This window comes from Lissotriton helveticus, chromosome 1_1 (assembly GCF_964261635.1).
Source record: "Lissotriton helveticus chromosome 1_1, aLisHel1.1, whole genome shotgun sequence".
NCBI classification, from domain to species: domain Eukaryota; kingdom Metazoa; phylum Chordata; class Amphibia; order Caudata; family Salamandridae; genus Lissotriton; species Lissotriton helveticus.
This window is the reverse complement of record NC_136057.1, coordinates 1,340,891,028-1,341,179,385: the sequence shown is the minus strand read 5'-3', so window position 1 is coordinate 1,341,179,385 and position 288,358 is coordinate 1,340,891,028. Positions and strand designations below refer to the sequence as shown.

The 288,358-nt window shown below is 45.6% G+C and overlaps 1 protein-coding gene across 2 annotated transcripts; it reads right to left on the bottom strand.

Annotated features, from left to right (window-relative positions):
• Window positions 1–68,377: 68,377 nt before the first annotated feature.
• On the bottom strand, window positions 68,378–213,510 carry LOC144823880 (uncharacterized). 2 transcript variants are annotated; one of them, XM_078682771.1, is made up of 3 exons: window positions 213,381–213,510; window positions 166,221–166,338; window positions 68,378–72,896 (listed from the first exon to the last, which is right to left on the bottom strand). In XM_078682771.1, the coding sequence occupies exons 1-3, from the start codon at window positions 213,411–213,413 to the stop codon at window positions 70,987–70,989; spliced, it is 2,061 nt and encodes a 686-aa protein (XP_078538897.1). In that variant the 5' UTR covers window positions 213,414–213,510; the 3' UTR covers window positions 68,378–70,986. The 2 variants fall into 2 exon arrangements, with proteins under 2 accessions (XP_078538897.1, XP_078538905.1); XM_078682779.1 differs by having other exon boundaries at window positions 213,370–213,476.
• Between the last annotated feature and the right edge of the window lie 74,848 nt (window positions 213,511–288,358).

The following is a 288,358-nucleotide window of genomic DNA, read 5'->3' as shown; positions in this document are numbered from 1 at the left end:
TCAGAACTAGAAACACTTGAGAGAGACATAAAGACACTGGAAATCTCCCATTCAGCCGACTTAGACAATAATTCCACTCTAGACCTACTTACTAAAAAGAAATACGAATATAATGCAATTATGAGCAAACGTGCTGGAGTATGGATAAATAAATTCAGGCACTGAAATTATGCGAGGATAATAAAGCAGGGAAATTACTTGCGTCTTACCTCAAACATAAACAAAAACAATTCAGTATAGCATCAATTAAGGACCCCGCCAGCAATATCCATACCAAACAAAATAAAATTCTAGACACCTTCCAGTCTTTCTACGAAGACCTTTACAAAAACAAGATGACATTTAACCCAGAGGCATGCACCGATTACCTAAGCTCGTTAAACCTCCCTAGACTCTCTGAGGATGACAGCTCCAAGTTAGGATCCCCCTTCACGGACAAGGAACTCTCTTCCTCCATTAAATCCCTTAAAGGCAATAAAGCTCCAGGCCCTGACGGCTTTTCGGCCAGCTTCTATAAGGCGTTTGAAAAAACTCTCAGCCCTTCCCTACTAAAACTGTTCCAGTCCTTTGACGTAAAAGGTGAGGCAACCATAATTGTCATCCCAAAAGAGGGTAAAGACCCCCTTTTAACAAAAAACTACCGCCCAATCTCGCTCATAAATCCAGATTGCAAGATATATGCAAAAACCCTAGCCAACACACTTAATGCAATCCTCCCTAAACTGATAAACTGATTAGCAATTCACAAGTGGGGTTTCTTAAATAACGCATGTCCAATGATAACACAAGATTACTCTGTCATGTTTTGGAAAAAGCCAAGATAACAGCCTCTCCCTCCATTGACATCACCCTACACGTGGAAAAAGCATTTGACAGGGTGTTGTGCCCTTTTTAAAACTATGCATGCAAGCTTTCAACCCCTGGGGAAGTCATATATTGACATGTTAATGGCCCTTTACTCCTCCCCAACCGCCATAAATGGCTCCCTGTCAGATCCATTTTGCTTAGAACAAGGAACCAGGCAGGGCCGCCCTCTCTCACCAGCTCTATTTCTCCTGGCCCTCGAACCCCTCATCGCGGATATAAAGCGGAATGATGATATCATGGGAGTGGAATTCGGGAAGACGCGAATAAAACTGGCGGAATATGGTAGTTACAGAACATCCAGACTCTTCCATCGAGGATCTCATGACCACCATAGAAAATTATTCTCTCCACTCTGGCTACAAATTGAACCGAGACAAGTCCGAGGTTTAACCCTTGAACATATACGGCACCAGAGACATGCTGGGAAATTCTGACTTGTCCTGGCAGACCGGCTTCTTTCAATACCTCGTATTGAATTTTGTAGTACCCTTCTTGAAAAAAACACCTTAGAAAAAATTAAATCGCAACTTGATGGATGGTCCCCTCGCTTCATAACTTGGTGGATGATGATCTCTCCTCTAGTGAACTACCTCATCACGATGCTGCCCCTTACTTTATCCCTGGATTTTCACCACAAATTAGATGACCTACTCACCAAATTTCTCTGGAAAGTGAAAAGAGCAAGGATTAGCACAAAGAAACTCCGCCTGGACAAGTCTCTTGAAGGGGTCAACTTAACGGACTTCAAACTGTACCCAACTGCTTTCCTTGCCAAACAAGGTTCTTACTGGCTGTCACTTCCTGCCGATTACACCCCCGTTTGGCTAGAGATAGAAAAGTCTTCGAATTTCTCAATAAGGTCTTCTCATTCTCCACCCACAGAGAAATGTCCTACCTAGTCTTTGGTTTCCTCAAAGCCACGTCCCTTAATGACAATGATAGGGCCTTATTAGACTTACTCCTCATGGCTGCAGTTAAAGTTGTTCTCAATAACTGGAATGATACCCGAAAATCCTCCTTTGCCTGCTGGTTAAATTGGGTAATTAACCTAAGAGGTGCTGAGAATATATCACTACAACACTCACCATGGCGACCCCCTCAGAGACGATTGTGGGCCACTCTTGACACCTATTTTAGTGCCCATAAACAACCATGATCCACTTACATGCACCCTCGGCCCCGGTCCCCTTAACTTCATTTTAGTTTTGCCCGTGCTCCCCATTTTATCTAGCCAGATAACTATACTGTCTCGACAGAGGCTACAATAGCCTGTGGGCCAAGACACAGATACTACGGTTTCTACTGACACGATATGTAAATTCACTTTTATGATTTTTTTTTTAAATTACGTTATGTTATGCTCCTGATTGTTTGTGCTTATTGTCTCCCATCCAATTGCCAATCTTATAGTCACTACTTTAAACCCATGTACCACAACCTTATGATTCTTGCTTTTATGTACTCAATGTTTGTAATGCTTGTCATTTTTTGTTTATTTGGAAACTACCAATAAAAACTTTTGAAATAAAAACAAAACCACAGTATTCCAAAACGTGAGTTGTCTGCAACAGGGTACCATGCAAGGGAGTCTCACATTTTGGTTACTGCTTTACCATCCACCTGTAACTCAAAGGTTTTGGCAGACCCCTACCTTTAAGACTACATCACCCAAGCACAAGGTCACTTCATCAACCACACCTTCAGCCATTAACCCCACACCCTTATTTACCATCACACAATTGAGTCTGTGACCAAATTCCTTGCACACTGTGCCTACACGTGCCCTCGTCTTGCAGCGATTGTGCACTTTAAATGGCAGGTCATTTTTTAGCATTCTCCATATGAGAAAAACTGCTGGATCTGTAACAATCAATATCAGACTACAGGAGGTAGCCCATAAACCCTGTAGAGTCTAGGGCGAACATCTGTAAAATACAACAATGTCTCTAAGGGTTTTAGTTAAAGGTCAATTTAAAGCAGCCAATTAAGTGCTCGGAGCGGAAGGAGAACCCAGGGAGACTTAATTGTTCTGCTTTAAATTGACCTTTAACTAACACCCTTAGAGACATAGTTGTATGTTACATGTCAGTAACAATGACTTTTGTTCTTTTCCTCATGCACATAATTTCCACTCTTCCCAGCTGGTTTCTTGATATAACTAATGCTTTTTGCAAATGCATTCACCACCATACTATTCATCTCCCTATGCACTTTTAGGACGTACGCCCAATTCAATATTCCCAGCAGCATTGATTTCACCCCTCATTGTAGTATCAGAGTCCACCCACAACCTTCCCTGTACTTTTTTCTATTTTGTTTAATCTGTAGTTGGGTTTGCAAAACCTACTCATGGGTGATATGCTCAAGATTGCAAAACACTGCTAAGCTCTGTAGGCTACGTCTCTACCTTCTCTCGGGCTACTCATGTAAAACATTCTACTTGTTATGTTATGTAAAAAATTATTTATTGCGCGTGCATACACCGGGCGGTTTCTTGGCGCTAAATACAGGCAGTTGCACTCACAAGACAGTGAGCTCAATTATATGCTTGGGAGAATAACCAAGTTTATAGTAGTTTTCTGAACTGGGCGTAAGAAGTGGTCATACGTAGTTCGAAAGGAAGAAAACTTCACAATTGAGGAGCCAGAGTCATGAATCTAAGGTCCCCATGTTTCTTACGTTTGAAAGAGTTGAGGGTCAACAGGTTCTTGCTAGAAGAGTGTAAGTCGCAAGAGGAGAAGTACCTCTGTAACTTTGAAGTGATAAAAGCAGGGGCGCGCACTAGGAGAGCTTTATAAATGGTGAGCCTAACTTGAAGAGATAGCGTTTGGTCAAAGGAAGCCAGTGGAGGCTCTTCAACAAAGGTCTGACATGATGGTGCTTAGGTTGACCAAGGATTAGCCTGGCTGCTTGATTCTGCACTAATTGCAGACAATGTAATTGGTATGATGGTATACCAGCATAAAAGGAATTTGCGTAATCAATACGCGAAATTACTAGGGCAAGGACTACCTGGGTAAGAGCCTCAGGGGTCAAGAATCTACTGATCTTCGGATTCTTTACAGATGGAAGAAACAGGCGGAGACTACTGAGCTGATCTGGGCCTTCATAGTTAGGTCATTACTCATCACAATTCCCAGGCTTTTGACAGAGCTGGCTGGGAGTGGGGACTCCCTAGTAGTGGGAGCCAGAAGGTAGAATTCCACTGATTAGCTTGCCCCCAAGTGAGAATCAGCTTCTCCAACATTACATTCACTTTATTCCCATACCGCTCTTGAATATACATCATAGCAACCTAGTATACACTCAAATTCCCTGCATGCTTCAAAACTCGAAGATTGTAAAATTCCTGTAATGGACAGTGCCCAAAAAAAGTATGAGTAAGGACAATTTCCTTTGTGAAGTACACTCTAATTCTTCATTTTCTCAAAATATTTCTTTTGAAGCCAAACAGCCCCCACGCCATTGCCCATCGTCATCATCGCTGTGATGGTACTCTTCAATGAAACACATTCCCGGGAACAAATGGTGACCTGTGTTAAGAATGACCATACAGCTGAAGAAATAGGGGAGAAGCAGCAGGCAAGATCCACTGATAGCTGTAACTGCTGTCCAGTTCAAACATTCACCCAATCAACGTCCCAGGTCTACCTTCTCTCCACACATTCAGACTACGAGGGACCAGAACATACCATAGATATGCTGTCTCCTTCTAGCAGTTATCTGAGTCAGTGTCGTTTTAAAGGATACAGAGGAGAGCTTGCCTCTCCCTCTGTCCCTCAACCTCTCCAAGACGGTAGAACAATGTAGAAGAAAACAAAAAAACACTGCGTTTAAATTCACCATCAAAACGGATAGGTGCCTCGCAATAAATGATGGAGTTATGTGATGTGCAGAAGCAGCCCAGAAAGCCAGGGAGGAATCCTTGCTTAGGAGGGTGCTGCCTGGCAGTAACAAAGCCATGTAATTTTCGTTTCAAATGCAGCTAGCAGAGCAGCTAACCAGAAAGTGCCGTCTTCCCGTGTACGGTGGCTGGACCATTTTGTTTTGTTTTTCAGCTTACATGTGCAATTGGAAATTAATTGTAGACATTACATGTTGTTGACAAAGTACAACTTCAAGCCTCTTAAATATTTTGTCAGCAACTGTCGATCATATTTCAAGGCTCTGCTCGTTCACACCTATGCATTCTCTAAGCAATCCATCTTTCTCGGCCTTTCGCATTTTTCCGTTCAAAAATATGTTTGTTAGTGGGACCTTTGATAAGATTATCCCTGCCAAATGCTTTTAAGCCATTTGCTGGTCCCAACTTCTTGTTTCTAAAAACTAAAATAAAAATAAAAAAGAAACTGAACTGGTAATAAACATACATAGAAAGCTGAGCAATGAAACAGGCAGAGAAAGAATGGTTTGGATACTGTATGAAATGCATGCGAGCTAACTGGCTGTTATGAACCACTCCATTTCCAAAGCAGAGAGTTCAAGGCTATCATCGGACCGGTGATTGGTGAATCATTTGGCTCGAGCCTGTCACTGAAAGCACACATAGAAATGTCATCAGCTCTGTGCAGTACCTTTCAAATACACTGGAGAATCCTGGTACTATCCAGCTGTCAGGACACCAGGAATGTATCCAAGATATAGGACTGTTCAGAAGGTAACTGCTTGCTCTTCTTCAAAGTCACTTGGAAACTGCAAAGATGGAAATGGAAGTCAAATTTGATCTCTCCGTTTCCCATCGGATTTGATTGCAAACATGAAAAACAAAAGGAGCTATTTTTCCCCACTACAAACGAGCTAAATCTCTCACAAATGAAATTCAAAATGTGGTTTATTTTTTGTGTGAGGAGGACTAAAGCCCCCCTTACATTTAAAAAAAACCTCTTGATGGTTGAAAAAATGGGAGGAGTAAATAGCTGCAGCACAGCAGGATAGCTGCTGCTGCTGCATTTAGCAAAGACACTTCTGGATTATCACCCTTGTGGTCATGGCTTGACATTTGGATTAAAAATTACTTTCCCCACAGCCCCCTCCCGCTACCTAGGGTGTTTAAAGATATACCCTGGTCTTGCTTGCTCAAGAGCCGGAAAGACATATTGAACTCCTTCCCAGTTTTGTTAAAAGGTTGAGTAAATAGGTGCACGCTTCTTTCACGTCTTGTGAGCTCCGGCAAGTGTCATCAACACTCCATCGCCATCACAAAGGAAATCACACAGGCTTTGACCAAGGGTAATAATGTATTGGCCCTCTACCCATGGCTTAGCACTATGACCATGGAGACGTATGGGCCACATCCCAATGGACACTACTCCCGGACTTCCTCAAGAGCCAGTGAGCACCTTCTTAATAGTCAGCATCTCAGAGAGGCCAGGACGCCTCTTTCCCTTCTCAAATGTGTTAGAAGCTCTACCACAGTGGTTCTCCATCTCCTGCATGTGAATACCGAAAAATGACAACTGGGGACCCTGAATGCTGCCCAGGTCGGCACTGCGAGAGCTTGGTAAAGACAATAGTGAAAAGTGGAAAAGAATTGGAAAGAATGATCCACGGAAGCTTGGCATCCTACGTAGAAACCCCCATCCCGCACTGTCAACACCCAAATAAATAAACAAACCTAAAAACAAATAAATAAAAAGAGAAGCCAAATGACTTCTGGGGCTTGCTATGCCCCAATTTTCAAACCACAATCGCACCACTTCAAGGTGATTTCAATGACCTTAAAATGGCGGTGCAAACGAACGTTGCAGCAGTTTGACAACCAAATAAAAAAATGTTTTAAATCAGAGTGCCAAAATAAACACTAAGGAGAGGAAAGCTGACTTCACAAAACGAAATTCCCCTAAACCCTCAAGGCACCATCCTACCAACATCATTATAACCTTTTCTAAACCCATTTGGCAAGTCATCAAACAATTCATCCAAAAACTCTTCATCGACACTGGCGGAAACCCTGAAAGCCGACCCGCCCTTTAAGTTTCAGTACTTCTACTCCACTGACAACCTAATGCCAGAGCAGTCATATATAAAGGGCCCATCCTCACCTTCTCCAGATGTACATCAGAATCACCCTATATGACTCCACCACCTTTTAACCCTCTAAAGGCCATCTCCTTCTCACCTCCAACACCACTGATGAAGCCAACACCCCCAACATAACCCTGCAGTCTTAAAAGTAGAACCTCTTACCCAGATGAGTAAAATGACATTCATGATTGTCAACCAAAATTTCCATCAACCTGAGACAGCTTACAAGTGTATGTAATCCACCCAGACAATAAGGCTTTCAAAATAGGCCAGAGCTTGTAATCTTCGACGCAAAGCAACAATCACTGGCACATTATTCTAAACTTCCTCAACCAGGCCTTTGCCAAACTACACTTCATTCACAGTCTCTCTGCTTCAAACACCAAAGTATGGGCCAAATTTATTAACATTTTGCATCATGGTTGCATCACTTTCGTGGCGCATCCATGATGCAAAATGCTAATAGATATTTACAAAGCCATGCAAGGGGCGATTTGCACCACCTTGAATGGCTTTGTAAAAAAAAAACAAAAAAAAAGGAATGAAGTGGCTTTGGGTTACATTTCATTCTGGGAGTAATTCCATGGGTGGAGCACGGGCATCCTCATGCATCCAACCATACATTTTACGCAATCCCAGATTTACAAAGGCACCCCAGAGAATAAGGGGAGGATTATGGCAAGAAACACAAGGAAGGCTACAGGTATGGATCACATTTCGAATAATTAAATATAAGCATGTTTATAAACACTTGCATAGAATTTTTTTTTTAACAATAACTATCTAGACACTAGTAGAATACACACAGTAACCTGAAGCATGCTATGGATTTTTTTATTGTTGCCGACAAGTCAAGGTGTGCAGCAGCAATGAACAGGAATCACAGCGTTTTACAGAATTAATGGGTCAATTTCGATGTCGGTTTGAAGGGCTCAGATTTGCCGAATTCGTTCCGGAGCCCTTATTTCCGACCAACTCGTTCCCAGTTCCGAACGACTAAGTACGATGCCTGGAAACCATTGGGGCTTACCGAATCGGTTACGAAAGATTCGGACAGGTTGAGCCTTTCCAGGGCCTATTCGTACAGCTCTATGGACTTGGTTTCCGAACGAGCGACTACGATGACTGATTCGGACAGCCTTTCCGATTTGGTTTACCCGGAACGACACGGATGCCGGAATCGGTGCACGGTTTTCCCCAGCCACCCCTTTCTTCAATGGGAGCCTGTGTTCACGTTCGGAACACAGGCTCCCATTGAAGTCAATGGGAGTCCGACCGAATCGTATCCGGATGCATACCGATGTATCATACTCGGTCAGTCGGACTCCCCCGATCTGAGTCATACGGAAAGCATTCTGGAACCGATTCGGTCAGTATGCATTCCAAATGAGATTGGAATCGGAACCCAAGTATTAAGGGCCTGATTACAAGTTGGGTGGTTGATTCCGTCCCAAGCTTAAACCCCTGTTTACGCACATGCCGGAATTATGAGTTTGGCTTTATTTAACGTGTCTGATAAATATTAAGTGCGTTAAACAACTGAACATTCGGGAAATTTCAGCAGGTCAAACCTGACGAAACATAATAGAAAAGATTTTGGGAAGTTAAACACCAATATCCACATGTTATTCCCCATAATCTCATAATACGTGTTATTTATAGCACCCAATAAGTAACGTACCCTGTTGTATCAATATTTATCCTGGGCAATAACACCTCAACTTGCAATAAGGCCCTACGTGTTTTTTCATGGGCATTGTGTTTTAAAAGATAAAAAAATTCTAGTTTCACTTATAATATGTGAACCGATAATAAAACTGCATTTTAGACACAAATATTATGATATGGCCTGATATTAAAAAGAGTAGAAAACTCCAGCTTGATCAGAATGAGCAAGTACCTCAATTTAATTACTGAATTACAAGAAAAGACACAGTTTTCCATGGTGAGAGCAGACAGTCTTCAGCTCGGAGACAAACTGGCCAGAGTCAGTACAATCTAGCCACAGTTTAGGGTATGTAGGAGTTCCAGAAGATCCACAAAATGTCTTATGCCTGTGCCCAGCCTATAGAGGAGCCAGGACAGGGAGACTGTTGCCTTTGCTTGTTGAAAAGGATATATTTAGTATTCTCTTAAATTTCACATATGTGTAGCATGCACCTGAAAGACATTTGAATTTTGGCATTAAGTACAATTATGGAGTCTGTGGGTAGTTTGAGGAAGAAACATGGATAATAAAGTCAAGTCAAGTCAAAATATGCTTTATTCGAGGTTTCAGTCATAAAACCAGATCATTCAGCATTTTAAAATACAATAAATTTACAATTAATTATGTTAAAACTGAAACTTCCATTTTACAGTTATTAGCTAAAGCATACCTTTTACATTTAATTGACTTGGGTTACAGTTCCAATTTTAAGAATCAAGAACAGTGCAAAATTACCAATTTGTTAAAATTAATACAAAAGTTAAGATTACCAATTTAAAACAATTTTATAAATAAAAACGTATACATAGTTTACAGATGAATTACTAGATCAGAGAATAGTCAAATGACTAGCAGTCTCTGTCTAATCGACCATGCCCATCCAAGATACATGGCAGTAGCTATTATTATCCATGTCAGACTATTAGTGCGTATAATACGCATGGCGACAGTGCTGCAAGTGGTTCCCAAATTCTTGCACATAGGTGTTAACCAAATATGCCGTGGTTCAGAATAGGCTGTGCAAGAAAATAAAAAATGACCAGTTGTTTCTTTGGCGATACCACAAGCAGGACATCTGTTGCTAGCTCCACCCTCCCATTTTGCTGTCAAAAATCTAAGGGGGAGGGCACCTGCTCTCAGTTGGAAAAGGAGCTTTCTATCACCGGACCTTGTTATAATATCCCAATAGGGTTCCAGGCACGGATAGAGTTTCATTTCTAAGAATGTTCCGGCCATAGATCCTATATTCGAGCTACCCCACCCCCTAGAGGCTACCTTCTCCCAATAGATTTCTTTTAGAACTCTTTTAGTCGGAAAAGGATTTCCCGCTGGGTCTTCCCAAAGTGATCCCAGACCAAGCTCAGTCAAAATTGCACTGAGTGATTTGAGCCACTCAATCTTGTGAAATACATCTGCCTTGATAATGTCTTGAAACCCCTCGGCATAATGAGAAAGCTCTGGAGTCGTCCAGAGCCTTCGCCAATACAGAATCGGTCGGAGCCTGACCAAGTCTGTGACAGCTTTTCTGCCCAGATCATACCTCAAAGGCAGCAGGGGAGTGCTGTTAGGTACACCAGTTATAGCCCGGAAGAACTTATTTTCCGAGGTTTGAAGTGCAGCTACCTTCTCAAACCCCCATAGCTCTGCACCATAAAGTGCTGAGCCAAGAGCCTTTGATTCATATAACTGGAGAGCTGGTTTTACAGGTTTGGTCAGGGATTTCCTGTGCTCTGAACTAATGGAACCTGACAGTTGTCTGTGTCTCAGAGTGGCAAGATCTATGTGCTGTCTCCATCTGTTCTTGTTCGATATATGGATCCCTAGATATGTGAAAGCATTCACAATCTCTAGGGGCCGACCATTCATGGAAATTTTAGATTTAAAACTACGGTGGGGGTTGAAAACCATAAGTTTTGTTTTGGCCACATTCACCTCCAGGCCATGCTCCTCACAGAATAAGTCAAAGATGGACAATGCGTTCTGAAGTCCGCTCGGAGTCTTTGATAAAATGAGCGTGTCGTCTGCGAACATTAAAATAGGCATTTTTATGCCAGATAATGAAGGAGCATCAACCTTCGCAGACAACATATGGGCTACAACACCGTTAATGAATAATGTGAAGAGGGTCAGTGCCATTGAGCACCCTTGCCGGACGCCCCGTTCAACAGGGAAATCCTCGGTCACCTTACCATATCCCCCCCCACTGAATCCTGGCAAAGTTTGTTTCGTGTAGTCTTTTTTATTAATAACAATAGATCTGGAGGGACTCCCATGGTCTTAAGGACAGTCCACAGCTTGGACCGTGGCACTAGGTCGAAGGCAGCCCGCAAATCAACAAAGGCTGCGTACAGACTACCTCCGCCCAGTACCACGGTCCTCCATTGCAGCAAGGTGAAACGGAAAACCTGGTCCACCGTACTTGTGGACCTACGGAAACCGGCTTGAAAAGGTGACAGAGCGTTGTTCTCCTCTGCCCAGTCAAGAAGCCTGTTCACAATCACACGGCCCATTACCTTTTGGATGGTGTCAATAAGGCTAATCGGCCTGTAATTGCCAGGCTGTGTTCGGTCACCCTTTTTAAACACCGGTATAATTACCGCACCCTGCCAGGAAGTTGGTACCTCTGCACCCTGGGCAATAGCGTTGATAAGAAGGTGGATGTACTTGCACCAGCGTTCCTTATCGTTGATAAAAATATCCGCTGGAACTCCATCTAGTCCAGGAGCGCGCCCACTGGACACAGAGCCCAAGGCCACCATTATTTCTTTTGGACTGAAGGATTTATCTTTGAAGTGGATTAAGCCCTAATCCGTCACTGTGGTGACCCATTTAGGCTCAGCATACTGCGTTTTAAAGTATTTTACCCACTCCTCTTCTGGAACATTGTTACCCGGGGGCTCGGGTTGCCCCTCGCTACCCCACCTAACAATGCTCCAGAATAACCTAGAATCCTTTCTATCACAGGCTACCTTCAGCTCAGACCAGTGTTGTTCATCCCAAGCTTTCTTTGCCTTCGCTACCCTAGCCTTATACTCCTTTCTGGCAGATTTAATAATAGTGGACTGTCTACCTTTTATGGCAGCTCCTAGAGCCAGTCGTGCTTCCCTGCAGTGGGCATTAAACCATTTTGCTTGTTTGGGGGCTCTCGCTCTAGTACCTTTTGTGGGCTTCAAAAAATGGTTTTCAATTACACAAAAGAGGCCGTCCTGAATTTCAGCCACGTTACTCGACCCAAGACTAGAGGAGTTAATGTGTTCAAGGGCTAGTATTGCTTTATCTGCCTCACAGTTAATGTTGGCTATGGCCTGCTGGTTGGTTACTACATTTACCCACCTTAACCTGCGCATGTCATTTGTCGGCACCGTTAGGGGAGGGATATGGAGATTAGAGTCTGTGGGCCCGTTGGCGGGAGTCCACCATTTATGCTCTGTGCACAGAGGATTGTGGTCACTCTCGCTCCTCCACACAACCTCCATATCACAGACCAACGGCCATAGTTCCAACTACATAAAACATAATCAATTCTGCTTTTGTGGCGCCCGTTATCAAATGTACTAGACCCATTTTTGTCACTCAAAGTTCTCCCATTCAATGCTCTTAAGCCCTTTTCATAGCATAAGGCATTCATACTAATAACATCCTCGGTCCAGCGTACAACTGGATTCAGCTCTAGTTTCGGGACTCCCCATTGCATATCTTCTTCGTCCCCTAAAAAATCATCATCTATGGCTAGGGGCTCAAATGTTCTGTTAAAATCACCTGCAATGACAATGTTATGATCTTGTGAGTGAGTGTCAAGGAGAGAACCCAAGGCCGCTAAAACCTCTGACCTCCCACCCTTGTTACTCCTCACATATATATTGTAAATGTCAAGCGACCCCAGAGTAGTAGAACTCATTCTGATTAGTTGTATATCTCTATGGGAGGTATCTATTACTTTGACAGCTATTTTTAGAGACTGTCGGACCCAAATAGTTAAGCCACCCATAGGTCTTCCCTTCGGACCCTTTAGTGCAGGCACAGAGTAATTCAAGTATCCCTGCGCAAAGGATGGATCACATAACCACGTCTCCTGGAATATACATAAATCGTAAGAATTGACAAAGAAAATCCAGTCGCCAGAGTCCATTTTAGAACCCAACCCAGCAATGTTCCATGAGAATAATTTGCCCACATTGTCCACGGTACCAGCTGGGTGCTTCCGTAAAGAGAACACATTGTTCACCAGAGGCGGATCTTGTTCCATTTCCTTTGGCAGACCTTGATGTTGGACAGGAACATTATCAGCCCCACTCCCATTGTCCAGTTCAAAATTACGACTTACTATGGTGGTGAGATAGCACTCTTCAGGGCTAGGTGAGTCATTTCTTCTCATACTGGGCATACCCTCCCTTTCGTTGGCTCCCATCTGATTCGCACTGTCTTCTATCTGTGAGACCAATGATTGTCAGTCATTATTGTCAAGGCCAGAGTTAGACCTGCCTCCTAGTCTTTCCCAGGGTGCAGCAATGAACATCAAGTTATGGGGGCATGATTTCCTTAGCTGAATCTGAGAAGGAGATGGGGCACTACTTCTAAACTCCAGTGCGAAAAGGTTTTCTGCAAGGGTTGGGGATTTCAAAGTTAGCTCTATAGAGTCACCTACAAAATTTGGAGAGCTCAATCTCTTTGCCTCTACAATATCCTCCCTGATGACCGAACGGCATCGTCTAACATGGCGTAGCCAATGAATGGCTTTGTTAGTTAGAGAATCCGGGTGCTCGTTGTTACCAAACTTTCCCTTCATTAGTTTTTGAACATTGGTCATATATATTTTGTTATTGGGAAAGTGTGCTTTATTAAGAAGGCTCTTTGGTTTGGGACCGAGATCATTTGTTCCTAAAGTTGGTAGACCCTCGGAGACTTTGGCTGAATATAGCTGGGGACCAGCTGGCCCATTAGCATTTTGACTTCTTATTTGGCTGCTCCCCCCTCCTTTAGGATCTCGGGAAGGCTGGTCAGTCTTCCTCAGTTTTGTGGCTAGGGATTCGGGATTTGGTCCTACTATTTTCCCCTGTCTCTGGGTGTTTGTTTGGTTCGGGATTTTAACGTCGGGAGCTTTGTTTAGGACATCACTCCGAGTTTGGGATGATTTATATACTGGCGGCGCCACTTTGCCTATTATTTTTGGTACACCTTCGTGTTTGTCAGTAATTATGGAGGTTAAATTTACAATCAATGACCTCAAGGCCTCTATTTCATCCCTTAGTAGGATCACTAAATTGGACAGAGTGCTAACGTCCAAGGGCAGTGGCTTATCTCTACTACTATTATCACTACTATTATCACTAGAGAGTGAGGCTCTTCATGGACCTCAGCCAAAACTGCAAACCTATTTCCTGTAAGAACATGCGGCGCTAGAACTAATGGCTCAGTCTCCCTCCCAGAATCAGGGGGAATAATCCTGCCTGCTACGCTAACAGAGTCGCTTGATATAGTTATACACTCCTCCGTGGAGTTTGTCATACTTGTCTTGGCTTTGCATTTCCTTTTTGCCTTGAACATGGCTGGTATTTTAGGGTGGTCGTTTAGTGCATTAGGTTGATTCAAAGTAACCCCAGCGTTGTCAGTATCAAAATTCTCTATTTGCTCGGCGTCAAGGATTTCTCTACACTCGTTCACGAGGGTGTCAATACGGTCCATAACGTCACTATCAGCTGCTTGGCATGCCTTTTTAGATGCTCTCTTCTTCTTATGAAGTTTCAATGCATTACTTGCCCCGTTCCCCCCCTCCATCGATTTTCGCTTCCCCATTTAACTAGGGTATGCGGGGGATCGGTTTTTCAGAGGATACAGTATATAACCCCTAAGGTACAACAGTCATGGAACAATAAAAAGTTCCTCTTACGGTTTTTCCTGGTATCGATGATCCTATTGTTGAGGAGGATGTTAGAGGTTTGGCCCGTCCCGTCCCAGGTCGTCCCAGGTCGTCCCCGGACGGCCACAGACGGCCCGCCCTCTGACCGGGCTCCGCCCGGCGCCGCCCGCGCGCGTCCCGCGACGCGGAAGGAAGTGCTGCTGTTTATCCGCCTCCGGGCGGAAGTGACTGCTGCCTGTCAGCGTCCCCGTGAGCAAGGGGACGCTGGGAAGTGTAGTTCCGCCCACCCCTCTCTGCGGCCGCGGTGAATTGCGGCGGCGGGGGCAAGCAGTGCTGTTTAGCCTCCTCGGGCACCAAAAACACCAAGTGCCGGTAAGTTTGGATAATAAAATACCACGATGGAGTCCTAGTTAACAGAGTATTAAGTTTCACCAGTTTTCTTCCTATGAGATTTTCCCTTTTGTCAGTTGTGGTGGTTCACTTAAAGTTACATTTCTAACTCTCTCGAATTGTAACTCAGTCCACTAACATCCATTACAAAAGACTAAAATTATTCATCGGATGGGGCAGGAATTAGTGAAAAGGTTACAAAATAAAAATGGGTGTGACCGCGGTCCGACAAACATGGCGTCTGATCAATGAGCACCTGACTTGGATTTCTTTTATTTGATCCTCGGCCACATTTGCAGGGCTCTGCGGAGTAAGTGTGGCAATAGAGACATAAGCACCGGCAGCCTCTTGAGAGCAGTCTTTGGTGCATCAGAAGCGAGAAGGAGGTGGCGCTGGTCCATGGGACCGACAGGGAGAAAAAACTTGATGGCAGCCATGTTGGTGCCTCCTCGTGACCCACAGCATGATAGTGAGACCGACCTCAATTTGTGAACATGGTCGGTGAGGAATGAATCATCCTGCACCTTCCCCCGGAACGACCTTCCAACTTCGACCCACTTCATTGGCTCCTGCTCAGCACAACAAAGACTAAAAATACTAGCAGTCACTCTGCAAAATGCATGCAGATCGAGGAATTTGCGCGCTTGAGTTCAATACGCATCCCTGTGCATAGGGGGGTCGCACAGGAGACTCCCATAGGTGCTACATTACAAGATCAGCTCACCCTTAACCTGGCTCTCCTGTGGTTGGCACTACCCCATAGCACAGTACCCACGCCCCACAAGCTTAAATTAATGGGAACTCTCACCAGGGATGCACGTACCTAGGGCTTTCTATGTTAATTATTGTTGGTCTAATTGTTGATTGTAGTTTTAAATATAGTTTTGAGTTTCAAGTTATTTATCATTTTTAATTTAATTGTTAATAGTAAGTTGTAGTTTAGTAGAAGGTTGTGAGATTTGTAGGGGTACAAGGTGGGAAGTTATTAAATATAATCAATTAATAATAAACGTTTTATTTAGTATTAATTATTTAATCATAATTAATTATGTAGATTGTGAAATTATTATATTGTTTTAAGTCATATTTTAGGTGTAGGTCGTTGGAATTGTAGGGGTATAGGGTGGGAAGTTAATAAAGTAATTGAATAATAATGATCCATTTATTATTCATTATTTAATTGATAGTAATTATTTAAATTGTGTAGTTATTTTTCTAAAGTTATATTTCAGGTACGGGCTATTGAGTTTGTAGGGGTATACGGTGGGAAGTTTAGTAATAATTGATTTATAATTAATTATTAATTTACTATTCATTATTTGTTTTTTAATTATGTAAATTGTGTAAACCGTATATTTTTAAAGGTTCTCTTCGGGTTGTTGGGTTTGTAGGGGTATACGGTGGGAGGTTAAGTAATAATTCATTAACAATTCATTATTAATTATTTCAGGTACGGGCTGTTGAGTTTGTAGGGGTATAAGGTGGGAAGTTTAGTAATTGATTAATAATTCATTATTAATTTACTATTCATTATTTGTTTGTTAATTATGTAAATTGTGTAAACCTTATATTTTTAAAGGTTCTCTTCGGGTTGTTGGTTTTGTAGGGGTATACGGTGGGAGGTTCAGTAATTCATTAACAATTTATTATTAATTATTTAATTTATTATTACTTATGTAAATTGTTTAATAGTTATATATTAGGTGTGGGCTGCTGTGTTTGTAGGGTGATAGGGTGGGAATTTAAAGTATAATTAATTATTCATTTATTAATAAATATTTAATTGATCATTAAATATGTTAAGTGTGTTATAATTCTTTATTTTTGTTATATTTTAAGTGTGGGCTGCTAGGTTTGTGGGAGTATAGGGTGAGAACTTCACTGAATGATAAATTAATAACACCTTTTTATATTCAAAATTATTTATTAAAATGTTTCATTAGCATGTAAATTGTTAAATTGTGTTTTTCATTTTTTATTTATATATATATATATATATATATATATATATATATATATATATATATAAAATTTTTATATTAAGAGTTGAATATTTCTGGTCAAATAGTAGGGTTATTGAAATGTTGTGTTTGATGTGAAGTACCTTCCCTACTGTTGCACTGGTTAGAGTGGGAATAGTGTATTTTTTTTTTAAATACGTATTTTTTAATTGATAAAATATATATTATTATTATTTGTTTAGCTTTAAATAATTTGTATATGTATAGATATTGAATACATATAATTTATTTTTAAATTTTATAGTTTTTATATTTAATTATTTTAGTAATTTCATTTAATGTTTTGTACTCATGTTTTAATATTTTGTGTGTTTCATTTAAACATATCTAGATATACCTATATATATATATATATATTTAGACTTGCAACCTAGCCGGAAGCCCGCCGTCGCAAGGAGGCAGAGTCAAACTTTGCGAAAGGGATTGATTACTTAAACAACAGGAAATCTCTGCCCGCTAACTTTCAGCCCCCGCCTGTCTGTTTTGAGAGGGACAACACGCCGTGATCGAAACGCTCTCCAAGAGTCTTTCGAGGGTCGGTGACCTTTGGAATACGAATATTGAAGGTCCGGCGAAGGAACCCGATTTCTCTGTCGGGGCGGTGGTAATTTGATCGGAAGCTGACGGAAGCAGAGTGACGGGCTCGTCACGAACTGCGAAGCAACGAGCAATTGAAAAGGAATATCGAGAACCCAAAAGATAAGAAGTTCTCCAATAAGCAGCAATGTTGGCAAACAGAGGAGCAACACTGCGAGAAGCAGCGGAGCTGCTTTTTACATCAAACACAGACAATCGAGGTACAGCCAGTACCGCAAGTGGCTTGGGCACAGAGGAAGTGCAAAGCAAAAGGCAATTATGGGACAAACTTTGGAAGTTAACAAGAACTGAACAGGCAAAATGGTGGGAGGCAACAGCCCTACAAAAGTATATAGACTGTGGCCGGATCCCCAGAGGACTTGGGATCTTTATAACTCCCACATTTCAGGAGCCAGATCCGGAATTAATTGAAGAATGGACACAAAACAACCATGAGTGTTCCACCATAATGTTGAAACTACTAGTGAAATACGCTGTAAAAGATACAGAAAGACTCGCAGAAGAAATAGAAAAATTATCGGATGTGCTAAAAGAGAAATGCACTACGATAGAAATTGATACGGAAATGGAGAAATTAAAAACCTGGCTGGATAAAGCGGAAAATGAAATTAAATTGAAAAAGCAACGAAAATTTCAGAGAGATGAAATAGATTACAACTTGGGGCAGATTTTGACCTTTGGAAAGAAGTTTGACCATTTGAGAGACAAAATGGGAGTCAACATAACACAAAAGGTCACTACAGAAGCAACCGTGGAAGCTACAGAAGATGAAAACGCTTCAACTTCTAGCCCTATGGAAGCGAGCACTGCAAGACAGGTGTTGACTAAAACACCGGAGGGAGTAAAAGCCAGCATTTTAAGGGAATACGATATTATTGCAAAGGGACGCCAGGAAGCAGCGAGCCCTCAAGCAGTAAGAGGAAGAGGACGCGGCGGCAGAGGAGGCAAGCAGGCCGGAAAGCCACGCGGAAATATGCAAAGCCTAGTGGGAATGATGACAAGAGGCAAATCGGCGTCAAAATGAAGAACAAGCTTACGGTACTGAATCTTTCTGATATTATTTTAACTAAAGAACAAGAGGATGTACTTTCTTTAGGTTTGACGTTTTGTCCCACCAGAAGTTTTAACTATACAGACAGTCGTATTGATTTGTTTTTGTTTACAAGAAAATTGAAACTGAAAAAATGGTATGCAAACAAGCTGAAACAGTCCAAAGATACAATTGAGGAAGAACCAACTATTACTATAGGGGACATAGAAACTTTGCACACTATGAGACATTTGGGTACTGATGATTGGGTGGATGACCCGCTGGTAACATTGGCACAAGAAAGAATTGTTTTTGATAACCCAAGTAATAATGGTTTTAAACCTAAATCGATATTTTTGCCACAGCTGCATAACGATGCAATCGAGGTTTTTGAGAGAGGGGTTGTGAACGAATTTAAGAAACTGTCTAGAAACAAATGTGCTTTTGTGAGTAATCTGACAAGGAAACAAGAGAATGCTTTAAAGGAATTACAAGAAAATAGAATGATTGTAATAAAAAAGGCAGATAAAGGGGGAAATGTAGTAGTGTGGCCCCTTAAAATGTACCTGCAAGAAGGAAAAAAAAAAACTTGATGATGTAGACAGTTATACCAAAACCGACAGGGCAACCTATGAAAAATGCAATGATGAATTTAGGAAGCAATTAGATCAATGGAAATTTGAGAAATTGCTCTCTAAAGAAGAACATAAGTTTTTGGATTGTAAATATCCAAAACTGGCATCTTTGTATTTACTACCCAAAGTGCACAAAAATAAAGATATGCCCCCAGGTCGTCCGATCTTGTCCTCAATAGGCAGCATGTTCGAAAACACGTCAAAGTACATTGACTATTTTCTAAGAGAGTATGTTCAGCAGTTGCCGTCCTATGTGCAGGACACACGACATTTTTTGAGACTAATAAAGGATACAGTCTGGGACAAAAATATGCTACTGATGACATTGGACATCAGTAGCTTATATACGTGCATACCACATGACCTTGGGCTAGAAGCTTGTGCCCACTACTTAAAAGACAGACCAGTTGGTTTTTTGAAACACACTGAGATGTTACTTACCATGATATCTCAGTGTCTAAAAAATAACTTTTTCATTTTTGATCATGTGATGTACTGTCAGGCTCGGGGGACCGCGATGGGAACCTGCTTCCCCCAGTTACGCAGGTCTTTACCTGGGCTGGTGGGAGGAGCAGGTGGCCAGTAACAACAGTGCCTTTTCCCAACACGTGGTCCTCTGGGCTCGGTACTTTCTGCATTTGGAAAGGTGACAGCACTACAGTAGTAAATTTTGTGAAAGAACTGAATGTCAACAGTTTAAACCTTGCATTCACAAGCACAATGAACAAAGAGTGTATAGAATTTCTGGATATAATAGTAAGAGTAAAAGGTCAGCACCTAGAGAGTGAACTATTCAGAAAGAGCACAGCAGGCAACAGTATCTTGAGCGCAGCTAGCTGTCACCCGAGAAACCTAATCAATAGTATCCCGTACGGGGAACTATTAAGAGCCAGAAGAAATTGTAGCTACTTGCGAAAAGCAATAAAAGCTGCTTATGAAAAAGTGAACACAATCAACAGGGACGATCTGCTTGTTGAAAAGGAGGTGGTTGAAAAAAGTGAACCGGTAAGATTCATCACCACTTTCAACAACCAGGCCAAAGAAGTCAGAAAATGTCTAAATAAGTTTTGGCATGTACTAGGAACGGATTCTATGTGAAGGAGATAAGGAATTGGCATAGATAAAGAACGCACAGAAGAAGATAAGAGTCAAAAGGCATTTCCGATTGAGCAACACTTGACAGTATCAGTGGAGAAGAATAGTGGCAATAACGAAGAACAGAATATTATAAGGCACAAAACAACAACGACCAGAGACTGCCCCTGATGAAGGCACACATGAGTGCCGAAATGCATTGGGCTCATTCGAGAAATGTTGATTTGATATATTGTAATATATGTGGCAAAAAAATGTGTTTCATTATGATGTGAAATAATGTTGTGAAATTCAGTTTGCAACTAAATAGATATGTGAATGTTGAATAATGAAATGACAATTAATCAGCAAAAAAAGCATACAAAAGAAATAAAAGGAAAATTTAAGCAAACAAAAACAAGTGTGGTTTAAGCCGGATTAAAATAATAATAAAAACAAAAAGCGCTAGGGCGCCAAGTGAACAGTGCGCGATTGGGTGGAAACTCCATTTCACCATAACTTACTAATGTACTAGGAACGGACACAACTCTAAAACAGTGCATTGAGTAATATCCTAGTATCACTTACAGGCGATGTCCAGCTTTAAAGGACATACTATGTAAAAGTATTCTGCCAATAGAAAAAAAGAAAACTTCTATTCAAGGTTTCTTCAAATGCTTTTCTTGTAAGGCTTGTAAATCAAGCAGCAATTGTAAACAGATCAAACTTTCAGAGAATCAAAAACCATGTCATTTCAAAACATCTGAGTTGCAAAACAGAATTTTGTATCTATGCCTTAATATGTCCTTGCAAATTAGTGTACATTGGCAGTACAATCAAACCAGTGAAGCTACGCATATTAGAGCACATGCGAGCCATTACAAACGATGATAAACAATATCCAATTGCTCGCCATTGCCAAAAATATCATAAAGGAAATGCAAATCTTTTACAATATTGTGCTCTTGACACAATACCAAACTCCGAAAGAGGAGGGAATAGGGAACAAGAATTACGCAGACTGGAATCAAGACTAATTATAAGATATGAAACTATGCAGCCGGGAGGGATTAATAAGGATGAGGAATTGGCAGTCCACCTAGGCTGATAATTGTACTGTGTTTGTCATATGAAATTATATGAATGAAATTTAAGCTGCTGTGTTGTTTAATGAAGTATGTCATTATATGTTTTTAACAGGTATTTTACCATTTTAATTGATATGCACATTATTCACTTGGAGGAGACGGAGTATTTTGCCCTGTATGAAGAATTTCAGAGCTTTGAAGGAACATTGAAAGAAACTATGGGTTTCAGCCCACTAGGGCAGAATTGCACAATCTGCCTTATTTTTCCAAAATAACAGTCAGTTTTGACAGTTTGGTTCAGCCCACTAGGGCAGAATTGCACAATTTGTCTTATTATTTTTCCAAATTAAAAATCACTATGCCCACTAGGGCTGATATAGTTTTAAAGGAGTCTCCTTTATCAATAAAGTTTTGAGATTTTGAATTTATTATATTTAGACTCAAGAGACTGCCAAATGAATAAATTAAGATAGAATAATCATGTTCTATTAAGTAACCGTGACTTATGACTGTGGAAAGTATCTTTTTTGTTAAATGAAACACTGTTCAAACATGGCGAGTTAGAAATACAGGAAAGAAGTGGGCGAAGTAAATACCTCTAGTCCTCTTTCTATTGTTTTGCACTATATCACGTAGCATGTTGTATTGACAGCTGACCCGTGACCAAGGAACCGGCTGGTTCCGAAACGCGTCGGGTGATGTTCGCCACTGCTGTTTAAAGAATAAAAATTGCTTCATCAAAACTGGGGCTCGGCGTCTTTTCTTACGAAGGAATATTTAGGCTCGCAACCTAGCCGGAAGCCCGCCGTCGCAAGGAGGCAGAGTCAAACTTTGCGAAAGGGATTGATTACTTATATATATATATATATATATATATATATATATATATCTCGCTCACAATCCTCACCCGCTAGGGAAAGGAAGACAGCACTCCGGCAGATAGCAGAATACAGTGTTTTATTTCAGCAGAAAGGAGAGGAAACAGGAGCGCAACGTAAGGTAGGTTGAAACTCAGGAAGTTGTAGGATGACAAAACACTAGAACAGCAATTAACTTCCTCTGGTGTAGCGCATAGCTTCATAGGCTACACCCTCTACCCCTCGCGAGCACTCTTCTGCACAAAGCACCAGGCAAGCCTGACATATAGTAGTAAATTAAAAACAATAATTAAGATAAATATATAAATTAAAAAATATATTTTTAATAGTTTTATATATATTGAAATACCATAAAAGTTCATAAAATACATCAGTTTCATATTCATATAAAAAGAAAACCATGTTTAAAAACATTTTTGAGTTTCAAATATTAAAAACTATTTTTTGCCAATATTCATTTAGTCATAAAAACCATTTGAACCAGTTATCATAAGTTAGTACGATGTCTGATACAAAATTTAAGAAAGTGCACTATGGACTTTGTCATAAGTTCAGTTTCCAGAAACTGTAAAGCCAAATAGGCTGGGCGACATTGACGCAGCTTCAAGATCTGGAAGAGTGGTACTATCCACCGCCTGCGTGGTGAAACATAACATTTACAGAAAAAAAGTACATGTATAGTTGATTGTGAAGAAATAAGATCACAGGGACAGGGGGGGAGATTTGTGGACCAATCATTTTGGGAAGGAAAAGAAATCATACGATGAAACACATTAAACCTAAAACGGGTCAACAAAAATTTACCATATTGGTTTAAATTATACTGCAGGTATGGTTGGATAGTAGGGACAAGTTGTATTAGCACACATTGCTGTACAGAGGGTTTTCCTATTTCAGTTAGCAGACGCATTTGGGACAGATGCGACAAACATACTGTTTTTAGTTCTTTTTTTTGAGTGGTCCAGTACTGATGGAGGGTCATCGAAGAATCTTGCTAATCCAATGTCAGTAAGAAATGATTTAACATAGACCAGCCACCTGATCTTCCGCATATTATCGAGTTTCATGCAGTCTTGGAGAATTGTTCTTGTGAGGTGACATTGTTCCGTTGCCCAAATCCTTCGCCACAGCATGACTGGTTGGATTTTAATGATGTCCGAAATGTAATCCAAACCAAGTTCAAGATGACAACCATATGTTGTGGTAGTTTTTGGGACTGCCAACAAAAACCTTAAAAATGAGTTTTACATTTTTTGGATCTGATCTACGTTCGCCCCGCCCCAGACCCCTGCTCCATAAATCGCGATACTGAGACATTTTGCAGTATATATTTTGAGCATTTCAGTCGGGGGTCTCTTGCCCAACCGGTTTGCAAAAGCCTTCAGTGCACCAACAGCCCTTAAAAAGCCAATTTACGGGAATTAACGGCTTCCCTCCATTTGAAAGCCTCATCGATTAGAATCCCTAGGTAGGGATAGGTTTCCGTTCTTTCTAGGGGGGATTTGTCCACATAAATTGTCTTGGTTTTTTTTGCGCTTTATGCCAGCGTGCATCACATACGTCTTTTTTATATTTACTCTAAGATTCAAGCTGGCCATAAACGAGCAATATTTGTTCAAAACCCTCTGGAGCTGGATTGGGGTTCTGGCGAGGATCACCGCGTCGTCGGCGTATAATAAGGCTGGTATCTGCCGACGACCGGCTGCTGGAAGATCTTCTGCACCCTCTAACATAGTAGCCTCTAGGCCATTAATGTAAAGGGTGAATAAGAAAGGGGCCAGCACACACCCTTGTCTGACCCCCTTCTCAATCTGAAATGTATCAGTTAGTTGGCCTCCTGTCCCAAATCTCACTCTTCCAGTTGCTCCTGAATATAGTTCTCGAAGGAAATTTACTATTGAAAGGTCAATTCCCATTTGCAGCATAATTGTCCAGAGCCTTGAGTGGACAACGCAGTCAAAGGCCGCTGTTAAATCCACATATACCATATGTAGAGCAGTGCCTTTTGCCTCCATGTACTTTCCGGCCAATAGTGTCAAATTTAAGGCCTGGTCCACCGTACTCAATCCTGCCCTGAACCCGTATTGCAAGTCAGAAATTGTCCCATGATCATTCGTCCACTCCTGGAGACGGTCGAGAAGAATGCGCCCAGCCATCTTCCCGAGCGAATCCAGGAGTGAGATGGGACGGTAACAGGCAGGACTGTCTCTGTCACCCTTTTTAAAGATGGGGACCAGTATAGAGGACGACCAAGAGTCAATCAGGCCAACCTCTTTGGCCGCGTTCAATACGTTAGTGAGTAACGGGGACCACAGGTCTGGATTATATTTAAAAAGGTCCACAGGGACCGAATCCGGTCCTGGTGCCTTTCCGGATTTAGCAGTTTTTATTGCCTTCTCTATCTCATTTATTGTAAAGTGAAGGGCTAGTGGATATTTTACTGGGATCAAAGATTCTAGATGTTCTGTTTTAGGGATTTCTTGCCTACTAAACACCTCAGAGAAGTGTTGCACCCATTTTCCTGAATCGATAGCGACATCTAGGGATGGCTCATCTGCTTTGTCTGTTAAGAGAGGAGATTTAACTATCTGCCAGAAGGCTGCGCTATCGTTTAGGGTACTGCTTTTCTGTAGTTGGGCCCATAAGTTTGCTCGTAGTTCCTTTTTCCTGTTTCACAGTGCGAGCGCATAGACCTTCCTTAATTCTATAATCTCCACTTTGTCTCTCTCTGTTTTGGCTAAAGCCTTCTTTAAATTGGTATGAGCTTTCGTACATTCTGTACTAAACCATCCCTTTCTAGTGCTCTTATTTTGCTTACAGTCTCTCGTTAGTTCTTTTCCAATGTTTTCAACAATGTCACTATAACTGGCCAGAATCTCAATTGAGGTTGTAGAGGGATCTAGGCATCTTTCCATCGCGCTTCTGCTTGATTTTACTATTTTGGTGGTTATGGCTTCCTGGTCTAGTTTGGCCCATTTTAATGTGAAACCATTTAGTCTGTCCAATGTCAATGTCTGTTGATATAGCAAGCTTAAATGGGCCTTATCTCCTCTGTTCTGTGTTTTCGATTCCTGAAGTGTCATACTAATGGGGGAATGGTCACTGAGTGCGTTGTTAAGTACTTCAAAGGTCTTGATATTTGCAGCTTTGTTGGTAGAAACTAGAACATAGTCTATCAGGGTTTTAAGGCCCCTGCCATGGAAGGTTGGCGTGAATTCAGTTACAGGTGTTTTTAGTTTATTGGCGAACCCCATATCCAGATCGACCATCATCGTCTGCAAGTTGTTACCCTCAGGTGTATGTGTAAAATGGGTTAGGCAATTTCCATCTTCATCAATGATCCCACAATTAGGGGTATCGCTCTTGTCGCATAAGTGCAGGTTAAAATCTCCTCACCAAACTACTGTGTGGGATTCTTTTGCATATTTTGTTGCAAGATCATGTACCAGGTGGGAAATCTCACTTAGGACCATGATTAAGTCAGATGGAATCAAGTTGTTATAAAAATTAATGATCGTGTAGACCACTTGGTTACTTCTACGGAGAATAATGAGCTGGTAGCTCTGGTCTAGCTTTATGGGGATTATTTCGCAACAGGGCCAGAGGTTTGAAACATATGTTACTAGCCCTCCCTTGCTCCTACCTGCATTAGATCTTATGGCTGCGGAAAAATATGTTTTGTAACCCAGGAGGTGAATGGGGTCGTTAAGCCAGGTTTCCTGGAGGCAAATTAGATTACTAGAATTTGCCAAATAGAGGAAACTATTTTTCGAATGTTTGGAGGCTAAGCCCGCCACATTCCAAAATAGTAACCTTAATTGTGGGTTGGAACTTATGGCAGTTAATGCCGTACTCAGGTTACTATTATCTCCCGGGCGACTTAGTTGTACTTCGCGTTTCCGTTTTAAAGTATTTCCCAGCGCCTGTGGATTGCTTTCTGTAGGAAGAACAGTACCAGTAACTTCCTCCGTAGAGGCAGAGAGCTCATGTGTTAAGTCCACCATAACTGGATGAGCAGTTGAGTTGTTTGATCCAACTGATCTTTCAGCTGGTGTACAACATCCCTCATGCAAACAGTTATTTATAGGGCTTTCTGATGTGTTTATTATTGTGTCTCCTGAGTTTACTAGGCTGGGCATTTTATGCTCCCTTTGTGATGATGGTCAATCGACCATCTCTAAACAGCTATAGCTGTTAAAGGTTGATATTCCACCCCAATGTACCCTTTGTGGTTGAGCTCTCCTGCCATTACTTTTCCAATCAGCCCAATCCCTGCTTTCATACCCCCATCCTCCCTGATTAAAGCCCCTTTGTCCGTTATCTGGCTGAATTCAGGACCAATTAGGGGACCAATTTGAGGGTTCAAGATAGTGGGGTATCGGGGGGTAAAAAAAGGATAGACGCTTGGTATTTATGCCTCCATTCTTGTCCAGTGTATCCCAGGAGCAAATGTGGTCCACTACCTGAGGATTTTCAAAGTTAACTATAACACAATCACCTGGGATTGTTTTTTGTTGGTGTCCTATCCATGGAGCCCTTCGTGCTGTAATGATTCTGGTGACATAATTTTGCGGGTTTGGTCTGTTGACATTCAACCAATGCCGAACTTTGTTTAGCAGGGACCAGGTTGGTTCCTCTGTGTCGTGACTCAGCTCAGGCACCCCTGTCAAAATAACTACGAACGGAGTTGCTTCAGGAGGGAGGTTCACAGGCTTGGTCCATCCCTTCTTTATCCGATCTCCTTGAGTGTTATGTCTCTGTGAACGTTCGTGGTGTGGGGTATTTGTTGGGAGTGATTTTGAGGGAATGTGTGTTGGGGGTGGGTTTTTCTCTGAATCTGTAACTTTTGTGGAGAACTTTTGGGGGGGCTTAATTGTTGGAGTTGCAGGGCCCTTAGTCGAGTTATTGGCCATACCTCCTGTCTTGGTAGTAGGAGCGTTAGTTGTGTTCGGGACATTTTTGGAGGGTTGTCCTGGTATGATGTTCACAGTATTATTTTTGGACCTCCAGGATTTGTCAGCCCTAGATTCTTTACATTTGTTGGATTTTTTAGAGTGGTGGCTAGTACAGCTATTTGCTTCTCTTTGACTGCCAGGCTTCTTTGGATAGGCTGTAACTGGTGTTTTATTAGTTCAGCTATCCGAGCCATCAGGTGGTGATCTGACTCGCATGTTCGACAGCCTTCGTCCAGATCAGAGCATAAATCTTCCTTACGAGCGCTGTCATCTTTGCTGTCATTCACGCTCAGATCCACAACAGTGAGATGGGAATTAAGTGCACTGTTGTCTACTTTGGACTCGTTAGAAGTATAGTTTTCCTGCCTTTGCCCTTTTGTTTTGTTTCCAGCTCTATGATTCTTAGGACGTGGGATGTTTTGTAGGTTACTTGTTTTTGGAGCTTGAATATCTTTTTGATTATTGTTAGTTGTGCTTTTCTGTTTCGATATTGCTCCCTCCCTTAGTCCCCTTTGTGCGTTCCGGTCGGGGTCAGGATCCTGTGAACGAGGACTCGAAAAAATATCAGGCGTTTTTTCAAGCGCCTGGGTCAATTGCGAGTCCAACAATGAAAGAGATGCGGACAGGTCAACCAGATTTGGGATACCATGGATGTCCGCGCGTGTTTCTGGAGCCGCCACCTTCTCCGGTTGAGTTAGAGGTGTTTGCGCTAAAATCAGGGGTCCCAACGACGATCGTCTTGCTTGTGCCAGATCGTATGATACTCGGCGATCTAGTAGTATTATACCCTGATCGATAGTTTGATTGGCTTTGGAAATAAATTGGTCTATTGGACCCACGGTTTTAGCCATATTTTGGAGAGTTTTACTTCTAGTTCCTCTCGGCGACATTTATATTGGGGCAAGGTGTTCCAGCAGTAATTTGAGAGGGAGTAGATGGCCAACTTTGGTCTCGTATATTTTAGATTATAATAATTACCTGTCTAGGTAAGATGGGTCTATATCAATAAACCAGGCAGCATAAGGAAACTACCTTTAGAGGGGGGGCTCAGTCCAGTCTCTTCCGGTCTTATATATATATATAAAAATACGTTTGTGTGTTTTTATAGGAGTATGTATCTTTAAATATTTAAGTTTTTATTTTACAGCATTTTAATGTTATGTGTAAAAATATTTGAGATTTACTATTATATATATATATATATATATATTTTTTTTTTTTTTTATTTTTTTTTTTTTGCAAAAATGAAGACACTGCACTCTAGAATTGAAAATAACTCCTTTATTCGGCAAACTCCATCATCAGTCTGTCACACCGACGCGTTTCGGGCATGCGCCCTTTCTCACGGTAGGTGGCACTACTTTTCCCACAGATTTTAAAGGCTATGCGTTTTGAACCCGTCCCATTGCATTCTGGGATTGGTAGTTTTTCTAATTAAAATACAACGGAAAAAACACCTTAAGTGACAGAAAGTGTTGTTTCTATGACAATTTTGAAGACATTTGAATTAAACTACTGTTGCATTGAAGTGTTTAAAAAATAATAATAGTCCATCATACTCAATAAACTGATAGCAGAATTAAAGGTATAGTACCTATTTGTATGAAACACATTTTAAACATATTCATGCTTACAATAGTTGAAACTGTTTTATGGCTAATTTCAATTCAAAAATATTATATACATATATACATCCATCTTGTCAGGTATAGTACCTTGCAATTCAAAACTTTTTTATACCTAGCTGTCTCTCGATTTTATCTCAACTCATATGTTAAAACAAGTAATCTGTATTATGCTGGTGACCTCAGCAGTTCTTGTACAACACCTGTTATAGTCTAACTGTTCTCATGCAGTGATCATATTTACAAATGTACATAAAGTTCCTCATCCAAATTCATCCCCCTCGGGATCTTTGTTTTCATTCGGATGATATATTTGGATTCCACAGAGTTTTAGTTTTCTATCCCCCATTCTCTCATTTTGTTCTACATTTTCGATACCAAAAAACTGCATTTTACTCCAATATCCACCCTGGCATTCAAGCATATGTTTGGCCGTCACGTAAGTCATATCTCTGTTCTTAACGGCCCTTATATGTTCAAGCATTCTCTTCTTTAGGGTGCAGATTGTACTCCCTATGTACATTTGTGCACAGTCACATTGAATTATATACACTACATATTGTGTCGTACATGTGATTTTTGTCTTGATTGTAATTAATCTCCCCTCTGGATCTCTGATAGATTTTGTATTTTTCCCAATTTTGCACGCTTTGCAATGTCCACATCTAATGAACCCATTTTGTTGTGATTCCAGCCATATAATATATATATATATATATATATATATATATATATATATATATATATATATATATTCACTGAAAAAACCATAGGTTATAGACCATATATAGTTAGGAATTAGCATTTAAAAAACCTTATTTTACTCACACAAAACCATTGAAATTCCATATATAGTTAGTTGCACTAAGTATATATCGCGCACCCGCAATCCACTGTTGATCATGTCACATATTACATCATTCATGACATGGTCAGTGACATCACTGATGACATCACTGATGACATCTCAAATGACATCACTGATGACATCACTGATGACATCACTGATGATAACATCCAGTGACTGTATTTTTCTGTAAAGTTAAACTATGTCTTGAGTGGATGTATAAGTGTCTGGATGAAGGATTTAGTAGGTGCATGACTGACTGTATGAGTGAGTGATTAAATGTGTGTCACTGAATGCATGGGTTAGTGACTAAACTGTCTTAATTTGTGCATCATTATGTCTGTTGTTCTGTAAACTGCTGCATGTGTTGATCATTAGCTATACGAGAGGCTATATGTGTTATTAATTGGTTGCCCAAGTATTTCTATGGGAGATTGAGTTTGTGTGGGGGTGGCTGGAAGGTGTGAGACTCTATGCATAGATGTGTGAGCAGTTTATTCACTAGGTGTATGAGTTCAAGAGTGCATGTGGAAACAGCTACATGGGCAGTTGACTGTGTGCATGAGTGTATTGATGAGTGAATGGATATCTCAATGCTACATGTCATAGTAAGTACATATGTAAAACACAGTACATGTGAGAGTTGGCATATATAAATAACTGTGCATGAGAGCCACTGAATGAGTGAGTGGTTGTATCGATCATTGTGAACTTGTATCAGGGATTGTATAAGAGAGTAAATATGTGTTAGTATATGTTTCAATAAGTAAGGTGTGTTTAACTGTATAGTTGAAGAAATGGAGGTGAGATTGTTTCTTTGCATGACTGACTGGGTGTGTGAGTAACTCCATGGATGAGTGGCAGTGTGTGAGTGTCTGTATACACTGAGTGTATCTAAGGTTATATTAGAGCCTGAAGAGGTTTATCGTATTAGCACAAGAATGATGTCAAATGAGATGTCATCAGTGATGTCATCAGTGATGTCATTTGAGATGTCATCAGTGATGTCATCAGTGATGTCACTGACCATGTCATGAATGATGTAATATGTGACATGATCAGCAGTGGATTGCGGGTGCGCGATATATACTTAGTGCAACTAACTATATATGGAATTTCAATGGTTTTGTGTGAGTAAAATAAGGTTTTTTAAATGCTAATTCCTAACTATATATGGTCTATAACCTATGGTTTTTTCAGTGAATTTTCAAGGTTTTGTAAATGCTAATTCCTAACTATATATGGTCTATAACCTATGGTTTTTTCAGTGAATTTTCAAGGTTTTGTAAATGCTAATTCCTAACTATATATGGTCCATAACCTATGGTTTTTTCTGTGAATTTCATTGGTTTTTTAACAGCTAATATCTGTAGCTGTAAAATGTATTCTTCTTTAAATCCAAAAATATATTTTATATGTTTATGAATAATTTTTTTTTAAAATATTTTTTTTTCTTCGTTCCCGCTTCGCAAATCGGGAAGCTTCCCGTTAGCTGACCTTGATGCCGCGAAATAGACCGCGAGCCGGTAAACGTTTCTTTACCGCAAGTGCCGCGTTACAAAACAACATCGTGACGCCTCCCGTCCGCATGACGTTTCACGTTGTCGCGTGATACGTCATATGACGTACTACGTTAGCGAACTGGTACGCGAAGCGAGTCGCAAAGCGCAGGTTTCTGGAAGCAAACCGGGAGGCCCTGCAAAGCGCTTAACGTAAACACAGCAAGTCATGTGACTTGGTAATAACACTTTTCATTGGTTCATTTCACTTTTGGTTTCCTAATGATGTAAGACTAGGTCATATAATCTAAAATGAACACTTTTGATTGGTTGAGAACTCTTGTTTTTCCCAAATGATGAAAATCCCTCCTTCTTTCCTCACTCTGACTTTCATCATTGTGAGAGAAAGACCCTTTGTGATCACTGAGCAATGGCTTCTTTAGTAGCTTCAGCTGGTGCTTCCCCACCACCTCCACCACATCCAAGGAAGAGTGGACCACCTGCTCAAGTTATAATTCAACAAGAAGAAGAAGAAGAGGAACAGGAGGACGAGCACGAAGAGAGGCAGTTTTTGCCTGAGCAGCCCAGGACGTCTCACCGGAAAGAAAACTTCATTTGGCAATTTTTTAAAATTCCCAAAGGTCAGAAAAAAGTAAATGCAAGATACGTAACTTGCCTTATATGTCAAGATAGACTGTCCAGAGGGACCGACAAAAAATACAGTTTCGGAAACTACACAATGCATCGCCATATGACTAGGTGGCATCCTAACAACTACAGTGCTGCACAGTTTCGGAACGACCTAGATAATCTCCCTATTATGGCCAGAAGATCTGTTGTACCGGAAGTAACGGGACCAGAGGGCAGGGAGATGGTGCCAAATATACAAATGAGATTTGGTGAAGTAAAACACACCTGCGTATTTTGCGATGGATTCATTTCCTACGGAGAAAGAAGCATCACTCTGATCAACAGAGCTATTGACTATCATATGCAAGTTTGTCCGAAACGCCCAAAATAATAAATACTTCTTTTTTTTGTTTTGTTGCTCCTGTTGAGCCCTTTACAATGAATCGTTTTCATTGCCCCCTCCAAGAAAAACCCCAAAAAATATAAAACTGTTCCGAAAAATTCAAAAACAGTAAAAAAATGTTCAGAAAAAAAAAAAAAAAGTTCTTTTCAGAACTACCTCCCCGTTATTAAAAAATTGGTACAATATTTGGAACTGTGCCAACCTCTATTTCTCTTAGTTCGCTTCCTAGTTCGCTCGCCGGTACGCGAACTGGAAGCGAACCAAAAACAGTAAGTATAAGGGAGGGAAACACACACTTATGTTAAAATAAAGACAGCTATAGGGGAGTAAACTAGAGATACTATTACCCGTAATCCACTGCTGATGATGTCACATATTACATCATTCATGACATGCTCAGTGACATCATCAGCAGAGGATTGCGGGTTTTTTGACAACATGCCTTATCCACGGTTTAATAACGCTGCCTTTTGCTTTATATAAGTTTTCAAATTGTATGAAATATATACCAATAGGTCGTTATGAACCTTTAGGTAGTGCTTTTCTTCATGAGGTCTGGTCGCTTCCATACACATACAGATGTTTCAAAGATGATCAAGAAGTTTATCTGAATGGAGAGGAATGCACTGAGACGCCAGATCATTCACTAATGTGTAGGCACATACAGTTACACGGTTCATGCAACAAACACCGACCAAATATGGCTTGCGTGTTGCAAGGCACGCCAGTTCATGCTATCATCCCCACGTTCAAGTTGTTGGAAAATGGTAGTTATTTGATGCTCAATAATGAAGATTGTTCTGAGTTAATTAAAAGTATTCCTTTTATCGTAACAGTAAGTGAACGGGTTATTTGCTGCAGAAATGTTCTATTTCCTCCCACACATGAACATAGGGAGTTTTCAATCTGGCCACAAATACCAACCTTGGGACACGTTTCAACGGCATGGCAAGAATAAGAGCTCTTTTGTCTCAGAGAGAGGTGGCCTTGAGTTCGGCCCGTGAAACTTTCGTACTTCACATAGCGAACACCCGTACAGAGGTGCACACCCTTTTCAATTAAGATTTGCCTTTCAATTTCAGCAACATGTTTCCGACTATCTTTAACGCATCCTCCACAAAGTCCCTGACACACTTTTTTAAAGTTGTTACCAGTGGTCTCGTGACTTCATTTGAGAAAATCTTTGGAGTCATCCCTGCTTCCTTTCATTGTATTTTCTGCACTCTGGTTCGTGGATTGGCATTTTTACTTGCATTACCAGCGGACGCTCTTGTGCTTTTTTACATTTTTAAATATGGATGTCCCTCCTATGCAACCTCCGACCCTGCAGCTGCTGACACTGTTCCGCAATCGCATGCTAGAATATTATGGCACAATGCCGTTGGCGATATTAAGCACGGCATATGGATTATCTTTTCGGTTCTCCTACTTCACCTGTGTCCAGCCTGTATTTCACTGCCTGACCTGTGATTTCGATTGGGCCATTGATTTGTGTCTCTGCGGACCGGTTTCTCCTGACGTCGACTTTAATCAGCTGATGACTCCTATCATTACTCACGAGTTGGTTTGTCCTGGCGAAAGGATTATGGCTGTGGCATTGATGCATGGACTACTTGGTCCCTGGAATTTACTGGCGGCAGCACAGTCTTTCTTGGAAGAGAGCTTTCTTGAAAACCCACCGAGCTGTCCTCTGATGGTGATAGAGGATCCGGTGCTGGGAGAGCACGTATGTTCTTTTCCGCTTTTAAATTGGATGGCTGAACTGTTTTCGGATGAAGACGGTGACTTCCTATTGGAGGCTGTTGCAGCTTATTTTGCATACACAGTTATGTCATAGACCTTTTTCATGTTTGATATGCTGAGTACTAGCATTTCATTGACAATTCATTGACTTATTTGTCAAGTTTTTATTATTTACCTTGCCTATTGGCTTAAGACTCGATAAAGTACTTGGCTGTTTTATTTTTCCTTAGCATTAAATTTTCCTAGTTTTTAATGCTTTACCTTGCGGACCGTCCACATATAAACTTGCAATCTGCTCTCATGAGATGGCACTTCTATTATCTTATTCAGTTTGTTTCCGGATCATGAGGAGGTGTCATCTAGGTCCTGGATATCTTTACACCGTGTTAAGTTAGCATGGGCTCATTACCGGTTTAAACGCCATTTTTCCTTTTTTGCAACTTCTGCACACGACACTTAGTTGTTGCTTTAGCTTTCCACCTAGTAGTTCATCGTGGTTTACATGAGAATAATATGTTATTGGTCTACTATCTGCTTTACTTGTTAAACTATATCTGTACAGCGAGTGCTAAAGTTTCAAGAACAACACGATACAGAATTGTTATGAGGTCTGATCTCCACGACTTCATACTCATAACATAAGTGCAACTTCTGCCAATTCTGGGCATGAGGCGGGTTTTATATTGCTTTGCCGAACACACATACACAACAGTTGATGCGGTTCACATGAAGAGAGAGCTGGTGTATGGTGATGTGATTCCTTCAAATCTAAGACACTAAAGTATGGGCACGCCCTAAACCAACACAAAGAGACCTTCTTAGCAAATAATATAATATGTGTATTAGGGAGGGTGAGATATAAGCAGCCGCGGGCCGTGGAGGGAGTTACGATGGGGCAGGGAGGCGGGGAGGGGGAGAAGCAGGGTGGACCCCTCTCTACCTTGCCCCTCCCCCTCCCCGCCTCCCTGCCCCACCGTAACTCCCTCCACGGCCCGCGGCTGCTTATAAGTGTTGCTAACTCTTATTCATTTACAGCATGTTAACATACTGTCACCATTCGCTTTTTATGTACTAGTAACTATGCTGGTAATTTTGCTACTGATAATATGTGTACTTGTATTCTCCACCCTGCTTCTCCCCCTCCCCGCCTCCCTGCCTCACCGTAACTCCCTCCACGGCCCGCGGCTGCTTATAAGTGTTGCTAACTCTTATTCATTTACAGCATGTTAACATACTATCACCATTCACTTTTTATGTACTAGTAACTATGCTGGTAATTTTGCTACTGATAATATGTGTACTTTTATTATCTAAGGTACTACGCCTGAGAAGACGGCATTAGTAAATAAACATTTCAAATACACATCTGTTCTTCTTAACTCCATGTTCTGGTTTCTAAGAAATCTATAACGACCGACTGTTCATGAGTTCCACGTATCCTGAGGTACTATAAGTTCATATTCTGGATTGTCTAAACATTGAGAGTTTGTTATATCCAATGTGACACTGTACCTAGCTTGCTAAGGAGTTTTTGATTACTAACGTGAGTTTTGGGACACCCTAATTCGCCGAGGTTCCAATCCTCTGTCCACAGTTCTGTGTGACAACAGAAACCCTGCGACAGGGGCACCCCCGACCCTTGCTGGAGCTTCATCACACTTGCGATACAACTCCAGCAATGCATTCGCCGAGGTTCCAATCCTCTGTCCACAGTTCTGTGTGAGAACAGAAACCCTGCGACAGGGGCACCCCCGACCCTTGCTGGAGCTTCATCACACTTGCGATACAACTCCAGCAATGCGCCACCTTTACGGCACAGATACATCACGCATCTGTGCTGTTTTTGCCCCATGATGCGCCGCATTGTAAATGCAGCACACCATAGGTGACGGAACAGCGGCACAGAATGACTAACACATCCCTGGTGATGCGCCAGTCATCATAAATGTATCCCTATGCTTCTTATCTTGTTAGAGATGAACCGCCATATATATCATCAAAGTTTTTTGCATTTCCTAAATAGCGAACTTTAAGGAATAAATAGCGATTCTTTACCATTCCTAGTTTGCGATGAGCTATTTGCTAATTAGCCGAATGTAGCCCAATGAAGCCCAATGTAGCCCAATGTAGCCCAAAGATGGCCGCCAGACACACAAAAAAACAAATGTAGCCCAAATATCAGCCAGATGTAGCCCAACTATAGCCCAGTGACAGAATGACCAATCAGCTTCGCAAACCTCCGTTACGCGAAGCGGAGCGCTGTTACAGATATATATCTTTTTTTGAACGTTAATTTCTCAAAATCCACTGGAGCACATATATTGAGACCTAGCAAAGGCACATCGGGCTACCAGTCCCTAATATTTTGCCAAGTTTCGTGCAAATCCATTCAGCCGTTCAATTATTATTATTATTATTTTTTTTTGCCCCGCGGGGCCCTTTTAAAACCTCCACATCAAACCTAGGGGGTCAGCGAGGATCTACTATGCCCCCTTATAGTTATTTCCCCCTTTGTTTTGACCTCCTCTTGTCTCTCGATCCTACCGAGAGACAAGATGGCGGCCGCTACGGACTGTTTGGAATGTTGACAGACGCCGGAGAACCAATCAGCTTCGCTTCACAAAGCTCCGTTGCGCGAAAAGTCCGCGAACCAGAGCGCTGCCCGGTCCGCTGTTACAGATATATATCTTTTTTTAAACGTTAATTTCTCAAAATCCACTGGAGCACATATATTGAGACCTACAAAAGGCACATCGGGCTACCAGTCCCTACAATTTTGCCAAGTTTCGTGCAAATCCATTCAGCCGTTCGGGCTAAAAGTGAGGCCAACCGCCCTATGGAAAACTCAATGTTAAAAACACGTTTTGGGACCCCCCTTTTTTCTCGGCCCCCACTGGACGAACCCCCCCCAAATTTTCAAGGGCTGCTCAGAAACAAAATGTGCCATTTTCCTGAAAATTTCAGCCAATTCCGTCCACAAACGCCAAAGTTATTAGACATAGAATTTTCAAAAAACCCATAGAGAAAAAATCCTAACTATATATACCTACTGGCGACCGCCAGTAGGTAATATATATATAGATATATATATTACCTACTGGTGGTCGCCAGTAGGTAGTTATAGTTAGGACCTACTTTCCATAGGAAATCCACAACATTCTATTTGGAATAACTTTGGTGCCGGTGGACGAATCTTCGCAAATTTCTCCAGGAAAATGGCCTGCTCGGTTCCGCTCCTTCTGGAGTTCTGGACTTTTTGGTTCCGTCCAGAGGTGTCAGGGACAACACCCGAAGACCCCGGAGTTCAACCTGTCTCGGTGCACAAACAAACAGAAACACGGGCTTCTCGATGGTGGCGTCAAAGACCAAAGGTTTATTACTGCAGGGACACAGAAGTCACAGAAACTACACATGGGCAGTATCTAGGAGCCTGTTCAATTTGTACAAAGAGGGTTACTCCTTAAATACTAAATATTCTGCTCGGGGCAAATTCTTTACATCTTACCACAGTTCTAAACATTCGTGTCTTGAACAATAAATATTTGGCGTTGCACAGGAATCGTCAACAGTATCTGATGTCAAAACATTACGAATGAGGGGTTCCCAGTATTCCATCATAATCCCATGTCAATTTCTCATTCAAGACCCGGACCGCCTCATCGTAAATTTCGTTTCCTCCCCCTAATAAAGGCCCAGAAGGAAAGGAGCAGAGCCAGGTGCAGAAGATAGAAAGACAGGATAAGAGATGTTTGTGGGTCTTAAATGGGCACGGTTACCAGCTTCGGCCACCTAATCATGATCAGGCCAACGAACACAAGAACCAGTATAGCAGGACTGGCCTCAGGCTGGGGAGGCAGTTCTTGCCGAGTCATGCTGCCACAGCGTTGCTGGCCTAAGGTGCACGTGTCCCTCGCAAGGTGAATCGCCGGCTAAAGCCTACGTGTCCTTAAATGAAAAAGAGGTCATTGCGCGTCCATTGACTATGTGAGGGCAAGGAATACAAAATGGCTTCCGTGTTCTAAGATGGATGCCATGGGTAGAACAGAAATGTGTTTGTAACTGGAGTGCTCTTGCTCGTAGCATAGCGAAAACACCAGGATATACTAAATGGATCATTTGCGGTTCACTGATACCAAAATTATGTATTTACGACAATGTTACAAACACGAGTAAAATCGTCACGGAACCTCAGACCCTCCTTTTGCCCTTACATAGGCAATTACTCAGTCTATGTCAGAGTCAGAGTCTAATTCTATGCTCATTAGGTCAGTGACATGTTGTTGCACCATCATCTTGTCTCGTGCCGTTTCTCCTAATGCAGGTGGTTTTCTGAAACAGGTTGCAGCACAGAGACTACACAAAGCGGGACCACATTGGATAATAAGGCAGCACGAGAACAGAAATACTAGGATGACACCAATGACCATCAGAACCTTCCATCCCCACGCTGATACCAGAGTCCAAAACCACTCCATGAAGGACCAGTTTCCCTTGTCTACGTGTATGGAGTCGGAAATCTTGTGTCGCTTAGAGATCGCTTCATAGACTGTTGGAGCATTATTTGGAATAAAGACACAGCAGCTCGATTGGATCATTCTGCATACCCCACCTCGATCTGCAAGTATTACGTCTAGAACCATTCGGTTCTGCAACGTCATGAGACGATCCGCCTGAAGCTCAGCTGTTAAGTTACTAAGGGCACCAACAGTTTCTGTAATAGTAGATTCAACTACCCGTGTTAGTTGACGTAGATTTCTACTATTGGCCATAGGCCCCCAAAACGGAAGGAAACCTTTGAAGAAGTCTCCAGCTTCCTGACCAGCGGTATCTTCCTTGCTGAAGACACCTCTTGCTACTCTGGTCTTGTGATAATCTGAAGAAGCAGTGTATGTCGGAGGTAACAATCGAGCAATATAACATGAACCTGAGAAGTCAGCAGGCAGCCATGTATACGCTCTGTCTTGACAGATGAAGTAAGTACCCCTAGCAGAAAGGAAGGCAGGGGAGGAGTTAGACGGAAATACGTAAGTCTCAACGCACTCACTCCTCCCTAGCTGAGCTCTTGGATTTCTCCCATTTCCTTGCAAACAGACTTGACCTCGGTGAGGTACGACCCAAACTGAAGTGGAGCTTTTACGCTTGCTTTCTCCCAAACTAAGGCGATACTCTGTAGAGTTCCAACTCAAATACACCCGTAATTCATCTCTAGGGTAAGATGGAGTATTATTGACGTCTTTAATCATGTCAATAATTCCCTGGACTAAAGCTTTGTTGGCTGAGTTGTATTTAGTGGACCGTGGTGGACGCGGAGGATAGGTCTCAAGGGCATATGAAAAAATGGTCTGAAAGGCCTGAAATGATCCATTGTAGCTAAAAGGCAAGACTAGATAGGGAATGCCTTTATCCATAGTGTGAGGTATCAAGCCGCACACCCAGCAGTCTGTAGTATTAACTACCAGTTGGTGTTGATGCAAGAGCTGTACAAATGTATTGTTAATAAATTCTGAGCGTCGAGCTTGTTCGTGTTCAGGAAATGAGTGAAAAGAATGCATAGAAGAAACCGTAGAAGTAGTAGGATCAAGGGGAGGTACTGTAGTTACCGGCATGAAAATCAAATGCACACCAAAGATGATTCCACCCACCAACGTTATCAAAACGATTAAAAACGTAACTGCACATTGCATTAGAAAACATTTGCTGTGAAGTATTCGGTACAGTCTATTTCTGCGAACATAAATTACATTCTTTGTTTGCAGCTCAGGAAACTCCATCTTCTACGACCGTTCGCGACCACTGATGATGTGTATGTAGATGAAAATGCCTCTATCAGCCCTGGGAGTTCCCAGAACTAACAGAAAGATCGACCTTGTGTCTGACCCCCGCAGATTCAACTAGGCACACAGCCACGACCCTACGGCTACCCAGACGGCAAGGCAAAATTTAAAACAACAAAATAATAGCAAACTTCCTGGCTGGAGGCAATGTATAGAAAATTCAGATCTGAAAATAGGCAGTTTCCTGCTTTATTTGTCCATATTGCGAGGTCGCAAGTTGTATCTCAGTTTTGCAGGAGCTGTCTGATCTGGAAACAAATGTATTTTCAGCTGACGTTGCAATGTTCACGTTCGCAGATGGCAAATGTTCAGGGTTCAAAAGAGCAGTTTCAGGAGGAGAGTCAGAGTTTGATGTATCAGTGATCAGTTCTGCATCACTGAAAGGGATGAACCTGGGTATTTGTTCTGCTTCAGAGGCACTGATTCCTTTCTTTACCCAGTTGTCGTAAGGAAGTGGCAGAGGCACACGTTTGACATGTGTCGTATGGATCCAGTTCTTCCTTCCGGCCACACGAATAGCAGTTCTCGTTGCTAGTAAGACTTGAAAAGGGCCAATGAATCTGGGCTGAAGATTTTTCGTTCTTGCAAAATTTCTAATGACCACCTGGTCACCCGGTTTCAGCTGATGGCCTGGACTCTCCGGTGGCTTTGGCAATGCATCGAAAACCTGTTGGTGAATAAGACTCAATTTAGCAGTCAAGTCGAAAAGGTAATCAATTAACATTGGGTATTCCAGCTGCTTGAATTCTTTTGGTCTAGGTACCCCCCAAACATTTGCAGGACGACCAAAAACTATTTCATATGGACTAAGCCCTACTCTAGAATGTACAGTTGCTCTTGTTGATAGCAAAGCCAAAGGCAATGCGTCTGGCCAGGACAAACCCGTGGATGCTTGTATCTTAGCAAGTTTCAGTTTAAGGGTGCCATTGTAACCCTCGACTAAACCCGCGGACTGGGGATGATTCGCACTATGAAACTTCTGTCTAATCCCTAGGCCGGCACACACACTCTGCATAACTTTCCCTACGAACTCACTTCCGTTATCTGACCATACAATCCGTGGCATTCCGTATCTGGGGAAGTATTCTTTAAGAAGAATTTTGGCAGTGGATAAGGCAGTATTGTCCTTTAGCGGGTATGCTTCGATCCATCTGGAGAAAGCACAAACTACCACTAGGACGTATTTCAGATTATTACAACGATCCATGTGAATGAAGTCTAGCTGGATCACTTCGAAGGGGCAGGAGGGAGGAGCGAAATGACCTGCAGGTGTGGGGATTCCCTTGCCAGGATTATGCATCAAGCATACCATACAATTTCTCACCACTCTCTCTGCACACTTACTAATCCCATCATTCTTCCAGACCGGAGCCAACATCTTACAAATCCCTTTTGAACTGATGTGTGCTGTTCCATGTGCCATCGTTACTACTGCAAGCACATACGCATCAGGCAACATCCAACGCTGTTGTTCCGACAAGTCAATCCAACACCCACTCGAGTCCAATTTACCCGTGCTCTCTCTCCATGCAAGTTTTTCCTCCTCCGTCGCCTCTTTCTGAATTTCTTTCACGCTTTCCACTGTGTCTTCACACATTCCAGACTCAGAAATCCATCTTGCAGACGTTGCAACATACATTCTACTCATCATATTTCTAGCTGTCTGTTTTGCAGTCTCATCGGCAAAAGCATTCCCACGACCAACATCATCCGTGATTGCTTTATGAGCACTGCATTTCACAATCGCAACTTCAGTCGGCAAGGTTAGAGATTCCAACAAGTCATTAACTAGTTGGCCATGTTGGATCTTAGTCCCATGGGACGTAATGAAACCTCTCTCTTTCCACAAACGGCCAAAACTATGGGCCACGCCGAACGCGTATTGACTATCTGTGAACACATTCACTCTCTTTCCCTTAGCTAAAACGCACGCTCTTGTCAGCGCAATCAATTCTGCAGCCTGGGCAGAATTCTGACTCACTCTCGCAGTCTCCACAATCGTACTCAAAGTCGTTACTGCATAAGCAGCAGTCACATCACCATTCTCTAATTTGAAGCAAGACCCATCAACATACAACGTTCCATCTGGATCTGATAACGGAGTGTCTTTTAAATCAATTCGTCCTTTTGTTTCTTCCTCAGTTTTAAAACAACAGTCGTGTGGTTCGGAATCACTCGACTCTTGGCTAGTCGGCAACAATGTTGCTGGATTCAATACATTGCATCTTTTGATCTGAATGTGACTAGCTAACAGTGTCAGTTCATAACCTGATAATCTAGCACTGGTAAGGTGCTGCGTCTTGGTTCGGTTCATGAGTGTATCCACCGCATGAGGAACCATAACCACTAGCATGTTGTTCATTACTAAACCAGCAGATTGTCGAATGGAAGCTGCAGCTGCGGCTGTAGCTCTCAAGCAACTAGGCAATGCTCTGGCTACCGGATCTAACGTTGATGAAAAATACGCACAAGGGCGTTGTTTATCACCAAATTTCTGCGTCAAAACACTCAATGCACAACCTTCTCTCTCGTGGACATAGAGCGTGAATGGCTTACTGTAGTCGGGTGTACCCAATACAGGTGCTGAACACAGTGCATTTCGTAACTCAGAAAAACTCTGCTGACATTCAGCAGACCATGGTACCGGACTCGGAACACCTTTCCCAGTCAAGGCTACCAATGGTTTTGCCAAAAGAGAAAAATTTGGGATCCATTGCCTACAATATGAGGTAATACCTAAAAAGGCACGTACTTCTCTCTGCGTGCTAGGAACATTCATCTGTGTAATTGCCTTTATTCTCTCTGGGGTCAACTTCCTTCCCTCCTTTGACAAGAGATGACCTAGGTAGGTCACTTCTTGGCAGCAGTATTGCATTTTTGAAGGTGACACCTTGTGATTCAAATTTGACAAATGATGCAATAAAGAAATCGTAGCTGTTTTGCAAGTTTCCTTGTCATCAGCAGCCACTAGAAGATCATCAACATATTGTATTAAAGCAGAACCAGGAGGAAGTACGAAGGAATCTAACTGGCTTTTTAATGCTTGACTGTAAATGGATGGGCTTTCACAATAGCCTTGTGGAGCGCGTTTAAACCTGAAGCTTCGTCCTCCTAGAGAGAAACCGAAGATATCTCTGCTTTCTTCGGCTATCGGAATGCTGAAAAAGGCATTTTTCAAGTCGACAACCGAAAACCATGCTGCTGTAGCAGGAATCAACGTTAACAATGCAGTAATGTCTGGAACCACAGGAAACTGTGGAATCACAATTTTATTAACCTCTCTGAGATCAATTACAAACCTATATACTGGAGGTTTTGTAGGGTCAGTTCGTTTCAAAATAGGCAGTACAGGACTATTACAGACATTACCTCTAGTTTCTTCTATAACGTCTTTCTCAATCAGATCATGCACTATCAGTAGGAGCGCACGCTCACCTTCACTAGAGATTCTGTATTGTGGAATTCGTGGAAGTTTGACATTTGCTTTCAAAGTTACTACATAGGGTGGAATTTCCAATAGACCTACATCATTAGGACCAGTCGCCCAAAGAGTATCAGGGAGTGAACGCAGCTCTGGTGGGAGCGCATCCATCGACAAGTACATCGGAGAGATTATTCTTTTACCCAACGTAAGCTGTACTCCTTCTGGAGAACAGTATAATGTCGCATATAGGCGTTTTAACAAGTCTAAACCAAGCAGATTTTCGTTACAACCTGTCGTCAAAATCAGGGGTGCTTTCAATTGACAGGGTCCAACAGAAATAGACAAAGGACCAGAAACAGGGTTATGAACAGGGGCGCCCGAAAAACCTACTGAAACGTTTGTTGAGCCAGACAAAGGTGCGCCAGGGAGTTTCGCATGTATGATAGAACTTTTTGCTGCACCAGTATCCAACAGAAACGGTTCGACTATACCTGATGTTGCTACTGCGACATAAGGCCCACTCTGATCTACTGGAACTGATACTACTCCCTCTCTTTGTCCATGGCTGTCCTAGTACTCACTTTGCTGACCTTCCTCACTAGCTTCATAATAGTCTTCAACATGATACTGTGGAGACCTATTCTGTTGGGCAGATTGTCCATTTCGCTGGTCGAAATAATTAGAAGGGCGATCACTCGTCTGCGGAGGCATAGCACCTCTTCCTCGACCTCTAGAATTTTGCATATAACCACCACGACCTCTCTGAGCAGCCGCAGTATTATTTTACGTTCGAACAGGACACTCATTTTTGTAATGACCTTCCATTTTGCAATAAGCACATTGATTCCATTGGTATTGTGGCCTTTGAAAATTATAATCCGTTCTTTGATATGGCCCTTGCTGTATATTAGTCTGATTCGTGCGAGGCGGATAAGCTTGCTGTAAAAGTACTTTAGTTTTTAAATCTTTCGTCTTTTTATCTGTTTTTTCCTTCTCTTCTTTATCCCTATTTTCATAGTACTGGGCAGTCGCAAGTATTTGCGCAGTCGTAGAGACAGCCCACGCACTTTCAGAATTCTTTAATTTACCACTAAGTTCTGGCAACAGATTGTGCACAAATTTATCAACAAATAATCTCTGGCCTCCTTCTGTGCTCATATCCTGACCACTATGATCCACGAAAGTCTCCTCGAATCTTGTGAAAAAGTCGGAGACGCTTTCGTCTTTCTTCTGTTTGCACGCGGACAATTTGTCCCAGTTAACGCGTAATGCTGGCATTAGGGTCTTCATTAAGTCGATTATTCTACCGGGCAAATTAGCAATTAAGGGTTCAGGTTTAGAACCACCTATTTGTTGACCATCCGCTGCAATTATAGCTGCCCAATCACCACCTAGGGCAACTGGATGATTCTCTTTACGAATTTTAGCCCAAATTGGTTGTGGTACTACATTACCAAATAGCAGATCTATGTCAGCAAGATTCAATACACAAGCGTCAACTGTTTGAGCCAACTCTTTGTAGTACCCTGCAGGATTTTTACGCGGATCTGGCAAGGCCTGTTTCACTGCTAATACTTCAGCTCGCTTCCATGGAATATGTATCCATACTCTCTGGAATTGGGCCGGAGCGGCTGCAATACCAAGGTTGACATTAGCTTGCACAGCTTCACGCCAAATTGGTGGAACCTCTCTCATTGGGTATTGACGATTTTGTTTCGTACTACGTTTCTCTAACTCTCTCGGTGAACGAAGGGATGAGTCGGTCCTATAATTTAGAACCAGTTCCATCGCTTCTTTTATATTTTGACCGACTATCATACCTGCAGCAAACTCTTTCTGAACATTAATTAATTCTCCTAGATTTGATTCAGGGTCATCCTCTTCCAATTCCTCACGTAGAAGGAAACACATTTCATCGAACACATATCGTTGTGTCGGTTCATTCCATTGCATAAATGTATCTAATACATCTTGTACATTATATCTTCCAACTTTCGAAACCCATCTAAGAGCAGTGGAATCTAGTATTCCTCTTTCTTCAGTACTGGGAAGCTGACTACGTCTCTGCACAGAGTCAGAGGTAGGAGTCTTAATCAGAGTTTTATAGAAGGGAGATAGAATATTAGAGACAGAATCAGTGATTCTCCGACGAACAGAAAGCGGAGTCATAATATTAGTAGAAGCAGTAAATAGAGTAGCAGTTGGAACAGATAGATCAGGAACAGTAGGAGTAGTAGGCAAAATAGCTTGTGAACTAGCAGGTGTGAGCGACACAGGCATAGGTAAAGAAGCCGGCAACCCTGGAAGAGGGGCTGTCAAAGGGACATTAATATTGACCACAGGAGGTACAGGAACTTGATTCAGAGGAGCGGGAACACCAGGTTGTCCAGCAACCGGTACCTGAACATTCGGTATAGGTGGAGCCGTAGCACCCTGTGCATACGGTGGGGGTGATCGTAACAAGTAAGACAACAGGGGATCCTTTTCAGGGTCCTCTACTATCTTAGCCGTACTCGATGGCAAAGCAGGATAGCACTTGTCTATCGCTAAATTACGCTCTCTATTGGCCACCTCCATCGCTTTCTCAGACTCGTTGAGTTGCAGCTGCTTAGCAGACTGTTCTAAAGTCAACTCTTGCTCTTTTTGTTCTTTCTTCAACTTTTTAATTTCTCTCTGTTTAGATTCTTTTCGCCAATAACGGAAAGAATCAAACATTGCCGGCCGGGCTTTCTTCTTAAACAACCTTCTTTCTAGATTATCGAGAACTTCAGGTTCAAAACTACCATGTAGTGGCCAACTAAGGACACCATCTTTCTCTGTATAGTGGATCCATACCTCGTTATAAGAGATAGGGCCCACACCAAACTTGCAATATAGATCATAAAGGGGAGTTCCAATCGGAGGAACCAAACACGAGTCCTCCAACTGGGAATCACTGTTGCAACTAAAACAAGACAACATACAATTTTTCCGACTTACCATTTTATAATCCGGAACACAAAACAAACAAGACACAAACAGAAAAGATGCGCACTCGAACCAAGAACTTAGGCCTACCAGAACTGACAAATGTATCGATACCTGAACTGAACAGAATGATTATCGTAACCAGAATAACCAGTGATAATCTTACAGAACAGAACTGAACTGAGAACTAAAAGGATTATCCAAACAGGAGCAACCCTCACAAATACTTAACTGAGGCACTGAAGACGTCACCAAGGAGAAACCCGTCACGTCTCGCCGTACTGAGGACTGCACCTCGGGTCCAAGACAGGGCGACTGTCAAGGCAACGGACCACTGCAGCCGTCTGAACGGGAACCCTCGTGGAAGAGAACGTCGGGCCACTTTTGCGATATGCCGGGATCGATGAAGTGGGGCGCCTCCCTCTGAAATCTTCACACGAAGCTCCTCGAACTCTTCAGGCTTTTGGACCGGTACCGAATGACGTCGCCCCACGTTGGGCGCCAATTGGAGTTCTGGACTTTTTGGTTCCGTCCAGAGGTGTCAGGGACAACACCCGAAGACCCCGGAGTTCAACCTGTCTCGGTGCACAAACAAACAGAAACACGGGCTTCTCGATGGTGGCGTCAAAGACCAAAGGTTTATTACTGCAGGGACACAGAAGTCACAGAAACTACACATGGGCAGTATCTAGGAGCCTGTTCAATTTGTACAAAGAGGGTTACTCCTTAAATACTAAATATTCTGCTCGGGGCAAATTCTTTACATCTTACCACAGTTCTAAACATTCGTGTCTTGAACAATAAATATTTGGCGTTGCACAGGAATCGTCAACAGTATCTGATGTCAAAACATTACGAATGAGGGGTTCCCACTATTCCATCATAATCCCATGTCAATTTCTCATTCAAGACCCGGACCGCCTCATCGTAAATTTCGTTTCCTCCCCCTAATAAAGGCCCAGAAGGAAAGGAGCAGAGCCAGGTGCAGAAGATAGAAAGACAGGATAAGAGATGTTTGTGGGTCGTAAATGGGCACGGTTACCAGCTTCGGCCGCCTAATCATGATCAGGCCAACGAACACAAGAACCAGTATAGCAGGACTGGCCTCAGGCTGGGGAGGCAGTTCTTGCCGAGTCATGCTGCCACAGCGTTGCTGGCCTAAGGTGCACGTGTCCCTCGCAAGGTGAATCGCCGGCTAAAGCCTACGTGTCCTTAAATGAAAAAGAGGTCATTGCGCGTCCATTGACTATGTGAGGGCAAGGAATACAAAATGGCTTCCGTGTTCTAAGATGGATGCCATGGGTAGAACAGAAATGTGTTTGTAACTGGAGTGCTCTTGCTCGTAGCATAGCGAAAACACCAGGATATACTAAATGGATCATTTGCGGTTCACTGATACCAAAATTATGTATTTACGACAATGTTACAAACACGAGTAAAATCGTCACGGAACCTCACTTCCCTGAAAGGGGGTGATTCGTCAAGTGGGGGCCGAGAAAAAAGGGGGGTCCTAAAACGTGTTTTCTCCATGCAATTTTCCATCGGGACCTTTAGCCAGGGCTACAGCCCGAACGGCTGAACGGAATTACACCAAATTTGGCAGAGAGGTAGAGTTCGTTTCGCAGATTGTGCTTTTTGTTAAATGGTGTAAATCCGTTCATAGTTTCTGAGAAAATTACAAGTAAAATCATAGCGATATCTAGAGACAGAGTTCTACACGCGGACGGAGATCCGTTCAACTACAAGCGCGAGCGGTATGCTGATTGGCTGTCAACTGTCTGTCAACACTCGAAACCAGGGAGTGTTGGCAGCCACCTTGTGCCTCGGTAGCAAAGAGTCACAAGAAAACAGTAAAATAAAGTTGGAAAATAAGGAAAGGGGGCAGGGTAGAAAAATGTTGACCCTCTAGGCCTGCTGAGGGGGTCGCACATGGATCTTTAGGCCACCCCAAAACAAATTTATTTTTATTTTAAAAACCGCAGGGTACGCGTATCGTACTCGAACGTGGTGCAGCAGTTGATGTGGTTGGTGCTGCAGCAGGTGGGTTGTCCTGCAACCTCCGTGTTGCAGCTCAAGCAAAGTTGTTGGGGTGCAAGTTCTTCACGTGTCGCTCCATACTTACTATGCCAAAGGAGTATTTTTTAGATGGATCACCCCTTGAAAGAGTTGTACGGCAAATTTTACAGGTTACTAACGGAGCATTAACCTTTTTTTGCCCCTTCAGGGAAAGTAAAAAAACTTGCAAATCAGAGCTTCTTTCCTCTGCTTTGGAGGTTCTTTAGGAATGAAATATTCCTCTGAAGAATGGGTGGAAGATGAGTCCATTGGTGTTATTATGGTAATTTTCCTTCTATTTGACAACATTCTCAGAAGAGATGCTTCTTCTTAGAAAGTGAAAGTAGAATGATTAAAATGGGACGGAACTTTCAACAGTTGGAATAGGAAGTGTTATGAACAAATGAAATCTTTTCTTTCAAAGTCTCATGGCTTTGCGCACGCTTACGATGTGGGTTCGTATGACGTTCCAGCGCGATTTGTGCAATTGCTTTTAAAAGTAATATACGATTGTTCAAAGTTTTAAAAAAACTATTTCATAAGTATCCTTCATAATGTATTCTATTAGTATGTTCTTTAAATACATAAATATATGTTTTTAAACAATTAAAAATATTCGCGTCTTTCGCGTACGGGGCGCAGTACGAGACATCATACGTAAGCTTTGATGCAACGCGTAACGTGAAAGCGTATTCGTAGCGTATGCTGAGAATGATTAGCAGGCAAACTATAGTGCGATCACTCTCTCACTGTCAAATCAGAGCACAAGGCGCGCTTTGAGAATTGTTACAAGTGGTCACTCATTGGAGATCCGATTCAGCTGTGTGGCTTATCCACGGTATCATAATGTTACTTTTTAAGACTGCTTAAGTTTGAGATTTGTATGAAATACTATGCTATAGGTAGATCTGGATCTTTAGGGAGCGCTTATCTCCATGAAAGTTGGTCATTACCATTTATATATAGGTGCTTGAGGGAGGGAAAAGAAGTTTGTCAGAATGGCGAGGATTGCTCAATAGCATCAGATCACTCCTTACTTTGTAGACACATACAATTGCATGGCTCTTGTAATCAAGATGCGGCTAATTTGGCCTGAGTTTTGAAAGGCAATCCGACACCTGCTATCATAACAACGTTCAGTTTACTGGCAAACGGAAGTTATTTACTTTGAAATAATGCAGATTGTTGTGCGATGTTAGCAGGCATCACTTACATGATCACAGTAACTGAGTGTGTGGTTTGCTATAAAAAAGGTGTGTTGACTCCTCTGCATGGGAAGCTGGATGTTTCCCTCTGGCTGTCGTTTCCGACCTTGAAAGCAGAGTCAACCAAATGAGCCGTATAAGAGCGCTATTGTCTCAAAAAGAGGACGCTCTTACATCTGCTAGAGAAACATTTGTCCCTCATGTAGCAAACACCCGCACAGAAGTGCATGCTTTATTAAATACAGGCGTGCCCTGGAATTTTAGGGAGTTAATTTAGACTATCTTTAATGCGTCCTCGAGTAGGGGGGTTAGCTTACTTTTTAAAGTTATAAGCAGTGGCCTTGTGACTTCTGTAGAAACTATATTTGGTGTCTTGTCGGTGTTTTTTCATTCGATTTTTTCCAGCATCTTTGGTGGATTATCCTTAATGCTCACATTAGTTGCCGGTGTGCTTGAATTAATTTGTTTACTTAAATATGGATGCACATCTTGCAGCAGACGACAATATGTCCCGGTTGTTGCTGTTCGGCAACCGAATTCTTAGTTATTACGGAGCGCTGCCTCTGGCTACATTGAGAGCAGCTTATGGATTATCGTTTCGATTCTCCTTTTTCACATGCGTTCAGCCAGTCTTCCATTGCCTGAGCTGTGATTTCGACTGGGCCCTGGATTTGTCTCTCTGCAGTACGGTGTCTCTCAACGCGGGTTATGACCATCTGATGAGCCCCTTAGTGGTTCATGACTTGCTCTGTTCTGGCGGCGGGATTATGGCCTTAGCAGCGATACATGGAATAATGAGACGTTGGAATGTTTTTGCAGCGGCGCATGACTTCTTGGCACGCAGTTACATTGAAGATGACCCGAGTTTTCCTCCGATGGTGATAGAGGCTCCGGTCCTTGAGGAACATGCATGTTCATTCCCACTATTGAATTCGATGGCTGAAATGTTTTCAGATGAGAACAATGACCTTCTCTTGGAGGCTGTTGCTACATACTGTGCTTATACATTGGTGGAATAAGACGGTTTGATTTTTCTACCTATTCTTTATTATTTAGTTACTGCTTTTTATCAAAGATCGAATAATTTTTTTTGCAAAATTGAACTTGACTCTGCTTTTTAGGCTTGGACTCTGTGTTACTTTTTAGGCTTGGACTCTGTGTTCGTAATTTGCCCACGTTTATATTATGTGCTTTGGTCAAGGAAAGGTGTCGTGGGCTGAGCTTTGCACTTACACCGTGTTAAGTTAGCATGGGTTTATTAGAAGCTTAAACGCCATTTTTGTTTTCCTGCTCTGCTTTGCACACAACACCTACTTACAATATTGTTTAGAGAAGGGTGAGTATTTTGCTTCATATGAGAATAATTTGATATACTACATTTGTAGACTGCCTCGCTACTTTAGTGTGTATAGTGAGAGCATGAAACTTCAAGGTTATCTTGGATACTGTGTGTGTTATTCGGAATGATCTTCGCACATTCGAGCTATAAGACATATGCAGCTGTGGCATCTCTGATACTGGCGCGTTTAGTAATGCACTGTGCAGGCATGATTAAACACAGTTGGAGAACATTTGTATCTTGACAGTTTGTGTAGAACTCAATGTGATCCACTACTGCTGAGTAACAGAGGTATGGGTCATCCTGCGTAGTCATATGTGATCTTCTGTAGTTATAAACTAACCTGCTAAGTAGGGAGGGTGAAATCAGGTATATTTTAAATCTGTTTCCTTTTTGCATTATAGGATGCTTTCTCCCTTTGTATTTTATGGAATAGTAACAATGCTGACAACTTTGTTTCTGCTAATATGTTTGCTTGTATTATCTAAGGTACTGGGCATGAGATTACGGTGTTAGAAATAAACATTTCAAAGTTGCAGGAATCTTTATTTAGCGCTTGTTTTGGACTGGTGTAAGATTGTAACGAAAGAGTGCTCTTGTTATCTACCTTACCAGAGGTAACCTAAGTCGCATGTTGTGGGTTCACTAATAATTGGTGTTTTTGCTATAGGACGAAGAACCAATGAGTCACTGATTGTTAGTCTGTTAGGGGGTTTGGGTACTAAGGTGGGGTTTGGAACACCGTAATTCACTGAAGTCGTAAGTCTTTATGCACAGTTGTGTGTAGGAGCAGAATCACTGCAACAGTAGTTACAACAAAAAGGTTCGATTAAGGGCCTTGAGTTTGAATCAAAATATGAAATTGAAGAATAATTGAAAAGTGCAGCCAAGAAAGAGAGCAAGTGTGCAAATTTCATAGTGCCTTCGGCCGGGGTTGTTGTTATAATAAAAAGCGTCAATAAAGGGCCTGCACTTTGAATTTGAATTAAAGAAGAATGATTGATAACCCCAGCCAAGAAAGGGAGCAAGTAGGTGTGTGTATGTGTGGTTGATTTGTTGATTCAGCAGAATATGAATAAGGTGAAAAATAAGACATGCAAACTTTGTAAGGGAAGTGGCTGTTTAGTTTTCCTGTCTGTATGTATATATATATATATATATATATATATGTGTATATGTGTATATTACCTACTGGCGGTCGCCAGTAGGTATATATAGTTAGGATTTTTTCTCTATGGGATTTTTGAAAATTCTATGTCTAATAACTTTGGCGTTTGTGGACGGAATTGGCTGAAATTTTCAGGAAAATGGCACATTTTGTTTCTGAGCAGCCCTTGAAAATTTGGGGGGGGGTTCGTCAAGGGGGGGCCGAGAAAAAAGGGGGGTCCCAAAACGTGTTTTTAACATTGAGTTTTCCATAGGGCGGTTGGCCTCACTTTTAGCCCGAACGGCTGAATGGATTTGCACGAAACTTGGCAAAATTGTAGGGACTGGTAGCCCGATGTGCCTTTTGTAGGTCTCAATATATGTGCTACAGTGGATTTTGAGAAATTAACGTTTAAAAAAAGATATATATCTGTAACAGCGGACCGGGCAGCGCTCCAGGACGCGTACTTTTCGCGCAACGGAGCTTTGTGAAGCGAAGCTGATTGGTTCTCCGGCGTCTGTCAACATTCCAAACAGTCCGTAGCGGCCGCCATCTTGTCTCTCGGTAGGATCGAGAGACAAGAGGAGGCGAAAGCGAAGGGGCAAATGACCATAAGGGGGAATAGTAGATCCTCGCTGACCCCCTAGGTTTGATGTGGAGGTTTTAAAAGGGCCCCGCGGGGCAAAAAAAAATAATAATAATAATAAAACGGCTGAATGGATTTGCACGAAACTTGGTAAAATATTAGGGACTGGTAGCCCGATGTGCCTTTGCTAGGTCTCAATATATGTGCTCCAGTGGATTTTGAGAAATTAACGTTCAAAAAAAGATATATATCTGTAACAGCGTTCCGCTTCGCGTAACGGAGGTTTGCGAAGCTGATTGGTCATTCTGTCACTGGGCTATAGTTGGGCTACATCTGGCTGATATTTGGGCTACATTTGTTTTTTTTCGTCTCTGGCGGCCATCTTTGGGCTACATTGGGCTACATTGGGCTACATTGGGCTTCATTGGGCTTCATTGGGCTACATTGGGCTACATTTGGGCTCCAACATATATATAGGCCAATGTAGCCCAATATATATTTTTCAAAGTTAATTTTCGTAAAAACCACTGGAGCATATATCTTGAGACATAGCAAAGGCACATCGGGCTACCAGTCCCTACAATTTTGCCAAGTTTCGTGGAAATCCATTCAGCCGTTCGAGCTAAAAGTGAGTCCAACCGCCCTATGGAAATGAAGGAAATGAATGGGTAATTTGTAATTAGCAAATAGCTCATCGCAAACTAGGAATGGTAAAGAATCGCTATTTATTCCTTAAAGTTCGCTATTTAGGAAATGCAAAAAACGTAGATGATACATATGGCGGTTCATCTCTAACAAGATAAGAAGCATAGGGATAGATTTATGATGACTGGCGCATCACCAGGGATTTGTTAGTCATTCTGTGCCGCTGTTCCGTCACCTATGGTGTGCTGCATTTACAATGCGGCGCATCATGGGGCAAAAACAGCACAGATGCGTGATGTATCTGTGCCGTAAAGGTGGCGCATTGCTGGAGTTGTATCGCAAGTGTGATGAAGCTCCAGCAAGGGTCGGGGGTGCCCCTGTCGCAGGGTTTCTGTTCTCACACAGAACTGTGGACAGAGGATTGGAACCTCGGCGAATTAGGGTGTCCCAAAACTCACCTTAGTAATCAAAAACCCCTTAGCAAGCTAGGTACAGTGTCACATTGGATATAACAAACTCTCAATGTTTAGACAATCCAGAATATGAACTTATAGTACCTCAGGATACGTGGAACTCATGAACAGTCGGTCGTTATATATTTCTTAGAAACCAGAACATGGAGTTAAGAAGAACACATGTGTATTTGAAATGTTTATTTACTAATGCCGTCTTCTCAGGCGTAGTATCTTAGATAATACAAGTACACATATTATCAGTAGCAAAATTACCAGCATAGTTACTAGTACATAAAAAGCGAATGGTGACAGTATGTTAACATGCTGTAAATGAATAAGAGTTAGCAACACTTATAAGCAGCCGCGGGCCGTGGAGGGAGTTACGGTGGGGCAGGGAGGCGGGGAGGGGGAGGGGCAGGGTGGAGAGGGCTCCACCCTGCTTCTCCCCCTCCCCGCCTCCCTGCCTCACCGTAACTCCCTCCACGGCCCGCGGCTGCTTATATCTCACCCTCCCTAATACACATATTATATTATTTGCTAAGAAGGTCTCTTTGTGTTGGTTTAGGGCGTGCCCATACTTTAGTGTCTTAGATTTGAAGGAATCACATCAGCATACACCAGCTCTCTCTTCATGTGAACCGCATCAAGTGTTGTGTATGTGTGTTCGGCAAAGCAATATAAAACCCGCCTCATGCCCAGAATTGGCAGAAGTTGCACTTATGTTATGAGTATGAAGTCGTGGAGATCAGACCTCATAACAATTCTGTATCGTGTTGTTCTTGAAACTTTAGCACTCGCTGTACAGATATAGTTTAACAAGCAAAGCAGATAGTAGAGCAATAACATATTATTCTCATGTAAACCACGATGAACTACTAGGTTGAAAGCTAAAGCAACAACTAAGTGTCGTGTGCAGCAGTTGCAAAAAAGGAAAAATGGCGTTTAAACCGGTAATGAGCCCATGCTAACTTAACACGGTGTAAAGATATCCAGGACCTAGATGACACCTCCCCATGATCCGGAAACGAACTGAATAAGATAATAGAAGTGCCATCTCATGAGAGCAGATTGCAAGTTTATATGTGGACGGTCCGCAAGGTAAAGCATTAAAAACTAGGAAAATGTAATGCTAAAGAAAAATAACACAGCCAAGTACTTTATCGAGTCTTAAGCCAATAGGCAAGGTAAATAATAAAAACTTGACAAATAAGTCAATGAATTGTCAATGAAATGCTAGTACTCAGCATATCAAACATGAAAAAGGTCTATGACATAACTGTGTATGCAAAATAAGCTGCAACAGCCTCCAATAGGAAGTCACCGTCTTCATCCGAAAACAGTTCAGCCATCCAATTTAAAAGCGGAAAAGAACATACGTGCTCTCCCAGCACCGGATCCTCTATCACCATCAGAGGACAGCTCGGTGGGTTTTCAAGAAAGCTCTGTTCCAAGAAAGACTGTGTTGCCGCCAGTAAATTCCAGGGACCAATTAGTCCATGCATTAATGCCACAGCCATAATCCTTTCGCCAGGACAAACCAACTCGTGAGTAATGATAGGAGTCATCAGCTGATTAAAGTCGACGTCAGGAGAAACCGGTCCGCAGAGACACAAATCAATGGCCCAATCGAAATCACAGGTCAGGCAGTGAAATACAGGCTGGACACAGGTGAAGTAGGAGAACCGAAAAGATAATCCATATGCCGTGCTTAATATCGCCAACGGCATTGTGCCATAATATTCTAGCATGCGATTGCGGAACAGTGTCAGCAGCTGCAGGGCGGGAGGTTGCATAGGAGGGACATCCATATTTAAAAATGTAAAAAAGCACAAGAGCGTCCGCTGGTAATGCAAGTAAAAATGGCAATCCACGAAGCAGAGTGGAAAAAATAGAATGAAAGAAAGCAGGGATGACTCCAAAGATTTTCTCAAATGAAGTCACGAGACCACTGGTAACAACTTTAAAAAAGTGCGCCAGGGCCTTTGTGGAGGATGCGTTAAAGATAGTCCGAACCATCTTGCTGAAATGGAAAGGCAAATCTGAATTGAAAAGGGTCTGCACCTCTGTACGGGTGTTCGCTATGTGAAGCACGAAAGTTTCACGGGCCGAACTCAAGGCCACCTCTCTCTGAGACAAAAGAGCTCTTATTCTTGCCATGCCGTTGAAATCTGCTCCCAAGGTTGGTACTTGTGGCGAGATTGAAAACTCCCTATGTTCATGTGTGGGAGGAAATAGAACATTTCTGCAGCAAATAACCCGTTCACTTACTGTTACGATAAAAGGAATACTTTTAATTAACCCAGAACAATCTTCATTATTGAGCATCAAATAACTACCATTTTCCAACAACTTGAACGTGGGGATGATAGCAGGAACTGGCGTGCCTTGCAACACGCAAGCCATATTTGGTCGGTGTTTGTTGCATGAACCGTGTAACTGTATGTGCCTACACATTAGTGAATGATCTGGCGTCTCAGTGCATTCCTCTCCATTCAGATAAACTTCTTGATCATCTTTGAAACATCTGTATGTGTATGGAAGCGACCAGACCTCATGAAGAAAAGCACTACCTAAAGGTTCATAACGACCTATTGGTATATATTTCATACAATTTGAAAACTTATATAAAGCAAAAGGCAGCGTTATTAAACCGTGGATAAGGCACGTTGCCAAAAAACCCGCAATCCTCTGCTGATGATGTCACTGAGCATGTCATGAATGATGTAATATGTGACATCATCAGCAGTGGATTACGGGTAATAGTATCTCTAGTTTACTCCCCTATAGCTGTCTTTCTTTTAACATAAGTGTCTGTTTCCTTCCCTTATACTTACTGTTTTTGGTTCGCTTCCGGTTCGCGTACCGGCGAGCGAACTGGGAAGCGAACTAAGAGAAATAGAGGTTGGCACAGTTCCAAATATTGTACCAATTTTTTAATAACGGGGAGGTAGTTCTGAAAAGAACTTTTTTTTTATTGTTTTTGTTGTTTTATATTTTTTTTATTATTTTTCAGAACATTTTTTTACTTTTTTTGAATTTTTCTGAACAGTTTTATATTTTTTGGGGTTTTTCTTGGAGGGGGCAATGAAAACGATTCATTGTAAAGGGCTCAACAGGAGCAACAAAACAAAAAAAAAGTATTTATTATTTTGGGCGTTTCGTACAAACTTGCATATGATAGTCAATAGCTCTGTTGATCAGAGTGATGCTTCTTTCTCCGTAGCAAATGAATCCATCGCAAAATACGCAGATGTGTTTTACTTCACCAAATCTCATTTGTATATTTGGCACCATCTCCCTGCCCTCTGGTCCCGTTACTTCCGGTACAACAGATCTTCTGGCCATAATAGGGAGATTATCTAGGTCGTTCCGAAACTGTGCAGCACTGTAGTTGTTAGGATGCCACCTAGTCATATGGCGATGCATTGTGTAGTTTCCGAAACTGTATTTTTTCTCGGTTCCTCTGGACAGTCTATCTTGACATATAAGGCAAGTTACGTATCTTGCATTTACTTTTTTCTGACCTTTGGGAATTTTAAAAAATTGCCAAATGAAGTTTTCTTTCCGGTGAGACGTCCTGGGCTCCTCAGGCAAAAACTGCCTCTCTTCGTGCTCGTCGTTCTGTTCCTCTTCTTGTTGAATTATAACTTGAGCAGGTGGTCCACTCTTCCTTGGATGTGGTGGAGGTGGTGGGGAAGCACCAGCTGAAGCTACTAAAGAAGCCATTGCTCAGTGATCACAAAGGGTCTTTCTCTCACAATGATGAAAGTCAGAGTGAGGAAAGAAGGAGGGATTTTCATCATTTGGGAAAAACAAGAGTTCTCAACCAATGAAAAGTGTTCATTTTAGATTATATGACCTAGTCTTACATCATTAGGAAACCAAAAGTGAAATGAACCAATGAAAAGTGTTATTACCAAGTCACATGACCTGCTGTGTTTACGTTAAGCGCTTTGCAGGGCCTCCCGGTTTGCTTCCAGAAACCTGCGCTTTGCGACTCGCTTCGCGTACCAGTTCGCTAACGTAGCACGTCATATGACGTATCACGCGACAACGTGAAACGTCATGCGGACGGGAGGCGTCACGATGTTGTTTTCTAACGCGGCAGTTGCGGTAAAGAAACGTTTACCGGCTCGCGGTCTATTTCGCGGCATCAAGGTCAGCTAACGGGAAGCTTCCCGATTCGCGAAGCGGGAACGAAGAAAAAAAAATATTAAAAAAAAAAATTATTCATAAACATATAAAATATATTTTTGGATTTAAAGAAGAATACATTTTACAGCTACAGATATTAGCTGTTAAAAAACCAATGAAATTCACTGAAAAAAACCATAGGTTATAGACCATATATAGTTAGGAATTAGCATTTACAAAACCTTGAAAATTCACTGAAAAAACCATAGGTTATAGACCATATATAGTTAGGAATTAGCATTTACAAAACCTTATTTTACTCACACAAAACCATTGAAATTCCATATATAGTTAGTTGCACTAACTATATATCGCGCACCCGCAATCCACTGCTGATGATGTCACATATTACATCATTCATGACATGGTCAGTGACATCACTGATGACATCACTGATGACATCTCAAATGACATCATAGGTTTCACATACGTTATAGTTAGGAATTTGCATTTAAAAAACCTTAGAAATTTACTGAAAAAACCATAGGTTTCACACACGTTATAGTTAGGAATTAGCATTTAAAAAGCCTTAGAAATTCCCTGAAAAAAACAGGTTTCACACGTTATAGTTAGCTGGACATTACACTCATACAAAACCATTGAAATTCCCCCGTTATAGTTAGTTCAGCTAACTATAACTCGCGTGCCCGCAATGCACTGCTGATGACGTCACATAGAACATCACCTATGTTTTTTTCAGTGAATTTCTAAGGTTTTATAAATGCTAATTCCTAACTATATCGTGTGTGAACTCTTGTGTGCAGTCAAGATACACTTTTTGGGTTTAGAAGGATGTGGAGGAGTGTAGAAGGTGGGCATGGTCAACAAGGTGACAGATTGGCCCACATGAAATGGTGTCACCACTTTCAGCAGAAAAGGGGCCCTAGTGCTCAAGCACCAGTTTGTCCGGATAAACTGATAAGAATGCAACACTTGGAAAATAAAGCCTGCAGCTTACTCATCATCCAGACCAACGTAATCACCACACAAAAGGCTGTTTTTTTATGGTGTGCAGCCTGAGGGGACAATTGTGCAGAGACTCGAAAGGAGCCACATCAAGAATATGAGAACCAAATTTAGGTCCCACAGAGGCATAATAAAAGGAGATGAACATATGTACACGCCCCTTTAAACATCTATTTACAAAAGGAGATTTAAATAAAGAGGGTTGGTCAGGCAGCCGCAAGAAGGTAGACAGAGCAAAAATATTACCCTTCCGAGTGCCCAAAGCATTACCCTACTGGGCAAGGGTAAGAAAAAAAAAGCAAAATATCAGAAACGAAGGCAAAAAAGTGGGTCAATTGACTTTTCTGTAAAATATGATACAAATTGCTTCCAACAGCAGCCGTATGCAGTCTTGGTGGAGGGATCCCTGACTTCCAGAACAACATTGCAGACTTTGGAGGTGGTTGAAAGTCATCAACTGCCACTGCTCAATTTCCACGCAAGAAGGCAGAGAGTTGACAGGTTCAGGTGGAGGACTGTCCCCTGGTGCTGCAACAGATTCTCTCAAAAGGGTAGCCCGTTCAAAACACTCCTGTTCAGAAGCTCGGAATACCAGACTATCCATGCTTGGTCCAGAGTCAATCAATCAATCAAATTCCTTTATTCGGTTTTCATTACTTGGAAAAAACCATAAAAGTACATTTAGAAACACATGTGTATTGGTAATAAGGAAAATGCTACTTACCAGTATGCATCTGTTCTTGGCATGTAGAGCTGCAGAGTTGCACAGTGTGCATAGATCGCCACCTAGTGTTGCGCCCGGATGTTTGCAGTTTGTTGTTGTCCTGAAAAGTTATTTGGAAGTCACGAGATAGGTGACTCCTCCTTAGGACCACATTGCGCATGGGCATCGGCTCCATCCCCAGATTGTTTTTTCGCCATTAGGGAAAGATGAAGTTTTGCAAGAAAAGGAAGGATGCCTATGTAATTTGTATCTAATTAAGATAATACTGGAACAGACAAGGGTAGCCGGGGAGGCGGGTGGGCGTGTGCAACTCTGCAGCTCTACATGCCAAGAACAGATGCATACTGGTAAGTAGCATTTTCCGTTCGAGGCATATGAGCTGCAGATTGCACACTGTGCATAGATTGTATAGCAGTACCCACTCTTAGCGGCAACTACCTCTATCTGTTGCAGTAGTTTGGATTATTGTTTTGAGAACAGTCTGGTCGACATTAGCTTGTTGTTTTGTATGCACATCTACAAAATAGTGTTTTGTGAATGTGTGTGGTGTAGCCCATGTAGCTGCTCTGCAGATGTCATCTAGGGAAATGTTCCCTAAAAATGCCATTGAAGCCCCTATCTTTCTGGTAGAGTGGGCTTTAGGAGGAACAGATAGCGTACGTTTAGCTTTGTATTAGCAAATCTGTATGCATTTGACAATCCATCTAGCTATCCCAGATTTTGAAATGGGATTACCCTTGTGTGGTGGTAGGAAAGACACAAAAAGTTGTTTTGTCTTGCTAAAGGGTTGTGTCCTTTCTATGTAGTATAGCAACGCTCTTTTGACATCTAATGTGTTAAGAGCTCTTTCTGCTACGGACTGTGGTTGCAAAAAGAAAACGGGCAGTTCCACAGATTGAGATGGAAAGGAGAATTGACTTTAGGCAGGATTTTGGGAATAGTACGCAGAACGACCCTATTTTGATGAATTTGCAAAAAGGGTTCTTGAATGGTTAGCGCTTGTAGTTCACTAACTCTGCGCAAGAGAAGTAATAGCTACTAGGAACGCAACTTTCCATGTTAAAAATTGTAATTCACATCTGTGTAAGGGTTTGAAGGAAGGCCCCATTAGCCGTGTGAGAACAACGTTTAAATTCCATACAGGTGAAGGTGGTACTCTGGGAGGAATTATTCTTTTAAGGCCTTCCATAAAGGCTTTAATGGCAGGCACTCTGAACAGAGATAGATGTTGTCTGTTTTGCAGATAAGCTGCTATTGCAGCAAGATCTAGTCTAATAGACGTATAGGCTAAGTTAAATCTTTGAAGATGCAGTAAGTAACCTATGATGTGTTGAATAGTCACATCTAAGGGATTAATATTGTTGTTGTGACAATATATCGCAAATCGTTTCTACTTGGCCGCATAATAGCCCTATGCCCTAGTAGTAGGACGTCCAGCTTCTTTAATGACGTTCATGCAGTCTGGAGGAAGGTTTAGATAGCCCACCTCCATATATCCTGTGCTAGTTGAGATAGTTGGAGGGAGTGCGTGCCTCCTTGCTTCTGTATGTAATAGATTGCTGTCATGTTGTCTGTGCGGACTAACACAGCTTTGTTTGCTACTTGCTTCTGGAAAGCTTTTAGTGCTAGGAATACTGCTAGTAACTCCAGATGACTAATGTGGAGTAATTTTTGTTGCAGTGTCCACCTGCCTTGCATGGTGTGTTGCAGCAGGTGGGCTCCCCAGCCGGAGAGCGATGCATCTGCAATTAAGATTATCTGGGGAACTGGCTCTAGGATTGGTCGTCCCTTGGTAAGGTTTTTGGTGTTCCACCACTGCAGAGAGCGATGAATTTGACCGTCTACCAAAACTAGGTCTGTTAAGTGACCGTGAGCCTGGTTCCACTGACGTGATAAGCACTCTTGTAGCGGACGCATTTGAAGTCTTGCATGGGGTACTATGAAGATGCAAGAGGCCATCATTCCTGAGTTTCATGAACACTCGTGCTGGGAGTGTTGTAGCTGAAACTTTGTTAAGAGATTTTGCATGCTGGCTTCCTTGCTGGAGTGGGATAAGCTAGCGCTGTCGAGGTGTTTATTGTGGCACCAAGGTACTGTTGTACTTTGGATGGCTGTAGATGAGACTTGGTGTGGTTTATTGTGAAACCCAAGTTGTGGAGCAGCTGGATGGTGGCATGAGTGTGTTTTACGCACTGATTGTGTGAGCTGGCTTTTATGAGCCAGTCGACGAGGTACGGGAAGACATGGATGTGCTGACTTCGTAGATGCGCTGCCACCACAGCCAAGCACTTGGTGAATACCCTTGGCGCTGTTGTGACTCCGAATGGGAGTACTTGAAATTGGTAGTGCTGCCAGTCTATTTTACTTCCTGTGAGCTTTGTGAATGGGAATGTGGAAGTATGCGTCCTCGAGGTCTAGAGTAGCCGGGAAGTCGTCTTGTGACAAGAGAGGAAGGACTTGCTGGAGTGTGAGCATGTAAAAATGGTCTGACTGCATGTATATGTTTAGCGGTCTGAGGTCTAAAATAGGCCTTAGAGAGCCGTCCTTCTTTGGGATTAGAAAGCACAGAGAGTAAACCCCCTTGTTTTGCTGGTGCAGAGGAACTAGTTCTATTGCACTTTTTTCTAGCAGAGATACTACTTCTTGCTTTAACAGAGGCAGATGTTCTTGTGACATAGGACGCTGTTTGGGTGGTATGTTTGGGGGGGTAGATGTTAGTTCTAGACAGTAACCTGAGTGAATAATTTGTTGCACCCACCTGTCTGATGTGATGTTGATCCAGGCAGGCAGGAATTGTTGGAATCTTCCTCCCACAGGAGTGGAATGTTGGGGGGGGGGGAAGGGGAGGAAAGTCATTGGGTATTGGTAGAGGCAGAGCGGGAAGTGTTGTTTTTGCCTCTGCCTTTATTGTTGTTTCCCCTGTAACCCCCTCTTTGGTAGCCCTTAGTGAATGTGGATTGGCTAGGGGTTTTGTAGGAAGAGGAGGGACTTTGAGGAGTAGCCTCTTGTGTTGCCTCTGTACGACGAAAAGAACGCCTGGAAGCTTGCTGCTGCAAGGATCCAATAGATTTTGCTGTCTGTGTCTTTTTTCATTTTTATTTTAAAGACACGTCAACATTTGGGCCAAATAAGTGTGTCTCATCAAATAGTCTGATTAAGAGTGGAGTTTTGTACCTCAGGTTTAAAACCTGAAATACGTAGCCAGGCATGTCTACGTAGTAAGGTGCTGGTATTGATTGCCCTTGAGGCAGTATCTGCGGCGCCCAAGGCACAACAAATGGAGGTATTAGTAATATTTTTACCTTCCTGTATTAGTTTGTTAGCTCTGTTTTTATATTTGTCTGGTGGGTGCTGCATTATGGACTCTAGTTCATCATAATGTGCCCTGTCATATCTTGCCAGCAACGCTTGGGTGTTGGCAATGCGCCAGATGTTAGCTGCTTGTGCCGCAGTTCTTTTGCCGGAGGCGTCAAGGAGCTTAGATTCTTGTCTGGTGATGAGGCTTCACCTGTTGTTTGGGAATTAGCACGTTTACGTGCATTGGATACCACTAAAGAATCTAATTGTGCTGGGCCTCTAATATAAACTGGGTCTGCAGGGGCAGCTTTATATTTCTTCTCAATGCGGGGATTGAGGACCTTAGATCTAACGGGGTCTTTAAAAACCTCTGTTGTGTGCTTGATGACGCCCTTAAGCATTGGTAAGATGGCAGTAGACCTTTGTGTGTTGTCAAAAGTGTCTAATAGGAAGTCTTCCTCCACTGCATCGGTGTGTAAGTCCACCCCATGATATTGTGCAGGTTTGGACTAGTAGGTTAAAACCTATGGTGTCCTCTTGTGGGGAAGGTCTAGAAGGGTAGACATCATCTTGTGGGACGTAAGGCACATCAGGGGTGTTGTAGTTATCCCATGGATTAGGTGACTGAGGGGGACTATTAGTCTGTGCTGGGTAATGTGCACCCCCACCTTCATAATCAGAATCTGTGTGTACATCGTCGTCTGGATTAGGAGATGGTGTAGGTGAATGATGTAGTGGAGGTGGTGTAGGAGGAGGAACAGTATGGGGAGGTGGAGGAGAAAGGACCCTTAATGGAGAGGTTGCAATGTCTCTCCTCTTTGCAGGGGGAGGAGGTGCTGGCGCCTCAAGTGGTCTCTTCTTGGAGCCGAGAGTCAATTGTCCAGTTTTAGGATCTTTCACAAGAGTTTCCGGTGTAAAAAGCTCCTGTGAGCCGGGTAGATCCTTTGGCGTCTAAATTTTCGGCTCCATAGGTTTTTTAGGCACCGAGTAAGTAGCTGGCTTAGGAGTGTGCCCTTTCAAAGTGTCTTTTACGGGAACCTGTTTTTTTGATTCTGAGAGTTTTTTCGGCTCCGATGCATGTGAATCTGGAACTTTGGTTGATTTTGTACTCGGCTCCGAGTGCTGTTTCGGCATCGATGAACCGCTGCCAGTCCTCCTTGTGCCCCCCAGCCCGAAGGTAAGGGTGTGACCGAAGCCTTTTTTGATGGTGTCGAGGAAGGGGTGGGGTCGACGGTCTTACTTACGACCCGTTGAGCTGGAGTGACTTCCTCGACGTCGGAGTCTTCGGCATCTGAGGATCCGATACTCTCCTCGGCGTGCTGGTGTTCTGGCACGTCGACGCCCTCTTCGAAGATGTCGTCGGGAATCGAAGCTGACGAGCGAGCCATAGTTCTTCTAGCTCGTCGGTCCCGAATGGTCTTCTTGCAGCGGAATGAGGCACACGCCTAACAGTCTTTGGCCTCGTGGTCTGGTGAAAGGCACAGGTTGCACACCTCATGTAGGTCGGTGTGGGGAAACTTCGACCCACATTGACGACACTTCTTGAATGGCGTCCTTTCCATGAGCCAGAAAGTGAGGCCTAGGTAGGCCCGAAGGCCTTCGCAGACGACCGAATCAAAGACTTCGAAGTTGGTAGAGAATCGCGTCGTGGATCACGATTGAAACAATACCGTCGAACTGGGGGAGGATTGCGCACCGAAGGAAATTCGGTTCCAAACCGGAGCGCAGGAAACACATCCGAGCCCGATGAAAAAAACAATCTGGGGATGGAGCCGATGCCCATGTGCAAAGTGGTCCTAAGGAGGAGTCACCTATCTCGTGACTTCCAAAGAACTTTTCAGGACAACAAAAAACTGCAAACATACGGGCCCAACACTAGGTGGCGATCTATGCACAGTGTGCAATCTGCAGCTCATATGCCTCGAACATAAAACTTCATCATTTTTAAAATTACAAGAAATAAAAGGGAAAGACAAACTAACCAGTGAGTAAAGTCCAGAGTCATAAGGAAGACTTGGGCCCGGTCGTTTCCAATATTCTTAAAAACTCTGGGCAGGAATGGTATGGCCGGGAAGGCGTACGTACAGGAGGCCAGAGCAAGACAAAAAGCATCTCCTAGCAAGAGCCGCCTTGGAAACTACAGAGATCAAAACTGCTGATATTGCACATTCTCAGTGGAGGTGAACACATCTTACAAAGGCTCTCTCCACTGATGAAAGAAACCTTGTGCCACCTTCGGGTGGGACGCCATTCGTGATCCGCTACGCATTGACAGCTGAGTTTGTCGGCTCTGGCGTTCAGAGAACCTGCCAGGTGTTCAACCACCAGTGATATGCCCTGCTGTTCCAGTCCTGTCCAGAGACACATTGTCTCTTGACAAGAGGGCCCACAACCCCAACCCGCCCTGTTTGTTGCTGTGCCACATGGTGGTGGTGTCTGTGAATACCTGGAGGATAGAAAGGCTTTCAATGCCAATAGGATAGTACTTAGCTCCAGCATGTTGATATGGAGTCCGGATTCCGGCGGAGACCAGAGTCCTCTGATCTCCACCTCTCCCAGGTGGCTGCCCTATCCCAGGAGTGCTGCATGTCACTACTGTGAGATCTGGTTGGGAAAGGGAGAGGGGTCTACCTCTGACCCAATCAAGGTTCGTTAGCCAATACTTTGCAGTTCCCTCCACGGTCTGGACCATGTAGGAGAGATTCCGCTGATGCTGCGCCCACTGGAACTTCAGGTTCCACTGCAGAACCCGTATATGCCATCTAGCATGTGTAACCAGCTAGATGCAGAAGGCCATGAGGACCTGCAGCCTCAAAGTCAGTGTCACGAAAACCCAGGATAGAGGCTGAAACATGGGTACCATAGACTTAATATCCTGAACTCGCCTCTCTGGAGGATTAGTCTGAAACTGCAATGTGTCCAGAACAGCTCAGATGAAAGAAAGCGTCTGAGAGGGAATCAGGTGTGACTACGGCATGCTGATAGTGAGCCCCAGCAAACGCTGGAGGTTCGCCATAGCCTAGAGGAGGGAGACAACTGTCTGGGGTGAGCTCACCTTCAGTAGCCAGTCATCGAGATAGGATAAGATTGGCACCCCTATCCAGCACAAATGAGCTGCGACCACAAACATAACCTTGGCAAACACCAGAGGGATACTGGTAAGGCCAAAAGGGAGCACAGTGAACTTTAAATGCTGTTGCCCACTGATGGGCAGGCAGGACGTGGATGTGAAAATAGACATTGGGCAAGTCCAACGCTGCCATCCAGTCTTTTAGGTCCAGGGCAAACAAGACCTGAGGCAATGTGAGCATCCTGAACTTCTCATTTTTGAGGAAGTAGTTAAGGGTTCGGAAATCTGAGATAGGACAAAGACGTGCTCTTTTTGGGGACCAGAAAGTAGTGGGAATAGCAACCACAGCCTACTTCTGGCACCGGAACCCTCTCTATGGCTTCCTTGTCCATGAGAGCCATGACTTCCTCTCGGAGCAGTAACAAATAATCCTCAGTCGGCCAGTTGTAAGATGGAGACATCGGTGGAGGGGTAGTCTCGAAGGGGAGGAAGTAGCTCATTTGGACAATCTGCAGAACTCACCTGTTCAATGTTGTGCACTGCCAGTGGCGGATATGATAGCGGATATGCAACAACAACAACTTATGCCACCATGGAAAGATTAGAAAGGTTTGGCTGCAGCACCCAGGAGTGGTGGTAATTGGACCAGAGCACTGGCTACCAGGACCACAAGGCCGGTAGGAATCGCACGCTCATCCACACAGAGGACGTGAATCTTGCGTGAGTCAGTGGCTGGGATAGGGTTGCATGGTTGAAAGCCTCTTTTGTGGCCACAAAAGTAGTGAAAGGCAGACAGGGGCGAGGGGCAGGGGAGGCCCAAGGACTTGGCCAAAGCTACGAGTCCTTAAAGCACTCTCCAAAAAGACTGGTGTTTTCGAAGGGAATGTCCATGAGGGAAGCCTGGTCATCCCCCAAAAAGCCAGACATTTTCATCCAGGTGTGGCTTCTGAGGGTCACAGTTGACAAATCCACTCTACCTAGTGAGTTGGTTATGCGCATGCCACATCATATAGTGAACTTCGCTGCGTTTCTCCTGTCTGTAACTGATTGGGATAGAATGGCACAAGCCTCATACAGGACCTGGGGCAGCACTAGTCAACCACTTCCCATGGTGTGTGAGAGTGCCAGCCTAAGTATGAGGTGTTCACAGACCCCAATGCAAGGCTGGCGGAAGAGAACATTTTCTTTCCCAAGATGCCCAGCCTCTTGGATTCCCTTTCCGGGGAAGCGGCATGGAACATGCAATGGGAAGTGAAGGCTTGGCTAACCAAGCTCGCCAGGGTAGGATGTTGGGTGAGAAAATTTGGTTCCCCTGGAGTGGGGCGTGGTGGCTGGCAACCGTAATATTCACAGGAACCCCTGTGCTGAGTTTGGACCAGGTCCTTGGAAGGACATCGGTGAGCACTTCATTAACGGGAACAGGAGTTCAGAGGAAACTCTTGGTTGCAGCACCTCTGTTAAGAAGTTGGTCTTGACTGCCAGAGAGAACAATTGAAGGTTGAGCACCTCAGCCACTCCTCACACCACCATTGTGTATGTAGCTCCCTCCGACATAGCCACAGTAGGGAAAGAAAGCATGTCAGTACCTGGAGACATATCCAATACGCTGGCGTCACCCAGTTACTCACACCAGTCCATATCCTGGTATTATAAAGGGTCCAGTTATGCCTCCCACCCATTCCTCCCCGACGCCTAGCCTTTTGGAATAGGGCTCACGTTCTGACCTAGAACATGGGGGTTCTGTTGTGCCGGGATTAGCGTCTTTTGATGCAGCTCCTTTGCAGATTCAGGGGATCTGAATTGGGCTGGCGCCGCTGGAAGCATTGGCATTGGGTCTGGCACAGGTTAAAGTGGCACGACTGGTGCCAGTCCAGATCCGTGGGAACCCATCGGAGCCGGCACAAAACCAGAAAAATGGCGCCCTCCAACACTGACAAGTCCGATGGCGTGCCAGATTGGTCAGGACGCTCAATACAGAGAAGCATGGCCTCATAGAACTCTTTAATTTGAGCGGGGTCGCTTTGGCGCTCAGAAAATGGAAGAGGCAAAGAGTCAGTCCAGGCTCAGGTTCCAAGGAATCAGGTCTCAAAAATCGATGTTCCTTCGCAGCGTTGGCAGATGTAGAGGAGAAGTCGAAGCACACTTCAACTTCTTGTGTTCTTTGGGCCTCTTAGCCGAGCGCCCCCGACTAAGAGGATTTCGGACTCCTGGAACGGTCCTGAGCCCTTCGTCTCGAGCTGGACCTTGACTTTTGTGGAATTGCATGTTGGTCCTCTGGCAGCTTCAGGGACTGCTCCCCCAAAGTTTGCGACACCATGGCTCGGCAGTCGAGTACGAGTTGGAGTCGTGGTCGATCTCCAAACACCACAAACACATCACGTGCAGGTCCGTCACCGACATGGCCCGGTGACAGGCACCACAGGGTTTAAAACCAGTGTTTCTTGAGGACATCCTCTACACATCAGAAGGAAATACACCTCCCAAAAAGTTTATTCATAAAATATAGTTTGTTATTATCGATTATGGTTTTCTTAATTACAAAATGTTACTGCTTAAGAAATTTAACACTTAAGAAAAGCAGATCACAAATACTAGTCATTAATGTGATAACTTTTATTAAGTTAGGTGCCACCACTCAATTATGTAAACAGATTACAGAGGCCACTCAGTTTGCTCTCCAAGCTCATGTTACAATATGCAACATCTTCCACCCATACTGGGCAGGAAGCACGAGTTCCTGGGTGTGTCCACACTGTACCTTGATTGAGTACTTCATTGGGATACCTGAGCATAGTCTAGACCTTGAAGCTTAAGAACAGGCTATGAACCTTTATTTTTATTTTTTCGGGTTTGGTAGAAAACACATCAGTTTTGTCACTACCTCGAAAAAATCTTTTTCGACATGAGGTATGTGTCCATGGAGAGAGAAAAAAAAAGTGTTTCTCATGTGAAGCCCTCACCATTTTTCAGGGTTTTATCAATTACTGTCACTGCAAGTTGTTAAAAAATAAGAGGCGTTCTTTTAGGAGATAGTATGACTTCAGCTCCAAAACTGGGCCTTGATGATGGCTGTGAAAATTCCAAAGTTAAGAAAATTGGAGACAGTCCACATCTGTAGCTTCTCAAAAGCAGAGTGCCTATTTTCCGCCTCTCAAATAAGTCACTGTTGTTCTAGCACATGCACCCCTCAACTTTTTAAGCAAAGTTCAACATATAAAGAACAAAGAACCCTCTTAAAAGGTAGGAGAGAGAACTTTCATTTTACTGTTTCCACCAGCTCATTTTCTGTTCAGATGATGTGCACAGATCCTGAACTTCTTTCAATACTGGAAGAAAGTTTCTACAGCCAAGATTCTAATTTCTTTTTATGAGGCGACATTCCTTTGTTGTGGATAATGAACAGGTAATGCTTCTTCATTCCTCACAGTATCTGTTTTGTACTTGGCTACCCTGGCACTCAGGTTTGTTTGTATTAATATCTCAACTCATATTTGCAGCAGGTACACAATTAACTCATTAATAATGTTTTGAATTCATTTTCTTCTGCAAGCACAAGAAAAATCAGTGACCTTGACTACGATTCGGGGTGTTTTAAGATAATGTTCAACATTTATGGTGTTTTAAATTGAGTGCAGTTTTAGTACTTGAATGCAGCCGAAGATATCTTTTAGCATTTTCATCACCTAACTTTAAACTGTCAAAGAGATTTAGAATTTTTAAATACTATGGCCAGAAAGCACAGTAGGATTTTACAGTCCTTAAGAATTTTTTGTATCATATTTTATCGTATTCCCTTTAACATGTAATATATTTAACTAGACATAGTTTTTGTGAGGAGACCATGCTTTCTTCATTTATACAGACAAAGGAAAACAATGCCAATAACTACAATGAAATACCAGTCTTACTCTATTGTCAGTACTGTGTTTTTCTTACCCTCTGAGGAATACAAAGGAACCACTAATATGGGACTGCTGATCCCATATATCAGTTCAGATTTCCTGAATGAAGGACTTAAAATCTTCTGTAAGAGTATTGCGAGAAGTAGGAAATATTGTAATGAAAGACAAGTTTAGATATATTTATATTGAAGACTTTTAAAGAGCATGGTCTAAATCCCTTTCATCAATAATCAGTATTATATGAATGAGTGCAAGAATACAGTTGGACCATTTTAGGTAGGAGTCCCCAATAAGTCTTTACTCTAACTTTCACCTTCTGATACCACTTTTATCCTAACCATTAATTTGCCTTCTTCTGTGCTTACTATGAATGAAACTCAGCAGAAAAATGATATCCGATGGCATTGAGATACGTGTGATGATGATGTTTTTAGGTTTTTCTTTCACTAATTTGAGTTTTTAAATTAACCTCAGTTTTTTAGATGGTTTTAGCGTTTGGCATGGGATCAAATTTGGTTGTTTTTGATTAAACTGTTTTGCGCCTTTTCTCAATGGTTTACAGAGATCCAAAGAGATAATCTGAGGACTTTTTTATATTTGTATGTGAAATATTGTCGCCATATTCAGGACCGAATAATCTCTGCTACAAGTTTTAGTTTTCCTAAACTTGCAGCCAATGTTGCAACTGAGTGAAAACCTTTTTTCTTTATTTTACAGCAAAATTTGAGGTTTTATTATTCACCCTATTATTTTCTCTCCAGTATAAGCCTCTCTTTTGGGTCTGATATTGGGTCTCCATTTAGTCAATTTATATCTTCGGCCTCATCTGGTGTACAGCACATATACTCATGCCATTTGTTAATGTTTTAGAGGAACAAGAGAATTTCAATTTCTTTTCCACAAATGATTAAACTCCAACTGAGGCCACTCCAGGATTTCTAAGTGAATATACTTTGAGGTGTACCGGTGTGTTGAGTTCACCTACAACAAGAACGCCAAATACAAACACCCATTTCTGTCTAGATAATGTGGTTGACCTTTGTATCAAAAGGATATCAACCTAGAGTTGCTACCACTGGTTTTTACTATTTTACAGTGTACTTGGGGTCTATATTTCAAATGGGAATCTGTTTCCTGCATGAGTTTTGTTTTTTTGTGGTGATATCAGTAGTTACTTTACTATCACTTCCGTTAATGGCTCACTGTATTTAATAACTAAAATAAATTGACTACATTTAGTAACTAAAGTAATCACGTATCCATCTTTGGATTATTTTAGAATTAATATAAGCTCTTTGAGTCAATTTAGATGTATGTTCCTTCCCCCAGGTAAACTACTAGCTGTTCTTCGAGATTGTCTGGTCCACGGGACCCAATGTGTAAATAGGATTTTGTTCCAAAAAGTGCTTCAGTTTCTTGGGATGGCTGAATAATGCAGGTTATTCCTGTATCGCCTGGGAGAGTGGCTTGTGATGTAGGAAGCAAGACTATGCTGTTCTGTTCATTTGGGTTTTCCTTCTCAAGGATCCCAGCGTCTGAAATAGAGTTTGGTTCACCTGAGTGTCTTGTTTCATGAGTCTGGGGTACACTAGGCGTTAAAGCAATGTGCAATGGCCCAGTTAGAGAAGATGCTGATAGCAAAATTGCACCATTCTCTACTGGAGGATGTTTGTCTCTTCTCTGTGTGTTTGTGTTATCAAGTTTAGAAGCTTGAATAACCATCTCTTCCCTTTTCATGTATTCCAATACGTCTTGTCTTAGAATCTCTTTTCTAGTGCTGTTAAACAGTTTATGGTTCTTTATGTAGTTTTTATGCTTGATTAAGTTTTTTCTAGTGAGTTCGGTCATGTTAGGCTGTCTCTTCCGAAACATTTCTTCCAATAAATCATTTTTTTGATGACTGCTCAGATCATTCCTTTCAGATTTTATTTCAACATAAACACAGCTCCACATGAGGTCTATTTTCTTCTTTCTATCCCAGTTCCTGGTCTGCTTATTCTCAAAGTTGGTAGGATTCTCTTTTGCCTGCTCCTCATCTGAAACATTTGAAATAACCTGTTTGTTGGCACCATCAATTTCAGGATTTTCTTTTAATTTTGCTGCCTTTGACTCTGCTGCTTTAGCTTTTAGGTGTGTACCCTGATGAGCCACAAGTTCTGATTTCTGAACAAAGCTTTTTCCGCACTCACATGCAAACGGTTTCTCTCCCGTGTGAATTCTCTGATGGGTAATTAAATTAGATTTCTGAGTGCAGCTTTTTCCACACACTGTACATGTATAAGGAGCCTCACCTGTGTGGGTTCTTCGATGAGTACGAAGGTGAGCACTCTGTTTGAAGCTTTTCCCACAATCCGTACATTTGAATGGTTTTTCGCCTGTGTGTGTTCTCTGATGACCACTAAGATGTGTCCGACTGCTGAAACCTTTTCCACATTGTTTGCATGTATATGGTTTTTCTCCTGTGTGTACTCTCTGATGGATAGCAAGATGTGATTTCTGACTGAAGCTTTTCCCACATGCACAACATAAATATGGTTTCTCTCCTTTGTGAATTCTCTTGTGTATAATCAAATATGAGGTACGACTGAAGCTTTTTCCACAGTCGCTACATGTGCAAGGTTTAGTTCCCGAATGAGTTTTCTGGTGTCTGATCAATGACAATAGCATACCGTATTTCTTACCACACTGACTACATGTATATGGTTTCCCCTCACTGTGTGTCTGCTTGTGATTCATCAAAGTGGATGACTGAGTGAAACTGGCCCCACATTCAAAACATATGTGTGGCTTTTCACCTGTGTGAGTTCGCTGATGAATGGTAAGATTTGCCCGCTGGCTGAAACTTTTTCCACAATCAGTGCACGTATATGGTTTTTCTCCTGTGTGAGTTCTTTGATGTATGATTAAGTTTGACCGATGGTGGCAAACTTTCCCGCAGTCCGTACATGTGTATAAAGTTTTTGTCTTTTTTGATCTCCTCTGTTCTTTAGACTTTGTGGCTTGTCGGGTAACTCTTTTACAAATGGTTGAGTTGTCGGAGTTTACACTGACATGGCTTCCTTTTTTCTTTGGAAATTTGTTCTGTATTATGCAGGTCTCCTCACGGCTCTGCGAGTCTTTTTCTTTGGAATTTTTTGTGGTTTTTGTTTGTGATGCACAGGTTTCAGCACATTCTTCATGACTGTTATCCTCACTTTTGATAACGATTTCAGTTCCTGTAGGATAGGCAGAAAAATAACATGTTCACTTACGAGCAGGTTTCGCATTTCAAAGGCCTGAAATATCAAATTTTAGATCTGTTGCGTGAGATTCTACTGATAAGTATTACATATAAGGGAAAGAGCCTCAATGGGAGCACTGCAAAAGCTAAGCAAATACAAAAAGGATTTTTCAAGTAGCTAATTCAGCTTTCTTTGCACATAATTAACAGGCAAGTATCTCAGTAAAAATAGTGAAGACATGAGCTTATGACAGCTAAGGAGCAGGTCATGTTGTTATCCAGCATGATGGCACTCCATGTAGCTCTATACTACACATGTGGATTAGAGAATGTGACCCTCCGATTACACAGATCTATGACCTTACTGACCTACCTTACAGATTCTTGCTATTCAAAAATAAATAAATAAATGGAATTGCTGCAAAAAAAGGACACTTATGGTTGGACAAAAGACTTCTGCTTACCTTGGTGTGTCTGAAGGCCGGCTCTAGTAGGTTTCCGACTTACTGTTGGGTAGGTGGCGTTATCTAGTCAAATAAACTTTAATGTATGTGCAGAAGCTCCCCAGATTGATACCTACCACTACCCATTTTCAATTCATGACAGCTTATACCCCTGTTAAATGCCAGGGAGTGTGGAATTGTATTGTCCAATGCCAAAGATAATTGTATACTTCACATGGATTCTTAAAACGGCTCCAAACAGCAGTCAAATACAAACATTATCACAGATTTACTTACACCTACAAGGAAATGTCACATTTTCTACAAATTGGAAACTACAGCTCATGTACATGTACGAGATACAAATGTAAATGTCATGTACATTTGTATCTCGTCTTCCTGGTAAAAAGTTTCATGGCGTAACCTATCTAGAAGAGATCAAACACCCTAAAATGAAGATAAATAAAGGTAGAGTTCTTGCCAAATTGACTTGGTATTTATTTTTTGCAGCAGAAATATCCCCTCCATGACTCTGGAGACTGTGCACCTCTGCTCTAAGTGGCCCATTCAGAGTTTCTTTGGATGCTTTTGATTTTTGACTTCAGCACACATGAGAAGCATGCATGTATGCAAAGGACTCTCTGACAAGGATTGTACCCCAGACTGAAACAATGTGGTCTGGAGAGGCACAACATCTACACCTTTTTAGGACAAAGCCTACCAGAAAGAAATGCTGAAAGCTTACTTAGAAATGCATACCGCGCATTGCTTACCATTGGTTTTGCCTTTTGTCACTCTCATTGGCTTGCTTTTATTTGTTGGATCTAGATGTGTTTGCACGTCCAGCTTATGTTTGTCCCTTCTGTGGTGACTAGCCTCTGTACTGCCTTCCTGGTTGGCTCCTTGTAGTCTTCTACGAGTGTTTGCTTGGAAGGAAATAGTTGTTTTTACTTGTGATGCACTCCATTAGAGTGCATGTGTTGTATCTCTCTTCCCTGTACGCTCTTCCCCCTCTCTCCATCGCTCTCTCACACTATGGACTTCCGTGTAACACCTGTGGCTTCGCGGTGCTGCATGCATCTGCCAAACACCTAGCGCAGCCTTTTCCACCAAGTAGCTCGGGAGCTACTGATAGCTCTCCTGCAAGTAGCTCTCTTTTGTGCAGCCGTCTCCAATAAATTAGAAGCATTTGCTTTGGTGAGTTTATATATAAATATCAAAATTGAAAACCCCTTTACTTGAGATGTAAATGTTTGTATTTTCATAACTCATAAGCTAATGTTTGGAGGAAAATGGTTGAATTTCCAAAGTCTCTTTAAAGCTCAATGCCTGAGTGATAAACATGCAGCGTTGCAGAGATTCATTACTAACATTCCTTTGGTGCCAGGGACATTGCAGCTATATCTGTCATATTGTACCGATGTAGAGGTATTCCAAATTGATAAAGCATTTTTACTTTACTGCTGGCAACCCTGCCTGATGATCTTCACAGAGGGACAGCAAGAGAAGATCTGCCCAGCTGCATTCTCCCAAACTCACTATTATCACACAAGAGCAACTGAGCAAAATAAGAGAAGGAGGGAGACGGACAAGGTCCAACTGGGATGCTACTATCAAAAGATATTGAAATAGATGCCTCACTCACTTTATCGTGACATACTTCATCACTGGTGCCTTTCCACACCCTGGTAGGGTGGTACCACCAGGGCGGACTCAACCAAAAGGATGGGAGTTCCTAGATATAATCCTGCTGGGTAAGCAGGGATCCAGATAGAGAGTAGAAAGTTAAAAAATACCTCGAGGTATACCCAAAGAATTCCTTTATTTGTAGGGTAACCGGGATATAGGTTCTAATTGAAGCCAATTGTTCAGTCAACCCTAATACATCAAAGCCAACATGTTTAGGCCCACGCTATAAGCCCCTTTCGGATATTGTGTATCCCTGCCTGTATTACGCAAGCATACCATACACACACATGAGGCCTAATGCTCTCACCTGACTTGATTTTCCGTCACTGGAGGGTATTGCGCCGATCGAAACCGGCGTATTTCCTTCGACACTGACATCACCATTGCTGCACGAACTGCGGACACTGCATCGCTGACTGCACAATACATCGGCCCATTTACGACGCTGCATGGCTTAACGCCAACACATTGCCTACAGGCCAGCGTACAATGAAGATGCATCACCCCGATGTCCATTGCATCTTGACTCTCAACGCATCTTTGACTTTGCTCAGATCGGAACTGACGTATTGCCTAAATCTGCAGGATTTTCAATGACACATCTCCTCTTTTACTCCGTGCATTGCTGAAGCATCCAACGTATTATTCAGCGGCCAAAAGTTGGTGCCTGTATCCGACCAGAGTTCCATGGCATTCTGCCTGAACTTTTGGATTTGCCCTGGTCAAGCGCGACCACATAACCCTGGTTGGCGCTATTTGTTTCTAAGCACTACAACACAGTTTATTATTTACAAATTCATATCTTGACTTCTACTTATTGGATTTTTGTCATTGTGGTCTTGTTTTACTCTTAACAATGTTGACTATTTGTCTACACTGCTGTGGAGTTCTTTTGTGGCGTTTTCACTGTGTTACTGTGAATTGTGTGCACATATACTTTACGCATTGCCTCTTATTTAAGTCTTACTGCTCTGTGCCAAGCTGCCAGAGGGGGAGCACAGATGAATTTAGAGTATGTTATTGACTTACCCTGACCAAGACTGTGGTTCCTGTTTGGACAGGGTGCATACCTCTGCCAACCAAAAACTCAATTTCTAACATTGGTGATCAGCGGTAAGGATAGGATTTGTATTTCTGCAGTGCATACAATGATTGGTGTACACTACTATACATATCTCAGACCAATTCGAGCCTTTTTTAAATTTCCCCCGATTGGCAATTAATTTGTTCCAAAATCATGTGTCAGGAGAAGCAGCAGCTGCACCGTCAAAAATGGATTTTGAGCTGGACCAGCTTGAAACATACACTGTGGCCCATCTCAAGGATGTATGCTAAAGGCTTCACAAGGAAGGTGGATCTGCAAGAGGCGTTTTGCCTGGGCAGTAGCTCCCAATGCAGGGTCTGTGGCCCCAGAAGAGGATAAGCAAGTAATGGAGGAGGTTGAGGAGCTGACCCAGGATTAACTGGGGAATCTGGGACAGCCTGAGGGGAAGGGGGCCCAACAGCCTGCCCAGGGAGCAGTATATTATCTAGAGGCCTCCCCCAGAGGAGCTGCAGCAGGGGGAAAGGAAATTGAAATTTAAGCTATCCAATTTTAATCTGGAAAAGTAGCAAGCTTTCAAAGAAAAACGACTGGCCAAGAGGAATAAGGAGTAGTTTCTGTCCTGTAACTCCAGTTCTGTAGTAGGGGTATCTCTGTTATAGTCATAATCTAGTGAATAGTCCCGCCGATGTGCGTGCACCCCGGAGCAATCAAAAATAGCTCTTAAAGTGTCGAAAAAATGCAGAACTGCACAGACAGAGAGAATTAAAGACAGATAATGCAGCCTATAAAAACAGGCTACACTGTCCAGTACTTTAACTAGAAATTCCACCCAAAAATCCACAAACAGCAAAGCCTGTCCAGATTTCCCTTGCCTCAACAGCAAAAACTCCTCTGGAATGATAGAGAGGAAGACCTGGACAGACAAGCCCCATAGGCTGCCATTATGTGGCTCAGAACAGGATACTGTGCCTTTAAGAGAACTTTCCAGAACTTCACAGTATCCCAGAATGCACTGCAGGTCCCTTTTACTTTCAGTTCTTTTTGAAGGCGTAACACGCCAGACCTGTAGCATTCCTTACATGAATATCTCTCTCCACCGGGGAGAAGGGCGGGCGCTTATGACTATAACAGGGATACCCCTGCTACAGAACTGGAGTTACAGGACAGAAACTACTCCTTCTGTAGTAGGGGATCTCTGTGTATAGTCATAATCTAGTGAATAGAATGGCAAGCCCATCCCCACACCAAAGCGGCGGAGAAAAGAGAAATAACACCACTATTGTGCAAACAGATTTCGCAGCAAAGCCTGCCCAACCTGAGCGTCAGCCCTGGCATCAGTGTCCAGGCAGTAATGTTTAGCAAAGGTATGGACCGACTTCCAAGTGGCCGCCTTGCAGATTTCTGCAATTGGAACATTACGGAGCAAAGCCGTCGGGGCAGCTTTGCCCCTGGTGGAATGAGCCTTAGGTTTACCCCCTAAGGTCTTGTTAGCCTTTTGGTAACCCAGTAGTATGCAGGGCACAATCCACCTAGAGATGGACTGTTTAGAGGTAGCAAGACCGGTCTTGACTGATCCATAATTGATAAACAATTGGTCTGACCTACGAATATCTTTTGTCTTATCCAGATAAAATTTCAACACCCTCCTAACATCCAGGGAATGCAAAGACTTTTCCGCTGGAGATGAAGGATTCTGAAAAAACGTAGGCAAAGTTATAGTCTAGTTGACATGAAAATCAGAAATAACCTTAGGAAGAAATTTAGGGTGAGTACGCATAACAACCTTAGCAGCATGAAAAACAGTATAAGGTTCTTGGCAACACAACGCCTGAATTTCACTCACACTGCGGGCCGATGTAATGGCCACGAGGAACGCCGCCTTCCAGGACAGGTGCTGCAACGTAGCCTTATGAATAGGTTCAAAAGGCTCCTTCATCAACCTGGACAGCACCACATTCAATTCCCATGAAGGCGAAGGAAGCCTGACAGGAGGGAATACTTTCTTCAAGCCTTCCAAAAAATCTTTGATCACAGGGATCTGGAAGAAGGAAGTCTGTGAAGGGCATTTCCTGTAGGCAGTCAATGCAGCGAGATGAACCTTAATGGAATGAACATTAAGGCAGGACTGCGCCAAATACAGAAGGTAAGGAAGGATGAAGTCTTCCTTGCATTTCGTCGGGTCATAGTTCTTGGACTTGCACCAGATATAGAACCTCTTCCACTTGTAAGCATAGGAAGTCCGAGTGGAAGGTCTCTTAGCCTCTGTCAATATGTCCATACAATCTTCGGGTAGATTCAAATGGCCATACTGCACTATCTCAGGAGCCATGCCGCCAAACTCAAAGACGAGAGGTTGGGGTGCAACATCAGCCCCCCGAACTTCATGAGAAGGTCCGGCCTGCACGGCAACCGTATGTGAGGAAGGAGAGACCGGTGAAGCAGGTCGGTGAACCACCACTGTCTGGGCCATTCCGGGGCAATCAGGATCATCCGCGCCCTGGGCTGGGACAACTTGATGAGCACTGCCGGAATCAGGGGAATGGGTGGAAAAGCGTACAGAAAGCTGTTCGACCAGTCGATCCATAGAGCATTCCCCAGCGTCCCCTGCTGGTAGTACCTGGAGGCGAAGTCTCGGCATTTGGTGTTTTCGGCGGTGGCAAACAGATCTATGTCTGGAGTCCCCCGCCTCGCGAAGACTTCTCCTAGTACTCCGTCGTTTATGACCCATCCGTGGTTTTCCTGAATCAGTCTGCTCAGTGCGTCCGCCTGAACATTCTGCACACCTGGTAGATGAGTAGCCGTTATCGTCATTCCTCTTGCCAGTAGCCATCGCCAGATCGCCTGCGCCTCCTGCGACAGAGTGCGTGATCTCGAGCCCCCCTGCTTGTTGAGGTAATACATTGTGGTCGTATTGTCCGTCTGTACAAGCAGAGAGTTGGTCTGGAAGGATGGAAGGAAGGCCTTCAGTGCCAAGTGAACAGCTCTGAGTTCCAGGAAGTTGATGTGATACGTGGACTCCGTCGGGGACCACGTGCCTTGAATCTGTAAGTCTCCGGAGTGCGCTCCCCAGCCCTGGAGAGACGCATCCATCACGATAGTCTGAGTGGGAATGACCTTGTGGAAGGGAACCCCCCTGAGGAGATTCTCTGCTGAACACCACCACTTCAGAGACTGAGAGCATGCAGAGACAGTTGTATCTTGTCGTCCCAAGACCCTTTCCTCTGATCCCACTGATCCTCCAAGCACTCCTGCAACAGTCTCATGTGCAGTCGTGCGTGTGGCGTTAGGAAGATACAAGAGGCCATCGACCCCAGTAGAGAAGACACCGTCCTCACTGTTGTAGATGGAGTGGTCATAAGAGCCTGAGCCTTCCGAAGGAGAGATAACCTTCGCTCCTCCGAAGGAGACACGCACTGCTGACAGCGTATTGATGGTGGCTACCAAGTACTGAATGCACTGGACCGGAGTCGGGACAGACTTGGACATGTTGATGTGCAACCCCAGCTTGTTCAAGAGAACGCACGTCTTCTGGAAGTGTGCTTGAGCTTCCGAGAATGAGGACACTTTGATCAACCAATCGTCCAGATACGGGTAGACAAACACCTTGTTGTTCTTCCTTAGGTGTGCTGCTACCACTGCCATACACTTCGAGAATGTTCTGGGCGCAGACTTCAGTCCGAATGGCAGTATTGTGTACTGATAATGATTGGTGCCGACTTGAAATCGCAGGAACTTCCTGTGTTTGTGTGCAATGGGCACATGGAAGTACGCATCCTGTAGGTCTATTGCACATAGCCAGTCTCCCTGTTGTAACTGAGGATAAATCTGATGCAACGACCGCATGCAAAACTTTTCTCTGCGAATCCACTTGTTTGCCTGTCGCAAGTCCAGAATGGGCCTGAACTCGTTCTTGTCCTTCTTTCGAACCAGGAAGAACCGGGAGTACAGACCTCTTCCTCTTTGAGACAGAGGCACGTCTTCTATCGCCCTTTTCCTTAACAGGATATCGGCCTCCGCCTGGAGCCCGCCCAGTTGAAACTGCAAGCTGACCGGAGGAATTGATGGAGGCGGGCTGGTGAACCGAAGACTGTATCCATTGCAAACAATATTCAGCACCCCCTTGTCCTGAGTAATTTTTCTCCACTCTGCCAGAAAAAATTGAACGCTTCCCCCCACCGGAGCGGGTAACGGATGAAGGGGAAGTGACCGCTCAGGGTCGAGACCCGGCCGGGCCCTTGTTCGCTGTAGAGGACTGCTGTCCCCCTCTACCCTTCTGGCGCTTCTGGAAGGGTCTCCGGAACTGCTGCCGTTGTTGCTGCTGCTGTCCCGAAGACTGCCCTCGTCCTCTTCCCTGTGCACCGAACCGTCTCTGGAACAGGCGGTAGGCCGCCTTTTCTTTGGGCTTCTCCAAGCCCACAGCCGTCAGGGTCTCTGCCTCCGCCTTCATGTGGGCCATCTCATCATCGGCATGCTTTCCGAACAGGGTTTCCCCCGAGAAGGGCAGATTGGCCACCCGCTGCTGGGCCTCCGGCTTAAGTGATGTGAGCCTGAGCCAAGCATGGCGCCGCTGGTTGATCCCATGACAGTACCCATGGGCAGCCAAAAGAGAGACATCCGCAGCCGCGCTGATGACCTGTTTGAAACCAGCATCCCCTCTTGGAGTATCTCCTGGAAGTCCTCCCTCTTGTCTCGTAGCAGGAGTTCCGTGAACTGTTGCAGGGATTCCCAGAGGGCACGGTCATATCGCCCTAGTAACGCCGCATCGCTGGACGCCTTCATGGCCGTGGATGCAGTCCCACAAGCCTTCCTACCAGCTGAGTCGATCCATCAGCTTTCCTTATCGGGCGGTACGGTGGAGGACGGGGAGGTAGAATGTAACTTCCTGGCCGCCGTCACTATCACAGAGTCAGGTACCGGGTCTATCCGCAGGAAAGCCGGGTCCGAATCCGGGGCCCTGTACTTCAGAAGTCGGGAGGGAGCGGCCTTCACCACCGCTGGCGTGAGGAACAGCTCCTACGCAGGCTCTACCAAACCATGCACTAGTGGCAGTAGAGGGCAAGACAAATGCTTCTTGTGAAGCGTCTCAAATATCACTGACGTCGAGGGTGTTGGAGCCGTCACCGTGATTCCCAATTTTGCAGCCCCCCTCAGGAGAACATCCTGGAACGTGCTGATGTCGTCCACCGGAGACACCCTTGTCCCCGGGGATTCCGACAAGGTCGGAGAATAGGTCCTGGTCCTGGAGGAGTCCGTGCGGGACCTCGATCCATGCCTCCTATGGCGATGTCTTGACCTGGTGGAGGATCTACGTCGTCGACTCAATCTTCCTCTCGCGTCTAGAGCGTGAGCGTGACTTCCTCGGCTTTGGTCGATCTGCCGGTTCCACCTGGGCGGGCGACTTCGGCTTGGCCGGGGCCTTCGGCTTAGGGGTCCCCTTGAGAGGGGTCGGAAGCCTGGGCAGCAAGACCGACCTCGGAGGAACCGGAGGCGGCTTGTCTGCTGGTAGCTGAGGTCGAGGCATAGTGTGAGGCAGTGGTGGTAGAGGAGGAGGAGTAGGGTCCCTCGGAGGGAGTCCCCTAGGTAATGGAGGCGGGGGTGTAACCGGCCTCTGTGACGGAGTATACACCATGGAGTACACCGAACCCGGTGATCCGCCTTCCTTCCCAGCCTGGGACGTAGGCGAACCTCCCATGGCGCCAGATCTCCTTCCCCGTCGAAGAACGGCGACCGGACGGCGAGCGTCGGTCCCTCGACGGCGAGCGTCCTTTCCTCGACGTCGACCGTTTACCCCTCGACGGCGAATGCCTTCGCCTCGACGTCGACCTCGTTCGCCTCGCCGGCGATCTCCTTCGCCCCAACGTCGACCTTCGGCGCCTCGACGGCGACCTCCTGCACCTCGACAGCGACCTCCTGCGCCTCGACGGCGATCCGCGCCTCGACGGCGAACTTCTCTTCGACGACGAGGATCCCCTCGACGACGATCTTCTCCTTTTCACCGACGGCGAACGGCGGTGTCGCCTCGACGGCGAGCGCCGACGCCGGGCCTTTCGACGTCGATCACTCGACGTTGACTCCGACTCCGACGACGAAATCGTCACAGGAGACCTCGACGGTGGTCTGTTCAGTGGCATCGAGCGTCGACGGCGCTTCGACCCAGAGCCCTGGGGAGACGGGGAACAGACTGTAGTCATCCCTCTCGACGTCGTAGTCGGTGCAATCGACCCTGACGGAGAATGGTGACGCTTGCTGGTCTTCCGGCCCCTGGGGAGCCCCTCAGAGGCCTCAGCACGGGCAGAGGAAGCCCCTCCAGACCCACCTTGCACCTTCAGCCTTCTTTCCTCAAAGCCCTGAAGCCTGATCTTCTTTCTGTCCTTCAGGGTCCTGCCAGAGAAGCCCTGACAAATCCCACACTCCTCTGGGACATGGGAAGAGGAAAGGCAGAGGATACATACCTCATGGGGATCTGATTTGGCCTTCTTCCTGGAGCACTCCGGGCATTTGTCAAATAATGCAGGCATATTTGACATCAAAAGAGTGCAAAAAACAAGAAGAAAGGCACCAAAGTACTTAGAAAGCACTCAACTTGACAAAAAAGTGAAAAAATCACCAATAAACCCTTGAAAAGGGAGAGCTCAATGCTCCAGGGTCCTGCTTGCAGGAGCCGGAAAAAAGAACTGAAAGTAAAAGGGACCTGCAGTGCATTCTGGGATACTGTGAAGTTCTGGAAAGTTCTCTTAAAGGCACAGTATCCTGTTCTGAGCCACATAATGGCAGCCTATGGGGCTTGTCTGTCCAGGTCTTCCTCTCTATCATTCCAGAGGGGTTTTTGCTGTTGAGGCAAGGGAAATCTGGACAGGCTTTGCTGTTTGTGGATTTTGTGGTGGAATTTCTAGTTGAAGTACTGGACAGTGTAGCCTGTTTTTATAGGCTGCATTATCTGTCTTTAATTCGCTCTTAAGTGTCTGTGCAGTTCTGCATTTTTTCGACACTTTAAGAGATTATTTTTGATTGCTCCGGGGTCCACGCACATGGGCGCGACTATTCACTAGATTATGACTATACACAGAGATCCCCTACTACAGAAGGATGGCTCAGGAGCTGAGCCTGAAGGATGTGGACATGAAGGTCAGGAGGGCGGAGTCCAGCCAAGATGACAGCATTTCATCAGTGTCCTCTGACAAGACAGTACACATACTCAAGGGTCTGGTGGCTGATTAGGGAGGGGGAGATGACAGACAGAAGGTCTGAGGCTTCTGAGAATGCTTTGCTGGTCTGTGAAAGCATATCCCTTCTGAGGGAAGGAGCACTCTACTGGTCCTAGATGGGAGCGACAGGATGAGGTATACCTTCATGAAGAAAGCCCTAATCAGGAAATATGGTTTAAACCAAGAGAAGTACAGAAAGTAGGGACAGTGTGAAACTATACCCACAGACCTAGGTAGATTGTGTTCATTCCTTTAGCAAGGCACTGGATGGTTGGATGAAAAGCAGTGATGTTAAAGATTATCAGGGGCTGTATAACTAGATTGCAAAAGAGTACATTATTTGCAATCAAAGATCTGCACCAGCACTTGATTGGTACTAACCTCTTTGACCGCATGGCGCTTGCTCAGAAGGCAAACTGCTGGGTCAGCACCAGGGTCCATAAGAAGGTATCTTGGGCCGGGGGCATCACCACAAGGGTGGGCAGGGTCCTCACCAGAAGGAGCGGGGGCCATAAACAAAAGCAAGGAGTTCTCTAAAGGGCTGAAAACTTGTTCCATGGGTCAGGATTCCAACCCCCCTGCTGAGAAGAAAAAGAAGTGGTTCACAGAAAGTAAGTCTGCAGACAAGCCATGCCCAAAATCTTATGAGTGTCAACAGGAAGGACACTACAAGAGGATGCAAAGTGTTCCAAGCTGGCACAACCCCCCCACTGGTGAGTAGTTATTGGGGCTCGCTAGTGTGGCACTTGGGGAGGAGATTATCCAGCTAGTGGGGTAGACAGAGTTGAGGTTACCCTAATGTCCCTGGGTAACTGATAAATGGTGTAAAGAACCACATGCCCAGTAACACAAGAAAGACGGGTCAGTGGGTCACCATTAATGGACGAAGTGTGGAGGCTGTGAAGGACATGGGAGCCAGCATGACAACCATCCGGTATCATCTGGCATCTTCAGAGAAGGTAGTCCCTAATGTGTTCCGCCAAGTTGTGGCTGCTAACAACCGTGAGAGCCACTACCCAGTGGTTCTGGTTCCCATTGAATGGGGGAGGAAGGGTGATGGGGGGGTTTCAGTTTCCTTGAGCGTAGCTGTGAGTCCATCCATGCTTGTGGACAGTCTGTACGGTAACGACCTGGAGCATACTACCTGGAAGGAGGCAGAGCTCTGGTCACACTTGGAGACGTTGAGGTTACCCGAGTGGGTGTGCCTGACCACATGGTATGTGGCAGCTAGTGATGGTGGTCAAGATGAACTGGAGCCTGGAAGAAAGGCCCAGGTGCATGAAAAGAGGAGGATGGACAAGAGGCGTGGGAAACCCGCTCCTGAAACTCACAAGGTCTGGGAAGAGGCTGACCCTTAAGAGGACGCCCATTACCTACAAAGGAGAACGTGGCCGAACTGGGGAACCTGCCTGAGCTGTCCAATTGGCAGCAGGAAGGAGGTCTCACCAGGCAGGAGTTCTGCAAGGAAAAGAACGAATAACCTACTCTGTTGGGTCTCCACAGAAGGCGGAGGCCCAGGCAGCTGGTGACACCTGTGGCAAACACCTGATCTACTGGGAGAATGACCTCCTGTATAATGAGACTAGTGCAACACAAGCGTTGGTGAACCCCAAGTGATTTAGGGCCTTCCTACTGGGTCTGGCTCAGGAGTTATACTGGCAGGTCATTTGGCTCAAGACAAGACATTTGACAGGCTTGTCACACACTTCTATTGGCCTCAAATGAAGAAGATCTCAAATGCGTTCTGTAGGTCCTGTCCTATATGCCAGACAAGTGGCAAGTCAGTGGGGAAGTGCAAGGCCCCTCTGCAATCTTTCCCTGACATAAGCAACCCTTTTGAGCGGGTTGGCATCAACATTGTGGGGCCTCGGGATCCCAAGACAGCCATAGGCAAAAGATTAATTCTGGTCTTGGTGGACCATGCCATGCAGTACCCGGAAACTATCCCTTTGGGGATTGTAACCGTGCCTGCCGTGGCCAAGGCACAGATGGGTATCTTTACACGCAAGAGTTTGCCCAAGGAGGGGAATCATGTCTGGATACATGCAGGCCATGTGGAGGGAGTGTGGGTAACCTACAAGTTCTCCACTCCTTACCACCTCCAAACCAATGGGTTGGCTGAAAGATTCAACCGTAGCAATAAAATGCAGGATTATGGGTCTACCCGAATCTATGAGGAAGTAAGTGGGACGTCCTCCTCCCATGTCTTTTGTTCACCTACAGGGAGGTACCACAGAAGGGGGCTGGCTGCAGCCCTTTTGAACTTCTATACTGGCATCGCGTGAGAAGAACTCTCAGTTTCGTTAAGGAAGGCTGGGAGCAAGCTCCCAAAAAGCAACCCCAGGACGTAGTTAGCTACATGCTAGCATTCAGCAACCAGACAACCAACTTCCGAAAACTCACACAGGAGAATCTGGAAGCTAGCCAGGAGGACATGAAATGCGGGTATGACCAGAATACCATTCTGGCTGAGTTTTAGGCTCGTCAAAAAGTGTGGGTAATGGAGCCCTCCAAGACTGTTGGTCTTCTCATTATGAGGTGAAGGAGCGCAAGAGTGATGTCATCGACTTGGTGGACCTCAAGACTCCCAGGAACCCTTTAAGGGTCCTTCATGTCAATCGCCTCACACCCCACTTCGAAAGGTCTGAGCTTACTGGTTATTAATGATGGGATGGAAAAGGAGAGCGAACCTCTACCCAACCTCCTTTCTTCCAAGGATGAGGATGGGTCAGTGGAGGGTGTGAGCCTCTCCTCTACTTTGACCGTAGATCAACAGAGAGACCCTGAGATCATAGTCTTACAACTTAATATCTGTGTGTCTATTGTTCATCTCTGGATGACTGCCAATCACCTGAAGATGAATGGAAGAAAGACTAAACGTCTGTGTCCTTTAAAACCTTTTGAATTTAGGAACTTTGCTTTTGTACAGTTTGTCTGGGTAAGCCACCCTACTCTTTGAAGCTGGTAAAATAAACTTAAATATGAAATTGATTCGGCTTTGGCACTTGAACAAATTATGGCAGAAACCAAATCCAGTTCTCAACTCCATACATTTTACCCCAGCTTTTGAATGGATTTGTCTAGTCCTTATTAGATTACTGTAATGCCATACATTTAGATCTTTTAGCATTTTTGGTCCAGAAACTACAACTGGTCAATAATTATGTTGCTAGGTTAGTGTGTGTGACCTGCACAGATACACTCATATTTCACCTTTGCTTGTAGCACTGCACGGGGGTCAAGCAATATCACTGGACTGTGAGATCTGACCTTGGCATCAAATAAAACACTGCTGTTCATTAGTAAAGACTGTCTCAGGGCAGGTCTCGTGCTGCTAATGGCAAAGTATGACTACTGCGGCAACAGCTGCAAGCCTGTGATTTTCTCTGGGACAGAGGGTGATCGAGAGCCCAGGACACAGTTACCTCGATGGACTTCACACCAGTGGTATAGTAGGTCCAGTCTTACAATCATTGCACTGGTCAAATCGAATTTCTGTGTAACCTCTTCAGCCAGAGCAATGCACACCAGTCGAGTGAACCCTGATCACTGGTAAAAGGGTGCTGTTTGTGGAGTTAGGGATGCAGGACATAGGGGAACAAATAGGGTATGTGTTACTTCCTGCTGCCAAGAGGCACACAATACGCGACTAGGCCATTTGATGGAAATATTGCATTTTTGTGAACATAGGGATTAATCGTGCAATTTAAAAAGTACTTTTGATTAAGTACATGTTCCACTGAGCCCTCGGCCAATCGGGTGAAACCTTTCTCCGTATTCACCAATCATGCTTTCCCTTTGCTGGGGGCCACATCTTATCTACCAGAATTGATAGTCTATTATCTACATTGCCAACAGTTTGTGCAGCGCCTAGGTAGAGAACATTTATGCTTGCCCCCTAAAGATGTGATCACTTCATTACAACCATGGAGCCTAGAGAGACTGGAAGCTGTTGTGCAGTCCCCCATATGCTGAACCCAACACTGGACAAGATCCATGTAAGCGACTCTCGGATTTACTGATCCTGCGTGCAGAGCCGAAACAGTCAGCATCGTAAACTTTGCCTCTAGGAAAGGTATGCTCTGCCGTCTTTCAATGAACCTGACCTCAGGGTTAGCATGTACTCCCTTAAAAATCTTATTATTAGGTCTTCTATTAGATTATAATTTTAAATGGTAAGTATGTGCCTGTACATCTGTTTAAGTATTTTCATGAACAGGCACAGAAACAAAACAGATAAAATCTCAGCTCTCAAGGATTGAAATGAAATGAAATAACTCTTTTATAGCGCATGGCTACCCGGAGGCATCCCAGCGCTTGCAGCTTTGACAAGAAAGGGTCAGAGGTGGACAGGGTCAGGAATCGTTAATTTATAGGAAAAAGCCAAGTTTTTATTTTTTTCCGAAAGGAAAGATGATTAGGCTCCTGACGAAGAGGGAGGGGCAGAGAGTTCCACAACTTTGCGGAGTTGTAAGAGAAGAGACGACCACCCGTACGAGCCTTGTTGATTCTACTGACTTGTGCCAGGTTAAGATCGTTGGAACAGAGGTTTCTGGTGATTTTGTGTGGTTTGATCAGATTGGCGAGGATCGGGGGGCCTTTGCCCTGCAAATTTTTATGGGCGATGCATAGGGCTTTGAAGTGTACCCGTTCTTTTATAGGTAACCAGTGGAGTGATCTCAGCGATGGCTTGGCTGATGAGCGGTAGTTAGTGCTCGTCAGCAATCTAGCGGCATGATTCTGCACTACCTGTAGTTTCTGGATCACAGAGACCGGAGCTCCCAGGTAGAGCGCGTTACCGTAATCCAACCTTGACAAAATCATGGCTTGGACCAAGATTTTTTTAGCTCTGTCAGGAAGTTGAGGGAGGATTTTACGTATAGATTTTAACAAACCAAAGCAGGTGGCCGCAGTTTTTCTGGCTTGTGCTTTGAATGTGAGATCATCATCTAACCAGAAGCCCAGGCTCTTGATCACGCTTTTTGGAGCTGGACTGGCACCCATAGAGGGGGGCCATAGAGTGGGGGAGTTGAATGAAGCTTTCCTGCCCAGTAACATTAATGCAGTATTTTGGTTATTAAGTTTTAGCTGTGACAGGCCCATCCACTTTGATACCTCTTCAAGACTGTCACGCAGACTCGTGTGGGACAGATCAGCCTGATTCAGGGAGACCACGAGCTGAGTGTCGTCAGCATAGCTAATGAGTTCAATTCCATAAGGAGCCACTATCTCAGCCAAGGGGGACATATATACATTAAAAAGTGTGGGGCTAAGGGAAGAGCCTTGTGGAACCCCACACTGCAGGGGTAAGGGCGAGGAGTGACAGTCTCCTTCAAATACTTTAAAATACCTCTCACAGAGAAAGGATTTGAGCCAAGAAAGAGCTTTTCCCGAAACTCCGATTTCATTTAGGCGGGCTAGGAGGATACGGTGATTTACCGTATCAAAAGCGGCGCTGAGGTCTAGGAGGATGATGGCCACATTGCCACCTGTGTCCAGGATCCTCCTAGACTCTTCCACCACCTTGAGAAGTGCCGTCTCCGTCCCTTGACCCGGGCGGAAGTCTGTTTGAGAGGGATGGAGTAGATTGAAGGCCTCCAGGAATGAAGACAGTTGATGATTTATACATTTTTCTGCCAATTTACTGATGCCCGGGAGAAGGGAGATAGGGCGGTAATTGGATAGGTCTCCAGGGTCAAGGTTAGTTTTTTTTAACAACGGTTTGACCATGGCCATTTTCCAGTCCCGTGGGACTGTACCTGTTTCAATCGAGGTGTTAATCAGGTTGATAACTGGAGACTCCATGATTGGCAGGACTCGCTTCAAGGTGTTAATTGGGACGGGGTCAAGGGGGGAGCCGCTTTTAATTGAGTTGAGAAGGGAGGGTAGCAATTCCTTAGTGAGCGGAGCGAAAGCAGAAAGTTCAGGGAAGGAACCTTGGGGGAGGGGTTTAGGTAGCAGAGGTGAATCGTGGGTGGTGATAGGTGGGAGGGACAGAAGAATGTTTTGAATTTTAGTGTGGAAGAAGAGTGCCAGTTCTGCACAGCAAGGCCCAGATGCATGTGGGGCCAGGGGGGGGTCAGGGGATTTCAGCAGAGTTTTAAAAATTCTGAAGATCTCTTTTGATGAGTTGGGGGAAGCAATAATTTTCTCGGCGTAGAAAGCTGTATTTGTGGCTTTTAGCACAGCCTTATAGGCTCTGATGGAGGCTCTATATTTGGTTTTTGTCTCTGGATCGAAGTCTTTCCTCCATAGTCTCTCCTCTTTTTTGCAGCTCTGTTTAAGGTTTCGGAGCTCTGGACTAAGCCAAGGATGATTGATGGATCCCCTTTTTTGAGTTACAGATTTCCTGGGTAGAGTGGCATCCAGTGAGTTCTCTTTCCATTGATTGAACTCTGAGTTCGCTATACTGATGTCCGGATTGGTGGCCGGTAAGGTGATCCTTAGTGCTTCCGACCATTCAGTTATCTTGAGTTTGGACCAGTGTCTGGTCTGTTTAGTACTAAAAGGTTTAACCGGGGCTGGGGGAGGGACGATCCAGGTGAAGGGTAGAACGAAATGGTCTGACCATGGGACGGGGTTCGGGTGTAAGGTAATTAAATCGGCAATATTGGAAAAAATAGGGTCAAGCAAGTGTCCCTTTATATGTGTGGGCTTTTCAATTCTTTGAACCATTTCACATGTCTGTAGGTCTTGGGTCAGATCCATAGCTATCGTGTTGTTTGGATCGTCAAAATGGAGGTTCAGATCTCCCAATATGGTGAAATTGGAGGCTGAGCTGGCGAGGTTCACAACCGTTTCTAGCAGTGTCCTGTGGAATTGTCCTAGGGATCCTGGAGGACGGTAAACTAGAAGCCCCGTGAAAGAGGCTGAGGGTGAGAGAGTAATCGAGAAATGGACGTTTTCACAGTCAAGTAAAGGGCTGGCTAAGAAGCGACAGACTAAATGATCCTTATGGAGAATGGCGATCCCACCACCTACGTTCCCTGTCCGATCAAGGTACTGGATTAAGTAGCCCGGGGGCAGGGCCTGGACAATGTCTGGGCCAGAACTGGGTCCTAACCATGTTTCGGTAAGAAACAGAGCATCCAGTGCCACGTCCTGCAGAAGAAATGAAATCTCTGAGGCATGTTTTGGCAGGGAGCGGCAGTTCAATAGTGCCATATTGAGCTTGTGGGCTTGTTTCTGCCTGATCTCTACCGGTTTGATCAGTTGATAGGGACAATGTTGGCAGTGATATTGATTGTGTGAAGGGTCTATTGAATGTTTGCACAGGCAGTTGGGTTAGGTCATGGCGTAGTTTAATTGCAGAAGGGAGGAGCGCGAGTAAGTGGCAGGGCCAGGCGTGGGAAGGACAGGGTAACTAGTCCCTGGGCCCGGCCTGGCGCGGACAGGCACAGACGGGCAGGACTCTGGCATGACTCCGGCGTGTGTCCGGCGCGTCCGCCACTCGTGTCCGCAATGCGAAGGGGGGCTGTCCCCTTTTATAGGAAGCTAGAGCGCACCAGAGCGCTCAGTCGCACCCAAGATGGCCGCTGTAGAGGCTTCGACTCCCCGGGACCACACTCTCAGCGTCAATGCTCGGCTGAGAGTGGGCCCGAGCAGCAGAGAGGTGAGGCTGGAGTGTCTGCCAGATAAAGCGCTTATTAATCAAGCGAAAAGGCAACACGAGTAAAAACACTAAAACGCTTATTAAATCAAGCGAAGGTGATGGTGGCAGAGTTATGAACACACAGAATTAAAAACGAGTGAGAGAGGACCTCCCGGCTTCCGCCTCAAGAGGGTGAAATAAGCGCAGCTTGCTAAGGCGCAGAAAACGAAAAAAGCCCCTTTTTTAGGAAGCTAGAGTGCACCAGAGCGCTCAGTCGCACCCAAGATGGCCGCTGTAGAGGCTCCGACTCCACGGGACCACACTCTCAGCGTCAATGCTCGGCTGAGAGTGGGCCCGAGCAGCAGAGAGGTGAGGCTGGAGTGTCTGCCAGATAAAGCGCTTATTAATCAAGCGAAAAGGCAACACGAGTAAAAACACTAAAACGCTTATTAAATCAAGCGAAGGTGATGGTGGCAGAGTTATGAACACACAGAATTAAAAACGAGTGAGAGAGGACCTCCCGGCTACCGCCTCAAGAGGGTGAAATAAGCGCATCCATCTGCAAAATGTTTCTGTGCCTTGCCAGGGCTAAGTAGCGGTAAGTATATGTAATCACAATACAAATTCAACCAGTTCTAACATTTAAAAGCAATTTGCAAGCAGCTGTTTCTGAGCCCAGTCCTGCATCTTAAAAAAGGTAACTATACTTCCTAGAGTGCACTGTGATGATGCCTAAAAAGGAACGACAAGCTGAATGTGTGCCACATGGCATGGGACCATCGGGCTGCTATGCTGAGGTGATACTCATCTGAGTAAGCATTTACATCTGGACTGAGGCAGACTTTCAACATCAAGGCAGAACTGAAAGCACACGTAAAATCATCCCTCCAATAAATGAATCAATTATGATTCTTGTAAAGCCCGACTACTTTCCCATTGAGGGTCTCAAGGTGCTGTGAGGGTGGTATCCACCTCAGTTACTTCCCTCAAAATATGCCTATATATGCTCCCATTGGCTACAAACCATCATGTAAAACACATGCAGCTGATTGCACAATGAGGAATAAAAAAGTAATGTGTGACAGTTAAGTGCACACAAAGTCCACTATGCTGGGTCAGTCATGGCTGATATATCACATACTAAAAAGAGGTTAGTCTGAGCTAATTTACATCCTTCACACATAACTCTAGTCCACACAAAAGGTATGGTAGTCTTCTTTCCCTTATTCTCACTAGAATAAGTGATCCTGTCCTACGGCAACAAAAGACTAAGATTTTGAATGAAAAAGAGTTACCAATATTATTGTGGCATGTTTCATCATTGGATAGTTCGTCCCACCATGGACGGATACTATCACCATGGTGGTCCCAACCTCTGGAGGATGGAGATCAGAATAAGTGACTCCAGCTGCGCAAGGGGTCCAGACCATATTATAAAAATACCTCTGTGTATAAACCAGGAATTACCTGTGTTTGAAGAAAACACAGAGCAGGGTAAAAAGAAAAACAATGTAAGTACTATTGTTTACATGCAGGTAAGAAAATGTCTTACTTCTACTGGTCCTGTGATTTTCACACCCGTGGATCACAAACATTTTTTACTTCTATTTGGACAATGTGAAAGAATTTTGGTGCTATACGCAACGCAATATGGATGGTGACTCAATGAATTGTTTGTATACTTTATAAGCACAAGTTACTTACCTTCGGTAACGATATATCTGTAAGAAACAGTAGTTAGTGTTAGATTCCTTACCTTAGAATATCCCCAGGCGTCAGGCTGTATCCGGAAAGTTTTCGTCAGCAGTACCCTTGCGGGTCGGTAGGCGTAGTCAGCGGCTCCGCGTCTGTCGTCGTGATCGCCGGAATGAAGTCGTCGAAGTACTTAGACGCCGCGCTGATGTCAGTTCTGTACATAGCTTTCCGCGCCAGGAACGCAGAGCCATGATAGAAACCAACACTGGTGCCATTAAACTAGGGCCCTGAAAGGGATGTCCTTAACCCTAGATATTGGTTCGCAGAACAGGGAGGATGGGTGGGGCGGTAAGGAATCTAACACTAACTACTGTTTCTTACAGATGGAAAATGCTACTTACCAGTATGCATCTGTTCTTGGCATGTAGAGCTGCAGAGTTGCACACTATGCATAGATGGCCACCTAGTGTCGGGCCCGGATGTTTGCAGTTTGTTTTTGTTGTAGAAAGTCTTTCGAAGTCACAGGATAGGTGACTCCTCCTTTGGGTGATACTGCGCATGGGCATCGGCTCCATCCCCAGATTGTTTTACGCCATTAGGGAAGTGATGGAGCTAAGCGATAGTGATGAGCATGTGTGTTTGTATCTAATGAGAATAATACTGGAACAGATAAAGGTAGCTGGGGAGGTGGGTGGGCGTGTGCAACTCTGCAGCTCTACATGCCAAGAACAGATGCATACTGGTAAGTAGCATTTTCCGTTCGAGGCATATGAGTTGCAGACTGCACACTATGCATAGATTGTATAGCAGTACCCACACTAGCGGCGACCACCCGTATCTGTTGCAGTTGTTTGAAATAGTGTTTTAAGTACAGCCTGGCCTACAGTGGCTTGTTGCTTTGTTTGCACATCTACACAATAGTGTTCTGTGAATGTGTGCGGTGTAGACCATGTAGCTGCTTTGCAGATGTCTTCCAAGGGAATGTTCCCTAAGAATGCCATGGAAGCCCCTATTTCCTTGTAGAATGGGCTTTTGGAGGGATTGTTAGTGTACGCTTAGCTTTATGGTAACATATCTGGATACACTTAACAATCCACCTGGCAATACCAGATTTTGATATTGGGTTGCCTTTATGCGGTGGTGAAAAGGCTACAAAAAGCTGTTTTGTTTTCCTAAAGCTTCGCGTTCTCTCTATGTAATATAGTAATGCTCCTTTGACATCTAAGGTGTGCAGAGCTCTTTCTGCTACTGTTTGTGACTGCGAGAAGAAAACTGGCAGTTCCACAGACTGGTTTAGATGGAAAGGAGAAACTACCTTTGGCAGGAATTTAGGGTTTGTACGAAGAACAACTTTATCGTGGTGCATTTGCAGAAAAGGTTCTTGAATGGTAAATGCTTGCATTTCACTAACTCTTCTTAACGAAGTAATGGCTACTAGGAAAGCCACTTTCCATGTGAGAAATTGCAATTCACATTTATGTAAAGTTTCAAATGGAGGTCCCATGAGACGTGTGAGCACTATGTTTAAGTTCCACACAGGTGAAGGTGGTAGCCTTGGAGGTATTATTCTTTTGAGACCCTCCATAAAAGCTTTAATGGCTGGCACTCTAAAAAGAGACAGATGCTGTCTATTTTGTAAGTAAGCTGCAATGGCAGCTAGGTGCAACCTGATAGATGTGTAGGCTAAATTACACTTTTGAAGGTGCAGTAAATAGCCTATAATGTGTTGGATGGATACATCTAGGGGATTTATATTGTTGTTTTGACAGTATGTTACAAAACGCTTCCACTTAGCAGCGTAGCATGCTCTAGTGGTGGAACGCCTTGCTTCCTTGATAACATTCATGCATTCTAGAGGGAGTTTAAGATAACCAAACTCTATGACTTCAGGAGCCAGATCGCAAGGTTGAGCTGAGCTGGGTCCGGGTGTCCGATCTCTCCATGGTTCTGCGTTAAAAAATGTGGAGATAGGTTTAGTCTTTGATGTGGTACCACAGATAGCTGAAGCAGTGTGGTGTACCACGCTTGTCTGGCCCACGTTGGAGCTACTAGTATAAGCGTCAGCGAGTGTTGTTGCATTTTGCGCACTAGTAAAGGAATCATTGGTAGAGGAGGTAAAGCGTACGCAAATAGTCCTGACCAGTTCATCCATATCGCATTGCCTTTGGCCAATGGGTGTGGGTATCTGGCGGCGAAGTGTAGGCATTTTGCGTTTTCGTGGGTGGCGAAGAGGTCTATCTGAGGTTGTCCCCACATTTGAAAGAACGGGTGAAGAACTTGTGGATGAAGTTCCCACTCGTGCATCTGCTGAGTCTGCGACTTAGCAGATTTGCCATGGTGTTTTGAACCCCTGGGATGTGCTGAGCTATTAAGAAGATGTTCTGAGATATAGCCCACCTCCATATCTGCTGAGCTAGTCGAGAGAACTGCAGAGAGTGTGTCCCTCCCTGTTTGTTTACGTAATATATGGCTGTCATATTGTCTGTGCGGACTAAGACAGTCTTGTTTGCCACTTGTGTTTGGAATGCTTTCAGAGGTAGGAACATAGCTAATAACTCCAGATGGTTGATGTGGAGTAGTTTTTGCATTGGTGTTCACCTTCCCTGCGTGGTGTAATGCAGTCGGTGGGCTCCCCAGCCGGAGAGGGATGCGTCTGCTGTTAGTATGATTTGTGGAATTGGCTCTAGGAATAGTCGGCCTTTTGACATGTTTTTTGTGTTCCACCATTGCAGAGAGCGATGAGTCTGACTGTCTACCAACACTAGGTCTGTTAACTGACCTTGAGCCTGGTTCCATTGGCGTGCTAGACATTCTTGAAGTGGACGCATTTGCAGCCTTGCGTGAGGTACTATGAATATGCAAGATGCCATCATCCCTTGGAGTTGCATAAACACTCGAGCTGGAAGCGAGTGTTGTGATTTGAATTTTGTTAGGAGTGTTTGCACACTTGTTATCCTTGCTGGAGAGGGATAAGCTCGTGCTAGTTGAGTATTGATTGTGGCTCCTAGGTACTGTTGTGTGTGCGATGGTAGCAGATGTGACTTGGTGTAATTTACTGTGAAGCCTAAGTCGTGGAGGAACAGCATTGTATTGTGAGTGTGTTGTACACACTGGTTGTACGATTGTGCTTTTATGAGCCAGTCGTCTAGATATGGGAAGACTTGGATGTGCTGTCTTCTTAAGTGTGCTGCTACTACTGCTAGACATTTGGTGAACACTCTTGGCGCTGTTGTTACTCCGAATGGGAGTACCTTGAATTGGTAGTGCTGTCCTTCTAGCACAAATATTAGATACTTTGTGCGCCTGGTGAATTGGAATGTGGAAGTAGGCGTCTTTGAGATCTAGTGTGACAAGAAAGTCGTTCTGCAACAGGAGTGGAAGGACTTGCTGAAGTATGACCATATGGAAATGATCTGATTGTATGTAAGCGTTTAGAGGTCTGAGGTCTAGAATAGGTCTCAGAGATCCGTCCTTCTTTGGAATTAAGAAGTAAAGGGAATATACTCCTTTGTTCCTTTGATGTTTTGGAACTATCTCTATTGCATTTTTCTGCAGGAGAGAAAGTACTTCTTGTTTGAGCAGCGTTAAATGATGTTGTGGCATTGGGCGCTGTTTGGGTGGTATGTTTGGGGGGGTAGATGTTAGTTCTAGACAGTAACCTGACTGAATTATTTGAAGCACCCACCTGTCTGATGTGATGTCTTTCCAGGCTGACAGGTATTGCTGTATCCTTCCCCCGACAGGAGTGGAATGGGGCGGGGGAAGGGGAGGGGAGTCATTGGGTAGGGGTTGAGTCAGATCGTGTGTTGTTATTCTTACCTCTGCCTTTGTTATTCAGGGCTCGAAAAATCTGAAAAATGGTACTAGTCCTGCCGGTCTAGTACCTTAGAAAATCCCCTCGACCCAACTGCAACCTACTTGACCTCTTTCTCTGAAAACGGAGCAAAAGTGACAAGTTAACAAGATTTAAAGGCATCTTTATTGCTCAGTCCCTTTGTAAGCAATAAAAATGCCTTTAAATCTTGTTATCTTGTCACTTTTGCTCTGTTTTCAAAGACAGAGGTCAAAAGTTAATTTGTTTTCCTACTAGCCAGAAAGGGCGAGTAGGACCTAAAAATAGCTCGTCCTCATACATTCTCCCTCGCAAATGCGAGCGGGCGAGTGGATTTGTCGAGCCCTGTTATTGTTACTGTGGTAACCTCCCCTTTGGTAGCTCTTACTGTAGGTAGACTGAGTGGGGCATTTGTATGTTGTGGAAGGTGTATCGGACGAATATCCTCTGTTTGTAACTCTATATGTGGAGCGACGAAATGAACGTCTGGGAGCCTGCGACTGCAGGGCTCCCATAGATTTTGCCGTGTCTGTGTCTATTTTCATTTTTTTCGAGGGAGACATCAACCTCTGGTCCAAATAAGTGTTGCTCATCGAATAGTTGATTGAGTATAGCACTTTGGACCTCTAGCTTGAATCCAGATATACGTAGCCAAGCATGCCTGCGTAGCAGGACGCTAGTGTTGACGGCTCTGGAGGCTGTGTCTGCTGCGTCTAGCGCGCAGCGGATAGATGTGTTAGTGATAACTTTTCCCTCTCGAATTAGCTCACTAGCTCTATCCTTAAATTTGTCAGGAAGATGTTGCATTATTTCCTCGAGCTCATCATAATGTGCCCTATCATAGCGTGCTAGTAAGGCTTGCGTGTTAGCAATGCGCCACATGTTTGCCGCTTGTAAGGCCGTTCTTTTCCCCAACACATCAAGGAGTTTAGATTCCTTGTCTGGTGGGGGCGCTTCTCCTGATGTTTGAGAGTTAGCTCTCTTACATGCGTTAGATATGACTAGAGAGTCCAGGGGAACTGGTCCCTTTATATATGCTGGGTCAGATGGCACAGCTTTATACTTCTTCTCCACCCTTGGGTTTATAACCCGTGTCCTGACTTGGTCTTTAAAGACCTGAGAGGCATGTTTAACCACGCCTTTGAGCATAGGCAAAATTGCTGAAGACCTTTGTGCGGTGTCAAATGTATCTAGCAGGAAGTCCTCCTCTATTGCATCGGAGTGCAGGTCTACCCCATGGTATTGTGCTGCTCTAATCAGTAATTGGTTGAACCCCATTGTGTGTTCTGGTGGTGAGGGCCTAGAGGGGTACATGTCATCTTGTAGTACATTTGGGACATCTGGTGTAGTATAGTCTTCCCATGGGTCTGGTGAGGCTGGAGGATAATATGGGTCCTGTGGATCAGCCCCTGTATCTGATATGTCGTCCTCATTATCATCATGTGTGCTAGATGGTGTAGGGGAGAGAGGTGGTGAAATATGGTGGGGATTGGGTGCAGGAGGCGGGGAAGGTACATGCATAGGTGAGGTAGCAATGTCCTTTTTCTTCTTTGGGGCCGGTACTGGTGCTGGTGCCTCTGCTGGTCGTGTCTTTGATAATGTCAATCGACCAGTTTTGGGATCCTTTTTGAGAGTCTTTTGCTTTGGGTCCGGAGCAAACAAGTCTCTTTCAGGAGTGTGACCTTTCGACGTGGAAGGTTGTTTCGGCGCCGCAGCGGCTTCTTTCGACTTTTTATCTTTAACAGGGGAAGCCGGGGTCTTTTTCGGTTCCGAAGTCTTTTTCGGGTCCGGGTCCGAAACTTTTTTCCGGCTCCGGTGCTTTTTTGGTGCCGGAAGCTTTCGTTGGCTCCGAAGTTGGTTTGGGTGCCGAGGGGACTGAGTGCTTCGGCGCCGATGGCTTCGGAGCGGTACCAGGTGTTTTTTTCGGTGCCGGTGAGGGTGTGTCGCACCAAGTGCGGGTCGACTCGAGCCCGAGTCGCCCAAAGGCCTTATTGACTTCTTGGCCAAGCCCGACGGTGGGGCTGTGGAAGTAGAGTCTCGGTGTGCACCCGAGGGCGAGGGTGTGACCGTAGCCTTTTTTGTGTGTGTCGAGGGAGGGCTGGGGTCGACGGTCTTACTTACGACCCGCTGCGCTGGAGTTACGTCCTCAACATCCGAATCCTCTTCCTCCGAATTGCTGTCGACGTCGTGTTCTTCTGGGACGTCGACGCCTTTCTGGAAAATGTCGTCCGGAATCGAAGCTGAAGATCTTTGAGCCATTGTTGGTCCCGGATAGTTTTTTGGGAGCGGAAGGAGGCACAGGCTGAACAGTCCTTGGCCTCGTACTCCGGAGAGAGGCAGAGGTTACAGACCTCGTGGAGGTCGGTGCGGGGAAACTTCGACCCACATTGAGGACACCTTTTAAATGGCGTCCTTTCCATTAGCTGGAGTCGAGGCCTAGTTGGGCCCGAAGGCCATAGTCGACGACCGGAATGGACGTTCTTGGTCTCGAAGAGTAGTGTCGACAGGAAAACGCTTTCTAGAGTAGTTTCTTGAAGCCGATGAGGATTGCGTGCCGACGGTAATCGGTTCCAACACGGAGCGCTGGAACCACATCCGAACCCGGTGGCGGAAAGAAACAATCTGGGGATGGAGCCGATGTCCATGCACAGTATCACCCAAAGGAGGAGTCACCTATCCCGTGACTTCCAAAGACTTTCTACAACAAAAACAAACTGCAAACATCCGGGCCCAACACTAGGTGGCCATCTATGCATAGTGTGCAATCTGCAGCTCATATGCCTCGAACATATCGTTACCAAAGGTAAGTAACTTGTGCATCTGAAAGAAACAAGTTAGTGTTAGATTCCTTACCTTAGAATAGATACCCCAGCAATACGAACCCCGGTGGTGGGTCTGCGAACCAAGATCACACCAGAAAGTCCTGGAGAACGGAACGGCCGAAAAAGCCATCTCTCCGGACTTGGCTTTCCAGGCAGTAGTGCTTAGCAAACGTGTGCAGCGAGGCCCACGTAGCTGCCTGACAGATGTCCTGCAAGGGGACTCCCCGATCCAGGGCAGTAGTAGCTGCCGTGGCCTGAGTGGAATGGGCGCGCAGCCCCACAGGAGGCTCCTTTTTCATCAAGGAGAAGCAAAACTTGATGAACAAGACGACCCACCGAGAGATGGTCCGCTTGTGAACCGCCCGTCCCTTCTTAGCGCCCACGTAACCAACAAAGAGCTGGTCATCCACCTGGAACTGGCATGGGCGGTCTAGATAGAAATAGAGCGCACGTTTTGGGTCCAGACGGTGGAGCCTCTCTTCCTCTTTCGAGGGATGCGGAGGCGGAGAGAAGGTGGGCAAGGTGATGGACTGCCCGATATGAAAAGCTGTAACCACCTTGGGCAGGAAAGAAGGACGAGTCCTCAGAACAACTATGTCCGGATGGACTGAGAGGAAAGGAGGCTTAAAAGACAGAGCCTGGAGCTCACTCACTCTCCTGGCAGAGGTGATGGCAACCAGGAATGCAGTTTTAAGAGTCAGAAGACAGTTATGATGTGGCTCAAAGGGAGCGCACATCAGATAAGTCAGTACAAGGTTCAAGTCCCACTGAGGCATCACGAAGGGAACAAGAGGAAACATGTGTGTGATGCCTTTCAAGAATGTATTTGCAACAGGGGACTTGAAAAGAGAAGGCTGATCAGGAAGCCTTAGAAGGCTGAAATGGCCGAGAGAAAGCCTTTGATAGAGCCCAGAGCAGAGCCCTGCTGGGCAAGAGAAAGAAGAAAGAGGAGAACCTCTGAAAGAGGGGCAGAGAGTGGATTCACAGCCTTTGCTGTGCACCATGCCACAAATTTGTTCCACCTGCAGGCGTATACCGATTTTGTGAAGGGACGCCTGACTGCCAGAATCACTTCAAAGACTTCAGGAGGCAAGTCAAATGGCCTCAACTGCCGCCGCTCAATCTCCACGCATGTAGGTGGAGACTGGACAGGTTGGGGTGGAGGACCGACCCCTGTTGCTGCGACACAAGGTCCTCCTAAAGAGGCAGACAAATCGGGGGATCGACTGACATGCTGAGTAGCTCGGGATATCAGTATCTTCGTGCCCAGTCCGGAGCCACAAGGATAAAAATGTAAATGTCGGAATTTGTAAAGCGCACAGCTACCTCCACCGGAGGTGTCCCGGCGCTGTCCGTATACCGCTTAGGAACCCTTCCTGGCTTTCCTGGGATATGTCCACTCCTGGGCACCCCCCAGGTGCAGCCAGGCATCCCAGCACTTTTGGGGCCGTTGTGGAGACTAAGCAAGCTATTGCCCAGAGTTGCAGCGTGGGACCCATGATCAGAACAGGCACTGAGGCGAGAATATCCAGTCAGGGGAATTAATGAGCCGGAGACCCGCCGTGGCGGGAATCGAACCCTGGTCCCTGGCCAGAGCTCTGCATCAAGGTCTGCCTGCTCTAACCATTGAGCCACACTTCTCCACAAGGATGACTTGGGCCCGGTCTCGCCTAATATTCTTCAGCACTCTGGGCAGTAGTGGTATAGGCGGAAAGGCATACAACAGACACCAGCTTCACTCGCGACGAAAAGCGTCTCCGAGCGAGTGCCGCCTTGGAAATTCCAACACGCAGAACTGATGACATTGCGCATCTCTTCTGTGGCAAATAGATCTGACCAAGGCTCTCCCCACTGCCGAAAGAGACCTTGCGCCACGCCCGAGTTCAGATGCCATTTGTGATCCATCATGCACCGGCGGCTGAGTTCATCCGCCCTAGCGATCAGGGAACCTGCCAGGTGTTGAACCACCAGGGTGACGCCCTGGTGTTCCAGCTATGTACAGAGGCACAGAGCCTCCTGATGAAGGTTCCACAACGCAAAACCAGAGGAAATGATGGACGGAGCGTTGACAATACAAGCACTCACCCCCAGTCAACTGATCTGGGTTTAATCCATCACCATTCTTTAGCCCACTCTGCCACCCCAGTTCAGACATGGCCATATGCAAATCAGTCTGACCCTGTGCCTCATGGGAACAGTCCAGCCCGAACTGCCAAGCCATGCCTTCCCTGGACCGGAAACAAGCTTCCCAGGACCGGTTTCTGGCATTGCAGCCGTCTTCAGCCGGGCTAGCTTGAATCCAGTGCCAAAGTGAGCAAGGGACTCACGTCTGAGCATACCCTGCCAACTTATGGCGAACAAAGCAAAACCAGAGGAAATGATGGACGGAGCGTTGACAATACAAGCACTCACCCCCAGTCAACTGATCTGGGTTTAATCTATCACCATTCTTTAGCCCACTCTGCCACCCCAGTTCAGACATGGCCATATGCAAATCAGTCTGACCCTGTGCCTCATGGGAACAGTCCAGCCTGAACTGCCAAGCCATGCCTTCCCTGGACCGGAAACAAGCTTCCCAGGACCGGTTTCTGGCATTGCAGCCGTCTTCAGCTGGGCTAGCTTGAATCCAGTGGCAAAGTGAGCAAGGGACTCACGTCTGAACATACCCTGTCAACTTATGGCGAACAAAGCAAAACCAGAGGAAATGATGGACAGAGCCTTGACAATACAAGCACTCACCCCCAGTCAACTGATCTGGGTTTAATCCATCACCATTCTTTAGCCCACTCTGCCACCCCAGTTCAGACATGGCCATATGCAAATCAGTCTGACCCTGTGCCTCATGGGAACAGTCCAGCCCGAACTGCAGACTGATTTGCATATGGCCATGTCTGAACTGGGGTGGCGGGGTGAGCTAAAGAACGGTGATGGATTAAACCCAGATCAGTTGACTGGGGTTGAGTGTTTGTATTGTCAACGCTCCGTCCATCATCACCTTTGTTTTTTCTTTGTTCGTCCTAAGTAGGCAGGGTATGCTCAGATCTGAGTCCCTTGCTCACTTTGCCACTGGAGTCAAGCAAGCCCGGCTGAAGACGGCTGTAATGCCAGAACCGGTCCTGAGAAGCTTGATTCCGGTCCAGGGAAGACATGGCTTGGCAGTTCGGGCTGGACTGTTCCCATGAGGCACAGGGTCAGACTGATTTGCATATGGCCATGTCTGAACTGGGGTGGCGGAGTGAGCTAAAGAACGGTGATGGATTAAACCCAGATCAGTTGACTGGGGGTGAGTGTTTGTATTGTCAACGCTCTGTCCATCATCACCTTTGGTTTTTCAAAGGTTCCACAACCTCACCCCGCCCTGTTTGTTGCAGTACCACATGGCGGTGGTGTTGTCCGTTAACACCTGCACTACACTTCCCTGGACAGAGGGAAGGAATGCCTTCAGTGCAAGTCGGATCGCCCGCAGCTCCAGCAGGTTGATATGGAGCCGGGACACCGCCGGAGACCAGAGGCCTCTGATCTCCGCCTCTCCCATGTGGCCCCCCCATCACAGGAGGGATGCATCCGTCACTACTACGTGCTCCGGTTGGGGTAGGGAGAGGAATCTGCCGCTGACCCAATCGCAGTCCGTGAGTCCCCACTGCAACTGAGTCGCAGAGCCTTCCGAGATCAGGACGTGGTCGGACAGGTTGCCCTGATGCTGTGCCCACTGAAACTTCAGGTCCCACTGCAGAGCCCGCATCCACCACCTGGCGTGATGCACCAGAAAGATGCAGTAGGCAATCAGCCCCAGGAGCCGCAGCGTCAACCTGACCGAAACTCAGGATAAAGGCTGAAAGATCGGAATCAGAGCCTGAATATCCCGAACCCACTGTCCGGGGGGATAAACCCGAAACTGCGCCGAGTTCAGAACCGCTCCGATGAAAAGGAGCTTCTGAGACGGGCAAAGGTGTGACTTCAGGAGGTCGGCTGTAGTCTGGAGGTGGGCGACAACTGTCTGGGGCAAGCCCGCCTTCAACAACCAGTCATCGAGATAGGGGAAGACTGAAACCGCTGATCTGCTCAGATGAGATGCGACCACTGCCATCACTTTCGGGAAACACCCGAGGGGCGCTAGTAAGGCAGAAGGGGAGCACGGTAAACTGAAAGTGCTCGCTTCCTATCGTGAACCGCAGGTAGAGCGGACAGGATGGGCATGAGGAAATATGCGTCCTGCAAGTCCAACGCTACTATCCAGTCTCCAGGGCAGCTAGGACCTGAGCTAAAGGCAGCATCTTGAACTTCTCCTTCCGGAGGTAGCCGTTGGCGCTCCGGACGTCCAAGATAGGGCGTAGGCCTCCTTTGCCCTTCTTGGGTACCAGAAAGTAGTGGGAGTAGCAACCAAGTCCTACTTCTGGCCCAGGAACGTGCTTGATGGCCCACTTGGCCAAGAGGGCCAAAACTTCCTCCTGCAGAAGTTGCAGGTGATCCCCAGACATGCGGTGGTACTGTGGTGGCATGGTTGGAGGGATCTCCTCGAAGGGGCGAGAGTATCCCTTTCGGACGATTTGCAGCACCCACCTGTCCGACATGATGGAGCGCCAGTGGAGGAGGTGACGGTGGACCTTGCCCCCCACTGGCTTCGAATGGGCCTGAAAGCTCAGACTAGGAAGGCTTTGAGGCAGATGCTGCAGGAGCTGATGTGGACTGATCTTGCCGTTGTCCCCCGGCACCGCCACGGCGGTTACCACGTCCGCAGCCGCGTTGAGGCTGGTTCTGCGGCCTGTGGCTGGCAGGACGTGTGGGGGTGTCCCTTCCTTGGCCACGAAAGGGGCAAAAAGTAGAAGTTTACTGGAAATGGCCAGACAGGCCCATGGACATGGCCGTAGCCCTGGAGTCCTTGAAACGCTCAAGCGCACTGTCTGCTTTGTCGCCAAAGAGGCGACGGCCATCGAAGGACATGTCCATGAGCATGGCCTGGACATCGCCGGAGAAATTGGCGGACCTCAGCCAGGCGTGGCGGCAAACCGCCACCGTCGTGGAAATAGCCCTTCCCAGCGAGTCCGTGGTATCCAGTCCTCCCCTGATGGAATAATGCGCTGCATCCCGCCCTTCCGCAAGGGCTTGGGCGAGCCGGGCCCGGGCCTCCTCCGGGCACTGGGGCAGCACGTCCGCAACCGTGTCCCACAAGGAGTGGGTATAACGGCCCAAAAGGCAAGCGGTGTTGATAGACCGAAACCCCAAACTCAATGAGGAGAACAGTTTCTTCCCAAACTGATCAAACCTTTTGGATTCCAGATCCGGGGGGAGCGGTCGAGAATGCGGTCTGGGACGTAGATGGCTGGATCACCAGCCTCTCGGGGGTGGGGTGCACGGACAGAAAGCTAGGGTCGCCCAGAGCCGGGCGGTGGTGTCGGGCCATGTTCCGATCCACAGGGGGCACTGTAGAGGGCTTGGACCAGATGCCCAACAGAACGTCCGTGAGGGCCTCATTGAACGGCAGTAGAGGCTCCAAGGAGCTTACTGGCGGCTGAAGCACCTCAGTGAGGAGGTTAGTCCTCACGGCTGCAGCAGGGAGCTCAATAGCCAAGGCCTTGGCCGCCCTGTGCAACACCGCACCATATGTAGCACCCTCCTCCGTAGCCACGGAGGAAGGAGAGATTAATCCAGTGTCGGGTGATGTGTCCAAACCACTGGCCTCCCCTAGCTCATCTGCCCAGTCCTGGCTCAACTGGCACTGCTGTGCCAGAGGGTCCTCAGACCCCTCCCAGTCCCCCCCTTCATCAGTGTCCTGGTAAACAGGCTGGAATGACGGAGCCGAGTCGTAGGTGAAGGTCTCACCCATCAACGCCGGAGACGGCGCCGAGCTGTGCCATTCCGGCGCCGGACCTGGACTGAAACTGGGGCCCATGTCGTCTGAGGACGGCGCCGGGATCGACACCATTGGGGTCGTCGCTAGCGGAGGAGTCGTAAGGTCAACTGGCGTCGACCGGGATCCAGGCACGGATCCCACGGGGGCCGACAGCGTCGGGCCGAAGTCGACGACGGTGCCGAAGCACCCGACGAGGCCGGAGCCACCGGCCTGCCGAGGCCCCCAGTCGGGTCTGCGGGGCCCGAAGGCACGCGAGCAGGCCTCAACGGAGGGAAGTGAGTCCTCATAGCAATGAGGAAATGACGAATCTCCTCCGTCGTCGCTCGCAGGCCAGGGACCGGAGGGTATGGGCCTGCAAGCGGCGCCTGTGGCTCCGACGGACTGCCTGACGAGTGACTGATGACTCGACGAGCGACGACTGCGGCTCCGCAACCGGTCCCTCGACTTCCTCCTCGACCGGGACCTCGAGCAGAGCCGACTGCCGGATCTAGAGTAGCTTGCGAGACCGCTCTCGCCTAGCTTTCGAGGTCAAGGCCCGGCAGTCGGGGCACGACTTGACGTCATGGTCGGCCCCGAGGCAGTAGAGACACAGATGGTGAGGGTCGGTCACCGACATCAGGCGATGACAGGCGTCGCACGGCTTGAAGCCAGGGATCCCTACGGCACCAGGAGTCGAAGTAGACTAGAAAAAAAGAGATCCAAAATAGATCAAAAACATAGTCAAAAAGTAACTAAGAGTACTGCTCTTCCCGAATCTGCGCTGGAAAAAAGAAGAACTGACGTCAGCGCGCGAGGGTGGCGTCTAAGTACTCCGACGACGTCACTCTGGCGATCACGACGCCGACAATGGACACGGAGCCGCAGACAACGCCTACCGACACGCAAGGGTACTGCTGGCGAAAACTTTCCGGGTCCAGCCTGACGCCTGGGGATATTCTAAGGTAAGGAATCAAACACTAACCTGTTTCTTTCAGATAATATTTATAATGAGAAGGAAATCCTGTACTATACTTAACCGAATTTTAATAATGAATCAATACATTGATTGTGTACTTTTTTAAATACTTATATTATGGTGGATTTTAGATTTACTTATACATAGTGATGATGTATTGTGTTTTTTCACAGACATACAGAGGTGTGGCGCCGCGGCCAGGGCGACTGACGCTGGAATCTGGGGACCACGGTTCGATCCCCGGCTCCAGCGGCAGGTTAGCCCAGCACCATGTGACTCTGGGCAATAGCTCGCTTAATCTTCCCGACGGCCCCCCAGCGCCTAGAGACCCTTACGGGTGATTGTGCGCTTTACAAATGTGGACTTTACTTTTACTTTTTTACAGTAGAATGATATAATAAATGAATTGTATTTGTCTTACTGTATTTAGTTTCAACTCAGTAGTACTGTGAAGACGTTTTTAAGGGTATTTGTGATCCAAAATAAACCTATTGATTGACACAAAAAATTCTCATGAGAAGATCTACCCTTATTCAAAAGAAGATTACGAATGGAGCAAGAACAGTAGATTTGGAGCTTCTTCTCATAGTGGTGGCTCCTCTGACTCAGGTAACAGTGATGGAGGTTAATACAGACCAAAAGGGAAAAGAGGCCCTAGGATAGCTGTGCCACTTCCAAGTCCTGGCTGACGAGGGCTGTTAGGCCGAAACTGGTCCCAGGATGCTTGTTTCCAGTCCAGGGAAGACATGGCTTGGCAGTTCAGGCTGGACTGTACCCATGAGGCACAGGGTCAAGACTGATTTGCATACAGCTGTGTCTGAACTGAGGTGGCGAAGTGAGCTAAAGAATGATGATGGATTCAACCAAGATCTGTGACTGGGGGTGAGTGTCTGAAAAGTTTCAGCACTCTGTCCATCATCTCCTTGTGTTTGCTTTCTTTGCCCTAAGGTGACAGGGTATGCCCAGACGTGGATCCCATGCCCACTTTGCCACTGGATTCAAGATAACCTGGCTGATGAGGGCTATTAGCCTGAAACCGGTCCCAGGATGCTTGTTTCCGGTCCATGGAAGACCTGTTTTGGCAGTTCGAGCTGGACTGTACCCATGAGGCACATCGTCAAGGCTGATTTGCATGTAGCTGTGTCTGAACTGGGGTGGCGAAGTGAGCTAAAGAACCATGATGGATTCAACCCAGATCTGTGACTGGGGGTGAGTGTTTGAAAAGTTTCAGCGCTCCGTCCATCATCTCCTTGAATTTGCTTTCATATATCTATGGATACCTGCAACATTGCACAATCATACTTCCCATTCCAACAGTAAGCACAACCAACTTTTGTTTAGAGAGAGTCAGAGACATGGAAGAGGAAGGGACGGCGCACCATGAAAAACGTACAAACGATAATAGCTCAATACTCAGCTGGAGAGGAAAGACTCTGATGGAGACACCAATCAGCATACTCAAAGGCGTAAGATACATTTGTATTCCAAATGGTGAGCTATGCACAGAAATTGCAGATTTTTTGTTTTTTTTCTAGAAAGATACGACTACAGGTATTTCTCAAAGATCAGGTGAACACACTGGATAGAGAACAGGACACTAGGTTGAGGAGGAAGGTGACTTTCACACTGCTCACCCACGAAAAGCCAACTGGGACGTTAGCATTTGAAGTAGCAGTCAACAGTGACATAGATACACCCGAGTAACGAGGCACATAAGCATTTCCACAATATGACGAAAGCTAAACAACAACCTATTAGTCAGCTTTCAGATGACACACATCATAAAACCATTCGATATGGGGGTGGCAATAGTGCATGAAACTGCTGGGGGTTGGAAGGAATTATAAAAAGCTGACAAAAGACCACACAGGGGATGTACTAGATGAAGTGATATTCCTGGTGGACACCGGACTGGAAAACAATTGAATTACAAAACAGCAGCAGTATTTATAATCACACCACAGCCACATACTCCTTATCTTCATATTTTTTCAAAAGGTGCATAAGGGTGTCCACCCTCCTCTAGGGAGGCCCACTGTTATTGGTTCTGGTTTGACCCAAGAACCACTATCTAAATTCTGTGATTGGTTCTTTAGACCTCTAGTAGAAAAACCCTGACATATCTAAGGATACATAAGAAATGTAAATTCTGAACATCATGAGTTTTGATCGGGATGAAGAGCTGGTGATTAGCATGGACGTGGAAGCTCTTTACATGAGCATCCCCAAACAAGAAATCCTGAAGGGCGTGTATTCAATACTGTCAAAACACCAGTTGGATTTTATCACATTCAGAGAATTTGGAATGCCTGCACAAAACAGATGGCAGGGCATGGTTATCAGAGATAGGAGATACCTGAAGCGGACGGAGATTAGTATAAGTGTGAGTGGTATGAATGAGATTGAAGTACTGGAAAATGTAGAATGGGTGTATGTAGAGTACGGGAGAGGAGAGAGGACACTTGACAGACAAGTAAGAGAGAGAATGAATCTCTTAGGTGTATTTGAGAGACAGCGGGAGAGAGCAGAATAGGTTTATGGCAACAGAGGAGATAGAGTACTTGTGGGTGGACCGGATGACAGAATGTGCTAGTAGGTTGTAACAGAAGGGGTAAAACCTAGAACGGCAGTAAAAGAGCAAGTACTTGAGTGGTGTAGCAGAGAAACCGGTTTTGGACAGAAAACAAAATAAGCATTTACAATGCAATGGTCCCGGCATTATTAAAGATAGAGCAATTGGCATTGCTCATGACATTTTTCTTCATTTTTTAAAAAAAACATAAATAAATGGTATTGTCATTTACAATGGCAATAGGTGAGCATTAGAGAGTAGTAGAGAGTATTCACAGAGCCACACACAGAGCGCCACACACAGAGCTCCACACACACACACACACACACAGCCACCCACATACACACACAGAGCCACACACACACAGAGAGCCACCCACACCCACCCACACAGCCACCCACACCCACACACACAGCCACCCACACCCACACACACACCCACACAGCCACCCACACCCACACACAGCCACCCATCCACACACAGCCACCCATCCACACACAGCCACCCATCCACACACAGCCACCCACCCACACACAGCCACCCACCCACACAGCCACCCACACACAGCCACCCACCCACACACAGCCACCCACCCACACACAGCCACCCACCCACACACAGCCACTCACCCACACACAGCCACTCACCCACACACAGCCACTCACCCACACACAGCCACTCACCCACACACAGCCACTCACCCACACACAGCCACTCACCCACACACAGCCACCCACCCACACACAGCCACCCTAACACACAGCCACCCAGCCACACACAGCCACCCACACACAGAGCCACCCACACACAGAGCCACCCACACACAGAGCCACCCACACACAGAGCCACCCACACACAGAGCCACCCACACACTGAGCCACCCACACACAGAGCCACCCACACACAGAGCCACCCACACACAGAGCCACCCACACACAGAGCCACCCACACACAGCCACCCACACACCCACAGAGCTACTCACCCACACAGAGCCACACACAGAGTCACACACACACTTAAACACCTCTAGCTAACACAAAGCCTTTCCACTTAGCATTCATTAGCACGGACAGTGCACAGCCACAAACTGTCTCATCCTGCAGTAGATCAATGATACATGCCGCATCTGGAGCACCTTTCCATTCAACATGCAGGCACGCAGAATGCAACTGGGGAATTTCAAGTGCAGCAAAGCATTGTCCTGTACAGTACTAACGTATCGTGCATGTTGAGTACTAAAACATACCCATTCCAGCCATCATCTGGCTACTGTATGCACCACCAGTGCCCCCTGCTGTAGAATTCAGGAACACTGTCGCCGATGAATAATGTGCACTGCACTAGAGACGACCCCATAATCACAAGTGTGCACTATTCCGCACAAGCTTTCTTGTGTCAGGGGAGCCCTGCCCCCCCCACACATACACACATACCCGTCGTGCAGGCACCAACAGCAGCATGTCAGTGATGTGCGTGCAGAGCGCCAGAAGCAGTAAGAAAACCCTAGTGACAGGAGTGCACTGCATAAGAGACAACCTCCGTTACCAGTTCACAGCACCAGCACATCAGTGACAGGAGAGCACTGCAATATAAGCAGCACCCAGCTTACAGGGGTGCACGGGACACTGCACTAAAAATAATCCCCCCTCCCCCAGTGTCAGTCGTGATCTTCACTAGAACAAGCCTCGAGCACGGGCATGCACTGCACGATAAAAGATCATCATTGACAGTCGAGCACTATATCCGAGATAATCCACCCCGCCCCCAGTGGTTGTCCTGCACAGCAACAGAGACAGCACCTCACTGTACCACAGCCAAATCAACTCTTGCCCCCAAGTGACTGAAGTGAGTTTGTCCCTCCCTGAAGCTTCCTGTCGGGCAGAAGAGTTGGGCGAAAAGGCATTGCGTTTCCTGGATGAAACAAACATTAACATAACACAGAAACCCGCGGCAGTCGTGACTACGTACAGGAAAAATAATAAATAAAAAGCAAATATTTAGTGACTGTGTTAAACACGCAAGTATTTAAAGTATATTTTTACAGAGAGAAATAAGGGTTTAGTAAGGGAATAAAAATGGTAGGGCTTTATGAAAACAGTATATAGCGCAAACTCAACCTGAGGGTTTTGGAGCACTTTCACAAGGAGCGCCCAGACACACACAAAATAAGTCCTCCAAGTCACTGAGCAATGAGCATGTTTAAAGACAAAAGTTGGTTTTGCTTTTAGTCAATAGTTTTAATTTTTTCCCCATGGACGAGCACCCTGTGGTTCCCTCAACAACAAAGTGGAAGAGATGGCAGCCAACACCTGACCGATTGGCTTTGCCAACGAGTACCTGTGCTTTATTAAAGGCTGCGAACAACACGGGTGGTACTACTTTTAATAGTTCTCAAGGTAACCATGATGGAACTCGAAGATCAACAAATGTGCAGCGATGGGCATGCCATTAGTTGAACCAACCATGCCACCAAAAGAACTGAAAATTAGCTGGAAAAACTGAAGACACTCTAAAGATGTGATGCACATGACGACATTTAGTTCATGGTACGTACTCTAAGACAGTGCAAGGTATTCATTCACTATTGAGATTTGTAGTCCACGATAAAAGTAGCGTGTGTAAACAATGACAAGGACACACTCGGTTTTTGGTAGGCATGGGGAGATTAAGCGATTTGCCCCGAATCAAATGAACGTGTCTTTGTGTAACGTAACTGTCGCTCGTGTACAGCGCTCCAATACCTTTGTGTCGAATTTGCGCTATATAAAGCTACCAAAAAAGAAAGGTGGCATATCTGTCAGGGTGGGCAGGCTGACACAGGTGTGGAGAACAACGACTTTTTTGTCTCCACCTTGGTGGGCACTGGTGGAGCGACAGCAGCTTGGCAGGTTCCAGACTGCGGAGTTTTTCCTCAGAAATAGCGGTTTCTTCTAGGCTGGCGCCTGGAGCGCCCGCCAGCTGCTCAAGTCTTTTGCTGCCTCCACCCTGTCAGTGCTCGGAAGGTGGTTTGGGGGAGTTTTGGGGGGTGAGGGTAAGAGGGGAAGCTCTTCTGTGCTTTATCCACGCCTACCCTGCAGGCTCGAGGACTCCGCTGTCTACCCCCGGCCTTTCGCCTCGGTTTTGAAAAAGCAGATCACTTCCTCAATTTAATACGGGACAATTATAGCGTTGTACTGCTAATATTATCAGCTGCACTAAGACCTAAGGAAAATAAACAAATACAGACAGCCTACTGGAGCGAAACCCAGACGGGGAGCGGAGACTGGTAGAGCCCTTCTTCCGTGACATTCAAAAACGTGATCGCGGCCCGGAGCAAATGCGCTCGGACCCCCTCCGGGACAATTGAACAGAGTCTCCACTGGGTGAGAGCCTGATATGGGAGAAACTGGTGGCAGCTCCAGGGTGCGACCGTGCGGGGGACAGCCACTTACCGGCTCGGTATGCTGCCAATCTGCTCCAGGCGCCTCTGGTCCCCGCACCGCGTTGTGGAGCCCCCCCTTCACAGGGGCTCCACTTTCAGTGCGGCTGGGCTGGCTTCTCTCTTGGGCTGCGGGGCTCTCTTCCCAACACGGGAGCCTCGCGGCCTGACTCCTCTTTCTCCTTTCGGGTCCCAGGCGGCGCAGCCTCACCTCGGGGAAGCTCTCCCTGGCTTGAGGTGCCGGCGGCACAAACATGGGGGCAGGGGCACTAAGACCGGCACAAACAGGGGGGCAGAGGCTTACCTCATGTCCTCGGTAGACGCCGCTCGAGCAGCAAAATGGCGGCCGGCAACTCTGAAAATTTTCGGATTCGGGGACGTGTTTTGCTGTTCTGAGTGACGGATGACGTCACTATCTAAAGAACAGCAAAACTTACGCCCCCGAATCAGAAAAAGACGGGGCTAAATCGGAGTGACGCATCTCTCCTCCAATGGCTGGCCTCCGTTTAGGAAGCCAGCCAATGGAGGAGAAACGAAAAGAGAGGTGGGATAAAGCAGCCACTCTAAGTAACAATAATTCTCCGGACTTCCGGTCTTGGCCTACGGCCAAGCCTACAGTCCCTCGACCTAAAAAGTACTGGCAAAGCTAATCCGTCTTGCCGATGGTTGAGTTATTGGCTTTGCCAATCAGGTGAGGGTGGAGAACTGGAAGGTTGGTGCGGTGGAGAAAGGGAGGTCGTGGAAACGGGACAGTACAGAAGCAGTGCTATCAAGCAGCCATTGCTGGACCATCACAGTATTTTTTTCGTATGGCAGTTAGGCAGGGGAGAGGAATAAGCAACATGGCCAGGGGGGAAAAGGAGTGGATAGAATAAGCAACACAGTGGGTGGGGTGAGAGGGGAATAAGCAAAACGAGAGGGTGTAGGAGGGGAAGAAGCAATACACAGGGGAAATAAGCAACAGAGATGAGGGAGAGAGAAGGGGAACGAGCAGCACGGCTGAGAGTGCTGGGGAGGGGAAGAAGCAACACAGACTGGGTGAGAGGAGACAAAGCAACACAGAAGAGGGGGAGGGGAATACGCAACACAAACTGGGTGTTATGGACTAATAAGCAACATGGACAGAATAAGCTACGTGGACGGGGTGAGAGGAGAATAAGCAACACAGATGTGGGGGTGGGAGGGGAATAAGCAACACAGATGGGGCTAGGGGAAATAAGAAACATAGATTGAAAAGTAGGATGGGAAATAAGCAACACAGAGGAGGGATGGAAAGGTCTTAAGCAATAAAGAAGGGGTGGGAAGGGAGTAAGCAACGCAGGGCGCAGGAGGGGGAATAAGCAACACGGATAATAAGCAACATGAAGGGAGAGTGGGAGAGAAAATGAGCAACAGGTTGGGAGGGGAATAAGCAACTCGGAGGGGGTGGGAGGGGAATAAGCAACACAGTGGGGGGTGGGAGAGAAATAAGCAGCACAAAGTTTGTGGGAGAAGAATAAGGAACACGGAGGCGGGGTGGGAGGGAATAAGCAACCCAGAGGGTGTGGGAGGCGAATAAGCAACAAGCCATGGGAGGGGAATAAGCAACAAGGCAGGGGGTGGGAGGGGAGGGAAAAAGCAACACTGACAGGTGGGTGGAAGGAGGAAAAAGAAACAGACATGGATGTGGGGAAATAAGAAAGAAAATAAACAAGCATTGACAAAGCCAATAGGTCGCACAGCTGGGCATATTGCCTTTGTCAATGGATGTAGTCATGCTGTACAGCATCCCCAATCAGTGATGTCGAGCAAAATAATGGGTTCACCATCGGCAGAATGTGATGAGGGGCCCCTATCTCACAGATATTCGTTGCCATTGTGTTGAATAGAGGCCCCCTGAAGGATCTCCAGGGGCTGCAGTGTTCTATGTTATATCCCTGTCCCAGATGCTGTACAGTATGGCTTTGAAAAAAAAATTTAAACCCCAAAAAAGCAATACTTACCCAGCTGCATCATTTTGTAGGCATATGCCCCAAGGGTGACTCAATGCATTCAAATGAGTCAACATTATTTCATCAACAGCTAAAACAAAACATACAAAATATAATTCTGAACTGATATCACTTTAAGTCCCTAAACCATTTGATCCCTTCAAAAAGGCTTATAAACAAAAGGATTCCATTTTGTGAATGCATATAGGACAGGAGAAAGAATTTACACATGGACAGGAACCTTTGGAGAATTATGAGCTGGGCTTTAGAAATTGCATATTTTTTTATTTTCTTTTTACAAACAGTGTTGATTTTAGTGTAAAGGTTCCAGGCCTGTCCAGTGTGTAACTTACGAAAATAATAGTTGAATTCCACTTGTTTGGCATTGTGACCAAATTTTTCCGCCAGTGCTTTAGGCACATGCAACATAAATCCAGTAGCAGCTGGTTTTCCATGGCTGGTGCTACCTTAACGGCACTGATGCAAACTGGTTTACAAAGCCATTGCACATCTCTGGGACAGTCAACAAGAATGTAACACATGGCTGAAAATGGTCCTATTGCTAGGGATACAGGAGTGCCCAAATGGTACAATTTTGCCAGAGGATCCAAAAATCTGTGCATCACAACTGCCTTTAACCTGAGCGGACTAGTGCTACGTCTGTGAAAAAGGGGAGAACACTGCACCAGCAAGAGCCAACAGAGCTGTACCACAGTTTAGTAAACACCCAGTCGGTGAAGGAATAACAAAAATATAGCAAGTTTTTTGAGCTGGCCCTCACAGTACAGAGATAGGAACCAAAGTCAAGGCTTTTTCGTGTAAGGATATTTAACAAGCATTGTAAATGCATTAGGTTTCACCTATATGATTGCAAATAAGGTGGTTGTTGTTGTAAGTTGTAGCTTGCTGAGTAGTTGCACAATATAAGTTACAGAAAGTCTGTTAAAGTGTTATGACTTGTTTATGAACAAAAAGGCAAGATATTGGGCTGTTACTAGTAGTATAGTGCGGGGAATCGCAATATTTTGATAAATTAAATGAAAGAGGGATATAATAGCAATATTTTAGAGGAGCTCTAATTACTTTTGGGCTTGGTGCCACTGCACCATTCAAATCATGACCCTATAACCTGTAAGGTAACAAACTGCACTTGTGACTGCCTGTTTAATAGTTAATAATTGCAATATCTGGCGTTTAGAGTGGTTCCAAGAGCTTTGGGCCCTGGTTTCACTGCACCATAGAAATCATGACCTTAATGCCTGCAAGGAAATTGACCTTATGACTGCCTGTTTAGTAGTTAAATATAGCAATATTTGGTATTTAGAGGAGTTCTGACAAATTGTGGCCCTGATGCCACTGCACCTGGAGCGCTCAGTGGTCGAAGACAGGTTTAGGATTATGTAGGACAACGGGAAGTGCCTACACTTGGGCATCCATTATGTTGGAAGTAGTGGCCTCACACACCCTTGCGAGTGTCATGCTTCATCATCGGCAATGCTCCTCGTTGGGTCGGCGGTGCAATACCCAACGGGCAACACCTCAAAGAGGGGCTCTTTGGCGGAGATCTTTTTCCAACTGCCGTTTAGGTGAAGTGCGGGTGTGGTGCCAGGGGGTATTGTAGACGTACAAGTGAGTTAAAATGGGCGTAAGGGTACCAGGATTAATTTTATTCTAGAGGTCCCTAGGCTCCAATTAAAATGTAAACAAGGATTAGACTTGTAGGGAAATAATGTATCCTAGTACAAGGCTAACCTGGTGTGTGACTGGGTCGACATGTTTCTCGCCACTATGTCAAATTGACTGGCGATTCCTCAGGACCAATGTCTAACTGTGTTATTTAAAAAGATAACTGTCTATAGTGTAGCTGCTCCGATATTTTGCATTGTCAAAATAAGGGGAAGTAGTGTACCTGTGTTGCGCTCAGTGTTCCTGGATGGGGAAGAAAAGAGAGAGCAATTCAAACAGTGTACATTAACCTGTGACAAGGTGGGTGACCTGAAAGCACTCAGTGTTACATGCCTGTGGTTTGTGGTACTAGCATGTGATTAAAACAATTAATAATTCATCCTTGGTGAGCACAGTGTAGAGCATGCTCATGTGGAGAAACATAGTTAAAAACAATGCTGCAGTATTCAAAAAATGACACAAGTTTTTTAAGCACTCACCTATCGGGTGGTGGTGAGCTACAACAACAGTACCCGGCGGGTAGAACAGCGGGTGGACCTCATAGTGAATAGGCTGGTTGATACACAACTGGCATTAGACATATATCAACATAGGACATCTTTCATATGTAAAAATGCAATTTCATACTAATGGTCTCACTTGTTTCTATACAGTATGTTGTAGTATAATTAGACTTGTCCCTTAAAGTAGTAGAGATATCAAGGGTATTTTGGATTTAAAATAGGGTGCTGGAGTTTGGAACCGAGCAGTCTATTTACTTAGATTTATCATTGCTCACTCCTTGTGATGAGCCTACCTGTTTAATGCATGGTGCACCAAACCGCCTCCAACCGTAAATCTACATTCACTCAGCTTGGTTGAAAAACATGCCACACTCTCGCAGTTGTCTTGCAATCAGCACAATCTCACATCTGTCACTCTTGTCATGAACCTTGTATGCCCCCTCCAGTGTCCCGCCCAGACTATTAACTAGTCAGTCATGCGGTTGATAGCGAGTCTCAACCATACTTGTATCAGGACCGAAGGCACAAGGAATGTGTATATCTCGGGGCAGGTCATCTGATCATGGGGCGGTGTCAAATACCCGGTATAACCGAGTACTAGTCTAGAGCGCCCGGCTGCAGTTTGCGCGCCGTGCTGCTCATCCCAAAGAAATGCTCTGCTTAAAACACGAACATGTTGAGAAATTCATGGATGGACAAGGACTCAGTTTTGGAGATGACGATGCTGCAGCTGTTCTTAGAATGCCGTCGATCCTTGGCATTGACCTAGATGGTACCACAGGTAGTGACACAGCCGATTGGAAATCTCTCTCTGACTTGAAGAGGGAATGGGTGAGGATCACCCTACACGGGGCCCTCATGGCCGAATATTTCAGGGCCAAAATTGCACCTAACGGCCTGATAGTGAAGCTTTTCCCCAGGATTTTCTGGGAGGATGGCCAATTCAAGGTCGAATGGTCACAGATCTCGTGGAAGTGTACCCATGATCTACTAATCCTGCTAGTGAATACAGCTAAACGCCTAGCAGATGACCTACTAGTACGTATACAGGCAGCAGAAAATGCGCTCAAAAACACCATGCCTAGTCTAGGTTTCAAATCCAAACTTACTGAGATCAATAAGGAACTGGCCGAACATAAGGAATACCTTATGAAACAGAAAGTCACAAAAGTACAAAAAGACATTCAACGCTTCTCTAAAGAGAAGGTATATCCCTATCTCAAGGATGATTATGTCCCCCCTGGCTCTGGGTACCTGTCAGACTCTAGTGCAGCATCATCTAGAAGGAACTCCAACACCGACAGCAACTCTAGTGGGGAGGAGGCCACGGTTCAACAACGGGGAGGCAGAAAAAGAGGCGGATGGCGTGGGAGGTACAACCACCCACAGCCCCCCTTTCAGGGTCCAGATTACTGGCAATACCCACAATATCCACCTCCTTTCCCACCCTATGGACCCCAATACCCACCGCAATTTGCCCCACAGGGGGATGACCGGCATTTTTTAGACAGAGGCTGGGGCAGAGGGCGAGGGCGAAGGCGAGGGAACGCTCCAGAAAAGAGGGTACAATGGGAGAACAACACATCCAATCAAGGGATGGACACGAGGAGCAGGACAACGAGCAAGTGAGCCTAGTGGTTGACCTCTCCTCGCACCAACTTAGTGCCAATGAGGAGAAAGTACTTCAAAAAGGTTTGGGTTTTGTTCCAACCCCTAAGGTGGACAACTTCCAGCTAATGAGCGAACTGAGGAAGTTTTTCCGCAAAATCCGACTCAAAGCCTTCTTTGAGGGCAGACCTATGGAAGCCCCTGAGGATTCGGGGCTCCACAATGCCTCAACATTTACCCCACACAGTGGCATGGTACCCAATGAGATTCTGACATATGAGCAAGCAGTTCTCAAGGACATTGGAACCCTCCCGAGGACCAACACCCATTCCAATATCTCAAAGTCTGAGTCCCAGCTCCTGTCCCCTTTAGCTAACAATCCATCAATAACCATAAAGCAAGCGGATAAAGGGGGAGCAACAGTCCTGATGGACACTGCTGACTATGACTTGGAATGCCTACGACAACTGAGTGATAGGAGATACTACACACCAATCCCCAATAATCCAACTGGACGCCTCAGTAGCTCGATCGCATGCATGGTGGAATCTGCAGAATGCCAGATGTGGATCAGCAAGAAAGAGGCTGGATTCCTCATCAAAAAGGACCCTAGGGTCCCGTATTTCTATATCTTACCCAAGATACATAAAGGGACGACACCAGTACCAGGACGCCCAATAGTATTGGGTATTGATTCGGTACTTGAGCCACTGTCACAATTTTGTGATCACTTTCTCCAGCCACTAGTGAAACACATCCCATCCTATGTCCAGGACACAACCGATGTCCTACGCCTGCTGAGTACTTTTGAAGATAGCTCCCAGATAGACTTCCTCATCACCCTAGATGGTGAGGCCCTCTACACCAACATACCACAGAGGGCCACACTAGGGGTGATTGAGGAAGTTCTCAACACAGAGCTATGGGACTCACCTACGCCCACTACATTTATCATGGAATGTGCTACCATGGCCCTCACGGAGAATTACTTTGAATTCAAAGGCCAATATTACCACCAAGGGGTACATCAATGGGGAGCACATTTGCTCCAAGCGTGGCCTGCCTATATATGGCAGACTTCGAAAGGAAGCATATCCATGACCTCACCAACCCCTACCATAACAACATAAAACTATGGACGCGTTTTATTGACGATATTCTAATCTTCTGGACCGGCAACAAAGAAACTTATGAGGCATTTTTTGAATGGATTAACACTCTGAATCCATTTCTGCACTTCGCCATAACGGCATCTCCAACAGAGATCTCATTTCTAGACCTGACAGTTATGGTGGGTGACGGACATCTCACAACCACCATGTTCAGAAAAACGACTGACCGGAATAGCCTCCTCCACTACACTAGCCATCATCCGAAAGCCCTAAGGGACAACCTCCCTTTTGGGCAATTTTTGAGGGTGAGGCGTAATTGTAGCCAAGTTGCAGAATATAAGAAACAGTCAATCTTCTTGTCCAAAAATCTATTGGAGGGAGGTTATCCGAACCGGGAGGTCACAAGAGCGGGGAAAAGAGCTTTTAACAACCACAGAGATGGTCTACTAGAAAGGAAGGAACAGAACCCGGGTTTAGAGGAGCCTTTGACATGTGTGACGACATTTACACCAGCGTCCAACGCAGTCAAAAGGGCACTCAAACGCCATTGGCAAATCTTGAACACTGGAGACATGAACTTTGATCTCCCACGGTTTGCCTTCAATCGGTCACAACATGTGAAGGATATCTTGATACACACAAGACCTAGGAAACCCCGACTGGCTAGCCAATGCACATTGTGGAATCTACCGCCGGTCACGGGTCACTACGCTTGCGGGTCCTGCAGCGTTTGTCCATTCACTGGCACATACAAATCTATTCAACTAACCCCGACCTTTTTATGGGAGCTACGAGGCCACACAAATTGTAACACGGCTAAATGTATTTACCTCATCATGTGCCCCTGCAATCTGTACTATGTGGGTATGACCACACACCCGGTCAAAACACGTTTGGCGGAACATCGCAGTAGTTTTCGCTGCAAAAAGGACAACACAAAGATGTGCAAGCATTTTCTTGAATTCAACCACAGTGCTGACGCTATTAAGTGGCTGATACTGGAAGCAAATGCAGGCTCAACTAAACAAAGCTTGTTCTATAAAGAACAAAGGTGGATCCATCGATTGTCCACGGACACCACGGGCCTTAATGAGGATACCCTATGAAACTGGTGCGCCAACACTTGACACGAACGCAGCCTCATGGTCCAACATGAACCATTCATACTATGCGCCCCACCTATCCTCATTACATCTACTGGACAGCAAGCCACTACAATTACAATATTTACACCAATTCATGTTGGTTGGTAGTATGCCATGATCTTTCCATGGCATTCCGGTACACTAAGAACAACCACCATTCTTAGTACCATGTGTGTCCCCTGGTTAACTATGACTTAGATCTAACGGGCCCTTGAAGACACAGGGGGTTCATCCTGAGACAAAGAACACATCTTTATTCATGGGACAAAACTAGTCATCAATGCCCCTATTTGTAAAATAACACCACAAACTAAGATTAGTCCGATTAATAAAAATCCTGTTTTAAATTTCATAGTTTACCTCAGATTTAAGACACAACATTCACTGTTCCCCATTAAAAGCTTCACATATCCCGATTCTCGAGTACCACTGAGCAATGGCCGCCGAAAGTGATAACACCTACGACTTCCGGGTGAGCTCCACCTCTACCCCGGAATACACACACACGCTTCCGGTCACGTGATAGACCCGTTACAAAATGAGGGGAAGCGAGCAAGAACCCATCTACCCGGGACCGGCGGTGAGGGGTAGGTCTAATGAAGGAGACACGGGATTACGAATGTAAGTCACCCTCTAGGCCAGGCACCTGAGAGCACACGATTTTGCCGGTCGGCAGCCTTGCTATGAATTTCTCAACATGTTCGTGTTTTAAGCAGAGTATTTCTTTGGGATGAGCAGCACGGCGCGCAAACTAGTACTCGGTTTTACCGGGTATTTGACACCGCCCCATGATCAGATGACCTGCCCCGAGATGTACACATTCCTTGTGCCTTCGGTCCTGATACAAGTATGGTTGAGACTCGCTATAAACCGCATGACTGACTAGTTAATAGTCTGGGCGGGACACTGGAGGGGGCATACAAGGTTCATGACAAGAGTGACAGATGTGAGATTGTGCTGATTGCAAGATAACTGCGAGAGTGTGGCATGTTTTTCAACCAATCCGAGTGAATGTAGATTTACGGTTGGACGCGGTTTGGTGCACCATGCATTAAACAGGTAGGCTCATCACAAGGAGTGAGCAATGATAAATCTAAGTAAATAGACTGCTCGATTCCAAACTCCAGCACCCTATTTTAAATCCAAAATGCCCTTGATATCTCTACTACTTTAAGGGACAAGTCTAATTATACTACAACATACTGTATAGAAACAAGTGAGACCATTAGTATGAAATTGCATTTTTACATATGAAAGATGTCCTATGTTGATATATGTCTAATGCCAGTTGTGTATCAACCAGCCTATTCACTATGAGGTCCACCCGCTGTTCTACCCGCCGGGTACTGTTGTTGTAGCTCACCACCACCCGATAGGTGAGTGCTTAAAAAACTTGTGTCATTTTTTGAATACTGCAGCTTTGTTTTTAACTATGTTTCTCCACATGAGCATGCTCTACACTGTGCTCACCAAGGATGAATTATTAATTGTTTTAATCACATGCTAGTACCACAAACCACAGGCATGTAACACTGAGTGCTTTCAGGTCACCCACCTTGTCACAGGTTTATGTACACTGTTTGAATTGCTCTCGCTTTTCTTCCCCATCTAGGAACACTGAGCGCAACACAGTTACACTACTTCCCCTTATTTTGACAATGCAAAATATCGGAGCAGCTACACTATAGACAGTTATCTTTTTAAATAACACAGTTAGACATTGGTCCTGAGGAATCGCCAGTCAATTTGACACAGTGGTGAGAAACATGTCGACCCAGTCACACACCAGGATAGCCTTGTACTAGGATACATTATTTCCCTACAAGTCTAATCCTTGTTTACATTTTAATTGGAGCCTAGGGACCTCCAGAATAAAATTGATCCTGTTACCCTTACGCCCATTTTAACTCACTTGTACGTCTACAACCCCCCCCCCCCCCAGCCCCACACCCGCACTTCACCTAAACGGCAGTTGGAAAAAGATCTCCGCCAAAGAGCCCCTCTTTGAGGTGTTGCCCGTTGGGTATTGCACCGCCGACCCAACGATGAGCATTGCCGATGATGAAGCATGACACTCGCAAGGGTGTGTGAGGCCACTACTTCCAACATAATGGATGCCCAAGTGTAGGCACTTCCCGTTGTCCTACAGAATCCTAAACCTGTCTTCGACCACTGAGCACTCCCTTTAGGAACAGCCTGGTACCCCTCTTGTGTTTGGTATCTCTAGCGAACACCAGGACTGGACCTTCCGCTCCCCTATATGAGCGGTAAATTCGCTATACTTAGCACATGGTGAGAATCCACTGTGTGCTTTGTCCCTAGTTCTTTTTGTTGAAACCACTGCACCTGGAGTACCATTGTAATCATGACTCCAGTGTCTGTCAGGTAAATGCCCTTGTGAATAACTTTTTAGTATTACATTTAGCAATATTTTGTGTTAAGTGTGGTCCCTAGAGATTTTGGCCCCGGTGCCACTGCAGCATTTGAATCAAGCCCCTTTTAACTACGAGGTAACTGCAATTGTACCTGCCTGTATTGTAGTAAAATACAGCAATATTAGGTGTTTAGAAGAGTTCTGACAACCTTTTGGCCTCTGCACCATCAAATAATGACTCGGTTGCCTGCAAGAAATTGCATTTGTGGCTGCCTGTGTAACAATAATCAGTGTTTAGTGGGGTGGCTTGAGCTTTTGGTTCTGGTGCCACTGCGCCTGCAGCACTATTGAAATCATGAGCCTAGTGCGTGCTTTCTATATAACTGCACTTATGACTGCCACTTTTGTTGTAAAATATAGCAATTAATATTTGGTATTTAGAGAATTCGTGACAACTGTTGGTCCCGGTGCAACTGCACCTGCTGCACCATTCAAATCATGAACCTGTTGTCCACAAGGTAACTGCAATTGTGTCTGCAGTTTAGTAGTAGAATATAGCAATATTGGGTGTTTAGTGGGGTGGCTACTAGACCTTTTGGTCCTAATGTCACTGTAACTGTTGCACCATTGAAATTATAACCCTATTGCCTGCTAGATAACTGCACTTGTGACCGTCTTGTTTAGTAGTAAAATGCAGCAATTATGTGTGTTTAGTGGGGTCCCTAGAGCTTTTGGCCCCAGTGCCAATGCACCTGCTGCACCATTCAAATGATGCCCCTTTTAACGGCGACATAACTGCAATTGTGACTGCCTCTTTAGTAGTAAAATATAGCAATATTAGGTGTTTAGAGGAGTTCTAACGACTGCTGCACCATCCAAATCATGACCCTAGTGCCTGAAAGATAACTGCACTTGTGACTGCCTATTTAGTTGTAAAATATAGCAATTTTTGGCGTTTAGTGGAGTTTTGATAACTTTTGCTCCCGGTACAACTGCACCTGCTGCACCATTCAAATCAAGCCCCATTTAACTGCAATTGTGACTGCCGGTATTTTGCAAATTGTCATCGGAGTCACGGAATTGCTGAACAGATTCTTGTGGCAATCGAACGGATTGTGACCACTGGAGGGAGCCCGTGAGCTGTGATCCGTGTCAGAACGCCGATTCAGGGCGCCGTCTCCGTCAAGCGAGAAGGACGCAGAGGTTACCACTCGCATCTACCTTCCCGCCAAGGTTCCAGGGGAGCACCAGGACCGAAAGACCAAAGGATTTGCCGGAGTGCGACAGGCTGAGCTTGTGAGCCTGCGAGCCGTTTCTTTGCCATCTTTGGTCTGCTGAAACGGTGGGTCTGCTGACCTCCCGACTGAGGCGGGCGGCTCGACTGCGCTTGATCCGATATCGGATGAGGCGGCGCGGTGGTGCTGTGGTGCGGCATGTAGGCGTGTAGGAGTGCAGGTATGAGTGCAGGTATGAGTGGTGCGAGCGCTGCCTGAGCGCTGAGATAACAGCACCCCTCTGCCTCGGCCTCTGCCTACACCTCTGCCTGCACTGCCGAATGTTAAGCAAGGAGTAAGGAGCTAGGGCCAAACTAGGGCCAAGACCCGAGGCTCGAGGGGCTGCAAACTACGACTGGTGCCTGATAGGTGTGAGTGCTTACATAAGCTGTGAAAACGCTGTGGAACTATCAACGCCAAGCAACTCACTGCCCCTCGTATGCTGTTCATGCTGTTCTGTCGTAGGCAGTTGTGAGCGCTGCTACAACAACACTGCTATTACCGCCATCAAGCCAAATCAAACCTGCTGCTGAGGGCAGGGGGTGTTCGGCTGCGAAGGAGCTGTTCCACCGGTCTGGCTCCAGGATCAGACTGAGGACCACGCAGACCACGCTACACTACCACACCATTCTTGAATAGGTAGGGGGTGCAGCGTTTGGGGTCCGTGGGCTCATATATGGTTTCTTGTTCTGGGTTACTGGGTTGGTAGGATAAGGCGGAAAATTATCACACCCATATGTTATGAGAGCTCATGTTTTGACTGGGACTTTAGTCAACATACCTCTAAGGTTCAGGGGATCTGTCTATAACCTAGTTCACCTTCACTGCAGCACTTCACTGACGGCAGCTGCTCCTTTGCCCTGTTTAACCTGATTGTGTAGAACTTTCACGCGGCAGGGTACCAGAGCAATTTAGAGTGAGCAGACAGGCTTGGGAGTGCACGCGGTGTGTGCGGAGATATAGGCTTGAGACACAATTGTGCAAGAGGGGGACACAGGAGTGTATCTAACGAATAAAGAAGCAGATACAACGAACGAAACTAAAACTACAACTATAGCTCACTCACGACATGAGATCAGGAAAAGTAAGGACTATGGGAACAACAACTAAACGCGCTAAGAGATTGCAACAGTCTACCGCATCAAAAAAAGTAAAAACTAACACACCTGGCCGGACCCAGTCACTTATATCCCCGATTGCGCAGATGTTTGAGAAAGCAGGAAAAATCCCAGACAAATTTCAATTTTTTAAGGACCCTGTAGGAGGTATGATGACAATGAGAACAGAAACAAATAACGACAAACTACAAACCCCTATGAAACCAATTAATACTATCATTGATACCCCAAACCTGTCGCAAAATAATAAACAAAGGGAAAAAAGGGAGCAAATAGAACAAAACTGGAAAAAGTATGAATCTGCTGACTTAGTCATACAAAATGGAGACCAACATCATTGCCTAACTCAGCAGGAACTCCCAAAGGAGAAGCAATATCCCAACCTATTAACGATGAATGATACTAACGCCTTTGATACGTCTAATTTGGAAGTTACAACCTCAAACACGTTGAGGTCACAATCCATGGATACCAACCAACATGAGACCCAATCCATGAAAACCATCCAACACGAGATCCAAGATAGGACTGAGCAACCAGTACAAAGGATCCCTTTGGAAGTGAAAGTTGAGATAAAGAATTGTTTGGGTATAACCACTAAGGAAACTGAAACAAACCCCCACTACCATCGGGAGTTCCTGGAGAGTGCTAAGAACAACAATACCCACAAGGAATTAATAAAAGAAACTAGGTTCTTAGGGGAAAACTTAGAAGGACCTCAGGAAAATAATAACCTATCCTCTAATATAACGGACAATATCATAAATAATGACAACACTATTGAAGAGCCGATACACGTCAGGGGATACGATCAAACTAAGCGTGAAAATGCCCAAACAAAAGAACTAGGAGGAAAACAACACAACGCAGTGAAACCCTGGGATATTTTCTATCAAACATCGACCTTTACATTAGAAGCCCTGCAGTACCAATCAAACAAAATGGATATTCAAATTGACCTGCTAAAAATGATGGCAAACAACGTGGCAGGAATCGACAACAAACTTGCCCAATTAAATGATTTGATAATCAGAGCACAAAGAGAAAACGAAAAAACATCCTCTGATTGCATCTACGTTCCTATCATAGACAAGCTATCAGTCCTACCAGCAGTATTAACAAGTATAATAGAAGACACAAAAATAAATATTGAACTCAGTAAGGATAAACCTAAAACGAACATGGATAGTACGAGGTCAATGGAAAAAACTGCTACTGGGGTTGACGTGGATAACCTACAATCCAAAGATTCACAACAGTTAACAAAACAACCTGGTGACATAGTCGCCCTTCCATTCCCCCAGGTACAGGTTCTACCGGAAAAGGAAACTATGTGTGAAACTCTGTGCAACACCTCCAAAAATGATCAAAACCATAGTGACACTGAGTCAGACGGTTTCTCTAGGATGTCAAAACGTCAAAAGAAAAAACTCCGCAAAGCAAGGAAAAATGAGAAACCGAAGCTGAATATCATAAGCAACACAGCTGAGGATTTGACACTATCTACCTCAGGAAATAAAAAGAAAGATAAAAAGAACTTCTTCCCTATTTTTGAAAAACAACCAACAAATGGCCCAAATCCATCATCATCTGACAGGATAAAGGAACCTCAAATAATGGTACGGGAAGACAACAGAGCATGGGAAGTACAAGTAACAAACAGCATACCAGACAATCTGCAAACAGAACCTACTCGAGAAAATACCCAAAATAAAGAAGAAATATTCTATTCTATTCTATTCTGGGTTTGGTAAAGCACGACAGCTGCCCCAGCAAAGGGGCGTCCCGGCGCTGAGAGAAGTTACAGACCCTACCAGGAAGGGGGGGGGGGGGGAATGGAGAGCTAACCGGAAGGAAATAGGAGGGTCTTGATGGCTTTTCGAAAAGTAGGAAGGCTGTCTAGGGAACGGATGTGAAGGGGCAGAGCATTCCATAGCTTGGGTCCCAGGACCCTGAAGGAGCGACCTCCAGTGCGGCAAAGCTTTGCACGGGGAACACTGAAAAGGAGCTGGTTAGAGGAGCGCAGATCACGACCAGGAACGTACGGGCTAATGAGATTTTGTAGAAGAGTGGGACTTCCCTGTTTGAAGATTTTAAAGATCGTAATGAGAGCTTTAAATTGAATTCTGAAGCCAACGGGCAACCAGTGAAGTTTACGGATGGTAGCTCTGGCTGAGCATCTTCGGGGAAGGCCGACCAGCGTTCTCGCCGCCGCGTTTTGCACGCGTTGAAGTCTAGCAATTTCTGTTTTGTTTGCGCCCAAGAGGAGGACATTCGCGTAGTCCAAGCGAGAAAGGATAGTTGCTTGGACAATCAACTGGCGGACCTTTGGATCGAAAAAGCCAAGTATAGAGCTGAGATTTCTCAAGAGACCTATGCAGGTGGCAGCCACCTTTTTGGTGTGTGTCTGGAAGCTGAGTGTGGCGTCCATCCAAATTCCAAGATTTTTTACAAGGGGTTTAGGGAGTGGGATGGAACCAAGGGATGACGGCCACCAGTGTTCGTTCCTAAGGCTGGTGTTTTTGCCAAGGAGAAGCACTTCGGTTTTCCCGGCGTTCAGTTGGAGGTAATTGTCCGTCATCCATTTTGCCACTGCTGCCAGGCCATTTCTGAACCTGGAGGCCGCAATGGAGGGGCTTTCCGTGAGGGTGATGACCAACTGGGTGTCGTCGGCATACGATACCAGCGTCAGCCCCCACTCTTTGGCCACCTCCGCAAGAGGCTGCACATATAGGTTGAAGAGGGAAGGGCTCAACGCTGAGCCCTGAGGAACTCCCTGTGTTATGGGATGGGGTTTGGAAAGAAAAGGAGGGGCTGACACCCGAAAGGATCTGTCCTTAAGGAAGGAGCGGAACCAGGTCAGAGCGAGGCCAGACACACCGGTCATCTCCAGACGCTTAAGAAGAATGCCATGGGATACCGTGTCAAAGGCTGCGCTGAGATCAAGAAGGATCAGCGCAGCACTTTGACCGGAATCTAAGATCGTCCGGAGGTATTCGGTGGTGGCCAAAAGGGCAGACTCCGTGCTGTGGCCTGGTCTGAAGCAGTTTTGGGATGGGTCCAGGATGCCATTCAGGTCCACATGTTTGGAGAGAATGCCATTAACGTGGGCCTCTGCAATTTTGGACAGCCAAGGGAGTAAGGATATTGGTCGGAAGTTTTCCGGTTTCGATGGGTCCAGGGAGGGTTTTTTGATAATGGGTGACACCCATGCCTGTTTCCAGGCTGCCGGTACAGTAGCAGAAGAAAAAGAGAGGTTAAGTATGTCGATCATGGGGGATAGGAAGAAGTCAAGTGAGTCCATGAAATGGGTAGGGCTCATAGGATCTGCAGGGGAGCCTGACTTCACCTTTCTGCACAGTTTGATTAGGTCATCAGCAGATATATCGGGGATTTGGGTAAGAGGGGTGAAATTGGAGGTGAAATTGGTGGGTTTGATGGGGTGGAAAGGGTGCTGGGAAAAGGTTTTGTAGATATTCTGGACTTTCTCTACAAAATATGTAGCGAGTTGTTCACATTGTTCAGCAGATGCAATATTGGGAGAAGGTGACCTAGAACTCTGAAGTTCTTGGACTAGTTTAAAAATTATTTTAGCCGGATTTGGACTTGAGCTGATTTTGTCAGCATAGAAAGCCGCACGGGCCGTACGGATGGCTTTTTGATATGATTTAAGTTTTGATATGTAGTTGATTTTGTCTTGACAGTCAAAGTCTTTTCTCCAAAGACGCTCAGATCTTTTGCATTCTTTGCGCATGGCTTTGAGAGTGTCATTGTACCAAGGGTTGGACGGTGTGGTACGTCCTTTGGTCAGTTTAGCTGGAATAAGAGTGTCAAGTCCACCCGTGATCCAGTCATTAAAGGCGTTATATGTCGTGTCAATGTCTTGGTTGTCTTCCCGGTGGAATTCTCCTAGAGTATCATGGAAGACCGCGGTGGATAGTTTGTGCCATGGTCTTTTAAGGCGGCGCGTAGGTTCGACTTTGTGCGGTCGTCCAGAAACTAGGATAGTCAATTTGACAAGATAATGGTCCGTCCATCCCATAGGTATGGGCATTTCAGTAGTGACCTCATGGATGTTGGTAAAGACCGGGTCCAGAGTATGTCCCGCTAGGTGAGTGGGAGCCTGGATAAGGGAATTAAGCTGTAGGGCAGAGAGATCCGTAAGAAGATTTTTAATAGTGTGGTCGTTAGATAGGTCAAAATGAAGGTTGAGGTCGCCCAGGATGGTAAAATTTGCAGATTTGGTCACAAGTGCGGTAGTCAACTCGAGGAGGGCGTCAATAAACCTGGAGGCAGGGCCAGGTGAGCGGTAGATGTACAGACCAGACATTGTGAAGTGTGGGCTAGTTGTGATTTTAAATCGGGCGCATTCACAGTCAGGAAGAGCTTCTTTAATAAATGAGCAGGTAAACTGCTTCTTATAAATTACCGCAATGCCACCGCCTCTCGTGTCGCGGTTTATAGTAGACATGTGATAATCGTCTGGAAGCGTGAGATTGGGAATGGCAGACGCGCCATCCCGTAACCAGGTTTCGCAAAGAAAGAAAATGTCAGGGTTCTCATCCATTATGAGGGAGTTGATCTCTAGATGGTGTTTGGCGAGTGACCTGACATTGAGTTGAAATATCGTGAGGGGGAAGGTAGTAGGTGTACATCGTTTTCCTTGAATGTGACTTGGGCTGTCAACGGTGAAGTGGCAAGAGTTGCATTGGAGATTCGTGTGGCCAAGGATGCCATTCACGTCAATACATCTCTGACTGTGGTTTAAGGCAAAAAGATCTTCACGGTCGTACCGTAAGGGCATATGAAACATGGTTAGACCAGGGGGACTGGCGAATGGCGATGTCGTGGCGATGACGGGCGCAGACGGGCTTGCCTTAAGAGCGCCTTCGGCGCGCAATCGGCGCGCCCGCTGCGCTCGTCCGCTGCGCTTCCTATGAAGGCACATATTTTATAGGAGAGGGAGGGGTGAAGGGAAGGGGCGTGGCCTGTCCGAGAGGCGTATCTCGTGGCTCACAATGGCGTCGCAAATACCAACAATCAAACGCCCGCATCAGCGATAAATCCGCTGTGCAGGGGGATGAGGCAGCTTAAGTGAGTGGTGCTCAGAGGGTGAGTGAGATTTCTTATTAAAATCAAGAATGTATCACAAAATAAACACAGCAGTTTTTAAAAACAATTCTATCACGCACCTCCCGGCTTTCCGCCTCAGGAGGGATCTGTTTTCTGTCTGAGCGCAGAGGAACAGCGCGCTTTTATGTGTAGCTGGTCGGGAGGGGGCGTGGCCTGTCCGAGTGGCGTGTCTCGTGGCTCACAATGGCGTCGCAAATACCAACAATCAAACGCCCGCATCAGCGATAAATCCGCTGTGCAGGGGGATGAGGCAGCTTAAGTGAGTGGTGCTCAGAGGGTGAGTGAGATTTCTTATTAAAATCAAGAATGTATCACAAAATAAACACAGCAGTTTTTAAAAACAATTCTATCACGCACCTCCCGGCTTTCCGCCTCAGGAGGGATCTGTTTTCTGTCTGAGCGCAGAGGAACAGCGCGCTTTTATGTGTAGCTGGTCGGGAGGGGGCGTGGCCTGTCCGAGAGGCGTATCTCGTGGCTCACAATGGCGTCGCAAATACCAACAATCAAACGCCCGCATCAGCGATAAATCCGCTGTGCAGGGGGATGAGGCAGCTTAAGTGAGTGGTGCTCAGAGGGTGAGGGAGATTTCTTATTAAAATCAAGAATGTATCACAAAATAAACAGCAGTTTTTAAAAACAATTCTATCACGCACCTCCCGGCTTTCTGCCTAGAGCCCAGTATTTACAAATCTAACAAAATGAATGGAATCACACTTTTTAAACAGACTGAAACAAGGATTGTTTCCCACAACAAGGTCGGCACGGAGGAAGATACAAAAAAAGAAAGGGTCCTCATAGCCCGGAGGGTAGAAATCAGTCCTGAAACATCACCTGAAAGGGACAATCTGCAGATTAAAAGTAGGGATGGGAATAAAATAATCAGCTACACAACGAACCAAATCGTGAAAAAGGAGTCCGCTATTCGTCATAGTTCAACAATTAGCGAGAAACTTATATTTACACCAGAATTCCACTCTAGAGGTAGACATGACATACTTAGTCGAGGGAATTTACTTCGACTTTTTAAATCCATTCCCTCACTGAACAACATTACAAGTAAAGACATTATCTCTGTACAGTTTATGGAGGACGAACACAACACCATGACTCCAACCTTAATTTCATTAATATCGTTACCCATAGCTCAACAGATAATGAACGAACAAATGACATTCAAATCATGGGCATAATATTAACTAAACAAATGCCAGAGGTTTACCCTACCCCTTTTATAGAAGTTGATACATCACCAAAACATAAATCGGTAGGAACAAAGATTGTATCAGTCTTAAAAAACGTACTAGGTAGATCACCGGTAAAAAATCTATGTTCCATCTCTCAAAACGTGGCAGAAAGAAAACTAGAAATAAATGATAAATGGATTACCAGGGCACTCCATAATTATCAGCCACAATGATATGGTACTCCAACACAAATAGGAGATAACACTGAAGTCAAAGAAAGATTAAGATTATGCTCGTGGGAAAATTCATAATGCACAAATAGACTGTATAGCCGGAAAGCAAGACATAGTAGCCTTGCAGGAAACATGGGAACTTAATCCGTTTATGCTACATGGCTACGCCGGCTATTACAAAAACGCAAAGAAAGAGCAGAGGTTCGGGCGAGCCAGTGGGGGGCAGGCAATATTAATTTCTAATGCGTTGCATATTGACCATGAGCAAGTGGAGATAGATGACTCAAACATTCTGATGGTTAAACTGAGTTACAAAATAAACACTCAAAATCCTAGAACACCATATCTGATTACGGTCTATATACTGCCCACCAATAAGAGTAGGGAGACAACATGTGGAACCTTGAACAACGTTCTAATCGACAAAATGCTGAAGGATCCGAAAGCCGATTTTTTTGTTAACCGGGGATTTTAATCTTAATCTAATGTCATCTCATCTAAGAGATGAGACCACGCTACTCCAAAACCACCAATGGCTAATACCTGAGCAGGATACAGGCAGTGACAATAACAGCAACACTAATAAAACCGGACGGAAATTTGTAAAGGACATGGAAGCTATGGGTCTTCAAATACTTAATGGGCGAATAAAAACGGATGTCCCACCAAGAAACAGTTATTTCGGCCATAATGGAACCTCGAGGATCGATTACACTATGACATCACTATATATGTTCCATAACATCATCTCATACCAACTAAATAAAGTAATTGAAAGTGACCATGCCCAGCAGTTAATACTAATGGACACTGGAATATCTATGAATAAAATCTATCAGACGGTCCAAGGGCATATTGGTACTATTAACTATAAAAAATTGATCTGGAACGCAGGTAATAAAGAGGAAATGAACGATCAATTGGAAAAGATCTTGGTAAAATGCCTGAATGACACTGCATCAAAAACAGTAATTGAGCAATGGGAAAATCTGATTGGGATGTTGACTAAAACAGAAGGTCAAATTAAAACAAATAGGTTTAAAAATGGGAATGAACCCAAGAAGGGAAATGAAGCTTTTTTAAACCTACCACATACAAATAGGTCGCTGAAAAATGAACGTAATAGGACTATCAGACTAACTAAGAAACTGGGGGTTAACGCAGAAATGATTGGAAAGTTAAAGTTATTAAATCTGAATTTGAAAAAACTGATATGGGGTGAGAAAAACAAAGCGAAACAAGAAATCTGGGTAAAAATATTCCACGCAAGTAACAAGGAGAACTCAAGAGACTTCTGGTATATTATCAATGGTCTTGCTCGACCCAACAAGCAAGCAGTCTCATCACCTATAACGGAGCAGGAATGGTACAATTTCTTGAGGAAACATTTGAATCAAGACTCTCTACATACAACCTCTTTCGAAATCCAACAAGGGCGTAAAACACATAAAGTGAATGACATTACTTATCATGATTGTGACATGGATTCACAATTAGATATAGGAAAAGAAGAGATAATTAAACTCATAAAACAGCAGAAGAACGGTGCCCCTGGACCAAACGGGATACAGTTTGCGCTCTTCAAAGAAAACCCAGAACTGTGGGCAATATACCTTGAAAAATTGTATTTAGAAGTGGCTCAGACAGGAACAGTACCCAAGTCATGGCGCGAATCCTTAATAACTTCAATTTTTAAAAAAGGATGTTGGGCACTCCCAGAAAGCTATAGACTGATCACATTGCAAGACACTGACGCCAAGCTATTTGCCAGAATTATCTTGATGAAACTAACTGCCTGGGTGACGGAAGCAAAAATAATGCCTTTAAACAAAACAGGTTTTATACAAGGATTAGGAACTACCACTAACATAATGGTTCTCACTCTACTTATGAACAAGTCGCTTAGATCAAAACAACCCTTGTATCTTTGTTTTATAGACTTTAAATCCGCATTTGACTGTGTTAACCCTAAATTACTCTGGAAAAAATGAGAAAAAATGAAAATTCCAGTCCCCCTACTTAAGTTAATCTGCCTCCTATACTCAGAGACATGGGTGAGTGTGAGGATGGTGGATGGTCACACACTAACCAGGGAGATCCCAGCTAATGAAGGTCTTAAGCAAGGCTGTGTTTTAGCCCCCCTTCTTTTTAACTTGTTCCTTGCGGACCTACCAGGAATATTGGATGAGGAAAATGCGCATCCCCCGAAATTAGCTGACAAGCGGCTCACAAGCTTGATGTACGCGGATGATGTCATACTTATGAGCCACACAAAAGTGGGCTTACAGCGTTTAATGAGAAGGACCTATATCTATTCTAAAGAGAACGGGATGGTTATAAACGAGACCAAAACCAAGACTATGGTAGTTGCCAAAAACGCTAAGTTGAAACACAAAAGCCAATGGTTCATGGACAACATAGAGCTTGAACAAGTCAAGGTCTATAAATACCTGGGCGTACTATTTGATTCAACGGGCAATTACCAGTCACATAAGAGCGACGCTCAAGGAAAAGCGAACGCACTAGCAGCTGCATTTAGAATTGTGCAGAAGTCGCTTCCCACCCTGACGTATGGCCCTCTCCTGAGCATTGTCGGTGCAAAACTCCTACCCACTATTGCTTATGGAAGTGAAGCTTTAATGGGAAAAGACACTGATATTTTGAACAAAATCATATCCAGAATATATTGAGTGTTATTTCATCTCCCAGTGAACGCTTCCCCTGCGCAAGTAAGGCTGGAGTTTGGTCTAACCAATCAACAGTTCGCAAGGCAAGGCCATTTTATAAAAGTCTGGAATCAAATAAAAAGTGACCAGAAAAACGAGATATCGATGCTCTTATGGAGAGAAATAAATAAGGATACCAATTCTTCTGCAGCCCTATATCTTAGAGATGCAATTAATGAGTTTGGGGTCATGTCTATGTGGGAAATGAATATAACCAAGGCATTATTCAAAAAAATCATTAATAAAACCGCAGCCCACCTATCATCATAAAGGATAAGGCTACCCTTACCAAGAGGAAACATGCTTGGATAGTGCTAAACGGATACAAGAAGAAGGAGATACAACAATATCTGATAACCCCGTGGACGGAAAAAAACAAGCAGGTGCTCCTTAAAGCAAGATTTGGATCCATGCCTGGGCTATGTCATCTTCCCCCATGGGAATTTCAAGAAACCCAAACGCTATGCAGACTATGCAACAGGGGTGAGGAAAACATCCAACACCTTCTGTGCATTTGCCCGGTACTCCTTCAAGAGAGAAAAACATTGCTGAAAGTTCATCTCAAGTCACGTGGCATACGGTCATGCAGGCAGGCCGTGATTAAATGTATGATCCAAATGACATCATTTTAAACTCCTCTTTGTTCCTACTGTTAGTTAAAAGGAAACTTGGCAACGTAATTATTGCAAATACTTAATGGATTGTAAGGTCATTAATGACATTTTATATGATTTTAAACTGGAATTTAACTTTTAAATTGTTCTAGTGTGGAATGTTGTAAGATTTTAAATAATCGTCACAATAAACTACTTTGACTTTGACTTTGACTGCTGGTATAGTAGTGAAATCAATTTTGATAATGCCTACAAAGTGCAAAGAAAAATACTGACGGATGAAATGCCACAAATGTTCCAAGGATAAAGCATCTGCTTTACACAACAAAGCAATAAACAAGCAAGCATTACCGCATACTGTTAGAAGCGGTCTGCCTTTTCCCTGGGAAGAGATCTTATCTTATAGTTTAACAGTCCCTGAAGTCTGGAAAGTGATCGGAGCTTAGACAGTGTGAATAGCTTTAGTATAAGATAAGTATCATAAATGCACGCAGCTAGGGGAAGATAAGTATCAGTAAACAGTACATGTTGTGCAGCCTCAATGTAAGAAAAAAAGTTCTGCCCACTATAGTGAATTTGGATGAATGTTTTGGCTTGGGAAATGATAGGAGAAGCCCTTCTCAAAATATATTAAATACAATAGATTTCACATGCACAGCAAAACCTAAAAAGTATGGTGTGGTTCCACAATGCAGATATTTTTCTTTCATTTCCCCTTTAAACAAACAAGGAGATACGATTCCTCTCTTTCAAGATGACAGTGTCTTCTGAACTTGACATTTTAAGTGCTTTTATTATTAAATTAAGGAACATGTGTTAGTGAATTAGGGTATAAGCATTCCCTATGGCATTAAAGAGCTCTTGATGTTATGGTAGTGGGGCGTGCAGTTCGGGGGGGACCTGGGAGGGGTGATGAAAGCTATTGGCTGCGTTTCTCATCTTCTGTGTAATCTATAGAACAACCCTTAACTCACGCTTTTTAAGTGTTGCGAAGTTAATACAAGCATTGGCAAAGCCAATAGTTCTCGCCTATGCAATTGTGTTTTAGTCATGTGTGGATTCTGTTCAGCATCTCTAAAAGTGGTGTGGGGTAAGATGAGGCAGATTTGAGTGGGGTAGAGTGCAATAGGGTAGACAGAGTGGAGGGGGATAGATTGGCATAGAGTGGAGTGGGGGTAAGATGGGGTCGAGTGGGGTGGATTGGAGTAGAACGGAGTGCTGGAGTTGGGTAGATTTGTATGGTAGATAGGAGTAGCGTGGATTGAATTGGAGTAGACAGGGGTAGAGTAGATTGAGGTGGAGAGGGGTAGATCGGACTGGGATATATTGGGGTAGATTGAGTGGAGTGGGGTACAGTGCAGTGCAATGGAGTGGGGTTGACCAGAGTGGGGTAGACCGGAGTGAAGTGGGGCAGATAGGAGCGGGGTAGATTGAAGTAGAGTAGATTGGAGTGGCTTTGGACAAAGTGGTGTGGGTAGATTGGTATGGGGCGGGGTAGATTGGAGTGATGTAGATTGAGTTAGGGGTGGTAGATTGGAGTGGAGTGAAGCAGACCGGAGTGGAGTAGATTGGGATAAATTGGAGTAGGGCTGACTGGATGGGGTAGATTGGAGTATGGTAGTTTGGGGTGGATGGGGTAAAATAGACTTGAGAGGGGTAGATTTGTGTGGCACGGGGTAGTGTGGAGTGGGTTAGATGGGATAGAGTAGAATGGAGTATGGTAGATTGGGATGGAGTGGGGTGGATTATGTGGAGTGGGTAGGATGGAGTGGGGTACAGTGGAGTTGGATGGATTGAAGTGGAGTCAATTTTGGAGTGGAGTAGATTAGGGTGAAGTGGGGTAGATAGGGTGTTTTAGGGTAGGGTAGATTTGAATGGAGAGGGGTAGACTGAAGAGGGATGATTGAGTGGAGTAGTTTGGAGGGGTGCAGAGTGTGACAGAGTAGACTACAGCGGGTGGTTTGAACAGGGGTAGAATGGGTTGGTGTAGATTGAGTGGGGCAGACTGGAGGGGGATATATTGGGGTGGGGTAGATCAGAGTGGGGTAGGTCAGAGTGGGGGTAGATCAGAGTAGGATAGATCAGAGCCGAGTGGGGTAGATCAGAGTGGGGTACGGTGGGGTAGATCAGAATGGAGGTGGGGTAGATCAGAATGGAGTTGCGGTAGATCAGAGTGGAATGCGGTACATCAGAGTGGGGTGGTGCGGTACATCAGAGTGGGGTGGTGCGGTACATCAGAGTGGGGTGGTGCGGTACATCAGAGTGGAGTGGTGCGGTAGATCAGAGTGGGGTGGTGCGGTAGATCAGAGTGGGGTGGTGCGGTAGATCAGAGTGGGGTGGTGCGATAGATCAGAGTGGGGTGGTGCGGTACATCAGAGTGGGGTGGTGCGGTACATCAGAGTGGGGTGGTGCGGTACATCAGAGTGGGGTGGTGCGGTACATCAGAGTGGGGTGGTGCGGTACATCAGAGTGGGGTGGTGCGGTACATCAGAGTGGGGTGGTGCGGTACATCAGAGTGGGGTGGTGCGGTAGATCAGAGTGGGGTGGTGCGGTAGATCAGAGTGGGGTGGTGGGGCAGATCAGAGTGGGGTGGTGGGGCAGATCAGAGTGGGGTGGGGCAGATCAGAGTGGGGTGGGGCAGATCAGAGTGGGGTGGGGCAGATCAGAGTGGGGTGGGGCAGATCAGAGTGGGGTGGGGCAGATCAGAGTGGGGTGGGGCAGATCAGAGTGGGGTGGGGCAGATCAGAGTGGGGTGGGGCAGATCAGAGTGGGGTGGGGCAGATCAGAGTGGGGTGGGGCAGATCAGAGTGGGGTGGGGCAGATCAGAGTGGGGTGGGGCAGATCAGAGTGGGGTGGGGCAGATCAGAGTGGGGTGGGGCAGATCAGGGTGGGGCAGATCAGAGTGGGGTGGGGTAGACCAGAGTGGGGTGGGGTAGACCAGAGTGGGGTGGGGTAGACCAGAGTGGGGTGGGGTAGACCAGAGTGGGGTGGGGTAGACCAGAGTGGGGTGGGGTAGACCAGAGTAGGATAGATCAGAGCGGAGTAGATCAGAGCGGAGTGGTGTAGATCAGAGCGGGGTGGTGTAGATCGAGGTGGGGTAGATCAGAGTGGGGTGGGTAGACCAGAGTAGGATAGATCAGAGAGGAGTAGATCAGATCAGAGAGGAGTAGATCAGATCAGAGAAGAGTAGATCGGAGCGGGGTGGTGTAGATCGGAGCGGGGTGGTGTAGATCGGAGCGGGGTGGTGTAGATCGGAGCGGGGTGGTGTAGATCGGAGCGGGGTGGTGTAGATCGGAGCGGGGTGGTGTAGATCGGAGCGGGGTGGTGTAGATCGGAGCGGGGTGGTGTAGATCGGAGCGGGGTGGGGTAGATCGGAGCTGGGTGGGGTAGATCAGAGTGGGGTAGATCAGAGTGGGGTAGATCAGAGTGGGGTAGATCAGAGTGGGGTGGGGTAGATCGGAGTGGGGTGGGGTAGATCGGAGTGGGGTAGATCAGAGCGGGGTGGTGTAGATCGAGGTGGGGTAGATCAGAGTGGGGTGGGTAGACCAGAGTAGGATAGATCAGAGAGGAGTAGATCAGATCAGAGAGGAGTAGATCAGATCAGAGAAGAGTAGATCGGAGCGGGGTGGTGTAGATCGGAGCGGGGTGGTGTAGATCGGAGCGGGGTGGTGTAGATCGGAGCGGGGTGGTGTAGATCGGAGCGGGGTGGTGTAGATCGGAGCGGGGTGGTGTAGATCGGAGCGGGGTGGTGTAGATCGGAGCGGGGTGGTGTAGATCGGAGCGGGGTGGTGTAGATCGGAGCGGGGTGGTGTAGATCGGAGCGGGGTGGTGTAGATCGGAGCGGGGTGGTGTAGATCGGAGCGGGGTGGTGTAGATCGGAGCGGGGTGGTGTAGATCGGAGCGGGGTGGTGTAGATCGGAGCGGGATGGGGTAGATCGGAGCGGGATGGGGTAGATCGGAGCGGGGTGGGGTAGATCGGAGCGGGGTGGGGTAGATCGGAGCGGGGTGGGGTAGATCGGAGCGGAGTGGGGTAGATCGGAGCGGGGTGGGGTAGATCAGAGTGGGTAGATCAGAGTGGGGTGGGGTAGATCGGAGTGGGGTGGGGTAGATCGGAGTGGGGTAGATCAGAGCAGGGTGGGGTAGATCAGAGCGGGGCGGGGTAGATCAGAGCGGGGTGGGGTAGATCAGAGCGGGGTGGGGTAGATCAGAGCGGGGCGGGGTAGATGAGAGCGGGGCGGGGTAGATGAGAGCGGGGCGGGGTAGATGAGAGCGGGGCGGGGTAGATGAGAGCGGGGCGGGGTAGATGAGAGCGGGGCGGGGTAGATGAGAGCGGGGCGGGGTAGATGAGAGCGGGGCGGGGTAGATGAGAGCGGGGCGGGGTAGATGAGAGCGGGGCGGGGTAGATGAGAGCGGGGCGGGGTAGATGAGAGCGGGGCGGGGTAGATGAGAGCGGGGCGGGGTAGATGAGAGCGGGGTAGATCAGAGTGGGGTAGATCAGAGTGGGGTAGATCAGAGTGGGGTAGATCAGAGTGGGGTAGATCAGAGTGGGGTGGGGTAGATCGGAGTGGGGTGGGGTAGATCGGAGTGGGGTGGGGTAGATCGGAGTGGGGTGGGGTAGATCGGAGTGGGGTGGGGTAGATCGGAGGGGGGTGGGGTAGATCGGAGGGGGGTGGGGTAGATCGGAGGGGGGTGGGGTAGATCGGAGTGGGGTGGGGTAGATCGGAGTGGGGTGGGGTAGATCGGAGTGGGGTGGGGTAGATCGGAGTGGGGTAGATCGGAGTGGAGTGGGGTAGATCAGGGTGGGGTAGATCAGGGTGGGGTAGATCGGAGTGGGGTGGGGTAGATCAGAGTGGGGTAGATCAGGGTAGAATAGATCAGAGTGGGGTGGGGTAAATCGGGGTGGGGTAAATCGGAGTGGGGTAGATCGGAGTGGAGTGGGGTAGATCGGAGTGGAGTGGGGTAGATCAGAGTGGGGTAGATCAGGGTGGGGTAGATCAGAGTGGGGTGGGGTAGATCAGAGTGGGGTGGGGTAGATCAGAGTGGGGTGGGGCAGATCAGAGTGGGGTGGGGCAGATCAGAGTGGGGTGGGGCAGATCAGAGTGGGGTGGGGCAGATCAGAGTGGGGTGGGGCAGATCAGAGTGGGGTGGGGCAGATCAGAGTGGGGTGGGGCAGATCAGAGTGGGGTGGGGCAGATCAGAGTGGGGTGGGGCAGATCAGAGTGGGGTGGGGTAGACCAGAGTGGGGTGGGGCAGACCAGAGTGGGGTGGGGCAGACCAGAGTGGGGTGGGGTAGACCAGAGTAGGATAGATAAGAGCGGAGTAGATCAGAGCGGAGTAGATCAGAGCGGAGTGGTGTAGATCAGAGCGGGGTGGTGTAGATCGAGGTGGGGTAGATCAGAGTGGGGTGGGTAGACCAGAGTAGGATAGATCAGAGAGGAGTAGATCAGATCAGAGAGGAGTAGATCAGATCAGAGAAGAGTAGATCGGAGCGGGGTGGTGTAGATCGGAGCGGGGTGGTGTAGATCGGAGCGGGATGGGGTAGATCGGAGCGGGATGGGGTAGATCGGAGCGGGATGGGGTAGATCGGAGTGGGGTGGGGTAGATCGGAGTGGGGTAGATCGGAGTGGAGTGGGGTAGATCGGAGTGGAGTGGGGTAGATCGGAGTGGAGTGGGGTAGATCAGGGTGGGGTAGATCAGAGTGGGGTGGGGTAGATCAGAGTGGGGTGGGGTAGATCAGAGTGGGGTGGGGTAGATCAGAGTGGGGTGGGGTAGATCAGAGTGGGGTGGGGTAGATCAGAGTGGGGTGGGGCAGATCAGAGTGGGGTGGGGCAGATCAGAGTGGGGTGGGGCAGACCAGAGTGGGGTGGGGCAGACCAGAGTGGGGTGGGGCAGACCAGAGTGGGGTGGGGCAGACCAGAGTGGGGTGGGGCAGACCAGAGTGGGGTGGGGCAGACCAGAGTGGGGTGGGGCAGACCAGAGTGGGGTGGGGCAGACCAGAGTGGGGTGGGGCAGACCAGAGTGGGGTGGGGCAGACCAGAGTGGGGTGGGGCAGACCAGAGTGGGGTGGGGCAGACCAGAGTGGGGTGGGGCAGACCAGAGTGGGGTGGGGCAGACCAGAGTGGGGTGGGGTAGACCAGAGTGGGGTAGACCAGAGTAGGATAGGAGTAGATCAGAGCGGAGTGGTGTAGATCAGAGCGGGGTGGTGTAGATCGAGGTGGGGTAGATCAGAGTGGGGTGGGTAGACCAGAGTAGGATAGATCAGAGAGGAGTAGATCAGATCAGAGAGGAGTAGATCAGATCAGAGAAGAGTAGATCGGAGCGGGGTGGTGTAGATCGGAGCGGGGTGGTGTAGATCGGAGCGGGGTGGTGTAGATCGGAGCGGGGTGGTGTAGATCGGAGCGGGGTGGTGTAGATCGGAGCGGGGTGGTGTAGATCGGAGCGGGGTGGTGTAGATCGGAGCGGGGTGGTGTAGATCGGAGCGGGATGGGGTAGATCGGAGCGGGATGGGGTAGATCGGAGCGGGATGGGGTAGATCGGAGCGGGATGGGGTAGATCGGAGCGGGGTGGGGTAGATCGGAGTGGAGTGGGGTAGATCGGAGTGGAGTGGGGAAGATCAGGGTGGGGTAGATCAGAGTGGGGTAGTAGATCAGAGTGGGGTGGGGTAGATCGGAGTGGGGTAGATCAGAGTGGGGTGGGGTAGATCAGAGCGGGGTGGGGTAGATCAGAGCGGGGTGGGGTAGATCAGAGCGGGGTGGGGTAGATCAGAGCGGGGTGGGGTAGAGCGGGGCGGGGTAGATGAGAGCGGGGCGGGGTAGATGAGAGCGGGGCGGGGTAGATGAGAGCGGGGCGGGGTAGATGAGAGCGGGGCGGGGTAGATGAGAGCGGGGCGGGGTAGATGAGAGCGGGGTAGATCAGAGCGGGATAGATCAGAGTGGGGTAGATCAGAGTGGGGTAGATAGATCAGAGTGGGGTAGATCGGAGTGGGGTGGGGTAGATCGGAGTGGGGTGGGGTAGATCGGAGTGGGGTGGGGTAGATCGGAGTGGGGTAGATCGGAGTGGAGTGGGGTAGATCAGGGTGGGGTAGATCAGGGTGGGGTAGATCGGAGTGGGGTGGGGTAGATCAGAGTGGGGTAGATCAGGGTGGGGTAGATCGGAGTGGGGTGGGGTAAATCGGAGTGGGGTAGATCGGAGTGGAGTGGGGTAGATCGGAGTGGAGTGGGGTAGATCGGAGTGGAGTGGGGTAGATCAGAGTGGAGTGGGGTAGATCAGAGTGGAGTGGGGTAGATCAGAGTGGAGTAGATCAGGGTGGGGTAGATCAGGGTGGGGTAGATCAGGGTGGGGTAGATCAGAGTGGGGTGGGGTAGATCAGAGTGGGGTGGGGTAGATCAGAGTGGAGTGGGGTAGATCAGAGTGGAGTAGATCAGGGTGGGGTAGATCAGGGTGGGGTAGATCAGGGTGGGGTAGATCAGGGTGGGGTAGATCAGGGTGGGGTAGATCAGGGTGGGGTAGATCGGGGTGGGGTAGATCAGAGTGGGGTGGGGTAGATCAGAGTGGAGTGGGGTAGATCAGAGTGGAGTGGGGTAGATCAGAGTGGAGTAGATCAGGGTGGGGTAGATCAGGGTGGGGTAGATCAGGGTGGGGTAGATCAGAGTGGGGTGGGGTAGATCAGAGTGGGGTGGGGTAGATCAGAGTGGGGTGGGGTAGATCAGAGTGGAGTGGGGTAGATCAGAGTGGAGTAGATCAGGGTGGGGTAGATCAGGGTGGGGTAGATCAGGGTGGGGTAGATCAGAGTGGGGTGGGGTAGATCAGAGTGGGGTGGGGTAGATCAGAGTGGGGTGGGGTAGATCAGAGTGGGGTGGGGTAGATCAGAGTGGGGTGGGGTAGATCAGAGTGGGGTGGGGTAGATCAGAGTGGGGTGGGGTAGATCAGAGTGGGGTGGGGTAGATCAGAGTGGGGTGGGGTAGATCAGAGTGGAGTGGGGTGGATCAGAGTGGAGTGGGGTGGATCAGGGTGGGGTAGATCAGAGTGGAGTGGGGTAGATCAGAGTGGAGTGGGGTAGATCAGAGTGGAGTGGGGTAGATCAGAGTGGAGTAGATCAGGGTGGGGTAGATCAGGGTGGGGTAGATCGGGGTGGGGTAGATCGGGGTGGGGTAGATCAGAGTGGGGTGGGGTAGATCAGAGTGGAGTGGGGTAGATCAGAGTGGAGTGGGGTAGATCAGGGTGGGGTAGATCAGGGTGGGGTAGATCAGGGTGGGGTAGATCAGAGTGGGGTAGATCAGAGTGGGGTGGGGTAGATCAGAGTGGGGTGGGGTAGATCAGAGTGGGGTGGGGTAGATCAGAGTGGGGTGGGGTAGATCAGAGTGGGGTGGGGTAGATCAGAGTGGAGTGGGGTGGATCAGAGTGGAGTGGGGTGGATCAGGGTGGGGTAGATCAGAGTGGAGTGGGGTAGATCAGAGTGGAGTGGGGTGGATCAGAGTGGAGTGGGGTGGATCAGGGTGGGGTAGATCAGAGTGGAGTGGGGTAGATCAGAGTGGAGTGGGGTAGATCAGAGTGGGGTAGATCAGAGTGGGGTAGATCAGAGCGGGGTAGATCAGAGCGGGGTAGATCAGAGCGGGGTAGATCAGAGCGGGGTAGATCAGAGCGGGGTAGATCAGAGCGGGGTAGATCAGAGCGGGGTAGATCAGAGCGGGGTAGATCAGAGCGGGGTAGATCAGAGCGGGGTAGATCAGAGCGGGGTAGATCAGAGCGGGGTAGATCAGAGCGGGGTAGATCAGAGCGGGGTAGATCAGAGCGGGGTAGATCAGAGCGGGGTAGATCAGAGCGGGGTAGATCAGAGCGGGGTAGAGTGGGGTAGAGTGGAGTGGGGTAGAGTGGAGTAGGTAGAGTGGAGTAGGTAGAGTGGAGTGGGGTGGAGTGGGGTAGAGTGGAGTGGGGTGGAGTGGGGCATAGTGGGGCAGAGTGGAGCGGGGCAGAGTGGAGCGGGGCAGAGTGGAGCGGGGCAGAGTGGAGCGGGGCAGAGTGGAGCGGGGCAGAGTGGAGCGGGGCAGAGTGGAGCGGGGCAGAGTGGAGCGGGGCAGAGTGGAGCGGGGCAGAGTGGAGCGGGGCAGAGTGGAGCGGGGCAGAGTGGAGCGGGGCAGAGTGGAGCGGGGCAGAGTGGAGCGGGGCAGAGTGGAGCGGGGCAGAGTGGAGCGGGGCAGAGTGGAGCGGGGCAGAGTGGAGCGGGGCAGAGTGGAGCGGGGCAGAGTGGAGCGGGGCAGAGTGGAGCGGGGCAGAGTGGAGCGGGGCAGAGTGGAGCGGGGCAGAGTGGAGCGGGGCAGAGTGGAGCGGGGCAGAGTGGAGCGGGGCAGAGTGGAGCGGGGCAGAGTGGAGCGGGGCAGAGTGGAGCGGGGCAGAGTGGAGCGGGGCAGAGTGGAGCGGGGCAGAGTGGAGCGGGGCAGAGTGGAGCGGGGCAGAGTGGAGCGGGGCAGAGTGGAGCGGGGCAGAGTGGAGCGGGGCAGAGTGGAGCGGGGCAGAGTGGAGCGGGGCAGAGTGGAGCGGGGCAGAGTGGAGCGGGGCAGAGTGGTGCGGGCAGAGTGGTGCGGGGCAGAGTGGTGCGGGGCAGAGTGGTGCGGGGCAGAGTGGTGCGGGGCAGAGTGGTGCGGGGTAGAGTGGTGCGGGGTAGTGTGGTGCGGGGTAGAGTGGTGTGGGGTAGAGTGGTGTGGGGTAGAGTGGTGTGGGGTAGAGTGGTGTGGGGTAGAGTGGTGTGGGGTAGAGTGGTGTGGGGTAGAGTGGTGTGGGGTAGAGTGGTGTGGGGTAGAGTGGTGTGGGGTAGAGTGGTGTGGGGTGGTGTGGGGTGGTGTGGGGTGGGGTGAAGTGGGGTGGGGTGGATCAGAGTGGAGTGGGGTAGATCAGAGTTGATCGGAGTGGAGTGGGGTAGATCGGAGTGGAGTGGGGTAGATCGGAGTGGAGCGGGGTAGATCGGAGTGGAGCGGGGTAGATCGGAGTGGAGCGGGGTAGATCGGAGTGGAGCGGGGTAGATCGGAGTGGAGCGGGGTAGATCGGAGTGGAGCGGGGTAGATCGGAGTGGAGCGGGGTAGATCGGAGTGGAGCGGGGTAGATCGGAGTGGAGCGGGGTAGATCGGAGTGGAGCGGGGTAGATCGGAGTGGAGCGGGGTAGATCGGAGTGGAGTGCGGTAGATCGGAGTGGAGTGCGGTAGATCGGAGTGGAGTGCGGTAGATCGGAGTGGGGTGGAGTGGAGTGGGGTAGATCGGAGTGGAGTGGGGTAGATCGGAGTGGAGTGCGGTAGATTGGAGTGGGGTGGAGTGGAGTGGGGTAGATCGGAGTGGAGTGGGGTAGATCGGAGTGGAGTGGGGTAGATCGGAGTGGAATGGGGTAGATCGGAGTGGAATGGGGTAGATCGGAGTGGAATGGGGTAGATCGGAGTGGAATGGGGTAGAACGGAGTGGAATGGGGTAGAACGGAGTGGAATGGGGTAGAACGGAGTGGAATGGGGTAGAACGGAGTGGAATGGGGTAGATCGGAGTGGAGCAGGGTGGCGTGGAGCAGGGTAGATTAGAGTGGTGTAGATCGGAATGGGGTAGATCGGACAGGAGTGGGGTGGAGTGGGGGAGATCGGAGTGGAGAGGGGTAGATCGGAGTAGCCTGGAGCAGGGTGGAGTGGAGCAGGGTAGATTAGAGTGGGGTAGATCGGAGTGGGGTAGATCGGAGTGGGGTAGATCGGAGTGGGGTAGATCGGAGTGGGGTAGATCGGAGTGGGGTAGATCGGAGTGGGGTGGGGTAGATCGGAGTGGGGTAGATCGGAGAGGAGTGGGACAGATTTGAGTGGGGTGGATTTGAGCGGGCAGGTTTGAATAGAGTGGGTTAGATTTGAATAGAGTGTGGTAGATTTGAGTAGAGTGAGTGGAGTAGATTTGAGTAGAGTGGGGTAGATCTAAATGGACTGGGGTAGATTAGAGTGGATTATGGTGGAGTAGACTGGAGTAAAGTGGGGTAGACTGGATTAAAGTGGTGTAGACTGGAGTAAAGTGGGGTAGACTGGATTAAAGTGGGGCAGACTGGAGTGCAGTGGGGCAGACTGGAGTGAGATATACGAGTGGGGTAGTTTGGGTGGGGGGACTGGATAGGGTATATTGGAGTTTGGTAGTTTGAGTTGGATTGGGACAGAGTGAATTCAGATTAGACTGGAGCGGGGTAGATTTGAGTAGCATGTGGTAGATTACAGTGAAGTGGAGCGGGGTAGATTGAGTAGATGGGATGGAGTGTGGTAGATTGAGGTAGATTTCAGTAGGGTAGATCGGAGTGGGCTAGATTGCAGTGGAGTGGGGTGGAGTGGATTTGGATAGAGTAGTGGAGGGCGATTGATTGGGGAAGAGTGGGGGGTGATTGATTGGGGAAGAGTGGGGTCGACTGGAGCGTAGTGGGGTAAATTAGGATGGAGTAGATTGTGTGGGATAGAGTATGGCAAATTGTAAAGGAGTGGGATAAATTGAAGAGGGGTAGATTGGGGTGGAGTCGATTGGGGTAGGGTAGAGTGGGGTGGAGTGGATTGGGTGAAGTGGGTTAGATTTGATTGGAGATGAGGAGATTGGAGTGGGGTACATTATGGGGGGGGGGGTAGAGTGGAGGGGAGTTGGATATATTCCAGTGGAGTTTGGAGTAGGGTAACATGGAATGATGGGGGTACATTGGAGTGTATTTAGGTAGATTATATTAGAGAGGAGTAATGGGAGTGGGGTAGTTTGGAGAGGATTCAGGTAGAATGGAGTGGAGCGTGTTGGACTGAGGTACATTGGAGTGGGGTGGATTGAAGTAGACTGGAGTGGGGAAGATGGGAGAAAGTGGGGTGATTTGAATGGAGTTCAGTGGAATGGGATGGAGTGGGGTAGAATTTACTGGGTTAGATTGAGTGGAGAGGGGAATATGCATGGTGTGGTAGGACACTGCCATTAAAGAAACACATTTAAATGAGCTTCACATTTGCACCGAAATTTGGGTTTACTGCACACAAACTATACTGTTTGTTAATGTCATCATCTAGTGTTTTAATCGTATTATTTTGCTTCCAACACACTTTTACAAAGAAAGGTGCTTCATTTGTACAAATTCTGATATATTCTAAAACATCAGCACAGTTCATTGTTTTGTACTGTGCTATAAAAAAACATTCCCTCTCATCTTACATGGGTACTCAGCAGGATTGTCACATAAATTCCCTCACTTTGAAGAGAGAGAAAGAAAAATTAACATCAAGCTCCCTGGAAGAGAGAGCCTGATATTCGACCTGTTTTTGAATGCACAGCAAATGTGACAAGAACAAGATTTAAAGGCCTGTTTACAGAAAGCGAGTTAGTGAAAGAATACAGTAAACACGATTTAGGCAACAGGGGAGATTAACTGAACCTGGACAGCCTAAAGCAACTAAAGCCAGCAAGTAGAAAGACAGAAAGTTTGGGTTGCAAACCACAAAACCAATGGCAAGCAACGGGCAGAATGCATTCCTAGGTCAACTTTCTGAAAGCAAACCAGGTAGGCTGCGACCCGAAAGGACCAGTTAAATGGAAACTGTTCAACTAACAGCAGGCAGTGCCTCAGTAGGTGATACAATGATGCACAGAAAAAAATGCTTTCCACAAAAAAACCCTAAAGGAAAACCGAAACATTGCACACTGGTCGGCACATAAGGAAATGGGGAAACAGAGGTGCAGGGAGAATAAAGAGTATGGATGCACTGATTATCCCATGAGTTCATTCCATCCCCAAGAACCGCTGGGTTGGGTAATAATTAACGCCTGTTATCAGTGACGGGGCGTACAGTGTAAGTGCGCTTTGTAAGTGGAACATCATATAGAAGCGAATAGTTGCATTCCCCAATCCAGCCACATGGTGGCAGACGTTACTAAGAGTAGCGATTACTAGTTGAATGTAACGTTAAAAGACCTGGCTAGGATATATCCTACATGGAAAAAAAGACCAACGAGGTAATAAGACTTGACTGCATCGACTTTGCTTGCAGAACCTATTAAGACTGACCCTCCAGCCCGCCAGAGTTAATAAAAAGATGCATCCGAATACGGACAAAATGCAGTAATAATAATGAATAAAATACCTTAAAACATGCATACCTTCTCACAGCGATGAATGACGGCAGAAACATGTAAAAGCAGGCATTAATGCAACAGAAACAAAGACTCCACTAATACAGGCGAACATGTCATTTCAGAAGGCGTACATGGCAGAATCGGCAGCGCCCAAGTCACATGCACTGCTAATGCAAATTACACTCGCAATACACAAGACAGCACTAATTCTTTTACCTTTTTAGGTGTCGCTGAGCTAGCGCTGGAGCGCGCATTCACTCCTCGCTATGCGAGGGCTTTTTGGAATCAATACGCCCATTCTTTCCATTGGCTTGCGTCATAGCTTAGTCTAAATACTGGCTTTCTATTGTAAAGGAGGCTTGTTAGTCCCTCCTTGTGACCACCCTGTCCACTTTTGGCCCCGCCCACCCTGGCATGATACTGTAGCCTATAATTAATGGGTAAGCAATTTTTGTTTCCCCTTCCCTCGGTCTCTCTCCACAAGCAGATGGAGATCTGCAGAAACACAGCTGCATGAGTTGAAACATGGTTCCACAGCTCTGTCTAGTCTCACTACATATTAGCGTGTATTTGTTTTTGAATCGCGCTTTCACTACAAGTGAAAGCGCAATGCAAATATGAACAATCAGCTTTTGTTGGTGTAATGGCCACAGCTTGTTCTCCCTCCGTTCGCGCACACTCTCTCAACCCCCTCCACTTCCCCCACCGTGTCTACCTTTTGTCCTCTCTTACTACACACTCTCTTTCTTGCCCTCTCTTTTCCGTCCTATCCTCTATCTCGATCGCTTTTCACTTTCTTGTTTTAGGGGCAGACATTGTGGACATGTACGCAGAATAAGGGAACGCGGAGAGACACGTTGAACTACCAGCATTGCTACTGGTTGAGCGAGAGAGGTATGACACGTCCGAATTCAGGAACGGAGTTGCTTCCTTTCACCAGGGTAACGAGACTTCTAATGTGGCCATTTGTGACACTGTGAGTTGCACTTCCCGTATCCAGATCAGTAATTTGACTCTGGCATTTCCTGTACTAGTCTGAGTGTTTTAGTAGTAATATCACTGCACGGTTTGACCAAAGGCATGAGGTGAAACGTGGTTCCACAGCTCTGTCTCGTCACACTACATATTAGCAAGTGTTTATTTTTGCATCGTGCTTTCACTTAAAGTGAAAGCGCGATGCATATAAAAACAAACAGCTTTCATTGGCGTAATGGCGACAGCTTGTTCTCGCTCCGGTCGTGCATGCTCTCTCACCCCCTCCACTCCCCCCACCATGTCTCCCTTTTGTCCTCTTTTACTACATGCTCTCTTTTCCATCCTGAACTGCCAGCATTACTACTGGTTGAGCGAGCGAGGTAGGACGCATCTGAATTCAGGAACGGAATTGTGTTCTTTCACCAGGGTAACACAACTTCTTATGTGGCCATTGGTGGCACTGTGAGTTGCACATCCCGTGTCCAGATCAATATTTTGACTCGGGTATTTCCTGTACTTGACTACATGGCCCAGGCATTAGAACGATTTATTGCATGGGAGTCGTAGTGTCTTCTGTGAAATGTAAACCTAGGTCAATTTGCACACTGCTCGGGCAGGGTGTTTAATGTATTCCCAGCGGCCAGGACATTTCTAAATAGAGTCCGTGAAGAGTACTCAGAGCTACAGAAAGAGTACATGGGGAGGTCGGAGAAGTGAAGTATGTTTTGGATTCCCACACCAGCTATGAACGCTGTAACATTTTTGACAGCGTAAAGAAGTGTAGCATGTTCGCTTTTGCAGTGAGCCTTATGAAGTGATGCCCAGTAAAAGTGCTTTCACATCGTCAAAAGTGCTCATCCAAATTTACATATTAGCAATATCACAATCAAAACCATCCAGCATCGCATTGTCAGCTTCAGGCAGGGCTTTTAGGCTAACAAATTTCGAGAACAAAATGATTTTCTCAAGGAAAAGGTTGTTGACTGCATTAATCACCTACACAAATCTGACAATGAATAATTGTACGGATGAAAAAAAAAAATATTGAATACAGAAAAGAAGGGACAGTGATAGAAGAAGAGACGGAGGGCGACTGGAAAGGGAGAGAAATGGTGGAGGGAAAGACCGGAAGGGGTTAGGAGGTGAAAGGAGGAGCAGTGAGTTAATGATGAAAGAGATGGGTGAGAGGAGAAGGTCTGGAAATGGAGAGGGGACGGGGGTCATAGTAAACACGCATTTGCAATGCAATAGGTCTCGCATGTGAAACAGTTTGAGCTCTTGGCATTGTAAATGACAATGCCTTTTTATTTATGTGTTGGTTTTTAAAACCTAAATAAAAGGCATTATCACTTACAACGCCAATAACTTAAACTCTTGCAAATGCGATACCTATTGCCTTGCAAATGCTTGTTCTTTCAGTGACTGCTCGATCCATGTGTTTAAAGATATCCGGAAACAGATCAGAATCAACAAGTATCATTGGAGTGCAGAGAATGTGGCACAGGTACTACAGCTGCTGGTTTGAGAGCTGTGGATCCAGTTTCGAACCTCAGCGGCGCAAAATTCTGTGATTATAGGCAAATCACATAATCTCTCCGGGTGACAAGTTGTGTTAAAATCTTCATGAAAAAATAGTTCCACCCAAGCGGATGTTAACAGTATTTCGGGCACGGGAAACTGACAAGTGAAGCAAGCATTGGTAAATGAAGGAAAATATCCTACAGCGAATATTAATGGAGGAAAAGTAAGTGGCAAGCAGAGGAACCAATGAAAAGCCAGGAAAGAGAGGAGGCAGGATGTAAACCCCTTTTAAGTTATATTAAAAACAATAGATTTCGCAAGCGCTGTGCAGGTGAAACCTAAAAACTATAGATCCTACGCGGCAAGCGATTGGCTTGGGTCCATGTCTGTGTTGTTCAGCATGTTACACGGGTGTGGGGACTGTGCTTAGAGCTCAGTCATGTGTGTAATACTTTCTTTTTTATGTTCTGAATACCAGTTATTTTAAGTGCTGGGGTGCTGCAGAAAAGAGAAAGAAACAACTTTTTGCTGCAATCAAGGTAATCCTCCTCAAGGCTGCCAGCGAAAACAAATTCCATTGGCAATGCGATTACAGCTGCTGCCTAAGATTCGAAGGAGGAATTCAGGGATGGCCAGGCTGCTGACTGATAAGAGACATTTCTGTAAACAAAACTATCAATAATGTGTCTCTGTATTGAGGGAAGCTCACACGGGGTAACACATGACAGAAGAACATTTTCCGCAGAAGATCCAGTAATATATTTCCTATTTTACACGTTTTAAGAGACCTGAATAAAGAATAATTTGTGTGACAGGCATCAATCGCCAAATGAGAAAAACAAAGCATGTGAAGCGGCCGTCCTTTTCTTTTGTGAAAGTGCGGGTGGGGGAAGAACTGGAGAAACAGCAGGGCACAGAGGGGCACACGGTTGAGGAAGAAGGAGTAGGGGTACGGAACCATACGGGCGAGAGAGTAACACAACGAGCAAAGGGGGTGGAAGCATTCACAGGAGACAGCTGGAATGACATGGACTCTCATGGAGTGCTTAACTTAATAAAAAAATAAAAGCGTTCATGGAGAACTAAAGAATAGAAGCTGCCAATGGAAGATGTTGGAAAAAGGCTACGCCCCATAGGAGGGACAAACAAAAGCTGCAGGGGCTAACACAATCAAAGGCTAATACAATACAAGCAAATGTGAATGACAAAGCCAAGTCAATGGTAAGCAATGAGCAGAATGCGTTTCTAGGTCAGCTTTCCGATCCCCCAAAAGATCTTTCACAACCAGACAGCTGTGCTATCTGATAGGCTTCGACATAATAATAATAATAATAATAATAATAATAATAATAATAATCCACATTTGTAAAGAGCACAATCACCCGTTAGGGTCTCTAGGCGCTGGGGGCCGTCGGGAAGATTAAGCGAGCTATTGCCCAGAGTCACATGGTGCTGGGCTAACCTGCCGCCGGAGCCGGGGATCGAACCCTGATCCCCAGATTCCAGCGTCAGTCGCCCTGGCCGCGGCGCCACACCTCTCCCACAATAATAGTACCTAAATCACAGCACCAGCAGCAGAAGGTCTATAATCCAGATGAAGCAATCAGTACTTGGTCCTAACACCAGCCGAAACAAGAGGAAGTGAAGCCGGCACACGCCTCCTAACTAGGGCTGCAAATGAGTGACAATACAATGAAGCTTACCAGAGGTAGGCAATGGGCGAACTCGAAATCCCTTGTTTGTTGAACATAATATCTCTTGCAAGTGAGAGCATATGCGCTGATGCAGGGGAGACTGAAAATGGTAACAAAAGTTAAGGAGTGCTGATACGTTAAACACCAAAGCATTTTGGAGTGTTGAAAATTGTAAAAAGGTGGCAAATTTATGAACACTTATAGATTTGGGCTGTATATAGAATAAAGTGAAAGCTTGACCGAACAGGTAGATTATCTGTAACTTTTAGTCCCAGGAGCATGTAGATTTCTTTTAACACAAGAAGAAAAACACACACACACAACCCCTTCACCGCCCTCCCCTTCTTGTCTCCAGCAATTTCACATTTAAGCCAGCTTTAACCAGTCTTAAAAGAGACTTGTAAAAGCTGCATGCCCACCACAAGGAGAATGTGGAAGAGCCAGAAGTGGAACTGCTCAGGGCAGAGCCAGACAGACACCAAAAGCAGGTCTGGCAAAATTGCTCAAATTAGCCCCACTCCCCTTATCTCCTTGCGCAGACTCTCTCTTTCCATGTATTCTCTGTCTGTTTTCTCCCTCTCTGGTTATTTTCGCTCTACCTCCCTCCTCGCTCCCTCTCCTACACTCTATTGAAGACTCTCCGTGCCTGCTGCAGTTAACCTGAGGAAGCTGGGGGAAGTAAAAGAGGCATCAAAGCGACCATGGACTTTCAATTATGGCCTCCAAGGAGTCCAGCACACTGTGGAAATGGGTGGTGAAATAAAAGGTATGTACAGCACTCTCTGACCCCACAGGCTCTGATTCTCCGACCTGACAAACTTCGATTCAACGCATGACAGTTAAAGTACAATTAGAGTTATGTTGTAACATTCTGTTCTGTGCCTTTTCAACACTAACTGAACAGAGCACCCCACTGGTTCCAAGAAGTAGAGTCAAAAGGAACAGTTCCCATAGGATAACACTGGTTAGAGGGAACCCATAGGTAAAAACACAGTTATTGGCGCTAGAAACGATTGTGTGATTATAAATCTGGTCCTAAAGGTGCCAGGCACTTTGTAGATATGTATTGAAAGTGTAAAATATTTTACGTATAAAATTCCTTTTCTGTTGCGAAGTAAAGAACTCCCTGGATAGCCAACTTATGTGTTATCTCAAGTGTTATAGTGATTGGAGTTTCTAAATTGACACGATTTGCAGGTAAATTGACACTATTTGCAGGAGGAAGCGCTGGCTGTTTAATCCCTCTAACCTAAGAGCTATAAAGCAGTACCCAATATTTCAGTTTGGGGGCAACAGTATGATAGCTCTGGGGCACGTGTCAAATGACAATCACAGTCCAGTTATAATCCTAACCGTTAATGCCCAGTAACGTTGGACTGTTCAGGCACCCAATAAGAAAGCCTTGCGTTGATAGGAAAGCAGCCTCAGGGGCAGCATTTATGAACTGAGGATTGACAGCTGAGTTACACCAACAAGCACTGACAAAGCCAATAGGTTTAGGATTAAAGTGTTACTACCATGAGGCACATTTAAACCAAACTAAGAAATGAAAAGCAGGCCGCATTGAAGGCTACCTTGTCTTCAATACCGTTCCGTTTTTGTTTCTATTTCAAATAAGATCAGGTGACAAGTGAGCCTTCTTCATAGATCACATTTATTAAGAGAGAAAGTAAAGACTAGAATGAAGACTCCCTTGTCACCCAACCTTTTTTGGCATAGAAACAAAAAGCGGACAGTATTGAAGACAATGTAGCCGTAATTTTAGTTGCCTTTTGTTTCTATGAAGCAAAAAAAACACCCTGTCCCAGCAACACCACAGGGGAGGGAGGGCCAGCAAAGAGATATGAGAGGGTGGTGGAAGAGGAACCTAGGAGTACATAGGAGAAGAAGGAAAGCGCAAGAGGGAACACAAGAAAGAAGCAGAACAGAGCAGGACACACAAAATGGGGCAATACGGGTCAGAGAAGCCTATAGTTGTAAAGTAGTCCTTCATGAATTTCAATGCAAGCACTCGGGAGGTGGAAAATGAAAAGTCCCAATAGTGATAGATGAGAGATGAATATTCCATTGGGCTGAGCCAGGACACTGAAGAAAGTCAATGCTTGAAAGGGGGCTCAAAGCCGACTCCGTAAACTGTAAGCAAAAGTTCAGTTTACCACTTGTACTGTCAAATCCTGGTATGGAATTGAAACAAATGATTTTGGTTGAATCTGAGGTGAGAGGATAAATTGGCGTTTATAGTGAGAAGAATTAACCCCCTAGAAAAAACAATGAATAGCTGGGGCTACTATCATGATCCTTGAGCCCAACGCGGATAAAATTTGTGACCCCAGTACTAGCATTGGTGGTTAAAAACTCAGTTTCCCTTTACAGGCGGTGCTTACCTCTCCTGGTTTCCCCATCCAACCCCATCAAAATTAAAGATAAGCTGAAGCTATCAAATTGGAATGTGTCCTGCTAGAAAAAAAGGCTTTACCATGTGAGAAGTCTGAGAGATATTACCTGCAAAGACAAGGCAAACTCACCAAGAACTACAGGCCAGATGCCTAGTTAAGGAGCAGTAACAGACTCGGAAAGAAGAGAAAGAAACACCAGAAGATGAACAAAAAACATCTAGAGAAGGAAAAGCAGTCTTCAGAAGTTAAAATGAAGGCACTGGAACTATAGCAGAGAAGGCTTCCATTGCAGCCCAGGCTACAATAGTCAGCCACCCTCCTCTCTGCGCAAATATTCCCAAGATCAAGATCATCGTACCCTTTTACACTACAGATGTCGATGTCCAGGTTTGGCTAGAAAAATGATCTGGCCTGTAGTGCTCAGAAGATTAGAGCAGAAAAACAGGCAGCACCTCTACTGATATGACTTCCCTGGACCTGGAAACCATATTCCAATTGAATGACTGTGAGAGATGAGAGTATGCATGTATAAAGGATGCTGCATTCAGCATTTAGAAGAGGATCTGCAAATCTAAAAAAGTCTTATGTAGTTTCTGAAAGAAAAGATTGCATCTACGCAACAGCACTTTCCAGTAGAAGGAACTCATGAAACAAACAGATAACATGCCTTCCAAGAGTCTGATTGGATGCAACATGGTGGCATATGGACTAGATCAGAAGTCGGTCTTGCATTCCAGAGTGGGTTCACCACTTTTTAGGTCTAAAACAGTGACTGGGTGCCTAAAACAGGGCATGCAGTGTCTGTTGCAGGAAATATTGTGATCTTACTGTGGGCTTAGAGCCACCTCAATGCTGATCACTGTTTGATTTCATTGCAAATCTCATTTGCTGACTTCTTATTCATTAGCTGTATGTGCTCTCCTTGCGTTTGTTCTACCCATGGAGCATGGTTGTATATCAAAGGCCTTACACTGCTTGCTTTTCCAGGTGCTGCTTTTTCCTTTTTGCTTAAAACACTCTACGAGCATACATGTGTGTTCCCTTTGTCTCCCTCGTGTGCTTCTCTCACCTTGTATGCTGTCCTCAGTATTCCTCTTGATCGCCTATGTTCTTCTCCCCCACTCCGACCACATTGCCTTCCAGCCAGCTCCATGTTGCCCTCTTTCGTCATCTGATCCCCTCACAAGCATCCCAGTCTTGCTTCTACTCATTGATGCCCCTGTGTTGCTGCTGGCCCACACCGTGCCCCAGTATGGCTTCCCCCATCTGTTTTTAAAAAAATGCCCTATGTTGCTTCCGCCCCTTGCCCATGCCTCTGGCAATTTCCCACACCCACATAAAAAAAAGGCTTTTACACGTGTTTTTCCATTTGGCTACCTTTTTAACTCGGATCAGAAAGTAAAAAGAAAAAGTGGCAGCACAATTTTCTAGGTCCAGCATTTGAAGTACGCACACCAACAAAACAACGTATTCTTTAACCATGCTGCATAGCATCACAGATGCTGTGCCACATGGTAAAAGCACTGGCAAAATCAATAGGTCCCAAAGGTGAGAGCAATTCGCTTTGCCAATGCATGCTCAGAGATGTGCCCTTCAAGGTAAATAAGAGGCCAGATTAAACCAACATCTTTTCTAGAAGGCGATACTGTAAAACATTTATCAAGTGGTCAGAAGGAAGTCACCTTCACTGGAAAGTGTACTTTGCTTAGATACTTGGTAAAGGGTGTGCAAAGAACCCAGCACCTACTAGAATAGATCTCAACCACAGTTAGTGATTTGAATATTGTGTTTATTTATTTTTTAATTTGGATAGTATTTATTTTTTTAAAGCAAGTCAAAAAGGGTAATTGTCAATCTTGTGCATGCACCTGAACGAAATGTGGTGCCAACTGATGCACATATTAATAGGGGATGTATCAGATATGCCTTTGGCACTACAACTGCACACACAAATGAAAACTTAGAGCACAAGCTGAGGATCGGGAGGCACGTTTGGAGGTAAAGGATACAAGATGAGGTACTGAGAAAAACCCCAAAGCTAAATGTCTTGTGCAGGCTGATAATGAAAACTTATTGAAGAGTAAAGGTTCTTGTATGTACAGGTACTTTCATCAAAATCACATTCCCATTGTCTGAAGTGGACGTACACAATGATAGCAATGATACAGTGCACATCACAGCAATGGAACCACTTGCTGCTCATCTAACTACTGCCTAGGCAAAAAGGCAGAAATGCAGCTTTTCCAAACGTTTAAAAGCATGGTTGAGAACTTAAGATCAGTCTGAAGGGATTGCAAAGTGAAGAAGCCTGCAATGAAAACAAGCATTGAAAATGCAATAGGTCTCGCCTTTGATTAAGTTAATGCCATTTGCTTTGCTAATGGAATTGTATAACGAAGCAAATGGCTTTAACTTAATGAAAAGCGAGACCTATTGCATTTTTAATGCTTGTTTCATGTTGGCTGGGAGAATGATCATGTCGATGAATAACTTCTCAGGTCAGTCTACATCAAAGCAATTTGTTTGAGTCTGTCTTATGTAGATAAATAATCCATGCTCTCTCACAGTACATTTTGGCATGCTCTCAGCTGGCTTGTTGGCCAGGAAGTGAGCTGCTGGAAAGACAACACTGTTTGCCAAGGACAGGCGCCTCTGGCTTCTGCAGGCCGAAACTCACACTAGCCTTATCTGGGGCCAGGTGTAAGATTACCGTGTCATTTGCTCATGTTATGTGTCACCAAGCACTTAGAACGTCGCCTACCTCTGTAGAAGCAGCTTTTTCCCCTGCTTGTGTTATTTTAAAAAACGACCAAATGCTACTACATACACTGCAGATGAAAACATTACTCTCGCCTGAAGCTGTCTTTAGGTGAATTTAGAAACCCGATTGAAACCACATCACTTAAGTTTAGTGGCTGTTGCTTGAGGTGTTTTCTACAAAGCCACGCGTGCAGCATTACTTTGAAGTACGCGAGACTGCAAGCTCCATGTAATCACAGATGATCCCCGCAAGTTTCTGTTTACACAGGCTCTTTTTATTAAGTGTGCGTGGTAAAGCTGAACAAATTACACATAGAGAGATGTGCGTTTGGGGAAAAGCCTGAACTACGTGAGGCTGCGAGCTCCACATTATCACAGTTGATCCCCGGGAGATAAGTGAGGGTGATGCAAAAAAAAGTGCTCAGGAGCTAATTAAGAGACACTGTCTCCCGCTGCAAGTAAAAGATCCAATCCCGGTGAGCAGGAAAAAAAGTGGACAAGGTGGGAACTGGGAGGGACTAAAAAGCCTCGTGGACAATCAAAACACCTGGTTATGCATAATTGGTGATGCAAAATGACGCGCAGCAATGGAAAACATGGGTGGAGCAGAAAGCGAGCTTCTGAAATCGTATTGATTACAAGAAGCCCTAGCATGACGAAAGCAGCGCATGCGCGCTGCTAACGCCAGGGGAGACCTAAAAACATGCTTTTGGGAGCCAAACTGATCCCAGACAGCCACACAGAGATCCATGCAAGCAGCATACGAGCCCTTTCTGGTTTCAATCTGCATGCAACTTCTCCTACACCAGAGCACTGCTGCCCCCCGGAGGCCGGTTAGGTATGTGCACTCTCAGGAGGACCCATTTCTTCTTTTCGGGATGTTACTCGTTACTGTTGAGGGACCTTACAACCCACTACTCACTGTAAAGCGTAAACATTACTCCCCTCTGATAGACCCATCAAGGGTGCAGCTAACAGGATTTTGCACCACATGATATAGTGAACGGCCTGTGATTTAACAAATGTAACCGGCAATCACTGACCACAAGCTTAGCGTTTTGGGAGAAGTGCCTTCTGGCGTAACACTGGGGCAGGAGGATAGAGAAGTGATGGTCTCAAGTCGGGGCTCTCTAACTCAGTCTTACACAGTCAGCTACATGATTTGCAGCACAATCAACCGAAGTCATATCCCATAAACTTTGGACTGGTACAAAAAACGTGCCAGTCCACTCGCTTGTAAAATACCGGGGTATATACCGCGGTTAGTATTTTGTTCGATGGTCGGAGAATAATCCAATTATTCTCCGACCATCGAACAGAGGCATCTGTTCTCTGCCGTGTCTCCTAGCAATATCCTGCCGTCACACGTGATAGAAGCCTGACTGTTTATAGAAGGCCTACACATTGCCTATCGTTGTACATCAAAATACTAACCGCGGTATATACCCCGGTTTCTACTGAAGAAACACTACTGCTAATTTTGAAGGTTCGCATTGAGGGTGGTACAAGCGCCACTGTTTTTATAAATATATCCAAGCGCTACTGTATCTTTGAATACGTTATATACATTGAAGACGAAGATATCACTTCGGGACTTTAGGGAATTTTAAGATGAATCACGTTTTATTTCACTATCTTCAGTAAAGGAGGGACCTGATCCGACCTCTTTGTGAATGCTCCTATTTCAGACTCAAATCTTTCACAATTGCGTGTTGTTGCTAATATCAAATTGCTGAATCTGCGCATATTGACACAAATCGTGTGATCGTCTTCTAACAACTTGAATGTGTGGCTCCTGAAGAAGGCGTTTTTTCCACGCCGAAACGCGCGTCGAGTTCATTTCGCCACTGTTCCAGGACACCAACTATAATTATATAACTTTGTTTCAGTGTGTTCCTGTTTTATGATTAACCTTGTGTATAATTTGTATGATTTTTAAATTACTGTATTGTTATCATATAGTCTCTGTTGTCCAGTATTCTATATGTCATTTAATTATGTTTATTAAAATTATGGCTGTTTTTATATGTTTTTTCTCATCCCTTCTTTTGCTGTCATTTTAAGTCACTTGTTTTTCAATACCTTAACTGCCTAGGAATTTTTATTCACACATTGCTATCCCTGCCCTAGGAGTTAGTTCTACACTATTGTTCAGGGGGTCCTTGTTTTTTTCAATCCACAATCCAACTTATTCCAGGTGGCCTACTGAGCAAGTCACACTGCCTACAAGTGCCTATGGTCTCAGCAGCAATCCTACCCTGAATGTAAATATGTTGTAATGCACTTAACATTAATTCAGGGGCCCAGAAATTCTTCACACTACTGCTGTTTCCTTCACATGTTACAGAACGGGCGTGCGCCAAATGATTTAGAGGGCCTAAGCAAATCAGCCTGATCAGTGCCTTCTAGGCTAATAACACCACTAGAAAACACGCCTAGAAGATGAGCTTCACGGCGCGATGTTAGTAAGTGACTCCAGACACCACACAATAGGAATGGGTGAAGTGCCCATCGGCTGTGAGTGCTCTGCACTTCTACTGCAGCGCTTTAAAACTGCTCACTCTATGCCTGCCTGTCAGAGCCATGACAGTGTGATCTCCCTCCTACCTCCCACAACGCGGTCATCTCCCGCTTACTTTTTTACACAAGTCCTGACGGCGCCCGCTCTTAATCCTTTAAACCCATCCAAATAAGTCTGGAAAGTGAAGTAAGTGAAGTGAAATAAAAGCAGTGCGTGCCCAGTGCACTTCCGGTGCTTCGTGCCTCCTCGCACTGGTTCAGCAGACACCTAGGTGTAGCCGCGGCCTCCCTGCTTGGCCCTCCCCCTGACCTTGCCCGGGATGTGTACCGGATGAAAGTGTGAGCTCACGAGTGCGCCCAGCTCACCTGAAGTCACTTTCACATCACTGAAGTGAGCTCCCAGGCTAATAACACCAATCGAAAACACGCCTAGAAGAGAAGCTTCAGGGTGCTATGTTAGTAAGAGGCTCCAGACTCCGCACAATGGGAATGGGTGAAGTGCCCATAGGCTGTGAGTGCTCTGCACTTCTACTGCAGTGCTTTTTGTTCGCTGCACGCCTGCCTGTCACAGCCATAACAGTGCGATCCCCCTCCTACTTCCCACAACGCTGCCATCTCCCGCTTACCTCTTTGAACGAGTCCAGACGGCATCCGCGTCCATTCCTTTAAACCCATCCAAATAAGTCTGGAAAGTGAAGTAAAATAAAAGCAGCGCGTGCCCCATGCACTTCTGGCACTTCGTGCCTCCTTGGACTGGTTCCAGCAACCACGACCTCCCTGCTCGGCTCGCGAGTGCGAGTCACTTTCATGTCACTGAAGTGAGCTGCTGGCAGCACGGTCTCTGCTCCACCCTGCTGAAACATCTCGACAAATGAGGACGAACTGGTTACACAGGAAGTGTAACCATACACCATCCGTGCCACGTAATCACAGCTGATCCCCAGGAGACATGTGCGGGTGGAGCGAAAAAAAGTGCTTAGCGGCTAATTAAGAGACAATGTCTCCCGCCGCAAGTAAAAGATCCAATCACGGTGGGCGGGGCCAAAAGTGGACTGGGTGGTAACCAGGATGGACTAAAAAGCCTCCTGGACAATCATAACACCCAGTTTTGCATAATTGGTGACACAAAGTGATGCGCACCAATGGAAAACACGGGCGGAGCAGAAAGCAAGCTTCTGAAATCGTATTACAAGAATAGCGAGGGCAGAGCATGCACGCTGCTAATGCCAGGCGAGACCTGAGCCTTCATATTGCTGTTTTTGGGATAAAAAAGTCCCTCACATGGTGACAGACGTGTACCCCTGCCTAGAGTGCAACAATTGCAACATGGTCTAGATCCCTGCTGCTTATTTTTGTCATATGGATCATGTGTGTGCGCCACGGCACAGACCTGTCTCCCTGATTGCGGCCTTACAGACTCGGAGGGACACCCAAGCACTACCCTCATAGTGGTGTATGGCTACTGTCATTTCCAGGAGTTTGTTAGCACAAGTGTTGTGGTGGCAGCATACTGTGTAGTGATCAGTAGACGTTTACAGGGCTTTTTACCGGTTTCACTGGAGTGAGCTATTCAGGCTGACTCATAAATTTCCAATGCTGTGTGCTTAACTCTTCATTGGCCTATATAGCAAGTTAATATGTAGCGGAGCGCAACACATGCATGTTGTATGCATGTGCTGGGAATATGAGTGCCTGTGAATGCTACAACACATGGAAGACTCTGGGTTCTATTTTGGGAGACCTAGGGCTGCCAGGAGAAGTGTGGAGAGGCAGGGGAACCCCCAGAGGACACATTTATGGATTGATGCATTCCTATGAGCTGGGTGGGACACACCCCGAATGAAGAAGAGCCAGGCTCTTCAATACACTTCAAAGGATGCTCTTTGAATCAGGGAGAGGTCACTGAGAAGGAGCTTGTGCACATCTTAGGAAGGAAATGGGGCTAATAAGAGAATTGTAAAGAATAGGGTGGGGGCCCCGGGGCAACCTTTTGATGTACATATATCACTGTGGCTGACATCCAAGTGTGAAACTCTAGTCACTCCCATTATTATTATTATTATTATTAGGCGCTTATAAAGCGCACTTATACCCAAGGGTGTCCTGGCGCTACACTCTGATTCACTGTAGACAAACGGGGGCCTATTCCCTGAATAACCATGTCTTCAGCTCCCGTCTAAATGAAAGGAGCTCCGAGGCATTCCCGAGATGCGTCGGCAGGCCATCCCAGGCTTGCGCCGCACAGTAGGAAAAGCTGTTGCCTCCCAACTAGACTTTTTTATACGGGGCACAGCTACTAATCTGCTTTCAGAGGATCGCAACACTCTACCCGGAACATAGCATTCAAACCACCTGCTCAAAAACTCTAGGCCACTGCCCCTCAGTGCTTTGAAGACCGTGCATAGAGCTTTAAATTGTGCTCGTCTTGTTACTGGCAGCCATTGCAGTTGCCGGAGTCCCTCTTGTGCAGAGGCAAACCTTTGTATGCCTATTAGCAGTCTCGCCGCTGCATTTTGTACAAGTTTAGTCTGTACAGATTTTTTTCAAAATTCAGGAACAAACTGTTGCAGTAGTCTAAGCGCCACAAAATGTGGACTGAGACTGCTGTCCTGAAGACATCGGCTGGAAGAAAAAAAATTGACTTTTCTCAATACCCTAAGGATATAGAAGCAGGTGGATACAACTCTGCTAACCTGGTACCCGAAATCCAGTTTCTGAACCATGATTTTTAGCTTTCCCTGAGGTCGTTGGTAACTTTCCCATAACTTCAGGCCACATGTCAGGTGTCCAGATGTTGGGGTTGTTCCCAAATATAATGACCTCGGTCTTGCCTGCATTCAATTTCAGGCAATTGGAGGCCATCCAGCCAGAGAGATCTTTCATGACATCTCAAGGTCATATCCCTTTGGGTCCCTCGCTGTATGGACAACACAATTTGTGTGTCATCTGCGTAAGATGCAAGTTGCAAACCGAAGGATCCTATCAAGGCCACCAGTGGGCTAACATAAATATTAAAAAGCGTGGGGCTTAGGGAGGACCCCTGCGGCACCCCACAAGGGAGGGCAAATGGTTTAGATTTATCCCGCCCCTGGTCGACAGTTTGGATTCTGTCGGCCGAGAAAGATTTCAAGAGGCTCCAGGCCCTGCCTTCCACCCCCACCTTCGACAGACGGTCCATCAGCACACCGTGATGGACCGTATCGATGGCTGCCGACAAATCCAGTAGAATCATGACAGCCACCCCTCCCATATCAACTGCAGCTCTCACCTACTTCGTGGCCTTGAAAAGGGCCAGCTCCTTCTAATGTCCCGCACAAAAAACAAACTGCGTGGGGTCGAGTGCTTTGGTGCTCTGAAAGAAGGAGCTGAGTTGCCCATTAATGGCCCTCTCCAGCATCTTGGCCGGCAGTGAGAGTCGGGATATGGGTCTGTAGTTGTTAGGATCGTTTTTATCCAGATTGGGTATTTTTATTAAAGTGAGTATTTAGGCGGTTTCCCACCTCCTGGGATATTCGCCTACATTTATGATGGTGTTAAACAGGGGGGTAAGAGTGGTGGCAACGACCTCGGGAAATTTTTTTAGTACCAGACCGAGACGCCCACAAAAGGCTTATGATCTCAGAGGTCTGTAGCGGACTAAAATCCTCTAGTCTATCTGTTGCGGACCTCACTCTTGACTCACGGAGGACTGCTGCATCCCCCACCTCCCCCTGCGCCTTGGAAAAGGAGGAGAAGATCACTTCCACCTTATTCCGAAAAAAGGAAGCTAGCGATTCACACAGCGCAGGGCTACTGTGTGAAGTGGGTTTGGTGGGGATCGTCAAATTCGAGATGGTCCTAAACAGTTCTCTGGAAGATGAATTGGCCTCCTTTATCTTGGTATCTAAGAGTAATTTCTTGTATCTGGTGAGGCTTTCTTTGTACTTTTCTTTATGGCCTGTGCTGAGGGGCTATCAGATTTGGATCTGCTCCTGATGTAGCAGACTGCTTTCTGTGGGAAGGGCAGGACAAAGTAGAGGACACTTTTCAAAAAGAAACAGGCCCCCAACACAAACTTCAATGACTCAGATACTAAATCACATTTGGGGTTTCAAAATGGACTATAAGAAGGTGAGATTGAGTGCCCCCAAAGTGGTCAGGTGTCAATTATCCATTCAGGCGGTGCGAGGAGGAGAAGTTCAGCAAGACTTCAGTCTTTGCCCAGGGCTGGAGGCTAAGGTCTGCCAGTCTCCCAGCTGGGTGAGAGGTCATCACCCAGGGATATTCAAGATATTTGTTGCTGGAACACCAGTGCCTGTCTGCTTGCCAAAAACCAGTGTGCATTGTGAAGAAGAGGAGGGTGCTGGGGGAGCAAGGATGGGGGGAGACGGATGCTGCACCAATCAGGTTGACACCCACGTTCATGTTTAAGTCGGTGACCCTGTATGTCAGAGGGTGCTGCCATAAAGTTTGCCTTGGTCAGCATCACTGCTGTGCTGAACGGGCCTCAGTCCATGTGCAGATAAGATTAGGTGATCCCCTTGGCCAGTTAGGTCTACCGAGAAGATTACTATATTGCCCATTGGGCTTTAGCTGTGTGCGGAGTAATGTCAGTGACCCTGAGAAGGACTATAGTCTGGTTCAAGCCATTGTCATGAGGAGAGGCAGCTGTGGTAACCCATGAGGGCCCAATCCCCAAATGATTAGAAGCAGAGAAACTTCAGTCTCCCTGGAGAAAGAGCCATGGATGCCCATGCGCTGTCCCTGCAGAGCTGTGAGAGATACTCACCAACAGCAGCCGCTCCCTCCTGAGACTCTAGTTGTGCCACCCATCCAGGAGTGGGTAAGACTGATCACAGGGCCGGAAGACTCCGGGGGAACTTGGTCTACTACATAGCACTTTGGGTGCTGGAACACTTGACTTTCAGAGTCAGAGGGAGACTCTTGAGACTCTGACTACTAGTGGAGCCAAAACTGAATGTCTCCTATACTGAATGGTTAATAACTACTACCAGTAGTGAGAAGGAAGTGGGACTTTGGGAATTGCCTATTGAACACTAGAGGCCTGACCTTGGGGAGCGGTCTGTATTGTTTGTGTATAACATATTTAATGTGATGTTCATGTCTAAATACTCCTCCTTTTATCAAGAAAGTAAGTATTTGACTGGATAAATATTTATTGCTGCTATAGAACGTATTTTGAGCAGTGGTGAATTAATATGGTGAAATATGAAGTAATTTCAGTGGTGGATATTAGTCAGTTACTTGGAGTGAGAAGGATAGCGGAGGGATAAAAGGGGGAGAAAGATTTGCATTCATATAGCACTTGTTATCCCTGATAGGTGTTGAAGCGCTTTTCTGGCGAGTAGCACGCCACTCCGGAACCCATAAAGGATTACTGTTGAAAATTAGTATAGTCAAAAATATGAAGTAATTTGAGTAGTGGATATGTTATTCAGTTATTTGGGTAGTATATTAGTACAGTTTAATATGGAATTTAAGAAATGAACATGTTAGTCTGTTAATTCGGATTGAAAAGGATAGTGGAGGAATAAAAGAGTGAAGAATTTTTCTTTTCTTTTTTTTTTTAAGGGCTAAGCAGTAGGAGGGGGCTTTTGGATGAGTAAAAAGGAGTTTTGGAGGGGAGGACTCAGAGGGAAGAGTTTAGAAAGGTTTGTTTTAGGGGATCAGTATAGTAAAAGAGGTGTCAGATGATGCAATGAGGGGTAGAGTAGAGAGTCTAGAAAGGGTTATTTTGGCAATCACAGTAGTCAAATGGGGTTTGGGATAAATGAGAGAGTGGATGTAGAGGATATATTGATAGATGTATAGGATGAGAGATAGGGTAGTGCATTGGAAGGAGCAGTAGAAGAAGTTTGAGATGAGTCAGAAGGTTGGGCTAGAAGATATATTGAGCGAAGTATAGGCTGAGAAAAAGGGTAGTGCATTGGAAATGCTAAATTAGAAGAAAGTGATAAATATATAGATCCATAATTACATTGAAAGTATATAGATACATAAAGGAGGTAAGTATATGTAGATTAAAGATATTGATAGAGGCACAGGATGAGAAATAGGGTAGTGCATTGGGTATGCTTTTTCAGGAGAGCAGTAACAGACACACATATCCAAGTAAATGCAAGGTACATAGATGCACAATGTACGTATGTACATGTAGACCAAAGATGATTTTTATGTATTTATTTATTTATTTTTCTCAACAACATAATTATTTTACATGTTTATACAAAGTAATACACAAAGATAGGTACATATCTACAGTGAACAAAATGCTTGTATACAGACGGATATGCTGTAATTTTCTGTTTGCGTATAGTGCTTATGTGAGAAAGAGCCAAATCTTGAGTAGTTTTCTGAAGATAAGGTGGTTGTTCTGTAAACATTTTTTCTAGTTGGTACCATGGTGATAATTGGAAAATATAGCGTGTTACAAGGAAACAATAAAAGTCACTAGGATCCAATGAATGTTTCGCAGAGACTGCAGAATCAGAGTTTCTATATTGTGAATGCATCCCCAATTCAAACGACAGTAGGCAACAAATTAACAAATACTCACCCGATGATAGTAAAGCATGGTTAGGTTCCACAGGTGTGCTGTCATCAGACTGCAGTGAAGACATCTCAATACATTCAAGCTCCTCTTTGATGGCATAATCATGGCATGAAAGTGGCCCCTATAAGAACGAGAGAGAAAATGATATTTTAGTTTTGTTAATCTCATTAAAGATTTTCCTTTCCTGCTTTAAAAAAAATCAGCTATATGTCATCAACCAAATCCTAGTATGATAACCTACTATGCTCTGCCTGGTCTATAAGTGTTGCACAATTAGAGTCTCTTGACCTCAACTGTCATTGGAGTACACAGTTTAGGTTGAGAAATAAAACCTTAACCCTTTCCATGCACCGGTCGGCCCCGGCCGTCCCACGTCATGGTGGGCGTGTGCGTCGGACGGCCGGGGGCCATACGAGCAGCGCACGGGTTAACTCCGCCCGCACTGCGGCGAAATGTCTGCCGTGGCGAAGTGGTTAATAATGAATAGAGGGTAAAGGTTGTTCTGAAAAAATAGCCACTCAAGCTCCATCATCATGAAAAAGATGCTGACTGCTTAACAGACACCTTAGCATGAAAGTACGCAAAGTAGCACCATGCCGGGGCCACAAACAGGAACTCTGTAACGACAATGCTTAGGGTGACATTGAACCAGAACAATGTTATGATCCATAAGATCACCCCACTTATTGTTTAGCATAATAAAAGCTCCCTGAACCATATAAATGTCCAGCTACAATTACCATTTATGACTTGCACTGTGACCTATATGCACAGCATTAAACCATGACGTACACTTCAGCTAGTTAAAAAATGTTCATTTAGATACCTAGATCCTCGTCGATTAGGGTGCTAAACTGCAGAAAGTTCCCCAAACTTTTTTTCTTTAATAGCCTAGACCTGCATGGGATGGGAGACATAAGCTGGAGCTAAGCTGTGACAAAATAGATCAGCATTCTACAATTACAAAATTTTCTATACTTTGCATCAAGTTACGTATGAGTGCTGTCTACCATTCCTAGGTAGAGAGAAATATCCTTATCTTCAATTAAACACCCTTCTTGCGTTTTTGTCAGGCAACAACGTTACAATGTTTCTGCAGCCAGGTCCTTGATCTACAGATCTCAGATTTCAATTGCCAAGACTCGTTGCTTTCTAAAGATTTGTACTGATGCATACTGGAACACAGAAATATTTTCATAACAGTTGTGTTGTTGATGCAGACCAACTGTGAATGATGACTTTAACACTAATCTAAACTCTTCTAAGACTTGAGGATGTTACACTAGACTAAGAGCTGTCCTGTGACACAAAGTAGTAAGGATTCTTCAAAGTGATTATGCTGGACAAGTATACAAAAATATTGCATTTTATTATGCATATATGAATTACTAAAAATAGGGAACAACTGAATATTAACATTGTTGGTCATTTTGCAGTTCTACATCAGTCAAAGAGAAACAATTACTCAACTTCCTTAAGAGAATGCATAGTGACAAAGCCTGAGGTAGTTATTCACAAAAGATTCCATATGTTCTAGATCCGGGGTCTCCAACCGGTCGATCGAGAGCTACTGGTAGCTCGCGGAGACCCCGGGAGTAGCTCGTGTAGCCCTTCAGCCTTTCCGGCTCCATTTGCCCGCCCTCACCCAAACCAGCCGCTCGGATTGGAGCTAAGCTGGGGTGGGGGCGGGCGAAGAGGATGACGCTCCTCTCCTGGAGCTGCAGACTCCTCTCGTGAGAGTCTGACTCTTGTGGCGTCATCGTCGGGTGCCAGCGCGGAGCAGCAGAAGATGTGCCTTCCACCGCAAGTAAGCTCAATGGTGGAATTGGGATCCTGTGGGAGGGATGGCTGACAAGGCGTCAGAGAGCGCCGGTTAGGAAGGAAAAACGAGTGGAACAGAGGGCAGAAGGGCACAAAAAACGAAGCAAAAACGAGTGGAGCAGAGGGCAGAAAGTCACACAAAACGAGTGGAACAGAGGGCAGAAGGGCACAAAAAACGAGTGGAACAGAGGGCAGAAAGGCACAATAAGCAAGGGGAAATGAGTGGGACAGAAGGGCACAAAAAACGAAGCAAAAACGAGTGGAACAGAGGGCAGAAAGGCACCAAAAACGAGTGGAACAGAGGGCAGAAAGGCACAAAAAACGAGTGGAACAGAGGGCAGAAAGGCACAAAAAACGAGTGGAACAGAGGGCAGAAAGGCACAAAAAAACGAGTGGAACAGAGGGCAGAAAGGCACAAAAAAACGAGTGGAACAGAGGGCAGAAGGGCACAAAAAACGAAGGAAAAACGAGTGGAACAGAGGAAAGAAGGGCACAAAAAACGAGTGGAACAGAGAGCAGAAGGGCACAAAAAACTTGGGGGAAAACGAGTGGAACAGAGGGCAGAAGGGCACAAAAAAAGAGGAAAACATGTGGCACAGAGGGCAGACGGGCACAAAAAACGAAAGGCACAGAGGCAAAATACAGAATACAAAAATATAGGGGCAGCTAAGAACAAAAGGCAGAACGGGCAGAGAGGCACGGGGGCAGCGAAGGGAACAGAAGGGAAAACCGGGCAGAGACACGGGGCAGCGAGGGGTACAGAAGGAAAGACCAGGCAGAGAGAGCATGGGGACAGCGAGGGGAACAGGGGGAAGAAAAAGGGGCACGGTCCACGTACAGGCAGCGGGGGAAGACAGACAACAGCAGTCACAGACACAACAATGATAATACAGGCAGTACAATAAAAGCAATAAAACGTTGAAAGGCACATGTGTATAGGTTACCGTTACTAGGCAGGCAGGTAAAAATAGATACAGCCAGGATCAGCAGTAGGATTTTCGTGCTGCTATCTGATTGCTCACTTTCCACAAGCCCTTGGGTACCACTGCCTCTGACAACTCTGCAGTTATCTGTATCCAGTAGTCAAGGCCAAGCTCATGATGAAGCGGGGGGTAGAGGGGTGTAGGGGGCATGGGATTCAGGGGGCATGACTGTTAAGTCATGGTTCAGGGCCACTGGTATTATGTGGCACTCGGGGAACAAATTATGCAGCAAGTTTGACAAAATCATGCAGCAAAAAAGACAAATGATATGGTGTATTGCAGCTAATTTTGTGATAGTACTACTTTATACTACTTTATCGTTTTGTAATTTGTACTCGTTAGCAGTGTCTCTGAAATTTTGGACCTATAAATTGAAATGTCTTGAAGCATCACAAATCCAAAGTCATTCCTTTTGGTGTTCTAGGGAACTCTTAAGTCAGGCCTGTCTTGGGTATTTTGTTCAAACCACAGTATGGGCTCTGATGAAATTAGGCTTAAAGTCAATGAAACTAGGCGTGGGGGGGTCTCTTGAAAAATGCGCGAGTTGCTTCGCGTTCAGTAGCTCACAGCGATTTTCACTGGCCAGAAGTAGCTCTGACTGCACAAAAGGTTAGAGATCCCTGTTCTAGATACCCATTCTCTCTACATTTTAGTTTTCAGGAGTTACCAGTTTCACATCAAAGTATAGAGAGTTCATTAAATTGATAAATAGCTATGGTATACATTCAGTATTACAGGTAAGAGTAAACCATGTACTTAAGATATCTCTATCTTACAGATATAAACTATAATAAAAAGGGTTGGAGGAGCACTCCCTTATTCCAAATTTTGTACGAAAAAAATTGGTGCTACAGCACTACACTTGCTATCAACCCAAGTGTAAATCAATGAAAACTGTAACAAGTTAGTAAACTTGCTGGTGCTGTCCACTGGTCACTAGGTCCTAAAACCCCAAACTCTCTTAAACCATTCAGAGTTGTAAATACAAAACAACTTCAACCATATTTCATATTTTGTTTAAACTAACTTCATTTTTTATTTATATATACATATATGGGAACTTGTGTCCAGAACATGACGCTATGCTGCTGAACATGATTAGTTTTTGTTTAAATAACAATGTTTTTTTATTCAATCAAGCTTTTTATCAACAAATGCGAGGAGTTGCAATGGGGGCCAGCTTCTCCCCTTGCTACGCCTGTTTATTCCTGGGGTGGTGGGAGGAGCTGGTCCTCAAAGGTATACATAGCAACCTCTACTCTAATCATGTAAAACTGTACCTCAGATACATTGATGATTTGTTTTTTGTGTGGGACGGATCATGTGAACAAGTTATGGAATTTGTGGGATGCTTAAATGATAATGATGTTAACCTCAACTTCACATCCACTATCAGCAACTGTGAAATTAATTTTTGGGATGTTGAAATTGTTGCAAAGGGTAATACTCTGAAAACCAGGTTATACAGAAAAGAAACTGCAGGGAATTCTGTATTACTTTTTCTAGCTTTCACCCGCGCCATCTGGTACAAAGTATTCCCTATGGGGAAATGCTGCATTTAAAAAGGATTTGCATCAACCCCATTGACCTAGTAGAAGCACAAAAACAGAGTAAACTAAGCTTTCTATCTAGGGGATTTCTGGCTGCTATAATTGACAAGGCAACACTCAAGGCCTCAGCAGGCACAAACTCCTCACAAAAAATGATGAAAGAAAAAATTAAATAAGTCAAAAAATTGATTCTACCAAAAATGACCTTAGATTCATAACCACCTACAATTCCCAAGCCAATACCATCAGAAAAAACATACATAGAAACTGGTCTCTAGTCAAAAATGATCCCATTATAGGTTACAATCTGCCTATTAAACCTGGCTTTGCCTACAAAAGAGCCCCCTCATTGTATAGTAAGTTGGTGTCTAACAGTCCGGAAACATCAAGTCAGGTTAATTGGCTGATGTCTCCCAATGGCTTCAGTACATGTAAAACATGTAAGGCATGCAAATATGGTGTAAACAAAAAAAGCTACTAGACGGCCTTTTGCCACGCAGGAAACAAAAATCAACAAACCTTACATTGCAAAACAGAGTTTGCGATATATGTTCTTGAATGCTCATGCCCACTTAAATATGTGGGTAGCATAAAATTACCTGTTAGCAAGCGGATTTTGCAACACATGAGAGCCATATTGAACAGTGACTCTACCTATCCTGTGGCTAGACACTTTCGTGAAGTTCATAATAACAATCTGGAACATTTCAAGTATTACGCAATTGACACTATACCTAAAACCAAGAAAGGTGGGGACATAGAATATCTCCTTCGAAAGCTAGAGACCAGATACACTTTAAATATGGATAGCAAGACCCCTGGAGGTCTTAATATTACCGAAGATTTATATACTTGTTTATAAATTCAGTAACCATTTTCTGAAAACCACACAAAATTTTTTTTTTTTTAATCTTTTTGCTATTTGCTGTACTTTGCACTGAATTTTGTCCATATTGTGTTTTATTTGGGAATTATCAGGCCGCCCTAATCGCTCAACCAATTACTATATTGGTTTTTTACTTCACTTCACATTTATGCACTTTAGATCCATATGGATTCAATATGGGATCACCCCTTTTTTTATTCATTTACTCTTAAATTGAAGAATCTAAGTCCTTTTAGATGATTATGTCTCACCTTTTCTTTTTTGATCAACACTTTTAAACAGGGATGATATTAATAAAATGTTTTTGGTAGAATAGGGAAATCATATTATTGTCAAGCAAACAATCGAGGATTTATCCAGTCAGTTTGATATAAAATGCTTTTTATGCCACTATTAAACTATTATGAGTTATGTACATATATATTTTATTTGAGTTTACTATTTAAAGCTCTTATACAATGAGATTATTTAAAATCTGAAATTTTATATATTTATTGCTATTTATATTTTAGCAATTAGTGTACACTTTGACCACTCATATTAAAGTCAGATATTTATTGTGACTTAGAAGTTTTAGACAAACTGTTCATTTGGAATAATTACATTGTTATTTAAGTTTGCACAGTAGATTGAGGCAACAAAAGGATATCACCATATAAATGTTCTATGCCAGCAATTCCAAAAAGTAACCAGCACAATAGTCACTTGAGAGTACATGTTCCATTAGCTCAAATCACCATGTTGATGTGGTGCATTGGGTAATGTTGCCAACGTGCAGTAAATTTAAGTCACGAGAAAAGTTTTTTAATAATATTCTTTTTTTGTAGGTTAGCCCCTGAGGAAGGGACACTACGTCCCGAAATGCATCGGGCACATACAAGAGTGATGTTTCTTATTGTTTGTGCATTTAAACGAATGCAGTTATACTGCTTATGTTTTAGAGTATGATACCTATTATAATTGTATAATGTATATTTTGTTGCATTGAATAGATCAGTGATTATATATATATATATATATATATATATATATATATATATATATATATATATATATATATATACATATATATATATACACACAAGAAAAAATGAAGTTTGTTTAAACAAAATATGGCTGAAGTTGTTTTGTATTTACAACTCTGAATGGTTTAAGAGAGTTTTGGGTTTTAGGACCTAGTGAACAGTGCACAGCACCAGCAAGTTTACTAACTTGTAACAGTTTACAGATATAGACAATATACTGCTTATTCCACTCCAAATTATGTTTGATGTTTTGGATTAAGCTCCATCTTCATTGTGTGTGAAACTTCTCCTACTCAAAAAACAAATATCTTTAAAGAAAAATGATTTATGAAAACCACTGACAAAACACAACCATTAACTTGTTTTAAATATATTATTTGGTCTGCTTTAGTCCTGAGGAAGACCCGCCATGATGCATAGTAAATATTACTTGATCACAGGGTTGAAACGTCAACGACATTACGTTATGTCCTATGTCATCTATCCTTGGAACATGTAAAGAAGATATAAGGATACAATGAACAAAACATTTTTGGGACATTTCGATTTTTTGTGGTTTCGACGTCTCATGTTTGTGTATGTGATCACAGGGAGATTTGTGATATTCACTATGTATATGTTAATGTGATATTTTTTCTTTATGTTCACTGGACAGCTGTTGAAAAGAGAAAAATGAAAATAGATAGATATACATGTTTTGATACATGAAAATATTATATTTAAAACGAGTTATTGATTGTGTTGCGTCAGTGGTTTTTGTAAATCATGTTTCTTTAAAGATCTGTGTTTTTTTAGTACAAATTTCACACAAGCTTAAGAGATCAGGTATTTTCCGCTTTCAGTTGCTTCGGGTTCCAACTCCTCCCTGGGGTATACCAAGTCATCTATCTTTTCACAAGCACTTAAGAAAGACCTGGTTACTCTTTTATTTCCATGAGGGATCACTTTGGTTCTGTACACTGATAACTTGTTGATTAGTTCTGACTCTTTGACAGAGTGCACGGTTGATTCTTTTTATTTGCTCACTGCATTAGCTAAGCAAGGGCATAAAACTCCCAAAAAAATTGAAGTTTTTGTTTACCCCATGTTCTATAGCTGGGTCGTAGCATCTTGGCAGGAAAAAGATGACGCATCAAGCAGGCCTCGAAATATCTAATCACTCAATTCTATAGTTAATCAGATTTTATTAGGGCAACCTATTTATGGGGCCTACTGGCACCTTCTGGCAAGAGAGTTCGGGCTGGCAAAAAAACAGGTGTTCCTTTCATTCAGAAAGTGAGTGAACAATAAAGTGGTCTTTAAATTTAGTTTTTTATCTTGTCATATTTGCAGTGCATTCAAAGACAGATCAAATGCTAGTGTATGTCTTCTTACAAATTACTGTTTACTTTATCCTGGAGATTGGTGTTTACTTTTCTTTCTCTGACTGCAAAGTTAGAGGATCTGTCAATCATTAAAAGAAAGATGGTAAGATGTCAGTTTTTTCCCCTAATACTATTTAAATAGCTTGTGAATGAACAGCACAAATATTTCAAACTTTATCACCAATTACGAAAGCATATTAGTTCTGTAATTAACAGGAGTGATGGTAACAAATATTTTAACAGGATCAAAACAAATAATAAAACTTAACTTGGTAATATGCACATGATAAATATTTGTTAAAACCCGATATCCAAACATTATCTTTTGGATTCTATGTAGTTGTTATCAGTATAACTGCATGTCAGTGAGAAATGTTTTGGCCATGTAAATGCTAAATATTAAATTACAGCACACAATCAAATCATACTTTAGTACCATATTAATTAAAAGTGAGAGGTTTTTTTTTTGCTCAATATCTGTTAATTAGATTTTCAACAATCAGTACAATAACAAAGCAGAGAATGGCACCATATCAGTGGTGGTTTTGAGGCAAGCTTGGTACATCTATACGCATTACACTGTCCGACAGTTGCAATATTTAGAAAAGTTATGACAAGCTATGCATATTGCGGCCAAAAAGGCCTATGGTAAGGGAGATATTTTAAGAGAAAGTGCTAGAAGAAACCATGGCATTAACATGCAGGGGATAATAAAATGGACCTTGGGTCTGTGTCGACTGACATAGAAGCATGAGGGCAGCTCCCGCTAAACAATATCTCCCCTTCCCCTGAATCTGGAATGCTAGCATTGCGAGGGAGTGACTGATGGAGAGCGATCGGGCTTTGCCCAGCCAGGACCAGTCATAGAGACTAAAAAGCCAAACAGTAGGACTTAAACTGAAACTAAAGGTAAGGGAACTTCCAGGTTAGCAGGATGGGGAAGGAGGGGCATGGTGCCAGCAAGTGTTATAGGCCTATGGAGGGAAGAGAGGCAATGGGTAGCAGAGGGGACCTTGGTGGAGCAGGACCACCCTTCCATCGCTGCCCAATAATGTAGGGGTGCCATTATGCTGCTATGGATATTCATCAGTTAAACAGGTGATAGGCTCGGAGATTATGTAACCAGAGAAAAGTGATATTACATATAGTCAATCAAGGGTTGCCCAAGCCATTTAAATTAGTTTTCAGAGAATGAAATGTTATGCAGCATTTGCTCCATGGCTAGGATGTGCCACCGCTTTGTAAACTAAGATGTTACAGAAGAGGCAGATGTGGTTTTCCAGGCTTTGGCTATTAGTAGCTTCATTGCTCACGTGATATAGCGGATGAGATATCAGTCCTCATGGGTTGCTGCTGTTAGAGTAGCCGGCAGTGTTACCAGGATGACTGTGCAATAGTCTTCTGGTATGGGGTATCCCGGTGTGTTCTTAATACAGGCCAGGATTTCCTTCCAGAAAAGAGTAATTGGGGCATGATCACGATATATGTTGGAAATCACCAACCTGCATCTCCTACAGAAGGCTGCGGTCGGTGGGAAGATGGAATGTAGGAGTGCAGGGGTGTAGGACCACTGTGTCATGAGCTTATAAGTGGTTTCTTGTTGGGTAATACTGTAGGTTGTGGGGCTCAAAGTGAAAGGGCATTTATAGAGCGCATGGCTACCCGGAGGCCTCCCATCGCTAGACTGAACCTACTGGTCCGGATGGCAGGACGAGGGAGAGCATATTTAGGGAAATAGGAAAGTTTTTAACTGTTTCCTAAAGGAGAAGTGGTTGGGTTTGGTCCGGAGGTACAGAGGCAGAGTTCCAGAGTCTGTCTGCATTGAGGGAGAAGAGTCTATCGCCACTTCGAGCACGTTTTATTCTGGGTGTTGTGATGAGGTGGAGGTCATCCGATCGCAACTGTCTCCTAGCTTTGTAGGGTTGAATCATTGCAGAAATCAGAGGGGGGCTAGACCTTGAAGGGATTTGTGAACAATACAAAGGGATTTGAAGGGGATTTGCTCTCTTACTGGGAGCCAGTGTAGGAGACGGAGGGCGGGTTTTGCGGAAGACAGTTTTGACGTCCCCGTCAACAGTCTTGCTGCGAAGTTCTGGATGACCTGCAATTTGTTTATCACTGCGGCAGGGGAGCCTAGGTAGAGTGCATTACCATAGTCCAGTCTGGAGAGCAGGATGGACTGGATCATGGTTTTCCTAGCTTGGGGGTGGAAGCAAGGGGAGCACTTCCCTCGCCATTCTGATCAGGCCATAGCAGATTGGCACAGTCTTGCTGTCTTGTGCTTGGAACGTTAGATTGCGATCCAGCCAGAAAACCAGGATCTTAATTTTGGGCTTAGGAGCTGGAACCGGGCCCATGCAGGCTGGCCAGATGGTTCTGAGGGCAGAATTATCAAAGTTACCCAGGGTCATGATTTCAGTTTTCCCACGGTTCAATTTCAGGTGGGAAGACCCCATCCAGTTTACCACTTCCGTAAGACAGGCGGTCAGGGTCGAGGAATAGGGAAAGGATTGATTTAGGGCTACTACTAGTTGGGTGTTGTCGGCATGAGTGACCATATGGATCCCAAAAGGAGCTACAATGGAGGCAAGGGGGACCATATATGCGTTAAAAAGTGTAGGGCTCAGCGGCGAACCCTGAGGGACGCCGCACTGGAGGGGCCGGGGTTTGGAGCTCATACCGTCTTCGAAGACCTGAAATGTGCGACCTGTCATGAAGGAGCGCAACCAACTCAGGGCAGTACCAGTTACTCCCAACTTGCCAAGGCGATGAATCAGGAAGGCTGCGCTCAGATCTTGTAGGATGACGGCTGCTGCACCTCCTGCATCAAGCAACGTCCTGCTTTCCTCAACAACTGCCAGCAGAGCGGTTTCTGTAATCTGTCTAGGGCGGAAGCCAGTTTGTGAGGGGTGAAGCAGGTTGAGGTTTCCAGGAACTCATAGAGGGTGCGGTTTACATGTTTCTCGATGATTTTGGAGATTCCTGGTAGGAGGGATATAGGGCGGTAGTTTCCCAGGTTTGCAGGATCAAGGTGGGGCTTCTTTAGAAGAGTTTTGACCATGGCCTCCTTCCAGTGTGGAGGGACCGTGCCTGATTCGAGTGAAGTTATAATCATATGGGTGATTATGGGACCGATAGTGGGGGCGAATTTGGATATGATGTTCATGGGCGCTGGGACTCTGGGTGATCCGCTCTTCACTGTGGGCAAAAGTGAAAGGAGGGTCTCCAAGGAAAGAGGGAGGGTGGGGGGAGTGTTCCAGGCGGTGGGTGGTGGGAGGAAAGTCTGCTGAGGGCCCACCTACTGACAGGTCAGGTGGAGGAAGAGTTTTTAAGATGTTCTGGATTTTGGAGTTGAAGAACTCGGCTTGGTTTTCGCAGCGGATTGCCTGGGTGTCCGCCGGGATGGGAGGGGGGCTGGGTATTTAAGAAGCCTTTTTATTATAGCGAACGTCTCTCTTGTGGAGTTAGTGGCCTGCTCGATTTTTGCCTCGTAAAAGGTAGCCTGAGCTTTCCTAAATTCCGCTCTGTAGCTGTGTATGGCATTTACAACTCTGTTTCATAGTGCGCAGTTCTGTTGAGTACCAGGGTGAACAGGTGGAGCCCTGTTTTTTGGTGGTCCAAACTTTAGGGAGGACGGTGTTCAGAGAGTCAGCTATCCAGCTGCAGAAGTCGTTGTACATAGTCACTGGGCAGGGGGTCGGCTGGGGTATACTCTTTCCAAGTTCACAGGTCCAATGCTCCAGAGAGAGCTTGTACCAGGGGCGGGACAAGGTGCGAGGGGGAGGGACCGGGGGGACAAAAGAAAGGGGGTAGCAGGAAAGAGGGACCAAGTGGTGATCAGGCCAGGAGATAGGGATAGAGTTGTTTCCATGGAGCGTTTCCACATTAGAGAACACAGGGTCAAGGCAGTGTCCCTGAGAGTGTGTGGGAAGAAGAATCTTTTGCACCAGCTGAATGGAGGCAAGGTCTTTTGCTAGTTCAAGTGCAACTGTGACCCTATGGTCATTAAAGTGAAGGTTAAAATCCCCCAGAAGCAGAAAATTTGAGGACGTGTTGGCTAAGTTATGTTATAGAGATGCTTATAAAGCGCTCGATTGCTGAGGCGTCTTGGCGCTGGGGTGTGTAAATGAGGCAGGGCGTGGGGAAGGACTAGCCACTAACCGGCATTAAACAGCCGAGATTTTAAGGTTTTTCTGAACGAAAAAAGGTTTGGCTGCAGTCTCAGGGCAACTGGTAGTTTGTTCCACAGTTGGGCCACGCAACAGGAAAATAGACGGCCCCCCATCTGGCTCGCCTGTACCTAGGTACACAGATCAGGCCGTGATTGGCCGAGCGCAGGTCATGTGAAGGTGTGTAAAGCCTGAGCCTGTTCTGACAGTCATCCGAGCCTCCCCCGTACCGTGCTTTATGCACCAAGCAGAGTGCTTTGAACTCAATTCTATGATGGACAGGGAGCCAGTGTAATGTTCTCCTGCCCTGAGTGGTGGGATGGCGGTTCGGAAGCTTTAGAATCAGTCGAACTGCAGCATTCTGCAGTGGTTGAAGTTTGCTAATATGGTGCCTATCAATGCCCAAGAACATCGCATTGCAATAGTCCACTTTGGACATAAAAAGGGCAGCCATAACTGTTTTCTGAAGTGCCAGAGGGATGCAAGGGAAGATTTTCCTCAGGGTCTTAAGTAAGAAAAAACAAGCTGATGTTAAACTGTTCACCTGAGCTGACATATTGAGTTTGTCATAGAAGATGACTCCCAGATTCCTCACTTTCTTTACGGGTAAAGGACATTCCCTGGCTTCAGGCGGCCACCAATGATTGCCCCACATCGGCGGTCCATTCCCAAATTCAATCACTTCTGTTTTGTCCGTATTAATTTTTAAAAAGCTCCGACTCATCCACTCCATGACGTCCGTCAAACAAGCATGGAATCCTTTCGCTGTTAGCTCAGGCTTATCTGTAACGGAAATCACCAGCTGTGAGTCGTCAGCATACGACACCAGAGTAAAACCATGCTTCCTCACTAGCCTGGCCAGCGGCCTCATGTAGATATTGAACAGTGTTGGAGACAGAGCTGAACCCTGCGGAACACCGCAGGGTAAGTTAAAGCAGTTAGATTGTAGCCCGTTCCAGTTCAGGCTTTGTTTCCTGTTGTTTAACAAGCATTTGCAATGCAATAGGTATCACATTAGAATAGTTTGAGCTATTGGCATTGTAAATGACAATGCATTTATTTATGTGTTGATTTTTAAAACATAAATAAAAGGCATTGCCATTTACTATGCCAATAGCTTAAACTCTCGCAAACTCGAGACCTATTGCATTGCTGGCTGGCACACCAGGGCAGAAGCATTCCAAGACCACAGCTTTCTATATGTGGGGCAAAGGAAATCACCAGCAGCTCTGCTCGCTTTAGAGCAGTCAAAAGAGGGAAGGCACAAATAAAACAACTATAGCTCTCAAATAACAAAATTAAAGTACAGGTTGTGCAGTAAGCCGTGGGGTGGGAGTGCATGGTACTGATAAGGATTAGAATGAGGCAACCTGTTCGCATCAGCCCGGCAACACCACAAGGTTACAAAACAATGAAAGTGTAGTGTAGTTCCTATCTTCCCAATAGGCTCTGCGCATTGGAATAATACCTACAGCAGTAAAGGCCTAGGCCAGACGTTAACTAGGTCTACTACTGTCGATACTAGACTTAAAGTTTTGGGTTTGCCAGCTTAGCTCAGAGTTCACTAGAAACTTTCTCGAATGTTCAAGGAGGACTTAACTTCCCTGATTAGACAAGAAGGGATTTAGTTTCTGACAACCATAGAACATGACAACTTTGCTCTCCCCTAATCAAGAGTCAATCTCGAGAGTCGTGTGAACAAAAGGCAATTTATTTTACTCAGTCAGTACGTGCATTCTTAGTCTCATCAGAATGTAGAGAAAAGGAAGAGACGGGCGTGTTCAATAAAAAGGTGTTATTTATTGATCAGTCTCTTTTCTCGTACAAGAGAAATGGATCGATATTATTGCGATACTTATAGTTAAGTAAAGTGCATACATTAAAAGCAATAGTATAAAGTAATACTGTAAAAACATTGATATGGTTTCTAAGCCATATGATGTTTTAAAATGAATAAAATATATTATATACACACATACATTTGACTAAACGTACTCAACTGGTGTTTCTAGATACGCCTACCCCGTGTACCTGACCTAAGTCTAATACGTGGGCGGGAATAGATAGTTACAGTTTAAGTTAAGTTTGTTGTTGCCAAGTGAATAACTAAAGAATTCTCTGTGAGGGGTTATTCAGTTCTGTACCTGGAATTTAGGATGAATGAGGAATGGTATCTCTCTCTCTGGTCTCGATATTCCAGGCTGCCTGCGAGGGCTACCCGGAAACGCCGGTGCTGGATTCTCGGCAGGAGAAAGCAGCGCGTCTCTCAGCGCGTCAGGAAGGCGGGGCTGCTGCCAGCGGGGTCTGCTCTGCTCTTGGCTTCGGCAAGTATGGCTGCTCCGTCTCGTCACCACGCGTGTGTTTGCATATGGCAAGATCGGTAATATTTATACCTTTAAGGTGCCGAGATTGACGTAAGGATGGACATAGATACGTCAATAAAGATGTCATACGACTTGCTCGTTAGCACATTCTTTTACTAAAGTTCTCGGTGAAATCAAAACAATGGCCGCAGGGTTTTGCCCAGGTTGTCATAGGTTTGATTTGTTATGAGAACTCCGTATGCCTTATCAGGGGCTGGAGGAATATCGCTTGTCTAATTAGATCGCAAGCGTTATGACCTAATCAGATAACACGTTCCTGTGCCGTAGTGTGACTGCGTCAGATAACGGTATCTGCATCATGGGGGTTTTCTGCCTCATGGGCTGACTGCTAGTTAACTTGTTGGTTTGTTTAACTAGAATAGGGTCAGGAATAGGGGGATCGATTCAGAACCGATAGGAATACATGACACCCACTCCACGCTAACTATGGACATATTTACTAATCTAGGCATAGTATAACATAGTACAACATACTATAGAGTAGTGTGTATACCTTACCACCCCAAAATACATAAATGCATTTGGAAATTTTCAAATATACTGAAAAAAATTGCAGACATATATATATGGTATGCACTCAAGCTGTAGAAAAATGCCAAAGTAAATCGCATTTGTATACATTATTGCTTATTTGGTATATGAGAATTACACATGAAATGGTTTCTGACAGAAAAAAGTTTCGAGACCATTCCATCACAGAATAAAATATCTTTATGAACAAGCCAGCGGGCAGCTAATGTCTATAAGCTATCTAAAATGTAGAAACCTTAGTTCTCTAAGAATAGTTCTTACTTTAAGCAGAAGATAGTGTCCCGAAAAATATGCAAAAATATTTGGGGCTGCTGAAAAAACTGCTGTCCGTGAACTGGAGCGAAAATGTTCATGTGACTTTATTTTTAAAGTTGAAGGCCGAATTCAGGGAACGCCGTGTGCGAGCTTGCTCAAAAGTCTCTATTTCTGTTCGGGTGAGAACATCATATCATTTAGGCTTTCGAAAAAACTGTCAACAGCTTCCTGGGAAAGTTCCACTAACTCGGAAATAGGTGTAATCATGCATTCTTGCGCATGATTGTCTCCATTGACATTCTGATTTGTATTACTGACAGAAGGTCGTACCTGTTCGATGCTGCTTTCATCTTGAACTTCACTACCCATCAATCGTAGTGGTGAAGCTTCCACGAATGCCGTCATCAGGATTGGTAGCCTTTGAGGGCAGCACAAAGCATGAACCTTGATCGGGCTCAACAATGTTTCTGCATCCATCGGCGCATCCGATTGTAGAGTCAGACAGGTGTCTAACACGCATTCTTCTCCGCATAGCAGACACCTCAATACAGGTAAAACACATCTTTGCCACATTGGTCGAAATGATAGAAACCAAGTCATGTTCAGGTCTCTAAGCCGGGAAAGTCCCAGGATTTTTGATATCCGGTCCCGGTATCCAATGGCTAGGATTGTTTCTTCCCTTGTCGCAAGAGTTTTGTCTGTGACATGGGTTGCCATAACGAAAAATAAGGACTAAGAATAGGATTCCTGCAATTAGTCCCAGGATCAGGCGAAGTCCGCCAAAAATCGAATGGACGAAATCTGGAAAAATACCCAGTATGGCTTTGAATGGTGTTAATGCCATCGAAAATACTGTCTTAAATACCTTTGAGACCCCATTGGTATCAGAAATATTTAAGATTTCATTCAGGATTTCCGCGAAATGTACGGGGGAATTAGTTGATAATAATGTATGTATCTCTGCAGTCGTCCTTGCGACTTGTAGATCATACGTTTCTTTTGATGACGAGAGCCTGGTAGGCGTCTGAAGAAGGACTGTTTTCATTCTGCTTAAAGTATCTATTCGAATAGAAGTAATTTTCAAATCGGGCCATGCCCTTGCCTCCCTGTCTGGGAAGGAGCTGGGGAACAATGTGCGTCCACAGCACTTGACCTTCGCAGTAGTAGTTACTAGATAAGGAGTCCCGGGCATAAGACTACAACATCTGCGGTCTACAATAAGAATGTAACTCCCATTATAGAGTCTTTGAAAGAATGGTTCTATTTCAGTTGCAGGTGCGCCTTGCTGGTGACATGAAAGGTTGTATGAATTCCCTTCACAGGCTCCATGCAAACTAATTCCGTTACACAGGAGTGTGCCACTCAGTGACATCGCACAATTGTTGCCACTAAGAAACACTTTCTGTCCTTTATTACTGACACATGCATGTGAATAGGGCAGGTTCCATGTTGTTTTAAGGTACCCCTTTCCCAATTTCTCGTACATGCCAGCCTGTATATATTTTTGCCAGTATTGAAACCTGAAGGTTGAGATTGGAATATTTATGATTCCATGTATTATCCATTCATTGACAGGTCGTTCTGACATTGTCATTGGTAATCTTTCTAGTTTTTCAATGCTCAAGATTGTATAATCAGCACCCTTTTGCGCCATACTGATTTGTCTATCAGTAAGGTTAAAGATTTGGAACAGTGACGTTGTGTTGATTAAACGCCAAGGCACATAGCCTGAACGCAGATTTTGTAACGTCCAGCCAAGCTGTACAATAGAACGCAATTGTGACTGACCGTGTTGTAATAGCAGTAAGTCTTGCGATAATATATCGATTGCTGACGACACAATGCTGTCCAAAGAAAAAATTCTGGAGGACAGAGTCATTAACCCATTGTCCACTACAGAAAGTGATTTTTCCAAATTAATACGGTCAATTTCCCGTATTCTCTCTTCTGTTTCAATTTGAGTAACCTTCCAGGCCTCATTGTATGCTGCATATACAGAGGCTGCTATGAAACGCTTTTGACGCTGTTTGCGTGGTCCCAATGTGAAATCACGCAAGTCAGCACCATCAGTAAGTAAAGTTAGGTGTTGCTTAATTTCTGCCAGTGTGGAAGTTTGTAGCCATTGAAGGCATAATTTGCCCACACTGTAGGTGGTTATTATCCCTGGGTGATGTCTTTGAGGATATCTAGGGTCTGGCCTGGTCATTTTGAAACCCTGTGTTTTGTTCAGGAATCTGTCTTGACAGTTATTAGTATCTGTGGGCCAGATCAACCACTGTTTCCAATCAGGATGTGTTCTGTTTTGGTTTAATATATGGTTTACGTCTATCTCTTCATCTGTATCAGAGTTATTGCTAAACATTATTGGCTTTGGAATAGACGGTTTATTTAAATCTTTGATTTTGGCTAAGCCAAGACAGGTGGTCTGTTGAACAGTGTCATTTAAAAATATCATTTGTTCTGGGATCATGCAGGCTCTAAACATAGATTCTATACCCTGTACTTGCCATTCTTTTGTACCCCAAACACTTTTCAATTCAACATTTTTGTCCCAATAATCAAATCCAAAAGTATTCATTTGTTCACAAAATGAGTCTGAATATAACAATTTTGTGTTGGTTATCATGGTTTTGGTTCCTGTCTTGTTTGACAATTTAAAATAAAATGTTTCAGCATTACTTGTGTTAAAACCTGAAAAATATGAATATTTGTCGTAAACGGTTCTTGAGCTCCCTTTTGGAGGTGTTGCACAATGTTCCCATTGATTATAATTTAAAACATTTCTAGGTTGTGCAGATCTATGTAAAAAGTGGTTACCATAGTGGTTATAACAGTACATACTATCATAATTTGTAGAACCCTGCAAATAATCATGTTTGGTAAATTTAGCAGACATTACTAAGTCAGACATCATATTATTAATGCTTTCGAAGTCCCAATCATCAGCAAATGAGTTTGGTTTTGCAAAGTCACTCAATGAGATCTTAATTTGGTGTGGATATTTCAGGATCTCGACCGGACCATAAATTTCATAGTCAGTGTTGTCCCAGGCTACCCCACCAGGTATCGGATTGGCTGTGAAATTGGCTGAAGAAAGTTCTCTTTTCTCGACGTGTGAAGATGTGTGTGGTTTGAGGATCAAGTTGATTTTCTGACTTACTGTGTCCATTTTAGCATATTTTCCCTCAATGAAGCGTCCCAAAGTAAGTACCATGATGAGCCAAAGTATGAGGATAAATGCACCAAAACCCACCCAAAATTCAATCCATGGAGAAATCAGATATGTTTCTTTCAGTTGTTTCAAAAGTTCCTTAGCTTTGTCTTTAAAGGATTTTGATGATGGCTGTGTCTTTGATTCACTGAGGCTTTCAGAGGAATCATCGAAGTTTATGAAGTAGCCGGATGCAGTTCTGTCAATTGTTCCAATTGGTTCAGGATTTTTGTTTCTTGCATTTTCACTTGGTACTTCATTATAGATTGGTGTGTCTCTGCTAAATGTTTTTATTTGGGTTTTCAGAGGTCTTAGTTCTATTGCATTGTTGCATAGTCCTTGTTGTTCTTCTGTAGGCGTTTCGAATGTGATGAGCCTCTTTGTTAAGACCTCTGTACTGGTAGCAAACCTTGGTGTTCTGCTACTTATTGGGAGTCCACTTGGCCTACTGTTTGTTATCGGCCACATGTTGTGGTTTTACCAGGTCGATGGATACAACTCGGTTCTCCTTTTTACCAGCAAGTGGCGGTAGTACAACTGATCTTGTCCCGTTGACAGACAAGACAGGAACTGCTTTTCTGTAAGAAGGCCCAAATTCCCTCTTTACCGCGATCTTTTCCCTGACTAGATCCCCGACTTTTGGAATCCAGACAGGTCTTGCTGGGACAGGTGGTGGTCCTTCAGTGGTTGTTGGCTGTTGTTTCAACTTTATGTTGCTCAGGTCTTTTCTTGTTTTGTTTAAGTCCTGCAAAATAGCCAAACGGTCTTTGATATCAAAGGTTTTTTCTTTCACCACTGAAGTCTGACTATCAATGTCAGAGATCATCATCCTAGTTCCAAATAATAATTCGTACGCACTGAATCCCTTCAGAGAATTTCTTGGCAAGTTATTGAGACTACGTTGGACACTTATTAGATGTTTGACCCACCCAGCTCCCGAACCTAATATCCTTTCCGCTATAGATTGCTTTATGCCTTGGTTTTTTCTTTACACCATCCCGTACCCTCAGGAAGGAAGTGAGAAGACTCCCGCTGGACTGTGCTCATTCGGCCATGTTTCCCCCCAGGCTGGTGGGCTTGAGTGAAAACAATGGTCAAACGTAGCATGCTCTTAGCGTATATGCCATTTAGACTCGCAAATCTTTGTATAACAGTCCGGACGTCAGCCGAGTGCTGGTGATCTACATTATAAGTGGAACTAGCCTGTATATGTTAATCGCAACCCTTCCTTTTTACTCCTGATTTTTTCTGGAGTAGAACGACGAGGTATTAAACTGTTTCTTTCCCCACTGCGATCTCTGTTGCAGTTTGGGCAGTTTTTTACAAACATGGTATGACGCAGGCTCATGCCTGGCCACCAGTACCTTGATTGTAATTCTTCCAGAGAATCTTTTAGTTTAAGGTGTCTGAGACCCTCGCCCATATGTGCGTCTGCGATTAACAAGTTTCTCCTGTCCATGTTTGGAATCACCCTATCCCCCACTCCAGGGATTCGAGCAAAAGGGACGGAGTTTGCATCGATTATGTATGTATAATTGAGTGGATAGTTGATCGGTAACGCTGAGCAGTCGCCTTTTGATGACGTTTTCACCGCCAGCACTGTTTCACCGTCAATGTATTTTAATGTACGCTTTTTTCGAACTACGGGAGCCGATTTAGTGGCTGCCGCTGCGGCTGTTTCAGCCAATGAATTCCCTACAACGTGAACGCCATCACGCTGATGACTCAGTGAGTGAGTCACGTGAGTCTTTGGTAGTTCTTTTTGTAAAAGAGCTATTTGTTCCCAGAGCAGTTTCTGCTTTATTGGTGCATCTGTGTCATCTTTGTAACCTTTTTGAATCCATGTCTGCAAATCGCTGTTATATGATTTGACGCAGTAATATGAATCTGACACTATAAGTGTCGGGAATTCGCGATCCGCATTATCTAGCGCCATTTTCAAAGCTAATATTTCAGTTTGTTGTTCTGAATTAGTTTCTACTGAGTGTGTCTTTGTTAATAGAGGTTTTAGTTTACCTCCGCGCCACACTTCTTTTGTAATCTCACATGTGGGGTTGTATGCTTGTTCTCCCCAAACGGAGGGTTGAGCATGTCCGTCTGTATAGATTACACAGGCGTAATGTCGTAAAGGCAGAATGTCGATTGGCAGAGGATATGTTTCTTCATATTCTAGATTTTTTAATTCTTCTAGTTCTTAAAAAATTGTCAACCAGGCTATACTTGATAATTCATATCCTTCGTATAGGACTTTCAGATGGGCAATTCTGGATTTTTTAAAGTTGAATTTGTAACCCTCTGCAGCGAACCCAAGTATTATGGTGTTCACTCTTTTCAAGTGAGTCTCCAAGTCATCATCTGTTAAGTAAATGTCATCGACATAAGATAATGCTTCATCATCATATAGTTGAAGTAATTCTGTTACTCTCGCTGAGAATACCCCCGGGCTGTTCTTGTACCCCTGGGCTAACCGACAGAATTGTTTTTGAGTGCCATTTACTGAGAATGCAGTTAAATATCTGCTCTCTGGTGCTATGTTTTGACAAAAGAATCCATTGGAGATGTCCAAGGTTGTTTTGTATTTTTTGCGCACTATGTTATTCATTAGTGCAGCACTGTGTGAGTTTTGCACTGCAAAAGTTTTGCAACATGTGTTAAGGTGTCGGTAATCCAAAACTAGACGATATGAATTGTCTGGTTTGGAGACCGGAAACAAAGGATTGTTCATTTGTGAGGTGCAAGTTTCAATCACCCCCTGGTATTCTAGCTGATCTAGTATTTCATTTACCTGTTTTTTAGCTTCTTGCTTAATTGGGTACTGCCTTTGTGCAGTAGGTTGTGATTTTAACTGGATTTTGTGAGGAGGGGAGTCCTCATCCCATCCTACATGATTTTTATATAAAGCAGGTGCTAGAGCCACTGCCCACTTTCTAGCAAGTGTGTATTTTTTATGAATTGGAATTTGATTTGAGAAGGCAGGCATAATTACTTCTTCGCCATGAGGGCACTCCCTGACAAACTCTGGTGGCCAGTCTTTTTCAGCTAGAAGGATGTCATAACCCTTGGAGAGGTTATCCCAAAATAGTCCCCTTATTTTCCTAGTCTTATCTCCCTCTATACGTAATGTTATCTCGTATATCTTGTGAGGTTTGCTAACCCTGGTGTCTGCAGTTTCCACTTGAAGATATTCATTCGTGTCCACTGTCTCCAGATGATTCATAAGGACTTTGCGAGCTATGCTCACTTCTGATGCACTGTCTAGCATTGTCTGAGCCCACTCTCCGTTTTTCAGTTATGTCCTCAGTATTCTCGGCATTGTTAACTACCTTGATACTGGCTACCTTCTTTTTTGGAAATTGTAATTTCTTTTTTAGTTGAGCAGGTTCCTTGTCTTTGGACTTGGCGTGCTCTTCTCTTTGTTCTGATCGTCCTCTTCTTTCCGATTTCTGCGAGGAATTCTGAAAAGATTGAGAGGGACGTGTATCAATGTCTTGATATCTATCAGGTTTTTTAATATTATCCCTATTTCTAAGGTTATATCTATTCCCAGAGGGGTCACTCTGCGGTGACCTCTGTCTTCGGTTTGGAGATTTTTCTCTTCGCCTAGGAGACCTTCCTCTGGACTGGAATTTCTTTTCTTTAGGATTGGATTGTTTGTTTCCATCCCAGTTCTTTTTTGGTGAATTGTTATTAAAAAATATTTTTTCTGGACTTTCAGTCAGTTGCGGTTTTACTGGTATTCCACCTAAACTATCTCTACCTAGTTCCTCATAGGATTTTTCTATGATTCTGGCAATTTCAGCTGGTTGGTCTGCTATATCTGTCTCTTTTAACCTCTGGCGGATCGCCACGTTTGCTGCTTCACCTTTTATATTGGCTAGTAATATAGCCGAGACCTGCTTGAAGTCTTTCAGTAATTTCATACCAAGAGTTAAGGCAGGTTCTGGACCGTATTCGTCTTGAATTTGTTTTAGCACCTCTGGTACCACCGAAATGGATGGAACACCGTGCGTTTTTGTGTAGATGGAAGCAAAGACTGTACCCCAAGTGTCACAGTCCTCTATGTGTGGTGCGATTCCCATTGGAAGACAGATAGTCAGAATCCTGTGTTTTTCTAGCGGGGTGGTGTCAGGAAACACCGCCTCTATTTGGGTAATTTTCTGTGCCAACCAGAATGGTATTTGTTCCCGTTTAGCCGGTACTTTACCTAGGCAGGATTGGATGTTCTGTGGTGTAATTTTATTTGTGTTCCCCTGGTGAGGGGTCAGCTGTGGAAGTTTAATCGCTGGCTGAATTGTTGAAGTCCGCATTACATATTGGACTAATTGTCTATGAATTTTTAGTAATTGTTTTAGCTGTATTAACAGCTCTCCTGTAGACATCCCTTCGATGTCTGGGTGTGGTGTGTATCCGGCTAAGACCGGCCACGTTGCTCCTGGTCTACCTAAAGGACCGAGCCTGGTGATGTGATTATTATGTTTTAGGGCGCCATCAAATAAGAGCAAATGCTCTTGGAATTTGAGTGGTACTTCCACCTCCTCGAAAGGAGTGTACATTTCAGGAGGTTCCTCTATTTTGTAGTAGTGGAAGTACTTTGTTACAGCATTTGCTGCTGGAAAATGTATCCATGAATAGTATACCTCTGTCTGCCGATATTCGTGTGCCTCAATTACGAATATGACTGTGCCACCTCTAGGTGTCAGTCCATTTTCTATAAGTTTTAAGGTTATAGATCTCCTTTTGATGACCGGAATGAGTATTATATCCGCGTCTGCTGCTTGCATGGTAGCATCAGCATCTGCGAGTTCAGTTGCTAATCTAACTGCCTCTCTTTCATCATCACTCTCTGCCATTTTACCGACAGGAAACTTATGTCTTTTGTTTGCAGATCAGGTTTCTTATGGAACAAAGATTAGATGCACAATATTTTGGAACTGTTTATCCTTCAACGTTGACTATACCAAGAACCATACATAGGAGTTCCCTCCTGCGAGGTCTGGCGGATATAACCTTTCACCCACTCCAGACGTCTTTGGAGTATTATGGGAAAAGGGGTCTGAGTGAGAAAGCACGACTGAGTTACTCTAAATGTCTTACGTTAGTTTTATCGCCCTTTCCAAACGCGTTGGGCGCCATGTAGTGTAGTTCCTATCTTCCCAATAGGCTCTGCGCATTGGAATAATACCTACAGCAGTAAAGGCCTAGGCCAGACGTTAACTAGGTCTACTACTGTCGATACTAGACTTAAAGTTTTGGGTTTGCCAGCTTAGCTCAGAGTTCACTAGAAACTTTCTCGAATGTTCAAGGAGGACTTAACTTCCCTGATTAGACAAGAAGGGATTTAGTTTCTGACAACCATAGAACATGACAACTTTGCTCTCCCCTAATCAAGAGTCAATCTCGAGAGTCGTGTGAACAAAAGGCAATTTATTTTACTCAGTCAGTACGTGCATTCTTAGTCTCATCAGAATGTAGAGAAAAGGAAGAGACGGGCGTGTTCAATAAAAAGGTGTTATTTATTGATCAGTCTCTTTTCTCGTACAAGAGAAATGGATCGATATTATTGCGATACTTATAGTTAAGTAAAGTGCATACATTAAAAGCAATAGTATAAAGTAATACTGTAAAAACATTGATATGGTTTCTAAGCCATATGATGTTTTAAAATGAATAAAATATATTATATACACACATACATTTGACTAAACGTACTCAACTGGTGTTTCTAGATACGCCTACCCCGTGTACCTGACCTAAGTCTAATACGTGGGCGGGAATAGATAGTTACAGTTTAAGTTAAGTTTGTTGTTGCCAAGTGAATAACTAAAGAATTCTCTGTGAGGGGTTATTCAGTTCTGTACCTGGAATTTAGGATGAATGAGGAATGGTATCTCTCTCTGGTCTCGATATTCCAGGCTGCCTGCGAGGGCTACCCGGAAACGCCGGTGCTGGATTCTCGGCAGGAGAAAGCAGCGAGTCTCTCAGCGCGTCAGGAAGGCGGGGCTGCTGCCAGCGGGGTCTGCTCTGCTCTTGGCTTCGGCAAGTATGGCTGCTCCGTCTCGTCACCACGCGTGTGTTTGCATATGGCAAGATCGGTAATATTTATACCTTTAAGGTGCCGAGATTGACGTAAGGATGGACATAGATACGTCAATAAAGATGTCATACGACTTGCTCGTTAGCACATTCTTTTACTAAAGTTCTCGGTGAAATCAAAACAATGGCCGCAGGGTTTTGCCCAGGTTGTCATAGGTTTGATTTGTTATGAGAACTCCGTATGCCTTATCAGGGGCTGGAGGAATATCGCTTGTCTAATTAGATCGCAAGCGTTATGACCTAATCAGATAACACGTTCCTGTGCCGTAGTGTGACTGCGTCAGATAACGGTATCTGCATCATGGGGGTTTTCTGCCTCATGGGCTGACTGCTAGTTAACTTGTTGGTTTGTTTAACTAGAATAGGGTCAGGAATAGGGGGATCGATTCAGAACCGATAGGAATACATGACAAAAGCACAAACGGTAAAAGGATGACTGACAGCAGCATGACGGAGTGACTGAGAAAGCAACTTGTCAGCTCTTGTAACTGTGGGCTTACAAGGCCCCAGGGTCTGCTGTGCACCAGCTGGGAGCGGGAGGGGGGGGTGGGTGGAATGGAGGATACATTGGTCTGGAATTCCTAATAGAGGAAGCGCAAATTACGCAGCAGAGATGACAAAATTGTGAGCAAAAAAATGGCAAATTATGCCGTGTAAAGCGCTGAAAGGGGTCGTAAAACAAGGTCTGCTAGAGATAGACAAATTGTTCCTCAAAGATTCCTTATAACAGCTTAGCACACTAGTTTAACTCACACTAATCTTGCTTACAGTCTGGCCGCTTTGACTTTAGTCAGTTCCTGCAGACTGCTCGTGTCTGTCCAGAAAGTCCAGAACCGTAAATCCTGAGATCCGGCCAGGTGTGCTGCTGCCTCGAAGGAGGCCGCCGAGTCCCTGTGTCCCAGCAGCGGAAGCACATAGCTCACCGCCACACTGACCTGCAAGGCGCTGCACTGCGAGGAGCCAGGCACTACCTTTTTAATGGCACGTTAACATGTGTATTGTTAACAGCTTTATGGAACACCGGTGCTGCTTCTCGGAGTTAGGAAGAGCCAGGGAAAGGGCCAGGGCAGAGGAAGTTACATGCCTGCGTGGGCTTTTCCAGGCATCACATCCACGCGCCCACACTATGCCTGTCTATATTAATGTGTTTTGGTCTTCCTATATCTGACGTCGAAAACCTACTAAAATAATCAGGAACATAATGGTTTCTCTTCTTTGCGTATTTGGATCCGATTTCGAGTAGTCACGTGGATTTTGGGGAAGTTTAAGACATAAGAGCGCCGAGCTTGGCATAGGTGGCACAAACGGGTACAGTGTGAGTGAACTCTGGGTCACAGCTTTGCATCAATGTACAGATGGAGTCAGGCGGATCATGAATAGGGCACTCTATTCCCATTAAAAACATTAATAAAATATGAATGCGTAGTAGTGGTAGGGTATGTAATCTCTATTTACACACGGCGGATACATCCACTATTTTGACAACTGTGACCGAATTTTCAACTGTGTGTAGGTACTTTACTGAATCCATGTGGGTAAAGGAGCACTGCGCAATTATTGCCTCAGCCTTACAAACTTTGCGGGCAATCAAATAGGAGAGTGAAGTTCCACAGGTTGATAAAAGAGCCCATAAAATAAGTGTTAACATAGAAGTATGTATGCTAAGTTAGAACATAGAGAATATTTGAATAGCGCCCTGGATGACCTCTATAGGAGCTATACATATATAAGGATAACATAAAATGCAAGCATAAAGGTGCTATAAAAACACATAAAGAACGGATCAGCAACATGCAAACTCATAGTGTCTTTACATTGCCTGCTAATATCGGACACTTACAGTGCTTCCTGTGTGTGATTTCCGAACCTGTTAGGTGTTTTGAACCCACCCACATACTCTGAAGAAAGCTATAAACGGGGCTTTTTATGCCATTAATAGAAGTCCCAGAGGGCATTATCAAGAGATAACTGCCCAGCCACTTTATGTACAGGCCCAAAGGCGATAGCGCTTAACAATGATGACAGGCGATTGTGAAAGTCATTGCCAGTTAGTTTGCTGTTATATGTTTAAATGGTAGGAGCAGCACGGGTTCGGAAACATCCTTATGTATTGTATTGTATTGTAATTGCATTTATATGGCTATTACTACCCCTGTGCAATTTTATAGGGCTTGTTACCCCTGATGTGTACGTAGTTTAAAACCAATTCTGCGAGTTGGTGTCAAATGCACTTTTGTAATGCGTTTAGCAGCAGCAACAAGTGGAATGGAATCACACTCTGACTGGGTGATGGAGTAATGGTCCATGATTCAACGTTGTGCAACCTTTACTGGTTGTTTATGCCCTTTTAATAACCAACGGCTTGGTCGGCGCAGGGTGCACATTTCATTGCAATTTCTATTGACAAGAAGGAGCAAAGCAATCAATGGAGTTGTCTGAAGTAAGCGCTCTGTATATGTGCCTGAAATAAACGCACAGGCTTCAATTAGTTTTCAAGCCAGGTACAAACTCTTTTAAAGCGCTTTGATGCCCTTGTGTCTAGCTTGCACTACTGGAGAGAAAATAAACGCAGTCAGGATTACAAGAAACATGGCGGGAACTCACCTCCTCTATACCCCACTTTCCACTCTGACACAAATCAGGGTCTTGTAGTCTGCCTAAAAGCTAGATTAAAAGAGTTTACGGCAGGGGTTACCTGTGAATTGGTCGGCAGCCATCGGTTACCAGCTACAGTGCAGCATCGCTCAGGCAGCGGAATGTGTGATCGTCAGCAGTCGTAACTCCCCCCACCCCCACAGCTAGCTAAATCTCTCTCCTCCCCTTGCTCTCGAAGCCATTACACACAAGCATTGACATAGCCAATAGGTCTCGCCTTTGGGGCCTTATAAGTGTTTAGCCATGCAACAGTTGTTGTTGCACCAAGGATATTGTACTGAATAACTAAATACTTATAAGGTCCCAAAGGTGAGACCTATTGGCTATGCCAATGCTTGTTTCACTTTGAAAGTGTTTGAGTAAAGCATAAATACTTTACACATGGTCTATAAATTAAGCCTGAATGCTTTTGTGCCTAGCTACCAGAGCAGAGGGTTAAGTACAGGTTTATTTGTGACTTTAGTGGTTCACCCTGACGAGGATGGTGATTATTATTTGAAGTGTATTCTCACACCCCCCTCAGCTAATGCTGTGTTGCTATATAGGCTATGTGCACATTATTTTTGAGTCACAGGGGCCTGGATGGGTTTCCAGCTACAAAACGAAGATAGCCAACTGGCAAGTAAGGCCTTCTCTTAGGGTAAACCAGGAATAAAACAAGATGCAGTAGCTCAGGTAAATCACAAGAAGGAACATGAGACAAGAATAAAGCAGCAATAAGATGAAAATCGAAGGAAGCAAACTTCAGCTGACATATCACCTACTGTCTTATGGTCTTGTACACCAGTGACATTTGTCAAACGCTCAATTGGTTAAGCGCTCTCCACGGCTGGTCTCAGTTTGCAAAATGCTTTAGAAACGGGATTGTAATCTGTGAGAGGAAGCAGAGCTACAGTCGGCGTCTAGCTACAGGAGCAGACTTCATGTGCTGCAGACTTCATGTGCTGCTCAAGAGGAACATCCCGCACATGCGCTCTTCTGTTCCTAACTTCTGGACAGGCTGTCACTGGGCACGTGCCAGCGTCCGCGCGCTGCTTAGCACTAATAACAGTCTGACACAATTTGCTGCTGATTTTAATGTGACTAATTGAGTGTTTCTGACATAATGCTAACACGATAACAACCACTACATACTTTTCTAAAATGCCTGAGGGTTTATGCTGCAATTTGAGAACTAAGATTTATGACGTGCCTGTGACTGAAACCATGCATGCTTGGATTGCTGTTAACCAACCTGAAGATTTCGGGACGAGATCTGTGTAACATGTGTTAGCTCCATGAAACGTACGAGGCCCTGAACATCACACCTGAGAGGTAATTTATTGTAAAACACGGATAATCGGACAAAGCGGGGGTCAGCAAGCATGATTGAATCTACAGAAAGTTGACGCTACACAATACTAAAAGATACTCTCTTTTTGTTCAATATAATAAAGCTGGACGTTTAAAATATTATTAAGAACCCAAAAAATAATGTTTCAGGAGGAATTTATACGTACTACTGTTAAGAGCACTTTATCAAGATCAAATAGGCATAAACACCAATAACCGTTAAACTATAAAGCAAGCCTATTGCTAAACAAGCCGTGAGCGTGCACATCCCGAAACCGGAAGTTCAGGAGCATCACGCCTGTCGTGGGGTGGGACTTCCGTCTTCTGCGAGAAACCCGCACCCACGGAGTGGATGGCCCAGAAGAGCAGTGGTGACGCGGGGCTCCCATGCCTGAGGGAGAGCCCCGCGGTGGCAGCAGAAGTCAGGAGTGGCGGCTGATGCGGTAAGTGAGTCTTAGTTGTGGGAGGGGGGGCGGCGGCGGTGTGTGTGTATGTGTGTGTGTATGTGTGTGTGTGCGTGCGTGTGTGCGTGCGTGTGTGCGTGCGTGGGGGGGGCGGCGGCAGTGTGTGTGCGTCTGTGTGTGTGTGTATGCGCGTGTGTGCATGCCTTCGGCCGGCCTAAGTAACGCTGTGTGTGTGTGTGTGTGTGCGCGTAAGCGCGTCCACAGACCCTAATCGGCTCGTGCACCGGTGTGGACCACTTGGGAGGCTAAACAACAACAATATGTCTCGCTGGCTACAGCGCTTTCGCGCTGCAACGCCAGGCGAGACCTAAAAAAGAGGAAAGGATAGCTAGAGCCACCCCATCTATTCCAATCTCCTGTAGTCGCCGCACCAACACCGTGTGATTCACGGTGTTGAATGCGCCCGACAAATCAAGGAGCACAAGAATGGCCCTCCCTCCCCATCCACTACTGTCCGAATTCCCTCCGCTGCAGCAATCAGGGCAGATTCAGTAGTGTGTCTGGGGCGAAAACCATGCTGGGATGGGTCCAATAACCTGTTGATGTCCAAATATTCAGTTAGAGTTTTATTAATCGACCTTTCCAGAATCTTGGCTACCAATGGCACCCTGAGATAGGTCGGTAGTTTCTACAGACAGTGGGATCCAGGGTGGACTTCTTCAGAATTGGCCTAATACTAGCTGTCTTCAAGCCACAGGGTAGATGCCAGATATCAGGACTTGGTTAATCAGAGAGGTAAGGGTCTCACTAATCCTCTCCGCTGCCAAGTGCATAATGGCCGTTGGACAAGGGTCATAAGCCGAGCCAGATTTGATGGATTTTAGAATATTTATTGCCGTCTCTTCTGATAAGGGGTTAAAACATAGCAAATTGCTTGGCACTATTTCTTCCTCCAAAGGTGATTGACTTATATTTTTTATTTTTATTTTTTAATTTCAAAGACCTTTATTGGTTATAGCACGTGTCGTACACAGCACATGGCCTACAACCCGGAGGCCGGCCGCTCGAAATGTCGAGGAGGGATAACTAAACGTATCTCGAACAACACAGCCATAAAGCTGATAACCCGGAGGGTCCGGCGGCAAAATATTTCCATAGTGTGAAACAGACGCAAAAAAGGGGGCGGGGGGGGGGGAACATCTGAAGGGGGGGGGACATCTGAAGGGGGGGGGGACAGACATCTGAAGGAGAGGGCCATCTCACATCCCTAGTTGAACCCTACTGTGCCCAACAGTATGCTTAGTTCCCATGCCCTGCTCCAGAGCGCCAGCCATCCATGTTCTCAAGAAGGTCAGAACACAACCAAAAACTCAAATCCACCCCATCCCCCTCCCGCCATGCACATCTATCTACATTCTGTACTAATATGTCCGCCACTACCTGCATCTAAATCTGGACCTTTCTGCTGCCTCGTAAGTACCGCGATGGTCAAAGCACACCATCCCACTCCCAGCCACATACTGTGGGGAGGTCCAGATCCAGCCCCACAACCGGGTATTGCTCTGAGGTGCCAAACAATGGCAACCCCAATCCCATCCACCAGGCTCACAAACTCCCCTCCCCCTGGGCCAGCACCCAGGACTGCTCAGTTAAGTCAGAAACTATTCCACATTAGCAGGTTGCACTCCTCCAAGTGCTCCCCCCTCCTCAGCTGTCTCCTCGTCCTCCACTACAGCTAGCTCCCTCGCCTGCAGGCGCGCCTGGTAGAGACCCCAGAAGTTCTTTGGACGACTAGTTGGTGGCAATAGCTCACTGTAATGCTCCGACTGAGTGCAGCAGTACAACATGTCATGCGCCCATCTTTTCACCGTGGGCAGAGGCCCTCTCATTCAGCACAACGCTAGCACGCGGCTGGCAATCAGCATTCCTATGTCCGCAAGACGCCTAACCGCCACTGGCAAAGGCTTGGAGTATCCCAATAGCGCCAGCGCCGGATCAGGGGGTCAAGTCTGTTCCAAGGATCTCATTCAATTCAGTGTAGACACCATTCCAATATTTACTGACCCCCGGACAAGTCCACGCCAGATGCAAAAAATCTGCGACCTGCACGCGGCAGCGCTCACATTCCGCCGAGTGCCGGAGGCCATATCTATGCAATCGCTCTGGGGTATAATAGACCATCTGGGGAAATTTAAAGTGGATCAATCTGTGTCTGCTATTTAGCGATATCCTCTTCGTGCTCGTGCAGCAATATTTCCACACGTCGTCATCGACAGTGGTCTGCAAGTCCTGTTGCCAGGCGGCCCTGGCTTTCATGTACTGGTGCTCCCCCTATGTGTCATTGCAGTCTTATACAGCATTGTTACGAGTTTGCGAGGTGACTCTGCCTTAATTACATAGGTAAGCTCCGGAACCTCCGGTGGCTCCGCCAAATCAGGCCCCAACAATTCCAGGAACGCGCTGCGGACCCCATGATACTGGAACTTCAGTAACATTGAGCTACATGCGATGTCCGTCTCCACCTGGTCCCACGTCTTAACCATGCCATCTAAGAACAAGTCTCCCATCGTGAAGATGGCCAGGCTGTGCAACGCTTGGATTACGCCTCGCTCTGTAAGCGGCGAAAGCCAGAGGGCCCATTCTATTGGCATTGCGGGCGAATACATGAGAGCTCCCCCCTGCGCCTGCAGGAGAGAGTGCCAAGCATGATTCGTGGCTGTAATAGAGTCCAATATGCCAGTCCTGCGGTCCATCGGCCGGCATATCGTGGCCGGTATTGGCAGTGGGTCTGCAAAAGGCCGTTCCATCCGAACATGGGGAATGTGCTCATCCCCATGTATCCAAGTGTGGAGATGTGCTGCCTGAGCCACTCTGTAGTATAGCTCGAGATCTGGGGCTGCCAGGCCGCCCATGTTATTTGGAAGTGTCAAAAGAGACCACCGTACTCTTGGCTGTTTGCCCGCCCAGGCGAGCTTAACCATTAGCTGCGTCAGAGTCTGAAAGAAAGCCTTCGAAAGCACCATCAGAATCACGCTAAATAGAAAGAGGAATCTTGGGAGAATTACCATTTTCATGATAGCAATGCGCCCCATGAGTGAAAGGTGGAGCTTGCACCAGATATCAATATCATCTACCAGCTTACTACAGGCTACCCCATAATTGTCTCAGAGTAATGTCTTAGGATCAGTGTGGATCCGGACCCCCAGGTACCTAACTGGGTCGCTGGACCACTGCAGGGGGAACTCCATGTCAAATTGTCTCGTTACCAGGGTGAGCGGGAATTCAACCGTTTTCGACCAATTGACCTGCAAACCAGAGAGTGCTCCGAAGTGAACAACCTCTCTAAGCATGGAGGACAGGTTGTGCTCTGGGTCACGAACATACAGCAAAGTGTCTTCAGCATATGTCGAGACAACAATCTTGTAAGAGGGGAAGCTGACTCCCTCGTGCCCTTGGTATTCCCGCAATGCGCAGGCCAGTGGCTCAGCCACCAAGGCATATAGCAGCGGAGAAAGGGGGCATCCCTGTCTCGTTCCTCTGTCGATCTGGATCGGGTCAGTAACCAGATTTCCCAGACGAAGCCTCGCCGTCGGCTTATGGTACAGTGCCGCTATCATTTGCAGAAACTGCTCGCCCACACCAAACCGCCGCAATACCAGGGTCATGAATGGCCACTCGACTGAGTCAAAGGCCTTTTCCATGTACAGGAAGACTGCAATTGCCTTTGCGTCCTGCCGAACATGCTGTATGGTTCCCAATACCATCCGTATATTATACGTCAAGTTTCTGCTGGGGATGAAACCAGCCTGCTCCGGCGCCACTATTTCATGGGCCAGGAGGGCGAGGCGAGTCGCCAACACTTTGGCATAGATCTTGGTATCCACGTTTAACAATGAGAGAGGCCTGTATGAGCTGCACTCATTGGGGTCCTTCCCTGGCTTTAGTATGGTAACTATAAGAGCCTCTCTAATCGAGGGCGGCATAGCGCCCTCCACACAGATGTCATCAAAAAGCGACGCCAAATGGGGAAGTAATTTGTCTTGGAAGGCTTTGTAGAAGGCAACAGTCAGGCCGTCAGACCCCGGCGCGCTACCTGAGCGCATGCTCGCGAGAGCTTCCATTATTTCGTCCCGTTCTATGGGTTGCATTAGGAATTCACGATGGGCATTGGACAGTTGCGGCAAATCGATGTGATCCAGATAATCAGTCGCCTCATCTGTGGGATCCCCCCTTTAGCGGAGTAAAGATCAGAGTAATACCTCCGAAATTCATCCGCAATGTCTAGCTCTTCAGTCACCGTATGTCCGTCCGAGACCCGCAATTCCGAAATTAGGGACTTCCCCCATTCCCTTTGAGTAGTCTGGCTAGTAAAGAACTCGGTCGCTCCCCCTCCCCATATGTGCGCGCAGTAGCATATTTCCCCATATGCTGCACCTCTCTGTCAGCTTCCTCGTGATATTCGGAGATCAGTGTTTTGATTTCCTCGGTAACCGCGTCACAAGGCGAGGCCTGCTGTCTTCGCTCAAGGGATGCCAGCTGTTTTTCAAGTGCCGCCAACCGCTGTCAGATAGATTTAAGCACGCTAGAGTGCTTCGACATAGCCACTCCACGAATATAGACCGTAAAGGCCTACCATACAGTGAGGAAACTGTCCACGGAGCCAACATTTGCCTCGAAGAAGATATCTATCTCCTCTGCTAGTTCGCCTCTGAACACTGGGTCTAGCAGCGAGTAAGGTGGAAAGCGCCAGGTGAATGGAGGAATCGTTTTCTTAGGAGATTCCAGCACCAGTAGCAGAGGGGAGTGATCGGACAGCGTCCTGGGTAGCACCATACAGGAACTAATTTGGGTAATCATGGAGGAGGAGGCCAACCAGTAATCTATTCTGGTATGAATATTATGAAAGGCAGAATTATGGGTGTGCCCTCCCTGGTTGCGGTTCCTAGAACTCCATACGTCTTCCAGATCTAGTGTGGTAATCGACCGCTGTATCGCTTGCGCCGCAGCCGAGGGCCTGCGCAGTGGGCCTGCAGACCTATCTAGCGCTGGGTCCAGAACTAAATTTAGATCTCCCCCCCACAAAAGACACGCAGCAGGGTAAGTGCGTGCTACAGCTGTCACTTTGTGAAAGAACTCCGGGGAGTCGTAATTCGGGCCATAAACATTGATTATCAACGGGTCCAGTCCCATCCCGCACATCGGGACACCACAAAACGTCCCTCAGGGTCAGCAGCCAATAAAGTCTGGGTAAGCTTAGATCTAGGGTGGACCCAAGTCAGCACTCCCCTGGTGTGGGATGTAAAGCCCGCAGCAGCTATGTTACCCGCCCAGACCTTACTAAGCAGCATTCTACTTGTGAGGGGTAGATGCGTCTCCTGTAGGAGAGCAAGGTCTACATGTTGTCTCTGTAAGTAGTTCATCACTTTCCTAAGCTTTCGGTGGTCATTAAGGCTGCGTACATTCCACGTGAGGGCCCCGAGTAAAGGTCGTGGAGCGCTGTTATTCAGCATAGGCGTGGAAGTCGTAAGAGTAGTACAAGAACAGCACGTGCATCAGGCAGTATCTTAATGGCTGAACAGGCGATGTGCATAAGGAAAAAAAACAACATACTCCTCAATCCACCATCTGTCAACAAACAGTCATCAAACAGACCCACAGCACCCCCTCCCCCCCCACCTGGCCTTGCCGACCCCAATTCCATCCCACCCACCTACATTCCCTCCCCTTAAATTCGACGTCTCAAAAGCGTCAATTGGGAGCATCGCGCACTGGGGCTGAGGTTGCCATGCCACCATCTGCCAATGCTTAAATACACAATGTCTCGGCAGCCTCGTATGGCTCCCGCCGTGGCTCGATAATCACACCAACCAGTAAGCAAGGAACCCGGAGCGGCCCGAGACATCGTCAGCTACATAGGACAGTGTAGAGAGCAACATATTCCCACCATCTAGGGAGGGACAGCACAGCGAAGGTGCCTTCTCATAGAATCACAGAAATTGTAACGATCATAAACACTATTAGTACAAGCAATTCGTAGGGTGCGATCAGAATCTAGAGTCCCACCACAGTACACTGCCCCCACCCCAGCAGGACTGTACAGCAGATATGACAATGTCCAATCGTCCAGGTCCGAAGCATAGCCATCTCAGGAGAGGACCCCCCCTCCACCTTACCACATCTCATGACCTGCTTCAGTAGGGCTACTATTCTTGCTCGTCCAGATGACCATCCGCTTCGACCTCAGAGCGCTGCTCCTTGGCGTCTCCGCGGCGCTCCTTTGCCCATTTTTTCAGGGCCTGTTGCAGGGCCTGAGGGTCCGTGAACAAGTGGGAGTGGCCTTGTCTGTTAACCCTCAGCTTGGCTGGGTAAAGCATTGCATAGTCCAGCCCCTGTTCTCTGAGTTGTTTCTTATAGGGAGCAAAGTGCTTGCGGGCCTCCTGTACCCTGGCGGTGAAATCCGGATATAAAGATATTTCTGAGCCCTTGTATTGCAGCGACTTCTTCTCCCGGGCTAGTCGCAGCGCAGTATCCCGGTCCCTGTAGTTGAGCAGTTTAGTGATTACAGGACGAGACGGCGCACCCGGGCGCGGACGCTGGCCCAGCGAGCGGTGTGCTCTTTCGACGATGAATGCCTGTGAAAAATATTCATTCCCCAGCAGGGTGACCAACAGCTTTTCAACAAAACTTTCCATATTGCCTGTCTGCGTTGTATCGGGAAGGCCCGTTATCCTGAGGTTACACCAACGTGAACGTGCCTCCAAGTCCTCGGTTTTATCCAGCAGCGCTTGCATCAGTTTTTCCACCTTCTTATGGTCCGTACCAAGCTCCATCTGCGACTCTTCCACCTCCGTGAGCCTTCTCTCAGACATGTCCAACCGCTCTGCATGCTTATCTATCCTCTCCGCCATTCTATCCATCCTGTAGGTCAAGGCATCAATTTTGGAGCCTAAGGTAGTCATACTGGTCTGTAGGCCTTTCTCCATAGCTAGCAGGATCGTCTTTATATCCGTAGTGTCAGCAGCTTCATCGTCTGGATGCATGGCTCCAGTCTCTGCGTCTGCAGCGTCAAGAGTCTTGGTCTGCCGCTGACCAAAGGAGAGCTTAAACTGAGTCTGATCACCTTTACCCATTTCCGTGGGGGCACAAATCGGGCTCCACTACGAGTGTTGCTCCGGATTCTGCGGCACTCCAGGTCGCCAATACGTAGGTCGTTCGGATCCACAAGCTGTACACTTTTCTTGGCCCTGGGGCTTACGCAGGCCTCTCAGCACTCCGCCACCTTCCAGTGGTTACAGTTTTCAGCAGGTAATCGTGGTACCGACCAAGGGCCCCATAAGGAGCCACAGTCTCACCACTTAGGACAATCGCGTCAGCACCGCGTCGCAGCCCCCATGTTCTTGTTCTGCCGTGGGCATTTGCAGCTACTCACAAGCTCTACGGTCGCTAAGCCATTTCTCCCGTCTCCTCTTGCAGAAGCCGCGGACACTTCCCTCACAGATCCTTGTGCCCAGAGCAGTGTGCAGTTTCAAGGGCGTCTGCGGCAATGTCACAATTTGTCCCCGCCACCTACTGGCCCAGCAGCGCCACTACAGCCCGGCGTTAGATGTACTATGTAGGCCCACTCGCCTCTGGCCCGCAGCACGATGTCCAGGCCCAGCCTCCAGATGCCAATATCACTGTTCACGTCTAGTGTACGTGAGGTGGGGCAGCCTGCATCCCACTCGCTCTCCAGTCGTCCGATGATCACCTAGTGCACCCGGGGGCTCCCACAGGAGCACAGCGGCACCTCCTTCGCCGAGAAGACCCCACACACAGTCTGCCTTCGAGGTGCTCTTAATTTAAAGCGGCCCTCAGTCACCAGCACAGGTCTCAGCAAGTAGAGAAGGCAGCCGCTCTCACCATCGCTCTGTGCCGCCTGTGTCCGCTCCGCCTCTCAACGGCCGCCGTCCCCTAGCGCTTCTCTCCCACCAGGGAAAAAGGCGATTATAGTGCCTTTGGGGGGCTTCCAGGAGTCCTGCCAGTGCGCTGAGGTGCACCTCCGTAGGGCCAGTCTCCGGTTCGGTCCCTACGCGGCCGCCAGCCCACCCGTCGCAATCGGCAATCGGCTTGCTCCGCTCCCGGGTGGGCGGGGCCAGTCAGCCGCACGCAGCAGCACACCAGTAGGCTTCCTGTTGCACGCTAGGTCGCGGCTTGCGGCCCAGCACGGCCGATCAGCGTCGTTCTCGCTCCCACAGCGATCGCGGGGCGCAGAGACTCCGGAAAAGCCGTCGCAGGCGTCTTTTCCCTTCGCCAGCGCAAGTAGCAGGTCACCAGCTATTCTGACCTCTGTTGGTGTAGGATAATTATGGATATTTGCGAACCACCTAGCGGAGCTCAAGGCTAACCCGGCCATCTTAGTTGCCGGCAAGCCCCGCCCCCCCATGACTTATATTTGACTGAGAAATTAATGAGCTGGCCAGATCGCATATATAGTTTGCACCTTATTGTGGAAAAAAACTGCCAGCTGTTTGCAAAACGATTGATCAGGCTTAAACCCACTACCCTGCTGAGGTTTAGTCAGAGAAGACAGAAGTGAAATACACCCTTTTGACTGCTAAGATAGCCTCCTTGTATCTATTCAGGGCTTGGTTATAAGCGTCTTTACTGATTTTGCTGTACTCTACTCTCCAGAGGCGCTCGAACATTCTGCATTCAACTTTTAGTTGTTTAAGTTCGGGACCATACCATGGCCTCCACGAAGGGCGCCTGTTTGCTATAGCGGTCTGCTCCGGAGCAACACAATTTACCGATGCCGTTTTCTGCCAGGGAATTACAAAAAGCACCGACTGTCCCCGGGGGCGGTATATCAGAATTCCTGAGAGTGAGAGGACCGGGGTAAATTGTACAGAGAAGTGGACATTTTCGCAGTTTAGGAGAGGGCTGCCGAGGAGGCGACATGTAAGACGGTCCTTATAAATGATCGCGATTCCTCCACCTCTGCCTGTGGATCAGTCTACTCTCTGGATCACGTATCCCTGAGGCGTTGGGGAGTTTATTAAGCTGTCTTAGGCGGGCACTGGAGTAGCTCAGGGGCTCTGGCAGGGAAGGAGTAGGGGTTCTGGCCCCGGGCCCAGTTCGGGCGCGGACGGGCGCAGACGGGCTTGCCTTTGGCGTGCCATTGGCGCGGTCGCGTCAAGGGCATGATTTATCCGCCTCCTCCGTCGCCGGGGGCAGCAACTAGACCGCTGCCCCGAGCGTCTGAGGCGCTAAACCGGAAGTGGAGCACGAGACCTTCCTGCCGAGCATTGAACACAGCTCGTACCGGGGGTCGGTTTCTACGTGCCACCACCAGCGAAGAGGTAAGTTTAAAGTGCAAAAAGGCAAAGTAAAATAAAATTCAATTTTAAAAACAGTCAGCCAAAGAGTTAGTTTAAAACCAATGAGCCACACAATAAATGATCAGTAGTTCCCATTATTCCTGGGAGATGCCCGGGGTGTGATCTACCTCCCATTCAGCTTGATAGGTACGTCAGGGGACTAAGTGGGACTGATGTAGAACACTGTATGTTTTGTAGAAAATTAGATCCCTCAAAACCATGCACCAAGGTCTGGAAGGATGCAAGGGGCCTCGTAGCACCTGCGCTGTTAGATGGAAAGAGCGCCCAGTGGCGAAGCTAGAAGCAGTAGTGTCAAAGTTTGTTGGGACTACAAATTAGAGTTTACATTGCTTGAATGGCTTGATGGTCACTCGTGCAGTAGACCCTACAAAGTCCTACAATCACCCCTCTCTCAAGCTGGGAAACAGCCCATGGGGAGAGCAGGCATAAAGGCTGGGTTGTGGGCTATCAGGGAGGGAAATGAGGTTCAGCCACTTTAGATCACTAATCTGTCCCATATGTCTAGACCTTTTGGGTCTGGGTCACCAAGTATGCACCATGGGGGTGATTCTGTCTAAGGAGCCATGCCAGATCCCACAGCGATCTACAGGTTACAGCGCGATCCATGTGCGGACAGTGCTTTTTTACTTTCTTAGGCTACCCATTCAGAGATCTAGCGCAGATGGACAGCCCAGTAGTAATCTAAAAGATTGAGACATGCGAGGCCCCCGCAATTCCTAGTCAACATTAGAAGTGTTAAAGTTGCTTTCCCTTTCAAATAAAGGATCAGCGGCCCCTTTACATGCTTTTAAAATTGTCAACAGGGATACGGGTGGGAAGTGACTGAAAGTACAGCAGTTGAGGGAGGACATTTATTTTCACCACATTTATGCAACCCAATATGGAGATGTGCAGGGGCTTCCATTTCCAGAGTCCATAGAAAAGAGGTGGTAGTGAATACAGAGGTGGTATTGTGTAGAGGGGGGAGCCCACTGGAAGGAGCTAATCTCGACAGTCGGGGAATCTGTTGCTGCGGGATAGTTATGTTGAGTACTTGAGATTTAGTTAAGTTACTCTTGCAACCCGAGAATGTTTCAAAGATGCGCAAACTTTGGACCACTGCGGGGAGAGAGGTTTTCGGCTTTGTCAGTGCAAGCAACAGGTCATCAGTAAAGAGTAGGACTTTGTGTTGCTGCCCCCTGCAGATGATGCCAGCTATAGTCCAGTCCTGTCGTACGCAGATGTCCAAGGATGCCAACACAAGGGGGAAAAGTAAAGGGGATAGGGGACAACCCTGCTGGGTGCCCCTGTGGAATGCAAATGATTTATTTATTTATTTAAAGAGTTTTAGATAGCGCTGGCTTGACCCAACGGTATCAGAGTGCTTTACATTAGGTTCCACAATGTAACAGAAAATGATCACAATTACACATTACGTCAAAAAATAAGCAATACATTGAGAGAGGAGAGAAAAAATTGTGGAGGGGGAAAGGGGAGGTTAGAAGAGGGAGAATGAGGAAAGAGACGACAGGAGAGATGAAAGGAAGTCTGTCTAAAGACCGACTGAGTAGGTGACGTCCAAGGAGGGAATCCACGGCCCGTCCCCACTTTAGCTAAACAAGGTAACTCCATCGGGTATCAGTCAAAATAGCTAGGTCTCAAGTGGCGAGGGAAAGTTCCCAGATAAACAGGGTGGGGACTAGGGGCAAGGACAGGTACGGGCAAAGGTCAGTAGCTGGAAAGAGGAGAAGAGTGGTGCGGCGTGAGGGTAGGGGGAAGGGGGAGGGAGGAGATAAGGTCAGGGGAGACGCAGGAGAGTTTGCCAAAGTCCGGCTGGGTAGGTGATGGTCAAGGGAGTCCAAAGTCCATCTCCTCTTTAGCTCGCGAGGTAGCTCCACCAGGCATCAGTCAAAATGGCAAAGTCTCAGCAGGATCGGGCGACCTGGCTGTTGACTCGTATAGTAGCCAAGGGTGCAACATAAGAAGTCCTGATTTTACTGATCATGTTGGGGACCAAGCCTATTTTATGTAGGAACACACATAGAGAGGCCCAACTGGCCTGGTCAAATGCCTTATCCATGCCAAAGGAGAGAAGGCAAACAGAGATGCTGTGCATCTGAGCATTTCCAACTAAGAGAGCGAGACACCTGCTGTCGGAGCACAGTCTCTGCTTAATGAAGCTGACTTGATCAGGACAGGGATGTGGGGTTCCTATAGATAAGGTAACATTTGTCTCCATGTGTTAATGTTGTTCAAACTTGTATTTATGGTTCATTTATGCAAGGCCTTTATTATTAGGGTGAGCGCTCTATGTAAGTGTTGTAATCTCGGACTACACTACTGCAGTGGTTCCAGTATAAAAATGTGTACACACATTTTCAACGTTTACTATTATGAGGCTAAGTGTAATGCTCCCTGAATGCTCTCTGATTAGATGCAAATATCTGCAGAACCTTGAAAGCAAGATAGACGATTCTTCGCTTTCGAAATAAAAAAATAACATTTAGCTAAACTACTGTAAACTTTTAGGTACCAATTCTTTGCAGCATCATTCAGTAAAATGTGCTGATGTATGCTAGTATTTCCCCAAAATATTCTTAATGGAAAATCAGTGTAGCCAGTTTCAATAAGATTATGGGAAACATGAAAATAAACAAGCATTGGAATTTGTGGTCAGCCGTTCGGTTTTGTCAATGTGTGACTTGTTTTGGCATGGTTTTTGTAAAACCCTATTGGTGTGGGAGCTGCTTGGCCCTCACCTTTATAAAAAACATTGGCTAAAGCAAAAAGAAATTGGTGCCCAAAAGCACACGTTGTCAAAGTAGTTCCTGGCACTGAACAAAACTACTTTGTGTGCAGAATATGCTGCTTGTAAAAAAGCACAAAACTGTCACTAACAGTGAAGCCAGAGAGAGACAGAATTTTAATAAACACAAAAAGGTCATGGTTAACACCAGACCTAATTAGAAGACCAATTATTAAAGAAAGTCTGAAAAGTGCACCCACTGTATATGTACTTGCATTAAATACAGATGTATGACTTTCATGAATTCACAAGGATTCACAGAAGTAGTAGTATTACTAGAAAATATCTGTGAACTGCATTTTAGCATGAGCAAATATGCATGAGCAGATTTGATGATGCGAAAATCTGATTGTAAGTTAACTTTCCCTTCAACCACTGTGTTCCCAACCCTGGAAGTAGTTTTACTTCTGCTATTGTCAGAAGTAAATTTCCAACCTTTCTCAGTATGGGAAAATATTAGAGAAGAATTGTTGAAACCCCTTAAAACATGCAAGTTAGTAGGTTTGCACAGACTCAAAAGTTCCTTCCAACCATGGAACTATTGCTTATCACTGCCTTCAGCCCCAGTATGTAGATCCGTGGCAACATAAGGGCATTGCTGGTATTCAAACCCTAATGCGGTATGAGCCCTGGCATAAATTGAGAGGCTGTATCAGAGCTCTTATAGCATGAGATTGCTGCCATAATTTGTCGCTGCATTACATGACACAAAAGGGGCAAGTGGATTTTGTTACAGGACAAGTAGATTAATGAAGCAACCTGCTCCATGGACAAGTAGATATTTTATTCAAATACAATCAAATTAGCGTTATTCGGTGCAACAAATATCACCATAAAAGCATACTAAACATAATGCATTCTTACAATATATCATAAAAAGGTATGCAATTTTAACAATTTAAGAGTTCATCAATAATATTTAAAAAGGTAGAGCAGATACTAATGCATAAGAAAAGTTCAAGTAGACAAAATGCAACAATATCATTGTTTTAAAAGTCAATAATACTTCATGTTAATCAAGTTACAAAGCGTACATACAGGGAACATAAAGTGCTAATGCATAAAAGTACGTTGGGTTATATAAAGTCCAAATTCCACCTCCTAACTCGGAACAAGAAACTAGACTAAAAGAGTTCATCCTGGTTTTCATATAACAATACATCTAAATATGAATAGTCTTTTCTTTTCCCAATTGCGAGGTGTACAAAAAGAGAGACGGCATTAATAAATTTCAAATTTTCCAGACTGCATATGAAGTTAAAAGCGTATTTATAATTAAAAAGTCTATGTGATAAAAAAAGGGGTTTTAAAACTGATTTCTGGATATCTTTATAAAAGCTACAAAAAAGAATAAAATGCAACATGGTTTGTTTGGATTTTCCATCACAGGGACAATTTGGTAATTTATGTTACCATTTATCAATTTTTTGAAATGCAACTAAATAATGTATTAAACCCATCCTCATTCTAGTTAAATAAAATCACTGTTGTACATTTCTCACCATTGATAAATAGAGTTGTATGCCCCTCATAAGTGGGCGTTCACAATAGGAAATAACAGTAGATTTATGGTAAGCACTTCTATCTCTTTCATTTTCGGCGACATTTAAAAATGGACTTCAACTCTGTTTTACTAATATCCTGTATGAATATAGGATTCTTAATATCGATGGTAACTTCACAATATTTATGCAGTTCAAAAATATATTCCAGCCACTGTATTTTTCTACTTTGGTCAAGGGTTAAAGAGTTCATAATTAATTCTTTTGTGAATTTAGTTTCGTTCTTAGCCCAAATTCCATGCCAGAAAGTGAGGCCAATCGATTTTATGGAGTCACTTATATACGGGACTGAAAGTTCTTTATGTAATATGTAATTTGCTGTTGCCCTGGGAACTGCCAACAGTTTCTTTAAGAATTTATTTTCTAAAACTTGTAGGAGGGCAATATTGGCTCTCCCCCATATTGCAGCCCCATAGCAAACCCCAGTAATACATTTACTCCGATACAGAGTCAAGATCTCTCGGATATGTTTGTTGCCTATTTTCGCTGAAAATCTTAGGATACTCTCTATAACCCTTAGGAATTTCTTATTTCATAATTCAATGTGAGAATTCCATGTGCCACTCCTATTAAAAAGCATGCCCAGGTAAGAAAAAGTTGAGACTCTATTAATAAGAACAACATTCTCATAGTGTGATTAATTCTTAGGCTAGTTTTTCCCTGCATGTCATGACAAATGTTTTCATTACATTTAATTTAAGGTCCTTATCAGTCATGAACAGAGCAACGTTCTCAATAAGATTACAAGCCATTTGCTGTCCTTGAGATTAGGACAGCATCGTCAGCATATAGTAATACTGGCGTTCGTCGAGTTCCAATTCTCGGGGCATCCACAGTTAGAGTTTGTAAAAAGGGATAAACGTTTATATAAAGAGCGAAAAGAAGGGGTGCTAGTACACAACCCTGTCTAATGCCACACGTGACCCTAAAATCAGGTGTGCATTAACCCATTTTTCCAAACCAAACCCTAGATGTTAAGTGGCTATAGATTTGGGATAAGTAAATAATTATGTCAATGGGTGCTCCAAACGCTTTCAAAGCTTCCCATAATTTACAATGATTGACTAAGTCAAAGGCGCTAGTAAGATCGAAAAAACAGAGGTGTAGTGCTCCCTCCTTAGCTAGAGTATATTTCCCTATTAATAGTTCTACATGTAGGCACTGTTCTACCGTGCCAACACCTCTTCTGAAACCATACTGGGCATCAGTTAGAATGTTTTTCTCAGTGGCCCAGTTTTCGAGTCTTTCAAACAAGATTCGACGAATGAGTTTAGACGTGGAATCAAGAAGAGATATTGGCCTGTAACAGTTTGCCTTCCCTCTATCCCCCTTTTAAAAAAATAGGTACAATAATACTTTCAACCCAAGTTGCAGGGAAGATGTCCCCGAGGGTAGCATTAAAAATATTCAATAAAATTGGTGCCCAGAAGTCAGTTTTATACCTAAAAACATCGATGGGTACCCCGTCTGAGCCTGCAGCTTTTCCATTTGCACATTTCCGCAGGGCTATTTCGATCTCTTCTAACGTTAAAGGTGATGATTTGACAGGTTCCACCAATATAAAATCCCCTTTATTATCCTTGGTTACTTTTTTTGCGTCTGGGTTATAAATGCTCTCAAAATGTGATATCCAATCTTCCGGAGGTATCACAATATCAATGTTTGTCCCCGTATTCTCTTTTAAAAAAAAGGGTGATTCATTGATTTCCAGAAAAGCTCGGAATCTTTCAATTTTGCCGCCTGTGTTAATTTCTCCCAAGCACATTCGCGAATCTCCCTTTTTTCGTTCTTTCAGGGTATTTTTATAAGTTCTCCTCAATGTAATGATCCTAGCACTATCCCTTGGCATTTGTTTAAGGGCCAGTTTCAGATCCCCATTCAATTTTGAACATTCATGGTTAAACCATCTTGGGTCACAATCATTAATCTTCTTATAGTTGTTAGGTCATAAGCAATTTCACTTGTAATATTACAAACAGCGGTTACAATTTCGCTATTCGTAGAGGAACTATCTAAACAGGTATCCAGATCTTTTTGTTTTTTCCCTTTAAGGTTTTTCATAAATGAAGTGGGGTTCACACACGTCCATTTAATAGGAACACCATTTGTCCCTTGTGTACCTATATCATTTTCAGCGAACTTTCCTAGATCTTTTTGTGTCAGGTGTAATCTCAATGACACAGTAAGGGAATGATGATCACTATATAGGCTAATATTTACCCTCATTTTTACCACCAAATCGCTGCAATTAGCTGATACAATGATATGATCAATATTTGATGATGATGATGATGAAAATTTGTATGTTTATTTCCCCATTCTCTAAGGTGGGATCTAAGGTTACAAGGTCATATTTATAAACAGCTTTATTAATGGTTTCTCCATACAAGTCATGTGAAAAGTGGGAGATCCCGTCACCAAATTTATCACAATTTCCACAAGGTTCTCCAGATTCAAAAGCACACTTAGCACAGTAAAAATCACCCGCGCACACTAAAATATAGTCTCCTCCTGCTTCCTCCAGGAAGTGATCCAAGTCATCTTCTAATTCCCTTATAACCTTACTCTTTGATTTATCAAAGATATTACTATAAAAGTTAATAACAATAATAATCTGCTTCCCTACTGAATGAAAATACAGAAGCTGATATTACTGTGATGTTATAAGCGTTTTCTTTAAGACCAATGGCGAAGTAACAGCAATCAGGGCGGCTTAGCCACCCTTCGCTCTTCACATCCTAGGTCTGTGATGTTATAAGTGTTTTCTTTAAGACCAATGGCGAAGTAACAGCAATCAGAGCGGCTTAGCCACTTCGCTCTTCCCATCCTGGACGGTGATTCATTGGTACAGACAGTTTGATAACCGTTTACAGTAAAGGGCTCTGTACACCAGGTTTCTTGAATTAAAACTAGGGCATGCCCTTCTAACGTTTTCAACCAGTCATCATCACTGACCTTACTTTTAATCCCCGCTACATTCCAGGTCATAATATTTAGGGTCTCGCCTTGAGGTGTACTTGATCCCAGTTTCCTCAGGTTGCTAGTGGGGGGTATATTCAGTGAGTAAGTAATCTTTATTGTTACCGTTATTTAAAACCATAACAGTCATAGTACAAATATGGGTGGTATATTCAGTGTTACTTGTTATGTATCTAGCCATTAACAACAACAAGTATAGGTTACATCTTTATAATTAATCGTGATCGATGCAACAACTTCGTCCTCTGGTTGTGTAATCAGATTAACTTCGGCCAAACTACAATTACTAGTGGAAATCATTTCCGAGGATATTTTATTAAATTCCACATCCCTGTCAGGGTCAGCCAGCATTTTAGAAAAAAACTTGGCATCTGTGTTAAGCAATGTAATTGCCTGTAGGAAGCCCAAAGGGTGTGGTTCACGCATGGCTTGGGGATAATTGTAATCTAGGCTGCAGAAATCATTGGCATTCGGCCGGTGTAGTGCATGAATACGTTATAAAGCTCAAGCAAGACGTCTTTCAGGTGGGAGAAGAAAAGCTTATTAAAAGAGACTGCCAAGCTGTCTGGGTCTGGCGTTTTCCCAACTAAGAGTCCTTTCAGTGCTCTACTCAGCTCTGCCACTGTAAAACGGGTTCAGAGCTCCTGAACAGTCTGGGGATCTAAGGGGGGCATGAAACGATGGCAGCTGGGTCCTGCCCATTACTGGAGTATTAAAAAAGTTAGTTTAAAAAAATGAACTGAGAAACATTTCTACCTATGCCCTGATGACAATGCTGTTAGTGAACTAAAGCAAGTATGAGGGTCATTTTATCTTTCATGTAGGCTAGATTTATATAATACATAGAGCAAAGGGTTAGTCTATTAAATCAAAGAAAGGAATTTTTTGTACAGCAGACATACTAAAGCCACATATTTGAAAGTGCTGTCATTGTGATTATGAAGAAAAAGGTGGTTCGGTGAAATAAAATATTTGTCCAAAATCAATATTTTTGACACCAGTTTATGGGTCACGAGTATTACAGTTAGATCGAGTACATTATTCAAAGAAATAACACACAGGGATAACATTGGGGTTCTACTGTGAATGTTCTCGCTCCCCCACCTAAAGCACAGCTATAATTGACCATTCGCATGTATAGCTTTCCATAGCCATAGAACAGGTAAAAGATTGTAATTGGTAAAGCAAGCTTACAGTACAAGCTTCCCTCTTACACTGAAAAATAGAAGCATCAGTAGTGAAATTTGCCATCACTCAGAGAATAGGTACCGCACGTAATCGGAAATATAAATGTACCTACAATAAGTACAGAAAGGACACAAGAAGTGCAAATACCCCCTCAAACAACAAAGAACAGATAAAACACGACGTTCGGCAGTGAGAGACATCCCATCTGACAAAACAGGTTCAGTAGGTGCATCGCAGCACAAGCTACCGATATTTAGAGAAGTGATACAACAAAAACAAACTGAGAAAGCCTAAAGAACCAGAGAAAATGAGACGGTATACGGTGGACCAGTGGAAAACATGGCGTTCACTCTGCTCTCTACACAGCCACTGTAACTGATTTATGGTCGGGTAATACACACTCCAGGGGAACAGAGAACTTAGTATCGAATCTGGGGACATGTGGCTCATAGTTCAGACACGCAGATTACTATATAGGTGAATGTTAGTGGTGGTTCATACTGCCTATACACAGTAAATCTGATGACTCTACCCACTTCCTATGCAGAGCGCACTAGAGGTGTAACTGGAAACGAGAAGTCCGAAGGTGACCACTTGCCTCCTACTTACATGGACCATCCGTAAATTCAACCCAACATCCATTGCCCGTTACTGATATGCTTGCAGGCGACACTGGTCCGTAATTTCAGTACTTCCGGGTCGCACGGTAGCCAATCCCATGGCTCTAGCATATTCTGGTAGTCCTCGAGTAGTGGGAGGAGCTAGGAAAACGAACGCTGAGCTAGCATTGGAACATCTTGGCACCTCAGCCTATCCTAGTGCGTTGCATAGCATTCCGACGTGCTTATTGGCTGCGGAGTCAGCCAGTGCCAGAAAAATTGTCTGAGCTGGGCCCTTACTGCGCAGGCTCTAGTGCAACCCACGTTTCTGGAGGGGAAGAAAAGGCAGCGGCGTCAAATTGTAACTTCGGCGGCAACGTAGTAGTTCGGAGTAAGCATGAGTCCAAGTGATAACATGCATTGAGGAGCAGGTCGGTCACTCCCTGTCCTGCTAAGTGGTGCCCCGTGGCGTAACGTAAAAGGATTGCTTGCACTGTTATTGTGGGAGAGTTATGTGTTGGTTAGGTATAATGAGATTCTGTTATACGCTGAAATTCTGTAGAGAATTCCGATGATGCATCTGGAGATACGATTGCAGAAACCATGGAGAAAGAACGCATCCATGAGACTCATGTAACACAATACAAGTTAAAAGTAAGCAGCATGCGTGAGCATGCTTGTGATGTACACATTATTATTACTAGCTTGTATATATAGCGCATAGCTACCCGAAGGCTTCCAGCGCTTGCGTCTAGACAGGGGTTTACAATAGACTATGCACCAGGTTGCTGGGAGAGCCAGGTCTTAAGAAGTTTTCGGAAGGGAAGCAGATAGCATTCAGCTCGAAGCAGGCCCGGCTCCAGGATTTTTTAATTGGGTGGGCCAAGGACGCATTTGGGTGGGCCACTGCGGGCTCGATTTGTCGCATATATGTCTAGGCAGGCCTACTTCAGGGCCCTCCTTTACCTCTTCTTAGTCTTACAAGGCCCAGTAAAACTCACTCTTTTCCAAATCTCTTTTTAATGTTATCATTCACAAAAAGTGTTTTTTCTATGTAATGTTCCTTTGATGGGAAGAGGAGGTTTCTGAGGTGGGAGTATCAGGCAAGTGACACTTCTCGGGCTCCCTCTGTGTGAGCCTTCAGGGAGAATCCCTCTTCATTACTACCTCCACCTGACCACGGACTCTTCAACGCACTCCCTTACAAGCTTGATTAGCCACTATTCCTCTCCAGTGCACCTTATCTCACAGATGACCTTGGGCCCCGCCCCATGTCAGGCACCATCTCCCGGTAAAAACATTAGTAAAATCACCTTCATACTTAAAACATTGAATAGAGCAATAAATATAATTAGCACGCACTTTAAAGTATGTTCCACAGTGGCCCTTATGGCCCGACTGCTAAATAAACAAAAACAGAAAGGCCATGACAGGGCCGGCTTCAGCGCTGATGCAAAAGTCTTTTTTGGCGCTGCACCAAAAACCTCTTTCTCCATAAATACCTTTACTACCACCTTCCAACAGTGTAACTCATCCATCCATGCCCCCCCTATTGACCTCTTCCTCGGATTCCCTCACTGCCACACGCCACAAGTGCCCCTCATCTCCCCATAGCCCCTCCCCTTTATGACCTCCTCCTCGGATTCCCTCACTGCCACCCTCCCCCAGTGCCCCTCGTCTCTCTGTAGCCCCTCCCCCTCATGACCTCCTCATCAGACTCCCTCAATACCACCATCCACCGGTGCCCCTCATCTCTCCCTAGCTCCCCCTCCAACCCATGACCTCCTCTTCGGATTCCCTCACTGCCACCCTCCACCAGCAACCCTCATCTCTCTGTAGCCCATCCCCCTCATGACCTCCTCCTTAGACTCCCTCACTACCACCCTCTACCAGTGCCCCTCATCTCTCCCTAGCTTCCCCCTCCACCCCATGACCTCTTCCTCGGATTCCCTCACTGTCATCCTCCAACAGTGCCCCTCATCGCGCCATAGCCCCTCCCACTACCTCCTCCTCGGTTTCCCTCACTGGCACCCTCGACCAGCCCCCCTCATGTTTACGTATCCCCTCTCTCATATGCATTTAATTTGTTGTATAACGCTGCTCATATCAATGTAGTGTGTGTCAGTACTTTACACCACGCACACACTTACAGAGACAATGAATCATGCAAGTGTGTAAATCAGTCTACAGGGAATGTCACATAAGCCAATGAGGATTACAAGGTGTAGGAATCATAGGTTATCCATTCTGGTGGGTAGTATATTTTAAGAGGGTTTGGTCTGGGGAAACACAACCTTAGGATTTAAAGAGTATTCCATGGGGGTCAGCTTTACTGATAAAAATGTATATCTGCCCAAACATACTCATTTTAGCAACATTAGAATAATGAAAAGACTAGGGAAGTTCTAACTATATCACAAAACAAAAAAAGCGAAGTTCTAATTATACCATTCATGTTTGTTTGCAGCTCTTTGGTGGCAGTTCACTGTTCACTGCCTTTTGTTAGGATTGTAACTTCTGAAGTAACACAAGGATCTCTGTGACAAAGGCAGTAACCCACTGAGCTATCCACATAAAATACAGTGTGTCTGCATTTAAAAAATACTAACAGACAAACGATTGCTCTAAAGCAGGATCATTAATCACCAACTTTATCTGGGCATTGCCATTTTGTATTGTTTTATTGTTGACCAGCATCGGCTATGATGAAATGATAAAAACTGTTTAAATGAAGCACATACGAAGTATGTGTCCTGCTGGGCCTGTGCAGATTTTAAAAATAATTTTGTTTGTAACACATTCTCTTACCTACTCCATTATTCATACTTTGTGTCACAGCCTTATGTGATAAGCAGCTGCAGGTGTCAGGGGGTGACTAGGAATAAACAGACCACTTTTCCCCTGCGCTGCATAGAAAAAGAAATATCAACGCAGCAGGACAGTAGGCAAAGGTTACCGTTGTCAAAGAAAGGATTTGTCCCCTTTCACCATGCAGAGATGAAGGGGTGAAAAAAGTAAACAAAGCCTAGTTAACATGTTAATGGTCTTTTAAAGACCTATTAAGTACTTTGGTGCGGCTGCGATAATCTTAAACTGTCTGTGTGTCCGACGACCTGTGCGTTGCACGCCTGCCTTCAAGCTCTCACTGTGAGGGCCAAGGCTCCTGTTTGGGTGGGCCAGGCTCATCTTTGGGTGGGCCGGGCCCACCCGCTAGAACCGGGCCTGGCTCGAAGGGAGGGGGGCATTGTGTTCCACAGTCTGGCCACGTTGTAGACAAATGACCTACCTCCACTTCTTGCCCTATTTATTTTCGGGGGTCACTACTAAGTGGAGATAAGTAGAGCAGAGGCATTTTTGAGGGAGATAAGGGGTGATCAGAGTTCTATTAATAGCTGGGGCACTACCCCAATATGTCATATGGGCTATGCACAAGGCCTTAAATTTGACTATTGGAGACAGGTAGCCAGTGTAGCTTTCTCAGGGCTGGTTTGACTGATTTATTTTTCGGTACCCCCAGAAATAATCTGGCTGCACAGTTCTGGGCCACTTGGAGTTTTCTTAGCGTTGCGACCGGAGCTCCTAGGTATAAGGAGTTTCCATAGTCCAGGCATGATAGGACCGGGGACTGAATCAGGCACTTATTGGCAGGAGGGGGAGAATCTTGCGCAGCAGTCTCATAGTGCTGAAGCATGCTCCTGTTACTCTTACCGCTTGGTCTTCGAATTTAAGGGAACTGTCCAGGCAAACACCCAGGCTTCTTCTCTTGAATTTTGGGGAGGGGGACGGTCCCAGGCAGTTTGGGCAGATCTTTTTAAGGTACAGGCTGGATGTTTTGCCCAGCAGCATTAGTTTGGTCTGTCCCCCGTTTAGCTTGAGGCAGGAGTTTTCCATCCATGAAGCCACTTCTTCCAGACAAGTTCCCAAGTCAAATGGGTGGTTACGTGGGCCATTAAAGGAGATTACCAGTTGGGTATCATCTGCATAGGTGACAATTTTTATCCCGTAAGGCAAGATGATGTCTGCCAATGGCTGCATATACACATTGAATAATGTGGGACTCAGGGAGGATCCTTGGGGGACTCCACAGCTGAGTCCCAAAGCTTTAGAAGTAGCTTCCATCGAGAAAACCTGGAAGGTCCTATTTTCTAGGTATGACTGAATCCACTTGAGAGCCTCCCCTCTGACGCCTCTCCCCCTGAGTCTCTCCCCTAGTATGTCAAGGTTCACCATATCAAATGCTGAACTTAAGTCTAGGAGGATGACGGCCACTGCACCCCCTTGATCGAGGATACGTTTGGATTCCTCCACCACAGCCAGCAGTGCAGTTTCCATGCCGTGTAACGGGACAAGGAAGAATGATGCACACTACATCAAAATTGGTTACAATCGAGGGAACTGTGGTTGATCCATGCCTAGAGAAAAATCTTCACTTCCCACATTAAACCAGCTTTCGGATTCCAACTTATTGCATTTAGAAAATGTCACGAGCTTGCTCAGGTGTCAACTTAATCAAATCTCTTTTATACCACTGCCCCTTACCTTGTGAGAAAACACCACCTTTAGAGATCTTTTCAACTTGGATTGGTTATGAATCTATAGATTCTCCCTTTTTAACCTTGTAAGGCTATCTAACCAGAGCCCAGTCATCCTTTTCAAAAGCAAATTTGTTGTACCATGAGTGGCGTCATAATATAGTTTCTGTGTCACTTGTGAAGCCTCCACTTTCTGTTTGACCATTTTGTTAATAGTACACTGACAAAGTTTGCCTTTAGGTAACATGTCTTTTAACCAATCCAAACACAAGGAGATGATGGACGGAGCACTGAAACTTTTCAGCCACTCACCCTCAGTCACAGATCTGGATTGAATCCATCATTATTCTTTAGCTCACTTTGCCACCTCAGTTCAGACCCAGCTATATGCAAATCAGACTTGACCCTGTGCCTCATGGGAATAGTCCAGTCCGAACTGCCAAGTCAAGTCTTCCCTGAACCAGAAACACGCATACTGGGACCAGTTTCTGGGTAACACCCTTCATCAGCGAGGCTAGCTTGAATCCAGTGGCAAAGTGAGCAAGGGACACACGTCTGGGCATACCCTGCCAATTTAGGGCGAATGAAGCAAACACAAGGAGATGATGGACGGAGCACTGAAACTTTGTAGACACACACCCCCGGTCACAGATCTGGGTAGAATTCATCATCATTCTTTAGCTCACTTTGCCACCTCAGTTCAGACCCAGCTATATGCATATCAGACGTGACCCTGGGCCTCATGGGAACAGTCCAGCCCGAACTGCCAAGCCAGGTCTTTCCTGAACAAAAAACAAGCATCCTGGGGCCAGTTTCTGGGTAAAACCTTTCATCAGCCAGGCTAGCTTATATCCAGTGGCACAAAGTGAGCAAGGGCAGACACTCACCCCCAGTCACAGATCTGAGTTTGTTGTAATTTGATTTATTGGTTTATCAAGCGCCCAAATCACACTATTAGGGGCTTCTCCGCGCTAGGTCTGCTGAACCAACCAGGGAGCGCCAATTCAGACCAATAGGGTTTTCAGCAGCTTTCTAAATACCAAGAAGTCAGTACATTGGCATAGGAGGATAGGAAGTTGGTTCCAATGGAGAGTAGCTAGATGGAAAAAGGCTTTGCCACCCTTGTGAGCATTTTTAAAGCGTGGGATGTGCAGAAGTGCTTTGGACCCTGACCGGAGGGACCTGGATGGCTGGTATCTGACGACTTTGTCTGATAGATATCTAGGATCCAGGTCATTTTAAGATTTGTAAGCAATGCAGCAGATCTTGAATTTCATCCTTTTCCGAACTGGGAGCCAATGGAGCTTTTGAAGTAAGGGAAGAGAAGCTGTTCTAGAAGGGGCATTAGTGACCAGGCGGGCCGCAGTTTTCTGGACAACCTGCAATTTATTCAAGGAAACGTCTTTGGCTGAAATCAGCAAAGCATTGCAGTAGTCCTGGTGGCTTAGCACTAGTGTCTGAATCAAAGTTTTCTGCGTGGAGCATAGCAAGAATGGAAAAACTCTTCGTAGGAAACTAAGTGTGTTGAAGCAAGCCCCAGCCGTAGTGGTGGTGTGCTCCTCTAGAGTTAGTTTTTGATCTATACAAACTCCTAGATTTTAAGCACTTCTTTTGGGGTTGGGGCATAGCCTAGTCCCTCTGGCCACCATCCAGGGGACCACCTTGTCACAGCTTCTCTGAACAACATTATCTCAGATTTTCCTGCGTTAAGCTGGAGGAAGTTATCCTTCATCCAGTCAGCGATGACCCTCATACCCTCCGTAAAGGTGGTCTGAGAGTTAGGGTTAGTTTTGTCGAAGGAGAGTAGAAGCTGAGTGTCATCAGCGTAGGAGATAGGACAGAATCCTAATTTCCTCAATAATCTTGCCAAGGAAGCAACATAAATGTTAAATAAAGTGGGGCTCAAACAGGACCCATCAATACTCCCTTGGTCACTTTTGTGGTCAAGGAATGAAAAGGGCCTAAGTTGATGGGCTGGGTTCTATCTGCCAGGAACCATTTTAAGGCATTCCCATGGATGCCACTGTCCCTAAGTCTCCGGAGAAGGGTCTGGGGAGAGATGGTATTGAAGGCTGCAGAAAGGTCAAGCAGCTTGGAACATAGAGCCTAGACGGGGCAATGAAACTATGTGCTACAAAGGGCAAAAGGCAACATGTAACAAAAGTTTTGTATATAAACATGCACATATACTTACAACTTTTTATATAGTTAATTATATAGAAAAATATATTTTTTCTGCTTTTTATGATTATTTCTTTAAAAAGATATACATAAAGTTGATTTAGTATAACAACTATTGACGTGCAGTTATCAAAACTTCCCAATTTCCAAATCTATATTGCTAATGCATTCAGAGAAAATCTTTTTATCAATAGATATGCAATACAAATGAAAGATGCATGTATTATTGCAAAATGATTAGAATTCAAATTATGGACATATGATTGTCTCAGGAACACATCTGATTTCTTGTTTTATACATGATACAGTACCGTGTAAATTGAGAGAACTGGCGGTGTATTTAAACGACGCGCGTTTCGGCGAAGCCTTCTTCAGGGTTCCATCTCAGTAAATACTCTATCAACGATTGAAAGCCTAGTTGCAACTTGTGAATTAGACATGGCCCGGTTCTAATGGACTTTGAAATACACTCCCCTTATTTGCTGTGAAGTAGCTGCATACTTATTATTAAGTCTGAGTATCTGCTCAACTGGGGATATATAGCTGTGCGAAGCTTGATACAAATCCTCACGGAAATGGATGGAATCAGGGAGGACGCTACAGCACTGTAACATCCGGTGCTGTCAAGTTGTATGATGTTACTAGCTTGATTGGCCACTTGGCTCAGAGAGAATTCACGGGTGCAGACCTTATTTGTTGCGTGCAGCCAAGCAAGAGGCAACATGGCAGAGGCTAGCACCAGAAGTACTGCTTGACCATTATCTAGGGATATTCTGATGTTATCAGTAACTGCCACCAGTGCCGACTCTGTACAATGTCTGGGTCGAAACCCCAACTGAGCAGTTTGAGGCTTTGACTATTCAGACAGGCGCTTATTGATGTGCTTCTCTAGGAGTTTTGATCTGTAACGGGAGCAGAGAGGTGGGGCGATAGGTGAATGCATCATCCATAGTGGAGTGGTGTGGCTCACTGGTTAGAGGCGGCAGACCCGTAAGCAGAGGACAGCCCGGGACCAGGGTTCGATTCCCGACGCGGCAGGGTCGTGGACCAGGGTCAGCGTGCTCGATAATTCTCGCCTCGGTGCCTACTCCAGTCAGGGACCACACTCGGCAACTCTGGGCATTAGCTTGCCTCATCTTCACAACGGCCCCCCAGACCGCCGGGGATGCTTGGTCGCACCTTAGAGATACCCATTAGGGACCATCTCTCAGGGTGAGCCAGGGCGGGTTCCCCAGCGGTCGAAGCGCGGAGATACTCCTCCGGGAGTTGATTCTAGCGCTATATAAACCCACAATTACTTAATTAATTAATTAATCCAAGGGGGCTTTAGGACTTTTCCTGATGGGGATAATGTGTGCAGCTTTCCACTCTGGAAGGAAATTGCTGTCCTTCATGGAGCTATTAAGAATTGAGCAGTTTGGGGCAGCTAGTTGCTTGGATAGCAGCGAAGTGGTTTTGGCAGGGATATGGTCTAATTGGGACTTTGATTTAACTACTTTTAGAAGGGATCCTACCTTGTTCGGCGTAAGTGCCAGAAAATTCTACAGGGTTACAGCATTTGGAATGGGCGTAGGATAATCTATTTAAGTGCCTTTCTGGGAGCCACTAGTCGGGGTGATTGTGTTGTAGATAGTTAAAATTTTCTGGGTGAGATGATTTGCTTATATTATTGCATAGGGCTTGGGTTGGAGCCTCTTTGGTGTCGCAGGCCTTAGGGTTGGTGAAGTTTTCTACAATCTGGTAAAGTGTTCTAGGGGTGTTCCCTGCCTGTTCAAGCTGCGACTCAATATACATTTTACGGGCGGATTTCAGATGTTTATGGTATTGGATCAGTGCTAGTTTTAAACTTTGTTTGTCATGTAGGTCATGTGAGAGGCGCCAGTGGCGTTCTAGTTTTTGGTAATGGCTTTTTTCAGTCCTGAGTTTGGCAGAGTACCACAAAGTCCGGTGTAGTTCGGCAGATATTGACCACTGTTTTAAGGGGACTAGACGGTTAACAGTGGTTTCCATACTGGCATTGATGGATGCCAAGCGCTCCTCCCCACTATCGGAATCGGAATTCTGTGGTGGTATAAAAAGGTCTTGAAAGTGGGTGTGCATGAGTTTATGCCACTGTCTGTACCGGATCACTGACATAATATCGTCAGTCAAAATATCGAGGTACCAGAATATCATGGTCAAAATATCGATGGACAAAATACCGACTTCCAATCTCCATACAAATGTTCACCAAAATATCATTACCAAAATATTGTTGTTAAAAATATAGTTGTATAAAATATCGATTTTTTTTTAAATGTCATAAAAATAATATAAAATGAATTAAATTATAAGTATAATTAAGCAAAACATAGTTAGAATTATTTTAAAAATGTTAAAATTGATAAACAATAAATGTAATGTAAAAAAATAAAGATGCATAATTACTTTTTATATATATATATTAACTTAATATTAATAAATAATGATTACATTTAATTATAAAATGTTAAAAACATAAGTATAATTACATATATATCTAAATAAACCTGTAATATAAATATAAAAAATACTTTTATATATAAAATATAAAATAATAAAAATTATTAAAAAAAATAATATTTCACACTACATTAATTATACCAGTAGGGAAAACGTTGCATAGCGTAGGGGATAAAATTACTACTCCCACTCCAACAAGTGTAACAGTAGGGATAGTGTTGGATAGCGGGTGGGTAAAAATTACTATGCCCACCCCAGTGAGTGCAACAGTAGGGAAAGTGTTGGATAGCAGGAGTGCAAAAATTACTATTCCAACTCCAGTGAGTGCAACAGTAGGGAAAGTGTTGGATAGCGGGTGGGTAAAAATAACTTTTCACACTCCAGCGAACGCAACAGTAGAGAAAGTGTTGGATAGTGTTTGGGAATAATTTACTATTCCCCCTCCACCAAGTGTAACAGTAGAGAAAGTGTTGTATAGCGGGAGTGTAGAAATTGCTATTCCCACTCCACCGAGTGCAACAGTAGGGTAAGTGTTGGATAGCGGGTGGGTAAAAATTACTATCCCCACTCCAGAGAGTGCAACAGTAGCGACTACCCTGAACCGTGGATTGTACCAATTTTGTCTGAATAGTTGTATCATTGCATCCCTACCTACATGTGCGTCTCCATGGTACATTCTCGCCATTTGTGAGAGCAAACAATCTGGCATGACTGGTCTGCCATCATGGTATAACCACATTTCATCTTCTGCCCTCTTTTCACAACCTTTCTTTATCCAATTTTCCTTTTCACTTTCTTCCACTTCGTCCTGCCACTGTCTCACCTCCTCCCATGTTTCCATAACTGAAAATGACATAAGTTGGCAGCTGATTCCACTTGGTTCCATTTTTCTGTTTATTGACATGCTGTTCCTAGCACAATATTGAGCAACCTGGTCATCATATTTATTACCAGCTGTCACATAGCCATTTCCTGATTGGTGAGCAGCACACTTGATCACTGCTAGTTCTTTGGCAATTGTATTGCTTCCGATAGCTCTTTTACAAATTTCCCATTCCTTATAGGTGATCCTGATGAAGTCATAAATCCCCTCTGCAGCCAAAGTTGTGCACAGCCCCACAATCATACTGGCTATCAGTAAATATGGCCACTCTCCAATTTTTCCCAATTTTGCATGCTTTTATTAAAGCTATCAATTCGGCTACTTGTGCAGACTTGACTCCTGGTAAACAGGATGCTTCAAAGACTCCAGTTAATTTGCATACATGATAAGCTGCACTCAATCCACCTTCCTCAAGTCTAAGGCAGGAGCTATCAACAAATAGTTCATGGTCAGGTTCCTTCAGTGGTCCTTCCTGTATGTCAGCGAGGAGGCTTACATACAGGAAGGACCACTGAAGGAGCCTGACCATGAACTATTTGTACTATCAGGTAAACAGTGCATAGTGCATATCTCGGTCACATCTAAGCAATCATGTTCTACCTCATTTTTTACTTCTTCACATCTTACATCTGGCAATAGTGTAGCTTGGTTTACCATGGTACACCGAATTACATTCACATTCTCTGCTCCAAGAATTATTCTTTCGTACTTAGTCATCCGACTAGGGGTAGGATGCTGTGTTCTAGTTCTTGTTAAAAGAATCTCAACTGAATGTTCAACATACACCTTCACTGGGTGTGCCATTATAATCGACTCACTTTGTTTTATGCTCTTACAAGTAGCAGCTACTGCTTTTAAGCAGCCAGGTAATGCTGAAGCCACAGGATCCAAAGTAGCAGAAAAATATGCCACTGGACATCGGCTCAGTCCATGCTTCTGTGTTAAGACTGAGAGTGCACAACCATCTCTTTCACAGCAAAATAGAGCAAATTCTTTCGTATAGTCAGGCATACCTAAGGCTGGGGCCTCACATAAACAGTTTTGTAATTTTACAAATGCTTCTACACTCTCATCGCCCCAAACTATTGGATCTTTTACTCTTTTTCGTGTCATCTGAATTAATGGCTTCGCCAGTAAGGAGAAACCCACAATCCACTGTCTGCAGTATCCCACAACTCAAAGAAACATTCTGATTTCTCTCTGAGTTTGGGGTATTGCATTTGCTTGATTATTCTGATTATCAAAGTGGTCACTTTTCTCACACCTCTCTTTATTTGGTGACCTAAATATTTTACTCCTGTTTGGCAAAATTGCAATTTTTCTGGAGATACTTTGTGTCCCCCAACAGCCAAATGATTTAGTAATGCAATTGAATCAGTAATACAGTCATCTCTAGATTCTGTAGATCGTCGATATACTGCACTAAGACAGAATTTGGGGGCATAACTAGTTTCTCGAGACACTTTCAAAATCTGATTGAAAATTGAAGGACTTTCAGTATACCCTTGAGGGACTCGATTCCATACGTAAATATGATCCTCAAATTTAAATTAAAAGAGATACTGGCTGTCAGGGTGTAAAGGAATTGAGAAAAAGGCCTGACATAAATCAATCGCAGTAAACCATCCAGCGTTCCGGGATATCTTATACAGAATTACTGCTGGATTTGGTACTACAGGACAACATGGTAATACAATCTTATTAATCTTTCTTAAATCCTGTACTATCCGATATTTTCCGCTAGGCTATTTAAGTCCTATCTTAGGCGAATTGCAAGGACTGCTCATCTTTTCTTTTAAAATGCCTTGTTTAACCATTCGGTCAATTTCAGCAGCCAATACTGCTTTAACTTCTGCACTCATTTTGTATTGTCGGGTTTCACTAGGTCTACATCTGCCAATGGACCGAAGTTGATGGCAAACACAAGGAGATGATGGGCGGAGCACTGAAACTTTTCAGACACTCAACCCCAGTCACAGATCTGAGTTGAATCCATCATCATTCTTTAGCTCACTTTGCCACCTCAGTTCAGACCCAGCTATATGCAAATCAGTATTGACCCTGTGCCTCATGGGAACAGTCCAGCCCGAACTGCCAAGCCAGGTCTTCCCTGAACCGGAAACAAGCATCCTGGGACCAGTTTCTGGGTCACACCCTTCATCAGCCAGGCTAGCGTGAATCCAGTGCCAAAGTGAGCAAGGGACCCACATCTGGGCATACCCTGCTAACTTAGGGCGAACAAAGAAAACACAAGGAGATGATGGACGGAGCACTGAAACTTTTCAGACACTCACCCCCAGTCACAGATCTGGGTTGAATCCATCATCATACTTTAGCTCACTTTGCCACCTCCGTTCAGACCCAGCTATATGCTAATCAGTCTTGACCCTGTGCCTCATGGGAACAGTCCAGCCCGAACTGCCAAGCCAGGTCTTCCCTGAACCATAAACAAGTATCCTGGGACTGGTTTCTGGGTTACACCCTTCATCAGCCAGGCTTGCTTGAATCCAGTGGTGAAGTGAGCAAGGGACCCACGTCTGGGCATACCCTGCCACCTTAGGGCGAACAAAGCAAACACAACCAATCCAGACACACATCTGATTTAGGATTTCTTTTCTTTAACAGAAAAAATGCAGACACTCCCGTGGGGTCAGGTGATATGCCCTAACCTTCTTTTTCAGAAAAATATCAACTGGAACCAGTTGACAAAGCAGATTGCACACCCTCTTTCAAGAATCTATTTACTCTCTCAACTAAACTATTAGAGGTTGGAGAATATAAAGCTACCTTGAGGTGTCTAATGTGGTGTTTCTCAACAAACTCCTTCATCTGTGTTGAAACAAAGTGTGTACCATTGTTGGTCATGAGGTCCCTGGGGGTCCTTCACAATCAACTATATTGCCTAAAAATGTAACTACAGTTGCAGTGTTTGCATTAGGAACCAGCTCAAATAAAATCCACTTCAAAAAGTAATTAACTAAAACTATTCAGAACCTTTTGTCAGAAGACAGCAAGTGAAATGGGCCAGCAAAGACAAGAGCAACTTTAGACCTGGGCTCCTCTAGTAAGGACACTACATGTAAGGGAGTATTGTGAGTGAGCCAATGTTTATCTGACAATAAACATATACTGCAAGATGATATCCAACCAGCAACTTAGGAATCCAATAATGAGGCCCACCAAAAGTATTGTTTTACATTTTTGGAAGTGGCTCCAATACCTAAATGACTAGTGTGAGCTGCTTGAAACAATTTGGATCTAACTGCAACTGGAGGAACAACTAGGTCATTGCGACTCAGTAGACCATTCACTATGGACAACTTGCTTAAAACCTGTGAAAGAGGTCTAATTGGAGCCGGTAGACACATCTCTTTAGGCCCCCCTTTAGTGACAAATTCCATAATCTGGGATAAAATGTTATCATCTGAAACAGCCGACCTCCATTCATCACAAGTAACAATGCTATGAGTACTCAGTATATCTTTCAGGGTAGCCACCACTGACTCAGCTTCTTCATGATCTTCACCCACATCAATTTAACGAATAGGCATCCAAGACAAAAAAATCTACTCTGGAATTTCTGCTACCTGGAAGAAATTCAATTTTTAAATTGTACTCATGCAATCGTGATAACAACCTGACCAACCTAGAGGAATCTTTCCCTGACCCATTTCCATTAAGAAGATGAATAAGTGGCTTTTGATCATTGAACAGAATAAAGTTAATTCCCCATAGGTAGGTCTTGAATTTCTCAATGGCCCAGGAATAGGCTAAACTTTAAAGCTTCTCTCTCGATGGTACTATAACGAGATTCAGATGATTTGAGAGACCGTTAAGCAAAAGCAACAGTGTGCTCACTGTTATTGTAATAATGTGAAAATACTGCGCCTATACCAATTTGACTGTTGTCAACAGTCACTAAACAGTAACAGTGGTTACATTTTTTTACTGTGTTGAACACTTGGTCAGTAATCTCATCCCAAATAAAATGAGCATTCTTTTTCAAAGCATTTCTGAGGTGTTGAACAATGATGACATACCCTTGAATAAATTTAGCATATTATGCAATCATTCCCAAAAAAAATCTAAGAGAATCCCTATCTTTGGGAGGGGGAACGTCTTGTATTGTTTGTATTAAGGAAAACTTTGGATTCATTCCTGTGTCAGAAATTCGATGTCCAAGATAGTCTACTTCTGTTTTACACATATTATATTTGTTAGGTTTAAGAGTTATACCAACGCTTTTAAACACTTCCAATACCTTTGATAAAATTAGTTTATGTTCCGCTTTTGTACTTCTCGATCCCGAGATTCCAGACAATAAGGAATCTATGAACGTTTGAAACACACTTGCTGCAGAAGCTAGACCAAACGGAAGCCATAGGAATTCATATGCCCAAAAAGGAGTGATAAATGTAGTAAGGTGCTGAGATTCTGCAGAGAGTAGAATCTGGTGATAGACAGAGCAAAGGTCTACAGCTAGAAACATTTCACTCCACTGATATTTGACAGCAGTTCATTGATTTTAGGCAATGGATTGCAATCAATGACTATATATTTTTGTTTACGGTGCGTAGGCCTGCGCATAAACTAATATTGCCATCCTTCTTTGTGGACTACTACCATGGGACTGTCCCAGAAGAGTCAGTCTGGGTAATTACCTGATCTTTCGCCAGACTATTAAGTAAAGTTTTAAGTTCAGGTCTAACTGATAAAGGTAGTGGAGTGAAATGGGAATAGCATTCCTCTTTAACTTAATTTTGTGTTCAAACATGTCAATCATGCCAATTTTGTTGGAAAACACATCAGGAGAAGTTTTTTACTTTTCAGCTAGGCGATCATTTTCAGAATCTTGTAGAGAAGCTAAGTTAACATCACATATCCTAACCAGATTGTGTGACCTAGGGACCAGCATTAAACCCAACCTTGCCAAGTATCACCACCAAAAAACTCAATTTACCTTTCTTAGTCACATAGATTTTAGTGTATGCCTCTCTACCCAAGCACTCTACAGTTCCCATAAAGAACCCAAGCATATCAATGTATTCTACACCATAAGCTTTTGGAAATACATCTGGTCTTTCTAAGGGTTTGGTTACCGACCAAATTTGTTCATACAGGGGATCTGAAATTATTGTGATGGGTGCACCCGAATCTGCCATCATATCCAGCTTGGTGACACCAATGTAGATATCACAGATGGGTCCTTTTATTGGTATAGCATCAACAACATCAAGGGTGAGGACACGTCTGAATAGGTCCTGTGTACAATCCTTTGTGACGAGGCAATGTCAACAGATCCCACCCTAGTGACACTCCTGCATACAACTGAAAAATGATCCCTCTTATGACATTTGGTACACTTCTTACCAATGGCAGGGCAACCAGGGTTGTTCCTAAGTCTATTAGACCCACACCTGTACCAAAAAGTGCTCTTTTTACTATGAAGCTTTTTACTTTTAGACCTGAAAGACAAAGCATTAATGGATTCAGGAATGTGAGCAGTGTTAATAGGTTGAGTCACCACATCTGAAGAAATACATCTAATGGAGACTGGGTCGTTCAGTTGCTTTCACCATGTCAGTTACTTCCATCAAAGCTAGATCCCTGAATGAAAGAGGAGTTCTTTAATTTTCTTTGAATTGCAATCAAATACAGATTGATCTCTAATAGAAACTTCAACAGATAAAGCAAAATTGCTTTTTGCAGCCTAAATCTTGAGCGCGGAGATGTATTCTTTCACAGACCTATCTGACGACTGCTTCCTCTTGTTGAAATTACATCTTTCCAATAACACACTTGGCTGTCCCGTAAATATATTCCTCAGTTTGGTTATGGCTTCTAAGTATTCATTCTAGCCCTCCCCCGAATGTCCTGATGAATTTATTAGGGGTAAGCTGTCAAAGACTTGCCGTCCCTCAATACCTAGGTTGCTTTATAGGATTGCCTTTTTCCATTTCGCATTACATTTCTCTGCATCATTTGCAACCAGAAAGTTTTCCAAAGAATTGTGCCATTTATCCCAAGACTGAAGAGGTTTGCCAGGATTTTGTAAAAATTGTTGTATCGGAACGAATTGCTGAAAGTTAGACCTCACTCTCCCTTAGTAAGTCTCACTTAACAATGTAGGCACAGGCAGTGTCAGAGGCCTGAGTTGCAGACGGAGTCCATAGACATCGAAGAAGAGAAAAAGGCACGGCGGGCTCCTGCCGCTTTGTCACCAAAATGTTGAGTACGAATGATGAAGAGGAAGACATGGTAAGATCAAGAAGTTTATTCTCTAATATGCAGGAGACCTCTGGCCGCAGGTACCGCCCTCCATGAAACCGCATCTGGAGATACGGTTGCGGATACCATGGAGAAGGAACACGGCCATGAGACTGACGTAACACGGTACAAGTTAAAAGCAAGCAGCACGCGTGATCACGCTTTTGATGTACACACATCATCAGTCGCATGATCACATCCGTGCACGCACATAACAGGACAGATAAGAATGAAGCACAGTACACTGACTCCCATCATGTATTATTTTGCCCCACGTGGTCTCGGGGCCTGCTCCAACTATCATATACAGCAAGGGGTGTGTACATAGAAACCCCTAGTGCTGAATTGGACAATTCCGCACTCCAGTTACAGCACTGGAATGACACTACATTCCTCGCAAAAAAGAACAAATTTGAAAATACCCACAGTATTGAACATCGAGAATATTCTCAAGTCCTCAAGAAATGAAAACCTAGGTGAAACTATACAGTATTGCTACACCAGAAGTGGCTGGCCAAATAAAACAGATCAATGAATAGAACTCAGGTGAAAATGTCAATGACTACAGTTTCTATTACCTGTGTACTCATTCTTATCTATGAATTAAATGATCTTTCAGCTTCCTAGAAGGTGCAGGATTTCCTCTTAGGGCAAATCTGGTGTGAGTGGTACGGTTACTTTGCTGTTCAGGTGGACCAGTCTCACCACTCAGCTCCCTGTCTTGCACATTGTGAGGTCGGGTCATGAATACTATCACTCAGGAGCAGCCCATGCAGGTAAGAGCGGTGAGGGGGGTGGAATTTGACAGACGATGCTGAGGGAAAATTAAATAAATAATTGATCGTCTGTCAAATTCTGAACCCCATTGCTCTTGTCTGCATTGGCCCCTCCTGCTATCACTTGACACTGGTGGAGGGTAAACTAGGCTTCTGGACTCTCATGCCGTGTCTTGTTTGTCTGACTGATGTTCATTGCCAGTCATGTCCCCGGGAAACACGGAAAACATAGCACTGTGGTGGAACTTCTTGAATGCTGACACATTCCGTGTGATTTCTTCAGTCCCATGACGAGCAGGACTTTTTGTGCCTGTCAAGCGGATAATGGTCCATGGGAATCTCGCAAAAGGAAATCTAAACTTACAGCCGCAGCCGCCAACAGTGAGAGAGTGGAAGCAAGACCTCGATTGGTTCCTGTTTGGCGGAGAAGCTAATCTACCTAAGGCGAGGCTGTCCCCGAAAATGGGATAAAGTATGGGGATTATGTGTTAAATATAGAGGATTGTAGTAGCTGGGACTATGCTTAACTACAAAATGAATTAGGTGGTGGTCGTCTTGGCGAGTAATTGAAGGACAAATTATTAATGGACTTGGAAACAAAACAAGTGGGGGATAAACGCAAGGATTGCTTCCGAGTACCAGAGCTTATGTGTGGGGGAAAACATTTTTTGGTTGTGTTGTGCACTATGCGTAAATTTATTGAGAAAACAAATGAAAATAAAAAGAATTGTTAAAAAAAGGTCATCTAAACTTACTTCCAAGGAAACGATCTTTAATGATGACTAAGTCTCCACCTGCAAGAGAGTAGAGTTTCTCATGCCTACGTTGACTAGCTCTATCATTTGCCCTCTATATTTTCTCATGTACTGGGTGGTCATCGATGGAATCTAGTGTCCACTTATGGTGATAAGGAATGGTGTCTTTGATTACCCGTTGAGAGGTGTCCTGAAGCTCACCCTGTGGTAGAGTGTGGAGTCTGGCAATAGTCTCATAGGAAAGAGTAGATGGCTGGATCAGGAGCCTTTTGGCTGTCAGAGGCAATCCGAATCCCCTTGTTTAATGTCTTTATGAATCTGTCCTCCTTGCCATTCACTTGAGGCCTACAGGGTGTGTTTTGTATGTGGGATATGTTTAGTGACTTTAGATAGGCTGCACCTCTTGACCCTGGAATGGTGGACTGTTGTCAGTCTTTAGCACTTTTACCAACTCTTGTGTGGCCATGATCTTTTCTATCCTAAGTACTACCTTCACTTGCACTTCGAGAGGAGAGTATTTCTACCTCTGGATATTTTGAGTAGTCATCAATAATAACAATGGTGTGTCTTCCATCCAGGAGTCTCCCAAATTCAAGGCTCACACTCACCCAAGGCTTTTGAGTCCAACTTCCAAGATCAACTGAGCCGGCAGATTGGCATTGCCTGAGGCTTGACACCAGGTGTATGACCTTATCTTTGCTTTGACTTGTTCATCCATCAAGGGAAACCACACTTTAGTTCATAACCGACTCTTGGGCTTGACCATACCCTGGTGCCCAGCATGTGCGAGCTGAACAACTTAGTCAGTGAGGCTATTGGGAACGACTAAACTATGACCTTTCAGGAGACATCCATCTGAGTCAGCACTGAGTCAGTTCCTGTCGAACATGGCAGAGACTTTCCAAGATGCATCTGGCATCAGGGGGGAGCTGAGTATAATGGTTTTTGAATGCATCCACTAGTTTGTTTTTACGCCATTCACTGCATTTTGGAGGCATTCATCTTCATTTGTAGCTCGACGGATGACTTCTATGGAGAGTGGAAGGGGGCGCGACCCATCAGTCCCCTATCTAACACATTCCTCGCTTTCATCCGCCTCTTCTTCCTCTTGGAGCATGGCAGCACGATGGTACCACGACAGAGTCGGGGTTGTGGGGCCAGGACGGTATTCTACCTTACAATTGTACTCCTGAAGTTGGAGCATCTACTTTTCGATCTACGGAGGTGGCTTTGAAGGGGTGCCAATAAATAGTGGTATGATGGGCTTGTTGTCAGTTGTGATGGTAAACGGATTGCCATATGCATGTAGATGAAAGTGGCAACATCCCCAATGAATGGCGATTACCTCCTTCTCAATCTGAGAATATCGCTGCTCTGTCACAGTGAGGGATCAACTTGCAAACACTACTGGGGTCCACTCTTGTCGTTGCATCGACACTTCACCTAGACCTTTTGGACCTGCATCCACTGCTATTGTTGTCTCCTTCTGAGGGTCGAAATAGATTAGTGTTGTCAGTTGACAAGTCTTCTTCAGTAGCTTGAAAAGTTTGTTTTTGTTCTTAACCCCACAACCATGGGGTTGAGGATTTGGTGAGGTCTCTGTGCGATTGTGTGAGCATTGTATGGTCTCCGATAAAACAGCCACAGTAATTTACTGTACCTAAAAAAACTGTGCATTTTAGTCACTGTAGTTGGCAGGGATGCTTCTTTGATATCTTGTACCTTGTCAGGGTAAGGCGCAGCTCCTTCTGACGAGAACACATACCAGAAGAAATGCAATTTCTGTTTCAGGAATTTGCACTTGCTGCAGTGTAGTATAAGGCCAGAGTCTTGAATTAATTGAAGTACCTTTTTCAATCACATTGTTATGTTCTGGAATGGTCCTTGCATGTATTAAGATATTGTCGTTATCAATGACAACTCCTGGGAGGTCAACTAGTAGTTCATGTATGGTATTTTGGAATACTTCTGTTTCGCTCGAGGTTCAAAAATTCAGTCGCTTGTATCACAGCAGACCAACAATAGTAGAGAAAGTCGTGATGTAGCGGGACTCCTCTGCAAGGACAAGCTGGTGATAGCCAGAACACAAGTACAATTTGGAGAACCAGCAGGCTCTACTGAGTTCCCCAATCATTTCATCTATTGTTGGTGTTAGATGTCGCTCCCTTTGGGTATGTGTAGGCTGTCCGGTTTTAGGTTTAAACCTATAATAACTGATAAAACCCCACCGAAAGGGACATAGCTCTCACCAGTGTAAACATATAAACACTCAAAAATACCTGCATAACCACAAACTAAATGACATTGAAAGAAAGGAAAAGGAGAGTGAAAGAGTCATTTTTTTCTTCCTAAAAGGGCCTATACAATATAACTTTGTTATACAAGCTAGCAAACTGGGCAATCATTATACTGCTTGAGCTTTGTTGTTTAGGATGTAACTATAATGCTGTTTCTTCTTCCTTTGGCTTTTTCAGTTGTGTGGTTTTTGGTCTAAAGATGCAGAGTTTAGAGGCTTGTTTTAGGTCTTGTTTATTATTGTATAAACTGTAGAGAATCAGGAAATATCAAAATCATGTTTGATATTTTGGCTGCATTTGATCTTTCATTGATAGGTCAGATGGCTGGTTTCAGAAGAATCTTTCCCAATATGCACCTGGGGGTAAAATTTATCATAGCAGATACAGCAAGTGACAGCCACCTGTCTTAGCAAACGGAGACAACTGCGGAAAGTCCTCCACTTACTGCCAGAGGACTACCACATGCCACTGTAACATCTAAGCTGGACTATGCCAACAGACTTTACATGGGCTTGCCAGCATACCTCATCAAGAAACCTTCAGATGGTACAGAATGCGGCTGCGAGATTGATTAATCGCATTCCTTTTCGTAATCACATCTCTCCGCATATAAAAGAGCTCACTGGCTACCTGTGGTAGTAAGAATTGAGATTAAGGCCCTAACCTTAGCTTTCAGGTCATTCCATGGGAAGTGTCCCAAGTATCTGAGATACCGGTTAGGTATTTACAAACAAAATCGTGTCTTGAGGTCTAATATGGTACGTTCCGCGAGTCAGGAAAGCCCACCTAGGCGGCAGATCATTTACGATGGGGGCGTCCAAGTTATGGAACTCCTTGCCTAACCACATCCGAATGGTTGAGTCAAAGCCACTTTTCAGAAAAGCTGTAAAAACCTGGCTCTTCAGTTCAGTGTAATCTGCCATCTAGGTAGTTTCTAGTGTGTGGTATGGCTACGCACCATTTATTGCTTAGCGCCGGGACACCTCTTCGGAGGTAGCTATTCGCGCTCTACAAATGGTGATATTATTATTATTATTATTATTATATGTGCCATCACATTTACCCACAGATAATGGGTAAAAACCCTTGATATATCAGCCCCCAGTTTCTAGTGAGTCAGTATTGATAGTAGGTGAATTGCCAACACCTCAGGCTTTAAACATTCAATGCAAGGTTTAGTGACAAGTATATGTGAAAAGATTGCTATCACCAAGCATCTGGGATAGTGGTAAAAACATGACAGGATGGAACATGGAACGCAGTGTCACTTGGAATGCTGCTGCAAAAAGGTTCTTTCCAAGTTCAACAAAGATTGGAGTGATATTGTTTGTATTTGCAGGGATTCATCTACGTATATGAAAACGTTGTGTGATGACCTGTCAAAATTGATACCTGAGCTGAAGTGCTTCCCTGCAAGAGATCCTTGCCACTTGTTAGCTGGTAGGCTGAAAGGATCTTTATAATCTTTAGAGTTAATGAAGAATGCTTTTGACTTTTTAGTCCATTCTGGTGCACCGTTTGGTTATTCGCGGAACTAAAACACAAATATTTCTCATTTTGTGCTTTCTGTGGCATCAAAGAAAGAGTCATCCCAACTGTGTCACTTAGCTGATGGTACTCAGTCCAAGTGGCTATGAATGCTATATTATCCATGTGGCGACCATTTACAGAATTTTTGCTGAGCGAGGATGCCAAAGGCAAGAAATGTTAGGTTCTGTGGTCGCATATTGATAGTGATGTGAAAATAAGTACACTCTACTGCATTCTTAGAATTCTATGTCAGGAGCGGAGGCTTCTGATTAGGCTGTCACTTTCTCCATTTATTGCACTCCAGCAGCCATTAAAACAGTTAACATTACAACCAAACTACGTTTCCCATGAACACAGGGAAAAATGGAAATAAAAAATGTCCCAACAGCATCTGTCCAATCCCAAGCCAGGACTCCTCATATCCTCCTTCGTGGGCACTCTATCCTCCTCTTTCTTTGCTGCTCCAGCAGCATACAGATGAGGGTTTTTGTCTTCTTACTTCTCTGACTGACTTTTTTATGTGCTTATATTGTATATTGGTTTAGCCTTAATGTTTGGGTATCGCGCTGGTTAGCGCGTGTGTTTTTTCTATCCCTGGTAGTCTTTACCTTGGCTTTACCGTGGGAGCGTTTTCTCCGCTCCTTTCGCGGTTCCGACTTTTGTGAGGCTCTGTGCGCGGGCGGGCGGCCTCCCGCCGCTAGGGGACCGTGCGCCTTTCGCTGCCGCTCCGCGGAGCTTACCCCCCGGTGAGCACGAGTCGTCGAGTTCTGCTTTTTTGTCTGTTTCGGCGGTTGCAGCGGCTCGAATTGACTCGCGCGCCACGGGGGAAGAGATCAAACACACGATTGCAGCGTTTGGGCATAATTATTTATTTAGTGCAGTGTTTGGGCTAATTTCTGGAATTCAGAGCCCCTGCCTGGAGCTTGAATACCCGTGCTGCGGGTAAGACGCAGGTTGTAGTGAAGGGCCTAGCCCAGGCAGAGTTACACCATCGTGCCTCATAACTGGGAGGCTGTTGGGCCCCTATGTGTTTTCCTATAACCCCGCTACATGTGGGCTGGCGGCATAAGGGTTCTGCCCTACTGTATTCCCCTGTATACATTCTAATCAGCTACCTGCTGGTGATCATTATGGATTATGAAGAATATTATGAGGAGGAGGAGGAACAGGTCATGTACCTACCGGTCGATGACCATTTTTGACAGGTTATGGATTCCTCCATATTGAAGGCTGTGTCTTGGGTGGTTGCGCCAATGGAGAAGAAAATTGATTTGCTTCAAGCACAATACCAACCCCTCGGTCAGAGGGAAGATCTTTCGGGGCAAGGGAATCCCCTACCTCCAGGCCAGCCATCGACGAGCGCGGTAGATCCTAAACGGAAGCGCTCTGAGGACGCAGAGGTAGATTCAGATGCCTTTTCACGCTTGAAGAAGGCGTTCTTGGATGCTAAAACCTCTGAACCCCCTAAAACACCGGAGGAAACTCCAGCTGGGGGCTCTGGGGATCCTGATGATGGGGCCACTGTAGACCCGGATGAGTCCCCTCAAACTTCAGATGGAGATGGGGAGCCAGAGCGCTCGTGGCGTCCCTCACAGCCCCCTCAGGCGTCGTCTTCTGATCTTAGTGCAGACATGCTTAATCCGGACAAGTTGCTACACCCACGCTTGTCGCAATGGGTCCCAGCCCCCAAGGTAGCGGCCTATATGGTGGCCAGGCTTCGTAAGCCTTTAGATCAGGAGGTGCGTAGTTGTCTTCGGGCTGAGTGCCCGCGTCCTACCTTAGAGGGTAAGGTCGCGGTTACTCCAGAGATTGACCCCAAGATGACCACCTTTTCAACAAAGTTAGTAAAGGACCCCAAGAAAGGCATAGATCGCTCCTGGAGAGCGTGCCAAGATAAACTCTTGGACACGGCGGGGCCCTTGGTGAAAATTCTGGACATGGCCGAAGTCGCCAAGGCCTCCGGTTCTCTAATTTCCCCGGACACGCTATCGGGTTGGGAGCAAAGGGCGATTATTTTTCTTGGGAATGCTAATGTGGCCATTTCCACGGAGAGACGGAGATCCATCCTAATTAAAATTGATCTAAGTTAGGGGAACTGGCTACGTCTGAGGCAGGCCTAATTGCGGAAGGTAATCTCTTCGGAGATCCGTTCGTCATAGAATTGGGCAAGTTCGTGAATACGTTTAATTCCCTAGACAAAGCCCAAACGTCAATTAAGCTTATCTTTAACCCCCGTGTATTTGGCGCAGCCGGTCGTGGCAGGGGGCGCTCGACCGGCAGACCCTACAATAGAGCCTCCTACAAGCAAGTCGACTCCCACAGGGGACAATATCAGGATCCCGACAAGTTCGGCAACTTCTATCCGAACAGAAGTTTTCCCGTCCGCCGTGGTGGCAGAGGAGACGGAGGCTACAATAATCAAAGAGGTAAGAGTTCAGAATGCGAAAGATGTTAGATTGGGGGGCAGGCTCCAGTGTTTTCTTCACGCTTGGTCTTTGCTTACCTCAGACGCTTGGGTCTTGCAGACCGTCAGAGGGTTCCAAATAGAGTACTCGGGGCTCCCCATACAACCCCTTCGACCCAGGCCTATAACCTTCACACTGGCTCAGTGTACTCTGATAGACAACGAGGTCACGGACCTTCTCCGGAAAGGGGCCATTACGCAGTCTGTCCTACACCCTCGGGGATTCCTCCGCAATATTTTTCTTGTGGAAAAGCAGGACGGAGGCTATCGTCCGGTGATAAATCTCAAAGAGTTCAACGGATGGCTCATATACCGCCATTTCAAAATGGATGGCATTAACCTCCTACGGGACCTGCTTCAAGAAGGGGACTGGATGGTCCGTCTGGACCTGAAAGACGCCTACCTCACGATCCCCATCTTCGCCCCACACAGACGTTTTCTTCAGTTCCAGTGGGGCTTGCAGGTTTACGAGTTCACTTCCCTTCCTTTCGGTCTGTCCTCCGCTCCGTGGTGTTTCACCAAGGTGATGAAGCCGATGGTGGAGCGCCTCCATTCAGAGGGCGTCCGATTGATAATTTATCTGGACGACATGCTCCTCATGAACCAATGTCCACGGAGGTTGATGGACCATCTACAGAAGGCAGTATACCTTCTAGAGTCGCTGGGGGGCATTATCAACAAGTGCAAATCAGACCTTCTCCCGTTTCAGAGGATGCAGTTCCTGGGTTTCATGATAGACTCGGTGACGGCCACCTTGTCTCTGCCCTCTCGCAAATTATCCAAGATAAGACACGAGCTGAAACGTACTCTGGCAAGGCCTACGATTTTGCTACGGCGCCTGGCCAGGGTGGTAGGTCTTCTATCGTCGTCCATTCAAGCGATATTCCCTGGCCCCCTTCACTACAGGGCCCTTCAGCGCCTCAAGGCCTTCCACCTGCGCAAGGGTCTCACCTACTCTCAGGTCGTTCCCCTCACAGAGGAGGCGAGAACGGAGTTGCGATGGTGGATCGAGCATATGGAGGCTTGGAACGGTCGGGCAATCTTCAGCTCCAAGCCAGATCTGATAATAGAATCCGATGCCAGTGGAGCGGGCTGGGGAGCGCGTTGCGGCACGGTTTCTACCAGCGGAAAATGGTCATCTGCAGAAAGAGCCCTTCACATCAACTGCTTGGAGCTGATGGCGGGTTCATTTGCGGTGAAGTGCTGGACGAAAGACAGGATTCAGAGCAGTGTCCTTCTGAAGATGGACAATGTAGCTGCAGTGCGCTACATCAACCATCTTGGGGGGACCCGGTCCAGGGTGTTATCCGATCTAGCCCGCGATCTGTGGGATTACTGTCTGTCCAACAGGATATCCCTATCGGCGGAGCACCTTCCCGGGTCGTCCAATCAGGTGGCAGACTGGTGTTCTCGCCACTGGAAGGACACCAGCCTATGGCAGCTTCATCCCAAAGTGTTCGAGGAAATCCAGACCCGGTGGGGTCCGTTTTCAGTGGCCGAAACAACCCTTCCTGTTACAGGCCCATTTCCCTCCTGGACTCCCTAGGTAAAGTTGCAGGTCGATTGATATTAGAGCGCCTTCAAGACTGGGCGACCAAAAATAACATCTTGACCGACCTGCAATATGGGTTCCAGGAGGGACTGGGAACTGTTGAACAGGCACTAAACCTTGCCCTCTTAATTGGTAAATACACCAAAGCTAAAAATGGACATTTGTACCTAGTATATGTAGACCTTAGTGCAGCTTTTGACAGCGTGTTGCACGCCAGATGGTGGTCAATTCTCACTGACCTAGGGGTTGATCCCCCACTTGTTGTATTCCTTCGTGAACTGTATTCTGGGGCGACAGCACGTGTCAGATACGGGGTGAACGGTGAACTTTCCCCCCCATTTGTCATTAATAAGGGAGTCAGACAGGGGTGTGTCCTGGCTCCCTTCTTATTCAATCTATATACAAATGGCCTGGAACTGGCCATGCTGGAAGGGAGCCAGGACCTTCCAACCATTAATCACCGCCCCATTCCCGCATTACTATATGCGGACGGTAATTTTAGCCAGAACCCCAATACAACTGCAGAAACAAGTCAACAAATACTGTACATTTATGGCATCGTTAGGTTTGAAAGTGAACATTGGAAAAACCTATGTCATGCATACAGGTCCTGCGTTAAAGAAACCAAAATCAATTTATATTGATAAAATCAAGTTGGATTGTACCAAAGTGTATCCTTACCGTGACATTCTGGTGGATGATAAACTGTGTTGGAATGAGGCCATGAGCAGTAAGAAATTACTCTTCCAAAGAGCCACTTTGGCGCTAGTCTCCTTTTCGAGGAAACTAGGAAAGCCACCCCCAGGAGAACTATTAAATATCTATTACGCAAAGTGCCATAGCGTAGCAGTCTATAGTGCAGGTGTTTGGGGATATGCCGATATTGACACACTACAACTGGTTGAGAATGGATTCGTCAGGTACCTATTGGCAGTACCTCAAAGTGCGCCCACGTACGGATGCCACATTGAGTTGGGTATGGACTACTTAATTGATAACATCAGATCCCAACCCATCCTTCTGTGGCACCGAATTTGGACAAAGACACAGTGTCATCTAACCTGCTCACTTATAATGGACTGTCTGGGCCTGGCAAATTGGCCAAAAATCCCCTGGCTTACATATGTGAGAAACTTTTTTAGAGACTTGGATCTTATCTCCTATTTTTTAGAGCCCTCTGTTCTGATGGACATTACTAGGAAAGAACTAAAAAAGTTATGTTTAAGCCACCTTAGGGAACTCCGCCTATCCCAAGAACTGCATGAACCCACGAATGTCCAGATTTTAACAGTTCAAAACGCACTTGGTATCCAACCTTACCTAACCTTTCCTCTTAGTTCTTACGAGAAATATCTCTTGACAAGGTTTCGCTTTAATTCCTTCTATCGTATAGTCTCATTCCCAAAATAGCAAGACTGGTCATCTACCATCATGAAGTGTACCTGTGACGGCACATCTGCCCAGTCGACTATTCACATAGTGCTGTTTTGTAAATATTACGAGTTCCCTCGCAAACGTTGGATTATTCCACTGCTGCGCAGAATGGGAGTGCGATCTTGCCGCCCTGCTTACTTGGCGCTGCAATATTTGGAAACTGTACTCATTGCAAAGAGTGTAGCAAGCTTTTTGAAATCATGTATAAAATATCGCAGTAATCTAGACTAATGCAGTTTTTAAGTTTTTTAACCTTTTTTAGTGCACTAACGAATTTTATCATGTATGATCTACTTATTTAACACTTTAGTGGGGTTTTTAGAAAATCAGATCACTCAGGCGCACTACCTCGGTTAAACGTTACAGAGTATAGATTGACAAGTAGAAATGTAGTGCGTGAAGAGCAGGCGGAAAAACACCCTTAACCGTCTAAAATAGTCAAGGGACTAAACAGAAATATACAATTGTGCTCTCGCTACTACAAAAAGTATCACAAGCAGTACATTGACTGATAAGTATTCAAGGAGACAGAAGCAGATTCTTTGGTGTGTTCAAAATGCAGCAAAACGTTGGTTTATTCTCTCCAGATTCAAGTAATGTAATGCAAAGCCGACACGTGTTTCGTCGTGTACAGTTGAGTCAACACGACTCTTCAGGGCTGATGGTACAAGAATAACATAAACAGAATCAGTAATGCCGTGGTCATATACTGCAAATGGTGACAAGGTGCAACCAACATGCAGTAGTGGCGTGCCACTGGGTTCGCACGCTATGGTATCGTATGGTGGGGAATTAAACAGAACTGGTACTTGTGTCACTCCAAGGCTGTGAGTGGTTGCCCTGGGTGATGGTGCACAATTGTGAGGTCTATTGGCATAATGCTTAGGTGTGTGATCATGTTTAGCAAAGAACACGGTGATCTCGCATTCCGAGGGTTCATGCAGTAGTGGAGCATTTAGAAATCAAAATCGGTGAGCTATTGTGTGGTGGTATAGGTGAGGGACTATAGCGGTAACATTAACGTGGTTTGCCGACGATCTTTCTCCGTAGTGTTTGTGGGCATTCAAAAAGATCCGTTACCGCGCACGTTCTGAATTGTATGATTGGACAAAACATGCTGATCTCTCTCGACGTTATTGGTTATTTACCTTGAAAATTGGTATATTCGTGGTGCTTGTCGCTAGGTCTGGGCTACTATCCATGTATTGGACGTTACTTGTCGGAGAGAGACTGCAGGAAGAAGTATTTAAAAAAGAGGATCATTAGAAAAGACATACTAAAGGGGGGAAGGGCATCTAATCTGTAGGATAGATGGCGGACAAAAAATAAGGTATTCTTACCACAATTCTAATGTGGCTACCCAGAAACGGTCTGTTCCTTTACGATAGTCATGTGGAAAAAAGGCTTACACAATGGTAGTCTGCCTATCGAGTGTCACACTTCTCTGTGTTAGTTCACTTCTGTGTGACGGGGGATCGTAGGACATAATGAAGGGAGAAAAAAGGGGTATAATATGAGGAAATTCAAACAAGAATGCGCACAATTAGCGACATGTCACATAAAAGGACGAATTGCTATTTTGGAGAGATTGGGTTGATAAAGCACAACCTAAAACGAAGTATCTGACTTTTGTTATTTCAGGTTGTCACCACTTGGAAGTGCATGATAGGGCATAATTAACCAAACACAAGATATTTCCTTTTATAGAGATAGGTATCTAGGTGTCTAGGTCTATACCGAGTGCAAACTATAGGAAATACCTGACTTATGGTGAATCGTTTTTTTGTTGCTAAAAGCGCATAATAGCGCATTGTTACGAAAAAACATCTAGTTTCCTTTTAAAAGAATGAATAGTCTCTTGATGACTGTGGCAAAAGAAATACCTTGGTCCTGGTGTATCAGGAGGTAGCCGGGAGGGGATCCGTCTTTCTAAGGACTCGCTAGAGACGGGTACGTCTCTCAACAGGCGGTGCGCTGAAAGGCGGTAAGCAAAAGCGCGTGTAAGAACAATAGAAAGCCCAATACTATGGGCTTCAGAACAAAGTCGTTATCACAGCCGAAATTTGTTGCTGGTTACCTGTTGCTCTGGATCCCTCCTCCTGTGGTTCCCGGTCGCCGTCTCTCAGTACGGACACGTGACCGGATGGGAGGGATTATTTTGTAGAAAAGGGACGAGGGTAGACATCAAAGATGTCCACGTAGCCCGTATTTTGGGAAAACGGGTGCGCCATCTTTAAGTGGTGCAATAGTCCTTGGACATATATGTATTCTGTTCTGTGAAGAAGTCGTTTCAGTAAAAAAGATGAACGAAGGTAACTTCTGAGGAAGGGAATTCGTAATGTTCACGCCCGCCTAAGATGGGGGGGCTTGATAAGTAGTTTATCAGTCAAAAAAAAAAATATTTCGAGAAGGCATCCTAAGTGTAGAGCGTTGGTGACATTGATGTCACGGATTCGTGAGCGTCTAATGATGTAGGACACCTATAGCTTGCGGCTGATGATTTAAAAGGAGCATGTGATCGAATTAAATTAAACTTTAAAATTTTTTAGAAAATTCCCTTGTTCGCGAATGGGGAGGTGAGAATGGGAACATGCATGGCTTGCATGGTTGAGAACACAGGCCGCGTATTGGTCGTTAGTGCGCACGTAGGTGCTAGGATCATAAGACCCAAACGAAGTAAAGATCGTCATTTCAGTAATCTAAGTCGTTAGGTGTCACGTGCTTAATGGCCAGATATGCCGTGCTGTAAATTTATCATAAATTGTGATGATCTCTGAAGTACAAGTGCCCACCCGCACCTTCCATACGTGAGTGTGTCATTTTTTCAACGTGTACAAAACACAATACAGACAATCTACTCATTTCACAGTGATAGTCATAGGTATTGGAGAAGAAGTTATGTAGACAAATAATACATGAAAATATGCATTTACATGGTACACCCGTTCATGGAATCGTGTATGAACACAGTACATTGATAGTTGTCTATATTAACCTCATGATGCATAGTCAGAGTATCTGAAAGTGTCCACATTCTATAAAGTGAGTCCCTCGCTGATCAAACATGTGTCTGTACAGTACAGGTAGTGAACATCTTTATTATCCTCATCGTGCGTGGTAAGCGTATCAGGGAATGCCTGTATTTCATCTTACGAGTTCCACGCTGATTTGATATTAGACTTACAGTAATATCCAGTATAAAAAGGGGTCCCCCAGACGGCTGCCTAGTCGCCCAAGAAGAATTGAAGCTCAGGGTCGTAGTTGAGCCCCTGTTCCACGCATTGTAAACGCATGATCCAGGTGGCCTCCCTACGTCTGAGCTTCAGTTCGCGGTTGCCCCCTCTGATGTCGAGGGGAATCACATCTATGCCGAAAACACGTACTCTGATATCATCTCCCAATGGTTGACATTCTGCTACGTGTAACGCCACAGGGTATTTGGGGTCTCTCCTCTGTATTGCTCTAATATGCTCTGAAATTCTTTCTTTGAATGCCCTGATGGTGCTGCCTACATAAATCTTTCCACATTGGCATTCAATTATGTATACTACAAATTTGGTCAGACACGTGATGTTGTGTTTGATCTTGTAAACAACCCCATCAGGACCTTTAAAAGTCTTGGTGCCATGTTTACCCCAAATGCACATGGAGCAAAACCCACATTTGTGGAAGCCAAGACCTCGTGTAGATAACCAGTCCCGAGCCGATGCGTACTGGGGGACTGTGGGGCTTAATTTATTTCTCAAGGTGAAGCCCTTTCTATATGTGATAGATGGTCTGTTCGGAAGAAGCTCTTTAAGAGCAGGATCATCTGTTAGGATTTTCCAGTGTTTATGGAAACTCTTTTTGACATGATAATTCAGTGCATTGAATTCAGTAATTAGTCTGATTTGTTGTTTGGAGGACTCAACCTCGGTACGTGCTTTCAGACAGTCTGGTCTAGAGATGATTCTGGATTTGCGTTCTGCTTTCAGAAGGGAGGAGCTCGAATACCCTCTCTTTTTAAATCTGTTTTTCATGTTCATGATACAGTTGTCGAATTCCATTGCCTCACTGCAGTTACGTTTGGCCCTTAGGAATTCTCCATATGGGATAGATCTTAACTGATGCTCAGGGTGAAAGCTTGAAGCGTGAAGAATAGAGTTACAGGCAGTAGGTTTCCTGAATAGTTTGGAATGTAATTGGTTGTTCTTCACGTAAAATTCAAGATCTAAGAATTCGATGTTGGTAAGGCTGTGGTGCATAGTGAAACTGATTTCCCATAGGTTGTTGTTTAGATACTTAAAGAAGGACTGCAGAAGTTCCTCAGATCCTGACCATAAGAGAAAACAGTCGTCAATGTAACGCCCCCAGTATACTATGGAGTCAATGTATGGTCTGCCTTTGGTGCCCCAGATTAGGTCGGTTTCCAAGGCCCCCATGAAGAGATTCGCGAAAGCAGAACGCAAATCCAGAATCATCTCTAGACCAGACTGTCTGAAAGCACGTACCGAGGTTGAGTCCTCCAAACAACAAATCAGACTAATTACTGAATTCAATGCACTGAATTATCATGTCAAAAAGAGTTTCCATAAACACTGGAAAATCACTGGAAAATCCTAACAGATGATCCTGCTCTTAAAGAGCTTCTTCCGAACAGACCATCTATCACATATAGAAAGGGCTTCACCTTGAGAAATAAATTAAGCCCCACAGTCCCCCAGTACGCATCGGCTCGGGACTGGTTATCTACACGAGGTCTTGGCTTCCACAAATGTGGGTTTTGCTCCATGTGCATTTGGGGTAAACATGGCACCAAGACTTTTAAAGGTCCTGATGGGGTTGTTTACAAGATCAAACACAACATCACGTGTCTGACCAAATTTGTAGTATACATAATTGAATGCCAATGTGGAAAGATTTATGTAGGCAGCACCATCAGGGCATTCAAAGAAAGAATTTCAGAGCATATTAGAGCAATACAGAGGAGAGACCCCAAATACCCTGTGGCGTTACACGTAGCAGAATGTCAACCATTGGGAGATGATATCAGAGTACGTGTTTTCGGCATAGATGTGATTCCCCTCGACATCAGAGGGGGCAACCGCGAACTGAAGCTCAGACGTAGGGAGGCCACCTGGATCATGCGTTTACAATGCGTGGAACAGGGGCTCAACTACGACCCTGAGCTTCAATTCTTCTTGGGCGACTAGGCAGCCGTCTGGGGGACCCCTTTTTATACTGGATATTACTGTAAGTCTAATATCAAATCAGCGTGGAACTCGTAAGATGAAATACAGGCATTCCCTGATACGCTTACCACGCACGATGAGGATAATAAAGATGTTCACTACCTGTACTGTACAGACACATGTTTGATCAGCGAGGGACTCACTTTATAGAATGTGGACACTTTCAGATACTCTGACTATGCATCATGAGGTTAATATAGACAACTATCAATGTACTGTGTTCATACACGATTCCATGAACGGGTGTACCATGTAAATGCATATTTTCATGTATTATTTGTCTACATAACTTCTTCTCCAATACCTATGACTATCACTGTGAAATGAGTAGATTGTCTGTATTGTGTTTTGTACACGTTGAAAAAATGACACACTCACGTATGGAAGGTGCGGGTGGGCACTTGTACTTCAGAGATCATCACAATTTATGATAAATTTACAGCACGGCATATCTGGCCATTAAGCACGTGACACCTAACGACTTAGATTACTGAAATGACGATCTTTACTTCGTTTGGGTCTTATGATCCTAGCACCTACGTGCGCACTAACGACCAATACGCGGCCTGTGTTCTCAACCATGCAAGCCATGCATGTTCCCATTCTCACCTCCCCATTCGCGAACAAGGGAATTTTCTAAAAAATTTTAAAGTTTAATTTAATTCGATCACATGCTCCTTTTAAATCATCAGCCGCAAGCTATAGGTGTCCTACATCATTAGACGCTCACGAATCCGTGACATCAATGTCACCAACGCTCTACACTTAGGATGCCTTCTCGAAATATTTTTTTTTTGACTGATAAACTACTTATCAAGCCCCCCCATCTTAGGCGGGCGTGAACATTACGAATTCCCTTCCTCAGAAGTTACCTTCGTTCATCTTTTTTACTGAAACGACTTCTTCACAGAACAGAATACATATATGTCCAAGGACTATTGCACCACTTAAAGATGGCGCACCCGTTTTCCCAAAATACGGGCTACGTGGACATCTTTGATGTCTACCCTCGTCCCTTTTCTACAAAATAATCCCTCCCATCCGGTCACGTGTCCGTACTGAGAGACGGCGACCGGGAACCACAGGAGGAGGGATCCAGAGCAACAGGTAACCAGCAACAAATTTCGGCTGTGATAACGACTTTGTTCTGAAGCCCATAGTATTGGGCTTTCTATTGTTCTTACACGCGCTTTTGCTTACCGCCTTTCAGCGCACCGCCTGTTGAGAGACGTACCCGTCTCTAGCGAGTCCTTAGAAAGACGGATCCCCTCCCGGCTACCTCCTGATACACCAGGACCAAGGTATTTCTTTTGCCACAGTCATCAAGAGACTATTCATTCTTTTAAAAGGAAACTAGATGTTTTTTCGTAACAATGCGCTATTATGCGCTTTTAGCAACAAAAAAACGATTCACCATAAGTCAGGTATTTCCTATAGTTTGCACTCGGTATAGACCTAGACACCTAGATACCTATCTCTATAAAAGGAAATATCTTGTGTTTGGTTAATTATGCCCTATCATGCACTTCCAAGTGGTGACAACCTGAAATAACAAAAGTCAGATACTTCGTTTTAGGTTGTGCTTTATCAACCCAATCTCTCCAAAATAGCAATTCGTCCTTTTATGTGACATGTCGCTAATTGTGCGCATTCTTGTTTGAATTTCCTCATATTATACCCCTTTTTTCTCCCTTCATTATGTCCTACGATCCCCCGTCACACAGAAGTGAACTAACACAGAGAAGTGTGACACTCGATAGGCAGACTACCATTGTGTAAGCCTTTTTTCCACGTGACTATCGTAAAGGAACAGACCGTTTCTGGGTAGCCACATTAGAATTGTGGTAAGAATACCTTATTTTTTGTCCGCCATCTATCCTACAGATTAGATGCCCTTCCCCCCTTTAGTATGTCTTTTCTAATGATCCTCTTTTTTAAATACTTCTTCCTGCAGTCTCTCTCCGACAAGTAACGTCCAATACATGGATAGTAGCCCAGACCTAGCGACAAGCACCACGAATATACCAATTTTCAAGGTAAATAACCAATAACGTCGAGAGAGATCAGCATGTTTTGTCCAATCATACAATTCAGAACGTGCGCGGTAACGGATCTTTTTGAATGCCCACAAACACTACGGAGAAAGATCGTCGGCAAACCACGTTAATGTTACCGCTATAGTCCCTCACCTATACCACCACACAATAGCTCACCGATTTTGATTTCTAAATGCTCCACTACTGCATGAACCCTCGGAATGCGAGATCACCGTGTTCTTTGCTAAACATGATCACACACCTAAGCATTATGCCAATAGACCTCACAATTGTGCACCATCACCCAGGGCAACCACTCACAGCCTTGGAGTGACACAAGTACCAGTTCTGTTTAATTCCCCACCATACGATACCATAGCGTGCGAACCCAGTGGCACGCCACTACTGCATGTTGGTTGCACCTTGTCACCATTTGCAGTATATGACCACGGCATTACTGATTCTGTTTATGTTATTCTTGTACCATCAGCCCTGAAGAGTCGTGTTGACTCAACTGTACACGACGAAACACGTGTCGGCTTTGCATTACATTACTTGAATCTGGAGAGAATAAACCAACGTTTTGCTGCATTTTGAACACACCAAAGAATCTGCTTCTGTCTCCTTGAATACTTATCAGTCAATGTACTGCTTGTGATACTTTTTGTAGTAGCGAGAGCACAATTGTATATGATCTACTTATTTAATTTGCTTTTAACCTAAAAATTTACCATGTATTGATTTTTTCCCTCGTCGTTCTTAAACTGTTTTTATTGTATTGCTTATTTGTCATATGCACTTTTTATGGTTTCAAATCTATGTAACCGAATAAAAGATACTTGACTGACTGACAGTGGACCTCTTTGCCTCTCGTCTGGACGCCCAACTGAAGCGTTATTACAGTTGGCGCCCAGATCCGGAAGCATCGGCAGTGGATACTTTTCTTCAGGATTGGAGCAAGGAGAAGTGTTACGCGTTCCCCCATTTGCGATGATCATGAGAATGTCGACCGAGGTGATGCGACAGCAGGCAGATCTGGTGGTGGTTGCCCCGATATGGAGATCGCAAGCCTGGTTTCCAGTTCTGATGGAACTTTCCTGGGATTTTCCAATCCCTCTACCCCTCGATCTTGGTCTCATCAGGGATCCTTAAGGGAATCCTCACCATCTTCTGACCACGGGCAGCCTGTGCCTGATGGCTTGGCGGGTTACAGGCAACGCTGGAAAGTCCCGGGACTTTCGGAGGACGCTGCCAAGCTTCTTGCCAAATCCACGGCTGACAGCACCAACAAGAGGTATCGCTCAGCCTGGACTCGATGGAGTAGTTGGTGTCTGCGACAACAAGTGGATCCGATGGGGGTGGATATTGTCCATGTCCTTAACTTCTTAGTCTCATTGGCAAGTGAAGGTTTGGCGTACAGGTCGATAAATACCTTTCGATCTGCAATCTCGGCGGGACACATCCCTCTGGATAATCACCCGAATGGGGAGCATCCTTTAATCTGTAAACTGTTGCGGAGTATCAGGTTATCGGCTCCTCCAGGGCCCCGCTACTCAGTTTTGTGAGACGTGAACAAAGTTCTGAACTTGTTTCGAGAGTGGCCCTCGAATAAATATTTATCAAGGAAGCAGATTTCAGCTAAGCTGGCGATGTTGCTCTGTTTAATTTCTTGTTGTAGGGTCTCGGATGTGAGAGCCTTAGACATCACAGGACGTGTCTTTACTCCGGATGGAGTCACCTTCCACACTTCTAGGCGTACCAAGTGTGATTCGCGCTCTGTATCATATCCTGCATTCTCGGATGTCCCTAAGTTATGTGTGGTTAGAGCTCTTAAAGCCTATGAAGTGGCAACAATAGATATACGCCCACAGGGTGTCAAGCAGTTGTTCATTGCTCTTACGAAACCGCACGGGGCGGTTTCGTCCCCTACTATCGCGAGATGGGTACGCTGGGTTATGCAGGAGGCTGGTATAGATATCTCCCGTTTTCGGGCTCACTCCGTAAGAGGTGCGATGGCATCCAAGGCTTTTACCCTGGGGGCTCGTCTCGAGGACATTCTGAAGGCCGCAGACTGGTCCTCGGACTCCACCTTCAAAAGATTTTACTTTAAGACAGTAGTGTCGCTGGCTTCTTTGGTGGTGGATAAGCTTTGAACTAGCCTAATCAGAAGCCTCTACTCCTGACATAGAATGCAAAATTTCCTAGCTAACGTGCAGGAAAGTTTCAATTCTATTAAGGAGGCGGAGGTGAGGATTAGCCCACCCAGTCTTCATTTGAACCCTCCCAGAACTGATGTTGTTGCTTATTGTCAGTTGACTAGTTTGGTAGTGTTAAGCGATTTTTACAGGAGTTACTTCCTTGATGCTTAATCAGTTTTACTTATGCCGTAGGTTCAGATACTGGCAAACAGGAATAATTGCCAAACTACTGTGGAAGTCGCAGCGAGAAAGAGGAGGATAGAGTGCCCACGAAGGAGGATATGAGGAGTCCTGGCTTGGGATTGGACAGATGCTATTGGGACATTTTTTATTTCCATTTTTCCCTGTGTTCATGGGAAACGTAGTTTGGATGTAATGTTAACTGTTAGAGTGCAATAAATGGAGAAAGTGACAGCCTAATCCTCGCCTCCGCCTCCTTAATAGAATTGAAACTTTCCTGCACGTTAGCTAGGAAATTTTGCATTTTACAGGAAAACATAACTGCTGAAGTGGACATAATAAAAAAAAAACACCCTTGTCTGCCAAGTGTTCAGCATAATTGATGTAGATGTCAAACATCTCCTTGAGAGTAGGCTGAACGACACCTTTAGTGACTTTGGCACTGCAGCATGTTCCATGTTAGAGTGCTTGCCACTTGGTAAACAAAGCAATGTTGAACAGTAATTCAGGAACTTTTATTTTACAATGTATGAGAAATGGCTTACAAAGATGCATAGAATTTTCGATGTAGTTTCAAAAGTGCTGCTTCATTTTTGACCTCTTCAATAACTCTGAGGGTATAAGCGCCCAGTTCAACTCAAATGTTGCAGAACCTGCCCAGAGAATTGCAGTCTTCAAATGCACAAGTATTGGCATGGAAAGATATGTCAGTGGCCAGAGTTAGCCAATTGTGGACTGGCTGTTTTGGGGTTGCCCGTCTCAAGTGCCAATGTTGAGAGGACCTTTTCACAGAAAAAATGTACATGGGAATTCAAAAGTGCGTGCACATGATCAAATGCTCATGAAAAAGTATTGTTTTGTGTACTATAATAGGTTTGATTTGCAAAAATGTAATTGGACCTCATAAACACTGTTCATACACTGTCTATATACCATGCATTATCAGTGTAGAAAGCAAGCAATAATAAAAGCAAAACGTTCCATAAACACTGGAATTACACTGTTTCTGGGGTTTTTAATGGCGCGAAAATGTGTAACCACTGATAACCACTGTTTTTTTCAGGTATTGAAATCACTTGAAAACACTGGAAAAAACACACCAGAATTTGCCAAAAATAGAACCTGAAAACAGGAAAGCCTAGGTATGCGCAAGTCTACACATATCCGGACTTCACCGGGTTGTTTGTGCCTCTGGGCCACTACAATTGGAGACACCCATTGAGTGGGTCCTGTCTTTGTCTCAATTATGCTGGCGGCTTCGAGTTTGTCTAGTTCTTTTTCCACTAGAGGCCTCAGATGAAAAGCAATCCATTGGTGACGGAGTGGTATTGGCTGCACGGCGATTTCTATGTGTAATTTTATTTTCTTGACTCAAAGGCACCCAATAGGGAATTGTTCAAGGATGTGAGTTATGGGTTTTTGGTGCACACCGAATGCAAAGCTCACAATTCCTAGGGCTTCTGCTGCTAGACATCCTAGTAGCATGCAGTGGCCTTCCTCAGCAACATAAATTAGCATGTCTACAGATTGAGATCCGTTTGCAATCATTGTCCGGAATTTCCCTTTTACGTCTAGTGGCTTGTCTTGGCCGTAGGCAAATACTTTGACCATTGCTTGGTGTAAACATGGGGGCGGTTGCATAGTGGGGTATGCTTTGGAGGACATGATATTGATGGATGCTCCAGTGTCAACTACTGCTGTTTTTGGTTAGTTCACAATGTAAATGTAAATGTACATGTATTTATATAGCGCAAATCACCAACACGGTATCTAAGCGCTTGCTTAGGGAACCCGTCCTGGTATTCCCCTGTGAGATACCCCGGCAGGGTATCCACAAGGTGAAAGCCAGGCATCCCGCCGCGAGGATAATGAGAATTTCGCACTGGGAAAGCTGGCGCTCACCTTTGGTGCTGTGCCTACAGTGAAGATGGAAAGGATGGTGTGCTCTTTGTCATCATCATCCATGTTACTACTTCTCTCTTGTACTTCTGGTACAGCATTTTCTGTGGTGCACGGAGCGCCCTTTTCAGGAATGACACACTTTCATGAAATGATTGAGTTTTCCACACCCTGTGCATTTCTTTCCTCTGGCTGGGTATTCCAATGGCCGGTGAGTTGGTCCTCCGCAGTATCCGCATGTTCTGGGGGTCGTCCTGCCTTTTCTGAGTTTACTAGTGCCGGTTGTCGAAGTTACGGCGTTGACTGGATCTACTTTCAGAGGTTTGTTCAGGACGGCTTCCATGTGCGAAGCACAGGCTTTTGAGAGCTCTTTTGTTCGGCACATAGCTAGGATGTCTGTAATATTCCAGACTCAGCGAGGATGCGTTCACCGAGCTTTGCTGGCGCACATCCTTGAATTATTTGACCACATATTTCTTTGTTCTAATCGGTGAACCTGCATGTGCTGGCCATTTCTTTTAATTGCGTGTGTAAAGTGTCAATGGATTCTTCTGCTTCTCGTCTTGATTGTTGAAACATGAACCATTCATAATCTTTATTAGCCATGGGTTCGAAGTCGGCATTCAGAGCCGCTATTAGGGTGGGGTGTGTTTTAAGCAGGGCCTCTGTGAGAGTCTTGGATATTCTGTGAATATCCTTGCCACCTAAGTGTAAGCGCATGGTCCTTTTCTGTGCATTTTCTACTTTGGTGGATTAAAAAATAGCAGCACTCTTTCCACCTAGTCTTTTCATCTGGACGTTCGGGCATCTTCAATAGTGAATGTCTCTGCGGGTGTTATGCCAGCCATGGTTCACAGGGTGTTGAGAGCCTCCTCACAAAGGTGCCTTTTGCAAGGAGTGCAGAGTCCTGGGAGGCTAACGCTCAATTTGATGTTGGAAGATAGGAACTGGCAGGGACACATATGTGCTAGCTGTGGCTTCCGAAGCTTAAGTGCTTATGGGATCAATAGATTATCTATTTTAACTGGCTTGAGCAGGAATTGTCAGGAGGAGAAAAGGCTGGTTACTTTCTGAGGCTGTGGAAGAATGAACTCATAAGATTGAGTTTTAGTATGGGTTACGTGCAGTTCTGTGAGTTTTCCTCTTTTTTTTTTTTTGTAGAGCCAGGATACTCCCTGAACACCGGTGGCCAGAGAAGGCATGGCCTTGGGGAGGGCCTGCAGCAGAGTGCTGATGTGCATGTGTGAGAGGGAGACAGTATGGCAGGCTGTCCGGTAACAGGACGTGAGTCAGAGGTAGGGGCCTTGAGTGCATAAAGGGAGAGAGGGAGCAGGGGCGATCTTACCCCGCGAGAAGGAATGCAGCTGATCAGAAGGACAGCGGGGACATCTTCAGCTGAGGGAGTGCGGCCACTCCTGGCTCGGGCCGGTCGTTGATGTGTCTTCTGCTGGGGTAGGGGATAGGATACCAGCAGCACGCAGTCCATGACAAATGCAGGTCGGTATGCTCGGAACACTGCAACCAGACACTGCGTTTGGACAAGGTACCGGCCGTGCGCAGCATAAGCACCGCACACCTGGGGGGATTGCGGGCGGCACATAGCCACTTGTAGCACATCAGGAGTGAAATATGCACCATACTCGTAGCCAGTGTAGCGTTGTGTTCAATGGTGATGTGTTGTCTTCGTTCTGAGAGGTGCAAGATATTCTGAGGCCTAATCAAATGAGGATACACACACAGCTTTGGTATATGTTGCTAATCGCACCGTTTGCGCTCACAAAAAAGGTTGATGCATGTGCCTGAATGCTTTGTGTTTTTCCAGGACAACATCTTAGTTTTTTGAGAAAACAAGGATACTCATGATGTGATGCTTTGGTATATGTTGCATGGTGTACAGCTTCAGCGGGTCATCTATTCTCTGACCACGCCTAACGGACTCCCACCATTTATTACTTTGTCCCAAGTGGTCTTGGGGGCTGCTCCAACTATCATATACAGCTAGTGGTGGGTCAACCCATAGCGCTCAATTGAACAATCACACGATTCAGCTACGTCACTGGAGCGACACTATAAGCACTAAGAAAAGACGGACACATGGATATGAGGCTAGCGCTGGTGAGTCTTTAACGGAACTGGTGCTCATGTAAAGTGTTCTGATACCCTCAGGTCGAGTTTGCGCTATATAAAATTCAAATAAGGCAGCTGAACGTTACTGCTGTGTTTACAGTACACTTACCGTTGACTCCCTTGCGAAGTGCTTACATTTGAGTTTGGAAGGCACTTTTGCCAGCGCAGGATCTTCTAGATGTCAACATCTGCTCCTATATACTGTTCTGCACATCCTTTTGGTCGAATGCACCCCAAGTCGTCATGGCTGTACGCAAAGTTAAACAACGTAACAGTGTGTGGCCGACATTGAATTGGTTATTGATCATTCTGGAGCACAGCAACACACGACAACAGGAGTATGTTCTATTGTATCGGCTGCGGAGCATACTTCAAAATCATGCTGAAAGGATTTCGGCGTTTGCATTAAACAAAAGGTGAGGTTTTAAAAACCTTTTGGCGATGTATGTTTAATGTGTTCGGAGGTTTTGTCACATCTACACATAGTAATTGGAGCATGTAAAGGATAAAGCACAAAAATATTTCATTAACATCATTAACTGAACAATAGTTAACAAAATAGTCAAAACAGGCAGAGCTAAAAAAAAACTTGCTATTGACTGCAAATTTGGAGCATTACATGATGATTTAATCAGGGACCAGGTGGTTATGCATGCCACTGACCCTGCCATTCAAGAATGACAATGGGTTAGTGCAGACCTCCCTCATGATGACGTTTTTTGCTATTGTAAGGTAAGCTGAGATGTCTGGTTGGTGCACAAGTGTTTTGAAATAGGATGACAGGGAGCATGATACTGTTAATAAATTGTCAAGTCGCCTGCAGGATAAGAACTTCCGTCAATGGAACATGGATAAATCTTGCAGAAAGGAGTGTAACAGATGTTTTCGTTGTGATAACAAGGATCGTTTAGCTTACAGTAAAAAATGTCCTGCACTAAAATAGAAATGTTGTAATTGTGGATTGCTAGGTTATTATGCCAGAGTTTGCAGAAAAAAGAAAAACGTTGTTATGTGTGTGTACAAGAATACCAATAATCCAGATGAGTATGACTGGCAATGAAGTTTAAAATTCTCGTAATGTAATACGTTTGGGAAGTAAATTAGTGCCTAACATTAATGATAATATAATGAAAACCAGAATGTAACATGACGAATGACAGGTCTCTAACAAGCATTTACAATGCAATAGGTCTCGCAGTTGTTAGAGTTTGAGCTATTGGCATTGTAAATGGCAATGTCTTTTATTTATGTGTTGGTTTTTAAAACATAAATAAAAGGCATTGTCATTTACAATGCCAATAGGTTAAACTCTCGCAAATGCGAGACCTATTGCATTGCAAATGCTTTTTTTTATGTAGTTGTCTGTGAAGTTCCACTTGCAAGTCATGGAGCACGCCCAGGTCAAGCAGAATCTGTGGTGTTTCTAGACAACTGAAACAGCCAATTGTTTTATGGCCATTTCTTGCAGGGGCTTCACAAAAAACAACCACGAGGACTGACAGGGGAGACCCCTCAGCAATCCTGCATATTAATGTTTTAGGAGAAAAGATAGTTGCAAAAAAATACTAGGCGTGACCGTCTGGACAAGATTGGACAAAACCAAAGAAAAACAGCAGTCTTTTCCACGTTTGGGGTGTCTTTAAAGCCCTAGCCTAGCAACATTTTAACTGCACTCTGCATCTGCACTCTAAATCTGCACTCTGCACTCTGAATCTTGAATCTGCACGCTGCACTCACACTCTGCACTCTGAATCTGCACGCTGCACTCACACTCTGCATTCTGAATTTGCACTCTGAATCTGAATCTGCACTCTGAATCTGAATCTGCACTCTGAATCTGAATCTGCACTCTGAATCTGCACTCTGAATCTGCACTCACAATCTGCACTCACAATCTGCACTCACAATCTGCACTCTGAATCTGCACTCTGAATCTGCACTCTGAATCTGCACTCACAATCTGCACTCTGAATCTGCACTCACAATCTGCACTCACAATCTGCACTCACAACCTGCACTCACAATCTGCACTCACAATCTGCACTCACAATCTGCACTCACAATCTGCACTCTGAATCTGCACTCTGAATCTGCACTCTGAATCTGCACTCACAATCTGCACTCTGAATCTGCACTCTGAATCTGCACTCACACTCTGCACTCACACTCTGCACTCACAATCTGCACTCACAATCTGCACTCTGAATCTGCACTCTGCACTCACAATCTGCACTCACAATCTGCACTCACAATCTGCACTCACAATCTGCACTCTGAATCTGCACTCACAATCTGCACTCACAATCTGCACTCACAATCTGCACTCACAATCTGCACTCACAATCTGCACTCTGAATCTGCACTCTGAATCTGCACTCTGAATCTGCACTCTGAATCTGCACTCACAATCTGCACTCACAATCTGCACTCTGAATCTGCACTCTGAATCTGCACTCTGCACTCACAATCTGCACTCTGAATCTGCACTCTGCACTCACAATCTGCACTCACAATCTGCACTCTGAATCTGCACTCACAATCTGCACTCTGAATCTGCACTCTGCACTCACAATCTGCACTCACAATCTGCACTCTGAATCTGCACTCTGAATCTGCACTCACAATCTGCACTCTGAATCTGCACTCTGAATCTGCACTCTGAATCTGCACTCTGAATCTGCACTCTGCACTCACAATCTGCACTCTGAATCTGCACTCTGAATCTGCACTGACAATCTGCACTCTGAATCTGCACTCTGAATCTGCACTCTGCACTCACAATCTGCACTCTGAATCTGCACTCACAATCTGCACTCTGAATCTGCACTCACAATCTGCACTCACAATCTGCACTCTGCACTCACAATCTACACTCTGAATCTGCACTCTGCACTCACAATCTGCACTCTGAATCTACAATCTGCACTCACAATCTGCACTCTCAATCTGCACTCTGAAACTGCAGTCTGAAACTGCACTCTGTAAGTGTGCTTACCCCTCTTCTAGTGCACTTCCTCAGAGGTAAGAAGCACTATATACATTCAGCTACAATACAATACACGCCTTTCGCGAAATTATTTTCTTCCTTTGGTTGTCTGCCCTGGACTATATATATATAGATATATATATATACTACGTGTAGAAAACAAAAAAAGCTTAACACAAAAAAGAGACAGGACGCTTTATTACAGTTTTATAAACATCAACTTTATCGACTGTTAACACCTCTCTTGGATCCGAAAAACCCAAACAGGAAATCACAATGATCATCACAAAATATGTAATTGCGCAGACAAAGCTTGAGAATACTTTCATCGTTAATAGCCCATAGCCAACAGCAAGATCTCAAATACTCTGTACCCTACAATACCTAGGGTACACTGCTAGATTGATTTAGTATGGCACTGGAAGGGGAGGTGTGTGTACGAGGCCTATCATACTGTCTTCATAAATGTAAAAAGCCTACCTGTTGTGCTGTTCGGTAACTTTGCCCTACGGCTCCGAGAATATTTGCTGAAAGAACAAGCGGGAGGCGGCTCGGGCGCAGCACGTCTTCCGGAGACGTGCGCGTCCACAGAGCTGAGTCGGCTCGTGCACAGGCCAGTAGCGGCTCGTGCACAGCCCTAGACTCCCTTGCCAGTGAACACGGCGACTATAGAACTCGCTGGCGCCAGCTCGACCTAATAAAAATGACTCTAGTTCACCTTACAGGATTGTGAACGAGAACATATGGTGAGATATATTTGTTAACAGAGTTGGTCTACAACTTTTAGAACCTGAAATACAACCTGAAGGATACAGTGCAGAGAAAATAATAATAATAATAATCCACATTTGTATAGCGCACAATCACCCGTTAGGGTCTCTAGGCGCTGGGGGGCCGTCGGGAAGATTAAGCAAGCTATTGCCCAGAGTCGCATGGTGCTGGGCTAACCTGCCGCCGGAGCCGGGGATCGAACCCTGATCCCCAGATTCCAGCGTCAGTCGCCCTGGCCGCGGCGCCACACCTCTCCCTGTTGGGATTTAGATGGTTAACTTTAAGATTCAAAAACAGAAGTGCAAGGGAAAAATTATATGTTGCAAGAAATGGTCCTCCAGTTCTGGAATGGGTGGATCAAGGGAATTCACATATACTTTATTCCAATAGTGATGAGAAGGTTTTGTTTGGTGAGGGAGTCCAAATTGGACCTGAGATGTTAAAGGAATTTCCTGGAGTATTCAGTAAGACACTAGGGAATTTGCAGGCTTTTGAACACAGAATTAGTGTGAAGGATAATGCAAACTCAAAAATCCACGAGGTATGAAATATTCCAGCGTGTGGCTGGGCTTTAGATCTCTTTAGGGCCTTCATATCGGGGATGCCTATAGCTATTCAATGTGATCATAAACCTTTGGTGAAATTGTCGACAACAGAGTGAACCGTAAGTGCATCTACCAGGATTGCTAAGTTATCTGTGCGAATCACTGACAGAATATTGACAGACCGATTATCGACCTACAAGAATATCGAGTACAGAGTATCAATGGACAGAATATCGACATCCTATATCTATAACGGTAAGGACAAAAATATCGAAACCAAAATATGGTTGTTTAAAATATCGTTTTTTAAAATATCTTAAAAATAATATAAAGGAGGCGTGGCCAAGATGGCGGCGGAGTGAGACGTGCTTCTGAGTCCCTCCGGCGCCACGAGATACATAGCTTTGTTTAGCACCCTCTCGGGGCTCCAGCTCTCCGTGCCTCGTTCCGCCTGTGGTCCCGGGAGTGCCGGGAGGTCATATTCGGCCCACCGGGTTGGCGGAGGTCAGCGTGCGGCCTGTATTGGCAGCGATTGAATGGCGGCCTGTATTGCGGCGGAGCCCGGAGGTGGTGTGGCCTGGCGGGGTGACTGCCTAAGCTGGGAGGTGCGGCGGACCTGAGGAGCGGCTGACCGGAGGTGGGCTGCCCAAGCGCCTTGATTTTCTACCGGAGGACAGCCTGGAGGCGCTGCTACAGAGACCCCGCCGTCGGTGAGGGGCTGGCGCAGTGAGCGGGCGCCGGGACTGGGCCTCCGAACTCGGCTGCACTGCCAAATTGAGATCGGGGCTTCTGGGCCTGTGTGGGCATCCGACCCAGAGCGGCTCGCGGACCTCTGCACAGCCGACACTTGGGCCGGCGCTGGTTCTCCCCGGCGGGGGTAGGAAGTGCCCGGGCATCGACACTCTACAGACGTGGGGGAAGCTGCTGGTGCGGGAGTTGTGAGCACCGGGCCCGCACCCACCTTTGTCGGACATCGAGGACACAGCAGTAGGCCCCGCCGGAGGGAGCAGGCTCCAGAAGGCAGTGGATTGCTCTGGCCATCGGACATGCGTCTGCAGAGGTGAACTGCACTGAAGGGGTGTTAAGGGGTGTTATCGGGTGGCCTGTCGGGCAGCAGACGTGGTGTAGCGGACGCCCTGGGCGAGTGGGGCTGACAACACTGTACTGATCCTGGGTCGCCCCCTGTCGTGGTAGGTGCTTAGAGAGGACTGCGACGCTACTAAGGGGAGCCCCTATCAATCTACCCTCACACTCTAGGGGGCACCTCAAGAGGAACCGTGCGGAGCGGCAGGGGCAGGAGCGGCCGGTGGGGCCCTGTTTGCAGCCGATCTGGTGGATCGCCACGTGGTCTCATCCTAGCACTGCTTCTCACGGAGGCCTACCGTTTGGGGAGCGCAGTAGTGGTGGACTGACACACGGTGGAGTTTGGCGTGGACTCTGGTGCGCGAGCCGGGGTGGAGAGCACCGAGCACCCCTGACCAGTGTGACGACAACCCCGGACCAGCTTCGAGGCCCCAAGTAAGGAGTAGAGGGGACTAGGGAAGTGCACCTAGTGGGCCGCATTGTCGGTGGTCGGTACAAGGTTGCCCCCGGAGAGAGGGGGTGTTGGCCGGGTGTGGAAGCACCCCTCACGATCTAGCTTCGGGGTGCGTGCCGGTAGTCATGGCGTCCACTAGACCGAAAAAGGACAAACCTGGGAAAGATGGGATTCCGAAGGGAGCGGCACAGTCCACCTCACCTAACCCCGAAAATTCCCCGAAAAGGGGAGAGAATGAAGAACCTGCGACCAAGGCCTTCAGGATTTAACTTTTTGCGGCCAATAAAAAAGACATATCGGAGCTGCGCTCCCAGCTGGCCTCGGACCTGCGTGAAGTGAGGAGAGACGTGGATGGAGTGGGGGAACGGGTCGCGACATTAGAAGAGCACGACATGGGAACAGCGGAGGACATTCACAGACTTCAACAAGATGTCATCCGCCTGACGGAACAAAACCTTGACCTCCAAGCTCATACCTAGGACTTGGAGAATAGGTCACGTCGCAACAATGTCCGGATCCGTTCAGTGCCATGGAAAGGGGAAGGGGCAGACTTACGGGAGTGCGTGGAGGCACTGTTCAAGCATATCCTAGGCGAGGAGGCCATAAGAATGGACCGAGTGCACCATGTTGGTTTGCCGCGGGGACCCCAGGCACCCCCCCTGACATTTTGGTGTGCGTGCATGACTTCCAGCTAAAGGAACGGATCCTCCGAAAGGCACGCGACTTAGCCCCCCTCCAGTTCCTGGATCACCGTCCCTTGCTTTATCAGGACCTGGTGGCCTCCACTTTGCAAAAACTGAGGGAATTCAAGCCGGTTACTTCATATCTGCAGGAGCAAAAAGTGCCCTACTCCTGAGGGCACCCGTTCCGTCTCATTTTCCGATGGCAGAACAAGTTGGTCCAGGTGCGCTCTCTGGAGGTGGCGTTAGATCTTCTAGGCCTGGAGCGTCAGGACTCGTCGCCAAGGGACAACGGCTCGACTGGCAGGCGACGACGGCGCTCAGCAGAGTGGCAGAGAGTGGGCAAACCTGTGTCGGCGGGGAGGCCCGACTTGTCGGCCAGGATGCAGGAGAGGGGGGCAGCGGTCGCTTCTGTGGCCCAGGTCACTGACGCGGCAACGGACTGCGGTGAGGCGGCTTCATGAGACCGAGAGGGCCATCTGCAGGCGCCGGAGGGGGCTACTACTCCGAGGTAACACCCATGCTTTCTCTCCATGTTCGTAAGGGTGGTCATCGATACGAACTGGAGGATCCATGACTGGTGCCATATCCCCCGTCCTTGAGACTTTTTCCCCTCTGTTATGAACTGTGTGTTTTTCTCGGGGGGGGGTTTTGGGGGTGGGAGGGGGAGGTTAGGGGGTGTAGTGGTGGTAGCAGGGGGTTACTCAGAGGATTGGTCCCAGGGTACTTGCAGGCGAGGTGGGCTAGTGAGGGGGGGAGGGAGTGTAAAAGGCAGGGAGGTCCAGCGAGGAGAATTAGTCTTGGCGCAGGCAGGTGGTGGAAGGCTGCGCTCAGGGCTGGCGGGTGATGGGGGTGGGGGGAACCATCCACTCGCTCACTCAACGTGGGAAGCTGGGCGGGCGGCCTTTGAGAAGCTGTATCGAAGGAACTCCCAATGTTGCCAATAACCTTAGGGACATGGAATGTTAAAGGGCTGAATTCCCCCCAGAAGCGACAAAAGATTTGGAAATATGTCATTGACCATCAGTTAGACATAGTGGGACTGCAGGAGACCCACCTCACCAAATCGGAGGACTCACGCCTTAAGCACAAATTGTTCCCTCTAATATACAGATCCTCCGCCGCCACGAAGCAGAGAGGGGTGGCCCTTATGTTCCGCTTGACCCTACAATTTCAGCCTCTGGGTGTACAGAATGACAAGGAGGAGCGCTGGGTCATGGTCAAGGGCCTCCTGCTGGGTAGGGTCTGCACCTTCCTCGTGCTGTATGCGCCTAACACTGGCCACAATGTCTTTCTACATGCCCTACTGAGGAAGGTCGCTGATTTTGCTGACGGGCCGCTGATTGTCTTGGGGGACTTTAATCTAGTGTGGCAGAAGGACCTAGATAGCACTCACTCACTAAGGTCAGATATGGGCACGTTCTCCGCCGACACACAACAACAACATGGGTCTTTTTGATGCCTGGCACTTCCTCTACCCTCAATCCAGAGACTACACTTTCTTCTCCCATGTACACCGCTCTTATTCTCGAATCGACCACTTCTTCCTGAGTCAGTCTCTTCGTGGGGATCTTCGGGAGGCCAAGATCTTCCCGCTGTCTGTTTCTGATCATAGCCTGCTGCTCGCGGTGGGTCACCAGTGGGGTGTGAGGAGTAAGGACAGCCCTAGGTGGTACTTCCCAGCTTCCCTGGTCCGGGATAAACTCTCCTGTAATAAGTTGCGGGGACTTATAAATGAGTTTTTCGCGCTCAATGACTCAGGAGACACCTCGATCTTCACCACATGGGATGCCTTTAAGGCATGTTTTCGCGGGCACTGCATGGCATTGAATGCTGCTCTTAACCGACAACGTGGTCGGGAAAGAGAGCAACTGGAGGAGGAACTGTCTACCTTAGAGAAAGCGCACAAAGAGAACCCCTCCAGATTAGGCTTACGGCAGCTGACGGCCGTCAGAGGTAAACTCCGGGCCCACTATAATAATAGGGCAGAATACACCTCGCTTAAATTACGGCGTCTCTTGTACTCCCAAGGCAATACGGTGGGAAGGCACCTGGCAAGGCAGCTTCGAGACAAGAGGGAGTACGTTGGGGGAATCCATGACACTCGCCGGGGGGGACTGACACATCAGGACGAGGTAAAGGCTGAACTGTTTGGGGCCTTCTTCAAGACTCTATATGCAGGGGATGACCTTGACGCTACAGCACAAAGCGACTATCTACAGAGGTTAGCATTGCCCCAGGTCTCTGCGGAATGGAATGAAGCGCTCTCAGCCCCCCTCACCAGGGAAGAGGTATTAGCTGCCATTAAGGCTTTGAAACCTCACAAGGCCCTGGGGGCGGATGGATATACTGCCATTTTTTATAAATCTTTCGCCTCTGAGCTCTGCCCATACCTCGTCCGGCTGTTCAACTGCATGGCGGAAGGGGGCGAGACCTCTTGCACTATGGCCGAGGCCCTTATATCTATCATTCCCAAAACCGCTAAAGACCCTAGTAAGTGCGCCTCTTATAGGCCGATTGCCCTCCTAAATTTAGATGCGAAGCTCTACTCCTCTATCATTGCCCGGCGGCTTTACGATCTGATGCCGGTGCTCATAGACCCGGACCAGTCAGGATTTATCAAGGGACGCCAGACTCATGATAACACTCGTCGAGTACTACACCTGATTGAGAAGGCCAATAGGTTTAAAATCCCGGCAGTCTTGGTGGGGCTGGACGCCGAGAAGGCCTTTGGCAGGGTAGACTGGGGTTTCCTGTTTCGCACGCTGGCCGCCTTCGGCTTTTCTTCCAAATTCTTGACAATGATGCGAGCGAACTACTCCTCCCCCTGATCCCGAGTGGCGGTAGATGGCCACCTGTCTCCCTTCTTCGAGCACTCTCGGGGCACGAGACAGGGGTGCCCGCTGTCGCCGCTACTTTTTGCCCTTAGCATAGAGCCGCTGGCGATAGCAATGAGAGCCAACCCCGACATTCGTGGACTGCCCTTCACTGGGGAATTACTCTTTTTGCGGACGATGTCCTCCTTTCCATCTCTGACCCGGCCCACACTCTACCACACGTGCACGCCGCACTGGAGTGTTTTGAAGCAGTGGCGGGGTTCAAAATTAACTATGACAAGTCCTATGTCTTTAACCTCACGATCCCCCAGTCGGAAGTCCAACTTCTAAAGTCGCTTACGCCTCTCCCGTGGACTGATACCTCTATCCAATATCTGGGGATCCACTAGACCCCTACACTGGTTAAGCTTTACTCTGCTAATTTCCCTCCGCTCCTAGCTAAGATCCAATCTAACCTGGGCCATGTTCATCTCCTGGTTGGGGAGGATACACGCGATTAAAATGTCCCTTCTCCCCAAGCTTTTGTACCTATTCCAGGCCCTTCCTATAGACCTCGAAGGGGAATTCTTCAGGCGAGTGAAGTCCATGATGATGCGCTTTATCTGGCAGGGAGTTAGGGCACGCTTCTCCTTCGCCGTTCTCCGCAGGCCGAGAAAGGAGGGGGGGGGGGGGTGGGACTGCCTGATATCCACTTGTATTATAAAGCTGCGCAACTCCGTATCCTGGTAGAGTGGTCCCAACAAGAATCAGAAAAACATTGGCACCATATGGACAGGAGCGTTGCAGGTAGAACGATCTGGGATTTGGTTTGGAGGCCCAAGTGTGATAGACCCAGGAACGCCTATGTCAGTACCCCCACTAGCACCACCCTGAAGGTTTGGGACTCAGTCTCCAGAGATGACAGGTGGACCACCTTTCCTTCCCCCTTCACGCCCATACATTTTAACCCCGCCTTACCTCCAGTGTTAATTGAGGGGCTTTTTGAGGCTTGGAGGGAGGGCGGGTACCTAGCACTCACACACCTATTTCACAACTTTGACCCCCTCACCTTTGAAAGCTGTCGGAGGGACTACGGGGTTCAGGAAAATGAACGATTTCACCACGCGCAACTATTACACTGGGCGCTCTCCTCCAAGGTGAGGGAAGTGGCCACTCGACCTCTCACGAAGTTTGAAGCCTTCGTGACCAAAACTTCCTCCATGAAAGGGGTCATCACTTTCATATATGGGTTCCTCCTTTCCACTGCGGTTACCCCTAGGCCTCGCTACACGACCGTGTGGGAAGTGATCCTTCAGCGGGACATTTTGGATGCTGAGTGGGCTCATCTTTGGTCCGACCTACACAAGTTTAATCATTCAGTGGAGCTTAGAGAGGCACACATGAAAACCATGATGGACTGGTATCTACACCCCGCCAAGTTGAAATTGATCTTCCCGGGCACTTCCGACAGATGTTGGCGGGGGTGTGGGATCTTAGGGGATTTTCAGCACATTTGGTGGGATTGCCCCATTATCCGACTGTTCTGGGAGGAAATTCTAGCCCAAATTAAAGATGTCTTGGGCTACCCCATTCCCATCTAAATGGCTGCTACCCTGTTGGGCCTCCGTGATCCCTGTCTCGAACGCCAGACTAGGGCGGATAAAATGATCATGTGGCTCAGTATCGGAGCAGCCAAAATCACTCTGGCCGCAGCGTGGAAGAAAGAAGCACCGGCCATCTCTCTCTGGCACTCGAGACTGTGGAAACTGTTAAGTATGGAGAGGATGGCGGATATTTTCCTAGACGACTTTAAGAACTTTGAGTTCCGCTGGGGCCCACTGGTCGCCTTCCTCTCCAGGGGCCTACCATCCGCGGTGTGCCCACCCAGCGTCCGAGCTCTCCACTTGTTTCAACTCTGACCCTCTGCCACTGCAGGTTTAGTACCTGTCCTTTGTTTGTTGCTACCACCACTGGGGAGGGGGGAGGGAAAAGGGGGGGAAGGGGGGTGTTTGTCTGTTCTGTTTGATTATGACATCTCCCAAATTGTTCGTCTATGTTAATGCATGCAGAGTCACGGGGCTGTGGGAAGTTTTTATGGGCCGACCGAGATCTAGTCGCTGCGGGATGGGCGTGCATTCGCATTGATATGGCTTTACATGGCTGGAATGTCCGCTAGCCTCTATTTACACTACATGCCGGAGGGGGCCTCTCGTAATTCCGAATAGCACCCCCTAAGACTCTGTTCTCTCAATTAGAGGCTTGGCCGCAGGGCCCTTCTACAGCTCCTTATGATCAACTGGGGCTGCTAGTCATGCTACCCCCTGCGTGGGATGTTGTGCGGGATTGTCGCATGTTCTACATTTTGAAATGTCAATAAAAATACCTTTTACAAAAATAATATAGAATTAATTCAATAATAAATAAGTAATAAAAACAGTTAGAATTATTTAAAAAAAGTAAACAATGATAATAAATGCAATATAAAAAACTCAAAAAAATTGTATATATATTAACTTAATAATATTAATAAATAATTATTGTATTTAATTATATGGTTAATCAGCCTACGCCTAAGCTTCTTCCAGGCCAGTCGGGCCCTTTTTTGAACCCAGATGAAGCTCGTGATCTTACTCTGGATTTTACTGATGTCTAATTTTGGAAAGGTAAGGGGAATTGCATTAAAGAGATATGTTAGTTTAGGAAGAATAACCATTTTGACTTGGTTGACCCTGCCATAAACTGTCAAAGGGAGATTTTTCCACCTGGCTAATAATCGGTCAACTTCTTTTATAGTCTTGTTTAGGTTAATCTGCAGGATTTTCTTTAATCTCGATGATGATTGTAATACCTAAGTATTTAAACTCTTGACTTATGCTATCCTCCCAATTGTGTATATTCCAGGGCGTCACTTCATTTTTAGAGGTGTTAGCTAGGTATCCTGAGCAAGCTCCAAATTCTTCTAAAAAGGCTTCAATACTAGGTATTGCCCCGGCTGGATTAGCAGTATATAAAGTATATAAAAGCACATCATCCGCGTATAAAGCGACCTTTCTGCTGTACTGATGGGATTTGAAGGGAGTGATCAGATCGTCTGCCCTGATTGTTTGGGCCAGGGGTTCTATATAGATGTTAAAGAGTAGGGGCGAAAGGGGACAGCATGGTCTCATCCCTCTTAAGATATCAAAGCTAGGTGTTAAGACCCCCATTAAAAAATATATTGGCAGAGGCCCCCTGATAGCAATTTACCAGACTCTGAATAAAAATAGGCCCAAAACCCATTGACCTTAACACCTCCCAAAGATAAACCCAACAAACTCTATTGAACGCCTTGGCCGCGTCAAATGCCACTACGACCAAGGGTTCGGATTGAGCTGTTGCAAGATCTATATTGCCGATTAGTTGTTGCTTTTGTTCTTGTATATATCTTTTAGGAATGAAACCTTTCTGGTCGGCTTTGATCAGCTGTGGGGCGATTTTGACCAATCTTCGTGCTAAAATGCTCATGAAGATCTTATAATCAGCTTTCAGCAGGGAGATTGGTCTAAAAGAGTCCGCCTTTTGTGGATCCTTTCCGGGTTTCAGGATAAGCACAATAGTTGGCTCTTTCCAAGAGCTAGGTATCGTACCCTCTGACTGGTAGACTGAGTTAAATAAAACTCCCAAAATCGGGACCAATTGTTCCTGCAAAAGTTTTGTATATCTCACTAGGAAGTGCATCCGTATCTGCAGCTTTGTTGTTTTTACACTTCTCGATTTGTTCTTTAATCTCACCCTCAGTTATCGGGGCGTCTAGAAGGTCACGGCTTTCCGCAGTCAGAGTCGAAAGGGATTTCTCCCTCAACCAGATCTTGAGTGCCTCCTTATTAGGTGTAATTACCTCCTTATACAACTCAGAGAATAGTGAAATAAGCTTTGCTTGCATGTCCACTGAATTACTCGAAGCTTCCCCATTTTCATTGCTAATTAATTCAGTTATATGTTTTGTTACGCGATCTACCCTGGATTTCCATGCCAAAAGTGCTCCAGCCTTCTCTCCATATACAAAATTCTGCATGGATTTTGACAGCCACTGTGCTTTCATTTTTGATCAAGCCTTACTCTAAACTCCTGACGGGCATTATCGAGATCCCTCTGAACTAGCGATATTTTTTCGGATGCCTCCTGATTGAACTGGATCCTTTCTGCCTCTAACTGGGAGATTTTATCCTCCTGCAGTCGTAGATCTTGTGCTTCCTCCCTATTATTTGCACATATACAGCTATGTAGAAAGCCCCTCATATATGACTTGGAGGCATCCCATACAAAGTACATACAGGTTGAACCAATATTATCTACGAAATGATTTCGAGTTGCGAGTTCAAGATCTTTTGCTATCTCAGGATCGACTAACAAAGACCTTTTGAGTGTCCATCTGGGTCTTACATTATCTCGACTCCCTTTTAAATTTAACATAACAGAGGTATGATCCGATATGTGGCTAGGCTGGATGTCTATCGATGTCATGCCCTCTACAATGGACCTGTCGATCAAAACATAGTCGATGATAGAAAGATGTCCATATTTCTTGCTGTGGAAGGTATATTCTTGCTTATTACCCTGCTTTGCCCTCCACAAATCCACAAGCTCTAAGTCATGCATCATGTTATTTAGGGCCTGCCCTACCTGGAGTGCCCCCACATAATAACTCTGGTTAGATCTGTCCTTTAAAGGGTCTAAAAGGCATTAAAGTCTCCACCAATTACTACAGGCGTGGCTACTTCCATCAAGATCCATTGTAGCTTACAAATATATGTGTGTTGGGACCATAAAAGGATACACATACCAACTCCTATCCACCAAAGTCTAATCTAGCCATTATCCATCTCCCTGTTTGGTCGTTTTTTATAGATTTATTTTGTACACCCTGCCCCATGCTTATTCAAAATGGCCACTTCCTTACAGTGGACTATTTGTTCTGAGGCACAGTAGAATTGTATCCATAAATACCTAGCAAATATTGTGTGACTCTCTATATGGCTCAAATGGATCTCCTGAATTAAATATATTTGAGTGGGACTTTGCTCTAGATACTTCATCACTAATCTCCGTCTATGGGGGCAACGTAAACCATTAATATTCTGCGAGAGGCATTTTAGATCTCCTATTCCTATTGCAGGTTCTCCGCTATTAATGGGGCCTATTGAGTAATAGCTACTCCTAATACCAGGAACCAATGCAGACTATCAGATATTAAGATATAGATAGAGGAATTTTTTTGAATTTTTTCCCATTGCTCCCCCACCCGTGCTCCCCCCTCTACCCACCCTCCCATCTCCCCCATGCCCCTCCCATGCTCTGGGGAACCCTCCCTGCTATTTAGGCTTATTACCCAGCTTCCTTCCCTGATCTATCTATTCATTGGGACCTCCTTATTTCAGTATTCAACCTCCCTTACACCCCCCTCCTTTCTTAATTTGATCAATAAGATTGTCTGCCGCCTCTACCGAGCAGAAGGTATACATTTGATTTTCCCACATAGTACGAAGAGATGCCGGGAACTTTAATTGTGCTCTAGCCCCCAATTTATTTAATTCCAACATTCGCTTGCCCATCACCCATTGTTTCTGTGCAGTGGTATGGCATATGTCGGACCTGATATTAAATGAAAAATGTTAGATAGGGCATTAGATGTTAAGGTCCCTTCCTGCAATGCTGTTAATAAAATTGCCTCCTTAACAGAGTATGTATGAAAGTTTATCAGGATTTTCCTGGGCTTCTGTTTTGTTGGATTCCTTTTGTAGGGGGTTGCGATGCACCCGTTGTATTTCTTGTTCCAGGTCTATGTTGGGGGAATTTTTTAACACAGGCTATTTTAATAGTGAAATCACGAACCCATTATAATCGGAACCTTCTAAGGCTTCGGGGACATTAACCAGTCTCAAATTATTTCTCCTGGAATAGTTCTCCAACTGCTCTAGGTCATCCTTCATTTCCCTATTCTGGCTTATTAAGTGGCCATTTCTGCTGAGGAGTCGATCATAGCGTCCTTGATCTTCAGGATTTCCTGCTCAAGAGCGTCAGTTCTTAGGGACACCTCTTCCAATGTCTGAGCTAATATGGCACACAAAGCCTGTATTGCCAGTTGGTTGTTCTCAGACAAGGTGAATCTACTCCCTATCTCATCTTTAAGCGCAAGAAGAATATCGGCCACTGACCCTGGGCTAGAGGTAGAGAGATGTTGAGAATTTTGGAGTGTTGTTGCTTGTTGCGTTGGCTCTAGGCAAGGACCCGGCTCACTATCTTGCACCTCCAACCAACCAAAACAATTTGATAAAGAAACTGCGGGGTGAACAGATGTGTGTGGGGCCACAGCAGTACCGCCGTCATGTTATCAGGAGATAGAGGTATGGGGGGGGAATGCGTTGCTACCAGTGGTGACTTATTTTGAGGCTATTTAGGATCCATCCTTCTGGTATCGGAAACGCAAACAGTGGGAGAAGTAAGAACCTTATAATATGGCTTCAAAGAAGGGGTTACCTTTATTTTTGGGGCCAATGATTTCTTCCCTCTACCTCTGCCTCTCCCTCCACTTTTCATATACTCTGAAGAATCTGCAGTTCCCCTCTTCTTTTCCACCCTCTCTCCCTCGCCTCCGTTACCTCCATTCCTCCTTTTTGTAATTGCAAGATTGCAATTGCTGGGGGGGGGTGCGGGGGGGGGGGGAATATCTTGAATATATATATACCAGTATCCAAAGGGGGTTGGGCAGTCCTGGTCCTAAGAGTGTATCTGCACGTTTTTAATACAGGTGCATCCTTTACTTTCTGGCCTTCTCTCCACTCCATATAATATGGGGCTCTCCCTCCTCCTCCTGCTTCCCAGGCAGCAGCAGCGACAGTGAACTGTTGAATTTGAAGTCCACAGAGAACTACACAGGAAAGGAATCCAAGAAGGCTGTTACCTTCCTCTCCAGTCTTACCCATAGACTCCGAGATCCGCCCAAGTCTCCCACGCCCTACATGGGGAATCTGCCACTCGCGTCCGGGAACGCGTCCTGGGACCCGTCCTGCACTGCCTCCAGTGCTGACTCTGCCTCCGGAGGCCCGGGCCTGGAAGTGGAGAGAGGCAGTTCTGCCCCGATGCCACTCCCGAGGTGCACACGCCCAGCAGGAAGCTCGAGGCACCGGCACAGTTTCTCAAGGCTCCCGAGCGATGCAACGGTCGATGTGAAACAGAGCAAAAGGAGGCGGAAGAAACGAGGTACAGAGGCACAATTCAAGTTGAGGAGAGGTGGGTAGGCCAAATTCATGCAATAATCATTGTCTAAGCCCCTCAGATAGATCGGGAGCACACCCGAGGACTGTTCGCCAGCGGCAGCTTAGCTGACAGTCGCCATGTTCCCCCCAAATGTATCCATATTTCATTATTGTTTATTTCATGTTTCCCAAAACATTTTAAGATTCTCATTTATTTTTCTCATGTTACATGAGAGGCTCTTATGTATTCATAAAGTTCTAAATGTAGCAGATATGCCAATTCAGGTCTTTTCTGAAACACGAAGTGTACATAAGTCATCCTCAGTAATTACTATCCTTAACAGCACAAACCCTGTAGAAGAGTAGGGAAGCTGTGGCGTGAAGGATCCGGTCGCCAAACGCCTAAACAGTGGGGACGTAGCGAGGCGATGCAGCCCAAGATGGCGGGGAGCTAACCCCGGTCGGCCTGACGGATACCGGTAGAGCAACAGCATCTGGTGTGGTCGGCGCCCGGGCCAGATACTGAAACTGCAGTAGCAGCGGCCGGAAAGAAGAAAAGGCGGCAGAGTGGAGATAGACGGTCAGAAGTGCAGGAGTAGCCGGGAGATCCAGCGGCGCCGGGTGAGTGAGGGGGCAAAACATGTCAGGGCCCATAGCCGCGGCCGGGACAATCTGCCGCTTGATATATGCCGCACACAATCTGGTGAGCCAGAGGCGATTCACCCGGAACCGTCTGAGTCTATTGTGGCAGTCACTGCTAAGAAAACACCTTATGAGGCACAGCAGAGTGTTGAGGAGGCAACGCGTGACTGATGCAAGTATGAATGTTTGCTTGATCGGCCCACAATTTCGGTAGGCCCCAAAAAAATAGGGCAGAAATGTAGAGAAAACCAAGAAGGCCTCACAACACCCCCGGGCCTGTAACGCAGCACAGAGGCAATAGCCATTAACAATTAGAGACAGAGGGCAACATTGGAAATCGACGCTCCTGACCCCAAAATGGCGCCTGCAGAAGATCGTCACCAGGGGTAAAAAGCAATCCCCCAAAGGGAGGCCTCTTTTGGTTTTTCAGCGTTGAAGCCGCAATACTGATTGAAATAGTAGCTACAGGCCTCAAGGGAAGACATTGTTTAGCATCTCATGCAACAGAGCGGGATATTCAGGCGCCCCGTCTGATCCTATTATGGCCGCCGTCTCTCCCCCTGGCAACTATAACGCTGAAATACTGAAATAAGTGGGCACTGACTCCGGCCTCAAGCTGCCCCATGGTACAACAAACACCTCCCTGCCCCCCATCTCCCTCCCCCCCAGAGAAAGATTAAAATGGGAACTGGCCAATGTTATCCCCTGGGACAGAAACCCTTGCCTGACCCCAAGATGGCTGCCCTTCTATCTCGTGCCACTACTCTTGAGAATAAACTGGACATCGACCAGATCACAAATCCATCCAGCCTACCCATCAGGATACCGATTCTTTGAACTTACCTCCGACCGTGAAGACCTAGCTTTTTGACCGAAGCCTGGTGGAACTACCTGATAGCTATAGAGGAGATGGGCTATGGACTACCCACGTGGCCGTCATCTACCCAGCCGGACTTTGGGCAGACCGTACTTCGTCTCTCCGTCATACTCTCCCCCTTACCCCTTTACTCCTCCCCCTTTTCTCCACTATTCTCCATCTAACATACGTATCCTCTATAGAGAACCCTGCGGTCCACGAGTTGGCCTTCATTGGGTTCATGATCTTCTCCCTCAGCCACATGATTCGGACCGGTTTCCTTTGGAAGATGAGGGGGGGAAAAACCATAGTTAGTTCTGAGCATCATCCTCTGCACCCAAGTACTTAATGTGAAAACATCTGGATTGCTGATGTGCAGCGTACAATAAACTTCTGTCAGTTGAGAAAAATAATCGAATTACAAACTGTGTGCTTCATGTCCTTGGTGGCAAAGCTTCTGGAATGGCATGTGCTAGGCTTTTACCTTAGAGATGGGGCAAACTCCTGGCCATAGAGAGAAAACAGTGTTCCCCAAACTGATGCTGTTTTGTTCCCATTTCGTGCTCTTTCATTCTTTGTCTACTTCCTATGCTCCTAACCCCTCTCCCCTGAATCTCTGCCCTTGCCTGCTACGCCACCTGGCCCCCTGTCCCTTGTGCCCTTTGACTGAGCACTCCTTCTCCCCTTGTTGGGGAAAGATCCAATATTTATACTCTGGAGTCTCAGTGAACCCTCTGAGAGAGTCCACAGCACTAGGGGAGCCACTCACAGTTGAGGTATGGTATGGAACCCCTTGCCAAATCACTGCTTCACCCCTTTATGGGGAAGGATTCAGTAGGTAGGCCTTGGAGTCTCCGAGACCCCTCTGAGAGAGTCCACTGCATAAAGGGAGCCTCTCGCAACAGAGATGGGGGAATGATACCACTTCCCCTGGGATCACAACTCACTGGACTTTGGACGCAGCTTTGACTCGTCTACCCTCCCTGTCACCCTCCCTCTCCTCTTTTCATGCTGTGTGTCTCACCCTCCCCTCCTCTTTCCCTCCTTCATTCTCTGTCTACGTCCCCTGCTCCTACCACCTCTCCCCTGAATCTCTCCCCTTGCCTGCTTTTTCCCTTACATATATGTTGTTATTTATTTATTTTATTTATTTATTTAATTTATATAGCGCGTTATAACCACCGGGGTCTCTAAGCGCTGATTGTCCAGATTACATAGTGAGATTTGGCATGTTACTTGATATTAGCAGTGCACCTAAAGGCTACTCCATGCTTGCTTAAACAAAACAGTTTTAAATTTTTTTCTGAAGGCTAGCAAATTGCATTCCTTCCTTAGTTCCGGGGCCAGTTTATTCCACAGAGCTGGGAGTGTATTGGAAAAAGCACGTCCCCCCACCGTAGCCAATTTAAAACGGGATTGAGATAGGAAGGTAGCATCCGACGAGCGCAAAGTCCTGCTCGGCGTGTAAGGGGATAGGCGAGATTTCAAATATTTTGGTGCCTTACCATACAATGCCTTGTGTACAATACACAATCCTTTGAATATTGTTTGTCTCCACCTAACTTGTAACTTTGTTACCATGCTCTAATAAATGTGTAACCTTTATAACGATGTAACCTGCAACTATGGTCTGATACTCATGTAAAGCGCTATTATACCTCCGGGTCTAGCCAGTGCTATATAAAACCTTTCAAATAAATAAATAGTAGCATTTTACCAAATGCATTTCGGGCCCTTGCATGGCCCTTCATCAGGGGTTTACTGCATCAATATTAGATTGTGTGTTCAGACCTCTGCGCATTTAGATTATAATGTAATACCACACAGTATCCATGCCTTGTATTAGGACTCACCCCTTAATCAACGTGTTCCCTCTAAATCCATAATCAAACGCTACCGCAAAAAACTACCCATGCCAACCTCTCTCTACTTACAATACCCACCCTTATTTAACCTTTACTTCCATATCTGAAACCTTTAAAGGCTGTTTCTCATAAGCTGGATACTAAACCCTCTTCTGAGTTAGCTGCCACCCATAAACAAAACAACATTAACACTGACCCGTACCTTCAACTTCTATTGGTGTAATCACCTTCTCAACATGATCTCCACCTTCCCTGTTATCCACTCACTACTTACTCTACCTTATAAACTCATGTGAAGTGACCCTACCCCACCAAACAGACCGTTAGCTTTTAACCTCCACTATTCTTTTGCCTACAGGTCCCATACCACACTGCGTCTAGTGTCACTAACCTCGATGTAATGTTTTAACCGCCCCTTTGATTACGCTGCTACACCCCCTATTTCCCAGAACTCCTTGAGCATTTAGCTTGAATACCCCGCCCACCCGTAGATGTTATCTATAACGTTGATAGTGCAATATTATGCATTAGATTTTCAAACGTGAGACAAAAATAAAAGCATGCTGTACAAATAACAATACACAAATTCAGGCACTTGCTGTTAAAGTATAAACACAACTGTCCATCATATGTTTTTTTAAGAATACAGTTCATAAGCTCCTGCTTCCTGAGATGAGATGTTATTGAATTGTCTCTCATGTGAATATATCCTTTTCGTAGGTTTCTTTTGCCAGTAATCCATGGGTGCTACTTATCTGGAGGGCAGTTAAAAATGACTGCTCACAAAAAGGGGAGCGACAAAGTGCACACCAACTTCTTCCAAATGTACTCAATAAAGTTAGTTCGTCATTTAGACAATTAGCGTGCAAGCCCGGATTTGTGGTCTGCCCTACAACCACGCGCTTGTCAACACATCAAGACTGGAGCGAGGGAACGCCACGAACCAAGAACTGGCTATAATTGTATCCTTGGATGCGACCATGGCATTCAATACCATCGAATGGTCCTACCTCTTGGCAGTGCTCTCAAAGATGGGGTTTGGCCCGGGCTTCACTCAAAGGATACGCCTCTTGTATCGTGAGCCCATGGCGCAGGTTGTGTTCAACAACAAAAAATCAGGGACATTTACACTAAGTCATGGGTCCTGTCAGGGGTGCCCGCTTTCACCTCTCCTGTTTGCCCTAGCCTTGGAACCACTGGCGGCATGGATCCGGAGGGACCCAGTGATCCGAGGAATGCATTGGTCCCCAGAGTGGGAAGACCGCATTTCACTCTACGCAGATGACATACTATTGTACCTGGCCTCCCCCAAGACGTCCCTAGTGGCAGTTCTAGACATCCTGGCAATATTTGGCAGATACTCTGGGTTCTCCGTCAACTTGACCAAATCCCTTCTGTACGTCCTCAAGGGAGATCCTCCCTCCCCACCGCAAAACGGCCTAACACAAATTAGTACAGTGGGCTCCAAATATTTGGTGTAGGAGAGTAGGGTCTGCTTCCTATGGTCACTCCCACTTTTTGCTTTTGCTTTACTGGTTTTCGACTTAGATGTGGCTGTGGGCCTGCTAATCAGACCCACAGCCCAGATGCACTCTCTCTAAATTCACACCATGTACTCTAGGTACATCCACCATTGGGAATTGGTTCACCTTGTCAGCCCCTGTAGAAGTGTACCCTAGGTACTCAGGGCATAGGTATAACCAAGTCCTACCCGGGGCTGCAGCATGTATTATGCAACCCCTGGATGGCCACTCAAACTGACATAACTGGCTGATCACTCAGCTGGGGCAAGGTTGTGTAATCACCCCTTGCTTAGGTATAGTATTCCTATATCTACCCTTATATATAGACACACAGTAACCTATAAGTCACTCCTGTGGCAGGTCTTGACAATCCTGGAGGCAGAGTGCTTGGTTATGTGTGAGATGGTGCTCTAGCATGAGCTGAGCCGGTCTGTAGCTTTCGGAATCATGTCCTTATAGCTGTTCTATGATATTGCCATACCATATACTCTTAAGTGCATTATGAACCTCCCGGTTAAATGCTAACTTTGGTTTGGCTTTATCTAAACATGTCGTGTAAGGTGTCATACGCTTTGGAATACTACCCCCTCGCCAATTCTGGCGACGGGGGTAGCATTCCACCCTTCTAGAGGGAGAGGACATGTTGCTGACTATCCCGGTTAAAGTTAACCAGTGCCCCAGTGTCTCAAAATGGACGCTGCTGCCACAGACACAAGTCTGACCTGCTGCTGCTGGGAGTCCTTCTAGTCACGGAGGTTTGGACAATAGGTTTCCTGCCTGGAGAGGTGCGAGCACCACCCCAGACAGGACTTTGTGTATTGGGACAGGAAGGGCTGAATAGATTGAGACACTGCCTGGGGCACACTAGGTGCTCCATGCATACCCCAGTTCAAACCGGTTGCTGGGGCACTCCAGCCCCAGCTCTGGCGCGAAACTGGACAAAGGAAAGGGGGTGTAACCACCCCCTTCCTGGTCCCACCCGTAGGAGGGACCTAGACAGTAATCCAGCCCCCTTTTAGTTGTATAAAGGTAGGAGGCGAGTCCTGAGACTTTAGATTAGTCCTGAATCTAAACTTAACACGAAACTCTGGACCTTCGACATTTTGCTGAAGCTGAAGACTGAAGAATCTCCCTTGTGGCCAAGGAGTGACCACCCTGGGCAACCAGGCACCATCCAGCAAATCAACGGCTTGCTTTGTCGACGCTCCCGCCGGGTCCCGAGCACAGAGCCTGACAAGACACAGACTTCCAGACCTCTCTGGCCCTCTCTTCACGTCTGCAGCATAGCTGAGATCCGTGGAGGTGACGAGACACGTGGGATCAGACATCTTGAAAAGTCTGCAACTTGCTAACTGTGCAGCTCCTGAGGTATCCTCGAAGCTGTGCACTGGGGATTGAGAAGCCCCGAATCCGAGCTCCACCTGCACGGAAGATCAGCCCTCCACACTCCACGAGTTCTGCGTGGGGCCCTTCTGCTTGTGTTCTGCTCGATGCGTTGTCCGGTTGCTGGCCCGTTGGCTAGTAGCCTCTGTGACGACAATCCTTTTAACAAACTCGCTGGTCTCGTTGCTCCAGACTGGCCCTTGCCTCCCTGCAAAGGTGAGGCACCTCAGACCTTGCTGGTCCAGAAGCCTTCTTTGAATCCTGAGTGGGTTGCCTTTGCCAAGGCTTGTTGACTCCAACCCGGCAGTCGACCCCTCCATCTGCGAGAACCTTCATGGGACAGTTCGTCTTCAGCACCTGGTCATCCTCGACGCCTCCTGGTCCGCGTGGCTGAAGAGACAAGCTTCAAGACAGCACCTGATTGCTCCTCAACGTCGTCTGGTTCCATCCTGGTTCCACCTGGCCACTGGCTAGTGACCCAGACTCTGGCCCCTCTGCTTTCAGGTCCTCTTCATCCTCGATCCACCCTTGGATCCACCCGGACATCTTCCTCCTGGTCGCCTGCAGCACCTTTCTTCACAGGCTCCATAGACTTCAACGACGAAACCCGACACACCTTCACACCTATGCACCCGCTTCCTGTGGGTGAGGTAACGCGAGTACTTCGGTGCTCCTAAGGGTATAGACCATCCAAGTGTCTAGGGTTTTAGTTGTTTCCTCCTAGCTAAACCGGAAGTGTCCTAAATCCTTCTTTATCTAACTTCTAAGTTTCCATTGACTTTCCATTGACTCTTGCGTGTGGGTAAAGATTCTGCACGCGCTGCCTGTGGGCCTCCTACTTCTAAACTAAGGTTCAGATAGGGTAGCCCAGTGATTCCCTAGGCCTTTCCTTTCCTCGTGACGTGGTACTTATACCACTTTCTTAATATATGGTTTGCTTCGCCTCTAGGGCCTAACTGTAAATTGTGCAACTTAACATATCCTGATTAAGTGACTTGTTATGTGCTTTGGCCTCTGATCTCATAAAGAGTTCAGAGGAGTGTGTTTGTAAATAAATACATATATATTTTATATATATCCTGTGTGGTGTCCTTTCATTTGATATTCAAGTGGTTACATATGGTAAAACAGCTGGCTTTACACGCCCTCAAGAATCTTTTAGCCTAAGACTGCTCTGTCCACGCTACCACTAGGATAGCTGGTCTATAAGGTTGACTTACAACCATCACCATAAGGGTTGTTTGGACTGGTGCAAGGTGATCACTAAAATAGTGATCATCATATACCAGGCCAACTTCTCACATTGGTGTGCAGCGGTTGGGATTAGAGCTTGCTGTTGTTTTACCACTTGTAATCTTTAGATATAATTTGAAAGATCACATAGGTACCTATAGGTACATATAAAAACAAGTCTTAGTATACTTAAGTACTACTGAACTTAGCTGTTGTAGAGCCTGGGCCTAGCACACCCTGACTACAACTCCTAGAAAGGTTTTGTAGGAAAACAAATAGTGTAGGTAGGTGCAACACCACACCTCACTAGAAAACATGTCTCAGACAGTGAACCCCAGTGGTTCTCTGCCTGCAGAAGTAGATCCCTTGAGGACTGCTTTGAGATATGAAGCCTTAGCCTTCCAAGAATTGAGACAATTGTGTACTTCTAGAAGGTTAAAACAGGGTTCAAACCCTACCCTCAAGTTCCTGGTTGAGCTCTTAGAAGAGTATGATGCTCAAAAGCCACCTAAGACAGGTGACACAGGTAGTGCAGATGAAGTCTTTCCCTCCTCAGATGTAATGCTGATACTCCAGTACCGGAAGAAGAAGAAGAGGGGGTGGAAGAAGATGATTCTGATCTTGAGACAAACAGCCAGGTCCCAGTCAGAAGACTAAGCCAGGCTAACTTAAGCATGCATGGGAGTCAGTATGGGCAGCCCCCATACAGACCCCCAAGTGGGCTTATGCAGAGGCGAGGAAGATCCCACTCTAGGGAATCTCTCCACTCTCATGCTTCAAATAGGTCTCATGGCCCTGCTCAGAGAGGAATAACTTCCCCTCAGAGAAGGGAACATGAGGCAAACATGAGAGAGGCTGCTCTAAGGATTGAGAGGCAAGAACTAGAAGTTGCCCTGGCCAAAGAGAAGCTTGCTCATGCTAGAGAGAATAGAGAGGGTGGGTTAGAACCTACTGGTGGCAGCAATATCCCTAAGGATAAAAATAGGTCCTATGAGAATAGACACCCAAGCAAGATTGTGCCCCCCTACAAAGAAGGGGATGACATCCACAAATAGATAACTGCTTTGGAGAGAGCCTACAAAGTACAGCAGGTACCCCAAAGTCAGTGGGCACAAATCTTATGGCTCTTCTTTTCAGAAAAAGGTAGAGATAAGCTCCTCACAGTTAGTGATGGGGATGCTAACAACTACCCTGTCCTGAAGAGTGCTCTGATTGATGGGTTTGGCCTAACCACTGACCAATATAGGTTCTTGTTCGGAGATACCAGAGGACTGGACTGATGTTGTTGATTGTGCCACTAAGGCTCTGGAAGGCTGGTTATTGGAAGTCAAGTTAAGGACTATACAGGATTGTATAATTTGATCATGAGAGAGCAAATACTTAACAATTGTCAAAACCAGTTATTGCATCAATACCTGATTGACTCTGATCTGACCTCTCCCCAAGAATTGGGAAACAAGGCAGACAAATGGGTCAGAACCAGGATTAAGCAGAAAAACCAGAACCAGGGGGTGATCAGAAAAAGGCAGACCAGAAGGGTAATGAGCAGAAACAAAAAGACCAGAAGTCTTCACCAGGCCCCCAAAAGGCACAGGGGGAGTGTGGCTCCAAAAAGAACAAACAGAAACAAGAAGGTCCAAAGAAGCCCTGGTGTGGATACTGTAAATCAGTCTCTCACTGGTTTAGTGAGTGCACCAAGAAGGGCACAGCACCAACCACCATTGCCCCTAAGGCAACTGTTCCCCCTAGTTCAGCTGTTAGTGGTGGTTCCCAGCAAAAGGGTGTAGTAGGGTTGACCCTGGGAACTGAGGTGGACTCTGGCCTAGCCAGAGTACCAACTCAGGCTGTTCTTGTCTGTTATGGGGACATAGCAATGTCCTCTACTGTAAGTCCCAGTAATCTGAGCAAGTACAGGCAGACACCTTTTATTAATAATAAGATGGCTCAGGCCTACAGGGACACATGTGCCAGTGTCACCATGGTGACACCTAACTTTGTGGACCCTGAACAGATCATACTAGGTGAAACCTACCTAGTGACCAACGCTAGCAATGCCACTACCTCCCATAGTATGGCAGTTGTTAACTTCTCCTGGGGAGGGATAACTGGCCTCAAAAGAGCTGTTGTGAGTTCAGACCTTCCTGTAGAGTGTCTGTTAGGTAATGATCTTGAAATCTCAGTTTGGTCTGAGGTGGAGTATAGGACCCATGCAGAAATGCAGGGAATATCAGCACATGTCCTTGCTGTGACCAGGTCACAGGCCAAAAAGTGCTTACCTGAACAAGTGCTGGATCTTGGAACAATAGACCAGACACCCCCCAAGAGAAAGAGCAGGAGGGTTAAGGCAGTGCCTTCCCCCTGTCTCAGGTTGAGGATCAGCCCTCCCAGGAGGATGATTCTGAGATCCAAGAGGGAACTGTCCTAGAAGACCTTGAGCCTGATCAGGTTGAGTTTCTTGGGACAGGGGGACCCTCAAGGGCAGATCTGAGGCAGGCACAGTTAGACTGTTCCTCTCTTGAACCCCTCAGACAGCAGGCTGCTGCTGAAGCTGCTGGGAATGCTCAAGGTACCCATAAAGTGTATTGGGATGATGGGCTCCTTTATTCAGAGGCTAGAGACCCCAAGCCTGGTGCTTCAAGGAGGTTGGTTATACTTTGGCAATTTAGGGGCTTCCTTCTTACCTTGGCCCATGATATTCCTTTAGCAGGACACCTGGGCCAGAACAAGACGTGGCACAGGCTTGTCCCTCACTTTCAATGGCCCCATATGTCAGAAGATACCAAGGAGTTTTGTCGCTCCTGTGTTACCTGCCAAGCCAGTGGCAAATCAGGTGGCACAACAAAGGCCCCCCTCATACCACTACCTGTGGTGGGGGTACCCTTTGAGAGAGTGGGGATAGACATTGTAGGACCAATGGACCCCCAAACAGCATCTGGGCACAGATGTATACTGGTGGTAGTGGATCATGCCACCAGGTATCCAGACGCTATTCCCCTGAGGACCACAACAGCTCCTGTTGTGGCAAGGGCCCTACTTGGAGTTTTCTCCAGAGTGGGGTTTCCAAAGGAGGTTGTCTCTGACAGAGGTGCACACTTCATGTCAGGATATCTAACTGCAATGTGGAAGGAGTGTGGTGTCAACTATAAGTTCACCACCCCCTATCACCCACAGTGCAATGGGCTTGTGGAAAGATTCAACAAGACCCTCAAAGGGATGATAAAAGGGTTACCTGAAAAGCTGAGGTGAAGATGGGACATCCTTTTACCCTGCCCTCTGTTTGCTTACAGAGAGGTCCCACAAAAGGGGGTTGGCTACAGCCCTTTTGAGCTTTTGTTTGGGCATCCTGTAAGAGGACCCCTATGTTTTGTGAAGGAAGGATGGAAGTTACCTCTCAAAAAGCCTAAGCAGGACATACTGGACTATGTACTTGGTCTCCGCTCCAGGATGGCTGAGTATATGGAGAAGGCTTCTAAAAACCTTGAGGCCAGCCAAGAACTTCAGAAAGCTTGGCATGACCAAAAGGCTGTGCTGACTGTGTACCAGCCAGGACAGAAAGTGTGGGTGTTGGAGCCAGTGGCCCCAGCAACACTCCAGGACAAATGGTCAGACACTAGCCAGTGACCAGGATGGCGATGGGACGATGCCAACCAATGTCGGGTGATTTCAGGTGAAAGAGGTGAAGCTTGACTCTTCAGCCACGAGGACCAAGAAGCGTCGACGACAACCAGGAGCTGGATTCGAACTGTCCCACAAAGGATGTTGAGTGCTGCAGCGTCAGAATCTGGATTGGACCCAACAAGCCTTGGCAACAGCCACCCAAGAAGATGTCAAGATTGGCTTCGGTTGCGACCAGCAATGTCTGGGGGACTCCTCTTTGGAGGGGATTCCGAGCACGTCTGGAGCAACCAGGAAAGCTCAGGAAATCAAAGATTGGTCTTCATGGGGCCTCACTAGCTAAAGGACTAGGAACAGCGAAGGGGCCACGAGCTGCGGTGAAGAAAGGGGACTCATGGGTCAATCGTGGAGTGCTGGCCTCTGTACTTCAGTGCAAAATGTGCTCGGGCAGGGGCTTCAAATACCCTAATGCACAACTTCGGGATACCTCGGGAATTAGGTGCAGGTACAAAAATGCAGGATGTCCAGGAGTTCCGGTCCCACGTCTCTCGTGTCAGCTACGGGTCCCAGCTTTGCTGGGAGCTCGGGTCAGCTTCAGAGATGTCTGGAAGTCCATGTCCTGTGTTGCAGATTCTTCGGGATCTGGCGGGAGCCTCAAAAATGCAGACCGGCAAAGATTCCTTTGTTGCCTGTTTGAACAGGGTGGTCACTCCTTGACGACAAGGGAGATTTCTTCCATCTTACAGTCGATATGGAATGTCGAAGGTCCAAGATATATGTTGCAGAGTTTCGTCCAGGGTAATCTAAAGTCCTAGGGACTGGGATCCTATTCTTATAGCAAGTTTAGGGGTTGGACTAACTCTAAGGTCCCTCCTATGGGTGGACTTGGGGAGGGGGTGGTTACACCCCTTTCCCTTTGTCCAGTTTCACGCCAGAGCTGGGGCTGAGGTCCCCAGCAACCGGTCTTAACTGCAAAATGCATGTGGCACCTTGTGTGCCCCAGGCAGTGTCTGAAAAGCATTCACTGAATGCAACCCACCCTGTCCCAATACACTAAAGCCTGTCTGGGGGGGGGGGGTAGCACCTCCCTGGACAGGAAACAGATTGTCCAGGCCTCCCCTGCTGGAGTTTCGTCCAGCAGCAGGAAGGTAGACTCGTGTCTTTGGCAGCAGCATCCATTTTGTGATGCTGCGGCTCTGTTTAACTTTAACCGGGTTTACCAGTATGTTCATGTCTTCTCCCTCTACAAGGGTGGAATGCTACCCCCACCACCAGAACTGGTGGGGGGTAGTATTCCAAAGTGTTTGACACCTTCCATGACATGTTTTGATAAAGCCAAACCAAAGTTAGCATTAACCGCGAGGATTATAATGCAAGAGTATATGGTATGGCTATATCATAGAACAGTTATAAGGAGATGGTTCCGAAAGCTGCAGAGGGGCTCAGCTCATGCTAGGGCACCCTCTCACACAAAACCAAGCACTCTGCCTTCAGGATTGTCAAGGCCTGCCATAGGGGTAACTTACAGGTTACAATGTGTCTATATATAAAGGTAGATATAGGTATACTATATCTAAGTAAGAGGTGCTTACACCACCATACCCAGGCTGCAAGTGCAGACCTGTTCTGTCAGTTTGGAAGGCTAACCAGGGGTGGCACAATACATGCTTCAGCCCCTGGTAGGCCTCTGGGGTCCCTATGCCCTGGGTACCTAAGGTACCATATACAGGGGCTCATAAGGGTGACCCAGTAACCAATCGGGTATGTACCTAAAGTACATGGTATCAATTTAGAGAGAGAACAGCTGGGCTGTGGGCCCGATTAGCAGGGCCACAGGCATACTAAAGGTGAAAAACCAGTGAAACACAGAAGAAAGTGGGGGGTAACCATAGGAAGCAGACCCTACTCTCCTACAGTGCACATGGAACTGGGCTTCTGCCTGAGACCGGAGTCCAGAGACCTCTTATCCCCATCTCCCCCAGGTGGCCACCCCAACCCAACGCTGACACATTCATCACCGCTGTCAGCTCCGGGTGAGATAGAGAGAGGGTTCTGCCAGAGACTCAATCGCAGTCCAGTAACCACCACTTCAGATCTTTTGGTCAGAAAGGCTCCCATGATATTGGGCCCACAGACTTTAGACATAAATGCAGAGCGCGCATATGCAACCTGGCATGCTTGACCAGCAGGAAGCAGGAGGCTATCAGTCCTAGCAGCCCCAGAGTTGCCCTCACTGAAATTCAGGATTCAGGCTGAAATATCAGGATCATAGTCAATGTCCTGGACACTTCTTTCAAAGAAATAAAAAGTACACAAAACTGAACCATGTCCAGGATGGGTCCAATTAAGGTGAGCTTCTGAAATGAAGTCCAGTGAGACTTTAGCATGTTGATAGTAAAACCCAAAGATAAGAGGTTTGCCGTAGTCTGGAGGTCTGACTAACAACTGCCTGGGGTGAGCCTGCCTTCAACAGCCAGTTGGGGGAAGACTGAGGCTCCAACCGCCGAAGGTACACTGATACCACTGCCATCACTTTAATGAACACCAAGGTGTGCCAGTGAGATCAAAGGGGAGCACAGAAAACTAAAAATGCTCTTGTCCCACCACAAACTGCAAGAAGCGCTGGATGGGTATATGGAAATAGGCATACTGCAAGTCCAACGCCACAATTTAAGGAAGGATTTGAGAAGGTGCAGGCCTAAAATAGGACAAAGGCCTCCCATCCTTGTTTAGCATCAGAAAATAACAGGAGTAACAACCACAACCTATTATTGATGCAGGTATCCTCTCAATAGCCCAAAAGGGCTTGCTCTTCTTGCCCAAAGACAGACCCGATGGTCCTCTGTCAGTTGTTACAGGGGCAGTGGAAGGTGTTGTACAGTGGCAGAGAAGGGCAAGGTGTACCCCTTTCGAACTATCTGTAGGACCCACCTGTCCAATGTTATGGCCTGTAAACCCTGCAAGTATAGATGGATCCTACCTTCAACCGAGTGACTGTGCTCCACTAAGGGCACACTATAGGGGTTTGGCATGTGGGACTGCAGAAGGGCTGTAGACTGAGTGGCGCACTGACCTTGACCGCAGGGTTAGTGTGCTGGGAATATTGCTGAGGCCTGAATTTGCTGCTGAAACGGCAAAAGGAAAAGTGAGGCAGATGTGACTGATAAGCCCATGGAGCTTGCTGTGACCCTGCTCTCTTTGAACTGCTCCTTAGAGGAATCAGCTTGCCCCCAAGCAGGCGAGTTTCATCAAAGGTAATATGCAGGAAGGACAAATAGATAGCGCATGAGAAACCTGTTGACAGCAGTCAGGCTTGGTGGCGAAAGATGACGCTGGTGCCAATAGTTCGCCCAATGGAATCAGTTGTATCAAAGCCACAGCGAATAGTGAACTTGGCTGCATCACAACCATCCTATGTGGCTTGAGTCAGAACAAGTCAGAACAAGTCAGATCATCCAGAACATCTGGGAGGACTTGAGCTACCAAATTAGTAAGAGTGTGTGAATAGCAGTCCATCAGGCAACTGGCATTCACCGACCTGAGGGACCAGCTGGTGGAAGAAATTTTTTAAGTCTCCACTTGTTTGGACTTCATATAATGGAGAGTGGGAAAAAAAGGCATCCAGGATTGTCCGAAAGGTAGACAACTGCACCACCAAGCTTTCAGGGGAATGTGGCTAAGACAAAAATGCAAGGTCGACCGAGTCAGAGCAGTGGCCAATTCAAATTTGGAAAGGAACTGGGGAGCCAGAGGAAGGTTTGGCCCACACCCCCTGAGAGTATCTATAAATGCCTAATTAAAGGGTAGTAGGGTCTCAGTAGATGTTTGCCCCTGTTGGAGGACTTCTGTCAAGACACTGATTTTGACGTCTAAGGTGAGAAGGTGAAGGACGAGAACTTTGGCTGCTGTCGCCTTGACCATTGTAAAAGAGGTACACTCCTCAATGACCAGGCATGGGGGTGAAAGATGTCCCGACTCAAGTGAAGCATCAAGTCTACTAGCTTCTTAAAGGGCATCATAGTAACTTTCCTTGTGGTATGGTTGTCTTATCACCAGGATCATTATTGTTGTACATACACATACTAAATAAGGGATGCAACGTATGTGTTCTTCTTTGGTGACGTGGTAAGTCAAGTGGGGGGGTTACGCTTCCACAGAAATCGAGTGCAGCATTGGTCGGTGTCGTAGCGACATCGGTTCAGAGTCAGAGAGCACAATGGACAACTTGTCCTCCAGTGTCAATGGAGTCTGCATTAGCGTTGAGGCTCCAGGAACCAGCTGGTGGATGGCGCTGTAGATGGAACTGTGCAAGGAGCTGGGGAGGCCAAGTGGTTAATTCAGAGGGTCTATCTGGTGCAGAGGGTGAACCCGCTGGTGGTACCCCAGAGGGGAGAGTCGGAATCAGCTCCTTGGGGTCCCGTAGGCAAGCCAGAGGGAGTCCGTAACGATTTGAAGAGTCAGATCATGGCCTCATGGACATTTTTGGCCTGCCTAGATGTCGTAGATGGCATGAGAAAATCGGGTTGTGCTGAGGCAAGTTGTGGGATAGGCTCAGATGTCTACTTTCTTCGGGAGAGAGACGGTGACACCCTCATTCCTTTTTAGGAGCCTGAGAGTGAGAGGAAGGGGCTGAGCACTGCTTGTATTTTTTTTTTCTTCTTCAACTTACATAAAGACTAGGAGCGTGATTATGACCGACCTTGGGATTGGCTCTTGCAACTTCTGGACCGGAATAGGACCGACCCTTACCCTTCGACTTGGACCAGTCTCGTCGCGGTGTCTTCCGGTGCTTGGTGAAATAGAGTTCTGCCTTTTGGTGTTGTATGGGCTTCACGTTTATCGATGTGCAGCCACTGCAGGCCATTGAGCCGTGGCCCAACCCCAGGCAAATTAAATGAGGATCTGTCACAGACATTTGTTTGAGACAGTCCTTATAGGGCTTAAAACCGGTCATTTTGGGAAATTATATTTCCTTTGCACACAGAAAATATCTTGAGGTGTCTCAAAGAGATGAGACATAGCTCCAGATCATAATCTGGTGGCGTGGAAAGTAAGAATGGACACTAGCATGCAGGAGTGGCACCTATGTGGATCCTGCGTATTATTTCAAGAGCGGAACTTTGCCAGTGCAGAGCTGCACAGCGCCACATACCGACACTCAGAGGTCCTACTCAAAAGATTCTAAATCAAGTCCGACACCTGAGGAATATTCAAAAGGTGATGAATGTATGGTTAGAAGTCTCTAGCAGAAAATATGGATAATGTATCCTGTGCAGCACAGACCCTCCGGGACCGGTGGAGCAGGCCTTATGAAATCAAGGACAAGAAGGTGGAGGTCACCGACTTCGTGGTCCTTCAGACTTTCAGTAACATTGTGAGGATCCTGCTTATCAATAGAATGAAGCACCACTTTAAGAGGTCAGAGATAACCATGGCCATGATGGCAGATGGTGGAAAAGAGGAGGAAAGTGAGTCACTTCCAAATCTCCTGTCATACAAGGAGCAAGTTGGCTCAGTGGAGGGAGTAGTCCTCTCCCCCACTCTTACAGAAGAGCAGCAGAGGGAATGCCATCAGTTGTGGGACATGTCATCACTTTGTCCTCACTGGCCCCAGGGACCACCAGCTGGTCTACCCATGAAATAGACAGAAGGGAAAATCAGCAGACTCTCAGATAAAGTGGGAACTATCATCAAAGATGAGGTGTCTAAGATGCTGAGACTTTGGGTGATTGAGTCCTCAACAGTCCTTGGTCCAGCCCAGTAGTCTTGGTACGAAGGCATCCCCACTGGGTGGTACTGCAGAACGTCGGTTCTGTGTGGAATACAGGAGACAAACAAGATACTTAACTTCGGTAACGCTTTTTCTGGTGGATACAGTATCTGCCTGTGGATTCCTCACCTTATGAATATCCCCTGCGCCAGCATTCCGCGGAAATATTTCCTAGCTCTCTGCGCCAACGGGGTGGTCACAATACCATGGCTCCGCATGACGTCACCAGAGCCATAAGAGGACCACGTCGGCGTGATGACGTCAGTTCCACCCATTTTTTCCATGCCAAAAGGGGCGGACCGACCATAGAGACAATGCATACATAGTATTCACACAAATTCACACAGTGTAAAGTGAAATAGGAAAACAAAGAAAGTAAAATTTCCTATAAACCTAACAAGGTCAAACACAGGCAACATAAATTTCAATATGAAACAACTATATTAATCAATACCTCTTTTAACGTAGAAATAGGCTTTCCTGTTTTCAGTTTCTATTTTGGTAAATTCTGGTGGTGTTTTTTCAGTCTTTTTTCCAGTGATTTCCATACATTAAAAAAACGGTGTTTTTCAGTGGTTACTCATTTTTGCACCATAAAAATCACTGAAACAGTTTTTTACCGGTGTTTATGGAACGCTTCGCTTTTATTATTGCTTTTTCCATTTTCTTCTGAAATTGTATAGTGCTCTACATTTCAGAAGTTAATAC

Excerpts from the sequence above, each read along its gene's own strand:
- LOC144823880 (XM_078682771.1), bottom strand. The coding sequence starts at position 213,413 with ATGGATGTTGGGTTGAATTTACGGATGGTCCAT. Across the intron at positions 166,339-213,380 it reads TGAATTTACGGATGGTCCAT|GGGCCACTTTCATGCCATGA; the intron begins GTAAGTAGGAGG and ends TCGTTCTTATAG. Across the intron at positions 72,897-166,220 it reads CCATGCTTTACTATCATCGG|GAACTGAAATCGTTATCAAA; the intron begins GTGAGTATTTGT and ends CCTATCCTACAG.